At 44.5% G+C, this 275228-nt stretch overlaps 5 protein-coding genes across 7 annotated transcripts; 3 read left to right on the top strand and 2 right to left on the bottom strand.

The window, feature by feature from the left end:
• The first annotated feature begins 65020 nt into the window (after positions 1-65020).
• Fam169a (family with sequence similarity 169 member A) lies at positions 65021-121923 on the top strand. The gene is made up of 13 exons (XM_028871689.2): positions 65021-65095; positions 86194-86328; positions 87957-88056; positions 88455-88540; positions 92174-92345; positions 99927-100106; positions 107444-107572; positions 108365-108471; positions 111446-111485; positions 111899-112049; positions 113861-114017; positions 117092-117292; positions 118148-121923. The coding sequence occupies exons 2-13, from the start codon at positions 86197-86199 to the stop codon at positions 118688-118690; spliced, it is 1998 nt and encodes a 665-aa protein (XP_028727522.1). The 5' UTR covers positions 65021-65095; positions 86194-86196; the 3' UTR covers positions 118691-121923.
• A 732-nt stretch (positions 121924-122655) lies between these two features.
• Nsa2 (NSA2 ribosome biogenesis factor) lies at positions 122656-129253 on the bottom strand. The gene is made up of 6 exons (XM_028871690.2): positions 129140-129253; positions 127505-127692; positions 127264-127414; positions 125256-125435; positions 123352-123544; positions 122656-122875 (listed from the first exon to the last, which is right to left on the bottom strand). Exons 1-6 carry the CDS (start codon positions 129140-129142, stop codon positions 122808-122810), a joined length of 783 nt encoding a protein of 260 aa, XP_028727523.1. The 5' UTR covers positions 129143-129253; the 3' UTR covers positions 122656-122807.
• Positions 129254-129339: 86 nt separating this feature from the next.
• Positions 129340-166770, top strand: Gfm2 (GTP dependent ribosome recycling factor mitochondrial 2). 2 transcript variants are annotated; one of them, XM_028871691.2, is made up of 21 exons: positions 129340-129433; positions 133018-133166; positions 134599-134683; positions 136473-136530; positions 137040-137137; positions 140597-140722; positions 141602-141690; positions 144643-144731; positions 145770-145830; positions 146045-146224; positions 151353-151433; positions 152828-152976; positions 154242-154382; positions 154469-154568; positions 156372-156558; positions 158932-159008; positions 160546-160684; positions 163366-163545; positions 163790-163905; positions 165349-165531; positions 166119-166770. In XM_028871691.2, exons 2-21 carry the CDS (start codon positions 133116-133118, stop codon positions 166254-166256), a joined length of 2328 nt encoding a protein of 775 aa, XP_028727524.1. In that variant the 5' UTR covers positions 129340-129433; positions 133018-133115; the 3' UTR covers positions 166257-166770. The 2 variants fall into 2 exon arrangements, with proteins under 2 accessions (XP_028727524.1, XP_028727525.1); XM_028871692.2 differs by lacking the exons at positions 129340-129433; positions 133018-133166; positions 134599-134683; positions 136473-136530; positions 137040-137137 and adding an exon at positions 137144-137237.
• Positions 166771-167036: 266 nt separating this feature from the next.
• Hexb (hexosaminidase subunit beta) lies at positions 167037-191506 on the bottom strand. Its single transcript, XM_028871734.2, has 14 exons — positions 191149-191506; positions 187791-187936; positions 183735-183800; positions 182681-182698; positions 177386-177393; positions 177029-177187; positions 174831-174960; positions 173171-173351; positions 172372-172458; positions 170627-170699; positions 168920-169094; positions 167870-167960; positions 167603-167707; positions 167037-167296 (listed from the first exon to the last, which is right to left on the bottom strand). The coding sequence occupies exons 1-14, from the start codon at positions 191376-191378 to the stop codon at positions 167230-167232; spliced, it is 1536 nt and encodes a 511-aa protein (XP_028727567.1). The 5' UTR covers positions 191379-191506; the 3' UTR covers positions 167037-167229.
• A 45400-nt stretch (positions 191507-236906) lies between these two features.
• On the top strand, positions 236907-249381 carry Enc1 (ectodermal-neural cortex 1). 2 transcript variants are annotated; one of them, XM_028871693.2, is made up of 3 exons: positions 236907-237369; positions 240832-242645; positions 246823-249381. In XM_028871693.2, exon 2 carries the CDS (start codon positions 240845-240847, stop codon positions 242612-242614), a length of 1770 nt encoding a protein of 589 aa, XP_028727526.1. In that variant the 5' UTR covers positions 236907-237369; positions 240832-240844; the 3' UTR covers positions 242615-242645; positions 246823-249381. The 2 variants fall into 2 exon arrangements, with proteins under 2 accessions (XP_028727526.1, XP_028727527.1); XM_028871694.2 differs by lacking the exon at positions 236907-237369 and adding an exon at positions 237484-238142.
• The last annotated feature ends 25847 nt before the right edge of the window (positions 249382-275228 follow it).

Genomic DNA, 275228 nt, shown 5'->3' with positions numbered 1-275228 from the left:
GCCACCCAATGAGAGCAGCTGTAGTGCATCCTCGGCCTTCAGCCAGGGTGGGGAAGGGTGTTTCCCATGGGCGGAGGGTGTCTCACCAGGTTTCTGTCCTGCTCAAAAAATGGCTTAGGAACCATGTCTCAAAAGAGATCACAGAGGCCCAGAGCAATCCATGTCTAAAACAAGCCCACATAGCTCACACAGTCCAGGCCTCTGACTTCAAGGTGAATATCATTAAAAAGTAGACTCAAGGCTCTTGAGATGGCTCAGCAGGTAAAGGTTTTTGCCACCAAGCCTGAAAACCTGAGTTTGCTCCTTGGGATCCATGTGGTGGAAGAAAAAAAAAGTCTCCTACAAGTGTCCTTTGATGTCCATATGTGCGCCAGGACAGGCACATACACACACATACACATACACACACACACACACACACACACACACACACATACACATACACACACACATACAATGAACAAATAAATGTAATAAAAACAATTTTTTTGAGGAATAGACCCAGATAAACAACATTAGAATCATCTGGGTAATGTGATGAAAATATAGATTCTTGGGACCTTTGCCCAGATGACTTTGTCAGAATCTCCAAGAAATTTTAATTTCCTAAAAGCAATGAAGATAACTCTAAGAATCAGTCAAGTTCAGGAATCACTTACATGTATCTGTTGTCTTATTGGTACATGCATCATTGAACAAGCAATAAACTGATAAGTCATGGGTTCCTGGTTGAACTGAGTAGCCGTGAGTTCTTACCAGACACCCTAATGTGTTAGTAAGACTAGGTTTAGCATCATTCCCGTTTTTATTTACTTTTTTCCCAAAATAGCCTTCAAACCCTGAAGACTAGAATGGGACACCTTTGGCTGGTGTCTTCATTTGAAACATTGGCAACATGGGTAGTGATTGTTCGGCCTATCACTCAGCAAGAAGAGAGAACCCATGGGGCGGTGGTGGCTCTAGGTTTCAACCCCAGCACTCAGGAGGCAGAGGCAGGCAGATCTCTGAGTTCAAGGCCAGCCTGGGCTACAGAATGAGTTCCAGGAAAAAGATACACAGAGAAACCATGTCTCGGAAAACAAAGCCAGAAAGGAAAAAAAAAAAAAAAAGGAGAAGAGAAAAAGCCATGGCTAATGTTTCATTAGCACCTCTGTGCATTGCTGACCTAGAAGTCACTCTGAAGACCAGGCTGGCCTGGAATTCAGAGATCCACCTGCCTCTGCCTCCGGAGTGCTGGGATTAGAGGGCATGTGCCACCACTGCCCGGCCAGCATTATTAATTTTATTACAAATATATAGATATGGATATATATATATATATATATATACATATACATATAGAAATATCTGGAATAACGTATCAACCATGAATGGTTATTTCTACGACTGTAAAGCTTATATTTCTATGTTTTGTGTGTGTGTGTGTGTGTGTGTGTGTGTGACTATGAGGAGTACGTGCTTATGGGGGGGGTGCACACATAAGTGTGTATATATGGATGCCAGATGTCCACCTTAGGTGTTTCCACAGGAGTTGTCTACCTTGTTTTTTGGGACAGAGTCTCCTCTCACTGGAAGCTGGGGTTGCCATCTAGGCTATGCTCCCCGGCCATCAGCTCCCAGGGAAACATACTCCTTTCTTTTTGTTGGTGCGGGGATTCCAGGCACATGCCACCACGTCAAGCTTTTTAGGGCGGGTGCTGGGGATCGAATCCATGCCCTCATTCTTGCACATCAAATGCTTTACCAACAAATCTGTGTCCCCAAGCCCTCACAGGAATGGCTTCTTCTTTATAGTAAACTTTTTTCTATTTAAAACTATAAAAGAGGGTCTCAGAACTCTGGTTCCTGAGGTACCAGGAACTGTGAAGGAGTTGGTGTACCATGTCATCATTAACTCTCTGAGCTGAAGGAAATCTTAAAAGTCACCCAATTTGTTGGATTCCAACTGTATCAGGAACAGCGGGAAAACTTTTCTAATGTACAAATCCCTAGTTATCACCTCCCAAAAGTTCTGATTCAGAATTTCTGAAGTGAGACCTGGAAATTTACATTTAAAAAAATAGTCTCCAAGTAAATCTATATATAGCAAGCTAGCCATAAATACCATGCAGTTTATTTACCTTCCCACAACCTCTCCTCAAGAACAGGTGTTTGATATACCTTGAGAACCTTCTAGAGGGAAGAGCCATTGTTTGTCTGTTGTTTGTTTGGGGAGAGGGTGCTGAGGATAAACCTGGGACATCACATGCTAAGTAAGCACTCCACCCCTGAGCTGTATGCCCCTCAGTGCCACATTTTATTGACCAGATACAGGCAGGGCTCCTTTGTCCCAGCAAGATCTAGATGAGGTTCATTCTAATCCTAAAAATTGCAAAACATAGTGAAGTTGTCCTTCAGGCCTGGGGACCTCGCCTTCTCTCCCCACCACAGACACCTGTGGTGGCCAAACACTTAACCTTACTCCGTTCCCCCGCTCAAAAGCAGACTCGGGTGGTCTCTGACCAAGTGAGGATTCTCTTTCACCGCAGGATGTTGCCTGCAGATGACGTCCTATGTGTCTGTGTGTCTGTCTGCTTCCCCTTGGCTGCTGTGAGTGCTGATGAGGGGAGGCATCCCTGAATCTCCTTCATTCACTGCGCTGTCCCTTCTGACGAGCACAGCCTGGGACTCAAAAGTACACACAGATAAGGGAGTGTGTGGAGAGATGTTGGATGTCTTCCCTGACCCGTCCCTTCTGCTGCAGATGGGCCACCACAACTGTCCTTCCGGCTTCCCGCTTCTTCAGGGGTTTTCTCCTCCATTCTCCCCTCTTTTTTAGTCTTCTCTCACAAAAACATGAAAAATGTAAAATGTCCACTTCTTGCCTTTTGAGATGCGCTCCTCACTGCCTCTCATCCTCCAAAGTCTGGCCGTGTTCCTACCCCAGCAATCTCTCTGCACAAACTGAACTTATCCAGACAGTTCCCTATCATAAGCATTTTCTCCACAGAAGGAATCCTGGGTCAGAGACTATTTTTTTTAAATAATTTATTTATTTTTATTTTAATGTGCATTGGTGTTTTGCCTGCAGGTATGTCTGTGTGAGGGTGTCAGATCTTGGAGTTACAGACAGTTGTGAGCTGCCATGTAGACGCTGGGAATTGAACCCAGATCCTCTGGAAGAGCAGCCAGTGCTCTTAACCACTGAGCCGTCTCTCCAGCTCCGAGAGATTATTTTTTAAGTGATGTTTGTTTATATTTATCTGAAGCTCCTTCCTCCATAATTTCCACGTGACGTCTATAGTGCGACCCTCGGGAAGGAAGAAGGACCTGTGTGTGATCTTTTCCATGTGGCCGCCCTTGCAGAGGACCTTCTGGGGAGCTTCCATGGTTTCTAGCTCCCAGTTCTCTATGAGGCAGATCTTTGTAGAGCCTGGTCTCCAGAACTGCTCTTTCTTCTGCGGCTTCCTTCCAGAGGTCCCTTCACCTTCCAATGTTCCTCTTAGACTACATTGTACGCACCTGCACACATCCAAGGCAACGGTGGGGTCACTGCATTCAAGGAGAACTGGGGGCCAAAATGTGGCTCTTTTTCCCAAACTGGGGGTGGTTAAGACTACGCCAACGTGCATTCTTTTTGTCAAAGGCTAAACAGCGGGTCTGATAAAGATAGTCCTGTTCCCTCAAATGACTGTAGCCCAAATTCTAAGTCGGTTCCCAGATACGGCCTTCTGGGAAATTCACGCTTTATCTTCTGTCTGTCCCCCAGAGACGGTATTTTTTAATGGATACCAAATTCCCAGGGGATCCCCTAGGCTTAGGCTTTCCAAAGGAAACTCCACTGAGCACTCACAAATGTTCGAAATCTTTTATAGTGATTTAATCCGGTAAATGTACCATTCTTGTCTAAAAATAACATGCTCCTCCTTTCTGAGTCAGAATCCCTTCTCCATTTCCCCCATGAGGTAAGTTTGAGATGTTTCATGTTGTATTAACTTTGGACACACCATAGTCAGGCAGTATGACTCATTGAAGTGGTCATTTGAGAGGGATGTTTGGAGCAAAACTCTGAACTCACCTTTTTCTGGAACATGGGCTTTTTAGTGGCACAGATGGGTTAGCTGGCCAAGCATCTTGCTTATTCCAGCCTAGCCAGGGCCCTCTGGCCCGAACAGAAAACACTGACTCATATTTAGAGAACTTGGGTAGAAGCCAGGTAAAGTTGAGGTGTCCAAGGCCAGAGCCATGGAATGTACAAGAGTTCTTCTTGCTGCCGGAGAGCCTCTCCAACCCCAGTTCTTCACTTCTCCCATTCAGAATTCTTCCATAATCCTGCTTTTCATTATGTTGGTGTTATTATGTTGCCTCCCCACAGGCACATATTTTGAACACTTGGTCCCCAGCCGGTGATACAGTTATGAAACCTTTAGGAGGTGGAGGCCCTCTGTTGGAAGAAACTCACTTTCTTTGGCTTTGAAGATTATACCTGGGCCCTGGTTCTTGTCCACTCTCTCTGCTTCTTGGTCTTCTGTGGTGGGAAGAGCCACTAAGGGTGGAACCACTCCACAGTGTATTTCCTTCCAGGGTGGACTAAAATCACCCAAAACTGTGAAGCCAATCAGTCTTTCTCCCGTCAGTCATCCTGTCCGGTGTTAGGATCACAGCATCATGAAAATAACCAGCAGAGTTGGCCGGAGCGGAATTTGATCGGTCTTAAACTACAATAGAGTGATAGGGTATCTGTCACCAAGCCTGTACTTTGTCACTCTGTCAACTTTGGTAGTATCATGAGACAAACATTAACGTGCCTACAGTTTACTTGCATCCCAAGTCCCATGGTTTTAACGAGTTCCCAGGGCCGTATAAGCTGCTGGTCCAACTAGACTTTGAGTTTTAAGACCGTATAAAACATAGACTTTGAGCCTATCAAATCTGCAGCTGCCCCAGCTTGAAGAAAAGACTAATTAATAGAAAAACAGAATCTAGACATTCAAACTTCAAATGAAGGTCAGGATAAACAGAATAATTGCTAATGTTAACAGTTAACAATAATAACTAACATAATATATGCTAGGTGCTAGACTCTGTATTCTCATGAATAATTCATTCTAGTAACTCATGAGATGGGTCTTCTTATCATCTCCATTTTAGAAACGAGTCAAGGATGGATAAGTTCATAGACAACAGCTAAGTATTCAGGCCAGAGTCAAGGAACTGTGTGCTTACCTACACTCTGTGCCATGCAGAAAGCCGTCCACCTTGTGTACAAGGTAGAATTTGATGGTCTCCCACCTGGTTGAGAACCTGGCTTTTCTAGGCCAACTTCTTTGCCTCCTCCCCCAATTCCATCCCTACCCCCCTACCCCCGACTCCTGTCTGTCTTCTGATACTGAAATAGAGAACATGACGAATGCATGTAAAGAAGTTTGGGACTTAAAAAGAAAGAATTGAGTTCAAGAAGTTATCTAGAAAGAAGTCACCATTTCCAGGGCTTGTGACGGGAATGATGAATCAGACTGCTATCATATTAGAGTTCCCTAGAGTGTGTGATCGCGTGCGCACGCACGCGTGTGCGCACACACACACACACACACACACACACACACACACACACACACACGGGGATGGGGGGAATCATGCATTGCCTTATTCCAGCACTTGGGAAGCTGAGGCAGGAGGATTGTTTAGACCACATAGTGAGTTCTAGGCCAAACTGTGATATACCCGTGAGACTCTACCTCAAAAACGAAGGAACAAAAACTGTTGTTACTTCATTTCAAGATTATGTGAACGTCACACAAGCCCAGGTGGCACACAGGTGTCAGCATGTGACTGTCCTGAATAATATACCTATAACACAGTGGAGATTAGCTGAGTGTCTAAACATAGCTAACCAGAAGGACTACAGCAGAACACAGACTGAGAGATAGAAATTGGTGTGTCTGTCCTTCTTTCCTTCCTCCCTTCCTCCCTCCCTCCCTCCCTCCATCCTTTATTTTTCTTTTTATTTCCCCCTTTCTCTCTTTCTGAGACAGGCTATTGTTATGTAGCCAGGGGAGGCCTAGAATTTACAACCTCCCTGTTTCAGGCTTACAAGCGAGGATTACAAGCCATTTTAAAAATAAGTACAATTCAATAACAATAAAGATATAGCATAGTAACTATATAAGCATTAACACAGTTATTTATTATCATTATCAAGAATTACATTATGTAGCTGGGCGGTGGTGGCCCACGCCTTTAATCCCAGCACTCGGGAGGCAGAGGCAGGCGGATCTCTGTGAGTTCGAGGCCAGCCTGGTCTCCAAAGCGAGTTCCAGGAAAGGCGCAAAGCTACACAGAGAAACCCTGTCTCAAAAAACCAAAAAAAAAAAAAAAAAGAATTACATATGTTATCAAGTACAGAACTGTGTGGAACATCTTTAGGGAACTTGTCTCACCAGCATCACTACAGACATGCAAGTAACACAGTGTTACAATGACGGAACTAGAATTTGGGGTTCCTTAGCTCCTCCATGTGACCCCATCACATAGGCTAGCCCCATTATGTGCATTATGTGGGGGCAAAGGGTGAGACTGGGATTATAAGGGATCGGCTCCTATAGTCATCACACTACAAGTTGCCAGAGCCAGACGGAGACCCAGGATAGCGGATGGTGTTGTGTCCCTCTGGAAGCCAACAGGAGACCTAGGAAGAGCTGATGCTTCAGTTCAAGTCTGTGCTGGCTGCTTTTATGTCAGCCTGACGTAAGATACTCGTTTGGGAAGAGCGAACCTCCATTAGAGAAAATGCCCCACTAGACTATGAGCAGGCATGTGGTGCAGTTTTTTAATTAGTGACTGATATGGGTGGGGCCCATCCCACAGCAGGCAGTGCCACACCTGTGCTGGTGTACAAGACAGCAGCTGAATAAGCCACAGGAGCAAGCCGGTCAGCAGCACTCCCCCATGGCCTCTGCTAAGGTGCCGCCTCTGGTTCCTGCCTTGAGGTCCTGCCCTGACTTCCTTCCCTGGTGGACTGTGATGTGGAAACTTAACCAAAACAAGCCCTTTCCTCCCCAGGTTGGTTTTGGTCATGGTGTTTTATCACAGCGATAGAAACCCTAACAAAAACCAAAGGCAGTGGGGAAATGATTTCTCAGATGAAAAGGAGTCAAAAAAGGAAGAACTCCCTCTTATTCAGGGGAGAGCCAGGCTTTTGCCCCATTCAGGGCCTAATGGAGTGGGTGAGGACCACCCACCCACTTAGGCAGGATAATCTACTATACTCAGCTTTTCGAGTTAACTGCTGATGTCATCCAAAAACACACACAGGAAGACCCCAGCACAGGCTCAGCAAGATAGTTCAACAGGTAAAGGCACTTTCTACCAATCCTGATGATTTGACTTTGGTCCCTGGCACCCATATGGTGGAAAGAGAAAGCAACAGGTCTTTCTGACCTCCACACATACTGTGATACATGTGTTCCCACACATACACACATACATGCAGACAATAAACTAAAATGTAATTTAAAGTAGTTTTTAAAGATATATTTACTTGGTGTCTGTAGATGTTTTATCTGCATGTACGTCTATCTATCTATCTATCTATCTATACATCAGAAGAGGTCATCTGATCCCATGATACTACCTACAGTTATAGGTGGTTTGTGTATAACACCACGTGGGTGCTGGAAATTGAACTCAAGACCTCTGGAAGCACAGCCAGGGCTCTTAAGCACTGAGCCATCTCTCCAGCCCTAAAATAATTTTTTAAAGAAACCTTTGAACATTGGCTGACCAAATATCTGGGCACCCTGTGGTACCAGCTGCAAATAAAACCACCATTTCTCCTAGTTTCTCCCCAGGACCTCCACACCTGACATTGCCAGCCTTGGCCGTGGGCTGAGATGGCCGCTCTAAACACTGGCTATAGAATGGGATTTCATCTTAGGCAAATGTAAATCCAAACAAGCTTGTCAGACAATAAATTGAATTCCTTCAGTCAAGGGTGAGTTTGTTTTCTCTTCTTTAAAGTTACATTATTCAGAAAACCCCTGATACCTCCGCCTTCAAAATCTAAGAATTTACGGTTCTAGGAGGAAAAAATGTGTAGAAAAAAATGTAGCAATTATTTTGATTAACTTGGTAAAGGGACCAAGCTTTCAGATCAGACTCATCCACTCAGAGTCACTAGGAAAATAGAATGAACAAGTAAACAAGTAAACAACCTCTTGCAGACAGACCTTTCTTAGATGCATTAACAGCGACACCAGAAACCAAAGGGACACGTGTCTAGTGAGACAGAGAAGTAGCTTTGCAGTAACCCTCTATGGTCGCCGAGGCTTAGTGAGCGATGCTTAAGTCACGAGCGTGATGAAGGAATCCCCACACTTATATTTTACGCTTGCAGAATGCCAGCGAGATCTGAGCCAGGTCGTATTTCTCAAGCCAAGAATTTACAGTGAGATAAGACGGAAAAGGAAGAGATAGCAAGTTTATCTAACCACATAAGCGTTCATTCCCCTTTTTATGGGCTGGTTTGTTTGCAAAGTGGCCCAGGCAAGCCCTGTAACTGCCATCTCTGCCCTTGGATCCTTGATCTTCCTGGGATTGTCAGGGCCCAACAGGACAAAGGGTTTGGGCTTCCAGACAGAGCAGGAAGTTTCCAGAGCTTTATTCTTCCTGTCCTCACACTGGCCATCACCACAACTTAGGCTGAACTCCGAGGATGGTGCTCCCATGAAGACCTGCCACCTGGAAACCGTACGAGTACCAGACACACAATGCCGGGAGCTGTAAGAAAGATACTGAGCAACCTTCCTAGAACAGAGCCCAGTGGTTCAAAGGTCTCCCACTGCCAAAAAGACTAAACAGAAATAAAATAAAATAAAAATACTTGACGGGCTATAGTTACACAGCATGTTTATTTGGCTTATCTCATTGGAAAAATCTCTGGTTGTAGAATTATAAATTTATTGGCTGGCTTCTGGTTGGTCAAGCTTTTTTGCATGCAAATGTGTGTGGTGTAGGCACATGTATTTATGCATATGTGTGTGCAAGTGTGTATGCTCATATGTACGTACTCATGCTTGTAGAGGCCAGAGGTTGGTATAAGTGTCTTCCTCAATAGCCCTCTGCTTATATATTGAATCCAAAGCTTATGGATTCAGCTAGTTTAGCCAGCCAGCTTACTCCAGAGATCGATCCCCTGTCTCCACTCCCCGAGTGTTGAGATCTCAGGTAGTTTGCCATCTCTGACTGGTATTTACACGGTTGCTGGGAAACAGACTCCTGGCCTCATCCTTCTGTGGCGATCGCTGTGTCCTCTGAGCCGTCTTCTCAGCCCTGCTTCAAGGGGGACATCTGCAAGAAGTAGCCCAAGTTAGCTTTCCACTGTGTCTGCAAATCGAAGTTCAGGTCGCCCACAGAGCTGGTTGGTTTTGTCCACTCAGTGATTCTTCAGACCCGGTCTCCAGTGTAGCCTCCTTATCATTCCCACTTCCTCTTTCCTTTAGTACCTGTGTGCTGTCACCTGCCCAGCTCTCCAATGCCGACTCTGATCACTTCTTCTCCTCTGCATTTCATATTGGAGTGGTAAGTGACAGATGCATTCACATTAGTAACCTGGTATCAGCCAAGGAGGGAATATTTGAACCCTGAAAATTAGCCAGTATTATACACGCAGAGCGCTCTCTCCAGAGAGCTGGTTGTTAAACAGTTACCAGCCCTTTGCTATTTATAACCATCACTTTAAAAGGTCACCTAGCAGCCTTTTGGGGTAGATAACACAGTTCCGTTACATGGTGCTTTTATCACTGGCCTTTTAGAGACAAGGAAAACAAGCGGAAGGAAGGAACAAAGTGGTCCAGTGGACCCACAGCTAGCACATAATGCAGCAGCAAGCAGCGGGCTTCCACCGCGTTTTAGCCCCCACAGTGTCCTGATGTTGCTTTATCTCGGCTCCAACTAACAACCAGGCAACCACCCTTGGAGCCCAACATCACTGCAGGTGAACCACTCAGCTGGTGGGGGGGGGGGCACTTGCAAGCTATCATTCATCATCAGAACGCCTGCCCCCTGGAGCTCATCCCACACTGGCCATTCTCGGGCCTGCAGAATTCAGGTATTCACACAGTTCCACTGAGCACATGCATAGCTCCTTGGCCTCTGCTTTGCAATCTTCAGCTTCCGGTGGAGCCCTTTCAGAGTTGCAGTGGACGTGGGGCAAATGGTGGCGCATTTCAAGTTGCCGGAACACTCTACGGTTCAGAGTGAACTTTTGTATTTTATCAGGGGAAGGACTCTGCGGGTGCTGCCCTCCTCCTCCTCCTCCTGGGGTTTGCGGTGTTTGAAGTTCCTGCCTGCGTTTCGGGAGTACTTCTATTTCTGGTGGAGCCACTGAGTTGCTGCCTATGATGGAATCCATTTGACCTCGGCAATGATCCGTTTGCAGAGAAAAGCGTCTTGAGACCTAAGAGTTCTCGCAGCTCCCGGAAGCTCTGGCCAGCAAGATGCTGCGTGTACACTTAGCTGCAAGCCCTGAGCTCTTCTTTCTCCCTGATGGGGGCGGGGAGCGCCCCTAAACACCCCCCCACGCCCCCACCCGCCCCGCTTCTGTGCTTTCCGACAAGCGGTAGACGCAGTTGTGGGGTGGTTGTTAAGGTGCGCGGGCTGGAGATTGTCAGCTCCGCTTTGGTCCGTAGCCCACTTTGGCGCAGGAAGAAATGCTTCACCAAGGACAGAAGAAAATAAAGCCTCCTAGAGGGAACGAGGGTTAGATAACCGCACAACTAAAATCACCACTGAAAGGAAGTTTATGTTTCATACCTGCCAAGTTCTGTAACCCTCCAGGAACCCTATTTCATACATGTCTTAGAAACATCTAGATTCTGTCCAGCTTAGGATTTCTTTTGATCTTCCAAATCCTCTAACTCATTCTTGTGACAAGCAGGGATGCTGGAGCCCTGTCAGCAGAAACCTCTGGCCCTTTTCTGAAGGCGTTTGCAACTACAGAGAGCTCTGACTGTATAAATGTAAGAGAGAAAGGGAGGTCTGGGAAGCAGGGGATCTTTTTAAAGGTTGAAAGGAATGCCTCACAGAGGTTCCCAACCCATATTCTTTGGTTTTCTTTTCTGTGGTTTCAGTTACATGTGGCCAAATCTGATCCGAAAATACTAAATGGAAGATTCCAAAGAGAAACAGTTTATAAGTCTGATGTACACCAGAAGGTCAATAGCACTCTGTTACGTCTCAAAACCTAAGCCGTTCACCTCATCACACAAATGCGGCATGATAGATAGCACATCACCACGTGGGCACTGGGTTAGTAGATACAAAATAGAGAGAGAGGGGAGAGAGAAAGAATGTTGCCCACCTTCTAGTGTTAAAACTGTTCTATTTACCTACTGTTAAATTTTTGCACATGTGTAGAAAATGTTTGTATAAGGAAGCCATAACATATACTGGGTAGATGCTGTCTGTGGTTTCTGGCACCCCCTGGGGTTCTTAGGATGTATCTCTCCTATCTTCCATTTAGGCTGCCCTTCCTCTCCAGGCTCGGAGCTGCAAGGGAATAGAGGAGAGGGATGCTTACGCAGTTCCCATCCCTCCCCAGAACTGGCTGTGCAGTGGAGGACTGAGCACATGTGTCCCCAGAGAGAGGGATGCTGAGAAGAAATGTGGGCGATTTGGAGCTTGGCAGGCAGCAGCCTGGGCTCTCCTGTGGCCTCAGCAGCGGGAAGGAGATGGGAAGGGAAAGGAGCTTGCAAATGAAGGCTCTATTGCAACTCCCACTCTCAGCCGTCTGAACTGTTTGTGTCTCCCTAGAGAGATGCATTTGCTCTCCTTCTGTGGCCCCGCAGGGCTAATATCACATTTGAGCACTTTCGGAGGCTTGTTTTCCATTCCCATAGTCTCCCATGCGGAAGAAACCAAGGAAGACGAGATCTTTGCCTTTTGCCTTTTCTTCTTCAGCGGTGACTTGGAGGCCAACGCCAGGTTCCCGTGTAGCACAGTATTGACAGTCACACCGTCTTGTTCTTCTCACGTGGTCCCAACCACCCCCACTCTCTCACTATGTCCACCTCACGATGCTCATGGGCCGTGAGATGGCTAACACATGGTCCGCATTCCAGAGTCCAGGTCATCAATTAGTAACAGGCAGCAAGGATGCCCCTTGATTGCAGCCTGGGATCTCGGGGACTCGGTGATTTACATTCACCCTGCCCTCGACCCTTTAGCTCATCTGGTTCTGTGTTTAATGTCAGCATTTCCACAAATGGAGCAGCCCATGTGCTCTTGCTACGTGTGTTTTAATAAAACCCTGGGTTTTATATTTCAAGCCACTAACTGTCTTCCCCCTCCCTAACACTATAGTCACCCCCCACCGTGGTTTAATTACATAGCATGATTTTTTCTCAGTTGGATTATCTGAGAGCCACTGACCCAAGGAGAATGACCCATCTACACTTTCGATCTTAAGGTCATTTTCAGTCAAAGTCCAAGGCATAGGAAGCCCAGGCAAAACATTTCCACCGATGCTGGAGTGGGAAGTGACATGTGGGAAGCCCCTGGCAGGGTGATTCCTTGGGAGAAGGATGCATGGTGAGGTTCTGAAATATTCATGGCGCATTCAGCATGCCAATAGTCAAACCATCACTGGACGATGGTGGCGCATGCCTTTAATCCCAGCACTGGGGAGGCAGAGCCAGGTGGATCTCTGTGAGTTTGAGGCCAGCCTGGGCTACAGAGCGAGATCCAGGACAGGCACCAAAACTACATGGAAAAACCCTGTCTCAAAAGAAAAAAAAAGAGTCAAACCATCTCCATGCCTACCCATGCCAATTTGCCCTCATAAAGTTCTGACTCGATGTAATGATTTCTTCTTATTCCCCTTTGAAAGAGTGGCTGTCACCCTCTGAGGGCGCCTCCTCCTCTTCATACTACTTCCTTGTTCTGTTCTCTGAAGGCTCCGTCTACAAGATTTCAATTCCTGTCGTGACGATGATGCGTTTATGACCTCAACTCCAAATATGAAGTCCGTTGATTTGATGCATGGCAGCTCAGCACTACCCCTCCACATGCTTGGAACAAATTTCAAACTGTCTTTGTATGGTTCCATTCTGACCCTTTTACTTTTTAATACTGGCCAAGGCCACTAAACTAATTCTGTGACTTTTACAAGCAGCTCACCGTCACTCAAGACTTGAAAAGCCCCAGTCAGGGGCACACTTGGACTACTGGCTCCCTTGTGTTCTGTATGCTATTGCCATTGTCTTCCAGATCTTAGTCTAGCTTCTGATATTTTAGATTTGTCATTTATTTGAAAATAAATTCAGCTTGTCAACTATTTTTATATACTTTTGAAAATCTTTCAAGAGTCCTTGAAATCCTTCAGCCTTTGGTTTTTTTTATCTTTGACATTTCTTTTCTCTGCTCCAAAGTGATGAACATATCATACAGATCAACATACATATAAAAAAATATTTTTTTTAGGCAAATCTCTGAGTTTGAGGCCATCCTGGTCTACAAAGTTTCAGGACAGCCAGGGCTACAGAGAAAACCCCTGTCTCAAAGAACAACAACAAAAAAATTTAAAACTTAGATTTTTCTGGGTTTTCTTTTTTGTTATTATTTTTGATTACTTATTTATTTTTAAGATAGGGTCCTATTGCATAGCCCTGGCTGGCCTGGAACTTGCTATGTAGACCAGGCTGGCCTCAAACCCACAGAAACCTACCTACCTCTGCCTTCTGAAAGCTGGGAATTAAAGGCATATGCCACAATACCTGGCTAAAGCATGTATTTTCTAATTTTTATAAAAAATAATACAAAGTTTTAAGATGGCCATCATTATATTTAAGTGTTGGGGCTAGAGAGATGGCTCAGTGGTTAAGAACTATGGTTACTCTTGCAAGGACCTTGGTCCAGTTCTGAAAAGCCACATGGCAGCTCATAACTGTATGTAACCCCCAGTTCTAGGATGCCCTATGACCTCTCCTCCCACCCATGGGCACTGGGCATGCACATAGTGTACATACACACATGCAGGAAAATACTCACACATAAAATAAAAATAAATAAATCTGAAGAAGAAGAAGGAGGAGGAGGAGGAGGAAGAGGAGAAGGAAGAGGAGGAAGAGGAGGAGGAGGAGAAAGAGGAGGAAGAGGAGGAGGAGAAGAAAAAGAAAAGGAGGAGGAGGAGGAAGAAGAAAATGGTTGTAGTATTGGGCTCAGAATATGAAGCCTCAAGGTGTGGCACTCTGGCAGGCTGAGCACTTTGGACTGTAGCTGCTTGGAAAGGCCTCGCACTGAATGATAAAAAGGTGCGGTTCTGGCATGTCAACAACTTAAGTTGTTAAGTACATCTGAAACCCGATATCTGCAAGAAGATCATCTTGAACTTGGTTGCCTCTTAAGAACAACAGATGGAATTCCCACGTGAAAGACACTCCCCCTGTTCTAGAAAGAAAAGAAACGTTAATCTCCAAAGATAAGAGATTGAGACGAAGAGAACTGTGTACAGTCCTTGAGGAGATAGCTAGTCTTTCAGTTCTTCCTGCAGTGTGGTGGCTTCCTCACATCCTGCTGCTCTTTGTCCAATTCAGTGTGATTACCTGATTTGAACTGTTTCTGGGGGCCGTTGTTCCTTTCTGAGGACTCCTGTGTCATGTGTCTTAGTTTCTTCTCTGTTGCTGTGATAAAAAACAAACAAACAAACAAACAACAACAACAAAAACCACCATGGCCAAAAGCAACTTATGCAAGAGATTATTTTGGTTTAGGTCCCCGAGGGTAAGAGTCCATCGTGGAGGGAGGGACATGACAGCCGCTGCAGGCCGGGCAGCTGGAGCAGCGAGCTGGGAGCTGACATTCTCAACCACAGGCATGAAGCAGAGAGAGTGAACTGTAAGCGGCCCAAGGCTTTAAACTTTCAAAGCCCACCTCCAATGACGTGTTTCATCCAGCAAGGCTGCACCACCTAAACCTCCCTAAGCAGAACCACTAGCTGTGAACATGAGTTCAAATACATGGGCAAATGGGGGACATTCTATTCAAACCATAGGCCACTCCCTGGCCCCCAGAGGCTTGTGGCCATATCATAATGCAAAATGCATTTAGTCCAACTTCAAAAGTCTCCCACAGTTCAACACTGAAAGTTCAAGTTCAGGGAGTTTGAAAGATAACTCAATTGTTAAGAGCATCAGCTGCTCTTCCAGGGGACCTGAGTTCAATTCCTAACACCCACATGGCAGCTCACAACTACCTCTAATTCCAATTCTAGGGAACCCAGCACCATCTTCTGGCCTCCATAGGCACTGCACACATGTGGTACACAGACTCATGCAAGCAAAACATTCATACACATAAAACAAAAATATTTTAAGTCCAAAAATATCTTCTGAGACTGAAGCCAATTTCTTAATTGTAACCTTTATTAAAAAAAAAAATATATATATATATATATATATATATATATATATATATATATATATATATGGCTGGAGAGATGGCTCAGCAGTTGAGAGTACTGACTGCTCTTCCAGAGGACTCAGGTTCCATTCCCAGCACCCACATGGCAGCTCACAACTGTCTGTGACTCCGAGAGCTGGCACTCTCACACAGACAGACATGCAGACAAAACATCAATGCACATAAAATTTTTAAAAAAGATTTTTTAAAAAATTCCACACCTTCAGCATACAGTGGCACAGAATATGCATTACCCTTCTAACAGGAAGGAATGGACATAGTGAGGAAATACCAGACCAAAGCAAGACTGAAACCCAGCAGGGCAAACACCGAGTCCTCCAGGTCCATCTCGGGTGTCAAAGACTTCGTAGATGGCTCCACCTTTCCGGCTTTGCCGCCTGTAACATACTTCTCTCTCTTGGGCTGGTTCTACCCTCTGTCTTCAGCTCTCTTTGGCAGATGGCTCTGGCATCCCAACACCTTGGAATCACCACTGCAACCCAATCTTCATATCCACAGCCTCACAGGATGGCCACTCAGGGCATCCTGCCCTTTCTGATCCTTTAGGGAGGGCCTCCCCTACCACGCATTGCTTGGTGTCCCTTGGTGATTTTCTGAAACCACGGAAAAAGAATCCACAACCGCTGCCTCCCCCTCCCCAACTCTTCCGTTCTTTGTGCCTCTGTAGCCAGCAGGGCATGGGTGACGGTGACAAGTTTGAATGTTAGCTTGGAATGGACCCCAGGCCCCCCTGAATCACACTAGCGGCACCTATCTTATTCAGTGGCTTTCTAGGAACCGAAAACATCTTAGGCTCTCTTTCACAAGCTGGAAGCTTAGATGGGTGGAGTCCGACTCTGAGGGTACCCTTCTGTATATTCCAGGGCAGCGCAGGGGGCCTCTCAGTAATTACAGTCTTCTTTCCCCAACTCAAGCCTCCCTCAGCACAAGCCTTGGCTGCGGCGCTGACCTTCCTGGAGCTCTTTGCTCTCTCAGCTGTGTGCTTTGTATCTCCTTCTGTTCCTCTTGCTCTTTCTCATTGGAGAGCAGTGGAAACATCCTCGGTAATCACAGATCCCGTGCGATGCCCTCTTGAAACATCCTCCAACCAAAGAAATTGGCCCATTACTATTTTGTGGTTGTTTTATTTTGTTCTGAGACAAGGTCTCACTATATAACCTCATGTAGACTACACTGGTCTCGAACTCACAGAGATCTGCCTGCCTTTGGCTCCAGAGTGCTGGCATTAAAGGCTGTGCCCTCCAGCCAACCCATTGATTTTTAATTTGGCCTTAGGCAGGTTTTTGGAACAAGGATAGACGTCAGCCTGATTATTTGCCAAAATATCCCAGGAATGGCCTCTAGCCCAGTTGTTGTAAACATCCTTGCTTCTTACTGAAACCTCTTGAGCTGGGGCCTCTCCGGTCGGGTTTGCTCTCAGCATTTCTTACTGTCTTCCAGGCTCCTTCGAGGATGGCCAGTTAAGTCCTGACTACAGCATCCAACTGCTTTCCTAGTCCAAAGCCCGAAGCCTTCCACATTGCTCCAAAAACAAACCAGTGTGGTCAGGTTCTTCACAGAGACAGGCGGCTCTGTGGTACCTTCTACACCACCTACTTTTCTGTTGCTGTGATAAAATGCAATGGCCCAAGTCAACTTATGGGGAGAAGGCACCGGTTTTTGCCTTATGGCTCCAGAGGGATGAGAGTTGATCGTGGGAGAGGAGCCATTGCAGCCAGAGCAGGAAGCTGAGAGAGAGCTCATGTTCTTGGCCACAGACACAAAGCAGAGTGAACTGAAATGGCCCTAGACTTTAAACTCTCAAAGCCCAGTCAGTGACATACTTCTTCAGCAAGATTGTAGCACCAAACCTCTCCCAAACAGCGCCACCAGCTGGGGACCAAGTGTACAGACACCGGAGCCTCTGGGGACATTTCTCATTCAAATCCTCACACCATGCGAAACCGAAATCAATCTGAATCCCGCACCCCGCCCCGTGTGTGTGTGTGTGTGTGTGTGTGTGTGTGTGTGTGTATGGTGTGTGTGTGTGTGTGTGTGTGTGTGTGTGTGTGTGTGTGTGTGTGTGTTTCTCCGGTTAGACTGATCTTAGATAGAGGATGTGGGGGCAATATTTTTCCCGTTCTCGCTGGCCTTCTCCCATGCCCCTTTCACTTCCCACCACCCCACCACTTCCCCTTCAAAAGGAGTCACAGAAATCACAATTCCTCTTTCTCAGGTAGGTCACGGCTTTAGAATTCCTTTTTGCTGAAGCAAACCACAAAAAAAAAAAAAAAAAAAAAACCACCTAGAAATACCACTCTGGCTTTCTTGTGCCCAAAAGACTGTCACATGAGAGATGTTCTGCCTTCTACCCCAAGGAATGAAGTCTAACACAGAGGCCCAGGGAAGATCCCAACAGACAAGACTTTGTGGGATGTGACTCTTAATTCTCAGGGTCAGCTCAGCTGGCTTGAGAAGTGCCTAGGAACTAACAAACCACAACCCCGAGTGTCCCTGCACAGGTGTGTCCAGAGACAAGCAGGTCCTAACGGTTCTGAGCTAATGGATGGCTTAATTTATTAATTTATTCAAAATGCGCCTGGTCCATTGAGAGGTGGTGGAAGTGTGGGAGGTGGGCCTGGATGAAGGAAACCGGTCTCTTGGGGCCTGTCTTGGGGAGGTAATGTGTTGCCTTAGCTTCTCCTGCTGGGCCTCTACTTCTTAACGGAGGCTCACCATCCTAGAGACTAAGATTTCAATATATGGACTTTTGGGGGATGTTCAAGATCCAAACTGTAGCATCCCTGAGAGTCATAATTGTTAGGCTGGGGGTTTCCGGACAAAAAGATCCCCACCCTGCTTCCAGCCAGAAGCCAGCACCTGTAGAAATCCACAAACCGACAAAAAGATTCCCACTAGAAACTCGCCTTTACAAAAGCCCACTCAAGACACTGGACAAAGTGGACACTTAATTCCAGATTCCAAAGTGACCACTGGATTCAGGACACACCTACTGGACCCCCAAACCCAACCAATATTCTAATACCTCACCAAGCAGTCACTGCCTCCCACCCCTCCTACAAAAAGCCCCTAATGCAGTCCAGCCTCATAACTTCATCAACAGTGGGGCCTTAAACTCGGCTGGGAGAGACCAATCCCTTGAATAAACCTGCCTTTTACATTTTAATTCAGCTCAGTTGGATTTATTGCAGCAGTGGAAGAGAAGCCATTCATTAATCCTTGCCAAACCCAATTGCAATGAAAATTTTGTGTCTCAGAGACTATGAATATGAAGTTATTTATTGGGTCATGGTTTTTAATTATATATACTAGCTGATATTTGTTTGTTGCTATTATTTTGAGAAACAGTCTTGCTACATAGTTCTGGCTGGCCTCAAACTTACAATAATCCTCCTGCTTCTGCCCCCAGAATATTGGGATTACAGATCTGTGCCTCCATGGTTGGCTTTGAAATATTTTTCACGTGAGTGCAATCTATGTACCTTTATCTTCCACTCAATTGCTTGTTATATATTTCAGTTTTTAGATAGCAACTGGTTATTATGTGTACATTTCTTTATTGAGGAAGTTAGTCACTGGGGGTTTCTATCAAAATGAAATTGTAATCTGTGGTGTGTGGAAGGCCAGAGGCCTTGAACCTGACCAACAGCACATTACACAATAAACCTTTGCAAAGAAAGCTGTTTGGACAAAAGGGTCTACTGCATGATACACAGCAGCTCCCAACGTCACCAAGACAAATGAAGAGGCAATGGAGAGACAAAGACAGAGGAGCAAAGTGTTTTGTTTTTGTTTTTTCTTCTCTTTTGTTTTGTTTTGCTTGCTTGCTTTTAATTAAAATTGATAGTCTTATTTATATTTTTTATTTTCTTCTTTTTTATATTTATTTTTATTATGTCCTTGTTAGTTTTCCTTTGGGGGGGACTCTATGAGGGTGAGGGGTGGATGTGGAGGGACTGAGAGACGGGTGGGATGGGGTGCATGATATGAAATTCCCAAAGAATCAATCAAAAAAGATTTTAAAGCGTAATCTGACCTATTGTTAGATCGACTGCCCACCTTCCCATATGGGTTGTGTGATTTCGGACCTTTCCTTGGAGATCTTCTGAGGGAAGAAGCGTGTGTGTGGCTCTCGTGAAAAAAAGGAATAGTAACCTCTACTGTGTTCCAAATCTTTCGAAATCCCCCTGGATCTTCTGCTAGCAATTTGTTGCCTGACCAGATGTTAAATTCTGGTACATTAGCAAAGTGCTGGGACGATTTCCCCTGTTTGAGGCAGCAAGGCTTCATTTATAATTTAGCATCAATGTGACCACTGCATAAACGCTCAGAAGAGCTGGACCATGGAGTGACTGGAGGAGCATCTTCCTTAAAGGGTGAGCGGAGAAGACAGCCCGGAGCACAGAGGAACTCAGGTTCCACTGATACCCTGACCTCAGCAGATGTATTGAGTCAGGCATCCTCCAGTTCCCAGAAGTGGACCCATTGGAGGCCTCTGCCAGGACCTTGGTTTAACCAGCTGGAACTGGAACTGTTTTGTTCCTTACGATTAACGGTGAATGGGAGGAGTGGGCAGAAATCAATTGACTTTGTTTTGTGGTAATAGTTTCTACCAGGAAATGACTGCTTTGGGCTCCCACCAGCTTCAGTGGGAGGGGTCATTAATTCCTTATCCTACCGGCTGACATTAAGGCAGTGGACGTCTTTAAACAACAGGGCAGCTGCTGAAGTGTTCAGTTGAAAACTAAGTCACTGCTGCTCGGCCCCTGCTCTCAGGCTGTTTGACCTAAGGTCGTTTAGCCGAAGACAGCTGCCGTGGAGAAACGTGTGCTATCTGCAGCTTCCTTGGAGTCGGGGCCTTTTATCAAGCACTTCCTGTAACGCTGAAATGGTTGTGTTGGTGATATAGCTGAATTCAGGGAGCCTGGAGAAATCCCCGGCGGTGGCAGCCGCACCTAGCCCTCCAGAAACAAAAACAAAGAATGGAAATGTGATGTCCATTAGCTCATTTGTGCTGATTTGTGTTTATTATGCCCCAAAGTAAGGAACAAACCACCAGGGCACCACTGAAATGATGTTGATCTGTCAAGGTTCCCTTTCTTACTGAAAAACAATACTGTACCACTCATTAATTCTCACACTCAGGAGGCAGAAGCAGGCACAACATGAGGAGGGTAAGTGGAAGCTAGCCTGGTCTGCATATAAAGTGAGTCCAACCCAGGGCTGCATAGTGAGACCCTGTCTCAAAAAGAAAAAAGGAGGGGATCGTGGAGAGACGGCTTAGCAGTTAAGAGTACACCCACACTGCTCTTCCAGAGGACCTAGATTTGATTCGGAATAGTGACGTAAGGTGGCTCACAGCTGTCCGTAACTCTAGCTACAGGGCAGGCATTCAGCCTCCCTGACCTCTGCTGGGACCTGAGGTAGGTTTGTGTTATGCCCAGATCGCGGAGACCCCCACAAGACCACCGTGGAGACCGAATCCCGTATGTAAAAGCAAAGAGCCTTTATTCAAGCTCTGGGGCTCGGCCCCTCTGTCTGTCTGACTCAGCGGTGTGAGCAGGGAGCCCTGAGCTCAGGTGGGGCAGAGTTTTTATCATAGCAGAGGTTGGGGTGAGGGGATTTCCAGGGTCCAGGACCTTGATTGGCTGACAATTGTCTAGAGGTATCTGTAAAACAAAAATAGGTGTGTGCTAGACTCAAGGGCAACTGGTCACCTTATGTAATGGTTGGAATGTTTGGGATGTCAGGTACTTCTTCACCCCTGGTTGGATCCTTGGGTGGTATCAGCTTAAGGCTTTTCCTGGATCTAGGTGTTGCCTGCCAGTAGCCTGTCACAGAAGCTGTGTCTTGGCCCCTAAGCCTGTCATGGCTGCTGTGTGGTCAAGCTATTTTGGGGTCCCTTCACATTGCTACATTACAGCCTTAGGAAACTCCAGGAGTCGTGAATGGCTTTCACCGAACTAAATTCAAGGTGGACTGTGTTGTTTCCGGTGCCTCTGAGACAACATCTGCCTCCTTGCCTTTCCCAGCTTCTAGAAGCTTCTCTCCTTAGCCCACGGAGCCCTGTCTGCAATCCTCTCACGCCAGCTTCCCTTTCTGTCATTATATCTCCTCCTTTCCGTCTCCCTGGCAAAGACCCTTTGATAACACCAGACACTCTACTTGAATCCTGCTCATCTTAAATTCCATAATTTAATCACATCTGCAATAGTCTCTTTGCCCTGTAAGACAGACTCACAAGTTGCAGGGAAAAGCACCCGGACATCTTTAGAAAACGGCCCTCATCTCTCCTAAGGGAATTGGTGCCTTCCACTCTCAACGTTTTAGCTGTTTCAAATTCTTTTCTGTCATGGCCAAATAAAACAGACACATAGATGTGGAGACCCAGCATCTCCACTATCAAATGCAACTTCTACACCCAGGCAATGGCCGCCAGAGGACTGAAAAGGTGACGGGTCTTCCTGGTTGAACAGGTGACTCCCCTGTACAGCTCCATGTTAGGGGCAGAAATGGTCTGGAAAGGAGAAGGAAATGAAGAGCGTTGGAAGGGGACAAGAATGGACCTTCTACCTTACGGTGCCTGAGTTTCTGGGTCGTTTGGAAACCCTGCTGAGGAGAAACCAGCCAGCCTCAAAGAACAGTAGTTCTTTCCTCCCCATGTGGAAACCCCGGGCGGGGCTCAGGGAGGAGACAACAGCATCCGTGGAACAGCAGCTTCAGGGCCAGGCAGAACAGGGTTACATCACCACTCTGCATGGCTTGGAGCACATCATGTTTCTTCATCTTTCCGAATCTTATTACCCTATCTATAAATGAAGACATGATTTAAGGATCCCTTATTTGGAATGCTTGAGATCACCAGTAGTTTGGATTCTGAATCTTTTTCAGATTTTATATATATATATATATATATATATATATATATATATATATATATATATATCTTAAAACCCAAGTTCCCAAGTTAAAATATTAAATGCACTTATGTTTCCACATTATACCATGTATACATAAGGTCTGGAGATCATTTTATACATTTTGGGTTACTCACATTTTGACTGCAATATATTATGAGGGCAGCTGTGGAATTTTCCAGTTGTGACATCATGTCAGTTCTATCAGGGCTGGAGAGATGGCTCAGCGGTTAAGAGCACTTGTTTTTCTTGCAGAGGACCCAGGTTCTATTCCCCACTTAGTCACAAGCATCCATAACCCCAGTTCCAGAGAATTTGATTCACTCTTCTGACCTCTATAGGACACCAGGCATGCACACAGTGCACAGACAGACATGCAGGCAAAACATCCACACACATAAAATAAAATAATATAAAAAAATTCAGATTTGGGGCTGGCTGGTTTTCTGCCAACTTGACAGCAGTTAGAGTCAATTGGGAAGAGAGAACCTCCATTGAGAAAGGTTCCCATATTCCCCATCGGTGTCTGGAACTAGTTGATATTGGACTCAGAGGGACAGCCCTCCAACTATTGCTGGCAATGCTGAGAGGAAATCATAACTTTAGATCTAAAGTCACAGGGACTTCCGAGATAAAATAACCCCAAAGAAGCTAAATGACCGAGCCTAGCGAATGCCAACAAACACACCAATCAGGAACTTCTCCAACAGGCCAGAGGAGAGAAAGGCGTCCAAACGGGAATTCTTTCCTCTGAAACAAGGCTCAGACCACTCACTGTGGGAGGAGCCAGCTGCCCTGTCAAGACTCGAAGCAGAGGCCCTGATGGTAGAAACTGCAGCCTCCTCTGGCACCCAGGCTGTGTGAGCCTCTTGGGATGCAGAGCCCAGCCCCAGCCAGGCCCTCACATGAGTGAAGTGGGTGGCCAGGCAAGTCAGATCATTGAAGAGAGACACTACACAGCTGAAAATAAGACATAATTCCCAGATCCCCAGGATGAAAAACGAAGACACAATTTATATGTTGGCTTGCAATAAAAAAAAAAAAAAAAAAAAAAAAAGAGTCCTTTGCCAGATGTGGTGACGCTGGCCACTCATTAGGCATTTGTGGTAATCCCAGCACTCAGTGAGCATTTTCAGGGGGATTCAAAGTTCAAAGGCACTTTAGACTACACAGTCTATAGTGAGACCCCATCTAAAAGGCATGCTTAAGTAAATAAGCAAATAAACAAATACACTACTACACATCAACTATTAACAGAAAACTACAACTTAGATCTGCCACATCCTAACAACTTCCTTTGTTTTCTTCCTTTCCCAGCTTACTGATGTGTCTGTGTACAAGCCAATGGCATTTGGTTGGGTTGTTTATTTATTTATTAATTGGTCAATGGTATGTTTTGTTCAGCATTAAGCCAACATGGGCCAAAGGAACACTAATTTTGTTAAGACACTCCCTTCTCCATTAATGGAATGGTAATGCAACTTATATCTTCAGATTCTTTATATTTTTAATAGAGGAAGTGGTGAATTTAGGATAAGCTATGAATCCTACAGGACCACAGAGCCTGCAATTCCAAAAATACGAATAGAAATAGTAATTAAAAAATAATGTTGATTTTTACAATAGAGCTGTTTTAAAGAGGAATTAATTTTTATTTTCAATTATATATTTCTGTGGTTCTGTGTGTAGATATGTGCACATGTATGTGGGTGCCTACAGAGATCCCAGAGGGCACAGGAGTCCCTGGAGCTGGAGTTACAGGTGGTTGTGAGCTGCCTGCTGGGGGTGCTGGGAACCGAACCCAGGTCCTCGGGAAGAGCAGTATGCACTCTTAACCACTGAGCCATTTCTCCAGCCCGGCAACCTGGCTTGTTAATGTGTCAACTTCTTGGACAATAAACCCAAATCCCCAAACACCTGAGAGTCAAGGACTACACAATGACAAACGTCTAGTCTCTAAAATAGTCAGCCACCAAATCAACTTCATCTGGAAGACGCCACAGCTCCTGATGCTGATAAACATTACAACTCTTTGCAAACCAGAAGAATGGCCAAAGGCAAAACAGAAGGTTGGAAAATAGAAAGAAAGGGACACGCTGGAGGCAGGCATTAAGGAAATGGCTCCACACTGACGATGTTGTACTTCCAGCAATCTGACTGAACCAGCCGCCAAGCACCACTGTTGTTTAGTAAGATGTCATCATTTGGCTCCACAGTGGGGACGAGGTGCGAAACTTCATGGCAACAGATGGGGACAGATGGTGCTTCCCTAAAACCTGCATACCAACACTGCTACCAAGCCAAAAAGAAAATAGAAAAATGATTTGACTAGGAAATCTGTAATAAGATGTCTCATCTTTTCCATCTTCAATTCTGGGGAAGGAGATAATCGCTATAGTGCCAATGAGATATCTGAGTTTTTAAGGTCTCATACTTCTTTGCATGGGAGTCATCTACTTACAGCCAGCATCTTGAATTCATTTTCTACTAAGGGTTTCCATTTTAAATAGCAATGTTGCCTTTTAATTTTTTTGTTTTGTTTTGTTTTTTCGAGACAGGGTTTCTCTGTGTAGCTTTGCCCCTTTCCTGGAACTCACTCTGTAGACCAGGCTGGCCTCGAACTCACAGAGATCCTCCTGGCTCTGCCTCCCGAGTGCTGGGATTAAAGGCGTGCGCCAACACCGCCCAGCACCTTTTAAACTATTAGTAAAATTATAAACCAATTAAAAATGGAAGCAACAGTCAAGATGATTGTATGTGCGCACACACACACACATATGACACACTCTTGAGAAATATTGACTCATAAGATGCTCTTCTGCCTAAACACTGTGATTCTACGGTTCTATGATCTGGCAGTAAGTAGCTACAGTTCGGAATACTGAAGATTCAACCTACTTCACACTGACTCTACTTCTTGGCTATTGTGCTATTTACATCTGCTTTAGTCATTGTTTTATTGTTGTGACGAGACACCATGACCACGTCCATTCTTATAAAAGGAAATATTTAATTGGGGCCTTGTTTACAGTTTTAGAGGGTTAATTCATTATCACCATGGTGGGGAGAAACAGGCATGGTGTTGGAGCAGTAGCTGAGAGTTTTATATCCTGATCCAAGGCAACAGGCAGAGAGACACTGGCCTTAAAGCCCACCCTCAGAGACACACCTCCTCCAACAAAGACACACCTCCTCCAACAAAGAAAGACACACCTCCTCCAACAAAGACACACCTCCTCCAACAAACAAAGACACACCTCCTCCAACAAACAAAGACACACCTCCTCCAACAAACAAAGACACACCTCCTCCAACAAACAAAGACACACCTCCTCCAACAAGGACAACACACCTCCTCCAACAAAGAAAGACACACCTCCTCCAACAAGGACACACCTCCTCCATAGGGACACACCTCCTCCAACAAAGACACACCTCCTCCAACAGGGACACACCTCCTCCAACAAAGACACACCTCCTCCAACAAGGACACACCTCCTCCAACAAGGACACACCTCCTCCAACAAAGACACACCTCCTCCAACAAAGACACACCTCCTCCAACAAGGACACACCTCTTCCAACAAAGACACACCTCCTCCACAGGGACACACCTCCTCCAAGGACACACTTCCTCCAACAAGGACACACCTCCTAATCCTTCCTGACAGTTGTCAATGAGGGACTAAACATACAAATACATGAGCCTATGGGGGCCAATCTCATTCAAACCTCCACAACATCATAACTAATGCAATGAAGTTCCCCCACCTATTCACTAATTTTTTTAGTGCCGTTTAACATTACTGTATAAAAGGTATAAATGGTTTCATCACGACATTCATATATACACACATGCATGCTTCAAATCACTGTACTTTGCTCACATTCACCCTCCCCCCCTCCCGTTCCACTCCTCCCTTCTACCTTCATGTCCTTTACAGAAATCTAAATTCTACAAACAAGAAAAGAATGTTACAGAGCGTGTGGGACCAACATTGGCCTGATAAGCAGGCAGTTGTGGCTATCGTTTGTCACATAAAGCCCCTCCCGTCTGCTAAGAACTGTCCCATCCTCCTTTCGAGGTCTGTTTTTTCTTCACCGTGATATGGCTAGCTAATTTAGCTGGGTAATTATGAGCTGGCAGATGTCTCTGCAATTATCATTGCAATCTCAAACTCAGATTTAATTGTGCCTCGTAAAAGCTCAGATTTATAAGGAGATAATGGGTACCTTTGGTTTCAAAGGCAAGCAGTAAAGATAAAAAAAACAAGGCAGTTGAGCAATAGAAAACTCACCACTGTAAAAGGGGCAGAGACAGCTCTCTGTGTGCTGATAAGAAAAACCTCCCAGATACAGGAGAGAAAATAATACGTATTCCTAGTGTGCACTGGTGTGTTTCTATAAAGGCACACTGGAAGGACACATTGAAAAACACTAAGGAAGTTGTGATTTAGGACAGGGTGTGGAGTTGTAGGCACAGGTGAGGGAAAAAGTCACCCCAGGATATATATACGCCTTTACACCTGCCTTGATTTTCATGTGCGTCTCTTATCGACTTAAACTGCACTTTACAACTCAATAAAAGTTAACCCACTTTCCTCCAGAGCTCCAGTGAACCCCAAAGAATTCACAGGTAAATCCCTGAGGAGCAAGTGACATTGACCCAGAAAACACGGGAGTGCCTGACAGAGGCTCAGTGATTGGTCGCTCACACCAAAGCCGAAATCAAAGGTTGAAATCAAAGGATTTGTGTGTGTGTGTGTGTGTGTGTGTGTGTGTGTGTGTGTGTGTGTGATTTTGAAGGTAAGGGGACAATGAATGATGTCAGCACACTAGAACCCTATATTAGAGTGTAGCTTGATCCCCTTCAGGGAAGATGCTGGGCGGGGTATAAGTGGAGGGCAATTGTTTGTGTTCCCCTTGTGGTTGAGAGAGAAGTACAAAAGAGAACACTTCAGGAACAAGCAGGGTAAACCCGCAGAGTCGACACAGCACAAACTGGGGGGCTTTCTCATGAGGACATGCGTCCGGCACCCTTTCTTCAGACAGACATCTCTTGATAAATACAAAGCAAAATCTATGAATTGGTAACATTAAAATCTGAGCAGTTTGAAATTATTCAGATTTATCACTTCATAAATTCCAATTTTGGGGCTGGAGAGATGACTTGGCCGTCAAAGGCTTGGCTCACAACCAAAAATAAACTCCAATTTACCAGAAAGCCATAGTCATTAAGGTGACATTAAAGCAGACAGAGGATTTCCAGTGCAGGCTGGTTAGCAAGACTAACTGTAATCAATTAGCTCTGAGTTTGATTGAGAGACCCTGTCTCCCTGAATAAGGGGGAAGGGCAATGGGAGATGATTCTGGCTTCCACAATGCACTTGCACCCACTTGCATGCACACCCACACATGTAAACATGAATACACATGGAAAGAGAAAAAAATATTTTAAAATACTAGAGCATACATTAGGTGTAGTAAATTTATCTCATTTTTTTTTTTTCAAGACAGAATTTCTGTGTCCTAGAACTAGCTGTGTAGAGCAGGCTGGCCTCGAACTCATAGATCCACCTGCCTTTGCCTTCTGAATGCTGAAATTAGAGGTGTGCACCACCACCAAGCTATCTCATTCTTATGTACATGGGGAAAGTTAATCTAAAGAGTTTGACTAAAGCCGGGCGGTGGTGGCACACACCTTTAATCCCCAGCACTCAGGAGGCAGAGGCAGATGGATCTCTGTGAGTTCAAAGCCAGCCTGGTCTACAGAGTGAGTTCAAGGCCAACCAGCATTACACAGAGAAACCTTGTCTCAAAAAAACCAAAAACAAAAAAAAAAAAAAAAAAAAAAAAGTTTAACTAAAAATTTGGTTTTCATATTTGTAATGAACATGTCATAAAAGTTAAGCACCATGGGCTGGGGAGATGGCTCAGCAGTTAAGAGCAAGCACTGCTCTTCTAGAGGGCCTGGGTTCGATTCCAGCACCCAGATCAGAAGGTTGATGGCTCACAATTACCTGTAACTCCAGCTCCACTGGGATCCAACTCATGTGCATATGCACACTTACACACACACACACACACACACACACACACACACACACACTAATAATATGGGGCTGAAGAGGTGGCTCAGAGGTTAAGAGCACTGGCTGCTCTTCCGGAGGTCCTGAGTTCAATTCCTAGCACCCACATGGTGGCTCACAAGCATCCATAATGAGATCTGGTGCCCTCTTCCAGCATGCAGGAATACATGTAGGCAGGACAGTGAATACATAATAAATAAATCTTTTTAAAAAATAGCAATAATAACAATAAATCTTTAAAAATAAGCATTTCTTTTATGATATTACTAGGAAGTCTTTGTGCACTTAAGCAAAAACAGTACTTGAGGGATGACCAATCACAGGTCCAGGAAAGAGAATATAAAAGGACATTCAGGAAAGGGCTTGTGGACGAGTGTCAGCCACCAAGCAGCAGCTCCCAGAGCAATCCCAGTGCTCAGAACACCTGGGGAGGTGAGGCTCAGGCAGCTGACAGGGCTGCCCCTTCCAGAGAAGGGCGGTGTGTGCTGGGGGCGGGGTGGGGGGTGGGGGGTTGCGCAGGGTGTATGTGTTACTGTTTGAGCCCAACTCCAGGTCTTCAGTCTTCCTTCCTTCCTTCCTTCCTTCCTTCCTTCCTTCCTTCCTTCCTTCCTTCCTTCTTTCTTTCTTTTTTTAAAAGGATATTTATTTAATGGTGTAACTTACAAATTAAGGGATAGGTAGGTCGTGGGGTCTGGGAAGATGTATCACAATCCAGCGGTGTTCTCTGGAGCTCTGCCTGGTCCACCTCCACTGTTCAGGGTCCCGGCACTCTCTTTCTTTCTTTCTTTCTTTCTTTCTTTCTTTCTTTCTTTCTTTCTTTCTTTCTTTCTTTCTTTCTTCATTTCTTCCTTCTTTTCTTTCTTTCTTCCTTCTTTTCTTTCTTCCTTCTTTTCTTTCTTTCTTTCTTTCTTTCTTTCTTTCTTCCTTTCTTTCTTTCTTTCTTTCTTTCTCCCTTTCTTTCCTTCTTTTTTCCCAAGAGAAAATAGTCTGGACTCTTTTGAGAACTAAGAACTGTGCTATTTTTCCTGTGCTGGTCAAATCCCAGTGTGCATATCTTGTAATGGGCTTGAGCATGTATATGTGGGGGTTTATTTTGGTTTTTAAGATATGTGTTTTCACTGAAAATAAAACAAGAAAACGGGTGATGAGAATAATTGACAGTAACCGGAAACTTGTGTTGTGAGATATTTGATTACACTGTGCAAAGATCTGTCACTGTGGTGGGTTTAATAAAGAGCTAAATGGCCAATAGCTAAGCAGGAGGTACAGCAGGGACTTCTGGACAGGGAGAGCTCATCGTAACAGCACATAGATTAGTAGAAACAGGTTAATTTAAGTTATAAGAGCTAGCAGGACATGCCTAAGCTGTAAGCCAAGCCTTTATAATTAATAATAAGTCTCTGTGTCATGATTTGTGAACTAGTGGCCCAAAGAAAAATCCATCTACAACTTGAGGTAGAAATACTGAGATGCTTTGAAGATAGCTTCCCATATTGAATCAGGCATTCACCAAAGGAAACAGGAATCATCTGAGAGACTTCAGACTGCCACCTCACAGGGACATCACCATGCCTACCTCTCTGTGCCTGCTCTCAGGCCAGACTCAAACCTAGCCTCCTTATTATTTTCATTTAGTCAGAAAAATATATTAACCCATGATAACAATTTGGCTTTTAGAAAATGTGGATCTTTTGTGTTATGTTCTAAAGGGATTTTTTATGTCAAATTAAGGAAAAACACTCCGGAATGTATTAGACTATTTAATATAATAATACTGTGTTTACTAACTAGTTAAGTCAAGAGGAAGTGGATGCAGCTCAATGATAGAGCATGTGTTTAGTGTGTGCTTAGCATGTGCAGGGCCCAGGGTTCCCTCCCTAGCACTTTTCTACGGCTAAGACCCTGATAGCTCATTGTCCCATGCATCCAAAGACAGAGTAAGCAAACGGCGATCAGTAAGGTCGGGCCCGCCTCTGACTAGGCTATGCAAAGCACTTGGCTTTCTGTTACTCTTGTAGCTAAATGCTGCCGAATTGCTTTTAGCTAGCTCCATCTAGAGGTGAGAAAAATGATTGCCCGTGTGCCTATTGGATCCCTGATAGGCAATCAGGGAAAGGGGCCACAGATAGATAAAGACAGCAAACCTCGGGCTTCTTCATCACCTTCCTGACCGGAAGCATTGTCCTGGCGGCTCTCGGGAGACAAGCGACTGACAGGCTTTTCCTCACAGCAGTAGGGTTCCACCCCACAGTCCCGGGGACAAATCCACGCTGGTCAGATAAGCTGAAAACCAGACCTGGGTATGATACTACCTAAGGCTGTGGAATTTTGTCTAAACAGACTAATTCTTAATTAGGGGGAAAGGACCCATCCCTGGCCAGCAAAAGGTAACTTGAACCCAGAGTCCTCCAGGGGAAAAGGGACTGGTCCCCTCCCCACGCTGCAGGGAATCTTTCTCCATGTGTCCGTGGATCTGTCTGTGCTTCTGGACTTTCAGTGAAATTTGATGCTGTTAGGTCTCAAAGGCGGGACAAACGGGAAATTGAGGTGCCTATTTAACATACCAAAGCAGACCTGGCCAGCAGGTCCTCCCAGCATCCCTCAGTCCCTGCCAGTTGCAGAGTATGGCTGGCACACCCCACCCCCTACCCTAAATTTCTCCCACCCAGGGGCTGGGCTGCCCTTCCCCCCAGCTGCCCTTCCCTATATAACCCTGGCATTTTGGTTACCTGCCCTTTTGTCTACCCTGTATTCTCCTGGCTCTCCCCTCTCCTCACATGGCCCAGCTCAGGGTCATGTCCACTCTGGACTCTCCCCGATGTCCCTGCCTCTGGCTCTGCCCTCCCTTTTATCTGCAGTAAACTTCTTCCTCCTCCATACCTAGGAGCAGTCATGTCCCTCCTTTTTTTCATCCAGATGCCTGTTAAAGCTTCCTGCTGCATCTGAGCTATTTCCTTCCGATTTCCCCCTGCCTTCTTCTCATCCTTTCATTGACAGAGAAATGAACCTGACCCAGGGGTCTAGAAGGCGACATACTCCACACATCTCTCTGAGCACCCTCTCTTTTCAGGGCTTGAGTTGCTACCTCCGACGGATTTGATTCGTCTCAGGCTGATGGGCGCGTGGGCGGTCACCACGGCACTCAGGATAGCAGGGTGGTGCTCAGGGGCAACAAAGCAGTACCACCAAAATGAACACCTAAAAATGAACTTCTGAATAGTGTGGTCTACGCTAATCCTCAGAGGATACATTCCAAGACCACAGGGGATACGGACAGTGCCAACCGCCCCTCCCCCATATATATATATATATATATATTATGATAAAGTGGACAAGCACTTGGTGGCTTCTCTCTGGCCTATCTGAATTGTCAGTACCACACGTTTTTGGACCATGATTAAGACAAATACGGGCTACTTGGGCTCAGGAACTGTGACCCCCACCACAGCTATTCTGAGCACCAAGACTGCTATGAGTGATTGATTAGTGGGAGGGTAGTGTATACAGTGCAGATAGCCTGGACAGAAAGATGGCTCTGGGCCTGGGTAGGATGGGGTGGGATCACACCAGGTCTCATCATCTCCTCAATGGTCTACAGCTTAAGGTTGGTTTCTTTCTGACATTTTTCATTTAATTTTTGCAGGCTCTGTCCTTTTCTAGGGTGACTGAATCTTTGGAAAATAAAATTGAAAGTAAGAGGAGAAAGTAACAAAGATTTTCCAAACTATTCTGATGATGCTTAGATTTTAATTCACCTGTTTTTATTATATCTCTGTTAAAAATCTTTATTATATTATGTTGCTGTGCCAAGTTTTTTCTTTTGAGCCATCAACCAGCTCCCAAATCATGACATGGAGACTTCTTATTAGTTTTGAATGCTCTGCCTTAGCTTAGACTCATTCTTTTGGCTAGCCCTTTTAACTTAACCTGTTTCTCTTTATCTACGATTTGCCTCAGGCTTTTTACCTTTCTTCCTTCTGTATGTCCTACTTTCCTGTTTCCTCTGTGTCTGGCTGGGGCCTGGCTTCTGGCCCCAGGCCTGTTCCTCTCTTTCGCCCCCCTTCTCTCCTCTCTTCTCTCCATTCTTTAGACTTCTCCTCTTGTTTAGTCTCTCTGCCTGCCAGCCCTGCCTATCCTTTCTCTGCCTCACTATTGGCCGTTCAGCTCTTTATTGGACCAATCAGGTGCCTTTGGCAGACAAGGTGAAACAAATGCAACACATCTTTACATAGTTAAACATTCCACAACACGTTACATTTTACCTTAAATCCTATTTTATCTGATGGAAATATGATATATATATATATCTATTCCTGTGTACTTTCCATCATATTTTTTGAGACAGGTAGACTATCGGATGGCAAGCCTGAGGACTTCTTCCTTCTCTGCTTGCCTAACGTTGGGATCACTGGTGTGTGCACCACCACACTTGGCTTTTTACCAAGTAGTGCTGGGGATGGGCACAAAGGCCCTCACGCTTGAGCAACTGAGTCACCCCACCCCCGTCCGGCTCTCTTCAGCTTCCTGTTGTTCTGGAATAGTCTCTTCCTTTTCTACTCTTCACCCTTCGTCCAAGAATGTCCCCTGTAGACAGATGATCTTTCTAAAGTGCTCGGCTAATGTGAGTCCCTTGGCTGTTGACTCAGTTAACAGTTAGTCGTGACTGAAGGCTCTGCTGGTAGATGAACCACATCTGCTGTGCACATACAATGGGATATGATTTAGTCACAACCAGACCCCAGTTCTGACATGTTACACCTTGGATGAACAAACAAACAAAAAGGCTACTAGACAGACTGCCACATTTTGTTAGAATCATGTAGTCCTGGGACACATGGAGGTAATGTGTTCTCACTTGAATGTTAAAACAGGGGAAGATATATTTGAATTCGCTGCTTTTACATGAGAACGGAACCCGTTGGTAACTGCTAATGCACTAATGCAGAAATAGGCTGAAAACTGAGGTGAGGAGAAGGCCACTTCACATTGTTTGGACAGTTGACAATATATGCATTAGCTTTTTAAGTAATTTCTTTATTCTTTGACAATTTCATTAAATTTTAAAATTTTTTGAAAGCAGCTCCAACTTTGTTTTCTAGTGAAAATGCTTTATCACATACCCCCGTAAGCTGCAACACTCCTTTAGGTCTACATGATCTTCTCTTTTAAAGACCTCCTTTACCTGCACTCTATTTCCAATGTCTCAAAGGTCAGCCTGAACAAAGTGCCTGAGGTTCACCAAGGTCATGGCAGAGGTGAGGGCAAGCATCCAGCCTCAGGCTGTTTCCCTTCAGCTCTGACTGGGCAGCATAGCTCAGTCTAAGACAGGACCTTCCTGTGAGGGTTAATCTCCATTGACTGGATTTGGAATCACCTAGGAGACACACCTCTGCGAGGGCTTCTCTTGAGAGGTTTAACTAAAGAGGAAAGGTCTACCCTGAGTGTGGGTCCCACCATCCCAGGGATGGGTGTCTCAGGCTGGGTAGAAAGGAGAAAGAGGTGAAAGCTCTTGCTCTCTCTCTCTCTCTCTCTCTCTCTCTCTCTCTCTCTCTCTCTCTCTCTCATATCCTGACTGCAGACACAATATGACCAGTCATCACATGTTCTTGCTACTGTGGCTTCCAACTGTGACCCAAAACAAGCCCTTCCATTCTTAAGTAGCTTTTGTGTGGTGTTTTATCATAGCAATGAGAAAAACTGTATCACAATTTTTGTACCACAATTCTGACTAGAGGAGGATGGCTGACTTCATTGTACTTTTCTTCAGTGGAAATACATCTTCTCCCTGAAGCTGATGCATCTGAATGAACTGACAAACATCAAGTATTTGAAATTATGAACTTTCTTCTCTAAGTACAAATAAATATTCATTTAAGTGAGTTTGAATTGTAAACACTGGTATCTTAGAAATATCCCCAGATGATATAACGAGAAACGCTAGTTTTAGAATAATATATGGTATGGCTCCAGTTAAAAAATTTAAAACCCAAACTCATGTTTTACGTTGAGAATATTTGTGTTTGCTTCATTTTTAATGTAATGTTCACTGTACTAACTTTGGCAAATACAGAAAAGTTTAAGAAAAGAAATAGAAAATTATCCTTCAGATTTCCTCATAGAAATACTTCCTGTTAGCATTGAGGTAGATTCCTCCCAGACTGTTCTCTCCATTTCCTCTTTATGTTCTTTCCTTCTCTCCCTCTAGTCTGTCATGCGCATGCTCATGCAGGAGCACATGCACACACACACACACACACACACACACACACACACACACTTTAAAATGTCTTCAATTACGACAGAAATCTAAAGATATTTTAAAATTATATGTGTGTTGATCATTGGTTTAATCTAAATTTTTAATATTTGTATCTAGTCCCTAAATAAGAATTATTTCACTTAAATGTCTAATTATTCCCTCCCTTTCTTCCCCCCCCCCCAGAGGAACTGCACAGTGTGACCACCAGAGGGCCCTAGCGCACAAATTATAGCCAGCTCTTAAAGCTTGGCTGTACTTGAGGGCACCAGCCAGCAGCATCTCCATGAGCGGACAGGTCCGTAATTCCTGTTTCAGTCCTCAGAAGCATGGGGCAGTGGCTGATACTCACCACCTCCTCCCCATCTTTCTCTTTTCCACCCACCCTCCAATTGTGTGCTTCCAGTTTTTGCCTGACCATATATCAACATGATTTTTTTCATTTCTGTCAAAATTAACGAAGTTGGGGCTGGAGAGATGGCTCAGCGGTTAAGAACACTGACTTCTCTTCCAGAGGACCCGGGTTCAATTCCCAGCACCCACAGCTATCTGTAACTCCAGTTCCAAGGGATCCAACACCCTCACACAGACATACATGAAGGCAAAACAACAATGCTCATGAAATAAAAATAAATAAAAGAATTTAAAAAATAAATATACAAATGAAGTTGGCTTGGGATATTTAAATATCTTCCCTGATATGCTCATCCAGGCCATCCTTTTCTTATTAAATGCATCATTTTTATTAGCATGTGCTAATTGAACATATTAAAACATAGATATATGCATGTTATGAATATTAATTAGGACAAGCAGAATTTGTCTTTCTGTGTCTGGCTTATTTCACACAATGTGACGTCCTTCTGTACCATGCGTTTGGCTGTAAGATGCCATTCTTTCTTACAGCCGAGTGATACTCAAGCAGGGCTGTGTACACTGACAGAAATTACCAGGGAGAACACGGGACAGTCGCCGGGTCTCCAGGAAGCCTGGCCGCGAACAACCGTCTCCTCTGTGTCCTACCCAGCCCCTTCCACTTACCCACCTTAAGCCCCATAACTTGATTCTCCTTCTTGCATGTATTTTCTCTCTAATTTCTTATTTTTTATTATTAAATTCTTTTCCTACAATATATTTCCATCATATTCTTTCTCCTCCCCCAACACCACCCAGATTCTCCCCACCACCCTCCCTACCCAACTTCCTGTTCTTTCTCTCTCACTAGAAAAAAAAAAAAAAAAAAGCCAGGCATGGTGGCACTCACCTTTAATCCCAGCACTTGGGAAGCAGAGGCAGGCAGATCTCTGTGAGTTCAAGACCAGACTGGTCTACAAAGGGCTACAGAGAGAAAGCCTGTCTTGAAAAACAAAAAACAAACAAACAAACAAAAGGCCAGGAAAAACAAACAAAAACGAAAATAAAAAATCAAAATACACAAAAAAGGAAAGAAAAAAATACCAAAACAAAAAGTACACACACTTTAAAAAACAAAACAAACAAAAACAAACAACGTGGAGTTCGTTTTGTGCTGGCAGCTTGCTCCTGGCCATGGAGCCTGCCTCGGCATGTGGTTGACATATCTAGTGTCACTCCGTTGAAGAAAACCGATTTTCCCTCTCCCGGCAGCTATCAACTGCAAAGCGCCTCCTGGTTGGGGGTGGACTCTGTGTCCACTTCCCCGTCTCGGGGCTGGGACCTTATCTGGTTTGAACCCGTGAAGTCCTTGTGTGTGCTGCTACAGTCTCTAGGAGTTCACATGAGCATCAGTCCTGGTGAGTCTGGGAGATGTTGTTCACGGGAGCCATCCGCCACTCTTCGCATGGATCCCCGAAGCCTTGAAGGGAGGGGCTTGGGAAAGTCATCCCGTGTAGGGCCGAGTGCTCCGAGCACTGTCCCTCTCTGCACATTGTCCAGTTGTGGATGTCTTTGTTGATTCTCATCCACCGCAGGAAGAAGCTTCTCCCATGAGGGGTGAGTGATGCTCTCATCTATGGGGATAGTAGTCTGTCATTAGGAGTCATTTGGTTGCGATGCGCGCCTGCCAGCAGTTAAAGGTCACCTGACACCCCTCAGGTGGTCGGAGAACCCAGGCTACTTCTCTTTATATTCCTTACAGGAAACAAAGTTAAAATAAACAGCACCAAACCCTTCAAGTGAAGGGTAGCCAGGACACTTCTGCCCAGAGTGGAAATTTCTAAAAACGTTCTGCCTTCCGGATGGAAGTGCACGCTCTCCGCTCTTCTCCTAGCCGTTCAGCCCTCCTGGACCTCGCAGTGGCCGCTTGTCAACCCTCTGGGTCGCCCTGAGCGGCTGCCCTAGCTCTGGAGTGTGCATTTCTATCATCATTTCCCCTTTATCTCTGCTTTCACTTTCTATGGTCATCCATGATCATAAAATATTAAGTGGAAAATTCCAGAAGTAAACTGCATACCGTTGTGTGTGGCAAAATGAAACCTCTCGCCGCCTTGATCATTCCTACTCAAGAAGTGAGTCATTCCTTTGTCCAGAATATTAATGTAGGATATGCCCCTCACCTGGCACCCATCCAAAAGTCACTTAAATAGCATTGGGTTATTATCAGATCAACTGTTGTAGTATTGTAACGTCCTGTGAGACAACCTGTATTGATTTAATTAATGGCCTCAATGTGCAAGAATAAAGTTGCAGGCAATTTTACTGTCGTGTATTATTATAATTATTATATTTTAGTTAATGCTGTTAAATCTCATTTTGTGGCTAATTTGTAAATCAAACTTCATCAGAGGTGTGTGTGTGTGTGTGTGTGTGTGTGTGTGTGTGTGTACACAGACACTTGCTGTGTAGCTCTGGCTGAACTCATTCTTACTGTGTAGCCTGGGCTGGAACTGACTTTGCGGGAGTCCTCCTCTCTCAGCCTCCTGAGTGCTGGGATTACAGGCACGCTCAGTCCATTGGGGATTTTGTAATACAGTCCCTGCTGGGTTTGGGGTTTTGTTACAGACAGCGAAACACAACCCTTGTTTGACTGTTACCATAGCAACTCAGGAACTGGAGTAATGAGGTTCCAGTCTCATGCCCTGACCATGGGCTGGAAAATGAAGCAGGATAAAACAGGAACAAGCTCCTGAGGAACAAGTTCCTGAACAGTAGCTGGGGTTGTGGGTAACCGGTTGTGACCTACTGGGAATTGTCACCAAGACATGGCTTTTCTGTCCCTCTCAGATCCAAGATCACAACCTGCTACCCTCCTATTTATTTTTTTTCCTACCTAATATTTTCCCCCCAGCATTCCCTCTTCCCCATTTCCATCAGCTAGCCCAGCGTTTGTGTCCATGGTCAAGAGCATTTGTGTGGTTGGATCTATGAGGGGTGTTGGCTTGCTCTGGGATGGTCTTTCTGTACGCTGTGAACATGTGTTGCTCTCATTGGTTGATAAATAAAGCTGATTTAGCCTATAGCCAGGCAGAATATAGCTAGGTGGGAAGGCCAAACAGAATACAGGGAGAAAGAAGGGCAGAGTCAAGGCAGATGCCAGCCAGCTGCCCAAGGAGCAACATGCCAGCAGACTGGTAATGCTACAGCCATGTGACAATACATAGATTAGTAGAAATGGGTTAATTAAAGATGTAAGAGCTAGGTGGTAATAAGCCCGAGCCACCGGTCAAACATTCATAAGTAATATTAAGCCTCCAATTCAATTGTTTGGGAAGTGGCTGCCGGGTATTTCAGAGTTGCTGGTGGGACAGAAACTTCCGTTTACATTGGCTTTTGTTTGGGACATCCACATTCATTGTAGGATTGTGCTGCCCATTTCCCAGGGAAAGGAGACTGGCCATTCATTCATTACTGTAGCAGGAATCTTAAAAGTTCTTATTAATAAAATCAAACCTGAGGCAAGTTATTGGGGTCCATGCTGGTAGATCAGAGAGACAGAACAAGCCACAGCTATCTCACCTTGCCAGTTCCTCAGCTGGTCCTGTTTCCTCAGACTGGAGGCCTCTGTGTCCTCATCCCAATGGCTCTCAGCTGAACTGCTGCTGGAAAGCCTGAAGCTTAACCAGCCACATGCTTAACCAGCCAAATGCCTAACCAGCCAAATGCTTCTAGTTTCTGGTCCTCACGCCTTATATATCTTTTTGCTGTCTACCACCACTCCCTGGGATTAAAGGCTGGCTTTCTGGGATTAAAGGTGTGTGTCACCATGCTTGGCTATTTCCAGTGTGGTCTTGAACTCACAGAGATCCAGAGGGATTTCTATCTCTGGAATGCTAGGATTAAAGGTGTGAGTGCCACCATTTTCTAGCCTTTGTATCTAGTGGCTGTCTGTTCTCTGACCCCAAATAAATTTATTAGAGGACACAATATTTTGGTGAACACAATACCACCACACATTACCTTCAAGCAAGGAACCAAAGCTGATGAGAGAGCTGACAGAGTTCCTGAGACCAACACAAGGATGAGGCTGTTTCCTCTGCTCCTCTGTTCTGCTCCTTAAATATTTCCCATGGTGCTCCATTTCTCCAGCTCCATTGCCACAATTGTAGTTCAAACAAACATGATCTCCACCCCAGACTTCAGTAACCCACTGTGTCACCTGGCCACAGTCTCTCAGTAATATTCTCCATTTAGAGTATCTCGGAAGGGAGACGGACTCTGCCCAGCTTCCTTTCACTATTTGCGCATGCTCCTATGTCTGGCATCTGTCTAGACCACAGGAGTCATCAGACTCAAGCTGTGGAGACAGGGCAGGGACTAAACCCTCTTTTCTCAAAGACGTTCCCCTAGCTGCCTCTCCCTGATGGATCAGACTATGGACCTATCGTGTTTTCACAGACACATGTACACACACACACACACACACACACACACACACACACACACTGGCTCACTTCTGCCCCCATCAGATTCTTCACAAATGCCATCCTTTTAGGGACACCCTCCTTCCTCCCCGCTTTTTCCCCAAGCTTAATCAAGGGTCCTTGTTGTTCTTTTTTTAGTAACAGCTTTACTGAGATATAATTTACATACAATGAAGTTCACACTTTTAAACGCGTAGAATTCTGTGTTTTTAATATATTTACGAGGCTGTACATCCATCACCACTATCAAATTCCAGAATATTTACCGGAGGCCAAAAAGAAACACTGTGGCTCCTGGCAGCCACTTTCCCACCCTTCCTGTGCCGTTACTCATCCTTTTCTACCTCGTGTCAAGGGTCTGGTTCTAAGTCACGGGTTTCATTACATCTTTGTGTGTCCGTGTGATTATTGTGTCCCTTACTGTCTGTCAGTATTCCACAGAAGCAGGGCACACTCATTATTGTCCCTCCAAGGTGGAATATCCTGTACCTCCCAGTCTAGACATTTGATAAGTGTTTTTTGAATACAAAAAGGGAGGTAGAGGCTGGTGGGCAGGGAATCCAGGGACTGCAGGTACCTGTGCAAGAAGCCAGATGGATTGTACAATTCAGTTCTTCTTAGTTCACTTCAATTCTTCCACAAAATAAAACCTAAAGATATGAGCCTACACGAGGGAGGGATTGAACGTGTGGTCCTTCTCTGTGGCTATCTGGGGATTCTCATGGACTCCTCAGAGGATGGAATTTGTCTTCCCATTTTCAGCGTGTGTGATCTTGGATATCCTCCAAAGACCCACATTTAATGGATAGCACCTCAGTCTAGTGCTAGTGGAGATGATGGGGACCATTAAGAGGTGGACTGGGGGAGTTTTTAGGATATTGGGTGTGCCTTTTAAGAGAAGCATCATTCCATTCTTTTCCTGCGTCTCTCTCAGCTTCCGGGCTATCATATGGGTAGCACAGGCCCCCACCAGTGGCTGCCTGTGACACATTCCTTGCCACAGGGTCCAAAATAACTGTGGGCAGAGCCAAAATAAATCCTTTCTCTTTTGGGCTGCTTTATCTTTGGCATATTTTTATAATAGCAGAAAGTTGACTAACATGGCATGGCCAACTGGAAGGGCAGTTTTGGAATTTCTGAATTTTCACATTTAGGAGTATATTGGTTACTTTTCTATTGCTATGACAAAATACAATGTCCAAGAGTTACTTAGGGAAGAGAGAGGATATTTCAGAGAGTTGGAGTCCACCACATTAGGAAAGGCAGCAGGAACAGGAAGCTGACTGATCACATTTTCATCCGTGCACAGGAAGCAGAGAGTGAGAACGTGGCAAAGATGATCTAGACCGCATCTACACAGGATGGCACCTGGCAGAGGCAGCCTGGATAGTTTAATGAGATGCTGTCTCGAAATAAAGGGCAAGAGGAGGTTGTGGGTGTTGCTCCAGGATAGTGTTTGCCTAGCATGCTGAGATTCCATCTCCAGAGCCACAACAAATAAACAGTAAAAACTGCTTTCATTAAAAAAAGAAAGGCTGGGCGGTGGTGGCGCACGCCTTTAATCCCAGCACTCAGGAGGGAGATCCAGGCAGATCTCTGTGAGTTCGAGGCCAGCCTGGTCTACAGACTGAGTTCCAGGACAGGCTCCAAGAATACACAGAGAAACCCTGTCTTGAAAAACCTAAATAAATAAATAAACAAACAAACAAATAAATAAATAAATGAAAACATGATTCCCATTCAGGAAAAAAAAAATTAAGATGTTAAATATTTTCTTATGCTCATAACTGGGTAATCAAGGAGGTGTTAAAACTTATTCAAGGGAGAAGTCAAGGAAAAACCATTTATCTAACAGGAAGATTGCAAAGATTGTGTAAAGGAGGCAAACCTAACTCCTCCTACAGTGTGTAGGGGGTCTGGGGGGTCACTGAGCCTCTGCTGGCTCGGACGTTTTCTCTTTAGATTAGAACCGGTTTGCATCCCCACCTGTCACCTATTCAGTACAGTAAGATGGCTCCCACAGAGTCAGTCTGTACATGGAAGAACGTGCTATCATTATTCCTATATATGAACCTACCTACAACAAGTCATGCTGAGGACAAGCCCCTTGGCAATGGGATGGCTTCTGGGCTGTCACTTGGAACGTCCCCTTCACACAGTCTAATGGAGGCAGAAGTCTCACGGAGGAGTCTAATGGGGTGTTCTGCCACTTCTGCAATGTCCTGTTCACACCTCAGCTAGCAGTGGGCAGATTTCTTTGTCCAGTCTTAATTTTTCAAAAACAGCTTTATTGGGTCACAATGTACACCCCCATGAAATGCACTTGTTCTAAGTGTGGGACTCAGTGATGATCAGGAAATGTACATCATGCCCATTTGGTCAATTCTACCACAGGCAATCGTCAGTGGAGTTGCATTTTCTCTATAGATTTACCTTTTCTAACTATGATTTTTTAAACAAAAATACGTTGTAGAATATTATTTTAAGGTGTGTTACTTTTGTTTATGTCGCATTTGTTTAACTCTGTGAAGCTGTGTTACTGTGCCTGTCTAAAACACCTGATGGTCTAATAAAGAGCTGAACGGCCAATAGTGAGGCAGGAGAGAGAAATAGGTGGGGCAGGCAGGCAGAGAGAAAAATAGGAGGAGAAATCTGGAAGGAAAAAGGAAAGAGCAAGAGAACAAGGAGAGGAAGCTACTGGGGCCAGCCACCCAGCCACCCAGCCAATCACAGAGTAAGAGTGAAAGTAAGCTATACAGAAATAAGAAAAAGAAAAAGCCCAGAGGCAAAAGGTAAATGGGTTAATTTAAAGTTAAGAAAAGCTGACTAGAAATAAGCCAAGCTAAGGCCAGGCATTTGTAATTAAGAATGAACCTCCATATGTGATTTATTTGGGAGCTTGGTAGCAGGACCCTCAAAAAAAGCAAAGACAACCAACTACAAAAATATGTATTTATTAGAATAGCGGTTAGAAATTAAGGAAAAATGAAAACCTCACATATTCTCACAACTATTCTAGTAATAATCTTTTAGAAAATAACTATTATTTTTAATTGTGTGTGTATCATTTTTAATTGTGTGTGTATCATTTTTAATTGTATGTGGGTTAGTACACATGAGTGGAGAAGCCTGAAGAGGCTAGGAGTGTTGGATCCCTCTGGAGTTGGAATTACAGTTGGTTGTGAACCACCTGATGTAGATGCTGTAAATTGAACTCAGGTCCTCTGAAAGAGCAGTACATGCTCTTAACTGCCGAGCCATCACTCCAGCCCCCAGGGAATAATCTTTTTAAAGTTCCCACAAGTATCCGTTCTCCACACCCTGTCTCTAACATTTTCACCTCATCTTAGAAACCACACTGCATTTCTTAAAGGGAGAAATGCTTGTTTCTCCTCCCACACCAAAGTTGAATTGAGTTGCTACATATCTTAGAATCCTGACAAAAGAGTACCCTGACCATGGACTGGAAAGATGGCTCAGTGGCTAAGAATACTTCCTGTCAATGCAGAGGACCCAAGTTCAGTTCCCAGCACCCAAGCTGGATAGTTCACAACCACCTGAAACTCCAGTTCCAGGCGATCTGATGCCCTCTTCTAGCTTCTGAGTGTCCTGCACACTCACGTGCACAACCCCCCCCCCACATTTGCACATAATTAAAAAATAATAAAACCTTTAAAAAGTCCAAACAATGAAAAAGAGCATTCTAACTATTCTATTATGTAATATTAGTCAGAATTCCTTGAGTCCTTATGGTGTGAAACCTCGTCTTAACCAATTCCTTCCCTGGGTCTAGCCAAGTCTCAGGTCTGGAACAGAAGGGCATTCTGTCCTTCCTGGACGCTTGGCCACCAACTCCAGCACCCCTGAACTTGCTGTCTTGGGGAGCTCTCTAGAACCTGTGCTTCTGTTTTTCTAGACAGTTCTGTCTGTCCTTAGAAAGACAGCTCCTGCTTGTTAGAGCCAAGCCATTCTGAACACGGACATGAAGAAATCACGCGGTGTGTGGTCTGTTGTGCATGGTTTCTCTCACGAATATCATTTTTAGTTTAGCCATGTTTTAGTATCCCTCAATGGCTCAGTCCTTTTCTTCCTAGGTAAGCATTCCCTTGCATAAACATAACAGACTTTACTTGCTTATTAGCTGGTAAATATTTGGGTTGCTTCTACTCTGGAGCTACTGTGACCATATGCTAGCATGAACATTTGGATATATGTCTTTGTATGGGAGTATGTTTTTACTTCATTGTGTGATACCTAGAATTGCTAGATCACATGGTAAACACATTGCTTTAAATTAATAGTTGTATTTGTATGGATAGGCCAACGGATGAGAAGAGGATTGTCTTTTTGTTTGTTTTTGTTTATTTATTTGTTTGTTTTTACATTCTTCCTCTCCTCCCAGTTCCTCCCCCCCCCCACTCCTCCTGCTCTGTTCTTCTTCAGGAAGGCCTCCTATGGATATCAGCCAGCCAGGGTATATCCAGTTGCAGTGAGGACTAGGAACCTCCTGAGAAGAGAACTGTCTTCCAAAAGAGTTGGTTAGAAGCCGGGCAGTGGTGACCCACGCCTTTAATCCCAGCACTCGGGAGGCAGAGCCAGGCGGATCTCTGTGAGTTCGAGGCCAGCCTGGGCTACCAAGTGAGTTCCAGGAAAAGTGCAAAGCTACACAGAGAAACCCTGTCTTGAAAAAACCGAAGGGGAAAAAAAAAAAAAAAAAGAGCTGGTTAGAGTATGTGAGAAAGAGGAGGGACATGCTTGACTACATGGGGCCAAACTGAGAAGCGCCAGGCTTGGTCAGGAGCAGGCCAGCTTAGCTGACGGCCGTGCGCAAGAGTCTGCTTTGTGTTTCAACTGTGGTTCATTAAGGTCAGGGAAGATTAGCAGATTTAGGACTGGCTGATTTGAATACTTTCAGACAAATCTGAGGGTACAAGGGCTGCTTGCAGTTATCTAGTATCCAGCACCGAGGTGGCAGTCAAGGGGACGGTGGTTCCTTGTGATGGCTCTGCCACACAGGGATGATTAGTAATTGCATGGTCTTAGTGATACAGTAATGTCGGATTCAGCCAGAATTCTATTTGGGTTTTGGTTTTGTCCTGGAACTCACGATGTAGCTGAGGAGGACTTTGAACTTCTGAGTCTCCTACCTTTGCCTCCTGGGAGATGCTGGAATTACTGGTGTACACCAGCAGGTCCAGTGCTAAGGATGGAACCCAGAGCTGCACCTGCTAGACAAGCGCTGTACCAACTGAGCTGCACTTCCAGCACCACGGTTTTTTTTTTTTTGTTCTGGGATAAGGAGAGGGAGTGGGAGGTGGAAACATAACAGACTGAGTTATCATCTATTGAAGAGGAAGTTAATGGTTTCAGATGGATAACTCACTAAATAACAGTGTAAGAACATACTGAGAAAATGTGAAGATATATGCCAGGTAATTTTTAAAAGTTAAATCAGGTCCAAATTAAAATTAAATTGCTTTGGGAGAACAGGGGACATATTTTCATTAAGACCTTTCAATCCTATTTTAAGCGCCTACTATCTGCTAAATATATCCCGCTCGGCCCACAAGACCCCCACATCAGAGGCCACTCTCTCCTGACGAGATACGTGCAAGCATGGAAGAGCCCTTTCCCGCTTCCCAGGGTACATCACTGCTTCTTCATCCCCATCAGTCAGTCTCACCCCCTCTACTGGCATCCTTCCTTTGGCTGATAACCATGAGCAAGGACTCACAGCTTGGCAACTGACCGGCCCACTTTGGCTTCATTCCCTGGGTTCTGAGCTCATTCCTTGGCGCAGAGTATCACTGGGATGCTATCCACCACTAATGAGCCCTCTTTAGGATTGGTTCCAGGACCTCCCGCATACGGTACTTGCTGGGCACTTTTGTATACCACAGCTCGGGAACACAATGCCAGCCCTGATACGGAAATAGACATTTAGAGGTCAGAAGTACAATAACTTGAATACAGAGGGGTGAGTCGAAAAGCTGACACCAAAGGGTGGCTGCACCACTGTTGACCGGGGAAGTAAACAGGTGACGTCTTTGGCTTTAGACACACAACGACCTTTACAGAACTGGTAGTAAGGCACAGTGGGAAGATTAATCCTGACCCAGATACATTTTGATATAATGCAAAGGGCTTTGGAGTTAAAACATACTAGACTGGCATCCTGGCACTCTCCTATTCACCGAAGGGCTTTGGCAAATGACTTGATTTCAGGTTTCTGAGCCTCAGTTTTGCCATCTGAAAAATGTTTTTTTTAAGGAACTTGAGAGATGGCTCTAGAGTACTTGCTGCTCTTATAGAAGGGCTGGGTTTAATTCTCAACACCCACATGGTGGTCCACAGCCATCTGTAAATTCTAGTTCCAGGGGGTCCAATGTCATCTTTTGGCCTCTGTAAGCACTAGGCACGCATATGGTGTACAGACATGCAGGCAGGCAAAACACCCATATACATAAAATAAAACTGTATGTATGTTCCTATGTACACATTCCAACTTCTTGTTCTCGACCCAGACTGCTCTTGTATATGCCGCCCTCAAAGAATTCCTCTGTGGAACTGAGCCGAACTCATCTCCACGTGCATTGGTGTGGTTATGAGTGGCACTGCTTCTGTCTGTTTCCCCATCGCAGAGACACCCCCTAATCCTTTTACACGGATCCTCACTTCAGGAACTGCCTCCGGGAGTCCCCGCTAAGGCTTTGGTTCAGGTTTTTAGTTTTTGTTCTGAGCACATGGAATCGAGTAGTTGGGGTGGGGTGGGTCAGCAGGGCTAGCCGAGCTGTTCTCAGGCCCACAGCCAAATTGCCAAGATGAAATTCTTCAGAAAGCTCATCTCCCTCTTGTGGCAACCGATCACATGGCAGATGGTTGGCGCTCCATCTTCCTGGAGTCTGAAAGAATTTGTTTGGGCCTCAGCTCTAACTTAAGACAGTGAAAACCAAGCTCCTATTGTGTTAAGCCTGGCTTAATCAAGGGTTGTTAGTTTACCAAGGGTTGTTAGTTTACCAAGGGTTGTTAGTTTACCAAGGGTTGTTAGTTTACCAAGGGTTGTTACAGTTCCAGCTTACCAAGGATTGTTACTGTAGCATATTTGAACACAGGTAGAGATGGTGAGAGAGATATCTAAAATATCTAAAATAGATATCTAAAATAGATATGGACTATGGGATGGAATGCTGTTAACATTCTTTGGGGTTAAGAAAAGCAAAAGGAACCAGATGGTGGTGGTGCATGCCTTTAATTCCAGCACTGAGGAGGCAGACACAGGCGGATCTCCATGAGTTCAAGGACAGCCACAGCGGTTACACAGAGAAACCCTATCTTGAGAAACTTACAAAAGAAAAGAAAAAGGAGAGAGTTGAGTTTTTTTTTTTTAAGACCAAGAATTAAACGCAGTCTTACACAGTTTGAGTTTGAGATGCTTTTTAGACAAGCAAACTGAGATGTCTGAAAGACAGTTGGTAGTAGGGAGCTCTGAATCTCCAAAAAGTGACCAGAGTTGGAAATAACACTTGAAGCATCGTTGAGACCAGAAAATAGAGACAGAAAGTCAGGACCAGGGGGAAGAGGAGTGTATACATGCTAGTGAAAACCATTAACGGATGCTACAGTTGAAATTTAAAAGGAGAGCTGGGGGCTGGAGAGATGGCTCAGAGGTTAAGAGCACTGACTGCTCTTCTAGAGGTCCTGAGTTCAATTCCCAGCAACCACATGGTGGCTCACAGCCATCTGTAATGAGATCCGGTGCCCTCATCTGGCCTGCGGTCATACATGCTATATACAAAATAAATAAATGAATCTTAAAAAAAAAAAAAAAAAAGGTAGAGCTGAGCTTCTTGGTCAGAGAAATAAGGTGTGTGCATTCTGCCACAATTCTAACTCCCAGAAAGAAGTACATTTATTCCTTCAAGACAGAGGAGTTCCCAGAGTCCACGTGTCATTTCTACCAGAGTAAGGATTTCATGGCCCTAAGTTTTGGGGTAGGGCAGACAATCATCCTGGGGCGTAATTTCTGGGGATAGAGTTCAGATATAAATTGGATGTCAGAAAAGGCTACATATAGTCTCCAGAAAGCTTTGCAAGCCCCAGGAATGTGCTAAAGCAGAAACCAGTCCTGAAAGCTACATGCTTAGTGAGCATTCCCTGCCTGACGGAAACCTACCTGGCCCCATGGGAAGGGAGTCCCAGCCGGCTAGGTCAGGCAGGGCTTCTCTATGGCTTTGGAACTCTCCCAGCATTCCCTTGGGCTGTCCAACGCGCCTGGCGAAGCTCTGGGCTGCTGGCCTGTCTTGATCTCCACGGGTTTGCACAGGGCCGCTCTGTGCTTGGCCGTGTTCTCCCTGCACGGTGACCGCTGCTCCTTTTGTTCAACTTTCCCAACAGCACATGGGACAATGTCTTCAATAGCGCGGAAGGGAATAATGGACCACAGAGGAGCCTGGGAGTGATTTTCACCAGTAAGAGTGACACAGTGAAGTCGCAAGGTGGCAGCACTACTTAGACAATGTGGTATGGATGGCTTTATTTCACAGAACAGCCAATCAACTCAGTTCACTGAACAGACAGGGCCTTGTGTAAAACGTGCATTCATTTGTGGGGGCCTGGTAAATTTTATGAAAGAAAGAAGTATAATTCTGCCATGTATGTGAAATACAGCATTTGAAAAAAACAAGTGGCCATGGGGGGGGATTAAAAATTAATAAAATAATAAAATTTAAAAATTAATAGAATAAAAAATTAAAATGATATGTAAGTTCATAGTGCTTCCTATTTGCTAAGCATTGAGGGTGTTTGTTCGTCTGATGGGGTAGTTAGCCAAGTGTTTGTGTGTGTGTGTGTGTGTGTGTGTGTGTGTGTGTGTGCGCGTGTGTGAACTTGCATACATGTGTTTTATGGTTTGAGGGCTCAAACTTGGGTCCTTGCTCATGGTGGCCAGCATATCACAGCTGAGCTCTGCCCCCATTCTTCCACACTATTTTAAGAATATTAAAATGTATCACAATTAAATGCACATATTAACTTGTTTGATAATATTATCTTAATTTTATAGAGGAAGAAACTGAGAAGCCGGAAGCAGAAAGGGCCACGAGCCAGAAGATTATTTCAAGGGATGGAGCAGAAAGGAGGATGGAGCGGAGGACAGGGGGAGGAGAAGAGAAGAGATGAGGGGAGGAAGTGGAAAGGATTTAAAAAGTGAGAGTATTCCTGCAAAACAATACAAAGAACTCAATTAAAAAAAAGGACAAAGGGACATTGGCAGGGCTGGGGAGATGCCTTCCTGGGTGTGGTACACAGTTGTAACCCCAGAACTGGGGTGGCAGAGACAGATGGATCTTTGGGACTCACTGGCCAGCCAGCCAGCCTAGTTTACTGGACAAGTTCCAATCCAGCAAGAGACACTGTCTTAAGGGGAAAAATGATGGGGGGTTGAAGAGATGGCCTCTGCTCTTCCAGAGGACCTGGGTTTGACTCTCAGGCCCTTCATGGTGACTCATGACTGTCTGTACCTCCTGTTCCAGGGGATCTGAGGCCCTTGTCTGTCCTTCAAGGGCACCAGGCACATACTGGTGCACAGACGTGCACACACACACACAAAACATCCACACATATTTTTATAAAGGAAAAATAAATGGCACCTGAGGAATAACACTTAAGGCTACCTTCTGGCCTTTACACACACGTGTACATATATGCATGCACACCTGGGCACACACATACACACAAACAAAAATGGGCAAAGGATACGCAAAGAAGAGAAAATTCAAGTAGCTAATAAAAACATGTGAAATTTCAGTACAAATCAGAGACATGCAGAATAGAATCGTGAGCTGGCATTCCCCCGCTGCAGCCAACCGTCACATTTCATCCTGTCATGACCCAGTGCTGGCACAAATGCTAAATCATTAGAATATTAGTCCACTGGAGTGGCAGCATCCACTGGCCCGGGGACTCTGACAAACAGACCAGCCTCATTTAATAAGGGTGAATAATCTCTCACCTTCTACGTCAGTAATCACTTCCTAGACACATACCTACAAAACATGAATTTCTGGCACGAGGACACACAGACCCAAAAGCTGGTTTACAACCATCTTTCATGTTTCCAGACCCAGGGGGATCCAACACCTTTGGGTTTCCACAGGTACTGCATGCATGTGGTACTCCCCCCCCCAAAAAAAAAACATGAAGGCAAAACACCTATACATATAAAATTTAAAAATGAAAAAGAGATTATTACATCTATTCAGGCTAACAAATTCCACGATCTTAACAACATGTCCAGTGTTGTCCGGAAACGTTGAAGCATGGTAGTAGTGTTGGGTGGGCAGGGATGGAGGTGGGGGGGGCTGGGCTGTGGGAGGGAGGACAGGCTGGAGAGTCGGCCCAAGCCCTTGTCGCAGGTCCAGGGGAAAATGAAATGTGAACTTTGTAGACTATTTTTCTTTTGGAAGACAGGAGGCTCATGATCCCCCTGGCCTCAAATCTATAGCTGAGACTATGACCTAGAACTTCCGATGAGTCTGATTCCATCTCTCCAGTGCTGGGATTGCAGGCATGTGCCAGGACACGCATTGTGAGGTGCTGGGGATTGAAGCCAAGGCTTTGTGCATGCTGGACAGGAACGCTACCGCCTGATCCACACCCCTGCCCCTCTGTGTACTTTGATTGCTAAGATTTTGCTCCTGCTGTTCCTCCAACCACCTTTCTCCATTCATTAAAACACTGATCCTTTCAAGGCTGAGTCCAAATCCTGATTCCTTCTTACAGCCTCTCTGTTCCTGGCTGCCTTTCTGGAACCAGCTTCTGAGAGTGCCCTAATCACATTGTTTCTTCAAGGATGGTATTTCTACTTATTATTACTATAACTTTTTTCTTACACAGTCTATAGCCCTGCCCGGCCTCAAGATTGATATGTAGACCAGCTTCGCCTCAAATTCACAGAGATCCACCTGCTTCTGCCTCCCTCCTGAGTGCTGGGATTAAAGGTGTGCGCCAACCTGCTCATCACTTCATTAGAGCTTTAGCCACACTGTGGTAATATTGAAGTTAAGAGATATTGCCATTTTTAAATATGCCTCACAGGTCTAATGCAGGATTTTGCAAGTTACATATAGATTCTCAATAAGTGACCATTGAATAAAAAACATTCAAGGGGCTGGGGAGATAGCTTAGTGACCGAGAACACTTGGTGTAGGAGCATGAGGGCCAGAGAGCCTGATGCCCCAGTATCTATATTATTAAAAACAAACAAGCAGAAACAACTGTGTGGTCCCGTACCCCTGTAGTCCCAATGCTGTGGATGCTGGATGCCAGTTTAGCTCTAGATTTGGTGAGAGGCTTTGTCTCAGGAGAATATGGGAAAGAGAAATAGAACAGGACACTGGTTATCATTCTCTGGCCTCCACACAAACTGAATGGGCATGCACACCTACACACAGAGAGATGTGCATAGAATATACACACATACTCACACTCATATACACACACTCACATGTGCAAACACTACACACACGGTGGGGGGGGAGGCTGATTTAAGAATAAGTCAGTGCAGCCACTTCGGAGAACAAGTTGGTAGTACCTAACAGTCAACTGTTGCCATGAACGTGGCATTAAAACACCCCAAGTACTCTGAGAGCTGAGTCTCGTGGTGAAGGCCTCTTTATGTCCAAGCTAAGGAGACTGAGGAAGGGGGATCACAAGTTTAAAGCTTTCCACCCAACTAGATAGGAAGACCCTGTCTCAAAAATAACAAAGGCAAACAAAAACCCAACAACAAAACATTTTCAGAGTGGTATCTCTTAGTGTTGTGTCCCTTCAATACAACACAACAGGAAAAAGAGACATGAAAGAACTGTTAAGAAATGAAAATAGGGCGGTGGTGGCGCACGCCTTTAATCCCAGCACTCGGGAGGCAGAGCCAGGCGGATCTCTGTGAGTTCGAGGCCAGCCTGGGCTACCAAGTGAGTCCCAGGAAAGGCGCAAAGCTACACAGAGAAACCCTGTCTTGAAAAAACAAAAAAAACAAAAACAAAAAAAAAAAGAAAAAGAAAAGAAAAAAGAAATGAAAATAAAAACTTTGCTAAACATAATGTCCTAAGTGCTCACTAATGCTACCTAAAGAGTGCAAAGAGGGCCTGAGAAGGTAGTTCAGGGGTAGACCAGTTGCATAGCAGGCATTAGACCATGGCTTCTATCCCCAGAACAACGACCATCAGTAAAAAGGGGAAATGAATCGTGAATCGTGGTCTTTTTTTTTTTTTTCAAGACAGGGTTTCTCTGGGTAGTTTTGGTGCCTGTCCTGACCTCGAACTTGAACTCACAGAGATCTGCCTGGCTCTGCCTCCTGAGTGCTGGGATTAAAGGCATGCGCCACTGCCACCTGGCAAATCCTGGTACTTTTTATACAAGAAGCTCAGTTGGTAGAGTTCACTTCTAGCATGTGTTAAGCCCTGAGCTTGAGCCCAGCCCTGCATAAACTGGGCATAGTAGTTCCTGCACTCCTGACATTTGGGACACAGAGACAGAAGACTCAGAAATCCAAGCTCATCTTTAACTACAGAGAGAGTTCCAGTCCTGCTAGTCGATACAAAAGACCTTGGAAAGAAGAAGAGGTAGAAGGAAGAAGAGAAAAGAATGGAAAGGGAGGGAGGACATAGAGATTAAATGTGTATTTCTCATGGTTTGGGGTGCTGCAAGTCTGTGGCCAGGCATCCAGGGTGGCATGTTGAGTCCTCTCCCCGGTATACACTGTCTGCTTCATACACCCTCATATGGCAGAGAGCAGAGAGGGGAAGCAATTTCTCCCGTGACTCCTATGTGAGCATTAATCAATCCATTATAATGTGAGCATTATAATAACCAATACATTAACGAGGGTTGCACTCTCGTGGCCCCATTTGGTCCTCCTTATTTTTATCTCCTATACCATATAAGAAGGCTATTGCATGCAAGTGTTTTAACATCTTTTAGGAACACATGACATTCAGTAACCATTATAGTTATCCAGATCGCTGCACAGGAAAGTTTCAAGGAACTCTGTGCTTCTTATTAGAGACTTCATGCATTTTCTTATAAATGTTTGTCTTATGACCAATGGGAAAAAAATCAGAAGTTACAATGCCCTCACTTCTTCATAGGCATATAATCTTCTTGGTTCCATTTTCTCATCAAGCGTGGAGTTCTGATAGCTGGATCTCATGGCACAGGCCTGCAATCTCAGCTACTCAGCAATCTAAGGAGGGGAATCTCAAGTTCAAGGCCTGCCTGGACTCCAGAGTGAGTTCAAGGCCAGCCTTGGCAACTTACTGAGACCCCCTGCCTCAAAATAAGTAAAAGCAAGAAAAGAGCTGGGGATATAGGGCCGTGGCAATCAAGCAACTGGCTATTGAATTGACCCTCCCTGGGTTCAGTCCCCAGTGTGAGCAGGAGGCAGGTTTGATAAAGAAAGCACATGTACAGTGCCTGTGGCACATACGTGCAGATCCAAGTGAAACAAGACATCACTACCCGACCTCACTTCTCTGTACGTAAACAAGTTGATCTCGTGGAAGTAAGCCACCGGCTAGCTGAGGCGAGAGAGGTAGAGGAGATGGGGACAGGTGGGTTTACGATAGATAGGAAGGTTTAAGTTCTGATGTGCTGGCCAAGTGGCGGTGGCGGTGGCGGTGGCGGTGGCGGTGGCGGTGGCGGTGGCGGTGGCGGTGGCGGTGCACGCCTTTAATCCCAGTACTTGGGATGAAGAGGCAGGTAGATCTCTGAGTTCAAGGCCAGCCTGGTTTACAGAGCAAGTTCCAGGACAGCCAGAGTTATACAGAAAAACCCTGTCTCCAAAACACCAAAAAACAAAAAATAAATAAATAAAAGATTATATATGTTCTCACCACAAAGAAATAGGGCTTAAGGTGATAGATGTATTAATTACCTTGAATTGATCATTATACAATGTATGTGTATCAGAACATCACATATACCCCATAAATTATATATAATTAAATTATGCTATAACTATGTAGCAATTAAAAATAAAATGAAATCGGGCCAGTGAGATGTCTCAGTGAGTAAAAACACTTGCCATGTAAGTCTAGCTGTGTTCAATACCCGGGAATCCACATAGGAAGGAATTGACTCCTCAAAGTTGTCCTCTAACTCCAGACATACACCATGGGATGTGTGGCCGCCTCCCCATCTCTGTACAATCATAATAAATAAGATTAACATTTAAAGTTATGGTGGCACACACCTTTAATTTCAGCACTGGGGAGGCAGAGGCAGGCAAATTTCTGAGTTGGAGGGCAGCCTGGTCTATAGAATGAGTTCCAGGACAGCCAGGGTTATACAGAGAAACCCTGCCTTCAAACAAACAAACAAACAAACAAACAAAAACAATAACAAAAATGCAGATTCTTTGGTCACATTCTAGACCCTTATTTTGGGCTCTTTAGGGGAAGGAGACCCCAAACTCTGCATTCTTCACGCTGATGCTTGAGAAACACTACCGTAACCATGCCAAGGCAGCTGGCTCCCACACTGGAGGCCTGTCCACCCTTCCATCCAACCCCAGCTTTAATCACTTCTACTGGAGAATTTTTTCAAACCAAGGCCAGGCTGAAAAACTGAGAGGCACTGTGTATTGTTTCAGCCTGCGTGTGGGGGAAGAAGGCTGTCCTGCCCGGAACCTTGGTTGGCAGGATGCTCTGTGTGCCTTGAAGGTTCATCTCTGCCCTGTCCCTCCCCTTTGCTCCTTTCCAATGTCTGACGCTTGATTGTTTTCTCCCAGTCATCTTTGTTGAGCTGCTGCGTTCAGAAGAGGCTTTTGCCTGCTCGTCTGCTTTTGTTTTTGAAGTTGAAGCAAAGGAGTCCTTCCTTACGATTTCTTGATGGCCGCTAAAGCTTCTATATCTATTACTTTTCTGTGATAGCATATTTATTTCCAGCAGTACCTGCAAGACAAAGCTCGGCAGTTAAATCCTTTTCTCCAATAACTCAGTGACATGGAGAAAGTCACGCAGTAATAGTGCCACCTTCTGTGTTGCTGGATTCTAAATTAGTAAAAGATATTGATGTGGGGTGGACAGGAGGATGGATGGAGTGGATGGGAGTATAATGCCTCCAGTGGTAGGAAACGATTCTAAGTGTGAGTCCTATACAAGCCTTGGTTATTACAGAATTTACATGACACATGCAAAGTGTGGAATAATGTGCCAAAATAATGTGCTAAAATTAATCTTCAATTATAACGAGCTATGTGTTGCTATAGCATTCCCATCTGTAGATGGACTTTTCTTTTTGGGCTGCCAGCTCACAAAAAATGTGCCATTTGACACAGTGACTTATTATTAATTATGACAGCTCTGCCGTAGCTTAGGCTTGTTCTAATTAGCTCTTATAACTTAAATGTACCCATTTCTATTAACTTAAGTGCTCCCACGTGGCTCATAGCTTGTTACCTCTCATCTACATATCATGCATCCTCTGTCTGGTTGACGACTCCTGGCATGTCTGCCCTTCTTCTTCCTAGCATCCTCTGTCCTCTGTGCCTGGAAATCCTGCCTAGCTGTTAGCCATTTGGCTTTTTTGTTTTGTTTTTTCAAGACAGTGTTTCCTTGTGAAACAGTCCTGGCTGTCTGTCCTGGAACTCACTCTGTAGACCAGGTGGATCACAGAGATCCGCCTGCCTCTGCCTCCAGAGCGCTGGGATTAAAGGCGTGTGCCACCACCGCCTGGCTCAGCCTTTTATTAAACCAGTATCAGTGACGCATCTTCACAGTGTACAAAAAGATCATTCCACAACACCCATCGAAGGTGATTCTACTGTCAAAGACTCCTGCCTCATACAAACCAGAGACAGTGGGAGGATGTTGGGGCAGGGGCGGGGGCTCTCTTGAGCAACCAGATCAAAAGCATGCTCCTCCACACATGTGGGGGCTGAGACCACGAAATCAGGGCAAGCTGCTGCTCACTCTTGTATCCCTCTACTGTGGCCTTGTGTAAGACCCTGCCTGTGTGGACGAGGACAGTATGGCATATGCTCTTAGGATCTCCCTCCCTCCTGAGCTGACTCTGCTGGGGCATCTGGAGACAATTAAAAAGATGCTACTTAGTTGAGCAGGAAGAAGGCCTGGGTCTGTCCCCATTTGTGTGTGTGTGTGTGTGATCTTGATTATTAGAATTAGCACAAATACCTCCATCCAAATTCCTGCCCTAAGACACTAGACCAAACTATGGCATTATTCTAGCAGCCTAAGGCAGTGTCCCCAGGATGACCCAGGACACCTTGAGTTCAGGTCCAGAAGAGCTTAGGGCTGACAAAAGAATGTACCATGTGTTCCAGCCAATACCTGGCCACGGGCCCTTAATATCCTTTCTTCTGAGCGTTTATTTAAAAAATCTTAGAATTTTAAACCCTTCCTGGCCCCTCTGAGGAGTGTCTGGTGACCTCTTTCCTAAGGACCCGAAAGCCATTCCTTTGAATGTAACCATCAGGAAGGGCCTCCCGGTCTCTGTGGGAGGGAGACGCCTGATTTGCATGAATGCCAGGTAACAGATGCTGAGGACCTATCCATCACATGGACATTGGTCAACCAATTCATGAGTAACCCCCGCCCCCCCCCCCCATCTACCAATCTGCAGTGATTTATATTTGTTATTTCTGTAACACCCGTATTTAGCCATTGGCTCAAGCCAGAAACCTAGTGGGACTGGTTATGTTACATTAAACATTTTGCCAAGTCCTGCTGACTCTACCTTTGAGTTCCAGAATTCATTTATTTCTCTTCATTCTCACTGGCACCTCAAGACCAGACTGCAGCCTGTAACGGACACATCTGAAAAAGAGCCCCCTCAGTATCTTCAGGACTCCTTAAAATGGCTGACTTGGACATACAGAAAGGCTTACTGGCCCTGCATGTATTTCAGTTTTGTGTCTTGACGTCATACACGCTGAAATAAGCCATTGTACTATAGGCCAACTTCCTATTGATTCTGTATGTGCCATTTATCACACGATTCGGTCACAAGGCCTAATTAATACATTGCTTTACATAACAGACATTTCAAAAATGTGTCTAGATTAGTGCTGTTCTCCACCCTGGTCAGAGACTCTTCTGTATGCAGTGGCCAAGCATTAGTGTAGAGATGCAGAACTGCTCCAAGTGTTTAGAGGAAGGGACTGTTGGGTGCTCAGTCTGAAAGCAGACACCTATAGAACCCCCTCCAAGGCTCATAACATTTCAGACAACGGGGCAGAATGGATGTAAGAGCTGGGGGATGTGTTGTAGAATAATCTTTTTGTACACTGTGAAGATGTGTCACTGTGGAATATTCCTTTATGCTGTGTGAATATGTCACTGTGACTGGTTTAATAAAGAGCTGACTGGCCTATAGCTAGGCAGGATAAAGTTAGGTGGGAGGGCCAGACAAGCAGGACTCTGGGAAGAAGAAGGGTGGAGTCTGAGAAATTGTGAGCGGGACAGTAGATAAAGCAGGAGATGAACAGGCAGTGCTGAAAGATGGTGCCACCATGTGGCAGAGCATAGCTAAGAAATATGGGTTAAGCCGGGCAGTGGTGGTGCACGCTTTTAATCCCAGCACTCGGGAGGCAGAGCCAGACAGATCTCTGTGAGTTTGAGGCCAGCCTGGTCTACAGAGCAAGATCCAGAACAGGCACCAAAACTACACAGAAACCTTGTTTCAAAAAAAAAAAAAAAAAAAAAAAAAAAAAGAAAAGAAAAAGAAAAGAAACATGGGTTAATGTAAAATGTAAGAGTTAGCCAGTAACAAGCCTGAATAATTAATATTAAGTCTCTGTGTGGTTATTTGTGGAGCAGCTGGAGGGACAGACCTGATTTTCGGTCTAGATGGAAAACTCCACCTACATGTCGCTCTGGTTTAATAGAAATCTGAATGGCCAATAGCTAGGCAGGATTTCCAGGCACAGAGGATATTGGGAAGAAGAAGAAGGAGGAGAAGGAGGAGGAGGAGGAGGAGGAGGAGGAGGGAGGAGACACCAGGGACACAGAGCAAGCAGCATGAGCATTACAAAGTAAAGGTAACTGAGCCATGTAAAAGAATGTAGATTAAGTGGCTCAGTGGTTAAGAGCACTGGTTGCTCCTCCAGAGGACCTACATGGCAGCTCACAACTATCTGTAATTTCAGTTCCAGAGAATCTGATGTCCTCTTCTGACCTAAATGGGCACCAGACATGCATGTGGTACATATACATACATGTAGGCAAAACACACATCTATACACACATTAAAAAAAAAAAGTGCAAGAAGGTGCAGGCCACCGTGGTGTTGTATATCAGGTGTGTGTTCACTCGGGTCAGTGGAAAGAAGGCACAGAACACTCTAAGGATGATTTTAGCCTTTTCCAGCTGCAGGATGAATTCCTTTCTCCTGACTGAACTCCGTTGCTTAGCAAAGGGCTTTTTTATAGTTTTTTCTTTTTATTTATTTTTTATTGTTTTTTCAATTTACACCTTTTAGCAAGTTAATTTCCATATCCCCAAACCTCTTCTCTAAGTTCCCCAAAGGGGCAAGGCCAAATGCAAATTCTCAATGGAGAAATACCTGCGGTGTTGGGGGAGGGGGTCTTCCTCAACCAAGTTCCCGCAGGTTTTGCACCTTCTGAAAACTCTCTGACAAGATTCACATGGAAAGTCCCGGGAAACAAAAGGCAGATTAAAGCTAGGGTTTACCACTCAGGAATCAAAGCAGCTGTAGCTCTGTGGGAATTCTCCCAATGCTGTGGCAATACCATCCCTGAGCAGATGTTTACTGAGCAATCCACAAGGAGCAAGCCAGTAGACTTCACAATCTCTACTTCAGCTCCGGTCCCCTCCAGGTTTGTGCCCTGACATGCCTCAGTGATGGACTGTGACCTGGGAGTTGCAAAAATGAAATAAATAAATCCTTTCCTTTCCCCGAGCTGCTTTCCGGTCATGGTGTTTATCACAGAAATAGAAAGCTAACTAGGACACAGTGAAAGATAAAGATTTGAACTCTTGGTAGCAGTGGGAAGCTAGCCAAAAGCTTGCTGATAACTCCTAGGAAGCTCCAGCTCTGAGAAGTGTTACAAGTCCCACAGCTCTCAGGGGCTGAAGTAGCATCTCTCAGAAGATGTCTTGGAAGGCAGCAAACAGTAGCAGGAAGTCAGTCTTAAAGCAGGAACAAATTCTGTCTGTGGCACTAGCATGAGTTTTGTTTGTTTTTGCTTTTGTTTTTTTTTTTTTTTTTTTTTTTTTAAATTTTATGTGTATTGGTGTTGTGTCTGCATTTATGTCTGTGTGAGGGTGTCAGATCCCCTGGAACCGGAGTTACAGACAAGTGTGAGCTGCCATGTGGGTGCTGGAAATTGAACCTGGGTCCTCTGGGAGAGCACACAGTGCTCTTAACTGCTGAGCTCTCTCTCCAGCCCCTAGCATGGTGTCTTAGAAGTTGAAGCAAGAGCCCGTCTGCAAGCAGCTACAAGCTAAATTGTGGAGGCAGGAGCAGTAGAAACACCAGGACAGTGAGCCTTCTCTTTTTCCTCTTAAGAGTGGCTGGGTGCATATGCAAATGAGGTGTAAAATAAACACCAATCAGATGAAAGTCACTGTGACAGCTAATATTGTCAATTTGATAGAGTACTGGGTTGATCCTGGAATTCGCCAGAAAAACCAGTTCCACCCTTTTAGCCAAATTTGAGCAAGCGTTTATTAAAAATTTTAAATACTGACAAAGATGGAATTTGGTCAGGACCACTTCTGGAAAATTTCCAGCTGTGTGGCCTGGAGACACGTGTTGGCGGGGGCTTATATGGGCAAACCCACAGGCCACTATACTTTCCCATGAGGCTTTGTTGTTATTTTCTAAGAACTACAACTCCTAGTATCCGAAGAGGCTACCTAGTCCTCGGGCAGGTGTTATCTTTCTAGAACTACAATTCCCAGAATCCCAGGAGGTTGGGGGGTGTCTAACAACTGGAGCACTAATTCTGCAAAAGGCAGTTTCCTACTCGTCTTGGTTTCTTTTCCTGCTGCTGTGATAAAACACCTGGACAAAAAGCAACTTACGGGCGGGGGGGGGGGGGGGGAGAGGGTTTATTCTCGTTCACAGTTCCCAAGGATGCAGTTCGTGCTGGTTGGGAAGACACGGCCCCAGGCAGGACAGCCAGGGTGGCAGTAGGCTGGGACGTCACTCTACATCCACACTCAGGAAGCAAAGCGTGGCCCGGAAATGGGTCTCATAATGAAGTTTCAAGGCCTGACTCCTGTGGTAGCCCCCATCCGGTACCAGGCAAGCAGGAAACAGTCGCTCCAGCTGGTCAGTGCCTCCTACAGAATCCTTCCTTCCCCTCCCAACACATTGGAGCTTTGTAAGCCTCACTGCCCATCAGTTTAAAGCACTCAGTCAGAATGTGAATCACCATATACAGGAGACAAAAAACGTCACAGTAGTGTAAAAAGCTCTGCACCATTACCTAAGCGAATATTCAGCAGAGCCTGATGGTGGGTACGACAGACAGACCGCTTCCTGACAAAAGATGCCTTTGGGATCCCCTGTCTTTGAACTTGAGAGCCCGGAACTCCAAAAGTGACCCGCTTCTCCCAGCAAAGGTTCCACAGCCCTCCCAAACAGTGCCACCGACTAGAGACCAAATGTTCAAACGTTCCACATTCAAACCACAACACCGAATATCGTAGCAAAATCAAAGAACAGCACATATTACCTGGTGGACTTACATAGGTATTTTTTTCCTAGCTTTGTGGGAGACAATAGCTGTGACTTTGAGTATTAACTTTGAGACAGGGGCAAGAGAGAGAAAGACAAGAAGGGAAGGAATGACCCCCATGGCCGCATTATATGGGAATGAGAGGCTGGGGGAGGGGAAGCCAGTGAGCTGGAGAGGTTTGGGGAGGGGGCGGGGTGAGAGCGGAAGAGAGCCAGGATGCTAAGAGAGCCAGGATGCCAGCCTGGACTCTCTAACAGGTATTTGCAGTGCAGAGCAGGCCTGGAGGCCAGCGTGTGCTTTGGTATGCTAATAGGCACCTCTGTTAGCTTTCACCCGGTTTATTTTGAACCTGACACCATGCCTCCAGACAGCAGTCCTCTTCCTGCCCAGGCAAAATGAAAGACTACAAAAGCCAAGGTAACTGCCAGATGAGTCTATTCCTTTGTTTGTGGAGACTGTGTAGCCTCGGCTGGCCTGGTGTTTGCTTGCTATGTAGACCAGGATGGCTTGGAACTCACAGACACCTCCCTGCCTCTGATTCCGGAGTTCTAGGATTAAAAGTGTGTGTCACCACCAACTCGCTAAAGTATGTCCCCCACCCCCTTTTTTTTTAAATCAGAAAACAAAACGGGTCTTGGAAGCCATACCTATGAACCTATGCATCTTCTGGCTAAAATGACCGCGTAGCTATCCGAGCTGCAAGATGGGCCTGGGGGAGGAAAAGAGTTTGAGTCGGGGGCGTTTTGCGCAGTTATTTCCTCTAAATTCAAACACTCTCTTCTGCAGGAAAGAGAGAGGCTCCTAAAACTCAGGAAGCTAAAGAGATCTACTTTCTTGAGGCCGATGAGATTTGCAAAAAAGTTTCTCTCTAGGGCTTCAGGTAAGTCAGTAGGAGCAGTTGCTGGGGGAGAGGAGGGAGCCTGTGGGGTGGAACGGGTTTCTGGCCAGGCGTGCAGCTCTCTCTGGAAGTGTGACAGTCACCCATGTACCTGTAAGTAACCCCAGTCAGCTCAGCGCTTGACTTTGCAAGCTAGACCAGGGCGGGCTGGTTTCTCTGGTCCGTTGTTCATGCCATAGCTGGGGTGAAGGGACGTTTGTCAGCATTTCCCTGGAAGTCACACAGCCTCACACAGAACAAAATAGTGTCGTCAACAACCAAACAACTGAACAAAACCCAAACTGGGAAGGGATGTTGCAGTGTCTACTACGGATGTAACCGTAGTTCATCTTTCATCAGCGATATTGACAGTACCAAAGATTATTCCTCTTAAATCCAAACTTGGTGTAACAGGGCTCTTACTCTTATCCTTAAAGTCTCATGAAACCTAGTCAAAGCTGAAGAACCAAGTGTATCTGGGTTTCTCAAACTGGTCCTTTTGCCTGCTCTTTGGGTTCTTTTCTCTCTCTTTCTCCCAGGGCACAGTTTCAAAGCTAGACTTGGAAATCAGAAACATGTCAGTCATGGTTGACAAAGAAAACCCACTGACTCAAAACAAGGCTTTTAATCCTGAGAGTGTTCTGTGATGTAAATGGATGTTAATAGTCAGCTAGTTTACAGACCAGCCATGTTTATTTAGCTCTAGGAAACACTGTGGTCCCTCAGCTGTTAACTCTCTCACCATGACTTAACTATATTAAAACATTAAACATTAAAACGAATCTCAAGCCTACCCTTTTTACAGTTTAGTGGACAAAGATGTTGATGAATATTTTCTGAAGAAATGTGGTGCTTTTCCCATTCATGAAATAAATATAAATAAGACTTTTAATTGTTGGAACCCTCCTCTCCACCCGAAAAAGTTTGGAGAGCTACTAGCCCTAAAAAGATGTGAGAAGAAATATGTGGTTTACAAATACTAGTAGATCCGGCACTAGAGGAAATCTTATGAAATTTTCTTAAAAATTATTATTACAATTTTTTTTGAGTGTTCTGACTGCACATATGTATATGCACCACTTGCATGCCTGCTGGCCCATGGAGCCCCCAGACCTTTAGCACAACTGACTCCATGGTGGAAATAAAGGCCAGAAAACTCAGCATGTAGCCGGCGGTGGTGACACACGCCTTTAATCTCAGCACTCGGGAGGCAGAGGCAGGCGGATCTCTGTGAGTTCAAGGCCAGCCTGGTCTACAGAGTGAGATCCAGGACAGGCTTCAAAACTACACAGAGAAACCCTGTGTCAAAAAAAAAAAAAAAAAAAGAGAGAGAGAGAGAGAGAGAGAGAGAGAGAGAGAGAGAGAAAGAAAGAAAGAAAAAGAAAACTCGGCACATAGACCACATCACCCGCCAAAACAAAAGCAAAGACCTAATCCATCAAATCCATAATTCTCGGAAGGTCTCTAAATGTACTAACCTTGCTTTTTGGCTTCTGTAGTTCTGATTCTGGTTAACTGTTCTTGTTAACTGAAGTGTGTCAACTCCGGGTATTGTTTTTGTGCTTAAAAGCTCACCCAGAGAAAGGCTCGGGGGCTACACTGGGGTTCACAAACGCCCCATGGAGTTGCCAGTGGGCTAACAAAGGCTTTCTATTGGCTGTCACCTGTATCTGAATGGTCTTCTCTGGGGATACCCCACAATAGTCAGGAGAGGGTGTTGGATCACTGGAAATATACGTGAGCTACCATGTGGGTGTTGAGAATTGAACCCATGTTCCCTGAAACAGCAGTAAGTGCTCATCACTACTAAGCTCTCTCTATAGACCCCAGGGATACAAGTTTTCTAACCCAAGGTTTCATTTTTCCTTTGTTCCAAAATGAGAAATTGGTTCAAACAGGAAGATACAGGGTACGTGACACAATTCAATCACATGAAGAGAGTATAGAATTATGCTCAAGGGAGTGTGCTGTTGACCGGCCAGGCTCATTAGCTGTGTAACCAGGAACAAATTACTCACTCAGCTTTTCTGTATGCCTCAGTTTCCCCTAATGAAAATGGGAGTCACATTAGTGTGCACTGGGTCAATGATTATGATAATTAATTTCCACAAAGAAGAGCAGAGTGTAGGGCACTTATATCAGCAGCCAGAAACACGGGCCGTGGTTTTACGCATTAGGAATTCTTCTTCCCCAGTGAAGCCTGATGGGCTGGCTCTGCTCTGGGTCACCTGTATCAGCAACCATCAACGCTCAGAGTGTGGCAAGCTCGCCTAACTGAAGATAACTTCCCTCATTCAGACATGTGGAGGATAGTGCTTTAGGTCTCAGCAGACAGAGTGCTTGCCACATGAAAGAGGGCAGGGTTTACCTGTGTTCAAGTGGTCCTTGGACCCTTTCATGGGACTAGAGCGGTGGTTCTTCAGCTTTCTCTCTCAGTGGCCAGGCATTTGGGAGGTTCCTACAGATGGATAAAGTAATTAAAAAGCCGGTTGCATGAGGCATCTGAAACACAAGCCAATGCACAGACAGGGGACAGTGCTAAGGCCCCAGAGTCTATTTACTTCATCACCGGGAGGGAGGGGTTCCAGAGCAGGAAGAACAAGTAACTTTCCAAAGTGGCACCTGGGATTACCCTGGGGACTCACAAACAGATCTAGAAAGGAAAACCCAGCAGTTTAGATAACTTCATTCATTCATGAGTAGCTGTGGCTGGAACCCAGCTATTCAAAATTCTCGCTCGGTTATTAATTCATTGTTAAGTTCCGCTAAAAATAGTAAATGTATATAATTCAAGATTTCTCGTGATAATTTATTATAAATAAACACTACAGACATGAGGTTGAATCTTATGTGCAACTGGAGGTAGAAAAAGCCCATCTGTAAAAATCAGTGAGCGTTAAATAGATCTATATGAAAAAGCATTCTTTGAAGGATCAAGTAAGTAGTGAATCCTTAAAATGTTAGTGTCGTGATTAATTAAACACTTCCCAGGAAATAGACGGAGTAATTTCCAGTTTTTCTGAATGAGTTGAACCATAATGCCATTCCTATTGGATGATTTTATTTCCCAGAATTTACGTAAAATAGGAAGAGTCTTAAAATCAAACACTATTGCTGTGCATCTTTATGAAATATATTCCTACTACAGCATGTATTGCTTCAAGGAAGAATTACCATCCTTAAAATTCCCGTGAACTTATTGTCGTCGTCCCCCCCCCGTAGGGTGTCATCAGGCAAAGGGCCTGGGCGGTGAGGGAAAGGGGAGGAGAGGATGGCGCAGGCCCTCCGGGGTCAGGTTAGTTTGTCACGTAGGAAAGGTCACCGCCGGGCCGCGACGGCTCCTTCTCCGGCAGACCTAAAGTCGGGGCTTCCGCGCGCTCCCCCTTCTCCCTGGCGCGCCCCTGGGCGGCCGTGGGGTCAGGAGGTGGGGTTGGATGGGGGTTGAGGGGCCGCGGCGCCCCCAGGTTGGGCGAGCATCTCCTTATTCCCCCCCCCCCCGGAGGGCCGGAGAAGCCGCGCCCACCCCGGGCGAAATTTCCAGAGGCCGGCGAGCCCGGGCGCGAGGCCCCCCGGCGGCTTACTCGCTTCTATTCCGGGCTAAGCCAAGGTCACTCTTCTAATACCGCCCGCCCGAGCGAGCGAGCGAGGGAGCGAGAAGGAGCGAGCGAGCGAGCCGGGCGTGCTGCGGGCGGCGCCGGGCGCGCACCTGCGGACAAGCGGGCGGGCGAGCCGGGCGAGCGGCGGCGGCGGCCCTGGGGCGGGGCGGCTCCCGAGGCCGGCGGGCGGGGGGATTCGCGGTGGGCGCGCCGCGGCGCCAGTGCGTCACGCCGGCGGAGGGGACGGTGGGCTGCGGCCGGGCGGCGGCAGCGGCGGCGGCGGGGACCGGCGGCTCATTCATTCGCGCTCCGCCTTCGGGGCCCCCTGCGGCGCGGCTGAGGTGAGTGCGCGGGGCGGCGCGGCGCGGCGGACGAGGCCCGGGCTGCGGGCGGCCCCGGGGAGTGGGGTGCGGTGCGGTGCGGTGGGGAGGAGACCTCCGGGGGCGGCGACCCCAGGTGCGCCGGGCGGCCTCCATTTTGTGTGAGGGAATGCCGCGCTCGCCTTCTCCGGGGTCGCGGCCGCAGCGCCCGAGCCGCTCCCTCCGCCTCCGCCTCCCGCCGTCCCCACCGGGAACCGGGCGCGGCGCGGGCGCGGGTGCGGGTGCGAGCCCCGGGGTCGGCCGCGCGGGGGGCCCCGCCGCTCCCGACCAGGTGCGGTGCGGTGCGGCACGAGGCTCGAGCCTCCAGCATTCGGGTCATTGCGGTTCCCGTTCGGGTCCCCTGTGCTCGGGCCGCCCCTCCTGCGGATCTCCGCCGAGAGGCCTGTGCGGCCGGCCCGAGAGGGGAGGATGGACGGAGCCTTGATCGGTCCCGGGTGCTGGGTGGCTCTGGGGTCTGGATCCCAGTGTGCTGCGATGCGCGTGCCTGGGGAAGGAGGACGGGACGCACATTGCTCCCTCCTGGAAATGTTTTACGCGGGTTATCTTACCCGAAGTAGATCCCCAGGTAACCAACCACCTGATGCCGGTCCTCCCCTATCCCCCCTTCAGGCCGTCCTCTTCAAAACCTACGTGAAAACGCCGTGGAGGTTTGGTAGGGGGTTGGGAGAGGAGGGACGCGCAGCTAAAAGATCGCCCAGAGGAAGGGTTTTAATGTAACCCCCCCCCAGAATTATTAATTTCTCGTTTGCCAAGATTCTTGAGCATATAGTAATTCTTGTTTAAATTCGTTTTGTAAATGGGCTTCTTGAATGAATTCTACCCTTGCAACCTTGCCTTTGGTATTTACCATTGCATCACAACAGGGATTAACATCTGGATCGCTGGTTGTTGTTGCATAATACATACATGTGAGCCCTGGAGGGACTTCTAATGGATCTGGGTTTGGTGTGCTCTATTTATTTTTTTAAAGCACATCATTGGGTGTATAGGTATTCTGTTCAAACTAGATCTTGTTCTATGAAGTATTTGCATGATTTTTAGTAACTAATATGAAATAGATTAGGCTCACATATTTATTTATCTACTTTTTTTTTTTTTTTTTTTTTTTTTGGTTTTTCGAGATAGGGTTTTTCAGTGTAGCTTTGGAGCCCGTCCTGGAGCTCACTCTGTAGCCCAGGCTGGCTTCGAACTCACAGAGATCAGCCCGCCTCTGCCTCCGGAGTGCTGGGATTAAAGGCGTGTGCCACCACCACCGCCCGGCACTATTTTTCTACTTTTAACTGTTGCTTCTTTAGAATAGGGGAGAAAGGAACCTGAGAGGAGTTCATTAGTCATAAATCTTCAGGACAAATGATAGTAAAACGAGTCCGGCATGCATGGAAATGGAGTGGCTGTCATTAGTGGATTCCTCTTGAAATTTGTGAAGAAGATCAGTTTGGTGAACCTAGATATAACCTATGTGAGTCTCCTGCCACACCAGTGATCATAAATCAAACCTGTACCTGTGTATTTTTTGGTTTTGAAAGATTTCTAGTTATTTTGATATTTGAAGTTGACTCTAAATAGCTGTAGTGGTTTCCATCCTTTAGTATACCGTGCATCCAATGAAGGGCTTGACTCTTCATCCAGTGAAGACTTGACTCTTCATCCAGTGAAGACTTGACTCTTCATCCAGTGAAGAAGACTTGATTCTTCATCCAGTGAAGACTTGACTCTTCATCCAGTGAAGAAGACTTGACTCTTCATCCAGTGAAGAAGACTTGACTCTTCATCCAGTGAAGACTTGACTCTTCATCCAGTGAAGAAGACTTGACTCTTCATCCAGTGAAGACTTGACTCTTCATCCAGTGAAGAAGACTTGACTCTTCATCCAGTGAAGACTTGACTCTTCATCCAGTGAAGACTTGACTCTTCATCCAGTGAAGACTTGACTCTTCATCCAGTGAAGGGCTTGACTCTTCATCCAGTGAAGACTTGACTCTTCATCCAGTGAAGAAGACTTGACTCTTCATCCAGTGAAGACTTGACTCTTCATCCAGTGAAGACTTGACTCTTCATCCAGTGAAGGGCTTGACTCTTCATCCAGTGAAGACTTGACTCTTCATCCAGTGAAGGGCTTGACTCTTCATTTAGTGAAGAAGACTTGACTCTTTATCCAGTGAAGGGCTTGACTCTTCATCCAGTGAAGACTTGACTCTTCATCCAGTGAAGGGCTTGACTCTCCATCCAGTGAATAAGACTTGACTCTTCATCCAGTGAAGGGCTTGATTCTTCATCCAGTGAAGACTTGACTCTTCATCCAGTAAAGAAGACTTGACTCTTATTCCAGTGAAGGGCTTGATTCTTCATCCAGTGAAGAAGACTTGACTCTTCATCCAGTGAAGAAGACTTCTCTTCATTCAGTAAAAGGCTTGGCTCTGATTTGTGAGAAAAAATACTGGTTGAATACTTTAGAAAGTAAAACATTTTCTGTTACCCTTATTAATAAATTAAACTTTTAAAAGCATTTAAACTGCTACCATATTAAGTACCATCCCCAGCAGCAGATCATGCTTCCTACACCCCCCCCCCCCCAGACAGGGTTTCTCTGTGTAGTTTTGGTGCCTGTCCTGAATCTCACTCTATAGACCAGGCTGGCCTCGAACTCACAGAGGTCCACCTGGCTCTGCCTCCTGAGTACTGGGATTAAAGTTGTGTGCCACCGCCACCCAGCACTTACATTTTTTTTAAAAAAAGATTTATTTACTTATGTATACAGTATGCCTGTACGCCAGAAGATGGCACCAGATCTTATTATAGATGGTTGTGAGCCACCATGTGGTTGCTGGGAATTGAACTCAGTCAGGACTTCTGAAAGAGCAGCCGGCGCTCTTAACCTCTGAGCAATCTCCCCAACCCTCATGTTTCCTATTAATGATGCTTGCTTTATAGGCAGAATTCTAGAGGGGAAAGGCTCCTAAGATACTTGAGTCTCTGTCTCAGGTTAGGGAATCTGAGTAAACGAAGTAAGCTGGGGGACTCCAGGTGACCAATTTGGACCTATTAAAGGGAGATGAGATTGTCTCTCCAGGGGCGTGAACCTGAAATCCAACAGCTGCTTTTACTTTCACAGTGATTGTGTTACTGTGTGAGTAGTTCCCTAATCGGAACAGTTGTATTTAATTGAAGAGTTTGGAAGTGATCTGGAGGTGCTTTTTTTTTTTTTTTTAAAAGTTTATTTTATGTATATGGTGCTCTATCTGTATTATATATCTGCATGCCAGAAGAGGGCATTAGATCCCATTATAGATGGCTGTGAGCCACCATGTGGTTGCTGGGAATTGAACTCAGGACCTCTGGAAGAGCTGCTAATGCTCTCCAGCACTGGGGTGTGCTTTTTATCTTGAAGGTTGCTTAAGATTTTCAGTGATATGTTATCAGTGGCAGAGAAATCAAAATGAAATGTTTCTCCTTAAGCTTTCAAGCCTGTGTGTACTATCAAATCAACTGCCTAAAAATTCAGAGTATTTACTTTAATAAGGGATTTACAATGTAAAGGAACCAAGTAGTCAGTCAGGAGGTGGAACAGTATCTTTCAAGGATGGTGTAGTAAAGATTGGTTAGGTAAGAGGTTCAACAAATGGGCATGTTCCTTCCCATTTCTAAGACTTAGGAGTGTATGTGTGTTCAGTGGTGTGATTATTTTGTTCCAAGATGATGATCTCTTCAGACAGCATTGGGCTGTATACTTCCTTTGTTTCTTTAAGCCTGGAATTTAAGTTCTAAATTTGGTATGCCTCATTTGTAGAAAGGTAGTTTGCAGTTCTTTGAAAGACATTACTCAGGGGTGGAATTCATGAAGGGGGAAGGATGTGATGATTTGAAGATAGTCAGGGAAAAATTGAGAATTTGCTTAAAAAAAAAAAAAAAGTTGGAGTTTTAGCGGAAGCCTAACCTTTTCCCTGGGCTAGAAAGATTGGAGGTTAGAATGCTATTTTGTTTAGTTTTAGACTACACCAAAGGTAGCTTTCATTTGTTAAGCAACCATTGATGTCTCTTATGTTGTAGGATCCAAAGAAACTGGCCATTTCCTTGAAGAGTCTGTAGTTTAATGAAGCTTTGAATAAAACCTTAAAAGTTCCTTAAAATACAAATATACAGCTCTTTTGAAAATTTGAATTAGGAACAAATGAATTTAGTAAACGTTTTCACAAAGTGCCATGTTGCACATCCTGCTTTGTTTGTAACTTTGAAAGTGTAAAAATAGTTTAGTTTGGAAAATTCACCATAGTTAGTACTTCAAACCAGACACTTGTCTAGGGGACAGAGACATAAATGTGCTATAATTTAGAAATATAGTCTTTACGATGGGACAGCCATTAAGTACTGTCCCGAGGTAAACTAAGCATGAGGATGTGGGACATACAAAAGAGGGGACATTCATTTTGTATGAATGAAGCCAGTACTTTACAAAATAGTAATGGTTGAACTTGGTCCTGAATGATGGATGTGTTTTGTTTCGTTTTGTTTTGTTTTTCCAAAAGTTTTTTTGGAGATATAGGGCATGGTGAGACATGTTTGTAGCATTTGGAAGGATGCTGAAGATGAATTGTGCAGAGGCCAGAGTTCAGCTGCTGGGAAAAAATGAGAATTGGGAAGAAGTAGTGGTTTGGGTATCCAAGAAGGAGAAAAGCTTTTTTTTTTTTTTTTAAATATTTTTTAAGGTTTATTTATTTGTTATGCATACAGAAGAGGGTGCCAGATCTCATTACAGATGGTTATGAGCCACCATGTGGGTGCTGGGAATTGAACTCAGGACCTCTGGAAGAGCAGTCGGTGCTCTTAACCTCTGAGTCATCTCTCCAGCCCCGAAGAATTTGACAGCTTTTTTTTTTTTTTTTCTTCGAGACAGGGTTTCTCTGTTTAGCTTTGCACCTTTCCTGGAGCTCACTTGGTAGCCCAGGCTGGCCTCGAACTCACAGAGATCCGCCTGGCTCTGCCTCCCGAGTGCTGGGATTAAAGGTGTGCGCCACCACCGCCCGGCTGAGAAAAGTTTTAAATGGCAGGTTGGGGCTGGCCCATAACATGGTCAGGAGGAGTAAGAATAAAAATGATTGATTGGATTTGGGAGGTTGCAATTTTTTTGGTAGCTGCAAAGTCAAATAATATATAGACTGAAAAGCTTAGAGCCCAGTTTAGGAATTAATCCGAACGGAAGGAAAGTCGGTGAGTTTGACCTTTTGTTGTATATAAATATACATGTATACATATATGTCATTAGATAAAGTAAAATAAACTGTACTAAAAGGGATTTCTAGAGGCCAAATCTCTCTCTCTCTTTATCTCTATCGAATGCGCACGAGCACACACACACTGTTTTTAAGCTTCGATTGGTTCCAGATATATCTGATGAGCTTATGCTGACACTACACAGTACTCATTTTTCAGTAAGATTTCACAGCGAAGGCAAAGAGGCAAAAGTTTGAGCTTGGACTTTGCTTGGTTGTTGTCTGTCTGTCTGACTTTTGTTAAGATAGTCAATCTTCCCAGTCCTCCGTGTCCTCAGCTGTGAAAGCATCACTGGCTAGTGACTTTACTTTGACAAAATCCCTGCCAGAAATAACTTGAAGGAAACAAGTTTGATTTGGCCTCTAGTGTCACAGGATACGGTCCGTCCCCGAGTGGAAGGATGCGGCGCTGACTGTGGTGGAGGAGCTTTTGGTAGTTGCTTCTCTTATCTTGGCAGATGAGCAAGTAGAGATGCTGAGATTCTACAGACCCTCAGTCTGGTCTCCAGCTAGGTCCCACAACCTCTCCAAAGAGTGCCACCAGCTGGGGACCAGATTTTAAACCACTTGAGCCGTAAGGGACATTTCAGGTCCAAACCATAGCTACACACGTAGCTAGAAATGCCACTGACAGAATTACATGGGATGACAGACCTAAGGAAAGTTAAGATGATTATCAGCAATGAAATTAGGGTGATTCTTAGTATCTAGTTCAGTGAACCTTATTCTTTTCTCCCTTTTATTAGGTCCCAACGTGTACCCCCTGTAGGACATTTTGTTGAGATTCATTAAAGCAATAATTTCCTTTTTAAGAAAATGACTTATTTATTTTATGTGCATTGGTGTTTTGCCTGCATGTGGGTCTGTGTGAGGGTGTCAGATCCCCCAGAACTGGAGTCACAGACAGTTGTGAACTGCCACGTGGGTGCTGGGAATTGAACTCAGGAGCCCTGGAAGAGCAGCCGGTGCTCTCCACTGAGCCAGCTCTCCAGCCCCTTACTTTCTTATTTTAAAAATTGTATCCCAGCACTCGGGAGGCAGAGCCAGGCGGATCTCTGTGAGTTCGAGGCCAGCCTGGTCTACAGAACAAGATCCAGGACAGGAACCAAAACTACACAGAGAAACCCTGTTTAGAAAAAAAATACAGCAAAACAAAACAAAACAATTGTGTTTTATCGATCTTGTGTCAACCAGAGCTTTTGATTTCTATGAGGTAAAGAATAAACACAATATTGATAGAATTCTGATTAAAAAAATGAAAGCCTTCCATTTTCATTAGTATATATATTTATGTGGAGGAAATATGAGTTTTTTGAAATTGAAAATAAATCATATTGGTCATTTTTATGCCTCCTGTACCCTGAAGTGCCTGTTTTCTTATTTTACAGTAAATAAAAAATTTTAAAATAAAAAGGTTGATTAATTGAAAAAAAAATGGTTTCATTTATGACATATACACTGTGTACTTAGTACAGACTCATTCCTCCCTCCTTGGACTCCCATCCTTTTCAGGTCACCCCCCCACTTTCATGTCTTTTTTTTGCGACAGGGTCTCCCGATGTAGAACACTTGGAACACTGTATAGACCAGGCTGGCCTCAAACTCACAAAGATCCTACGTCTCTGCCTTCTAAGTGCTGGGGGTTAAGTGTATGCAACCATGCCTGCCTCGTGTCTTTTTCAAATAAAGATTGCGTGTGTGAGAGGAGAAACACCGTTTATCTTTGTGAACCTGGCTTATTTTACCCAGTGTCATCATTTCCAGTTCTATCCATTTCCTGCAAATGAGGAGAGCTCCTTCTTTATGGCTGAGTAATACCTCGTTGTACATATAGACCACATATTCTTTACCCATTTATTTGTTGGTGGGTAGTGAGGCTATTCCGTAAATAGGTTATTTTAAATAGGGCTGTAACATGTATGGGTGTGTAGGTCTCTGTGTGGTATGCTGACACAGTCCTATGGGTATATACCCAGGAATTCCTGGCATGGTAGGATCATCGTATGTGATGGTTCTCTTTGAGTTTTCTTCAGGAATCTCGCACTGATTTCCATAGTGGCTGCACCAGTATATTCCCACCAGTGGTAAACCCTCTGCATCCTCACCAGCATTTGTCGTTTTATTGGTGATACCCTTTCTGACTAGAGTGGGATGGGATCTCATTGTGGTTTTGTTTTGCACTTCTTTATTGGCTTTAGTTCTCCTATTTACACTCACAATTGGAAAACACAGCTAAATGCTGAGCACCATGGCTCACACCTGTAATCCTAGCATTTAGGAAGCTGAGGCAGGAGGATGGCTGTGAGACTGAGGCCAGCCTTGGCTTCCTAGTGAGTTCTAGATTAGGTTGGGCTGCAGAGTTGAGATCCTATCTCAAAAAGAAAGAAAAGGAAATATAGCTAATGTCAGCAAAAAACGTTGACATTTTGGATGTCCTGATTCTTGGGTTTGAATACATAAAAGTATTTGCTGTTGATTTGAAACCAAGAAAGTAGAGTTAAAGCTAGTCTGTATAGGTTTTGTTTGGAGGGGCTGGAGACATCTCAGTGGTTAAGAGTATGTACTGTTCCTGTAGGCTCCTAGTACTCTCTTCTGACTCACAACTGCCTGTAACTCCAGCTCTGGATCCAGTGCTTCTGGCATCCCTTACACACACACACACACACACACACACACACACACACACACACACACACACACGATACATATTATGTATATATATATATATTGTAGAAATAATGACAGTTTATTCACTTTACCATTCAACAATTTTTTTACTGGAACATCTTGGTCTGGGCCACTATGTAAATAAGATTCCATCTTGATACAATGGGATTCGGTGTGGAAAGATGTGTGACATACCTTGGTTTGGGGTCCTACTCTGGCACTTTTATTGAGGGCGGGTGCTGTATTCATTCATTCATTCATTCATTCATTCATTCATTCATTCTATTTATTTATTTATGGGAGCATGTCTCACTGTGTTTCCCAGATTGATTTCTTTTTTTTTTTTTTCCCCAATTCTTTATTTTTCTAAGGTTTTTGTTTTAGCTAAGCCTTGGGACATTAATCCTCATATGCAGATTGTTAAAGCAGGAAACTGAAGGTAGGGTCTGAATTCCCAAAGCTAAATGACTTAATGTCCTGGAACTCACTATGTAGACCAGGCTGGCCTCGAACTCACAGAGATTCGCCTGCCTCTGCCTCCTGAGTGCTGGAATCAAAGGTGTGCACCACTACACCCAGCTACAATCTGCTTTCTTTCTTTCTTTTTTTTTTTTTTAAACATATAAATATTGATTAGATTCTGGGATACAGAAGAAACCTATCTTCATCTGTTCAGAGAGCTATGTTTTACTTAGTTGTGTGAGATTCCTATTCATCTTCCCCTTCACTGTTCGATTTACGGCAGACATTTTTCTGTAGGCTAATCCACAATCTAAAAAGATTTTAGCCTCCCATCCTCAAAGTACAGCCAGTATATTCTTTCATCAGCTTGATACGATACAAATTCTTATCCTAATAGTTAAATGTTTCACTAATGCTTGCCCAGTGATTGGGCAAAACCAAAACTTATAAGCCACAGTCATCCTTGGGTCGGTCCCCGTTGCTAAGTATCCTCCCTGGATCTGTGGGTTGCAGTCTGATTGTCCTTTGCTTTATATCTAGTATCCACTTATGAGTGAGTACATACCATCCACACATTACACACACTTACACACACACACACACACACACACACACACACACACACACACACACACGGTATATTTTTTTAAATTGCCTGGAGAATATTAACTTTTTCTGTACCCTCATCCTGTAGAGGGGGTACAAAAGCATAGTGTAGTTAATAAAACAGTTGATGTGGATTTACAGTCTTGTGCTGGATAGTTTTATGTCAGCTTAACACAGTGTAAAGTTATCTGTGAGGAGGGACCCTCAATGAAGAAATGCTTCCATAAGATTGGGCTGTGTGCAAGGCTGTAGGGCATTTTCTTAATTAGTGATCGATGGGGAAGGCCCAGCCTATTGTGGGTGGTGCCATCCCTGGGCTGGTGGTCCTGGGTTCTATAAGAAAGCAAGTTGAGTAAACCAGAGGGAGCAGGGCAGTAAGCAGCACTCCTCCGTGGCCTCTGCATCAGCTCCTGCCTCCAGATCCTCTCCCTCCCTGTTTGAGATGTCCTGACTTCCTTCAATGATGGACTGTGGATGTGGTAACGTAAGCCAAATATACCCTTTCCTTCTCAAGTTTGCTTTTGGTCATGGTGCTTCATCACAGCAATAGTAATCCTAACTAGGATAGAAATCGGTACCAGGATTATGGGGTATTGCTATGACAGACCTGATCATGTGTTTTTGTGGGAGGATTGTGGAAGGACTTTGGAACTTCGGGCCAGAAAAGCCATTGAGTGTCAAAGCTTGATGAGCTGTTCTGTGGGAGCTTGGAAGATTAAAAATGCTGAGAGCAGTGCAGAGGATGAAGTTTCAGAGGGAAGCAAAGACTACTGGGCGGTTTTCATGAAGGATCTGTGGTGTCTCGTCAGCCGGAGCTGAAGAACCAGAGACCAGAGCCAGTGAAGTAAAACCTTTGCTTTGCTGGAACAATAAATGTCGGTCAGCTGGGGCTGAAGATAAGAAGAGACCAGCATCGGGGGCTGGGGAGATGATGGCTCAGAGGTTGAGAGCGAGCACTGGCTGCTCTTCCAGAGGTCCTGAGTTCATACCGTGGCTCACAACCATCTGTAATGAGATCTGGTGCCCTCTTGAGCCACGCAGGCAGAGCACTGTACACATAATAAAAAGAAGAGAGCAGCAGCATTGAGCTGAAGTCTTCTGGGAAGTGTTTCCTCCGGTCAGCACACAGAAACTGTGCTCTAGAGGTGGCCAAGGTTGTACTTCATGATGGCAGGAGAATGTGACAGTGTAAGAGGCACCCAGCCTGTGCAGTGTGGTTCCTAGCTTTTGTGAGCTGTCACCATGCTGGGGTGGCTTTGTTGATGTAGCTGTCTTTGAGTCATTTCTGCTCCTGTAACTGACCCAATAAAACTCACTGGGTCACCAAGTTGGACTTTTGGTAACACACATACTTTGGTCTGTAGTGGGCTCCCTATCTGGGGTGGGTAGTGTGTGTGTCTGTGTCTGTGCGTGTGTTGTGTTTGTGTGTCACACAATACTCAGGTTAACCTCAAACTTAACCATGTAACTGAGGATGCCTTTGAACATCCGGCTCTCCTGTGTGTACTTGGAAAGTGCTGACGTTACAGATGTGTGTCACCAGATCCACTTATGTGATGCTGAAGATTGTATCCAGAGCTTTGTATGCGCTAGTCAGATACCCTACCAACTAAGCTACAGCCTCTGGCTTAAGGTTTTGTTTTTCTTTTTTTCTTTTTTCTTTTGAGTTTGAGACAGGGTTACTCTGTAGCCTTAGCTGTCCTGGAACTCACACCATAGACGAGGCCGGCCTCAAACTCACAGAGATCCGCCTGCCTCTGCCTCCCGAGTGCTGGGATTAAAGAAGTCTACCACTATTGCCCCCTTTCTTTTCCTAATTGTGAAGTAACCATCTGAAAATTCTGAATACAGTGTAAGAATTATTGCAAGTCTAAGGAAACTACATTGCAAGTTTTAAAAAATTATCGTCTTAGGAATGATCGAATAGTATGGTTATTACAGTCTATAATAATTGTGTTGTATTTAGGTACATTGTGGTTTTCGCTGGCCTTTTGTTTTGACCTGGGAACTTGGCCAGCAGGTTAAAAGCTTCTGTAGACTGATTGCCTAGGGTAAGAGCCTGGCTCTACTTCTAGCTGTGAGAGCTTGATCAGTTTGCTTATTATTCCGGCCTAAGACTCATTTGGAAAATGTATATAAAATGTCTGCTTCTTGAGTCATTTTGAGAAACAAATGAGATAATATGTGTAGGATGTTTAGCACATACCTGGTACATGGTAAGTAGCAAGTACATTCTGAGCTTAAAAATAATTATAAATGAAAATTTGGGGACACTACCCCATTGTAAATCCAGGCTTCTATTTCCAAATAAGTGCTAGTGTTTTGAAGGAAAGTAAGCAAGTTCCTGATTAAAAAGGACGTCAGAAATCATTTGATCTGTTCTCAGTTTCTAATGTGTATGAAGAAATAGGTTTTACTTTCCTAGAGTTTTGAGCTTGATAGGTTAGACAAATGAGGAAAAAAGAATCCCATTGCCACATGTTACATATTACAAGAACCTGCATCTGCAGATACAAGCTTTCTCAGGTCAACTGTTGAAAACCTAATTGCCCCTGCACTGATCATGCCCAGACCTTTTCTTATTATTCCCTAAATAATACAATTTAGCAACCATTTATACAGCATTTACATTTTTCAGTATTATAAGTAACCAGAGATGGTTTAAAGTCTGCAGAAAGATGTGCACAGATAATCTCCAAATGCTGTGGCATTTCATACAAGAAAGTTGAATGTCTGGATTTTTAAGCTGGGAATGAGTCCTGGAACCAATCTACCATAGGTTCTAAAGGACAACTCTCTATTCACAAGATACTGCTAGCATCCCTTCAACTTGTCTCTTTGTTCAGTTCTTCCAGTGAACCATCCTGCATATATCTGCTGGGTAAACTGTCTTTAAACAGATCCTTGACTGTCTTCCCTGTTTAGAGTTGCTTAATGGCTTTCTGCTAATGTGTCAAATAAGGTCTAGGATTGTGTAATATAGTATTTATGGTGGTTTGAATAGGAATGGCCCCCATAGGCTCATATATTTAAATGCTTGGTCGTTAAGGAGTGGCACTACTTGAGAGGGATTAGGAGGTGTGGCCTTGCTGAAGGAAGTGTGGACTTATTGGAGGGAGTGTGTCATTGGAGGTGGGCTTTGGTTTTCAAAAGCTCAGGCCAGGCCCAGTATCTCTCTCTTCCTGCTGCCTTCAGATCAGATGTAGAGCTCTAAGCTACCATGTCTTTCTGCATGCCGCCATGCTCCCTGCCATGATGATAATGGACCAAACCGCTGAAACTGCACGCAGGCCCCAATTAAATGCTCTCTTTTTGTCAGTTGCTGTGGTCATGGGGTCTCTTTCACAGCAATAGAATACTAAGACAGTATTTTTAGTCTGCTGTTGCCTGACCTCAGTTTATGTTTCTGCATTTCCCTCCCACTTGCCTTTATGTCCCTTAACTGGCTTGCTAAATCCAATTGTTTGCCTTTCTCTCTGCTTTCTGGGTTCTGTCTGCGGCTCTCTCCCTCCTTTTTCAGGCTGTCATTCAAAGACTTTGCAGGGATCATTTCTACAGTTCATTGCAAATTTTCATTTAGTCATTCATTTGCTCAGATATGTTTCGAAGTTATGCAGGAAACGTACTACTATCTGTAATCCCTTCCTGTGGGCCTGATGTTAGTGAGAAATAAGGGAATATTTTTTCTTTCTTAGGTAAGTAAGTCCATGTTTGTTTGCAAGAGGGCAGCAAGAGCAGGTGTGTCCATAGGTCTGTGACTCTAAAATGAGGAGTGCAGAGGCCTGGACAGGAGAGGGAAATGCCCAGGCTGTACGGGGCGGGAACCCTGGCTGTGTTCCTTAGTGTGTTAGCTTTATATCAATCATTGTGGCAGAATGAGATAATAGCTTAAAAGAGGTTCATGGCTTAGAGGTTCCAGTTTGTGGGTGCTTAACTCCATTGCTGAGTTATTGGGGAGGCAGTCCATCATGGGTAGAGTAAAGCTGTTGCCTTGGCAACAGAAAAGGAGTCCCACTGTTTCCTTCCAGGGCATTCGTGCTTCTGGTGATTTAACTTCCTCCTGCTAGGCCCTGCCTCTTAAAGGTTCCCCCAGTGGTCGAGTGACACAGGCTGGGTCCCACGCCTTTAACCCCTGGGCCTCTGGAGAGACCCTTCCCCAACTGTGACCATTTAGCGCCGACATTAGAGAGGAGGAGTGGAGGATGGTGGTCCTTGTGATATTTCATGAGTAGGCCAAAAGGAAGCACTGCCGTGTGTGTTTTACTTGTGAACTAGACGAGTTTCTTTACGTTTAACACAATCGTGTGTGTGTGTGTGTGTGTGTGTGTGTGTGTGTGTGTGTGTGTGTGTGTCGGGGGAGGACCGCTCGCGGTGCGCACGCCTTTAATCCTAGCACTCGGGAGGCAGAGGCAGGCGGATCTCCATGAGTTGGAGGCCAGCCTGGGCTACAGAGCGAGTTCTAGGAAAGGTGCCAAAGCTACACAGAGAAACCCTGTCTCGAAAAACCAAAAATACATACATACATACATACATACATACATACATACATACATACATAAAAACAATCTTTGTGGTTCTAAATGAGACAAATGCCTGTGGTATTTTGTGTTAAAGATGGCAACCCTAAGTGTATTATTGTTTGTACTCCTGTTTCACAGAACTAGTATTGAGACAGGCTGTGCTGAAACCCAGAAACTTTAATAAATCCCAGTAAAGTCAGATGTGCTTATGTGGTAGAGAAACCAACATAAAACAAAGAGTCTTAGGTTTAATATTGAAATGAACACTGCTTTATGGCATTCACTTAAGTACTTTCTCTGCGCTTTGTAAATTGCTTCTTTGAGGTTATAGGCAGTGTTGGGTAATCGTCATGGAGCACTGGAGTTGCTGATGTCCTTAAATACACTTAAATACATGCTGTACTTACATAGTATATAGTACTTATCTAGTACAGCATGTATTTAAGTGGAAGCTTCAGTTGTGGGTCATGTCTTTTGGATTTAAGATCATTTGTTAGACTTTGTAATGTGTCGGAAGTGTACGAGGTGTTCTCTGTATCTGGCTTATAGTGTTGACTTAGTAAGGAGGATTTACCAGCCACTCCTGGGGATGATAGTCTTTATTTTATTTTTATTTTGGTTTTTGAGACAGGGTTTCTCTGGATAGCCTTGGCTGTCCTGGAACTCACTTTGTAGACCAGGCTAGCCTCGTGGCCTCAAACTCACAGAGATCTGCCTGTCTCTGCCTCCTGGGTGCTAGGATTAAAGATGTACACCACCATCGCCCAGCTGGGGAGAGTCATTTAGTGTTTGTGTTCTGACCACTCAGCACCTTTCAGACATCTTTGAATCTCATTTCAGCCACATGAGTCCTGCTTTGCTTCCACCACAGAACCCCAAATTCATATCCTGCCTTCTTTAGTGGTAGGATGTGGACACAGCCTGTTACCACATACGTTCAGGAGAGGCTGGGCTACAGAGTGAGCCGCAGGAGGAAGGCTCTGAATGTAATCTGTGGTCTTGTGTTCTTCCTTAAGGTCGTTCTTCATCAGGGTTCAATACTGTTAACAATGCAGTATGTATTCTTTTCAGATTTTTATATATACATTTATGTTGATACTCTTCATAATTTTTAAAATATATATGCAGGTAGGCTTTTTTAAAAAAGGAATTGGCATTTTTTTATGTTTATTTTTTCTGTTTGAAAAATTCTGTTCATGTCCTTTGCCAAAGTTTATGCATTTTAGCTTTAAAAATTCTTTGTTGTCTATATTAGTGGATTAGCCCTTGTGGATTATGGGTCAGACTGATTATAATTTGCCTGTGACTTTTCTGTTTTTAGATACAAATTTAAGTGTTTTTGAGTTGGAGTCTTAGTGTTGCCAGACTGTCCTCAAGCTCCTGAGCTCAAGGGGTCCTCATGCCTCCCTAGTGGCTGAGGTCACAGGCAGCCACAGCGAGCTCAGTGCAGACGCAGGCCTTTTCATACACGCTCAGCTACCCACAGTTTATTTCTGCCCCAACAGAGGTCCTTTCCTTCTGCGGGTTCCCATCTTTAGGTGTTGCCCAAGGTTGTGAACTACATCCTGTCAGTTTGGCTCGAGGGCAGATGACATGAACCAGTATAGACCCAATAGCATACAAAATGCCGAGACTTTCCTGTTTAAATGAGTCCTAGTGCCAAGGATTTTCTAGGACATGAAGAGAGAATTAAACTTTCTGTTAGAGTATTTCTTAATTTTTTTTTTTTTTTGATTTGTTTTTTCAAGACAGGGTTTCTCTGTAGTTTTGGTGCCTGTCCTGGATCTCACTCTGTAGACCAGGCTGGCCTCGAACTCACAGAGATCCGCCTGGCTCTGCCTTTCAAGTGCTGGAATTAAAAGCCTGCACTACCACCATCCGGCTTAAAATATTTTTGAAAAGAGTATTTATATTTAATACTTTGATAGGTGCTCTTAAGGTCCCTGACACCTAAGGTTTGAGAGATGGTGCAGCATTGTCATTGAAAGAACAAATACCGACTGAAGTCAGTCTCCTCTGATCCTTACTGGTTATATGCCCTTGAAAAAGAAATTGTATTTTTAGTTTCTTTATCTGTCAAATGAATACAGGTGCCTACTTTAGGGTCTGCGGTACAGCTCTTGGAGACATCAATGTCAGTCTTTAAGGACGGTTTATTTAAGATCCTGTCTACCTGTCTGCAAACTGAGAGGCAGTCTTTACCCAGTGTAAGCCAGCCTTTGACATGCAGGGAGCCAAGGGCTTTCTGAGCACTGTCAAGGACTGCTTCGAGGTGGGCGGTGGTGGTAGTAGTAGCTTTTTAAGTTATTCTTTATTTGCACACTCAACTTCTCAGCTCTCAGAGTAAAGGCGATTGTTTGGATGCAACTTGGGCATCTAGGACTCAACCTGTGGAGGGCAAGGGGACCAGAATCAAAAGATGTAAGGCAGAGAGATCAGTTGAGATGATGTAGTACAGGTCTTGTGCTGGTTAGGGAAGGAAATTGGGGAGAAAAGGGAGGAGTTAAAGCATCACAAGGTTAGAAAGTAGCTTTTGTGTGAAGTTGAGAGTGTTGCCGACTGGTACCTAGAAATCTAGCCTGCTCTTGAAGAAGAAATCATTGTGAGTCAGGACAGGACTATGACTTGGATTGGTGGAGATAATTGTTTTCTCAGAATTTCCCCCTCAAATGTTTGTACTTTGATTTGGGATCTGCCCCTCAGAAGCCCCCAAACAGAAGCAGGAACCTGCAGAAATGATGCAGTAGTTATAGACTGAATACAGAAATACGTTCCCCTCTGTTTTTAAGGTACAGTTGAGTAGCAGTAAGTAGAGGGAGAATGACAGTGATGGGCTCTTTTGTTCCTACTCTGCTTCTACATATTAAGAACATTCATTCTTCTACATAGTTATATAAATCTAGGGAAAAGAGTGAGATTATAGGAAGTGGAGGCAGAGTGTCTGGGGCGTATGGCATCTTGGAACAGTTCTGCAAGACTTCTGCTTGTGTTTCTGCACAGCTTGGCCAGGATCCCCGAGCATACCCTTTGTTTGTTTAATTCATAAGTTTATTTGGACAATTTTTACACTTCACTGTCCATTCTGTGTCAGTTTTGATGAGCTAGTTGGCTTACGGCGGCATTACGCTTTCTCAGTCATGTAGAATCTGTTTAGGCTTTTTGGTTTATCTCATGGGCAGAGCCTAAAGTACTTGACAGAATTTGACCTGACAGCTTTACAGTTATGTAACATTGAACAGAAGCTTAAAAACAAGAGAGAATTGAGGGATTTATCACAACATCCTCCCTCTCAAGCCTTACATCTTTCCTTGCTTTTGTTAACTGGGGCAGAACCACTATAATGCTAGTAGTTTATGTAGTTCTAGCCACTATGATTTTTTTTTCTAATTATAAAAATTTAGGGGAGGAAAAAAGAATTTAGGTCTTTAAAAGGTCTGTAGAATTAGTCTGTCCAGTTGTGTCGCATCACTAACGAGACTGTAGAAGCCTGAAGACGGTAAGTAACTTGTGTATGACCATAAAGGTAGTGGCCAAGCTGACCCAGGGTAACAGAGTTCCAGTTCTAGTGTTCTTTAGAATGCAATATGTATATAAAATATTAAATCATAAATAGTTATAACAGTTTAACAAAAAATTTATGCAACTATAAAAAATACTGGTGTGTGATTTTGCATATTAAATAAGATAATTATAATGGAAATAAATATAATATATAATTATAATGGAAAGTGTATTTTGTTGCCTGGGTTCATATTTTTCCTGCTTTACTACTGGTCAAGTTCCTTTGTGTGTGTGTGTGTGTGTGTGTGTGTGTGTGTGTGTGTGTGTGTGTGTGTGTGGTTTTTCGAGGCAGGGTTTCTCTGTGTAGCTTTGTGCCTTTCCTGGAACTCACTTGGTAGCCCAGGCTGGCCTCGAACTGGTAGAGATCCACCTGCCTCTGCCTCCCAAGTGCTGGGATTAAAGGCTTGCACCACCACCACCCAGCCCAAGTTTCTTAAATTATAAATCTCTTCACTAATAAAATGTCGTGAATCTGTACCTTAGAGATTTAGGAGATATTTTTAAATGATGCTTATGTCAACATTCAAATTATGATTGCTATAAATGTGTTAAATGTAAGACTGTCTTTAAAGCCTGAATATAAACGCTTCTCAGTATTTCCTGCTTTCAAAATTAGTGAAGTGTAGCATTGAGAGAGCTAGTCAGAAAAGTGGTGGGTTTCGGGGCAGACTAGGAGACAGAGGAATTTTAGAAGGTAGGGTATATGTGTGATTAGGCCTCAAGAGTTAAAGAAGTATTTTTTTTTTTTTTCATATTAAAACAGTGGTGGATTTGGCTGTTATTAGGTCTCTAGAGGTAGAGAATTATTTTTAATTTTTTTTTTCATATTAAAACCTGTGATGGCTGGGTGGTGGTGGTGCACACCTTTAATCTCAGCACTTGGGAGGCAGAGGCAGGCGGATCTCATTGAGTTCGAGGCCAGCCTGGTCTACAGAGTGAGTTCCAGGACAGCTAGGACTGTTATACAGAGAAAAAACCCTGTCTGGAAAAACAAAACAAAACAATAACAACAACAACAACAAAAAAAAAACCTTTGATGGATCTAGTAGTTGTAAAGCTGTTCATAAATTATAGTTTTAAGTAGTTTTTCCTGGTGCTTTTGTGCTTCTGAGTTTGAGAACATCTGAATTGCCAAACTCAAGAAACAGGATTGTTTTCTACTTTAACTAAATTGTGTATACAAGTAAAGGAATGACAATGGACAATAAAAACAAGCCCTGGAGTTATGTCTCTGCTTAGACCGTTCCTTCTGAAAAGGCTTGAGAATGAAGGAGAGGAGTTGCTGTCGTACTTTAGTCCTGTTCCATTTGCCCACAGAACGGGGCGTCTAGTGCTTGGGTCCTCTCTCCTCCCCTTCCTTCTACTTGCCTCTGCTGTGACCTTCTTCCCAGCCAGCCAACCCAGGGCTTCTCACTGCTTTCAGGATGCAGCTTAAGGTGTTTTCCTACTTGAATTTATGACAGCCAAAAAGGTTACCTAAGCTGGCAAGAAGCTGTTTTCTCGAGAGCTGATACTTTATATTTTGTTGTAGTCGTCCCCGCCCCCCCAGTTTCCGAGACAGGGGTTCATTGTAGCCCTGGCCGTCTTGGCACTCACTCTGTGGACCAGGCTGGCTTCAAACTCAGAGATCTGCCTGCACCATCTTGTTGGCTGGCTTTGTGGTTCTTTTCTGATAACATTGTATCTACCCAAGATTCTGGTTGTTCTCTCTGAAAATCATAGGGTTTGTCTTTCTCTTTAAAGGAAATCCTGTGATAGTACTTTTAAATAGTTTTACAGACTTTCCTTTCTTTCCATAAATTGGAAATGTTATACATTTATATTTACTAACAGACTTTCCTTTCTTTCCATAAATTGGAAATGTTATACATTTATATTTACTAACTGCAGGATTGAATTTAAGTGTCTTGCTAATAGATTTTGACTTAAAAAAATCAATGTGATTAAAAAATACAGACATATAAAATTAGATTTTCAGTGGTAAAGTCCTTAAGACCAGATTTCAAGTAGTGGTAAAATGTCTCCTCATCGTATCTTCAGAACTCAGCAAAGACGTAGTCAACGGTGTCTCTCCTAGCTGTGCGCTTATAAAATGGGTTTGAAGGTCATGTGGGAGGATGGTTACATCTACACAACCCCAGCTGACTTCCTTCCGCTCTGGTGACCACTCTCTTCCTCTCCCCTCCCTTTGCCCTTTACTTCATTTCTGGTGGCAACAGGACTAGAAAGTTCTGGTTTCTTTGTTTTGTTTTGTTTTTTGTATTTTAAGTCCTTTTATACTTTTATAAAAATTGAATTTCAAGGCGGCAAGATGTCTCAGCAGGTAAAGGTACGTGCTGTCAAACCTGACAGTGTGAAGGGTGGGACCCATGTGTGGAAGGAGATGGTGTTCTCTGACCTTCACAGACAAGCCAGGGGCACGTGCCGAACGCCCCCTCCCCCATCAAAACTTGTCAGTTAATCCATAAGTCAAAAATTGAAGAGATTATTAGGAAATTTTACAATTAGACTTTCCAGTTTTCATTTTGGGTAAATAAAAATGGGGTCAGGGTGGGGCCAGGTGCCTTAATGGTAAAGGAGTGTGTTGCCATGCTGAATACCCAGTTTAGTACCCAGTACCCACGTGGTGGAAGGAAAAGCTGGCTCCCCTCAAGTGGCAAGCCGTGGCGTGGACACATACACTAAATGCTTTACAAACGAGAAAGTGTATGAATCGTGTTAGTATCTGAACCACCCTTTGGGGACCCCCCCTCCCCCCAGTGTCTGGAGTTCATCTGATGTAAAGTCCCCTTTAAGGAAAAAAACTCCTCCTTCCTCCCACCCGTCCCCCCTCTCCTTCCCCCCTCTCTCCTCCCCTTCTCCCTCTTCCCTTCTCCCTCCCCCCTCTCCCCTCTCTCCCTTTAGTAATGAACTTTCCACATGGACATTTGTCTGCATGGCCTGAGTGACTTTCCCTGGCTCACTCTGCAGCCCCCTGCCCCGTCTGCGTGGTGGGTCTCCCTCACCCCCGGGGCACCCGCAAGCCCTGTCCTAACAAATCTGAGAACTCTTAGAGTAGGACCACACACCTTCGTTCTTACCTCTTTAAGAACTAGTAGCTTAGGAGTTGCCATTTTATTTCATTTCTAACAAAGTTTATGTGCACGAGTCCTTTGTGTGTGTGTAGCTGTGCACTGCCTGTCTGGTGATTGTAAAGGCCAGAAGAGGGTGGTGGATCCCCCGCCCCCAACTGGGGGTTACAGATGGTTTTGAGCCACCCTGTGAGTGCTGGGAATTGAATCTGAATCCTCTGGAAGAGCGCTGGCCTGTTGCTGGAGCCCCATGATTTTAATTGTTGTTGAACTTTTTATCATGACATTTTTCAAGAGCACACCTGGTCAGGATCCTCTTCAGAATACATAGGATTGGTATGTCTCTTAAGTTTCTTTGGATTTACATTACTTCCTACTTTTTTTTCCTGTAAACTCCATACCACATGTTTATTGAGGAGACTGAATTTTGCTGACTGTACTTTTGGTGACTTTTCATAGATTTTGTTAATGATTAACAATAACTTTTCATAGTTATTATTAATCAATAATCTTTGGATAGATTTCTTGTTTCATTGCCTATTTTTTGTTGTTGTTATTTTGAGACAAAGTCTTACACAAATAGGCTGTGCTGGCCTGAAACTGTCTGTATAGTCCAGGATATCCTCAGACTCTAATCAATTCTCCTTCCTTAGTCTCCAGAGTGCTTGATTACAGGTGTGAGCTACCATGTCTGGCTTTGTTGGCTGTTTGAATACAAATGAATAATACTAGAAAGTTTTTGACATGTGCCTAAATCAAGTCTCAAGCTGTCTGTCTGGACATAGTGAAATAGAAGTATAGAGGTCTCCTTACAATACAATAGGGGTATTGCAGTAGTTTTTTATTTGTTTGTTTGTTTAAGAAAAGAGGCATTCATTCTAAGTGTGTTGTTCCATATTTGTTAGAGGATGGCCTTCCCTGTGGATTTGCTGGATAACTGCACTCATGAGGAGTTGGAAAATTCTGCTGAGGATTACCTCTCCAACTTAAGGTGTGGGGACCCTGAAAATCCAGAGTGTTTTTCTGTTCTCAATATTACGGTAAGGCATTCTGCAGTGAATTTTTGTTTTAAACCAACCTTTCAGTCTAGTTTACATACGAAATCAGTATCTTTTTAAAAAATATCAGTGTCAAAAAAGTGAGAGGTTTACCAGGAATCTACTAGTAAAGTGTGTTAATATTGATTAATCACTATTAACAAATTGAGTGACAGCTCAAGGTTTTTGGTGTGTGTGTGTGTGTGTGTGTGTGTACATGCGTATGGAGGCCAGAGGAGACATTGGATGTCATCTTCTATTGCCTTATACTTTATTCCTGTGAGACAGGCCCTTTGACCAAACCCAAGCTTGTCCTTTCAGTTAGGCTCGATAGCCAGTGAGCTTTCAGGTCCGTCCTTCTGGGCCCCAGCCGCATGCTGGCTGGCATACAGGCTCGAGGGGACGGCTATGCTTGCCTTTTATGTGGGTGGTGGGTATTTGAACTTAGGCTCTCCTGCTCAGGTAGCAAGTGCTTTTCCATCGAGCCAGCCTCCCAGCCTGCCTGTCTGTCAAGACAGACACACAGGTTATTCCTTACTCCGGGCTTCTCTTTCGCCTTTAGTTTTATAGGTAAGAAGCTTACCAGTTTTGTTAGGACAAGGCACCATGTCAGAGTGGTGCCACTTAAATTTACGTGAGATTTGGAATTCTGAATTTAGAAAGTCCTTGTAATTAAAAAACAGGAAGGCTCAAAATTACATTTTTGCATCATGAATTGTTTCTTCCCTTCTTTGAAAATTTTGTAATATTGAAAAATACAAATTTTGATCAGTAAGCCGTGTTACTTTAAGACTTTGGGTCATTTAAGCCGGGTGGTGGTAGTGGCGCACGCTTTAATCCCAGCACTCGGAAGGCAGAGACAGGAGGATCTCTGTGAGTTCAAGGCCAGCCTGGTTTACAGAGCGAGATCCAGGACAGCCAGAGTTGTTACACAGAGCAACCCTGTCTCGAAAAACCAAAAAAAAAAAAAAAGACTTGGGGGTCATTTAAATTCCATTATGAACTGAAGTGGCCAGATTTCTTAATATCTCTAGGTCTCAGAGCTTGCTTTTGGGAGTAATTAAAGAACTAAAATTTTTTATTATGGGGGGTGGTCATGTGTGGACATCAGGTCTCTCCTCCTGCCACGTGGGACTCGATGATTAGACGCAGGAGCGAGTTCTGTTACGCACCGAGCCACCTCCCCTCCCCGACATGAAGAACTGGACAGCTTCTCCAGCACCAGTGTGTTCAATTCTCTGACTGACCCCAGGTGGACAGTTAGTGTAGCCAGTGAAGCGGAGCGGTGGGCAAGTGGTGCATGGGTCTCGCTGAAGCGTCGGGCCACTCACCTGGCTGCTTCTACTAGAGGAAGAAGCCCGTCCCTCTCCCGAGACACTTGCTTTTCCTCGCAGCACGGCTGGCGTCAGGAATGTCATTTTTTCCCTAAGAAAATTCTTGCAGAAGAGAAGCCTCTTGCGTTGCTGCTGGTTTGTGTGTGTTTTCTTTGGGAGAGACTGGGGCTGTTGTATGAAATGAAGCTGTATACTGGAATACTCTAGAGGAAAGCCTACGCTCTGGCAGTGCCTGTGGAATTGTCTGTCAGGTATTTTCATTAAATTCTCACTAACCTTGAATCGTCTTGACCTCAGATTCCCATCAGCCTGTCAAATGTGGGCTTTGTGCCTCTCTACGGGGGCAGCCAGACCCAGAGGATTCTTGCTCTCTTTGCGCCTGAGGACTCGCTCACAGGTCTCTTCTTTGCTTCACTTTTGTGGGGAGCTGGAATTCAAACTGTCAGGATTTTACTAAAAAACTACATAAAATAATTTGTTGTAAAAACTTTTTTCAAGTTTTAGTTTAGAAGAATGCAATTCTCAATTGCTTGTAACTAAACATGTAATAAAGTAAATAAAAATAAAAAAATAAACATGTAATGAAGTAAAATAAAGACGTGCAGTGTGAGTCTGGAGTCTGGGGAGGAGGGAGGAGAGCTGAATGGTAGAGCACTTAGCTGGATGTCAGGCACTGGGTTTGATTCTCAACATGACGGAAAAGGAAAGCAAGCAAGGATGGGTGTATTTCATAGCACGTAGCAATTTTGTCTGACACTTTCGACTTAAATGTTAATGGCCATTTTTCTATTTCAGCTGTGGCACTTTACCTTGTTGACCAGTGGTGGGCCATTGACGATATTGTGAAAACATCTGAACCTTCTAGAGAAGGGCTAAAGCAGGTAATCAGATCATGTCCTTCAGTGATTCCTGTAAAGTGCTAGTTTCAAAAGTTGTTCAACTTTTCCCCCATTTTCATAACCAAGTATCACTGAACTCCTGGGGTTTCTTATGGTGAGACCAGGACCTCTGTTCATATGATCCTTCCTTTTCTGAGAAGTGGGTGAGAAGAATGGGTTTCCTGGGCCAGCTGACTGCGGCCTCCCTCTACTTGAGCTCCTGACCTGGGTGGAGGAGAAGCTAGTGTGCTGGCGTGGGTGCCGTTGAAGCGCGGAAGTGGAAGGATCAGAGGCGTCCGGTTTTGACCTCTCAGATGGGCTGTTTTGCAGCTCCTGTTCTCATTCCTGTTTCTGAGTTTGGACTCTGAGACATTAGACTCGAAGGAAGGAATTTTAGGGAGGTAATGGATGAGTGTTCTTCTTTCTGGATATTGTATTTGTTCATAAAAAGAATTCTTAGGAGAGTAATATACCAAACAGTATCCCTTCTGGATATTGTATTTATTCTTGAATATGCCTTTAGATTCCAGAGTAAGAGGCCCATCTCACAGAAGCTGGGAGAATGCACAGCTGGGTATCTGCCAACTTTGTAATGCAGCCTCGTCTTGAACTACTCTAGAGGAAGAAGGGATTTTAAATGTGTGCAAAGCCATAGAACAGGTGTAGATGGCCGTGCAAGCGTGTAACTTGTCAGCGCTGACAGTGGAAGAGTATATGAAGAAAGGAGATCTCTCGAGAGTTAAAGTGTGACAGGTGTGGCACCTTAGAGAGAACATATACATGAGGGTTACAGGCTAGAGACGGATAAACAGGTGTCTGTCCTCTCCTGCTCACTGGGAGACACGAGACTCCAGGTGTGGACTGGATGCCTTCATCTCAGTGTCCATGTGACAGTGTCACCTCCGAGAAGTGGGAAATAGTGAGGGGCGGGGCAGGACCAGCTGCCCTATCAGATGCTGGCTAACGAGGAGAAATTGGTAAAGTCACAGGAGGAAATAGCGTATTTATAAATATATGACCTTGAACAAGTGACATTACTGTTATTTTTCTGTTTTATTTGTTGTGGTAAACCTAAATTGACATAATAAAGATTACAAGCCCATGTCTCCAACTTATGTTTAGTTGTATGGGTGGAGGTCTCCAGGCTCATGCTACAAGACTCCCCCCCCCCTTTTCTGTCCTGTCATTACACTACTATGTGGATGGCATGCTTACCAATTTTCTGTGTCTTCGTGCGGAATGAAGCAACTAATTTCTGAAAAGCAGAATCCAGAAACAAAGATGGAACCTGGGTACATTAGCCATTTTTCTGTGATAAAATACCATGACCAGGGCAGTTTGTGGAAGGAAGAGTTTTTTGGGCTTACAGGTCCAGAAGAAATAAGAGTCCATCATGACAGGGATGCGTGACAGCAAGCATGCATGGTGGCCAGAGGAGGACACTGAGAAGTCACATCCCGAACTGTAAGCACCAAAGCAGAAGCAACGGGAAGTAGGTCAGGGCTGTGTCATCTAAGGCCCATCACCAGTGATGGACTTCAGCAAGGCTGCACCACGTAAACCTCTCCAAATAGCTCTCCAACTGGGATCCAAGTGTTCAAATACCTGAGCCTATGGGGGATGTTTCTCATTCAAAGCACCACACTGAGGATGCTTCTCGGTTGGTAGAGTGCTTGCCTAGCATGCATGAAGCCCTGGGTTTGATCCCCAGCATTGCATAAAGTGGGTGTGGTGCCATGCCTATAAATCCCAGCACCTGGGAGGTGGCACACAGGAAGGTTAGGAATTCTAGGTCATGCTCAGCAACATAGTAAGTTCAGGATCACTCTTGGCTTCATTGAGACACTTGTCTCAAAAACAGGAGCAAATGAGTTCAAATAGGAATAGATGTAAAGAAACATGTGTATGTGTGTGTGTGTTTCAGAAAGATGAGTTGTACATGTACACACTGCCCTCAAACTGAAGCAGCAGCATGTGTGTGAGAAAATTGGCTGTAGATAAATAGAAGTAAAATGAAGCTAAGAAGCCTTGATCACAAGCTCGCATTAGCTCCACGGTATCTTCAGTGTTTGTAATAAATGTATGCCAAGTGTGAACAGAGATTAGAGGGTCTGCAGCCCTGTATGCCAAGTGTGAACAGAGAGATTAGAGGGTCTGCAGCCCTTTATGCCAAGTGTGAACAGAGAGATTAGAGGGTCTGCAGCCCTGTATGCCAAGTGTGAACAGAGATTAGAGGGTCTGCAGCCCTCCTAAGGGTGTGGATGGGCATTCCAAAGTTACTCTCATCTGGCTTTATTCTTTTTCTTCAGTAGTTGAGGTTACATTGGTATAAAATTGAGAAGAACATAATGGCTATCTTCAAATGTTGATACTCTGTATGGCTTCATATTATCAAAGAATAGCCATTGGAAAGTAGACTTCAGCTCAGTGAGAGGGAGTTTTATGTTGGTTACTGCTACATAAAGAAGTGGCCTGTCAATTGGAGATGAGTGGTGCTGTCATTTCTTGTATTGCTTGGCTTGGGAGAGCCCCTGCCGGGGGTATTTACTTTTGGAGCAGTGTGTGCATATAGTGAGTTTTTTTTTTCTGCACAAATGATCACAATAAAGTTTTTTTTCCTTTAAGGCAGTGACTCTCAACCTGTGGCTTGCGACCCCTTTGGGGGTCAAATGACCCTTTCACAGGGGCTGCATATCTAATATTTACATTGTGATTCATAACAGTAGCAAAATTAGTTATGAAGTAGCAATGAAATAATTTTTTGGTTGGGGGTCACCACAACATGAGGAACTGTGTTAAAGGGTCACAGCATGAGGAAGGTTGAGAACCGCTGCTTTGAGGGGACTTGGAAGAGAACAGACTTTGTAAACAGCAGTCTTGTTTCTACGTTAGAGGTGTCTGGGAAGCGGACATCAATAGCAGGAGGCTGGGCTGACTGCAGTGCCTGTGATGGTGAGGCTCTGCTGGTGAGAGCTGGCCTGTTTCCATCCTGGCCCAGGGGTGCACTGGACTTCCCCGCTGCCGCCATAATCGCTCATCTGCTCGAGCAAAGGGGCTATGGGTGGAGGGCTGGGCATCCTGGAGCAGGGACAGCGCTGTCAAAAGGACGGTTCACCTGCAAAAGGAAAGGGCCTTTCTCAAGGGCTAGTTCATGAAATGAGGTAATTGTTCTGCAGGTCTCCTGGGAATAGTACTGGTTTAAAATTTTTTTTTTTTTTTTTTTTTTTTAATTAAATATAGGGTCAGGAATGGGATTCAAAAGGATCGAAGTGGAGTATGTAGTGGTGGACAGTAGTTAAGGCCAGAGAGACCCCTTGGATCCGGCCAGCTAGAATCATGCAGATCCTGAGTGAGATGCTGGGCAGTGTGTGTCTTGTGACCTGTTTTGCCCGTTTTAGAATTTGCTGCAAGGCAGTGTATCCCATGTGTAAAATGTGTTGTGGGAATGGGCTGTTCTTGTTAGGAGTGATTAGCCTTGATCCTATGGTAATAGAATGTTTTCAAACTGTGTTGACCGTGTCTTTGAAGTGCTCTGGGGTCAGTAGGAGCTGGGGAAGCTGGGAACGAGGGGATGGGTGGCGTTTCCTAATGGCTGCCTATTGTAACCGCTCTGCCTGCTCTCTGCCTCTCTTGTAGGTGATCACTCTTGGAGAAAGAGTGGTTCTGTATGTCCTCAACCGAGTTATTTATAGAAAACAGGAAATGGAGAGACATGAGATCCCGTTCCTGTGCCATAGCAGTACTGACTATGCTAAGATTCTGTGGAAGAAAGGAGAGGCTGTTGGGTTTTACTCAGTGAAGCCTACAGGTGAGTTTTCCACGTTCCTTAAACTGTGTTACAGAAATCTCCATTTTGACCCCCGGCTCTGTCAGTGTCTTAACCCCTAGAGTACAAATTGCGATGCTGGCACTTGGGATCTCTGAGAAGGGTCACGGTTCCACTGTCCATGAGAGAGGATTGTTAGGAAAGTCTTTTGAAGAGTAAAGACTAGACCTTAGACACAGAGATGACCTTTCTGTAGAGACGAGAGAAGATTGCCATTTCCCCTCAGTCTTTGGAGCCTTGCATCTATCTCCTCCTTCCATTTAAAGGTGCTCTTTTGATTTCTGCTGCTGTTCCTGTTACTTATTAAACCCACATGGCCTATGTGCATTGCCATTTCTACTTAGAATGCTTAAAATAAATGCAAATTCATTGTTTTAGTTTTGTTTTTTTGGGGAAAGGTCTTACTCTGACGCTCAGGGTAACTCTGAGTATGCCGTTCTTCCTTTGATGTGTCTTGGGACTCCCTTCTCTCCTGGGGCCTGGGCTCTGCACTTGCTGTCCTGGTCATCAGCTCCATTTTAGATCCCAGAGCTGGGGGTGCTGTGGCAGCCCCCCTAACTTCAGCATTCCCCATTCTCATTTCTGTCTTCACTGTACGCTTTTCCTTCTAAGCTCTGGCTCCCTCTGCTGGGTAGCAGTGGAATTAAGGGTGTTTATGCTAGCCTTTAGGTCAGTAAGTAACAGTATTTCAAGGTTGTGCTTTTTCTCTAAAGGAAACTGAAGCATAACTAAAATTATTTTGAGAAATTGTCCCAAAGAAAAACTGACACACTCGTACCTTCTTTCTCGCTTTCTTTCCCTCCCCACATACATAGTAGAGAAAAGATATACCTGTAGCTGTAAGATCAAATCTTTGTAATCTTTGTGTGTGTGTGTGTGTGTGTGTGTGTGTGTGTGTGTGTGTGTATACGCGCGCGCGTGCGTGCGCCACAGTGCATATATGGAGGTCAGAGGGCAATTTATGGGAGTCGGTCCTCGCCTTTCACCTTGTGAATCTTAGGGATAGCACTCAAGTCGGGCTTGGCAGCAAGCACCTTTACCTTCTGAGTCACCTCACTGGACACCCCCACCCCCCACCCCCAGCCTCTGCTTCCCGAGTGCTGGGATTAAAGGCATGCTGAACTACCACTCCCGGCCCTGATCACCACCTGGTCCTAACTCTTAAGACAGAGACAGTTTGTGTGGCTCTGATTGGCCTGGAACTCACTATATAGACCCGGTAGGCCTCAAACTCCCAAAGATCCTCCTGCCTTTTCCTCCCGAGTGCTGGGGTTAAAGCGTGCGTCACCACACCTGGGTTGGTACTAATTCTCAATATTTTACAGTGGGGAGTAAATTTCAGTGGATTGTAGAGATAGGGACCCCCCCCCCCATCTCATCCTCCTGTGCAGCTCTCTCATGGCCTTTTTAGAAAAGGGGAGCTGTGGAGTGATTGCATTCTGAGATGCCAGTGTGGTCTGGAGGAAGCAACTCAGTTTACATGGCAGAACCTTTGAAACCTTCCTGAAACTGGAAAGGTCATTAGTAAAACTGTTGGAATTTAAAGTCAGTTTAGCAAATCCTATGTATTAAACATGTTAAATTTCTGATTTTGATAATACTCTGGCTATCTAAGATGTTTGTATTGGTAAAGCTTGGGGAGGGGTACATGGGAACACTTTGTAATGGGTTTGAAGCTCTTTTAAATGAATGTTGTTTGTTACTATTATGGGGGCAGGTCATGGGCCTGCTGTGGAGTGCATACAGAGGACAGGGGACAACTTAACTAGGGTCAGCTCTTTCCTTCTGCTTTGCCTGGGTTCCAAGATCAAACTCAGGTTATTAGGCTTATCCTATAAGTACTTTAGCTATTGAGCTAACTCACCAGCCCTGGCTTTGCAACTCTATGTCTAAAATTACTTTTAAAATAGTTTAAAAAGTTTAATATTGACAGTATGTCAGAAATTATATCATCTGTGAAGCTAAAGACAATTTTAGATACCATGAAGATATGTACTATGGGAAATGTTTTTGTACACTGGTTTAATAAAATGCTGATTGGCCAGTAGCCAGACAGGAAGTATAGGTGGGATAAGCAGACAAGGAGAATTCTGGGAAGAGGAAGGCTGAGTCAGGAGACACCAGCAAGCCGCCCAAGGAGCAACATGTAATGGGACACAGGTAAAGCCACGGAACATGTGGTGATACATAGATTAATAGTTATGGGCTACTTTAAGATGTATAGGTAGCTAGCCAAAAGCTTGAGCCATGGCTGAGCAATTTTAATTAATATAAGCCTCTGTGTGTTTCCTTGGGTCTGAGTGGCTGTGGACTGGGTGGGACTTCCAGCTACAGATATGTGAATATATGTTATTTCAAGATAATTTTAGTGGTTAATGAACAAAAATAATCCTTTTTTGGAATTTGACTAGGTCAAGAAGAGGTGGGAGACTAAAAATAACGTAGTATTTATATTAGGTCCTGCTGCTGTGACACTATCAGAAAGCCCACTACGCACACAGACACAGCAGCTGTTCCTGCAGCGGCGGTCTCCACCACACCTTCACCAGATGTATGAAGAAGCCCTTTTACTTTAGACTTTCCAGACTCAAAAATGTCAAGAAATACATGTCTTTATTAATTTCCCAGTCTCAACCAGGCATGTTGGCATACACCTTTAATCCCAGCATTTGGGAGGCAGAAGCAGGTGGACCCCTGAACTTGAGGCTAGCCTGGTCTACATAGCAGTTCCTGGACAGCCAGGGCTATACAGAGAAACCCTGTCTCTAAAAACCAAAAACCAAAAATACAAAACAAAAAACCACAAAACAAAAAAAAACACCCAGTCTTAGGGATTCTGTTGTAGCAGCATAAATGTACTCAGCCAGAGACCTAGGAGAAACACAGTATGGTTGTGGACAGGACAGGACAGAGGTAAATTTAAATCATGGCAACTTTGTCTACCACGAAGCATGTGTTTTCTCCAACTGAATTCCTCTTTGGGCTTTCTATTCCAGAAAGCTTCATTATATTCCAGGCTGGCCTCTAATTTACTGTGTAGCTCAAGATGATTTTGAATTTCTGATTTTTGTGGCACTCTTTTGCTAGGGAACTTATCTTTGAAAATGAGATGTGTTCTTTGGGCCATGTCTAGCTGTCTGAAAAAACAAATGCTCCCAGTAAGGGTTCTGCTTCCTGGGGAGGTAGGGGTGACTCAGTGCAGACAAACATGGTTTCATCCCTCAAAGCACCCAAAATCTAGTGAAGGAGACAAAATAAGCCCCCACTGTAGCAAAACAATGAAAAACTAGTCAGTAGACACCTCCTCATCATTCGTGTTGACGAGTGATGTGTTTGATGCATTAGCAAGAGCGCCTGGTGAAGATGAAGCACTCGGTCCTGCCTAAAGGAAGTGTCCCTCAGAAGGGTTACAAGGGTCCCTGGAGGGTCACTGGATGATCAGGAACTAGAGGTGTCGGGAAGGGAAAGGGCCATGCTAGTAGTCACATGCACGGGATCTTGTGTATAAAGGAGAGCTGCAGATGTACAGGGTGTGTTGGAATAAGCTTGTGGAACTAAAGCATCGGAAAGAATAAAGAGAAGAATCTTACTACAGAACAAAGCACCAAAAAGCTGGGGGGGGTGTGCAGTGAAAGGGAAGAGCCCCTTGGGAAGGGTCATCAAGGCCATATTAAAATAGGTGACATTTTATTGTCCATGAAGCTATCAAAGAACGCATTAGGGACATGGTTTTTGTAACACCTGATTGTATGTAGGAAAGTTATTTTTGAAGTCAAGAAGTCCTTAGATCTCTAGTAGTTCAGATGAGAGAAGGGCCTAAGTGAGAGCAGTAGTAGTAGAAACCCAGAAGAAAACGGGATGGAGATTTCCAGTATAGAGTGCAGTGAACTCACGCTGCCTGCCGTGGGATTGGCTGAGTTTCAGCTAGCTGAAGAGGAGTAGTAATTTTTGTGTTTTAAGTCAGTAAATTTTTTTTTTTTAAGATTTATTTATTTATTATGTATACAGTGTTCTGTCTGCATATATACCTGCAGGCCAGAAGAGGGCACCAGATCTCATTACAGATGGTTGTGAGCCACCATGTGGTTGCTGGGAATTGAACTCAGGACCTTGGGAAGAACAGCCAGTGCTCTTAACCTCTGAGCCACCTCTCCAGCCCCCTAAGTCAGTAAAATTTAATCTGGCTTGTTAGACAGTGTCCGGGAATTTGAAATACCTTCTGGATGATTATGAGTAGAAGTACTACTAAAGCCAAAACTATACCCTTACTGTTTTTCGGGTTGGTTTCTTTAGAATAGCTAATGCATAACTGACTTAAAAAGCGTAAAGGGTGATCGCCTAGTTTGTTTGGCCTTTACATCATACAGTGTGGGAAAGATATCCCCACGCAGCCCCTTTCATGAGATGCTAACTGGTTCTCGGTCGGTGAAGGAACAAAGAAGGGTTCCGTGAGAAGAGGAAGCTGCTCAGTGTGGCAGAATAGGTTTGTGATTTCTGCGCTTAGATCTTCACTAGCATTCTTTTTTTTTTTTTTTTTTTTTTTTTTTTTTGGTTTTTCGAGACAGGGTTTCTCTGTGTAGTTTTGGTGCCCGTCCTGGATCTCGCTCTGTAGCCCAGGCTGGCCTCGAACTCACAGAGATCCGCCTGGCTCTGCTTCCCGAGTGCTGGGATTAAAGGCGTGCGCCACCACTGCCCGGCCTTCACTAGCATTCTTGGAGTACATTTCTTCATGTTATTTTTAGGTGCCATACAGATGAGGAAAGGGCGAGGCAAGAGGAAAAGAATAAGAAGGACAAGTTGAGAATAAGAATTTTGTAAGCTTTCGTCCTCAAGGAACTTAGATTTTAGAGGAAGAGAGGGTAAAGAGCAGCCAAGAGTGTGGGGGAGGTGCTGTTCTAGATAAAAGGGGTAGGAGAAGCTTTTCTGAATGAACTGTTGGGGTAACAGGAAGTGCAAAGTGTCTGAAGATACTTTCAGGCCGAAACTGAAAGTGAGAAGCAGATTTGAATGCTTCAGAAATTACAGATGGCTACCAAGCCTGGTTTATAGAGAGTGAGTGGTAGAATTTGGAGAGAGTAGAGGTTGTATCTTAAAAGGTCTCTAGGCCGAAGAAATAGCTAATTCTGCTCTCTGGTGAAGGGATTTCAGGATGGAGGGTAACATCATTCTTTTTGCTCTTTCAAAAGACACCAGACATCTCTGTGGGAATCCAGGTAAAGGGTGCCCAGAGTGGGCAGCTATTCTGTTTAGTCTGGAGAATGACCTACAGTAGTCATGCTGTTAGTTTATTTTTAATTTGATATGTATGAGTGTTTTTGCCTGCATGTATGTATGTGTACCATGTACATGCCTGGTACCCACACAGGTCAGAAGAGGGAATAGATCCAGTGGAACTAGAGTTATGGATTGTTATGAACTACCATATGGGCACTGCAAACTGAACCCAGTTCCCCTCCAAGAACAAGCGTTTTTAACCACTGGTCAATCTCCACAGCCCCTTGGTTTTGGTTTTGAATGAGCGAGTTTATTGAATACATTGCAAGCCACAGTAAGAGCAGATAACAGTAAGTCATAGATAGATAGTAAAACATCATTAAATAAGGTACTTAAAATATCTAGTAGAAATCAGTCGAGAAAGCCCCCTTGGGGCAGGTAGCTAGAGTATATCTTGACAGAGAGTGTCCCGTGTCATCCCCCACTTCGAGGCTTCCAAGTAAGAGAACAAATAACAGCTAACAGTAATGTCATTAAATTCATCAGAAGCCCGGTGGGGAAGCCTTATTAAGGCAGCCAGCTGGAGCTCCAGGTAAGAGAGTTCCTGAGCAGAGTTTCCCCAGTAAGGCTCCAACAGATAGCAATGACATCATCACATCTGTAGTGCTCAGATAACCAGCTGAGACCAACTGGGGAATTTGACAGTCAGTTGGAATTCCTTGTTAGCTTTCTGTCCAGGGATGAGTTTCTAGAACTCATAGAGATCTGCCTGCCTCGCCTCCTGAGTGCTGGGATTAAAGGTGTGTGCCACTGCCTGGCTTCTTCTGTTCTTATATCATGGGATTAACAATAGTGACATCTGTTAGAAGTATCTGACCTTGTTTAGCTGTATTTAAGAATGTGATGTTTTTACCTTTGGCCTGTTTTGTTCTCTTCTCTCCCTGTCACAGTGTTCTTGCTTTTTTTGGGGGGGGGTGGCACATCTCCAGACAAGGGCTTAGAGGATCCTGTGAGACAGACATGTTTAGGGCTGAAATGGGGCAGGACCAGGGACAGCTCTACCGAGAGCCAGCTTCTCAATGAGCAGAAGCAGCTCATGACAACTTACCAGTATAATGCATGGTAGTAGGGTTGACGGTTTAGTGACGAGGCTGTTTGGAAGGCCTGTGGAGCAGTGTTGTACCCTGGGCAAGGGAAACAAGGCCCCACATATTGTTACTGCTACTGCTTTAGGATTCCTGATTGTTGTTGTGGACTATGTAGAAAGAGCCAGGGTGAGTAACTGGACACATGGGTGGTGAGACTTACTGAGAAAGTGGGTAAACTTGAGGGAGTGTGTTTTCAGACTGTCTCTACCGAATTTGGTTATAAATAGTATACATCAAATGTGTAAATTGCTATTTGTATTTTAAATAACACTTTTGTATATTCGCATACCACATAATTTACCCATTTCAAATGTATCACATCTCACCAATTTTAAATAATTTTTATTGCTACAAAAGACAAAACTGTATACAATAGGAGTCACTTCCATTTCCAGTCTTTGGCAACCAGTAATTAATTTAGATCATACACCATGTGGCTTGTATCTAGCTTTTTTTCTTTCTTTTTTTTTTTTTTTAGCTTAACATTCTTTTTCCAAATCTCAAATCTCATATATCGTAGTGTGTATCAATACTTCTTTAAAAAACTTACTTACTCATTATATCTGTATTGCTGTTTTGTTTGCATGTATGTATGTATATCATGTGCATGTCTGGGGTTCTCAGGAGGAAGGCATTGGATCCCCAGACCGGAGTTGCAGGTGGTTGGTTGCCATCATGCGGTGCTGGGAACCAAACCCAGGTTCTCTACTGGGCCGTCTCTCCAGCTGCAACACTTCATTTCTTAGGACCAAGTAACAATGTCTTATGTAGTGTTCTAGTCAGACTTACTGGTTGCTGTGACCACATACTTGAACAAAAGCAACTGAAGGAAGAGTTATTTTGGCTCATGGTTTTAGCAGTTTCAGTCCATGATAGAGACAGGGAGAAGGTTAGGGTTATGTCTAAAGATACTATGTTATATATGTTATATATGTATAGTCAGAGTCAAGTATGTTGGTCATGAAATGGATTGAGCCATTTGTCTTCTATTACTTGACCATTAGAAAACATAAAATAATAGCTATCCTTATTATTACACGTATACATTAGAGTGTTTAGCACTTTATATTATAGAATATATGCATTTCTTTGATGTGCCTCTTAACATAAGGGAAAAACTATTCAGAAACATTAACTCGTATTTACTAAATGTACGTGTAGTTTAATGTGTAAAATTCTTTGGTCTCTCTTACTACTGCAGGAAGCTTATGTGCCTCATTTCTTACTCAGAGTTACCAACTGCCAGTTCTTGATACAATGTTTATAAGAAAGAAATACAGAGGAAAAGATTTGGGGCTTCATATGCTGGAGGACTTTGTTGACTCCTTTACGGAGGAGGCACTCGGCTTGCGGTATCCGCTGTCTTCTCTCATGTACACAGGTAAGTGGACTGAGCTGAAACTGGTCACCTGAAATTTGTTTCTCCAGAATATTATAAATGTATAGATAACAGTTTTAAACGGGATTAGCATTTTTTGCTTCCTAGGGCTTAACTTTCCAATGTAATTTTATTCTATGCTATCTCGTTGTTACATGGAGCATAATAACCTTTTTAATGTTTAAAGTCAGGGCCACACTGTAGGCCAGGATGGCCTTGAAATAGTGGCTTTCCTGCCTTAACCTCTGAGTTTTGGAATTACGTGCCAAAAAAGACATAACATTTTCTGCAAGGCTTTTTTCTTTTTTTCTAAAACTTGCTTATTTTCAGGTGAAAATTTTTGTGCCTTTCTCACTGTACTGTACTTTTCTGATTCCTCTCCATTTTTCTAAAGCCTTCCTGTAGTTGTCATCTCTTAGGGTGACCCTGCAGAGATGTCTTACTTAGGTAGTCTGCCACCCTCACCCTCACCTCCACTGATAACCAAAGCTCCTAATGGCCTCTCCTTTTTAGAGTTGATTACAAATAAACCGTATTGTGGGGGTCCCCGCAAACACCATGGCCAGCAGAGTAATGATTCACTTGAAGCAAGAAGGAAATGCAGTTCAACATGACTCAGTAGCCAGTGTTGGTTCAAACTTCCAGAGTCTGGCACTGGGCAGTTAATTTTAAGCATATTTAAGTACAGTACAATTTGGAAAAAAGTTTCCTGGTGTAACACAAGCCCATGTCTACAATAAAGCTTAAGGCATAATTCCATCAAAATTCTTTTCAAAGTACCTGTCACTTCTTGCATGGAAATGGGTTCTATAGATAGCTTACATGTGTTACCCTAAGGGCTAGGGGAGGCTCTGGTGTGGCAAGTGCTCTTAACAGTCATGTAGATAGTGCAGAGGTCACTTAGGCTGTTAACCATTTCTGGTCCTGTATGTGGGAGCCTGGGGGAGCCAGATGTGGCCTGGCCCTACAGATAGCACAGAGGTCGCCTCGCCTGTTAACCACCTTAGTTCTCAGCCTTCTGGTCAGAAAACAGGTTATATATCTCCTCCTTTGAATAGACAACCTTGTGTGTTCAACATTCCTGATTTTCCTAGTGCTTATCTGTGAGTACAAGGACATCTGTGCCCCTACACCCAGTTATCAGAGACAGGTCATTCCACTTGTGCATTTATTTACACTAACTCATATTCTCTCATTAAAATGGAATCTAACAACTCCTAGGGTTATTTGCATTCTTAAATTTAAGTGTGCACTATATAATAGTCTGAGCATAGGATAGGTGTTGGAGAGACTCTTCCTCTTTAATAAACCATCTTTTAGAATGCTTGAGTGCTTGTGTGCATGTGTGCCTGCCTGCCTGCTTGCCAGCCAGCCACATAGGTGCCAGTGTCTGGATGCCAGAAAGGACATTGGATCTCCTAGAGCTGGAATTATAGGCAAGTTGTAAGCCACCCAACTTAGCTGTTGGGATCCAAACTCAGGTCCACTGAAAGAATAGCAAGTATTTTTGACAGCTTGAACCATCTCTCCAGCCCTTCTTTTCAAGTTTTGTATCAGTATTTTATAGTGTTTATTATAGGAAGTTTTCATTATTTTGGTTAAATTTATTCCTAGGTATTGTTAAGGTTCTAGTAAATGAGATTGTTTCCCTGATTTCTATTTCTAATAACTTGACATTAGTGAGTCTGGGACATGGCTTGGGGAGTAGGAACACTTGCTTTGAAGGCAGAAGAACATGAGCTCAATTTCCAGCACCCGTGTGAAAGTGGGCAAAGCTGTGAGTGCTTGTAACCTCAGCATCTGAAGGGTGGAGATTGGTGGATTATCCCGAGCTTGCTGGCCAGTCAGCTGTGCCAGAACTGTGAGCTTTGGATTCAATAAGAAACTCCATTCCAGATAATAAAACAGAGAGTAATAGAGGAAGATACAAACATCTTCCAGCTTCTGCGTGGATAGGTACATGTACTCTGTACATTCACACACAACACACACTCCACCCAAGAGTAAATACGTCTATAAATTAAATACATAAACAGGAGCTGGAGAGATGGCTCAGTAGTTGAGAGCATTAGCTGCTCTTCAGAAGACTCGTGTTTGATTCCTAGCACTCATGGTTTCCCACAGCCCTCCATAACTGCAGTCCTGTGGGTCCCGCTCTCTCCTCTGGCCTCCATGGGCAGCAGATACACAAGTGGTGCACAGACACACACGGGCAATGCCCATGCACAAGGAAGACTCCATTAAACAAGTTTGCCGTTTCTGGGTAGCAGCACTGATGTTCTCTTATATGTTGACTTTGTGTTCTGCAAGTTTACTGCGGCTTCGAACATAGAATTAAACAAGACAGATGTTACTGAGGAATTAGAATTTTCTTTTACAGCTTCTTAGTCCTTGGTAAAAATAAATTAAAAACTATCAAACTTGAGAACTTGAGAGAAAAACCACAGGATTGCCAAGCTGTAAGGAGCAGCTAGGAGGAGAGAGTCGGGGAAAAGGAAGAGTGAAAGTCAAGGTTTGAGTTCAGGTCAGCAGTGGAGATGTGTAGCAGCTGCAGCAAGAGCCGAGGGTGTGTGTACAGAGACAGTAGTGAGAGATGCCAGAACATCGGGAGAGTGTGCTTGAGAGTGTGGTCAGCTTCCCAAGATTAGACACACAGGGCAAAAGGAAAAGTAGACACTGGAGTTTCACCTCAGAAAAGTGGCAGGTGTAGCAGTGAATATTTGTGAGCCACAGCCAGAAGAGAAGGGCTCCTGGGATGTGTGAGGCCATTATCTCAAAGAGGAGATAATTATCCCTCCCCATCTCCTTTACACGTCTTAGGTAAATCAGTTTTCCTGAGGCGTGGTCTCCTGCCCAAGTAATTGGCAAGCACAGTAGATTAACTTTTTTTTTCTTTACTGTAATTCTTTTTCTCTTTTTTTTAAAATTAACCAGTTAATTTTTTCCCCAGCCTTATCAGTTTCCTCTCCCTCCCTTCTCTCCTTCCAGTCCTTCTCCCCACTCCCACCCCCCATCCACTTCCTCTACCTTCCTTCAGAAAAGTGCAGGCCACCCATGTATATCAGCCAGCCATGGCATATCAAGTTGCAGCAAGACTAGGCACCTCCTCTGCTATTAAGGCTGCACGGGGCAACTCAGCAGGAGGAAAGGGTCCCAAGAGCAGGCAACAGAGTCAGAGACAGCTCCTAATCCCTCTGCCAGGAGTCCTACAAGAAGACCAAGCCACACAGCTGCAACATATGTGCAGATCAGCCCCATACAAGTTGTCTGGTTGGTGGTTCAGTCTCTGTGAGCCCCCATGAGCCCAGGTTAGTTAATTTTGTAGGTTTTCTTGTGATGTCCTTGGCTCCTCTGGCTTCCATAATCCTTCCTCCCCCTCTTCCACAAGATTTCCTGAGGTACCCCTAATATTTGGCTGTGGGTCAGCATCTGTTCCATCAGTTGCTGGGTGAAGCCTCTCTGATGACAATTGGGTTAGGGAACAGTCTATGAGCATAGCAGAATATCATTAGGAATCATTTCATCGACTTTTTTATTTTTCGCCAGTCATGTTTGGTTCTATCCTAGGTCTCTGGGCTATCCAACCTCTGGGTCCTGGCCCTCTAGGCATTGTCAGGGGTGGGTTCCCACTCACAGTATGGGTCTCAAGCTGGACCAGTCATTGGTTGGCACTCCCATAACTTTTGCACTACCTTTGCCCCAGCGTATCTTGCAAACAGGGCAAGTTGTAGGTCAGAGGTTATGTGGCTGGGTTGGGGTCCCAGTCCCTCCACTGGAAGTCTTGCTTGCTCATAATAAATGGCTGGTTCAGGTTCCATATCTCCCATTGCTAGGAGTCTAAGCTAGGGTCACCCTCATAGGTGCCTGGGAGTTTCCATTACACTAGGTTTCTAGTTCATCTCAGAGATGCCCCTGATTCCAGTTGTCTTTCCTGGTACTCACCCTCCATCCTCCCCCAACCTAATACCACCTGTTCCCATGCCCATCCCCCCCACTCAACACCTCCTCATATACCCACCCCCCCCACCCCCCCCCCCCGTCAACCAGTGATGTCTATTCTATCTCCCCTTCACAGTGAGATTCATGAATTCTTCCTTGAGTTTTCCTTGTTACTTAGCTTCTTTGGGTCTGTGGATTGTAGCATGGTTATCCTTTACAGTTAATAGTGGATTTACTCTTAAGGGAGGGGATCGTAGTATATAATGTTCTCTTCTTTGAAATGATGAGCAGACAGATCTCTGTGAGTTCAAGGCCAGCCTGGACTACATGGCATTTTCCAGGACAGCCAGAGGTACATAGAGAGACCAAAATAGACATACATACAAACAAATAAATAAAATGTCATGTCTTCACTCATCTAAGAATGAATGGATGGATGGATGGATGAATGATTGAATGAAATGTCATGTCTCCACTCATCTAATAATGAATGAATGAATGGATGGATGAATAAATGAATGGATAAAATGTTATGTCTCCACTCAGGGCCAGAAGATGACCAGGAGGAAGCAGCTTTCCCTTAATGGGTCTTGGTGTTCCTGAACCTCCACCTTTTCATGGTGAAAGCTGATCATGAGGGAAGGTTCCATTTTGAGTGGCCTCCAAGCCTGCTAATTCCTGTCTAGCTGCTTTACAGTCGTCTCTGTCTTCCTTCCTCCAGCATCTCAGATCGTCAATAGCTGACATAAAATCTAAACGACTCTGGGCACTGATTTGATGCCATAGATGTAAAACTTTACACCAGATCTCAAGTGATGGGTTCACAAAGCAGAGACTCACTGAAACTATTACACATAGTTGTCGTATGTATAATATAAGGTGTATATTTTAAAAGTCTTTGTATTTAAGGTTGGCAAATACTCAGAAATCTGAAGGGAAAAAAAAAAACCCAGTAAACTTTGGTCACAAGCATTTGGAATAAGAGCTGCCTAACTGGTGAATGCAGAACCGTCTTGGTGTATGAGAGTTGCCTTGGGTTAGAGTTCCTCATGCTCCAAGAACTACTTTTCTTATTCCAGCCCAGGGGCGTAGACTTATGGTTTGAAGAAGGACTGGAAAATGCCCAGTTACAAGTCAGTCTATGGATTCACACTAGGTATTTATAATTTGTTCACATGATAGACTAGTATCCTACTGCTCTTGTGTTTAGTATACAGATTAGACATATTTGACAAAAATTAGTTTTTAATGAAAATTACATATAGGCTCAGCATGCCTCACCAAAATACACAGTGCTCCAAGTCTGAAACTTATTAAGCATATGCCACTCAAAAAGTTTCATGTTTCAGAGCATTTTAAATTTTCAAATTAAGTATGCTCAATAGCCTATAGCTCAATAGCTATAGCCTATTCAAATATTTAAAATATGAAAAACTCTGAAACATTTAGCATTTCAGATATTTTTCAAATATCTCTTAAAATGCCAAAAAGAAGAGAGGAAAGTGAGGTGCCCAAGTCATTCAGTGAAGTAACATAACCTGATACCAAAAACATGACCAAGTGTTGGAACCCACTAAGTTTCCTAGTGGCTGTACCCAGCAGGACTGCATAGGAGATTGATTGGACCACAGGCCTGAGTATCAGGTGTTTGTAAGGGTCTACACTTGACTGTAACTAGCAAAGGGGAGGTATTTTGCTCCACCCCTTGGCACTGTTATAAATAGACTTTGGAATAAAGTTCTGGGCTGGTGGATAAGGATCCAGGCCCACCCGAGTTTATCCTGTATTTTTTTCTCTCTGGTTCTCTCTGGCTTTTCTAGTTCTTACTAAGTCTCTTATCCCTCAATCCTCAAGAGTTCCTGGGGTAAATAAGTGTGGGGGCTGGTCCGCCACAACCAAGGTAACTCACCAAGAGTGTGCAGTCAGTGGTCTCAGTTACGAGTAAACTTGATGCTGGAGAGAGAACTTGGTGGTTAAGAGCATTAGCTGTGCTGGGCGGTAGTGGCACACGCCTTTAATCCCTCAGGAGGCAGAGGCAGAGGCAGAGGCAGGTGGATCTCTGTGAGTTTGAGGACAGCCTGGGCTATAGCATGAGTTCTAGGAAAGGCTCTAAAGCTACACAGAGAAACCCTGTCTCAAAAAAAAAAAAAAAAAAAAAAAAAAAAAAAAAAAAAAAAAAAAAAAAAAGAAAGAAAAGAAAAGAAAAAAAAGAAAAATAGAGCATTAGCTGCTTGAGGGAGTTTTGTACCGTTTATCATCTATACAGTTCATCTTCCCTTTGGAGCTGTTTGTAATCCCCCTCCCCTTTTCCTTTGCTCTCTAGGCATAATTGCACTCCTGAGGTCAGTGCATCCTTCTTTCTCATGTTGTCATATTTGCATGTCCATAACTTTAAAAAGCATAGTGTGCTTTGTGGTTGTTTTCATTTTAGCCAGTCTTTACAATTGTGATGGTATTTGTCATTTATTTCTTTATTTACACACTTCAGTGGTATTGTACGCAATGCTGTGTACTCATCATCACTGTATCTAAACGTTCCTCATGCTGAACATGAATTCCCTTTTGGTAACCTCTGCTTTGTGTCCTTGTGAATTACCTGTTCTAGTTAGGTCACCTGAGTGGAATCAAATAGTGTTTGGTCTCCTGTTTGTCACTTATCTTGACAAACTAGCAAATGTTTTTCTCTACCATTTTGTGTAGTATGTTAAACTTTACATAGTGATGTTCTTTTGTACATGTATTATACTGACATTCTTTTTTTTTTTTTTTTTTTTGGTTTTTCGAGACAGGGTTTCTCTGTGTAGTTTTGTGCCTTTCCTGGAGCTCACTTGGTAGCCCAGGCTGGCCTCGAACTCACAGAGATCCGCCTGGCTCTGCCTCCCGAGTGCTGGGATTAAAGGTGTGCGCCACCACCGCCCGGCTTTTTTTTTTTTTTTTTTTTGTATACTGACATTCTTTAGATTTATCATTTAGAATTCTTATTTGGAATTTTGTAAGATTTTTACTTTTAAGATATTTATGATTTTATGTGTATGGCTGTCTGGTTGGCATGCATATTGTACACCATGTGAGTGCCTAGTACCTGTAGAGGACAGAAGAGGGCATTGGATCTCCTGGAACTGGAGTTAAAGACAGTTGTGAGCCATCATATGAATGCTAGGAATCAAACTCAGTTCCTTTGGGAGGTCTAGAAGAGTAGCTAATGCTCTTACCCACGAAGCCATCTCTCCAGCATCAAGAGTTTTACTTGTAACTGAGACGGCTGCATACTCTGTGAGTTACCTTGGTCATGGTTTTGGTGTCAGGTTATGCTACCTCACTGAATGACTTGAGCACCTCACTTTCCTTTCTTCTTTTGTACTAGTTGAGATTTCTAGGAAATTGTTAAATGTGTTTTTCAGCTTCCAAGCAATACTTTGAAAAGTATCCGGGAGATCATGAACTTCTTTGGGAAGTTGAAGGGGTAGGTCATTGGCATCAGCGGACACCAGTCACCAGAGCGTTACAGAGAGAAGCAGTTAAAGTTACAGGTAAGGCTGGTAGAATATGGGGCAGTTTAAAAAGCAGTCGCTGCTAATGCTGGTGTCTGATACCTCAGAGCAATGTTGTGAGCTTTCTGGTTGCAGACCCACTTAAAAGTTTTTATTGGGCTTTTACTTACTAATAAAAACAGACCTAGAGGGGACTGGAAAGTTAGGCAACACTTGCTCTTGTAAAGGATTGGATTCAATTTCCAGCACCCATGTGGTGGCTCACATCTGCATAACTCTAGTACAATGGGATCTGGCACCCTCTTCTGACCTCCTCAGGCACCAGGTGTGCACATGGTATACATACATGCATGCTGACAAAATACTCATGCACATTAAGTAAGTCTAAAAAGTAAAATTAAGTGGTGGTGGTGCATGCCTTTAGTCCCAGTGCTCAGGAGGCAGAGACAGGAGGATCTCTGAGTTTGAGGCCAGCCTGGTATACAGAGGAAGTTTCAGGACAGGTTCCAAAGCTACAGAGAAACCCTGTCTCAAAAACCAATAAATAAAAAGGTAGGTAGGTAGGTAGGTAGATAAAATTAAAACAAAAGACAAAGACAGGCCTAGATTAGCCCAGATAATGAAGTACTGCAGTAGGAACTGTCAGTAAAAAATCAGTGTATTAATGAAGAAGTGTGAACTAGGCTTTGTAAAGGAGATACAGCACACCTAGATTCTTGATTCCTTTTTGTTTATGCTGCTCTTGGGAGTTGATGAGAATCATTAGATACTATTAAAATGAAAATCAAATATGGCTGGTTTCTAATTTAACATTTTTTTTTCTGTACACAGAGATTTCTCAATATGAAGCTAGAAGACCTGTGTCTGGAGAATATGGTCTTGCTACTGGACCAGAATATGAACCTGGAGTGGAAGACAGCCCGTCTAGTGAGATGCAGGTACACTTTGTGACCATCATAGGAGACAGCAGTGGCTTTGTGTCCTTTGTTTTTGTTGTTTATTGTTTTGGTGATCATGAACAGGGGGACTTATGTGTGCTATAAAAGTGTTTTACCAGTGAGTTACGTACATCCCCAGCCCAGCCCAGCCCAGCCCAGCTCCCCTTTTACTTTTTATTTTGAGGTAGGTCTCACCATGTTGCTTAGGCTGGCTTATAGTCTAGCCTGGCCCTGAACTTGAAAATATCCTCAGCCTCATGGCATCATGAATAGCTCAGATTGTAGGCTTGTACTACAAGGCCCAGCTTACCTTTTTTTTTTTTTAAAGATTTATTTATTTATTATGTATACAGTGTTCTGTCTGCATGCCAAATCTCATTATAGATGGTTGTGAGCCACCATGTGGTTGCTGGGAATTGAACTCAGGACCTCTGGAAGAACAGCCAGTGCTCTTAACCGCTGAGCCATCTCTCCAGCCCCCCAGCTTACCTTTTAAATGTTTATTCAACAAATTAGGTAATTACAACTGCATTCATTTTCTTGGTGGCTTCTGTCAATGGATTATTAAAGATTTAATGCTTTTTGAAAAAATATTTTTAATGATGTTTATAGTATTATAAGCTAATTAAAGCTAATTTTAAATATACCAATATAAAAGGAAAAATACATACTGTAACACAGATTATTAGCCATTGTTAATTTTTTTGTATGCATACTTAATACAATTTATTTCATGTCTTAATTGAAATATCATGTCTTAGTTAACTATTTGGATGAAGTTTTTATACCTGTCTAAAGATAAAAACTACTGCAAAGTTAGTTTATATATACATATTTCTATGTTTAGAACATCATAGTGTCTGTTGTTTTTCTTCCTTTTCTTGAGTTTGTTTTTGAGACTGAGTGTCATTTTGTTGCTGTGGCAGACCTGGAACTCACAAAGACCCATCTGCCTCTTCCTCCTGAGTTCTGGGACTAAAGGTGTCTGCCACCACGCCTGGCAAGCCTCTGTTCTTCTTATGCTCTAGTCCATATTCCTTAGGTAGACACACATTCACATACTACTTTCAGTTATCATAAAAGCAAGAAAAACTAAAAACTCTGCTCTTCCTACAAATGTAATAAAGACTATAGTTTGTTTTAATATGGAGCCAAATAATTTTAAATGTCATTTGAATGAGAATAAAGGTAGTAGCAATATGTCATAAGGTTAATAGCATAAATTGTATTTTCTGTCATTTTTTAAGTTCATATTCTTCATACTACTTTAATATTTTAGTTCAAGAAAGCTTTATGACCACTTACATAATTGTATTTTAACTCCGTGGTTCATTGTTTAGGTGATGGTGGTATTTGGCTTGCTTTCACTCATTTGTGTACATAAAACATTACATGTGTTTATCTTTTGTCATGTTTATCTTTTCTAGTTGAACAACAGGCTTCTTGAAGGCAAGATTTTTATTATACATTTGCCACAGTTAACTTCTTTATAGTCTATAATTAGACTTTAAAATTTCAATTAACATAATATTTGCATATGCTTATGCAGTATAATGTGACATTTTATTGTGTGTATTATGTAATGACTGGATCAGGATAATTTGCATATCCATCACGTCAAAACAGTTGTCATTTCTTTTACTGGCAACTTTCAAATTCACATAGCTGTACTAGCTGTTGTGAAATACAGGATGAAATTTTTTTTACCTCTAAATTGATGTTGGATGTGTGTGCCTACCATGTTGTAGTTCAGTAAGTGTGTAACGGGTGCATGAGTGGATGGTACTTTATAATGGGGTGGATATCAGCAAGAAGTGGATGTTCAGAGATAAAGGTATGGTTCTTGAATACATGAGAGAACTAGATGGTCCATTGTTGGAAACATAAATAAACTGCAAGATAATAATTGCCTTAGTTATTATAGCAAATGATTGAAGGTATGTAGCACAGGATGATTTAAAGGACAGGTGGAGTTCTATGAAAAGGGTTGTTAGGACATTTTAGAAGAGAGCATGTAAAAGAAACGTAAGGGATAATTTAGAGATGGCAAACTTAATATGAAAGAAATAAATTATTGAAAAGTTTTATAGTTTGTATTCTGTGCAGTGATAACGTGTTGATTTAAGAGTTTTAAGCAAAGGAATTGCACACTTTGATTGGGAAGCATTCTTCTGTTATGTGTAAAGGATTAGATAGGCTGTAAAGTGTGGGACTTGACCAGGGAAGAAGCTGTTTGGAATTGTTAGATTTAAGATGATAAAGGCCTGGGCTAAAGCAATGGTGAGAGGAAATATAGCTCTGTGAGAGCCTTCATTTAAAGTCAGCAAGCTTTGTGATTGGTTGAGGGATAGATAGGAAGGACTCATTGCTATTACACAGGTCTTTGCTAGAATGACTAATTAATTGCTATTGCCATTAGTGTAGGTAAGGAATAATGTAGGAAATCCAGGTAGAAGTTGGGGAGCTTTATTTGTATGTTTTGATTCATCAGCAATAGTTACCTAAGTGAAGAGAGTGTGCAGAGAAATCCAGGAGAGCAGGTAGCTGTCTGGACAGAATGCTAAGACACTCCAAGGTAAACCTGTAACATTTCAGATCCTTGGATAAATTCTTAAGCTTATAATGAACCAAGGGATATAACATAACCTTTTAATTTAAAGGTGTATTTCTTTTTTTTTTTTTTTTTTTTTTTTGGTTTTTCAAGAAAGGGTTTCTCTGTGTAGCTTTGCGCCTTTCCTGGGACTCACTTGGTAGTCCAGGCTGGCCTCGAACTCACAGAGATCCTCCTGCCTCTGCCTCCCGAGTGCTGGGATTAAAGGCGTGCGCCACCACCGCCCGGCAAAAGGTATATTTCTTAACAAAAAGTACTATTTGAATACAGTTAAATATTTTTCTTTGAAACTATGAACAAAATAGGTCCAAAGTGAGAAAGGATAGTTAAAACATTAGATTTTAATCTTTATCTCTATTTTAGATCCATTCCCTAAAAGATGCCTTTGCTAGCACTTCTGAAGGTAAGAAAATCAGCTGTTCTTTTAGTAAGTGTTCTAGCTCTGGACTCTCAGGCCCCCATTACCATGGCTTTACTGTGTGTGAACTCTGAGGGTGCTGTTGAGCCCCTCCTTCTTTCTTGTAACAGAGGGATCATCATGTCTTTACCATTCCCCACGATCAGTAAGAGAGAGAATGAGTGAAAGAACAGAAACGTAAAGCTCGGGATAATGTACACATACGAGGAGTGGACACTGGCAGTCATAGATAATGAGACAAAGGCTGACGTTGTTGTCCTAGCTTGATCTGAAGGAGGGAGTGAAACTGTAACAGGGCAGTGGGTTGGTTAAGCTGGTGCAGTTCTTGCATTTCTGTGTGCTGTGATAGGTAGGTAGTCAAGCCAGGAGTCAAGTGCAGTTTTACTGGTTTCCCTCAGGACCAGAAAAGACGCCTGTTTCCACTCGGCCTCGAAGCAGTCATCTAAAGCGACCAAAGATCGGAAGGCGGTTTCAGGACTCAGAATTGAGTGGTTCTCAAGGGGAAGATGTAAACAGTACCCAGACCTCACCATCGGCCTCAGCAGACAAGTAAGGAGGGAATGGTCTTCACTCACAGTGTTTGGTGTGTTGCCGCTTAAGTACTGTTGGTCTCTAGTCCTGAAGGTGGAGCTGCTTTATTGTGGTGCAGCAGGTGTGTTTGCTCCAGAGTTGGTGTTTAGGTTCTGCTTCCCAGGACTGTCATCTGAACAGTGTGATGGGAAGGGCAGCCAGTAAGAGGCTGGAATAAACCCGCAGAGGAAACCCCAAATCCTGCAGCTCTGGGTGTCATGTGCTCTTTTTCTCTTTACACTGTCTGATTTGTATTTCTTTTTTTCCCACTTGCTCTTTTTCATTGTGGATATGCATAGGAGTGATTGTGATTATTATTAATCACATGGTGGAGTGGTTATTAGTAATTTTAAGATCAGGTTGTCTTGAAATCTCCTCAGCTGAAGAAATTGTTCCATTATTTTTCAGTTTAGTTTCAGGCAAGTTCTTAGGATAGGGGCAGGAGGCAGCCACATTCTTTGCTAAAACAGCACAAGAGTGATGTCTAGCCAGTTCACTAAAATTCTTCCCTCTGAAGCCTCTTAAGCAGGATCTCCACAGTCCACATAGTTTTTAGTACTACTGTCTTCCAAGCGCCTACTAGGATGGTCTGTTAAGCTCTGCTTCCAGCATTCAACTACTTTCTTAGTCCAAAGATCCAAAGTCTTCCAGATTCCTTTAAACAAACAATAACGCAGATGATCATGTTTGTCATAGCAGTAGCCCACCCCCCACTACCAACTCCTTAATTCCATCTCTAGTACAGCAGTTTTTTAAAAGACCATGGCCAAGTCAGCCTAAGAAGGAAGGGTTCATTCGGATGTTGGAGTTGCGGAGGGTTAGGAGCCAATTACCATCATAGAGAGGATGGCAGGAAGCAGGCAGGATGACTCTGGAGCAGCAGCTGAACCTCACATCCATCCACAAACAGGACACAGAGAGCATGCTGGGAGTCTCTGGAAACTTGAAGCCCATACCCAGTGACACATCTCCAACAAGGCCTGACCTCCTAATCCTTCCCAAACAGTCCCAGCAACTAGGCACTAAGCATTCAAACATAGGGTCCTGTGGGAGTCATTATTCTTTAAACCACTGCAATACATATTTTCTAGTTCTACCCATTCACTTACAAATTTTATGAGTTCACTTTTCTTTACAGCTGAACAGAAATCCATGGTACATATTTACCACATTTTCACTATCCATTCATCAGTAAAAGGACATTTAAGTTGTTTCCATTTCCTAGCTATTGTGAATAGAGTGCCAGTGCACATGGCAGACAGAGCAAGTGTCTGTAGAGTACGATGTCAGGTCCTTTGGTACTGTCAAGTAGTCAGGACCTATAATTGTGGACACAAGCTGTGCACTGAAATTATTGGACGTCAACTGGGGTGTATGTTCATTCCAGTAGAGTAGATGAAAGATTTAGTTTAAATAGAGAAAATGTGATATTTTTAATTGAACTAAACAACAGGCCAGAAAAAGAACAAATTTATCAGGATGAAAAGATTGGTTTTGGACCTACAGAATCTAATGCTGATGGAATAGCATTTAGTTATCTAAAATGTTACTTTGTTAAGAAGGGATTCTAGGTTGCTGAGGCTGGAGGATTGTGAGTGAGCCCCAAGTCAGGCTGAGCAATTTTAGCCAGACCTTTTTCAAAATAAAAAGGGCCAGGATTATTCAGTGCTTTGCCTAACTGTACTGGAGGCCCTGACTTCATCACCTATGCTGTCTCAAAAATGGGATCCTTCAGATTTTACCTTGATCTGTAATAAGAAAAAACAAGAATGTCTTGGTTTGTTTTCTAGAATAGAATGTACTGCACGCACATCAGAGAGCTCAGAAGAACTCCTGCAAGAAGAACCCGAGCAGAGAGTGGTTGAACTTGAAGATGAAAGCAGTGATAAAGATGCCCAGGCCGCACCGGAATCTCAGTCACGCCTGGAGAAACAAGATGGTGGCAAAGTACGACGTCACTCGTCACTCAGTTAAATAAAGCAGAAAACGTCCGTGACCGTGCACGGCTAGAGACAGAAAGCCGTGTTCTAGAATTGTGCTTGGTGGTTAAAAAGTACCCATTGGCTGGGATAATGGAAGGCACAGAGGAAGATCCCTCAGTGCATTTTGAATACAGACTGATAAGTGGAATTAAACATACATAAGTACACAGGGATAAAGCCTGGTAGAACCAGGTAGGGCCCAGGCCGTCCTCAGCTGCCCCTGTACTTTTGTTAGAAGAATTAATAATGAGTTATTTGGATTTGGATTTTTATCTATCTATCTATCTATCTATCTATCTATCTATCTATCTATCTATCTATCTATCTATCTATTTTACTTCAGGTGATTTTATAAATTCCTAGAAAAAAATAGGTAAAGTAGTTACAAAACAAAACAACACCCCAAAACAAATAGATAAATTCTCTGTAGCTAAGGAAACTATTAAATTTGGCTTGATCCTTGAGCTCTTTATATGTGTATTATTCCTATCCTCCTTTCCCCCCCTCTACCCATTTGTCCTTCCTTTTGGATATCTTCAGTCCTTTCTACTTTACACGTTCCTTGTTTTTTCGTTTGCACCTGAGTTTCTTGAAAGTCTTTCACCTATTTCCCTAGTGTATACAGTATAAGAATAAAAGTCCTACCAATTTTATTACTATTATTTTTTAAGTGTGTATGGGTGTGTTGCCTCCATGTATGTCTGTGCCCCACTTAGGTGTCTAATGCCTACTGCTTTTGAAGGTCAAAAGAGGGGCCAGCCATGGTGGTGCACACCTTTAATCCCAGCACTGGAGAGGCAGAAACAGGTGGATCTCGGTGAGTTAGAGGTCAGTCTGATCTACATAGTGAGTTCAAGGACATCCAGGACTGTATAGAAAGACTGTCTCAAAATATGAAACACAGGCCGGGCGGTGGTGGCGCACGCCTTTAATCCCAGCACTCGGGAGGCAGAGGCAGACGGATCTCTGTGAGTTCGAGGCCAGCCTGGGCTACCAAGTGAGTTCCAGGAAAGGCGCAAAGCTACACAGAGAAACCCTGTCTCGAAAAACCAAAAAAAAAAAAAAAATATGAAACACAAAGAAGAGGTCATGGGATTCCCTGGACCTGGAGTTACAAACAGTTTAAGTTGCCACGTGGGTGCTGCTGATTGAATCTGGATTCTCTGGAAAAGCAGCCAGTGCTCTTAACTCTGAGAAGCTCTCTAGCACTCTCAGCAAGTTTCTTTAAACTGTAATATACAGTGTGTATCATGTAACCTGTGTCATCTGGCAAGACATTGAGCATATGTTATTAAAGCACTCCAGTGACAGCACCATTGGAATTCCAATAGCTTCTCTTAGCTGGGGGGTGGGTGACTACTTTACTTTCCTTAAGGTTCTATAGTTTTCTGGCTTTGTAACAGTTTAATCTTTGCGAGTTTTGTTTATTTTTTGTTCTTGTATATGTATATATGTCCATGTCTCTGCATATATGTTTCAATCATGCTTTTTTCTCCTAAGAGTGTACATTCTGGGAAACTTAGTCTTTTGTCCTTTGACTTTTGGTTCATGGCCTATCTTGCGGGGGGGGGGGGGGTGAGGGGTGGTGGTGGGGGATGGGGGAGTGCACATACCCGTGTGTACACATGCAGAGGCCAGAGAAGGATGTTGGGTGCCTTCCTCTATTGCTGTCTGCCTTAGTGCTTTGAGATGGGGTCTCTCACTGAACTGAAACTTGCCTTTTATCCAGACTGGCTGGTTAGGCTGGTTGACCAGTGAGTCCAAATCCATTGTCTCTGGTTCCTCCTGCTGATAGTTACAGGAACAAGCAGCTGTGTCTGTATCCATTTTAAGTGGATGTGGGGATTTGACTCAGCATACCAAATGCTCCTTAACAACTGAGCTGTCTCCCCAACCCCAGGTCTTTATCTGTAGTGTAGCTTGCCTCCTCATATTTTTGTCATCTTAAATCCAATAATACTTCTGATTTTTTTCTTACCTTTATTTTTAATTATGTGTGTGTGTGTGGGGGGTATTTCTGTTTGTGAGCATCTGCATATGAGTGTAGGTGCCCACAGAAGCCATAAGAGGGTGCTGAATCCTCCAGAACCGTAGTTACAGTTGTGAGCCACATAACGTGGGAACTAGGCACTGAGCTTAATCCTCTGCAAGAGCAGCGTTTGCTCTTAACCTCAGCGCCATCTTAATTCTTCCACGTTGAGTCTCCTTTTCTGTTTTGTTCATTTTGTTCTCAAATCTAAAATGTGAACTGACCTTTTCTTTTTCATTGCCTCTTACTTTGTGACCACAGTTCTGTCTTACATTCTGTTGTTCTTATTTTCTTTCCTTTAACATTTCTCCACTCTGGTTAGTCCTTTTATGAGTTTACTGTGATTACCTGCTGTTTGTCGTCAACTCTGTACCACTTGGTATAACAGTAAAATGTAGATCAATGATTGAAAATATTCTCTTTTTGTGAGAGAGAATCTCCCTTTATGTAATCCAGTCTGTACTTAGAATTGCCATTATATTTACTGTTCTCAAACTTGAAATTCTCCTGCCTCAGTCTTCCAGATACTAGGATTATAGTCATACCACCAGGCTCAAGACAAAACAAAGTGAAAGAAGGAATAGATGGAAGGAGCAGGATCTTTTCATTGAATCTCAGACCCACATTGTGTAACCCCTGGGCATCCTGGTGCTGCCCTATCACCAGAGAATAACAGGAGTGTGTGGTCCTTGGGAACTTCTTTTTTGGCGGGGGGTGTTTGAGACTGGGTTTTCTCTGTGTAACTGTTCTGGTTGTCCTGGAACTCCTTTTGTAGACCAGGCTGTCCTGGAACTCAGAGATCTGACTGCCTCTGCCTCCTAAGTGCTGGGATTAAAGGTGTGCACCACCACCGCCCAGCCCTTGGCAACTCTACTTGGCTGACATTGCCTACTAAGTTCCTCCTCCAGTAAATCTATTGAGAATCCTGGTGGATGACTGGTAGGGATGGACAATGGGTCTTTCTTGAACAGTCAGTTTGTAATCAAACCCTGACTTTCCGCTTGGTGTAGGACGCTGCAGTAGAGCCTGTGAATGGAGAGGTAGTGGATGATGCTCTTAAGACCTCACTTGTAACTGAAGAGGAGGACTCCACCAGTGAAGGTCTAGAAGAAGAGTTAAAAGTTCCATCTTTTAATTCCAGTGAAGAGACTGTGAATGTTGTTCCACTGGTGGCAGACTCTCCAAAAGCTCCTGAGGCGGCACCAGACAAGGTAAGGCAGAATCACCTCATTTTCTTATAGGTAATGTTTGCCAGTATTGGTGCCATTAGGTAGAGGTGGAGGATTCAAAATCTTTTCCTCTACCCTAGCAGGTAGTCCTTTAGGAACATTTGTATTTCAGACATACATTTTATATTTGTCTTTCAAGGTTCAATTCCACCCCCACCCCACATATCTGCTTTATGGTAACAAAATGAGCACTCTTTTACAGACTTAGGGAAATGATTAGAAAAATTACAAAACATGGTTTACCAAACATTTGAGTGCTTATTATGTGCATTGGTTAGGACCACTATAGTAATTTTGATTATTTTAAATTCAGTAGACGAGCTAAAGAAAAGCTTGATGGGATATTTAAAAATTAATTTGGTTTTGAATATTTCAGTTTATGGCTAAAAGACATGTATAGTAATGCTCTCTAAGTGTCTTCCTGAGGTTGGGGAATGAAACTCCCATCACCCTGACTGCTACTGTCTAATGAGACCAGTTAGACTGAGCGAGGGGTAGCGGGTAGCACAGTGTTGTCCCAAGAGATTCTTTGTTCTGGCTCTAGTAACACCAAGACTTAGAGGCAATTGATGGTTTGGGAGAATCTTGAAGTGTAAAGTGTCTTGGATACTCTTTCTTATAAGTATTGTATTATACTTGCCATGAAACAATTCAGAAGAAGTTGAGTTGAATTTAGAATATGCACTCATTTGTAACAAAAGTAATCAGTATTGAGTTCTTTATACAGAAGTTTAGTGACATTGAGAATGGTTCATGTTAGGACTATATTGTAAAACTGTTGAGCTTTGTTTATATTTATTTATTTATTTATTTATTTATTTATTTATTTATTTTCAGACCTCACCTGTTTCTGACTCAGAAACGTTGACAGATCAAGGCTCATCTGATGATAAAGGACATACTGAAGAAAAGCTGTCCCTAGTTTCAAAAAAGAAAACACATTTGGGGAGCTCAGACAATGTCAGCACTCTGCCAAATGAAGAAAAGTCGGACAGTGGTTTTCCAAATTCTGCAGGATCGGACTTTGCTGAAGAGCCCGTCCCTGAGAATCTATCACCCAAGACTACATCCTCCCTGGAGGAGCAGGGTGAGGAGGGGGGCCCGGAGGCCCAGGAAACACCTGCTGCTCAGAGTTCTCTGGTAGAGGTAGAACTGGAAGATGTGCCATTTCCACAGAATGCAGGACAGAAGAACCAGTCAGAGGAGCAATCTGAAGCGTCTTCTGAGCAACTGGACCAGTTTACACAATCAACCGAGAAAGCTGTGGATAGCAGCTCGGAGGAGGTAGAAGTGGAAGTTCCTGTAGTAGACAGGCGGAATTTGAGAAGAAAGGCCAAAGGCCATAAAGGACCTGCCAAGAAGAAAGCCAAGCTGTCCTGAATGAGCAAGACATGCGTATGATACATCTCTTCTTTGTAATGTAGTTGTTGTTTTTACCATGGTAATTAATAAACAGCGTGGGGCATAGGACAAATTCCAAAATTTCAGTTTGAACTTATTTACAAATGCAGGTTTCTCTCTTCCCTTTAGGATTCACCATTCTAATTTTTTCAGGCTATTTTCTGTAAGTAACTTTTATTTTTATGAACCATGTGTCAATTTTGGGAATCCATGTCATATATTTTTCCTTAGCAGGTAGAACATCTAATCATTAGTATTTTAAAAATTAAAAAACGAGTAGACTTTCTAACACAAAAATCATAGAAATCTTTTATACTAAGGGTTTTAATGGTAAAACTTGGCAAGGGTTCTCAAAGTTTTAACTTAGTATCAAACCAGTCTCCATTTTTTAAAGTGTAGGCATACATAAACAAAAATGTGTCAATAAATTAAATATACCCTCAAGTGAGAGGACAAAAATAGAAGTTTATGGTCAGTGAAGATGATTGTTTTGGTTTTTATTAGTTGTAGATAGTTTTTTCAACATCTGTGGAGAAGTACACACACAGGCTAGCTTTCATTTCATCAGACGTTAACAGTACTGTTAGAGACTTAACTGTGGCATGTGGGTAATTTAAAATTCCACCTGAAGTATTAATTTGCTATAATTTTTAAATTTTACTGTATATTTGAAGATGCTGAAAAACTTGAGTACACTTTTATCTTTAATCTGGTAAACACCCCAAATAATTAAATTTAGAATGTAGTTTAATTTGGACTGTGGTCCTGATCACAGAAACTTTTACTCCTACCCAATTAATGAGTACTGCAGAAGTACAGGGGCCTTCCTAAGCCTGCTTAATCCCTTAAGTCACTGTGCTTGTTCTGTTAAGAGTTCCTTCTAGCTTGCAGTTCATACCCTTGTATCCATTTTGGGATAGGTTTAGAAACACTGACTTTAGACCTACCCTATGAGATGTACAAATGCCTAAATTCTGATTTTGCTGTCTCTTTGGATCTTGTGTGCTTTCGATGTATTCTGAGTACTGGCTGCAGGCTACCTGTGTGTGTACTTTATTGCCTTGGCAAGAGCATCTGATTTTTTTTATAGAGGGGGGAAAGCCTGGTCATTTCTTCATGACATTTGGTTTCAAAATGAACAAAATGATTATCTTTAGAATCCATAGAGAATCTGTCAGTACGACTTTGGAAGTACCATGTATTGATTTATACTTAAGTTGGAGACTATTCTGAAACCATTTAGATTCGTTTTTTAAACAGATTGTACCTTGTGAGAGAAATGTCTGGACTTTGTGTCCTTATTTGAGATGCTGTGAGGTTTTGTTCCATTCATTTAGTCTTCATTCAGTCAGGTGATCTGGTAATGTCATGTCTTATGTTTTATTTAGGGATGCTGGTATTTTAGAAAAGTCTAATTAAAGTCTTTAAGCAGACCAAATAGCAAACTCTTCTATGTTAGAACACTTTCATATACCTGTTTTAATTTTTGGTTAGAAGCTAGTTAGATGATTTCATTCTAAGTGAAAATTATAGCATTTTTCTCAATAAATGTTAAGTTAAAAGAATAGATATGGCTAATTGATGAATTTGCCAAATGCTGATGCTGTTTTACACATTTAGAGAAACTTGTTAATATCTCAACTAGAGATAGTAACTGAAGATTCTCTTAAGATTCAGAAACTTAATCTAGTTTTTTTTTAATGCACATTAATGAATTCTTGTAGGTATTTTTGGCTATTGTTCCCTTTAATTTCCATTCTGTACATGAGTGTTTTTAAGAGATTGCACTCACTGGCAGCTCGATTTGTGAATCGTCTCTTGAGTTAAAGAAACACATTCACATATCACACTGGAGACTAGCAGTATAAACTTAGACTTATCAAACTTGTTTGGTATAAATGGAATTTAAAGCAATTTCAAAACATTTTATTTAGCAAACAAGAAAACTTATTGTCTGTGACAGAAGTTAATGTTTAGAGATCACAGGAAAAAGCTGGAAAAGATCTTTTATATTCAGTAACATACTGATTATATAAAATTATATAAAATTTCTAACAAAATTTATGTTCAGTAGGGAACCAGAATAAACTAGATACTTGTAGTTTTTGCAAGGCATTAGGAAGACTGCTTGCTGTGATTTCAAGCAGCTATTTGTTGAGTGGTCATATTCTGTAGTCTCTTGTGAACTGGTACTTGTTTAGAAGTCATATTTGTGGAGGATGTTCCCTTCTGGTGTATATACATATATATTTCCTTATATAATATAAAGCAGATGAGTATTAGCAAAATTTTAGTTCTACTTTCAAACTTAAACTACTGTTAGACCACACAAAAAATTAATTTATTTAAGAATTTTATTGTAAAGATCCTTTACAACTTTAAAGATGCAGAGATTCTATTATGATTTTTTTAATGAAATCAAATAATAGCATGACTTAGAATGTCAGTCTTCTACGTATGTTCATTCTTCTACTTTAATGTGTCTACTTTCATATTTCCATTGGTTTGCAGAATAAGGAGGACATCTAGTCATTAATGGCTTACTTTTAACAGATGACTACAATGTTACCTGAGATGGTTTGTGACTTTGGAGTAGTATTCCTTTCAGCCCTTTCTACCAACTAAACATCTGCTCTAAGGTTCTTCCCTTTGGGATCACCTTCTAAGGTGTGGTCATACCAGTAACTGAAAGATTTTAATGTAAATAAAGAACTTATACTAACACTACTCATGTAACCGTATTTTAGAAAGCAACTTCTGCTTTTTATGTCCATTAACAATCTGGTGTTTTTGGTGTGGTCTGTTACATACGTCATGCTTGTTTTCATACTTCCTACCATGCTTTTTTTGGTACAAATAGTTTGCTGTTTTTAGTTCTAAAAAAATAAGCAAACCAACTTCAGCAGTACCCACTGATTACCTTTCACCTTCTGTAACTTAAGTGAATAAGTCATACATTACCTGTTTTTATTGGTGGGAAATGTTAAAAGCTAATGGAAAGAAAGGTCCTGAGGTGATTCTGTCTGTACCGAATGGTCATTTACTAACCTTCCTTTTCCCTTAACATTTTTGTATGTTCTAAAACTTAGTGGGGGAAATGATGTATCATTCACAGTAGCAAGTCTTACTGGAGAATTTATCATTGGTTTCCTTGCTAGCTCCCCTCCCCCCAATGTTTAAAGTAGTAATTAAACCTATATTTTGTGATTGTTTTCTGGTCTGTGTTTTCAATTTTTCTTTTTCCCCTGAGTTTCATTCATAAAGATGTGCTTATTGTATAAGGACACTGAATGAGTGAGTCTGTTAAAGGCACAGCCAATCACATTGGCTGTTATTATGAAGGCAGACTTAAAGAACAGTTTAAAGCAAATGTGATATACAGACACTTTCTGAAGCTCAAAGCCATGATCATGGGATTCATATGTCACAAAAGAGCTTGAATTAAGTTACAACTCCAAATCATAAGTGCTGCATCTCAGGTCACTAGTACATAGTCTAGAATTATTTAACCAAGTTTTAACATCATTGTGGCAATAAAAATGCAATATCCTATTTTTAGAATATAGAAAATGGTAGAGGTACCCTTGAGTTCACGGAAGTACTACATAAAGTATTAATTACAAGTGGAATTTTTTTCGGTCTAATTTACCTTCTCACATACTTTTAATGTAGTATTTTATAAACTTAAACATTACCACTAGTTTAAAATGCTCCATTTTTTTAAGGATTAATGGCAATGAGATGGAAAATACTTGAACAAATTCCTAGCCTACCCACTAATTGTTGGTTACCTTTATGGGACCTTCAAACTACACGGGGATTTCCAGTAATGACAGACCTGCGCTGCTGTCTGCACACTCTGTTCACATCTATCTGTATGCGTGCTATTCCGTCACTAACGTTTATCAACACGTAAGCCCTCAGGCACCAAACAGCAGACGGACTAACTGTACAACTGAGCAGTTTTTATTTTTCTTTCCAATGTAATAAATAGCCCTTCATGACTGCAGAGGGGGGACAGCTTGGTAGTAGTCACAAACCCACAGTGATGGTGTCTTGCTACAGGTGGGTAGTCTTCAGTAGATAGAAGTCACTATCAAACCAGCAAGACTGCGTTTATGCACCCATCGTTTTCAGGATTGTTGGTAACCTGGGCATACTTTCCTGTGGAAAACAAGACCCAAGGAAGAAAAGAAAGGTTAAGAAAAGTAACTTTAGAGAATAAAACTATTGTCTAAAATATTTCTAACTACCATATTTAATAAGTAAGATAAACAAATTGAAGATCAAGTTGTACTCTAAGTTTATGTAAACAATGTTCAAAAAAAGCAGCCAGCTCCATTTTATCAATACATTATATTAGTGTCTACTTTCCATGATAACTTATTTTGCTTTAATAAATTTCTAATCAATTTAACAACCAATTTTAAACAATATCTTCCTTTTCAAACAACATCTAAGTTTGGGGATGATCTGGGCAGTAAAAGCAGAAACTAAATCAATGAGGAAAGACCTCATCTCTCTACCACCAACATACTTGACTCTTCCACATTAGAAGAAAATTGTATGCTTTGATCACTTAGATAAGTGATTGCGTCAGGACTCGAGGAAAGCAACCCCATATTTAAACTTTTACTTACCCCAAATAACCTTGCCTCCTTGTGTCACAAGGCCCAGCTCGCTCACGTTCACTTCAATAACTGTACCTTTGGTGATCACACCCAGAGTTGTATATAATGGGGATGATGGATTCTTTTTCACACCAAGTATTGGCAGGCAAAATGTAGCTTTCAGCTCAGGATGTGTGACATGGGCTTTTTTGAAACGCAGGCCCTAGTAAGTCAACCATAAGAATGAGTCCAAATGGTAAACAGGGTCTTCAGAATCCTCATCTTTTCTAATCATCTCAACTAGGGGATAAATCATGTCTTAAAAGATCAGATAAGATACTAATGTTTTTACAGACTAAATATCTCAGTGGATAAATGTGGTGGGAAGAAGTACACAGACTCCAAAAGGTTTTCCTATGTAAGAGTATTCTGTCAATACTTGTATTTTTCTTTTCCTTATTACTACACTTACTGAAGGCTTACTATATGCCAGAGCTCACAATAAGCTCATTTATACATGACAACCTTAAAAGAGCCCTCCATCTTCACAATGACTAAGGAAACAAGGGTCTGTAGGCTTGAATTTTGTTTCTAGATTAAATCATATGTGGTATATGGAATCAAGCCCACAGGTTCCAATTTCAAATTCCAAATACATGAACTACCTTTAGAGAGGGGGAAGAAAGAGGGATAGGAAGGTGTTAGTTTTCTTTATGTAGATGGCAATATGATTCAAAGACCAGAGAATATTCTGAGAGGTCTTGTTATAGACCTGAATGGGGACCTATCAGTACAGTCCTTTAAATGTCAGCACACTATGCAGCCTTGCTTTATTACCTGTGAGGGGATGGAAGGAAAATGATGTCAAATTAAGAGTGAGTAAATGTTCTGGGCTCTGCCGGCCAGGCAGGTACCCGTGGTGCAGTAAGTGAGCTGGGGAGTGAGGATCTGCACTGCTGATGGGAAGAGCATGGCTGCTGGCAGTGACTGCAGCATGTGAACCCATGACGAGAATTCAGACTGAGCATTAGGATCCACATCCCAACAGTCCTGTTTCCAAGCAGGCTAGACTTATGGTGGTACATTAAGTCTCTAAAAGGATTCTGAAAAATCAGTTCCACATTTTTCAAAGCAAGAGGGGAAATTGTAGGTAGGGGATTAGTTTGTGGAGATATTGTCATTACTGCTATCAACAGAAATTAAGCCACTTTTATAGTTCCTTAGAAAAATAAAAATGGTTACATATAGAATATACTCAAAAGGAGTGAAAAAGATATTTACCTCATTAAACTTCAGCTATGTCCAATGTTTTTTAGGTCTTTTGGCTAAGACCAAATGTAAGCAAACATCCTTTTTGTTTGTTTTTTGAGACAGGGTTTCTCTGTGTAGTTTTGGTGCCTGTCCTGAATCTCACTCTGTAGACCAGGCTGGCCTCAAAGTCAGAGATCTGCCTACCTCTGCCTCCCAAGTGCTGGGATTAAAGGTGTGCACCACGCCCACCTGGTGTAAGCAAACACTCTTACTCAATTGTCTAATGTGCTGATATCAAAGGCCCGTGCTTGAGGCCTAGCACTTCAGGCATATAGCATCTTACTTGTTGATGAATAAGGAAAATATGACTATAAAAAAATGAAGAGCCTAATGTATCATGTTTAAATATAAGAATCCACTGGCAATGTGTTATAAAAATTCTTTCAAATCTATTATGAATCTGAAGTTAAGATTCAGTGTAGATTCAGGGGAAAATGCTAAGTAATTCCACTAATGACTTAAAAATAGCACAAAATGCTATCCAAGCTGTTTTTCATCACAAAATGCTGGCCAAGCTGTTCTTCACATCAATTTTAGCAATTTCAGGAAACTGAACTACACTTTATCCAAGAATATTTAATAAGGGGCTAACATTAAGTCATCACACTCTCACAGAAACTTACCATTGGCCTAATGAATCTTTCATATTTAGGAGGTTTTCTTGTAAAACCATCACCAACAAAGCAGACTTTAGTAACCATCCTCTTCCATGCCTTCTTTTTTCTTTTTCCTGTTCGAATAACTTTCAATACTTCTGTTTCTCCTTGGGCACGAACTTTGGGTAGAGGGACTTCCCATTTTCCCTAAAAGTGTGTGTTTACATTGTAAGGAGAGATAGTAAGTCAGGTGTTTCAGTCAGAGGAGGAGACTCGCCTCACCTGAACTACTCAGCACACTGCAGCTGCTGTTCAACTGTTTCGGAGAAGTCTGTGCTGTCTCCGCACAAGCCAGAATTAAGCAAACCAGTTAAGTTCGTACATCCTGAATACATTAAATAAATGATCTGGTTCATACATCATTACAGACCCAAAATATATCCCACTAAAGCAACGACTTAAACACATGGTATGTCCTTGTTACTAGTTACAAGCACACTACTAGGGAACAGATTCCACCTAATTTCTTTGTATTTTTCCCTAAAATGGACTTTGAGCCTGATCATCAGATGTTTTGTACCATCCAGAATACACAGACACACAAAACAAATCCTCCAAAGCTACAGTAGTGTAAGGCAATGGAGAAAAATCTGGACTAATATTACTAAGACGTGGGTTCTAGAAGCAACTTGACCTGACAGCCAAGAATGACTTACAATCCCTTGAACTCTAGTCTCTTTTATTTGCAGTTAGACTAATTCAATCTATTGAGTGGATAACCACTACTAGTCACACCATTCTAATTTGAGATATTTACAAATTGAAAAAAAAAACCTTTTAATACTGTGTATTTTCCTATTGGATTTTTATTTTTTATTTATTTACTTATTTATCTTTTTGGTTTTTCGAGACAAGGTTTCTCTGTGTAGTTTTGGTGCCTTTCCTGGAACTCACTCTGTAGACCAGGCTGGCCTCGAACTCAGAGATCCGCCTGGCTCTGCTTCCCAAGTGCTGGGATTAAAGGCGTGCACCACCACCGCCCGGCCTTATTAGATTTCTTAAATCAATCTATTCAGTTACTTAAAAATATCTGTGCTCTTTCTGAACTGGGACAGAATTTTAGCTAGTTTGTCCATAACTGTAAAAGGAATGCTAAAAGAACTTTTGAATTTTTATTTAGTTAAATCCCTTTGGAAAATTTCCACTAGACCAATTTTGGCACTGTAAGGCTAGAAAAACAAAGTTGTGTTTTTCTCTCTGTAGCACAGCATCAGGGATTTTCAAATGTAGGAAGTTGTTAACTACCGAATTTTTAAGGTTCACTGCTTACTTTGTTTTTAATTAAAAGATATATGGCATTCTAATGGCTTGCAGGGTCTCATGTAGACGAAATTGGTTTCAAGTTTGCTATTTGCCCAAGGATGACTTGAACTTCTGATCCTCCTGCCTCTCCCTTCCCCCAAATGCTGGGTTTACAGACAAGCTAGGGAAACACTACCAACTGAGTTACACCCACAGCTCCCTGATATATTTTCTTAAAACTTAAAACTCGAAAATTTTTTCAAATGGGATATATCAACCTTGGTGACAAAACAAGTTTTTTTCTATCAAACTAAATTTACAAAATTGTGGCTGGAGAGATGGCTTAGCAGTTAAGAGCCTTTAAAATGCTGCTTTTCAGAGAACCTGGGTTCAGTTCCCAGCACCTACACAGCAGCTCATAACAATAATTCCAGTTCCAGAGGATCTGACATCATCTCCTGGCCTTTGTTGGCGTCATGTGTCATAAATACACATACACACATACACACACACACACACACATGCAAACAAACACATAAAATAAAAATAAGCAAATCTTGACTCCTCATCATCAAAATAAAAAATTTACAAAATGTTCTAAGACTTCAATATCCAAATAATGGTACTAGTAGTTTCCCTTAATGTTCCAAATTAAACTGGAGATAAACCTAGAACCTCAAATTTTAATTAATATTTCTCTCAGGTAAAAAAGATTTAATTTTTTGTTGCTTACCGCCTTCTCTTTCCGTTTCTGCTTAATCATGTTGGAAAGTACTTTTGCTCTAGACTGTCCCTCTCTGTCCAGCAGATAGGCAGGTACTGCTCCCTGTGGGGTCTTTTCATCATCCTTTTGTTTGGTGTTTCTCTTTTCATGCATCTTAATACTATCAGGAAGGAAAGAGATTCAGAATGTGTTTGGTAATTATTACCCAATGGGTGTGACCTGATCATGAGAGTCAGATGGGACCACTTACGTCTTTTTCATTTGTATTTTCTCGGCATGGCGCTGTTTGTGGTAGAGCTTAGCCTTCAGGCCAATCATTTTTTTTGCCTTCTTTGAACGTTCATGGGCCTCCCGACTTTCTTTCTTTCTCTTTTTCTCATGGTAATCCAAACGATATCCATAGCGTTTACGGTGTAATTCAATATATTCATTTTGTGGCTGTAATGATTTAAGAAAGGTTACTTTGACTCTAGCACTATTACCCACTCAAATGATGTAAATTAAATATATTTTAACCTTGGACATCGTTCATGTGTTTACACTTGCATAAATCTCAGGAAAAGCTACTGTTCAATGAAGGGATTTATCCAAAATCCAAAAAAGATGAGAAAACTACAAGACTTCATTCTTTTTTCTATGGACAATAATGTAAATTATTTTCAGTTTTTTTTTTTTTAAAGAAAATTTGTCAGTTTTACCAAAACCAATTTACATAAAACAAAATTTGCCATTTTCAGTTGTCGGTGTGTAGGTAACCATTACAATCAAGATGGCATATTTATTTTCCATCACCCCAAAACGTCCTTTTGTGCTACTATGAAGTCTGTCTTCTTTCCCCTTCTTCAACCTTGTATTTTTTTCCTTTTCTTTGGTTTTTGTTGACGGTTTCTGTGTAGCCCAAGTGGTCCCAGAACTCAGAGATCCACCGCCTCTGCCTCCGTAGTGCTGGGATTAAAGACGAGAGCCAGCACGGCCAGCACAACTTTATATCGTTTACTTTTTCCCAGTGAATGCAATCTACAGAACATACAGCCTTTTGCATCTGGCTTCTTTCAACTGGAATAAACCCTTGTGTTTATCAGTGCTTAAATATTTTATCATGATGGGTAGTGTCCCAGTGTGTGGACAAAAAAAACTCATTTGTTTGTTCCCTGACCAGATGATGAATATTTGGACTTTTTTCCCTTTGGTGATTAGGAATAAAGATGCAATAAATATAGTTGGATCCAGATCTCTATACGGAAACTGTCTACTGCTATATTGTCTTTCGTGGTGGGTGTATTATTTCGCTCGTTGTCAGAATTGTATGGGATCCCTTTGCATCTTAAATAGTTTCACTTTATTAATGTAATAGTGAAACTGTGGTCAGCAATTATTTATATTTTGAACCCATAAAATAGTGACAGTAATGCTAAGAAACAAACCCATTACGGGTGGTGTTTCCAACTGCTATCATATAAACTGTGCAGCAACTACAAGAAAGGTATGAGGCATTCCGTTTTGTAGAGAAATATCCAGAATAGGCAGGCAGTCGGGACGGGTAGGTTTGGTTCCGTAAATTACTTGCTGTATTTTTTTTTTTTTCAAAGACTGTAGGTTTACTACTGAGCAGTAAAATGGTGTGATGCCACTGATGCTCATTATACAGGGTTAGTGTCACAAGCCATTAGGCTGGCACTGACGCCACGCTAGCACGCTTAGGACTTCAGTAGTGAACTCTCTCTCTCTTGTGTTCCCCGTCCAGAAGCGAAGCATTCGCTCCGGGAGTCTACATCAGGCTCCACAGCGTCTCAGTTCCGCCCACCACCGTCCTCCCGCCCCGACAGTCCAACCACGCTAACCCCCCGACGCCCTCCGTCGCCAGCGCCCGCGGCGACCTCCTTACCATGATGACAGCCGCGGAGCAGCCGTCCGCGACCTCCCGGGGGCCAAAAACCTTCTGGGTCTCGCTGGTCCACGAGCACACTTGGCGTAAGGCGGAACAGGAAAGGGCAACCCTTTAACGACGCCGAGGGAAGCGCGAGCGCCACACAGCCGTTCCCAGGCGGGCGGCTCTCCGCCCCTAGGCAGAAGAGCGGAAGTTGCTCGCAGGCTATATTTAGCTGACGCACCGCCGGAAGTGGAGGAGGCTGCTGCCTGTGGCTCCGCCGCCCGGAATGTCTGTAGGTTCATTCTGCAGGTATGAGGGTGGTTTAGGCGGTGGGGCGTTGTAAAGTGAGGCCGCTGGCAGTTGAGGAGTGGCGGGCGCCCCTTGCTCCCCGCAGTCTGGCGGAGAGGAGCTAGTCGTTGGTGCACGACCAAGTGCTCTGTGGGTGCCACGCTGTGCAGCGGCGACCCGGTCTTCTGCGGGGCACTGCTGACCTCGTACCTGCGGCTGAGAGCTGGCCACAGAAGCCCCAGCCCGTGATGCCTGCAGAATTAGGGACGTTTTTCTTCATTCTTTCTCAAGGGCGACTGATCCTTCTGTGTCTGTCCCGTCGCTAATGTGTGCACCATTCATTGACGTTTATTACGTGGAAAGTAAAACTGCTGGGCCAACTGCCAGGAGAGCAAGAGTTAGTTTTGGTTTTGTGGAAACTCAGGGCTTAATTCCCTAAATTCTTGAGTCCCTTTTTTTTAAATCCGGGAATTAGGACCTGAGCGGACTTGGACAAACTGACCCTCGAGTGCCGAGAAGGAATTCCCAACTTGGGGCAGTTAGTTCTTTCTATGCTGTGAGTCCCAGAGGTCTAAATCAGGTTGTCAGGCTTGGTGGCAAGTGCCTTTACCTGTTGAGCTATCTTGGTGGCCCCAATCATGTAATATCAAAATCATTAATATCACCATTGTTCTCCTCACACAAAGTCTTAAGTCTTGACAGACTGTCAAGCCCATATTAGTAGATGATAATTTTCCAGAATTCTCATTGTCACTTAAAGGCTTGAACTTGTGGCAGTATATAAATGGTAGTTGCTTTCTTTGAAATGAATTATGTCAGTTGGTTAATTGATAAATTTCTAAGTATCTTAAGTCTGACTATCCTAGTTTGTCTAAGAGCAATTTTCCAAGTAAACCGTGCTCCATTAAAAAAAAAAGGTGGCTGATTAGCTTTCAACATAGTCAACATCCTTTGATTTCACTGCCTGTTAAAAATAAGTGTATAATTATGGGTTAAGATTTAATGGAGGGGGTCTGGAGAAATGGCTCAGAGGTGAAGACTGGCTGCCCCTCCAGAGGTCCTGCACTCAAAGCCCAGCTACCACATAGTGGCTCACAGCCATCTGTAGTGAGATTTGGTGCCCTCTTCTGGCCTTCAGGGACACATGCAGGCAGAACACTGCATAATAAGCAAATCTTTTAAAAAATGATTTAATGGAGGAATTTTTACTGTATCAAGCATATTCTTTTAAAAAACATAATTTTTATTTGGGACATTTATACATGCATACAATTTTTTTTTTGGTTTTTTGAGATAGGGTTTCTCTGTGTACCCGTGGCTGTCCTGGTACTCATTCTGTAGACCAGGCTGGTCTCAAAGTCACAGAGATCCACCTGCCTCTGCCTCTGCCTCCCCAAGTGCTGGGATTAAAGGTGTGTGCCACCACCGTCCGGCCATACAATGTAATTTGATCATACCCACTCTCAACTCCTCCCAGATCCATCTTTCACGCTAACAATCGTATTCATCTTTTTAGTTTGAAAAAGATTTCTCTGTATTGTTTTTAATAATGATGTGTTTGTATGGGCATGTGCACATGAGTGCTGGTGCTTGTGGAGATGATGGAGGTCAAAGATGTCAGAATTTCTGAAGCTAGAGTCACCGACATTTGTGAGCTGCCAACGCGGGTGCTGTACTTCAAACTGAACTTAGGTCCTCTGCAAGAACAGCACACATTCTTAACCACTGAGCAGTCTTCAGCCCAGCATGCATATTCTTGATTGAAATTATTAAACTAGTTGTTTGATCATTAATAATATAGTAACTGATAATATATTCTATTTTTTTCTTCCCAGCAAGGGTGTTTGAGACAGGGCCTCTTTATAGTCCTGGCTGTCCTGGAACTCACTATGTAGACCAGGCTGGCCTTGGACTCCCAGAGATCCATCCAGCTGCCTCTGCTGGGATTAAAGGTGTGAACCACCACCACCACCACCACCACCACCACCACCACCATCACCACCACCTCTGGCTGACTAATAATATATTCTGCTGCCAGTGTCTGTATATATACCAAGGTGGCCCCTGCTTTGCCTACCACCCAACCAATATAAATGTGAATACTGAAAAGGATAGTTAGTGTCTTAGTATTATTATGAAAGTAATTTTGACCTTTGAAAGGTCTTAACAGTCTTCGAGTCTGTAGATCACTGTTTGAGAATCAGTGAGTTGCAAGGAGGGTTTCAGCCTACTTAACATTTTGTTCTTTGTCAGAGGTGGATGCGCTGTGGATCCTAGAATATTTAGCAGTATTGAGTTGGGCGGCAGTGGCACACGCCTTTAATCCCAGGACTAGGGAGGCAGAGGCAGGCGGATCTCTGTGAGTTCGAGGCCAGCCTGGTCTACAAGATGGAGATCCAGGACAGGCACAAAACTACACAGGGAAACCCTGTCTCGGAAAACAAACAAAAAAATAAAAATAAAAGGATATTTAGCAGTTTCAGTCTGCTAGCTGTCGCTTGTGCCTCTCTGACATCATGGCCTGTGTCTCTTGAGCAAGGATAGTGGGTCAGCTTTTCTCTGTTGACAGCACTGGGTCAGTGACTGAAGACAAGTGTCTCCTACTTTAGCAACTAGAGAGGTAAGATGAGGCTTGGACTCTGACGTTTGGAACAGATTCAAGACATACGTAGGAAATAAGGTAAAAGGAATTGGTGACTTCTGAGATTACATACAGGCTTAGGAAGACGATTTCAGCAGGACTTCCTGCATAACTGACTTATCATTGTCTCCCAATGTCCTAGGGTGTTAGATACTTCAGTCTTCTTGTCACACTTTGATATTGTACTTCTGGCCCAGTGAAGACTTGATAAATGTGGGTTTAGGGGCTTATTGCAGTGCTGAAGTCAAACCCAGGACCTCGGGCACACTGAGCAAATGCTCCGCCTGGGAGCGACACCTCGGGGTTAGTGAATATAAAGCAGAGCTTCTCTGTTTCTCTAATCACAGGAAGGCAGCTCGCTTTGGTGTATCTCTATGTGTTCTATTTTCACATATGTATGGGTAAAAAGGAAATCAGAATGTGTAGATAGGCTTTTGTTGTCAATGAGAAACTACCAAGTTTACATGAGAATATTTAAAATACTTAATTTTATATCTTTAAAATAGATTTTTATTTTTTTTTAATTTTTAAAAATTTAAAGTTGTGCTTCAATTATATCTTGACATTTTGTTGGTTTGTTTGTTTTTCTTTGAGATAGGGTCTTGCTATGTAGGCCAGGTGGCTTCAAACTTGGCAAGCCTCCTTCCTCTGCTTCTCCAGGGTTGGGTTACAGGTATCGACCAAACTCTCAGCCTTCCCTAGCGCTAAGAATTAAGGTGCCTTTTTTTTTTTTTTTTTTTTTAAAGGGGGACAGTTTAAGCTTAAGAACTGTTTATTTTATTTCATACAAAGTTTGACTTTTTGAATGATGCATTGAGTTTTTGGTAGCTAAAATTATTCCTATTTTCTAAAACATACAATCCTAGTTCTTATATATGCCTTACTGACTTGTAATGTATATGTTTAGTTTTATAATTTTGTTTGTTTCTTTTCTCAGGAATAACATTTTTTTTTTTTTTTCCAGAGCTGAGGACCGAACCCAGGGCCTTGCGCTTCCTAAGCAAGCGCTCTACCACTGAGCTAAATCCCCAACCCCCAAGACTAACATTTTAGAGGGCCACAATGTTTACCCACTGGAGGATTTTTGCAGTGAATCATCAGAAAGTATTCAGTGTAAGTGTTTTCTTACAAAAATTATTGTGCTTTATTAGCCTAATTATTTTTTTCTCAGAGGCTTAGTATAACTTATCATTCCAAATTTAGTTTGGTCAAACTACCTTAATTTAATTGGAAATGCAATTTAAAAATTTCCTTAGCAATGAAAAGAGCATCAGACAAAATTAAATGCTGTTCTCATGAGGTGATAAAATGTCAATTGTTTTGGAGGAGGCTGGTGTTTTCTGTCTCTTCCAAGAATAGCAGTAGTTAATGCTAACCTTTACACTGCTAACTAAGAGTGTGCTGTATATGTATTTTTAAGTATCCTTAAGTTGAAACATCTGTGAAGTAAAGGTCTGCAACAGTATGTCAAGCTATAACATCGTTAAATAGTTAAGGTGAAACTTTGTGCAGAGCTCTTGGAAGCCAGTTTCTCTGAGGCAGTTTGACATTTGCCGCATGTTTCATGAGCAGCATCTTCCCTGTAAGCTTTATTCTCAGGCTAGAGCTCCATATATTATTTTGTAAACTCCCATTTTCAGTGTGTAGTGCAAATATGAATCCTCAAGCGGAACCATGCCCTCTGTCCCTCACCTGCTGGGACTGTGTTTGGGCTGTTTCTCCAGCAGTGACCGAGCAGGGAGCTTTGGAGAGCCTGTAACCCAGATGACACATGCCTTGTCATTTGTGGGAGACCAGCCCCCACATTTATTTACCCCAGGGACTCTTGAGGAGTGAGGGATAAGAGATTTAGATACAAATATAGAGGGGAGAGAAACAGAAACACAGGATAGCCCCGGGTGGGCCTGGATTCTTATTCACTGGCCCAGAACTTTACTCAATAGGGCTTTTTATAACAGTGCCGGGGGAGGGGCAAAAGCCCTCCCCCTTGCTAGGTACAGTCAAGTGTAGATTCTTCCAAACACGCTGTACTCAGGCCCGTGGTCCAGTCAACCTCCCATGCAGTCCTGCTGGGTAAAGCCACTGGGAAACCTCGGTGGGCTCCAGCAGTCATTAGGCTGTCAATTCATTTTGCTAGTTTAAAGTAACTCGAGTAGCATTCTGAGTAATACATGTTTCTTTTGAAAGAGGATATGGAGAGATTTTTTTTTTTCTCATTTTCTGAGACAGCGTTTCTCTGTGTAGCTTTGCACCTTTCCTGGAACTCACTTGGTAGCCCATGCTGGCCGCGAACTCACAGAGATAAGCCTGCCTCTGCCTCCCAAATGCTGGGATTGAAGGTGTGCGCCACTGCCAGCGGCGGCGAGAGATTGTTATTTTGTAGTGGATGCTGTCCTCAAGCTCTGCATCTTCCCGCCTCAGCCTCCTGATTTCTGGGATTACAAGCATGCGTCACTGCACCAGCAAGAATATGTATTTTCTATATTCCACTTTTGATATCGAGTGCCAAAATAAAATTAATGTCATTTCCTTTTCTCTCTGCTAGACCATGTGTTACTGTAGAATAAGAGCAATTTTAAAAAGATCAAAGACTCGGGTGCCTCTTAGAAGAAACTACAGCTCCCCACCAGGTACAGATGTTAGATTCCTCTAATTTTACCCGAAAAGCTTGTTTTCTACTCTCTCACATTTCTTTCATGCTCTTTTTCTTAAAGAATCTTGTTTTTTAGTGGTTTCTAACCCATTTTAACTTCTTGGCTATTTCCTTGAGATGATTAGGTGAGAGTATTTTGGTAGATGCGAGGAGGAATTGGTCCTAGTGGAGTTATGCTCCTCCTCTGCTGGGCCTCTGATGAGCTGAGCCGAGGGAGAGTGGTGGGCTTGGTAGGGGCTCCCCGTGTAGTGTGTGAGTCTGCTTGTGGGCTTGTACCCCACCTGGAAGACACTTACTTTCTAGTTCATTGCTGATTTTTATGTTAACATGCTTTCTGTCCATAGAGATTTTACTAGGAAAATTTATTTTGAAGAGTTTTAGAAGGAGCTTGTACATATTTATCTGGCATAGTTTAAATTAGGTGCATGACGGCTAGACTCTGGGATGTCCAGGAACTGACTACTGTGCCGTTCCTCATGGCCGTCCTGTGTTTGAAGTGAGCAAACATACAGTACTGGATGAAAACAGCTTAACTTTTTTTCTTTGCTGCTCTTATACCATATTTATTGTGTGCAAATAATGAAGTGAAATAATACTGGTTGGCTGTTGATTTACAAGGATATATGAATTTCGTGGGTTACATTGGTAGCCTGTATGCAGGCTTTTGTATTCTGCCCCTGCTAATCTAACTGTGGCATGCACTTTGTCTTTTGGTCTTTAGATTGCCCAATGAGGTTTTGAAAATCTAAAACTTTCTATTTTAGAAATTTAGAAGACCTGTTTTAAATTGCATGAAAGTAGAAATTAAATTCACAAGTAAAACTGTTGTTGTTTCAATATAATTACTGAAACTTAGGCTAGCATGGAGTCATCATTGTGGACATTTTTCACGTAAGAACTACCATATGGATGTGTGGTGGCTCACATTAAAATTCTAGTACTAACAAGGCTGAGACAGAAGGCTCGAGAGGCTAACTCTAGGCAGGACTACATACAGGACTCTGCCTCAAAACCTTAAATAAAAGCTGGGTGCAGTGGTGCACACCTATAACCCCAGAATTCAAAGGTAGGAGAATCTCTGTGAGGTTGAGGCCAGCCTGGTCTACGTATCAAGTTCTAAGCCAACCAAGGCTTCATAGTGTGACACTGCCTCAAAAAAACCCGAGCCAAAGCAAACCAACCACAGAAAACGTTAAGGGAAGAAGACAAAAGAGAAACACTGCTTGGCTGTTTAGAAGTCTCCGGGTCTTCCGGCCTCTATGACTGATTCCACTCAGGCATCTGTCTCTAAAGGCACCAGGCCTGGCGTAGCTGAGGGAAGGGAGGCTCGAACCTGCATGGCAGCTCATGATCACTCTGAATGCTTCAAGACTTGAAAACGCAGATTTACATGACTGCATGTTTAGAGTTTCCCTCTTACTTAGGACCTACTGTGACCTTCTATTATATTGTTACCAACACTAATGCTACAGTTCTGTAAATAGAGGTGTAATAAGTCACTGATTGAAATAAATCTGTGTTGTTTTAAGGATTTGATTTAGAAATTGATGTTCATGGGTGTAGGCTAAAAAAAGAAATTGGTATCCAGAATTTCTACTATCAACTATAACTTTCTTATGTATTGGCAAAAGATAAATCTTAAATAATTGCATTTTATTTAGCTCGATTTGGAACGTATTTGTTTTAAATTATTTTGTATGTTATTTATAAATTACAGAGAAATTTTTATTAATTTAACAGATTGATTTCAATTTTCTTCCTATTAGGTGTAGTAGGAAATGATGTCAAATCCCTTCATTCTGTCATTAACCCTCCTGTGGCCAAGTAAGTCCTGCCATTACACTGCTTTCCTGTGGGCTGTTGAGGAAGGTTACAGGTCGTCTTCGACAGGCTTTCCTAGTGACTTATATAATTTCTATGTAAATGTTAGGATGGATCTCAAGAGATTTTTTTCTCAGTTAAATATTAAGATTGTTTAATGTAACAGATGTATATAAGATATTCTTAAGATTGTAATTAACCCCTTTGTTACTTAGCTATTTTGTCTGATAATGTGGTAGGATGCATCAGTGGGAGTGGGTAGGGAACAAGAGAGGGTGGTGTGGGTGAATATGACCAAAGTACATCACATACATATATGATAATGTCATAGTACAGTTCATTATTATGGATACTTAATATATGCTGATGATAAAACCCAAATGTTCTGCATTTCTTTGTACATAATTATATATATTATAAGAATACTAATCATCTTTAAAATTTGCACAGCATAGATATATTGGTTGTAATATGCACCTTGTAATGCATGCCTTTTTCCCCCTTTTAAACAGAATTCGTAATATTGGAATTATGGCTCATATTGATGCAGGGAAAACTACCACCACAGAACGATTCTTGTACTATTCTGGATACACAAGAGCATTGGGAGGTTAGAATGGATTCCTCCTCTCCCCAACCCCCACTAGCAAAAGAAATCAACTAGAGTATGGCATGGAGTCTCTGATGTCTAAACGACACATTAAGATAAGGTAGCTGGCAACACCACCAGAGGGTCTTCTGAGATTTAACTGAGCATTGAGTCCCCCAAGGCTGTCATGGGCCTCATTTGACACTGGCCTCCTGGAAGGTTGTAGGACAGAATCACATTTAGCATTAGATGTTTCTTTGTACAAGAGCGCCCTAGTGAGAAGACTCGGTTACAGTTTCCAGGATTTGCATCAGGGACATTCCATACCCCACTCAGGGAAGCCCAAGGTATATAACTCCAAACTGTAATTCTTTCCAAGTCAATAGAGTTTACCAGTAAGAAGGTAGGTTTTATTTTGGGGTGTGTGTGTGTGTGTGTGTGTGTGTGTGTGTGTGTGTGTGTGTGTGTATGTGTATGTGTCCTAGCCACATAGTTGACATAATTCTATTGTCTGATTTTTATAAGAAAAAAACTAGAAAGTTAAGGTCAAATTCTCTTATGGAAAAGGAGACGATTTGTTAATCCTTAGCGTTGTATTTTCTGAGGTCTGCAGCTCACTGCTCAATTGTAGCTTTTGAAATTGTAGTTAATTCTTAGCAGGCTTGCACCATGGTTCCCCAGAGCAGCCTTTTAGTTTTATTTTCATCAGTTTTTCTGTGCATTCCTTGTTTATTTTTTAACAATTTCATGTGCTCATATAAAGTATTTTCTTCCATCACTACCTTCTTTTCTCCCCCACACCCTCCTGCTGACCCCTTTCTTCCCAACTGGTCCATTTTTCATTTTCATGTCTGTGTGTGTGAGTAGATCTGTGTGTGAAAGAGAGTGAAAGTGTGAGAGTGTACATATCAGCCAGGCGGTGGTGGCGCACGCCTTTAATCCCAGCACTCAGGAGCCAGAGGCAGGCAGATCTCTGTGAGTTCGAGGCCAGCCTGAACTACAGAGTGAGTTCCAGGAAAGGTGCAAAGCTACACAGAGAAACCCTGTCTCGAAAAAAACAAAAAAAAAACACACACACACAAAAAAAAAAAAACAAAAAAAAAGAGAGAGAGTGTGTACATATAAGTGAGTGAGTGTGTGTGTGTGTGTGTGTGTGTGTGTGTGTGTGTGTGACTGACTTTAAAAGTGTTATTTGCATGAGCCTAGATCAGGGGTTTCTGTTTTTAAGTAATGCTGGCTGAGTTCCATGGTAGGTTCAGGAGATCTAGTTTATGATATGTTCCTATTGGGAGCCATCTTCCTGGACACTTGGAAACGTAACAGACTTGATGCTTAATAGAGGAAAAGAACATTAGGATTAGTCTTCATGATGGTAGATTCTTAAACATGTGGCCACCTGGATTTTTCATTATTCTAAATGAGCATACAACTGACAGCAAGATGTGGGGCATTGTCAGGCTTCTATTGTTTCATAAGTCTGATGGTAATCCTCCCTCACACCCCCAATTTGGATACCTGAAGTGAGTGTATAGTTTCTAAGTTTCAACTTTTTAAAATTATAAAAAGTTTTTACCAGTTTTAAGTGTATTTGAAGTCAATATAGGTTAAGTGTCCTTTATCCATTGTGAGTGAGATATCAGAAATATTTCAGGTGTTACAATTTTTAGTTTAGGAATATTTACATGGATGTCACTAATTGGGCATTCCTGTTTTGGAAAATCTAAAACTGGAAATTGGAAGTGCTTCAAAATCTGAAGCATCAAGAACTTATTTTAGATTTCTGTAGGCCTAAAAACTAAACTGTACAGCTTGATGATCCAGAGTTCCTATTGTTGATTAGAATAATAACCATAATAACACTAGCCAGATGTGGTGGTGCACACCTTTAATCCACGTGCTTGGGAGACAGATGCAGGCGGCTCTCCGTGAGTTCAGGACTCTCCTGCACTACATAGTGAATTCCAGGCCGGTCAGCAATACACAGCATAGCTGGAGCTGTTGCAAATACATTTCTTGATTTTCCCTGAGGTTGGCATTTAGGGGGGTGTGTGTGTGTGTGTGTGTGTGTGTGTGTGTGTGTGTGTGTGTGTGTGTGTGTGGTGTGTGTGTGTGTGTGTGGTGTGTGTGTGTGTGTGGTGTGTGTGTGTGTGTGTGTGGTGTGTGTGGTGTGTGTATGTGTGTGTGTGTGTGTGGTGTGTGTGTGTGTGTGTGTGTGTGTGGTGTGGTGTGTGTGTGTGTGTGTGTGTGTGTGTGGTGTGTGTGTGTGTGTGTGTGTGTGTGTGTGTGGTGTGTGTGTGTGTGTGGTGTGTGTGTGTGTGTGTGGTGTGTGTGTATGTGTGTGTGTGTGTGTGTGTGTGTGTGTGTGTGTGTGTGTGTGTGAAGGGAAGCTAGATGCCATGTTAGGGATCTTCCGTTGATGTAAATGGTAGTATAATGGTTTGATATCTTACATTCATGAATTTTGAATGGTAAAAATAACTTTCATGTATTTATTGCCTGTAAATTTAGTCAGAATAAAAGGTGTGATTCAAGAATCATTTGAGTGAGCTTTCAGGATTAAGTTTATGCCTGGATTTATACTGAAGACTTTACCTCAGGCTTTATTTGCAGACAAATCCTTGCTCTGGAAAACTTCGCAGTGAGAGTCCTTGTAAAGGGTAACTTAACTTGGGAAGGATGTTTTCTGTTCCTCATGCCATGTGGCTGCTACTTGGCATTATCAAGCTGGACTAGATTTTATATCCTGCTTCTTTTTGTCCTGGTAACAGTGTGTAAGGGAAATGCTGGTAGGTTAGCTGTACTGTGCAGACCAGATCATCAGGATGGTAGGAACAGGAGTGAAGTAAGGAGGGAGTTTAATCAGTGGGCTCCACTGAGCTACTCTACCCCCCAGCAAGGGGTGTGGGGCACAGAGGGAGCAAGGAACATGAAGCCAGGACTAAAGTGAAAGTGTGCGGTTTCATAGATTTTTTTTTTCTTCTTTTTGGTTTTTAGAGACAGGGTTTCTCTGTGTAGCTTTGGAGCCTGTCCTGGAACTCACTCTGTAGCCCAGGCTGGCCTCGAACTCACAGATATCTGCCTGCCTCTGCCTCCCGAGTGCTGGGATTAAAGGGGTGCGCCACCACCACCCGGCTTTTTTTTTCTTTTTGCCCCTGAGACAGAGTTTCTCCGTGTAGTTTTGGTGCCTGTCCTGGATCTCACTCTGTAGACCAGGCTGGCCTCGAACTCACAGAGATCCACCTGGCTCTGCCTCTGGAGTGCTGGGATTAAAGGCATGTGCCACTGCCACCCTTAGAATTTTTTTAAAAAGAAACTTTCATGACAGAATTGCTAATCCTGAAAAAGCTTTTTCTCTTATGAGGATTTTATATAGAGAAAATAAAGGACTCTAGGTATGTAACTGAGTATTTTGGGCAGATTCTGAGAACCAGTAAGATGCACTTGTTTTGAACTAACCTGTGGCCTATTTTCCCTGATTAGATGTCGATGATGGAGACACAGTGACAGATTTTATGGCTCAAGAACGAGAAAGAGGCATCACCATCCAGTCAGCAGCTGTGACATTTGACTGGAAAGGGTACAGGGTCAACCTGATTGACACACCAGGTATGATGCAGCTTCACCAGGCAGAGATGCTGCTGTGTCACTGAGGCTGTTTTCCTGGTTTTTGTTTTTTTAATCACGGTCAAAAACATTAAATTTCCTATCTTAGCCATTTTTAAGTGTACAGCTCCATCACATTTATTATATTCATGTCACTGTGAAACAGCTCTCTAGAGTGTTTCATCTTCTAGAACTGGAACTCTGTACTTAGTAAACAGCTGCTGTCCTGTGTCCCGGCCCCACCATCCTGCTTTCTACATCTGTTCACATGACTGCTCTAGACACCTCCTGTAAGTGGAGTCACACTGTATTTATCCTTTTGTGATTGGCTAATTCATTTCTATTAGTATAAAGTCCTCATGTAACATGAATTCTTTCCTCTGAAGGCTGTATGATATTCCAAGTGTCTGTACTTGTCTCAGTATACATGAGGAATTGATATTAGGATCCCATGTAGATATCAAAATTTGTAGATGCTTAAATCACTTGTAGAATGGCGTAATATTTCCATATAACCCATATACATCCTCTTGTATGCCTACAGCACCAAATATAGCTGATTGTTTTGTAAGTAGTTGTTATTTTATGTTGTTCAGAGAATAATGACATGAAAAAAGTCTGTCCATGTTTAGAACAGACACCGTTCTTCCCTGAGTCTTCTCAGCCCATAGCTGTATCTCCAGATTCAGAACCGTGGTGTGCGGAGGCCACTGTCTGTACCATGTTTTGTTTGTTCACTATGAATGTGGGTGTACAAATAGCTTCTTGAGGCACTTCTTTCAGGCTTTCACCTTCTTTTGTGTATGCACTCACGAGTGACATTGCTGACCCATGGGACTGTTTGGATTTTGAGGATTTTAAGTACTTCTTATGTTTTCTTAGGTCACGTGGACTTTACCCTGGAAGTTGAGCGCTGCTTGAGAGTGTTGGACGGCGCAGTGGCTGTGTTTGATGCCTCCGCTGGTGTAGAGGTAAAGCCGTGCCAGAGTGAAGCCGGGCCCAGTGGAGGACCACAGTGGGATTGGTTAAAAATGTAGACCGTATCAGAATTGGTTAACTGAATCCCTTTATTTGGTAAATCCACATAAATCAGGTTGTGGTTAAAGGAAGTTGGAATTTAGTAATGAAACATGATCTCAGGTTTTTCACAATGGACAGAAAGTTGGTTTCTTCTAGAAAATATGAAGGTTGATGTTGGGAACTGTGAGGAGCCTGGAATTCTGTTGATTTCAAACTAACAAGTTCCTCTGCGTTAGTTTCGTGAATTCTGTCAGAAGTTACAAAGTCACTGGGTGAGAATCGGGACTTTATTAGTTTACATGTAGTAACCACCGGTGAGAATCAGGGGACTTTATTAGTCTACATGTAATAACCACTGAGTCAACATTCCCCTCAAGTCCTAGTCTAGAGAGTGGCATGAAAGAAGTCAGGGCCAGCTGGTCATGTGACAGGCTAAGAGGAATGGAAATATTTTACAATGTGCAGTTAGCATTCCTCCGTGTTGCTCTGGAGGACAGACAGACAGACAGTGTATTTTTTAAGCAGTCAGCAAACCTACCTCTCCCTCCAAGGGAGGCCCTACCTCATAGACTGTTGGCTATAGAAGCGACCGTAAAAGACAGTGGAGGGGACGCAGCCCATGTGCAAGTGCCGACACACGAATACTTGTCTCCTCACAGTTAATGTAACAACTCTGGGGTGGGGGGGCGGTAGTTCGTTTCTAGAGTGCCTCGCTGCCTTGTCTGGGGGCCTAGGTTCAGGTGCAGCATTTCTGCCTTCTCCCTCAGACATGCAGGTGTGCACTGAAGTCCTTGAGAAAATTCTGAAAATGCATTTGTTAATAGAGCTTATTGCTAGTAGAATGAATTACACTGTTTTCATTTTTGTTTTTTGCTTTACTTTGTCTCAAATTGGGTCTCATTATGTATCATGGCTGGTCTGGAACTTGCTATATAGATGAAGCTAGGCTCACACTCACAGAGAGTTTGATAGAACTCTAGTTCTAGATAAAAGAATTTTAAAGAATCATGAGAACTGAATCTATTTTTTAAATTCTTGGTTGGATCCTAAATTTAAAATAAATTAGAAGACATCATTGAGGAAAACAGAAATCTGAATTATATACTATGTGAAAATATATGTGAAGCTTAAAATTTCCTGAATGTGATCATTAGAATTGGTCATTTAGGAGAAGATCCTTATTTGGAAATAAGTGCAGCTATCACCATGTCTCCAACTTACCGTTGTGACCCAGCCATATCCACTTATGTCCTCGGTCCCCATGCAGGGCTTTTGAGAAGGAGGTATCAACGGAAGGTACCATTCTGTACTCTGAAGAGTGACTCAGACTCAAAGAGCAATAGCAGATATTGATGAGGGGTCAGCTGGCGCTCACAGTTGTTGATAGGACAGGCAGACAATACACTGCCTCTAGAAGGCTGTTTGGCAGTTTCTTATAAAGTTACATATGCACCTACACTAAAACCCAAAAATTCACCTGGGCCGTGGTGGCACCCCAGCCTTTAATCCCAGTACTCAGGACCAGAGGCAGGTGAGTTTGAGGCCAGCCTGGTCTACAGAGCCGAGTTCCAAGATAGCCGGGGCTACACAGAGAAACCCTGTGTCAAAAAAACCAATGAATAAATAACTAAACAAACAAACCAATACTTCCTTATCTTTCACCAGAGACTTGTTAAATCCTATCTCAAAAAACAAACAAACAAATAAACAAAATCCACCAATACTTCCTTATCTTTCACCGCGAGTTGTTCAGAATGTTTACAGTGTCTAGACACAATAGCAGCCCCAAGCTAGCAGTTACCTAAGTGCACATCCCCTGATTGATCAAGAAGTTGATCTGTCTGCGTAAAGGGATAAGGTGGCTAAATCAGAAGCCATACTAAGTTATATGAAACTCATGAATAGAAATGTACCTGTGCTGATGGATCAGAACTGGTTTATCACAGAGGGCCGGAGAGATAGGAGAAAATTTCCCAGAGTAACAGCATGTTCTATGGATTGATTTGAGTAGTAGTTACACAAGGTCTGTTGCTGATCAAAACTCTATCTATATGCTTAGTCTATGGATTTTGTTGTGTATAAATTTTACCTAAACAAATAAACAGCTGAACATTTCATAGACTTTTCATGCTTCTCAGGCCTTAGGACTTCATGAGGTACAGATAATTTAATAGAATCAGACTCTATATATAAACTTAATGTGTGTAGGAATGAAATCAATTATACAAAAAGCATATATGAATTACTTATTAATATAGGTAGTAGTCTATCCCTCACATGTTATTGGTTCACATGAACATTCAAATATTTCAGTGAAATACGTGATTTTTATCATAATAGTGCTTTAATTCTTACTTATTCCTCAAGGCAAAATCCCCTTTTCATATGAAAAGCTGACATCAGCAGATGTGGTGGCACCTGCCTGTACTCTCAGCACTTGGAGGTCACACAGAAGGATCGGGAGTTCAGGGGCAGCCTTGCTATGTAGCAAGTTCTAGGCCTGCCTAGGCTTTTGAGACCTATTTAAAAAAATAGTAATTAAAACAAATTAGTTCATTATTACAGACTGGGGAAAATGACGGGAAACAAAAAGTTGGTCTTCTGGTTGTGATTTAAATTCCCTTTTGAGAGCTCTGGGTATCCTCTGGATTTTAAATCACTTTGTGTGGGAACCTAGTTCACCTAAAAAGAAGCACTGTTCTCAAGCAGCATGAAGTATCTTCCAATCTCTTCATCATATTCTCTGTTGTGTTCTCCAGGGAGCAAAAAAGGTCCCTGGAAATAGACGGCAGAGGTTCTGACTCTGCCAGCATCAGGCCCAATTCCACATTATCACAGATTCATGGGTCTGTTCACCCCATGTCTCACAACAGCCACAGCACTTTCTCCAATTTTTGCTTTAGGCACAGACTCTGACCGTGTGGAAGCAAGCTGACAAACACAAGATACCCAGGATCTGTTTTTTAAACAAGATGGACAAGACAGGAGCAAGGTGTGTGAAGAGTGCTTCCTAGGCTTTAAGGTTAGAAAGCAAAGCAAGAAGTCATGGCGTGTAGCTGAGGTTTAGAAAAAGCAATTCTAAAGTATAATTATATGCTTTAGATAGCTATCTATCTATATATCTATCTATATAATATAGATATATAGTTATAAAGTATAATTATTTTATGGAATTAAAAGTCTAATTTTCAAAGCAGTTGTCATTGAGATCTGCTACGTGGTGAGCCGTGCGGGTCTATGTAGCACATTTTGTAGAATCCTGATGGGGTGCAGTCTTGCTGTTGCCGCTGATTCTCTTTGGAGCTCTGCCGCATCCCCCTTGCTCCTGAAGGCTGCTGTGACCTCCTAGTTGTTACAGTTAGAGGGTAGGGTTGTTTCTTATGGTTAACTCAGAGAACGGTGTCTTTCCGTGTCCTCTGATTTTCTTTAGTCAGTGGGTATTAAGCTCAGCAAAAGGGAAGTGGGAAGGAGAATGTCCTGTATGTAAAGCAGAAAATGATTGACACTGAGATGCAGTGACTGCATCAAGGCTCATTTATAGATACATTGTTCTAACAACACAGAGAATCAAAAATTTTATGAAGGAGTTGGTGAAATGTGAACAGGAATGAGTTGAGAATGTTAAAGATTATAGAGGAAATGTAGGAAGACATCTTGGTCAGTGGTAAAAGTTAGACTGTCATTCCCCAAGACCACAGTTGTGTAGTTTTGTAGTTATGTGGCTTCTTTGGCAACTCTGTTTAAAGTACCCTTGATTACTAATGGCACAGCAACCTGTAACATTTACTAACTTTGAACCTTTCCCACTTAGAATCTCTTGTAGTCCGTAGACGTACTCATTGACTGACTTAAGTGTCTCTAGTGATAAGGAGGACAATGCCTGAATTATCAGGTTTGTTTAAGATACTGCCCTGTTGGAAACGAACAGAGTGAGCATTACAGAGAATAAAGTGCTATGTTAGAGAATGTCCTTAAGCCTGTTTTGAGAGGCTTTTACTGTGTTTCTAACAAGTGACCTCGCTCTTTTTAGTTTTAACTATGCGGTTGAAAGCATCAGGGAGAAGTTAAAGGCGAAGCCTCTGATTCTACAGGTAATTGGTTAATTGATATCCCATTCTTCTATTTCCCCATCAATTTATTGTGGCATACACACTCTTGAAGCAAACTCAAACCTTAAGTAAGTACAGCTAAAGATTTTGGTTGAAACAGTTAAGATTTGAGGGAAATGGTATAATGGTAGGTTTTGTCGCCGATGGGCTTCTGCATTTGTATCATTTAACAATATAAGCATGCTCTGACTTACAGCTGCCAATTGGTGAAGCCAAAACTTTCAAAGGATTGGTGGATGTAGTAAACAAAGAAAAACTTCTTTGGAATTCTAACTCTGATGATGGAAAAGACTTTGAGAGAAAACCCCTCTTGGAAGCAAGTGATCCGGAATTGCTGAAGGAGACCATTGAAGCAAGGAACGCCCTGATTGAACAAGTAAATACTTTATTTTAAAATTCTGTAAGTGTTCAGGAACTTTTTGACAGATTTATTGTGAAATTTTATATAAAATTACATATGTAATATGTAACATGTAGTGAGTGAAAATGAACGCCAATGTGTCTACTACCCACAAACAAGTGAAATAGTAACTGCCTGTTTGCTGTTTATCTATGTGTTCTGTTTTCTGTTTATCTGTCCATCCTGTTTTCTATTTAGCTATACATTCTTTGTAGTTGAGTTTTTTCCTTTTAAGATTTATTTATTCATTTATTTGTATGTGTATGAATGTTTTTCCTGCATATATTTGTGTTTACTATATGTATGCCTAGTGTCCAGGGAGGTCAAAAGAAGGCATTGGGATCCTGTGGAACTAGTTACAGATGATTATTGGCCGCCATGTGGGTGCTGATATGAACCCAGGTCCTCTGCAAGAGCAACAAGTACTGTTAACTGCTGAGTCATCTCTCTAGTCCTAGTTTGATTTTATTGTGTGTGTGCTCAGAGTTGAACCTAGGACTTGGTAGATAGATGCTAAACATGTGCTTTATCACTGAGCTATGCTCCCTATACTCCAACATATTATGTTAATCTTAGCATTAGTTTGCATATTCTGTCCTTATAAGTGAAGCAGTATTGTTTGTATCTTACTTTATATTTTGATGGAGACTGATCACTGTTGGTTTATGTGTGTATTATTTTCAGTGTTGTGTGGTATTCTGATATGTTATTATAGGAGTCCTAGTACTTTAGAGATTGAGGCAGAAGGATTGATGTGAGTTTAAGGCTAGTGCAGGCTACATAGTGAGTTCCAGGCCAACCTGGAATTATAGTGACCTGTCTCAAAGAACAAAGACAAACAGAAAAACCATATTATGCCTCCTGTGCAATGTGGAAAATTTTCCTGAAATCTCAACAACAGAATCTCTGCATCAAGGAACCTGCCTGTCTTCTCCTCTGCCAGATGTCAAATTGCTTAGAAAAAATGAAACCCATCAATTTATTAGAGTTAGGTCTGCATTGACTCTAAAAACTTTAATAGAACATGGCAAGATTGCTAATGATCTAATATTTACACTATATCAATATTTGTGGCAATAAGTAATACATATGTTAGGCTTCTTGAATCTTACAGTAAAGCTTTTGAACCTTTAATTTTTTCACTTCAAAATTGAATTAGTCCAAGTGGAAAAACAAAGCTTTTTAAGACAGTCGTGACTGTGCTGCCCAGACTTGCCTGGAACATGCCATCCTAGTGCCTCATGCTCTGGAGTACTGGGGTGGCAAGTGTGCGCTGCCATACCTGCTCAGTCCACACAGGTTCTGGCAGCATTTTCTCACATTTGCCTTGTATAAGTAGGTATTTTTAGAGAAATTATTTGCCATTATAACTTATAGAATTCATTGACTTTATAATGAACATAATAACGATTGTTACTGGATTGTGGTTGTTAGGCTGGTTAAGTGCTTTACATGCACACTTATTCTCACAGCATGTATCATCCCCACTAGTCAGAGTTTAGTGTTTAAAACATTACAGCTAATAAAGGGCAGAGCTGGGATCTGAACTCAGGTCCGTATCAGATCAGAGCTCAAACTGCTACCCACTTTGCTACATTTCCTCTCCTCCTCCTCCTCTTCTTCCCCCTCCTCATCTTCTCTCTTCTCCTCCTTCTTCCTCCTCTTTATCCTTCTCTTCCTCCTCCTCCCCCTCCTCCTCCTTCTTCCTCCTCTATCGTTCTTCTCCTTCTCTTTCTCCTCCTCCTTTTTTAAAAAATGTAGTCCTGTCTGGCCTGGAACTTGCCTTGTAGACCAGGCAGCCCTGAGCTCACAGATCCGCCTGCTTCAGCCTCCCAAGTACTGGGATCAAAGGCATATGTCACCCTGCCTCCTTGCTAGACTGCTTCTCTAGATTAGTAAGGCATAAAAAGAGCAGAAGTAGAACTGACATTGATCATGAATTGGACGCATAATTGGTTCCTTTTTCAGTGTGTGTATGTGTATGCGCATGTGCAGTTTTAATACTGAACAGTTATAGGAATAAAGAAGGATCTTATAATCCAGTTGGATAGCCAAAACACAATCGCACATATTGGCTTTTACTAGGACATGATAGTGTATGATGTACATAAAGAAAATTAGGTATCAGTAGCTAATAACAGATGCTGATTATATGTGTGTGGGTGTATGTTTGAATGTATGAATGTGGATAAAATTTAGAGAATAATACCACTTCAGGTATATTAGCCCCAATAAAAGAAAAAATCCACACATATGTGTTGGTGAGTGTAGAACAGATGTAATCCTTGGGTACTGCAGTGGGAATTCAGTGATACAGTTACAATAGAAAACCATATAGGAGGGACTGGAGAGATGGCAACAGTTAAGAGCACTTACTGTTCTTGAAGAGGACCCAGGTTCTATTCCCAGCATGCACACGACAGCTAACAACTTTCTGTAACTCCAGTTCCAGAGTATCTGACACTTTTCTGATCTGTGCAAGCACCAGGCACACATGTGGTGCACATACATACATGCAGACAAAATACTCATACACATAAAATAAACATAAATACATCCTTAAACAAAAAAGAAAAAAAAAAAAGAAGAAGAAGAAAACCATATGAGAAATCGTAAGTGGAAGTTTCTGTCCCTCCAGCAATTCCCAAATACCTGGTAGCCACTTCCAAATTACCACACAGAGGCTTATATTAATTATAAATGCTCGACCATTAGCTCAGGCTTATTACTAACCAGCTCTTACACTTAAATTAACCCATAATTCTTATCTATGTTTAGCCATGTGGCTTGGTACCTTTTTTCAGTACAGCGTTCTCACCTTGCTTCCTCTGCATCTGGCTGGTGACTCCTGACTCTGCCCTTACCTTTTCCCAGTATTCTTAGTTTGGTTGCCCTGCCTGTATTTCTTGCCTGTCTACTGGCTAATCAGCATTTTATTAAACCAGTTCAAGTGACTTATCTTTACAGTGCACAAGAGCATTATTCCACAGCAGGAAATATCAAATTGAGGCTCCTCCAAACATTCCATCTGGGGTCTGTACCCCAAGGAATTAAAGCAGTGTCTTGAAACCACCCCTATTCCTAGTAGCCTCATTCACAGTAGGCAAAAAGCAGAAACAACTCAAGTGGCCATTAACAGATGAGTAGCTCAACAAAATGTGGACTGTTACTCTCCCTTAAAAGGGAGGGAGTTCTGACATAAAGGGCAACATTAATAACCCTGAGGCCATTGTGCTCAGTGAAGTACCCCAGCTACTAATGCTGCCTGGCCCTACTTGGTGAGGAAATTCAGAGACAGAAAGTAGAATGGTGGTTCCCAGAGGCTCGGGATGGGAAGATGGGGAGTTGTTTAGGCTTTCTGTTTGCAAGTTAAAGCATTAAGGAAATTGTATAACACTAATAGAAATGAACTTAATACTACTGAGCTATACCTAAAAACAATTATGATGGCAAACCACTTTAAAGAGGCTTGAATGGTAAAACTTGAACACCGTTAAATTTATCTAAATTGAGACCCTAAGTGTGAGCTAGAATCAGCTTTCTGTGTCTTAGGACATCTTTAGAGGTGAAAAGTAATAAGGATAATAATAGCTAATACTTATGGGCACTTACTGTAAGTTCTGAAAGTCTGATTAGAATAGGCTATTGATCCTCACTACAGCCCTAAGAGGAAAGTGACCTGGACCAGCAGGTTGTTCTTCAGTGACAAGGTCCTGATGGGGTGGTGCCAGGGTATGTGAAACTGAGAGAAGATAAAAACTGGGCTTGGGAGGTCTTGCACAAATTTTGTCTTATGCTACACAAGTTTATTAAGAAGTACAGCATTTTATATGCTATGTGCAGGGTGAAAAATGGGCAATGTCAGCAGAGAGCTAAGTCAGACAATGTTGGCAAAGAGAACACAGGGTACCTCAGGCACAGCTGCCTTAGGACTGATAACCACAGCCCAGGGGGAAGAGTCAGGTCCCCAGAAGCTGCAACCTTGACTCCTCTGAGGCGCTGACTTTAGCATCAGACTGGCCTTGCCAAGTCCACCTGTGGACAAGGACACAGAACTAAGTTCCCTTTGTCCTTTCGTCAGGGTCTCTGGGAAAGTTGGGTTGGTGTGGCTCCCCACAGGAAGGCACTAGTATTAACTAGTCCATGAGTTACCAACAGATGTGATGAAACCTGAGTGAAGTCTGCACAGGCTGGACTGTAGGACGTTTCTAGAGTCCAGTTGCAGAAGCTGGCCTTAACCTCATGTTTAACGTCACTGCTTTCCAGGCCAGTTAGGCTTATCTCTCTGTGTCTACTGTGCTTACAGTATGTTTTTTGAATGTTTTTCTCCTTTGTACTATCACCCACAATTGAAACTGTTTTAGGATTATGATCATGATTTATTTTTGGGGTTTGTGACAGTGTCTCCCTTTCTAGCCCAGATTGTCCTGAAACTTGCAATCCACCTGCCTCAGCCCCGAAATGCTGGCATTGCAGGTGTGTGCCGCTCTGCCCAGCCTGTTTTATTAGTTTGCTGTCAGCTGTATTATTTCTGTCTTTGAGGCAGATGGTTATGAGAAGCACAAACTAGGTAATTACATTTGTGTTATTGAAGTGATGCCAGCAACCAGCAAGTGAAATGTCTTACTTCAGTCAGTACGGTAATCAGATTAGGTCTTTCAGTTTGGGAATCATGGGAAATCTTGTCATCATTATACATTTATAATATTACAGGAGTACAGGTTGATACATGTTATGAACAGAAAGTACCCTAATTTATCCTCAAACTATCAGTCCTTTGTATGAATATCATTTGTTATGCATTAGGCATTTTATCTCTTCTTGCGGCACTGAGTAGATAACCTGTGATCGAGTCCAGCTCTGATTGTGACTTTAGGAAATTCACCACACGCTTTCAATTTCCAGTTTTCTTTTCTTTGGAAAACAAAAACAAGACAAAACAAAAATCAGACTGTGTTTTCAAAATGTATGAAGAGTTGTTTGGCCTGTGTGTCACATGCAGGGTATGTAGTGGCCTTGAAAGATCTCACTGGTGCATACTTGTAAAGTTAATAGCTAAGGATGAAACTAAATACAAGCTATGCAAGTTTGTCTTTCTTTACAGGTTGCAGATTTGGATGATGAATTTGCTGACTTGGTTTTAGGAGAATTTAGTGAAAATTTTGATTTGGTGCCAGCTGAAAAGGTAATTTGTTATTCACTCATTTAGACAAAATTTTACTAAGTGAATATGGTTTCGTTTTTCTGTCTTTGGAGTGTGTGTATATGTGTGTAAGCGGAGTTTTCCTGTCCCAATGGCTGGCTCAAAAATAACCCGAAAAGGGCTTAATGTTAATTACAAATGCTCAGCCAATAGCTCAGGCTTGTTACTAACTAGCTCTTACAACTAAACCCATTTCTATTAATCTGTGTGCTGCCCTGAGGCTCTTGGCTTTTACCTCTATCCCATTTTGTATGTTTCACTCATTCTGCATGTTGCTAGAGACTCCAGGCTCCGCCTTTCTTCCAGCATTCTCCTAGTCTGGCTTTCCTGCCTAACCTTGTTCTGTTCAGCTGTTGGCCAGTCAGCCTCTTTATTAAACCAATCACAGTGACATATATTCACACAGTATAAAGGAATATTCCACAGCGTATGTGTGTGTTAACTTTTTACACTATTAAAAATGGTGGCTTATGCTGGGCAGCAGTGGTGCACACCTTTTAATCCCAGCACTTGGGAGGCAGATGCTGGCAAATCTTTGTGAGAGCAAGTTCCAGGATAGCCAGGGCTACACAGAGAAGCCCTGTCTTGAGAAACAAAAAGCAAAAAAAAAAAAAACAAACAAAAAAAGGAAGTCACTGCTCATGTATATAAGTACCTAATGCCAGCAGCATGCTGCTTCCAGATACACTACTAAGTTAGAAGCGGAATCATTTTTCTGTACATAGAGTTGGGCAGTTAATTTTCTCATTTCAGTAGCTCTCTAATTGGGCCTGAGACCCACTCAGTAAGGGGTGGTTATCCCTGGTACTGGAAACCTAGACACCTCCTGGGGCTAGTGAGGTCATGACTCCTAGAGAAGGAGTACCTACCGCCACTTCTAGGCCAGCAGACTTCCTAACTGTATTCTAGACCTCGTCCTTATGTCCACAGGTTAAGTGTGGCTCCCATCACGCAGCAAAGAAGCTCCTCTTTGCAGGAACAGACGGCTGCAGAAAACCACAACTGGCCACGGTGCAGAGATCAGCCCCAGTGCATTCAACCCCTTTTCAGTATTTTCAGGCATCCATTATACCTTAAACTTTTCTATCTTCTGAAGTTTGCTGTGTGTTCAGAAGCCACATTGTAATGCTCATAAAAGACTTATTCTAGTGAACAAGAGACAACACCAGACATCCAATATGCTGAGTAGTGACTAATGATATAATAACAAAAATAAATAAATAAGGCCGTACAGAATGATGGAGGGGTGGGGAAGAGTGCTGTTTTATACGGGCGTTCAGGGACTGAGACTGAACTAAAGCCTCTGCCTGAGAGATTCCGACCGGGACTTGTGTACTGTGCACAGATCTGTGTTCATTTTCTGTGTCCGCCTTTAGCTACAGACTGCAATCCACAGAGTGACTCTGGCTCAGGCCGCGGTGCCCGTGCTGTGCGGGAGTGCCTTGAAAAACAAGGGCGTTCAGCCCTTGCTGGACGCCGTTACTATGTACTTGCCATCCCCGGAAGAGCGCGAGTATGGGTTTCTGTAAGTATGACCAAATACACTGAAGTCACACGGCCATTTCAAGGGGCCATCACAGAACAGTGGTGGAGACTGTCCCTGTAATGACATAGAGCCGTAGCAACTGTCACTAGAAAAAGGCGTTTTGACCCTCCTTTAAAACCTGTCAGAGTTGTAGGTAGAGCTACGAAGGTGCTTTTTTCCTGTGTATGTTGGTTCTACTATCTCCGATGGGTTTTTGTTTTTGTTTTTGTTTAAGGTTGTTACTCTTAGTAGATATGGTTGTATTCATCTAAATTTCAGGATTTTCCTGTGGTAAACCATTCTGTGGCTATAGAGAAAGGTCGTCATTTTCTTCCTGCTGGCTGGCTCTGTACTTGAGTAGTAGATCTCTAACATCGGAAGAAGCGTTAAGCAGAAGAGCAGAGAAATGGGTTTTGTGTTAACAAGGACAGTAATCGTTTTTCACATCTCTAAATTGGAAAGGCATCATGTGAAGTGGGTGTGGGCATGGCTTCATGCCACGTAGCCTTGTCCCAGCGAATCCAGGTTACTTAACCTCTGCATCAATGAAGTGTAGGTGATAGAAGCCATCTCTTATGACTTGGAAAAATCCAGTGAGTCACTATTTATTAAGCCTAAGGACCAGTGCTGGCATGTAGAAAGTTTCCATATTTATACCTTCAATGTTAAATTCAGACAAACTAGGACTGAGATTAGAGAAACGCTAGAAATTGTTAGAAGTGCTTAATTTACTCTGAGTCATAGACTTCGTTGAGACTGATGGAAATACCATTTATCTTTGCTCAGAAAAATGCACCTATGCAGAAAATCTGTCAATTTCAGGAAAACTCAAACTTTTGCATTTCTTAAAGAATACCATCTCTGTAAACAAGTCCCAGTTTCTACTGGAGATTGATAGTATTGATAGCTAGACATGGAGTGAAGTGAGAGCCTGTCAGCAATGTTTAGAAAGAATGTTCATTTATCCTGTAGATTCCTTGGTTTTGTGACCTTTGAAGATATGCTTTTCAAGGAGAGAGTGTGTGCAGTGAAGATGTTTGCAAATATGGCAGTACTTGAAAGAGAACCCATCATTTTTCATTTTAGTTTTGAAGATTTATTGGAAAGACCTCCATTAAGTATTTTGTCAGGGATGGAAGAGAGGGCTGTAGTGGCGTTACTTCCTGGGCCTGGTTAGCTCTACCACAGAAGCATGAGGTCTGTGAGAGCGCCTGGACGGCCTGTGCACACGGCTGGGGGCCTCTAATACCTCCTTTGTCTTGCAGGCAGTGGTATAAGGGTGACTTGTGTGCACTGGCATTTAAAGTGCTGCATGACAGACAGCGAGGACCCCTGGTTTTCCTGCGCGTTTACTCGGGCACGCTGACACCCCAGTTGGCCATCCACAACATTAACAGGAACTGCACGTAAGGGGAGCTTGGGTTGTTTTCTAAAACTGCACTCATTGATTTAAAAGTACTTTACAGATCTAAATCACGGTTTCTTTCTATAGGGAGAGAATGAGTCGTCTGCTCCTGCCATTTGCTGACCAACACGTAGAAATCCCTTCCCTGACGGCCGGGAACATCGCTCTGACAGTTGGTCTTAAACAAGTGAGTGACCACGTGGTTCCATAGCAAATCATGTCAATGTGATTTATAAATAGTTTATAATAGCAAAAAATTCACAAATCACCTAAATGTCTATTATATGAATATGATAGCATACCCATCAATATGGTTGAATGTCATACATTTGCTAGAAAGAAAAATAGATTAAGAGAAACCCACAGACAGGGTGGATTATAGTCAAATGAAGTTCAACTCCAAGTAAAGTCTACTACTTGTTGAAATACATGAGTCAAGTTTATTTAAAATACTATTTTATTCACATGGAATCTTTGCCTATTTATATATGGGGGAGTTGGGGGTCCTCTCTTTCTCTGTCACTAAGTTGCCCAGGCTTGCCTTGAACTTGCTCTCCAGCCATGGCTGGTCTCAAACTCTCCACCGCCATGCTTGATAAGTGTTTACCCGTATTGATCATGGCAGAAAGTTTGATCTAACCTTACCACTGATCAGGTAATGATGAAAGACTATTTTGCTATCGGGCTCTTTAAGGGTCAGGGTTTGGGTTTCTTTTGTTCCCAGTTGGTTCTCAGTCTACAGCTCATCAGTGCTTGCACACAGCAGGCGCAGCCTAGATATTTATAGAGTGAATGGAAGGATCTACTTGGAGCCACATCTGGTTTGGGTGGGTTAAAACTCAGGACTTTCTTTTAATTCAGATAGTCAAATGTAGTTTTCTATTAAACTTTGGCATATCTCATATTGGGATAAAAATTGTTGCTTTAACCTTTTTAACTCTTCATGATTAACTGCAGGTTTCAGAAATGTTTAGGAGAAAACTTTCATGGTCTGAATTTTTTACCTGGGGTATTTTGGAGAAAGGATTTCTCTGTGCAGCCATGACTGTCCTGGAACTTTATCCATAGACCAGGCTGGCCTCGAACTCAGTTATCTGCCTGCCTCTGCCTCCCGAGTGCTGGGATTAAAGGTGTGTGCTGCCATGCCTGGCTGAACCTGGCATTATTAATTTGTCTTCTGTCTTTCTAAAGGCAGGACCTGCTCCTTGTGCATATTTGAAGGAACACTACAGACATTTGGAGAGTAGTCTACTGAGGGAAACCAGCACAGCCTTGATAGTCCATACTACTTATGAATGGATCTTAAGTTGATTTAAAATACTGCTTTATCCCCATGGAGCTTTTACTTGGTGTCTCTGTGTGTGTTCTGCTTAGTTGGATATTCGAGTTCATGGAGGATTTCCTGTAAAATAGAAAGAAATTCTTTTTTTTTTTTTTTTTTTTGGTTTTTTGAGACAGGGTTCTCTGTGTAGCTTTGCGCCTTTCCTGGGACTCACTTGGTAGCCCAGGCTAGCCTCGAACTCACAGAGATCCGCCTGCCTCTGCCTCCCGAGTGCTGGGATTAAAGGCGTGCGCCACCACCGCCCGGCTTAGAAAGAAATTCTTAACTGTGTTAAAATACTTCATAAGTTTTACTGAACCTGCCTCGCCACGATGGTGGGGTAGGTATGTGTATGTGTGTATGTGTATATATATATATGTATATATATATATATATGTGTGTGTGTGTGTGTATGTATATGTATATATAATGTATATAAAAATGTGATTATTTGTTATATATATAAATATTATTTGTTAGAATTTATTACAATGACATTTTAGATAGAGTTCTTACACAAGGTAAATGAGCTTTGCTTGTGTAAAGTTGTAAGATTTGTGAATTTATTTCTCTTTAGTTGAATGAGAAGAATGTGCTTCACTGTGGTTTTGTCTGTGGTTTTGGGTGGAAGATGAATGCTAGCCAGGAAGCTGTCCCGTTTGCTTACAGACTGCCACTGGAGACACCATTGTCTCTTCCAAGTCCAGCGCCTTAGCTGCGGCCCGTCGAGCAGGAAGAGGAGAAAAGAAGCACGGGAGAAGCAGTGAAGCGGAGAGTCTGCTGCTGGCTGGGGTGGAGATTCCAGAACCTGTTTTCTTCTGCACCATAGAACCGCCGTCAGTGGCTAAGCAGCCAGGTACGAACAGTGTCTGTGTGTCAGTCCACTGGTGTCTGTACTGTAGGAGGTCGTCACGGTGAGTCCTCAGCAGACGTCCCGTGTGGTAGAGTTACGTTTTACTTGCCCCTGCTGGTCAGCATTTCTTGTGGTTTGGTCTGGGGTTTTACCTGAGTCGCTTTGATTTTTACAAACTCCATGTGTATCTTAGCCATCTTTCTACTGTCATATTCTTCTCATTCTTGTAATGCGTCTCTTTGTTTCTTTGTTGTGTTGGTTTTTTTTGTTTTTGTTTTTTTCAAGACAGCGTTTCTCTGTGTAGCCCTGGAACTCATTCTGTAGATCAGGCTGGCCTCAAACTCACAGAGATCCACCTGCCTCAGCCTAAAGGCGTTCACCACCACCACTGGCCTTGTAATGCTTTTTATGGGAGTCCAGGCGATTGACCCTACCCTGCCCAGCCCTCCTAGTGTGTTAGATTAGTTAGGACATGAACTGTAATCGATTCACTTCCTTGCATCTAGAGTATCAACCAGTTCTGATTCCCTGAAGATGGCTCGCCATTTTGCATTGTGGTTTCTCTTCTTTCACCTAGCCTTGCTTACATTGTAACGGTTTCCCCTGAACTTGTCTTACACTGTAATGGTTTCCGCTGAACTTGTCTGTCTTTAAAACTCTTTAGGTCTCAGCTCAAACATCAACGCTTTATAAGACTCTGAATGAATTCTCGATTATGAAGACCACCTAAGGACAAACTTTATAGTTTTCTTTAATCCCCTTAAGAACAAGTTGGACTCACAGATTACGGGAGAACAAGAGCGATCTTTATTTCCCCTCCACATCTCCTAAGATGTAGTGTGCAAGAACATCTCTAGCCAGGTGGGGCTGCAGTTCTTCATCGACCCGGCTGGAGTGCACATGGAAGGCCCTGAGTAGTGAAAGAAGCTGGGTCTTTTCTTGTCCAGTTGCTGAAGGAACAGTGTTGAATGAAAGGCAGATGTGGCAGGGCTGGAGCAGTGGCTCCGTGGCTAAGAACACCTGCTCTTTCAGAGGTCCTGAGCTCAGTGCCCAGCACACACATAGCTGCTCGCAGCTGCCAGTAACTCAAGTTCCAAGGATCTGATGCTCTCTGGTTTCCTCTGTGCCAGCCAGTTACTGGTGCATGTATACATGCAGGCACTCATCCATAACACATAAAAGAAAAGATGTAACAAAATCCCCAATCTGAAATGCATGAAATTTGAACATTTTTCATCTCAAATATTTCAGATAAGAGATACACAGTTTTTCTTATAATTTCAGCAGAAAGTAATATAAAAAGTATTAATGAGATCAAGAGAGATTACTCAGTGGTTAAGAGTACCAGCTGCTCTTGTAGAGGACTGGGTTGGGTTCCCAGCATCCAGTGCTGGATCATGGTGGCTAGCAACCATCTGTAAGTCAATTTCCAGAGAATCTGGCACCTTCTGGCCTCCAAGGACATTAGCATGAATGGTGCCCAGACATACAAGAAATCAAAGTAGTCATACACATAAATCTTTTTAATGTACTATTTTTTTATATTAAGTCTTTGAAATCTGGTGTGCATTTTACATTTATAGTACCTATTAATTCAGACCAGTGATACTTAAAATGTCTACTATTACACAGCACAGCTCTAGAAAGCCTGGTTTATATGCCTGAGAACAATTTGAATGAATAGTTGATAAAGGTTAGCTTTTTAATCTGTGGGTCAGCGCTTTTCTTCGGCTGCACTTTTCAGTCCGCAAACCTTTTATAAAGAAGGCAAGCATATTTATCAGCTAAGTTTATTGTCGCCTTACTCCACACAGCACATTTCTCCTGTAGTTGAGAATTCACCATAGAGTGTCAGATGTAATTGTATCTTCCCTTTGCTGGCTCATCACTGTAGCCAGTGTTTATGAAGGCGTGTGTGTGTGTGTGTGTGTGTGTGTGTGTGTGTGTGTGTGTGTGTAGGTGTGTAGTCAGCTCCCAGATTTGTCTTTACAAAATAGAAGCAGATGAGGTCACTGGCCCTTTTTAAGTCCTTCAATGGCTTCCCAGTGCAAAGCCAAACTTGTGGCATGCCTATTAGACAGAGCATGCTCCCCTGCCTGGCGTCTTCCTTCTCACCTAACGCTTCTCTTCTTTGGCTGGCATCTGGCTGCCGCTTTACCCAGCTCCCCGTGGAGACACTTGCGCATCACTCACTCTTAAGCACCCCTCTTTGGAGTTTTGTCTTACCTTGTTTTAGTCTCTGCATTTATGGCTTTTTGAAATTTTCTTTTTTAAATCAGTGTACCTGCTTGTTAATCTATACTCCCCACTTCAGATTCATTGTTAATTTACTAGAAATGAAGTGAAGATAACAATAGGTGTTGTTTAATCACTCAGATTTGGATCATGCCTTGGAACGCCTTCAACGTGAAGATCCCAGTTTGAAAGTGAGGCTTGATCCTGACTCTGGACAAGTACGTATATTATTACTCAGCCTAGGAGGGAGAGAAGGAAGGAAGTAGGACATGTATATAACATTGATTACTCTATGCTCCTGAAAGAAAAAGCTCGGATTCATAATTTAAGTTTCTCTTTATGTATATTGTCATTCTAAATATTCTCTTCAATTCTCTAAAATAATTACATTTCACCATCAATTTTGAATTTCTATAATATGGGCTTTTGTGAAGTTTTGAAATAAGGTTCAATTCTTGTGTCTTTTACCTGATGCTTATAGAAACCAATTTCTCTGTTATATGCATGTTCAAACTAGCCTAGGGGTTGTCACTGCCTACAACATTTAGGAACTGTCTGTGTGGTTGGGAGGTTTTAGAGGGAAGTTATTTACCCCGTTCTCAAGGCGTTGTCTTCAGCATAGTTTCAAACAGTTGTCTGCTTTTTCATTAAGAAAAGGATTTTAGCTGGATATAGTGGTGCATACCCTTTATCCTAGCACTTGAGAGGCAGAGGCAAGTGGATCTCTGAGTTCTAGGACAGCCTGGTCTACAAAGTGAGTTCCAGGATAGCCAGGGCTATATAACAAGACCCTGGCTCAAAAATACCCCCCTTCCTTGGTAAAAAGGGTTTTACCAGGTCTTTGGTGGCTCATGCCGGTGGTTCCACTCCTTGAGAGGCTGAGGGAATAGGATTGCTGCAAGTGTAAGGTGAACCTGGACTGCACACAAGTAAAACCCTGTCAAAAAAGCAAACCGGGGCTGGAGAGATGGCTCAGTGGTTAAAGGCCCTTGGCTGCTCTTCTAGAGGACGGGGATTCAGTTCCCAGCCCCCATGGTGATTTGCAACCATCTGTAACTCCAGTTCCAGGGAATCCAGTGCTCTGTTCTGGCTCAGCAGGCACCAGGCATGCCAGCGGGTACAGATATACATACAGGCAAAATATCCATACACATGAAATATTAAAAACTGGGGCCAAGAAGAAGCCTCAGTGAGTAAAGGCACTGGCTACACAGGCCTCATGACCTGGATTGGATCCTGGAATCCAAATAAGTTCTTCTCTGACCTCTACACATGCCTCTCCTCTATATCATAACACATACCCCACATACAATAGTGAAGAACAAATAAATAATAAACAAACTGCATACAAAGAAAGAAGATAAAAAGCATAATCCAGAACGTGGATTGTACTCCTGTTGCATTGGCCAGAATTTGATATGGGGAGTAGGTATCTTGATGCCACTTAACTTACCCAGTCAGTAATCAAACTGTCATAAAAGGACACTACAATTGATTGATTATCCTAGCCAGAAAAGTCAGTAATGTTTTCCTATAGGGGTCCCCAGAAAGTTTTCAAAACAAATTCAGTTGTCATTATAGAAAATTACTTAAATACGTGAACATCATTACTTTTTTTTTGTTTGTTTTTTGTTTTTCGAGACAGGGTTTCTCTGTGTAGTTTTGCGCCTTTCCTGGAACTCGCTTTTTATAATATTTAAAAAATTTTCCCCCTGTATATAGTATTTTGTTTTATTTTTTCCCTTTTATGAACAGACGGTCCTGTGTGGTATGGGGGAGTTACATATTGAGATTATCCATGACCGAATCAAGAGGGAATATGGCCTAGAGACCTATCTAGGGCCTCTGCAGGTGGCATACCGGGAGACCATCTTAAACTCAGTTCGTGCCACAGGTAAAAAATAAAACATTTGGACATTCTGGGTTTGTTCTGTGTTTAGTTGTGTAAATAAGGGGTCACAGTTTCTAGTGTCTCCCACAGTTTTACTGTGTCAATTTAAAAAATTTTTTTGATAAACATAGAAGGCCTAGAGCTGTTACTACCTACTCATCAGACAAATGCGTCTTCCAGTGGCTCTGGGACAGGATAAGGCAGCGAAGTAGACGGCTTGTTCCACTTTGTACTCACCACTGAAATGAGGCTGAGAATTTGAAGTCAGTGGATTATATGTATTTTGTAAAATGAGTGCTGATAGCATTCTAGAGAAAGTGCAGTTTGTATGTTTCTGTCCTGATGTAAGTGCTCGGGTTTTCTGTATTTGGTTCCCTTAAGCAAAGTAACAGTGAGCACTATTCACCCCAAAGTGAACTGTGCATGGACCAGAAATGCTTATGATAATGAATTTGTTGAGTCTGGGTGACCACATTTCAGTGAACCTTGAAAAATTAGCCAAGTATAAGTGCAGCGACACAGGAGCTGTTTCTGGATTGTACATCTGCAACAATAAAAATCAAGGTAAATATGAATAATACTCTCCTTTAAATCAATGCCGGAGCTGGTTAGCATGAAACTCTGGAGTTTTAAAGGAAGAGGAACCAAGAATCTGGGAAGGTAAGTGACCTCTGCAGCCATCAGCTGGGGGACTCAACTGTCCTCTCAGTCCCGGCACTGGAGGCCACTTCTCCACAAAAGCAGGCAGCAGCGGCGGAGGGCAAGTACCAGAGCTCGTAATTGTAACTTCTAATACAGGTTTGTGAGCTGAAATTCACAGAGCCCGTTTGGCCCGAGAAACTTTAAGAAGGATTTCACGTGGGTACTCATGAGTAGGTAGCACCCTGAGGAAGCTGAAGGAAGCAGAAGGCCTCCAGAGAGAGGTGTTTCAACTCAGGCCTCGAGGGTGTCTCATAGTAAGGTACTATACAAAAGAGAAGATAAATGCTTTAAAAAGGGAAAGAAAGGCCACAAGATTAAAGGAACCAACTTGCCAGCTTGAAAAATATGTTCATGTCAAATATGGAGTCCTTAAACCCCAGGGAGAAGGTGAAGGGCAGCAATTGCACACTGCTGGGCATGGTGTGAATTCACAAGTGTCTGAGGCCAGTATCGGGGGAGTGAAGTGCCTACTGGTAGGTGGAGCATGGCTGGGAGGGGAACAGCCCGGGAGAAAAGGATGTGGCCGAAGTGAGCGCTGTGCAAGGGATGCGTGCAGGGGAGGACACTAGACAGTCGTGGGAGAAGTGAACAGATGTGCACAGGGATGCTTGCAGACAACACTAGACAGTCGTGGGAGAAGTGAACAGATGTGCACAGGGATGCGTGCAGGCAACACTAGACAGTCGTGGGAGAAGTGAACACATGTGCACAGGGATGCCTGCAGACAACACTAGACAGTCCTGGGAATGGTTGTGGATGACTAGTGCTCCAGAAAGTAGGTACCGGCAAGTTCTGCTTCTTTAGAAATTCCAGGTTCCGTGTTTATTTTATTTTTAGCTTATGTATTCTTTCTTGGATATTTCATAATAGTGAGCTCAAAAGGAATCATAAAGGCACAGTTTCTAGTTTGGAACCTGGGATATGAGCCGCTGCATTACATTGCTACTCACGCGGACGGAGCAGTTTTGTTTTGGTAGAGTGCTGGTAGCAGCTGTTGGTAACAAGAGCTGTAAGAACGTGGACATAGCTCAGTGGTAGAGCAAGGCCTCTGGGTTCAGTCCCCAGCACTCAAGGTCGAGCCTAGCATGGTGGCGCATGCCTTTAATCCCAGCACTCCGGAGGCAGAGGCAGGCAGATCTCTGTGAGTTCAAGGCCAGCCTGGGCTACAGAGTGAGATCCAGGACAGTCAGAGCTACATAGTGAGACAGTGTCTCAAGAAAAAAAAAAGTAGATTAAAAAAACAAAACAAAACACCAAGGAAAACTGTTTATCTATATTCCAAGAAAGTTTTGGGGGAAAGAAGTATTAAATGTTGCTGAAAGAATATATGAATTTTTGTATGTTTGTTTGTTTTTCAAGACAGGGTTCTCTGTTTAGTTTTGGTGCCTTTCCTGGAACTCACTCTGTAGCCAAGGCTGGCCTTGAACTCACAGAGATCTGCCTGCCTCTGCCTCCTGAGTGCTGGGATTAAAGGTGTGCACCACCACCGCCTGGCTAGAATATATGAAATTTAATAATTGAAAATTGGCAGAGGAAGTTGTTTTATAGTTTTCATTAGCAGCTTTTTGTACTCTTTAAATGTTTTATGATCAGAGTGTTCCCTTTTTTTCAAGCTCTGGTCATTTATTCTAGTGTGCGCATGCCCATGTGTGTGACAGGGTTTCTCTGTGTAGCCCTTGCTATTCTGGAACTCACTTGGTAGCCCAGGCTGGCCTCGAACTCACAGAAATCCACCTCCCTCTACCTCCCAAGTGCTGGGATTAAAGGCGTGTGCCACCAGCACTGGGCCATTTATTTGATACTCTTAAAGACTTACTGAGTGGACTCAGACTTAGGAGCAGGCAGTTTCAGCGAGGGCAACCTATATCCCTTGGCAGTCTGCTCCTGGCACCTTTCTTTGGCTCCCTTCATTTCTTGGCCAAAAGTTTAGCATTGTCTGCATCTCTTTATTTTTCACGCATTTCTACGTGTTTCTTTTTCAGATACCCTGGACAGGACTTTAGGAGACAAGCGGCACTTTGTGAGCGCAGAACTGGAAGCCCGGCCAGTGGAGGCAGCAGCTGGCATGGCCGTGATTGAGTATGCTGACTGTGTCAGTGAAGACCTAGCGCAGGCCTCCCGTGAGGCCATTGAAAATGCAGTCCACAGTGCATGCCTCCAGGGTAAGGGAAGCAAGTGAGCACTCTCCCCCTGACTACTTAATCCTCCTTTTTCCTCATCCTCTAGTCTGAGCCGGTTTCCTGTACGTAGCAGCATCCTCTCCCCAGCGTTCCACTGCTAGCCTCCTGGTTCTTCCATGTTTTAGAGATGTTTCAGTGTTGTGTGTTTCTTTGTACTTCGGGTGTGGTTTTGTTGCATTATTCTGTTGCTGTATTGTTCATGTTACTCTGCTTTCCCCTTACTCAGGACCTTTACTTGGCTCCCCAGTTCATGATGTGGCAATAAAGTTGCACTCATTGACGATTCACCCTGGTACCTCGACAACTATGGTTAATGCCTGTATCTCAAGATGCATCCAGAAGGTATAGAGCAGTCTTCATGCTTGCGCTCTGAGGGAATGCAGTGAGGGTAGCACCACAGGCCCTGCAGGCGGCTGTGCTGACAGAGTTTGACCTTAGGATCTTGCCGCCAGGGGGTCATCAAGATGGCTGCCAAGTCCGGGTCTTAGTTTAATCCCCAGGACCCGCATAGTAGAAGGGAGACCTGACTCCTGGAAGTTGTCCGCTGCCCTCCACATACGCACTGTGGTGCTCCTGAGCACATGCTACACACCCCGATAAATGTAATTTTAAAAACTTTAAACTGGTTCTTGCATAGGGAATCTTTGACCTCTTAAAGCAAACTTTCATTTGAAAGATTTTAGAAATTACTGGTCACATAGATTGCTATTAAAACATCCTGGTTTTCGCAAACACACAGCCATTAGCTGCAAGCATGGTGGATTTAAATGGACAGATCTGGGATTAGCTTGACACTGGGCTTTAATGTAAATGACAATGAAAATGTAATTATCAATTCCAATTATTGAGTTTGTTCAAATAAGATTGCTTCCATTAAAAAGCCAGATCAGTCCCATTGAGAAACAGAGTTGGGCCAAGCATCTTCCTTCTCGAGTATCAAGCATGTGGTCACCTGAGGAGATGTCCTCGAGTCTGCTTCTTACTTCAGTCCCCCACCAGAGCTAACGACTCCCACGCTTGTCCCCCAGTGTGGGGGCGCCCACCTTAGCGTTGGAAAGTAAAGGGAGCTCAGTAGGGGAAACTTGACCCCGTCGTAAGGAGTCTGAACAAGTGACTGAAGTACAGGCAGAGCGCGGAAGTGCCGGCATGGGAAAGGCAGTCCAGGACAGACAGGAGGTACCCAGGTCTGAATCAGGACAGCAGCAGCAGGCACGGAGATACTGGTGTTTGCTGAGGAAAAGCGGAAGTCAAAGGAGCGTATGCAAGTGAGCTGCAAACTGCTGTGCCATCTGTAGAAATAAGAGACTGCTGGGCTCAGTTTGGGGCACACTGGGGAGCAGGCCAGTGGGGGACAGGGGTGGAGCCCTCAGAGACTGCTGTTGGCTTGAAGCTCTGCATTGGGTGACGTTCGGAAGACTGAGAAGGATGGCGGGCAGTTCTGGGAGCGCTGCTCTTGATTAGAGTCCAGCCCCACTTCCCCTTAACTTTGACCTTTTCCCACAGTCACCTTGAAAACATTTTCAGCTTCCTTTCGCGCCCTTTGAAGTCTAAGATTGTAACTGTGTGTTAGACAAGAAAGGGTTTGTTTATAGAGAATGTTCCTATTGTCCTGACTGTTGCCCTCTCCAGCATGTGACCACTACTATATATAATCAGGTATTAAAAACAAGTGAGGTTACCAGAGCCCTAGGCTCAAGAATAAAGGAAATAGTTCAGCTTTTCAGTTTTTAATGTAACTTCCTTTTACTTGAATAGAAATTTGTTCAACTTATGAAATCCCTTCAGGCCCTAAAGAAAGCGGACAAGCAGGTGCTGGAGCCACTGATGAGTCTGGAGGTCACAGTGACTAGAGATTACCTCAGCCCTGTCCTGGCAGATTTGGCACAAAGAAGAGGGAACATTCAAGAAATTCAGACTCGCCAGGACAACAGAGTTGTTATAGGATTTGTTCCTTTAGCAGAAATTATGGTAAGTTCTTTGCGTTTAAACTGTACATATTGTTTAATATGGAGATCTAATCTGAGTACAACTAGGTTGTCAGTCACACCTGTAGGCTTTAGAGAATGTCAACATCTAAAGGGTCAACCATCAGGAATGACAGGACTTTGGCCTTCAGTGGTGGGTGAAAGCTCGGGAACACAGCCCTTCAGACAGGTTATTCCCAACCTTAGGACCACAGAGATTATGGCATACTGTACCAAAACTGGCCAGTCAGAATGACCATTTCCCCCTTTCTGCCTTAGTTTTGAAGGCAGCATCATTCTCTTCCCCGGCCAGGCATTTCTGCTCCTAGGATAGGCACAAGGGGTACCCACCCCTAGGGAGGAAGGCCAGAGTCAGAGTACCAAGTTCCTGAGCCTCTGAATGGATGCACAACTGACTTACCCATGCTGATTTTCCTGCTTGCCATAGGATTTCCTTTTCTTTATCTTTTTTCTGAAAAGATCTACCTGGAGGCAGTGGTATGACTCTGCTGTGGTTTAAAGACATTCAGCAGGGAAAGAAACTTAAGGCCTAAGTTAAATGTAGTAACAAACTGAAATTCTTTTCATTAGGGATATTCAACTGTGCTTCGAACGCTGACATCAGGCTCAGCTACTTTTGCCTTAGAATTCTCTACGTATCAAGCCATGAGTCCTCAGGACCAAAGTACTCTGCTCAACCAGAGGAGTGGTTTGGCCCAAGTGCTTTAGGTCCTTGGAAATGCCCGGAAAGCACTTACCTGCTCCATTCCCAGTAAGAACGGATGCTGTTTTGTTCAGTGGCCGGTAAATGACTGCTTCGGGATATGGAAAGAACTCAACAAAAGATGTAGATCATGGCATTGGTGCTGCCATTCTAATGCTCTGTGGGATGTGATTGGCTATTAGTGCACATCAACTGTGTGCCCTGGTTGGATCCCCTACTTCTCTGTTGCTGTGACAAAATGACCTGACCAAGGCAGCTTATAAAAGAGTTTGTTTTGGCTCAAGGTTCCAAAGGAGAGTTCATAATTGCAGGGACAGCAGGCAGCAGAAGCTGAGAAAGCCCATCTGAAACCTCAAGCACAGAGCAGAGAGTGCAGACTCGAAGTAGGGCCAGCAGTGAGCTCTCTGTCCACCCAGTGATGAACTTCCTAAACCTCCCCAAATAGCACCACCCACTGGGAACCGTGTGTCCAAAGGCCTGGGACTGTGAGGAGCATGCTCATTTAAATTTTTCTTTTTACATGTTTTCCTTTGAGTGTTTTGCCTACATACATGTCTGTGCAGTGTGTGTGCCCAGTGCCTGTGGAGGTCAGAAGTGGATGTTCATCCCTTGGAACTGGAGTTATGGATGATTGTGAACCACCATGTAGATCCAGGAACTGAACTCAGGCCTCTGTAAGAGTAGCAAATGCTCTTAAATGCTGAGCCTTCTTTCTAGCTCACCATTTCTCAATTAAACCATCACAACGATGAAGGCATTCATGCAGCCCTTTGGAGTACTTTGAATGGAATCACAAAGCTTTTCCTTTTATTTTTTAAGCTGCTCACATAAAAGATGCCAGTATTCAGTGAGTGATACAGGTAGAGATTCAATCAATAAAAAGATGATTTATTTTAAAAAAACCGCCTAACAAATATTAATTTTACATGATTTCAAAATCAACATGTTTATAGTTCAGAATGCCGTAGACTTCTCTGTTCACCTTTCCGTTTTATACTCATGGCTACAATAGCCAGTGAAAAGAGGTTGTGCAGCTATGCCCCGGCTGTTGACAGATAACAAAAAAGATGTTTTAGATTGGTGGCCCTCCCATCTCAGATCACTTTAGCAGATCCTCCCCGCTTCTGCAATGATTTAATAATTCTAATTTAAGCTACTAACTCCTTTAAGACGGCAGTTACACTAAAACATATCTTACAGGTGTTACTTTCTCCCCTGCGACAATGAATGTACAACTTCTACCAAGTAAATCACGACTCCTACTCGGTAGGTGACGTTTTGATTTATCGCAAAGCAAAAAGCTGAAGACACTAGTTACGCTGAGTGCTGGACTTGAATGAGCGCCTCTCACCTGACCATTCTGCAGCGGTGTGCCGCCAGTCTCTTGTAGGCATCTCCTAGGTCAGTGACAGTTTTAGGACTCCAGAGTCTCTCACCAACAGCGCTTGCCCGAGGCCTGAAATTTAAAATATGTGTCCCCCAAGACAATTTAGGTTTCTTTTTTTTTTTTTCCCCTTAAGTCATCTGCTTAAGGAAATTCTTTAGAGCTTTCCTACTTACATAGAGAATAAGAGCCCAGGCATCCTTAAAGTCAGGTGGCATCCCTTTAATTCCTTACCATAATCTTGGAGTAAAGTTCGTGCTATCCACATATTCTCCCCATAGGCAAGCTTCTCCACCAATGACAAGTTTTTCCTCCAACTCAGACCCTGCATTAGCGTGGTTGAAGGGAAAGAAGTTAAGCTGTATAACATTGGCTTCCTTTCCATAGTCATTCCAGGGTACCTGCTCACACCCTCCTCTATTCCCACCCGGGCTCAGTGCTAGTCAGCAGACAAAGAGGACTGTGCAGATTCAGGAGGAGATCCTTTGCATAGGGTCCTCTGAGGGGTGTGCCAATAACACAAGTTGGAGTATTAGCTTCATTTTAATGGACTATGACCACTCTACTTATCTTTGGTTTATATTCCTTGGTGTTGAATAACAAAACAAAAAAGAGTATCTAAGAACTATTTTTTATAATTATTACTTTTGGTCCTCAAAATGCTTTCTAGAGAAAGTTATAATTTTCAGTGAATTACTACTTTTGAGACTTTAGTCATACATCATTTGTAAGCTAAAGACTGATATACAAAAACTGTAGGCCAGGTGGTGGTGGTGCACGCCTTTAATCCCAGCACTCGGAGGCAGAGGCAGGTGGATCTCTGTGAGTTCAAGGCCAGCCTGGTCCACAGAGTGAGTTCCAGGAAAGGCACAAAACTACACAGAGAAACCCTGTCTCGAAAAACCAAAAAACAAAACAAAACAAAATGTATCAATTAGAACTGCTAATAAAGTGGCTGAAAACCCAGGACTGCACAGCCTGAAATCCACAGAAGCAAATGGTAATCTTACTTAGGTGTCTTACAAAGTTAACACACTCAAACATTTCCCAGATACAGAAAGCAACTCCATGAAAACGGGGGCAGAATCTAAGGGGACTACTTATATATTTATTTCTTTTAGACTAGCACATTGTCCCTTCCGAAGTTAAAATGATACCAAAGCTTTATTTTTAATAAACTCCAAGATTAGGCATAACAGGGATAATAAGCATCCAGGTTAGATTTGGGAGGAGAGAATGGAAGTTATGGAGAAAGCCAGCAGTAATGATGGCTGTTTTGCTTACCTCCAAAATTAAGAGGCTCCACTTTGTAGTAGTTTCTCCAGTCTTGCCCATAGCTAATGACGTCTAAGTACCACGGAGCAGAAAGGATCGCCCGGAAGCCGGATGACGTGACTTCCTTTAGCTTCTCTAAATACTCTTCACCCTTCCACACTTCAACCACGGTGCCCTGCTGGAGCTAAAGGTGCAGATTGCGACCGCAGCGTTAGGTCTAATGAGTACAGTCTTTAGGCCTTGGAATTAGGAGTAGTAAACCTAACTTTCTGAGATCTTAGAAAAAATCATACAGCCTTCGTTCTTGTTCCTAACGGTCAGTGCCACGTGCTGTGCACTCACTGTTTTCATAGCTCTTCAGATTTCATCAACCCTTAAAACTTTTAACATTTAACTTTTGTCTAACACCTCCGAGACGTAAGGAACTCAGGGTAAGATGTGCACCTTGATCCCATTCCCACCACGTTAATGTTCTACTTAACCTGGAACCATGACACGATCACCAGCTCCCCAGAGAGGTAACCCTGGTAACTGGGCTTGTGAGATCCACTATAAATAAATAATAATTCTGTCAGGAAGAAAGGACGTCTTAAAAGTGTATATGGATTTGACCCATTTTAAAACCACTTTAACACTATGTTTTCAAAAAAGCTCATTTGTCTGTTTTGCTCCTAAAAACAAAAATACTTCAGCTTGTGAGAGAGCAGGAGTTGGGGGAGGAAATGAGAAGGAGACAGTGAGTTGTCCATATTGCTAATGGAGTCCTGTGCCCTCACACTGTAATATATGCACACATGTGTATGGGTAGGCTTGCCCTCCTGCTCTAATCACCGTACATACTGTAATATATGCACACATGTGTATGGGTAGGCTTGCCATCCTGTCTCTAATCACCGTACATATTGTAATATATGCACACATGTGTATGGGTAGGCTTGCCCTCCTGTCTCTAATCACCGTACATACTGTAATATATGCACACACGTGTATGGGTAGGCTTGCCATCCTGTCTCTAATCACCATACATACTGTAATATATGCACACATGTGTATGGGTAGGCTTGCCATCCTGCTCTAATCACCATATTCCCTTAAGAAAGTCTCAGTGAACCTGGAGCTATGCTGGAGCCAACAAGTCCCAGCAACCTTCTTGTCCCAGCCCTGACAGTGTTGGGTTACAGGTGCACACTAGGCCATGCTTGGCTTTGTTGTTTGAGACAGGTTTCTCTGCATAGCCCTGGCTGTTCTGGAACTCACTCTGTAGACTAGGCTAGCCTCGAACTCACAGATCAGCCTCCCTCTGCCTCCTGAGTGCTGGGATCAAAGGTGTGCGCCGCCACCACCGCCCGGCCAGCCTGGCTTTTCTCAAGTGTGTTCTTGACAATTCCACATATGTATATAACGCATCCTGATTAGCCTCTCCCTTGAACCTCCGCCAGTCCCTCCCCCGCTGATGACTTGGTTTGCGTGGCCACTGGACAGGCGCTGTCTGTTGGACCTGGTAGGGTCTCCAGTAGATACACGCTGAAGGTAATGCCTCCTCTCCTTGAATCTGTCTGTAGCAAAGCTCAGCAGTGAAGACTGGGGCCCTCCCCCACCTCCCTCCACCCATCCTAATTGAACATCCAACTTTTAAAGCAGGTCCTCAGGCTGGTACAGCAAGCGATCTTACCACGGAGCCATCCAGCCCTGAGTGGAGTTTTTCACAGTTCTTACCTCCACTTTGTCATCAAAAACCTCTTGCCAAACAATGGAGCTCTTCTTTAAGGACTTAACGATATCCAAAATCCTAGCATTGAAAAAATTGACAGTTGCTTAGGATCACAAAGTTAACACTCTTAAACATGCATGTTTTCTCCCATGAATGGCTTGCCATGTTGGAAGTCCTGTATCTCAATATAATATAGCTATACAGAACCAGCTAAAGTGGCATAGTTGAGCAGGGTAGAAAGATAGGAAAAGGTTAAGGAACACGGGAAATGGAAAGAATCCTTCAGCCTCAAGACAACCTGAAATACGTGTTGCTGACTAAAGACTGCCCTCCAAAGAAAGTATACCTCCTTAAAATACCACAGGCAAGATTATTAAGATTAGTGATCCATGCTCAGGATAAAACATGTCTTTCCCTCTTATATGGGAAACTTAATTTTAAAATAGTGGTCTGTATTTCTGTCCTCCTCATATAGAAGCTTCCCCTTCTATCTTATAGATCACCGCTTTAAACAGTGTAATTCTGAAGTCCTCCAATCACTTCCAGGACCTCTACTGGAACACTTAGGTCCTGCCCCGATGTAGCTAACTCCTCGGGGATGCACCCGCCCTTCCTTCTAATTACACTCCAGGATTTCACTGTGGCTTCTGAAACTCAGCCATACATGAATGGAGATACCTCAGGGTAGACCGCTTCGACACTGGGCTTTGTTCCCTATGCTTGTGACACATCTTTACACAACAGTGCTTCTCACCCTTCCTAATGCCGTGCCCTTTAATACAGTTCTTCATGTTGTGGTGACCCCCCAACCACCCCTCAACCATAAAATTATTGTTGCTACTTCAGAACTGTAATATTGCTACTGTTATGAATTATAATGTAAATATCTGGTATTTCCAGTGATCTTACAGGGGTCGAGACCCACAGGTGGGAGGAAAGGAAACTGTCACCTAACCTGTCATGACACGTCAATAACATTCAACTATTAGCTGGCACAGATATCTAGTTAGGCAACAATGGACACTTGGAAGAAAGAATACACCACACAAAATGTAAGTAGAAAGAACAGAATGAACCGAGTCTTCCAAATGGATAGAGCAGAGCAAAGCCTGGAAAAGCAGTCTGCAGCCTTTTCTATGGCTGACAAGCTAAGAATGATTTCTGAATCCGCAAAGCATCCTCTCTCTACCATATGCAACTCCACATGGTTCATGAAGCCCAGGGCTCTGGTCCTTTTATGGGAAAAATGTGCAGATTCCCAGCAGAGCCGCACTGCCCAGTCAGACCTAGGAACTGTCCTGTCTAGACTGTCTATCACAGCAGCAGCCAGTCCCTTCCCTTGCTAGAAAAGGCTGGGGATGGCTGTTGCAGCTGAGGACTTTAACTGCCTGTCATTCTAATGCACCAAACAGGCGTGTGCATCCCTGGCTGCTGTGCCCACAGCGTTAAGCATCAAGAGAGCCGCTCTAGAGTTGACAAATGGGATGAGCTGCAGCGCCTGGATAGTGACGAGGCTGCAGGCAGCCAGGACATGGAGCCAAGTTCTCAAGACACACGACTTCGCCCTCTATTTCAGTAGTTATTGCAAAATGCTCGCTGTTTTAAAGAAAACAGTGTACAGCACTTCCTTCCTGAGTGGGTTTTCATGGCTCCAGTTTTGTATGGAAGGGGTGGAGAAAATGAAAAAGCAGAGAACTAAGTTATAGTTTCAACTTGTACAAAAGCATTGATAGGCTTTCAAATGACTTACTTTTTTATATAATAAGATTCCAGCCTTGTAAAATCTTTGTCAAAGCCTTTTTTCTGCATGAAATTTTGGATGTTTGGATTCGATGCCCTTAAATAAAAGAGATGGAAATGTTATAAACATTTGGATGTGCCCAGTCTATTACTTGAAGCAGCAGCATGTGTTCAGAACATCAGTTAGACCTTCAAGTATTGAAAGGAAGTCCAAGTGCTTGATTATGAGTTCCCTTAATTTCCTAATGCCAAGTAGTTTTTCCAGAAATGACTTCCCATTCTTAGAAAGGCTTTCCCGTACCACTCCCCCATCCTCGCCCTTTACAAAGCTAAGGACTGACTTGAACATCCTTCCCTGTTTAGTCTTTTCGGTTTTCTGAAACAGTCTCACTATAATCAGGTTGACCTTGAACTCCCAATACTCCACGTTCATTGTCCTAAGTAAGGGAATTAGATATGTGCCACCAAGACTGGTTATAGACTTTGGTATTCTTTTTCCTCAAGTCAGTGTCTTACTCTGTAGCCCAGGCTTCCCCTTGACCTTGGTTATAGGCATGAGCTACCATGCCCAGCCACTGCCCCGATCCTTCTTCCTAAACTTTTACCTTGTTGGACCTCTCAAATATACATTCTCTAATAACTAACCATCTCAAGAATTGTTTAAACCCTTACAAAGAGAGGTATTACCCCCCCAGTCTTCCCTTTTTCAATGTGGGTTCTGTATATCTACACTTTAAGGACAAAAACAGAAAAAATATATATATAAATAAAAGGAAAAAAATAAAATAAAAGGTGTAGAGTTATCATACCAGCATCCAAAATCCACTTCATCTCCTCCCAAGTGAATGAACTGATCTGGAAAAACACTGCTGATTTCTTTGAAAAATTGGGTAAAGAATGTATAAGTCGTATTTAGAATTGGGTTTATAGGTCCGACCTTTTTTGTTTGCTTTCTTTGACTGTAACATGGAGTTAGAAGGCCTTTCTGACCTAGAAGAAAATACAAAGATTTATTTTTTATGAGGATATTAATCACAAAGTCCTAAATTTGCACATCTTTATGGTCCTCTTCTTACACTGGTGTTGGATCCCAATAAACTCCACGAGTTGAAAATATCAATAATCAAAATGCATTTGACACACTAACCCACCAAGAGCAGCTCAGCACACAACACACTAGCATCTGCGTTTGTGTGGCTGCTGGGGCCTGGGAGTCTTCAGGACTCTGTCTACTCAATCATAGCCCTAGCCTGGGAAAAGATAAGATTCAAAGCCTGTTTCTATTGAGTATGAGACACTGATACCATCCTAACAAACCACTGTAAACCTGATCATCTAGACTTTGTTGTTGAAGCTATGGAAATTTTGTATAGAAAGACAACCACATTCACCAAGATTCATTTAGCAGTTTCTCCCCAGGAAGACATGAGCTGCTTCCTCCATTCATTCCCCTCTGCTGTGTTTACGCAGCCTTTGAGGTCTTACCCACTTCAAATAGCAGTGACTCGCAAACTTTTTCTTTGTGCTTCAATACATAGTTCAGTTTCCCTGCTCAGTACAAATAGAGACCCTAGCTGCCTTTCAGTGTGCTCTAACAAAAAACCCAGTTCTTCTCTGGCTCCTGACAGGTCTGCTTGTGGGCGGCCTCACCAAGCTCTGTGGATCCTCTTCCTGGAGTCAGTTACCGAGTTCCGTCAATGTGTTTCCAGGATGTTTCTGGGTCTGCTCATTCCTTTTCAAGCCCATGTTGACCCTCCCAGTGGGGGACCTCCAAGGTCCTTCTCTTTCGTCTGTTCCTTTCACAAAGGTCTTCCCCACGTGTGACCCCTCATGTTACTTCTCCACTCAGAAATTCGCACTGGTTCCCAGGGCGAGCTGACGAAGCCCCCCACAGTAAGGGCCTCCCTCGATGAAGCCCTTCCCAGACTCAGTTCCCCTTGTTTTCCGTGTCTACCCTGATATCACTAAGTACTGAACACATTATAAAGGCTAGGTCCCGGGCTGGGTGCTGTCTATTGTTTATTTGATGCTCAGAAACTGGAGGTGAAGTGCTAACCTACCCAAGGTTTACTCTCCAAGTCCCAAAAGCAGGGTCCGAATGCAGCCAGGCTGGCACCAGAACCCACTCTTTATCGTCACCTGTAGCATCTCCTGCAAGCTTTCTACTCTGTTCCACCACACACTCTTTGAATGCCTTTCCTCATGCCGTTCCCTTTCTGTGCTCTCCCCAAAACCAATGCCAATCAATAAAACGGAACTAAGTTATCACATTCTACTTATAATCGAGTTTTCTGCTTCCCCAGATTTGACACACGAGGTAGTACCCAGACAGTGACTCAGAAGGGACACAAAAATCTCTACCATTCCTGCTGCCATTGCACAAACCACAGTTAAGAACAAAACCACCAAACTATTAAGAGACAAAGGATCTCAAATGCCCCCTTTCAACCCGCGAAACAAACTCCTTACCTTTTCCCCAAGACTGTGTATGTCCAGGGGTATCAAATTCTGGTATAACTCGAATCCCTCGGAACCGGGCATATTCAAGCACCGTATGGACATCGTTTGGTGTATACACATGAGACAAAGAATAGCTCCCCTGTAATATTCAAGTTAAGATGTGCGAGATGGGTTTGGCCCTGGAAACCATAAACAATTCATTTGCACGCCGCCACCGCCGGCCAGTGTTCTATTCTCACAGGGTAGTAAACAGTCCCGCCTAACACTGGATGATTTCTGGTTTCCGAGTAGGAATCTATAAAGACGGTGAATTTCTGCCCATTGAATTCAAGATTCACTGGTGGGACTGTCAGTGCCTTCTGCTTCAAGAATGTCCACAGTTACTTCAACTTCATGGAAACTGACATCAAAACAAGCAAAATGTCTGCCTCCAGAGTGAAACACTGGTAAACACTGCCCACGTCAAGTTCAGAATCCAAACTCACCCGTTATTACAAACACAGGCGTCTGTCTTTCAGTCTCTTTAATGTCGCCTAAAAATTCAACCCCAGACAATAGGTAACTCAGTTGTGTTTAACTATTAACTCAGTCTCTGTGTCGCTTGAAGAGTTAGCACTGGTTGTAAGTAATGATGAAGGACCATTGGAAGAAAAGGTTTGGCACCTGTCTCAAAATATAGGCTATGCACGCTCAGCTTGTGGAAATCATCTTGACCTCTGAACCCCAAATCAAAATATAGGGGACATATACATGATACTGTGGAATGTAACCAACAAAACCAAGACAGCAGAGACAGACAGGACACCAGATTCCACTGGTTTCTTCAATAACAATAATTTACAAGAAGAAAAGAAGGGAATTTTAGCAGGCACATTAACATCCATAATGCATGGACCATAAGAGGAAAAGACACATAGGTAAATATGAGCATTGACGGCTGACTAGATAAAACCAAGTCTTTGCGCAAGTGAGATAAGTCTGGAGTTTGGTTTAAAAGAGCGGGTGGGGGGAAGAGTAGTATCTACAGGTGACAGCAGAATTCAACCCCAGACAATTCTATCCCACACACTGACGATGGAGCCGGGTACCGCGTGAACTATTCTGTCCCTCTGTGCGCTAGAAATTGCATAAGAAAGTAGAGCAGAAGCAGTCACCCCATCAGTGACTCACTGCCACAACCTTCGGCCCAAATACATGTTAGAGTTAGAACTGTGGCCAGAAACAGGAGTCCTGACAGGGCACACAGCTTCTCTGGATGTCCGATGACATTCTCTACTATAGGGAGATTAAGTGGTGAGACCCAAGGCTGACCTCCCCCCCTCCACGGCTCTAGAGCAGTCCATTTGAACACTCACCCCAGATGCCACCAATGGGGTAGCACATGCCTGTGATCCTACCACTTGGGAGGAAGCAAGGGGTCCACTTTCAAGGTCATCCTCAGCTACTAGGCAAGTTCAAGGCATCCTTGAGATGGAGGAGACCCTGGCTTTTGTTTTGTTTACGAGTTGTCTCTTTGTAGTCTTGGCTGTTCTAGAACTCACTATGTAGACCAGGCCTCCCTCCAGCTTACTGAGGCCCTCCTGCCCCACCTCCCTACAGGCGTGCACCACCACACCGGGCCTGAGATGCACCCCCCCTTACAACATCAAAAAAAAAAAAAAAAAAGCTCATCTCTAAAATGTCCTACTTTCTGTGTTTCAGAGGGGAAGAAAAGTAGGTCATTTACATGTTTCCAAACCTATTTAAAATAAATATACCGTTAGGCGAGTGAACATCGTAACTATGTTGTTCATGAATTGCTCAGGTCTTCTACATCAAGCTTTTAAAATATGCATGCTGCTCCCAGAGACTGTTTATATTAATAATAACACTTACAGTAACGGTCTTATTAATACTTGTAACAAGTACAAAAAGATTTATGGAAACAAGATGCAGGAGCTGGAGAGATGGCTCAGAGGTTAAGAGCACCGACTGCTCTTCCAGAGGTCCTGAGTTCAATTCCCAGCAACCACATGGTGGCTCACAACCATCTGTAATGAGATCTGGTGCCCTCTTTTGGCTTGCAGTCATACATGCTGTATACATGATAAATAAATCTTTTTTTAAAAATGCTAATTACATACTGGTTCTGTTTATAAGAAAACCAATGAAGCTACAATTGCTACTATGCCAAGGATTTTTGTGCACAGATGACATGAATGACTCACCTTATTGCTTAGCTCAGGAAAAGTGCTACTCTGGTAAGGGAAAGACTGGTCGTCCACTATGTGCCAGTGAAGAACATTAAACTTGTTAAAAGCCATGGCATCCTGAAAGCAAACACGGGAAGAATTAGGTACCACAGGAGAAGACAGTCCGGATTGTAGCTGTCTACACTGGGATTGCTTCCGATTCGTGCTTCTTTTTACAGTTCATTTTTAGCAAAGAAAGAATGAGGAGCGTATAAACTCCTATGTAGTCAAGTCGGCACACCTCTATTAAAGCCCCACACAGAGCATACACATTGTATATAGGAAGCTGTGATACTGCTGCATAGGAGAGCAAGATTATGAATTTATCATTACTTCAGGGTCTGCCAGGAATAGGGGATGAAGAGGCTGAGACTTCTTAGGGAGTGGAGTACAGAAGAAACAAAGCATTTATTATGTGATTATCAAAGCTTACACTTTCCACATATATGAAAGTGTAAGCTGGCTTATATGAATATATACAGGCATATATGGTCTATCATATATGAAACATATGTGATAACCTTGGCAAATGAAATTCATTATAGACTCAATATAACGCCAAGCAAATGCCTAGAGAAATTCTGGGCACCTTGGTATATTGAATGTAATGTATACCATGAAGGAATACACTGTAGTTTAAACTGTAGTTTAAGGGATAAAACTACAGTGTATTCCTTAAAACTGATTCTAAAAAGGATTTAAAAACAAAAACAAAAACAGGATAGATTTGTGCTACCAGGTGATACAAATGTATAACCTCCCTTCTCTGTATTGGGACTAAAGGGACTTGGCTGATGGCAGCTGGGGGACATTTAGGATGACTGGGCTTTTACTGCCAGAGAAGGGAGTAACAAATAAGTAGTAGTAACTGGGATTGACTAATATAAACTAATATAACTCATTAATTTTTAATACAGACCAGGGGTTTGCAAACTTCACATAAAGGGTCAGATGGTAAATATTTCAACTCGCAGGCCAGGTTTCTGCTGCGGCCACTCCGCCCTGATAGCTGTAAAGCAGCATGCAACAATGCATGTGTGTGTTCCAGAACAGAGGGCCGTGATGTTGTGATAAATGTTTTCAGGGTTTTCGCATGCCTCCTGCTTCCTAACTCCCTCCCAATGCAGGTTGTAGAAATTAGGGCTTCTCTCCCCCAACGCTGGTCGTAGGCACCAATTTTGCTGGAGTTCCTGTCTTGGAGCTGGGCTTGACGGAATTCTCTGACCTATCTGGTCTGATAGTGGGTCCCGAGAGCCTCCTTCTTCAGGAGGGCCCTGTGCTGTGTGTGGCCTGCAGGGAGGGAATTCTGCACTGGAGAGAAAGGATGCTGATGTTGCAGGCCTTCTGGGCTTCTCTCAGTCCCTCTCTGTCCCATCACATCCCACGCGGTGCTTGTGTTTCGCCACGCCTGTGCAGTGAAGACTCCATATAACCCCCAAGGACAGGCTTCAGGGCTTCCACATCTCCGGACCCAGGGGGGTTCCTAGAGAAATGGGCCCAGAGAGGGCAAGGGAGCCCTGTTCCCCAACCCCAACCCTGAGCACCTCCAGCCCTTGCAATGTCCTTTATAATACAATGACAGGTGGTTTCTAAGTTCTGACAGCCACTCTAGGAAATGATTGGAACTTGAGGGGGTATTATGGGTTCCCATAATATCACAGGCATAGGTTAAAAACTCTTGGAGCTTGTGTCTGGCATCTAAAGTCAGAAGGGAGAGGGGTAGCCTTGAGGATGTCAGCTTCTGGGATCTGACACTATCTCCAGCTTGACAGCATCAGGACTGAACTAGAGCTGAGGACACCCTGCTGGTGCCCTGCTGACGCTGAAAAAAATCCTTACATCTTTTCAAATCACAGAAGTCTTCCAGATTAACTGTGGTTTACAAAGGTTAACCACCGCCTCTCCTGAACCACAGCAACAACTTAACCAACCCCTGATAGAGACGGAGAGACAGAGAAAGATGCACACACGTGTTCCTATACATATATTGAACACATACAGGTACACTTCCCAGCTGTCTGCAGAGTCAGGAGGTATGCCCACCTACAGCCCAAATCTGGGTTTTGAAATACTGGCCACTGAAAGGGTTCCTTGGGGGAAAAAAAAAGCAAGCCTGAATCTAGACTGAGACCAGGCTATGTAAGCCTGGGCTATCCTGGTGCCAAAAGTACAGAGGGATTGAGGGGGACATCTCACAAGAACAAGCAAACCAGCCTGAAAAGGGCTTCTGATGGCCACAGAAGGGCCAATTCGACAGTTTTACAGGGGGGTTAACGGGTTACAAGCCATGAAGCAAAATGATAATCCAGACTGACAAAATAATGAGTATTCAGATGAAAAAGGGATGCTCTGCCTTACTATAAAAGGTAATTTACTACTAGTAAACGCTAAAAATGCTGGAATTAGGGAAATCACCACTTGGTGACTGGTCAAAGCAATAATCTCCTAACTTAGGCAAGGATCAGCTATAAGTGAGCACCGAGGAGATACGGGGGTTTTACATGGTCCCACAGTTTCTTCCACAGGGTACTTGATCAACACAAAACACCCTAAAGTTAACTTTACGGTGGAGAAGCCTGGCGGATGACATCTCAGCCAGCTCGAGTGTACATTACCCACGTTACCCGTAGTGAGACAGCGTACCACCCAACACTCTCTGGGAACACAGCCCCCCTCCTGCTGTATGCTTGCCCCAGGAACTGAATCTCGGGTGAAAAACAGATGACCTAAGATAGCTTCTAAAAGTAACTGGCCTGTATGTACTTTTCTAAAATATCACAGTCTTCCGAAATGAGGAAAGAGAACAGCTCCAGGCTGACGGCCACTGAGGAGCTGGAACAAGGAACTACATCACAGATCCCACTGGGTGCTGTACCATAGCCAGCCAAGGAATCTGCCCTGCAGGTAGACTGGGGGCCCATGCTAGCAGCTTCCTGCTCCTGACACTTGCACTGAAGCTATTTTGAGATGTGTTCTTTCTTTTAATAGGAGACACAAACTAATAGTAAGGTGTTTTGAGTCACCCACTGCCTGGACCCATCAGGCATTCCAATAGGGAGAATCAGGCAAATATAAGCTCTAAGGAAGTTAAACACATATTTAAAATTTTTCAATCATAAGCTTTAAATTCATATATTCTCGATGAAAGACTATATGAAAGGTCTCTGTAGTCTTCTAAAAAGTTTAAGCAGCTTAGGGAGGCAGCTGGCAGGTGGTGGTTGGGGGCAAAGCAATGAAAATCTCCCAGGAAAAGATGATTATGATCAACCTCCTTCCTACCCACTCACTACCCCAAGCTTCCATATTCTTCTAGAACATTTCCAAAGGGGAAAAGCCACTCCCTGGCTCCTTTCTATGTCATCTTAAAAAAACAATAGCCAGAGTGACTTAGCCATTTTTCCGGGTTATGTCTAGACCCCGGGTTGAAGAATTTGAGCATGTACTTTGGCCAATGGCAGTGTTAAAAATGCCTTTCTCTGCTGGACATGGTGGTGCACACTTTTAATCCCAACACTTGAGCGGCAGAGGGAGGAGGATCTCTGTGAGTTCGAGGCCAGCCTGGTCTACAAATAGAGTTCCAGGACAGCCAAGGCTGTTACACAGAGAAACCCTGTCTTGAAAAGCCACCAAAACCAAAAAACAAACAAAAATCAAACTGCCTTTCTCACTAAACGTAGATAATCTCATGGCTGAGGCAAGAGGATTGGGAGCTTACAGGCAAACTGGGCTACATACCAAGGTCCTGGCTTAAAACAAAAAAATTCTTGGGGCTGGAGAGATGGCTCAGAGGTTAAGAGCAGGCACTCCTGAGTTCTGAGTTCATTCCAGCAACCACATGGTGGCTCACAACCATCTGTAATTTGCCCTCTTCTGGTGTGTAGGCAGAATACTGTACACATAATAAATAAATAAATATTTAAAACAAAACAAAACAAACAAACAAATCAAAATATTCTCTAAAGCTTGGAAATCAAGTTATAAAACAATAATCTTTCATGATTCAAGGGAACATCTCTTCAAGCCAGGCAGCTTGAAAGCATCCCCACTCCAGTCAAATACAAGAATAAACCAAAGAACTGATGCAGATCTTCTGAAGAGCAGATCAAAAAGCAATACCTACCAAGTTTCAAAATGTCTTATGGAAGTAGTGTCTGGATGTATCAATTAATTCCTCTATGAGGAAATCCTTGGAGAATCGTTTTCATTTGCGTTAAAAGACTTGAATAATTTTTATACTTTAAATGTTTTTTAATTAAGAAGCTTTATATATTACAGTCTGTAATTAATTTAAGTAGTGAAAGTTTAAATTTGGCATAGTCCTTTCTATGCTTTGGGTTAATTAAAAACAGATGACCTAGAACCGTCTGTATAACTATTTCTTTCACAGTCACAAGAAGGAAGAATCCGTATATGAATGCAGAATTTTACAGCATAAATATAATGGGAAAAGCAGCTTTCAAACACTGCACTAAAGATGTCTTATCCAGTCATAAACCAGACAAAACTAACCAAAGTTTTTAACACTGGGTCCGTCTTCCTGGAAATCAAAATACTGGTTATTTAGTAAGATATTAAAATAACAAAGTAATCAATAGCTCATGGAGCAATGAAAGTTTTATTACTAAAATTTTTAAAGCAGCCAGTGTTGCTTGCACTGTTGAGCACGCGTTTTAAGATTTGACACCTCTATCTAACCAAAAAAACTAAAGATCATATCCTTCCTGAAGGGGAAAAGAGATTACAAGCAAGTACTCAACAAGGCAATTTGATAGCTCCTACCAACGATGTCATGTCAATATTCACTTGTCTATACAAATGGTGGAAAGAGACAGAAGAAGCCGTATCACAGGTAGTAAATACTATATAATTACCTTCTAGAAGAATACAGAAACAACTAAACAAAACAAACAAAAAAAATAGTGCCAGACGTTAAAGATTATCTCCTTTAGTTCAATTTTTTAGCAGAATATCACACTATGAAGCCAAAATAAAAAATAAATATCACTGTAGCGAAATAGTTGTAAAAGAACACAGGAGATTGCAGGTGCCGATTCACAGGCATTTTGAGGAGAAGCAAGCTTAACTTAAGAAAAACATAGTTCCGATGAGCCAGCTGAAGTAGCAAACAGTAAAAAATAATGTATGGCAGATCTTCTGAACCAAGATCTAAGTAAAGCAAGACTTACCGAGATGCTATTGTATCAGAGCAATTCTGTGATAATTAACTTCTATGAGACAATGAAATGTCAATGATGCATCGCTAGAGAGAAAAGTAAATTTTTTATATTTAAATGTTTTCTCATGTTGCTCTTATACACAAGTACTGGATAACATTTAGACCAGGGCTGAAGTTCAGAGTTAAGAGCACTGCCCTCTTCCAAATGGAGCTCCCACCCCACCAGGGTCTCCAAACCGTCTGTCAATGAGATCATGGCGCCCTCTTCTGGCTTGCTACATACAGCAGGAGAATCCGTATATAGAAAATGCAGGAAATTTGTAAGATAAATATATTGGAAAAGCAGCTTTCAAGGGACAGCTGGCCAGGCGACATCTTTAACACTTAGTGTCTATCCAGGTTCAGTAAGACAACAGGAATACTACAGCCCCAAAGAGTCTTGGTAAACTAACTGCTAAACGTCTCTAAACTGGGAAGCAAAAGACATTGTGTTATTTACAAGATGAAAAAACTGAACTGATAGTAACTCCAAACAGGCTCATGAGTACAGGTGAAGAGTTAATGCCAAGTACGACATCCACACTTTCTAAAATGCAGCCATCTCCTCTGTCCCCTGCCTCGCACCTGTCTGCACACGCGTCCCTTTCACGGGGCTCCTCTGAACCTGCTGAGGCTCTAAAACCCACAGGAAGAGGAAACTGGGAAAGACAGATGCCTGTTCCTGAAGGTGGCAAGAAGCATGGTAACCAAAACCAAAGCTAACCAACGTGCCACCGAGTCATGTATTACAGCCATGTTGAACTGTCCATGAATGGCAGCGATTGTGATGAGATTTCTGAGTGCTTGTGAGAACTCCAAAAAGCAAGACAAGAGTCTTGTGACCTCTGTTTCTTTCAGAGAACTGTTCTGGGATCATGCTTTTGTGCTTCTCCCAGGTATAGTGAATAGGGAATGAGTTTACTTCAGATTATTCCTTATAACTATTGTTATTTGTATCTCTCTATGGAAAAATACAAGTTCCTCCACGTGAGCCTTGCCCTACCACATGCAAGGACTGTCCGTCACTTTTACTCTGAGGTAAGATCACATGAGTGACGTGTCCGATGCTCTGAATAAACATCCACCCTCAGATGTTTAAAAAGTCAAATGAGGAAGTAAAAAGTCTGAGGAAAAACTAAGATACGCGTGGAGTTACTGAAGACCGTTTGCATTTCTGATCTGGCAGTTCAGACCTGAGGAGATTAGTTGGTGTGTGAGGAAGGATGCCCCAGGGCCTGGCTTGAACCCCTAGCTGCCTGGGATTCACTGGAAGTGAGTGAGACACAATGGTCTCTGCGGGTTCAAGCTGGGGCATCTCGGGTTGAAGGAATCTAAGTGATCGGCTAGTTTTTCACAGGAAATAAAGAAGGGGGGCCCAAGGTGGCAGAGTTTTGCTGTGCTTGATTTTGCAAAGCAACATATGATAATATCCCTCCACCGGAGACAATGAAATTGCCCAGAACTCACCGTGTAATGCTCCCCAAACACTGTTGGCCTTGAGGAAAGCCACTGGTTCTTGCACAAGCAGAGAATCTGTGGGGTAGAGTTGGTGAACTTTGGTTAATCCCGGAGTGATGCACAGTCCGTTTTCCTCATTTACCATGGGTATTTTCACACCATTTTTTTCCTCTTCCCTCCAGCATGCCCCACTCAGATCCCTTCAACTCAAGATTGTCCCAGCCTGACCAGCCCAGAGACCTTGAGTCTCACACACTTCGATGAATCCCAGTGCCGTAGGCCAGGCAGCTAAGGTGTTCAAGCCAGGCCCCTGGGCATCCATCCCACCACCCACCACTCATCTCCTCAGGTCTGAACTGCCAGATCAGAAATGCAAACGGTCCTCAGTACTCACAGTCCTTACCCATACTTTCTACTTCCCCCAAGGCAAGTTCACTCCACTTCTCCTTCATCTGTCCTACCTCCCCGCCCCTCGATGTCATCTGAAATCACCTTTTAAGACTTGCTTTCTAGCTCCCTTTACCTAAAATCCGTGTCATCCCACTCAATAAGAAGTCCACAACCACCGGGCGGTGATGGCGCTGCGCCTTTAATCCCAGCACTCGGGAGGCAGAGGCAGGCGGATCTCTGTGAGTTCGAGGCCAGCCTGGTCTACAGAGCGAGATCCAGGACAGGCTCCAAAACTACACAGAGAAACCCTGTCTCGGGGGGGAAGGGGGGGAAGCAAACAAACAAACAAAAAGTCCACATCCATCAAAAATGGGACTCCAACCAGGCATGGTGGGTGGAAAGGAACTGGCCTTAATCTCAGAGCTCAGGAGGCTTAAGGCATGAGGGTCACAGGTTCAAAGCCAGCCTGGGCTAAACAGGAACCCTGTCTCAAAACAAAAACACCCAAAAGAGTATAGAGTTCCAGTTGGCTGGGCTGGGCCAAGAGGGTCTTCTCCTTCAACTTTTGGAATCAGACTCTGCCTAAGTTTGACCAACAGTAATTTTAGTCTCAGCGCAGCTGGGGCAAGGTGGGCACAGAGGGTACAGACAGCGAAAGCTGAAGCGTCGGGGACAGACTGTACCGCAGAAGAGGCACTGGAGGTTGGAGCATAATGATTTAGTATCCTATCACCTGCACTGGGTCATCGCCTTCTACCTCCTGACTGTCAGAAGACAGGGGCAAGCAGGCAAGGACAAGATGTGCCAGTCATGTGACATGCTCAGCTGACAGTTTTCTACCAGAACAGCTTTTCTCGTCACAGGTCCACAGTGCTGAGTGAGCGGAACGCCAGACTGAGAACTGTTTCTGCTACTGTGAGTGCAATTGAAGAGGCCTCCTTTCTCCTGAAATAGCTGAGGTCGGGCTTATGGTTAAAAGGATCCTGACTCAACTCATCCAGTTGAGTTAGATTTACCTGCTAAGTATTCAGACATGGCTATAGAATTTTAAAACCAAATCAGCAGATCAGGTAGGGACTCTCCTTTGTGTGTGATAGGGGTGGGTAGGAGGTGAAGTCTTGACTTTTCAACTATCTCCTTCTATACCTATTTGCACTGTGAATTCCTTTGTTTTAGAGGGTATCTATACAGATATCAATAATTAAAATACTTGAGATGCTCACCCAGTTCCCTCTACCTCCCCCAAATGAAACCCTATTAGTTCTTTTCCTGGGCCATCGTATAGTGAAAAAATAAAACATTCTTTATCTGCACGTTCCTGTGTGTTGCTGTATAAACGGTATATTCCCCTCCACATTGTACAACTTCCTTTGTCCAACTCGGCAGTTTGTTTTGGTAAGTTCTGCATGTCTGTCTGTCTGTCTGTCTGTGGATTAACATCTCTCTGTTCAGCCAGTCCTCTACCAGCTGACAGTGAGCTCATTTTGTTTATAATTCTTGGTTACAAGTAAATGTCTTTGGTGTATGTGGCTACCTCTCTACAAAAGAAATTGTTTCATTTCTAGTTCTCAGGGTATGCCTGTCTTTATTTTTAATAGAGGGGTTGGGATTTTGTGTTTGTGATGCTGGTGAATCTCCTAAACACTTACCATAAGAAGCTTCCTTTTGAGAATATTGTTCACAGAGCTGACTTAAAAGCTCACTCTTCAGCCTCAGTGCATCCTATTTTCTAGACTCTACAATGGGTCGTCTATATTGCTGATGGTAATGGACAGTAAAGTGTCCTTGGCTGTGCAGTGGCCATTTCTAGCTCAATTCAGACTGCAAAACCTACTTCCTATAGCATCTACTTGCCCATTATCCACTAAAATCATATGGCTAGCATTGGTAAATTACTTATTCCTTTCCCAAGGACAGCTACAGAATTGAAAAGAAATGAAACTATTTCCCTAAGGTGTTGGAGAATATTATTTTAAGGTGTGTTACTTTTGTTTATGTTACATTTATTTAACTCTGGGAAGCTGTGTTACTGTGCCTGTCTAAAACACCTGATGGTCTAATAAAGAGCTGAATGGCCAATAGCAAGCAAGGCAGGAGAAAGGATCGGTGGGGCTGGGAGGCAGAAAGAATTAATAGGAGAAATCTGGGCTAGGAGAGATCTAGGAGCGAGAAAAGGAAGAGGAGGAAGAGGAGGAAGAGGAGGAAGAGGAGGAGGACACCAGGGGCCAGTCACCCAGCTACACAACCAGCAATGGAGTAAGAAAGAAAGATATACAGGAATAGAGAACGGGAAAAGCCCAGACAGAGGCAAAAGAAAAAATGGGTTAAAGTAAAGAAAAGCTGGCAAGAAACAAGCCAAGCTAAGGCTGGGCATTCATAATTAAGAATAAGCCTCCATGTGTGATTTTTTGGGGAGCTGTGTGGTGGGCCCCCAAAGAGACAAAGATTCAGGAAACATCCAACAATGCTAAGAGGAGTATATTAAGAAAGCTCATCTGGGGGCTGGAGAGATGGCTCAGTGGTTAAGAGCACTGGCTGCTCTCCCAGAGGACCTGGGTTCAATTCTCAGCACCCACATGGCAGCTCATACCTATCTGTAGCTCCAGTTCCAGGACTTCTGACACCCTCACACAGACACACATGCAGGCAAAACACCAGTGATCATACAATAAAAATAAATTAAAAAAAAAAGATTCTGACTCAAAAACAAAGGTAAATAAATGAATACACAGAATGCTAATAAACAACATAATTTACAAAAAAGAAAGCGAGCTCCTCTGTGTTGGAGGGGAGACAGGGGTGCTTGGCCACCTGTAGAGGAGCAGTCCAAGGGTACAGGGGTCACTCTTGCTCCATCTCTTCACGTTGTGGCCCTGACTCCTTGGTGGCATTCATTCCACACCACTGCCAGCCGGCACACCCTGCAGAGAAGGTATGCTCCAGGCTGCGGATACAGTCCCGTGGGCAGCCTTGTCTGGTCTGTAAGATGCTCTAATTTGCCGGGCTGGAGAGACGGCTCACCACTTAAAAGTACTCACTGCTCTTCCAGAGGACCGCAGCTCAGGTCCTAGCACTCAGGGCTGGTGGCTCACAACCACCTGCAACTCCACGTCAAGGGCTCCCATGCCCTCTGTGAGTGCCTACAGGCATGTGTGTGCGTGTACACACACACACACACACACACACATACATACACACACACACACACACACACACACACACACACAAAATCTTTTAAAAAAAGACAAAAGAAATAGTGTAGCCTCAAAAATGAAGATTAGTCTAATTCAACCATACAGTGGTGGAATACTGAGGTATTAGAAATTATGTCACAAAAGAATACATAATAGTTATGTAAAAATATAAGTCAAAATCCACACGACCAGAGACTCCCATTTTCTGTGTCCTTTTTCTTTTTTTGAGATAAGGTCTTGCCCTAGCCCAAGCTAGCTTCAATTCACTGCAATCCTCCTGCCTCAGCCTCCCAAGTGCCATTATTCCCATTTTCATATTAATGTTTGTATCCATGAAAAAAATTTGCTTGCGAACACACATGTCGGACACCTGAGACGGCCGTGGGCTGGGGTGATGGACAGGGGAGCTCTCCTTCCTTCCGTACCTCCTCCCGAACTTACAAGTTTCCCACAATGACTACATTTTATAATAGGTACTTACAGGACTCATCTGAAGATATATTAGGGAAGGAATCACACTGTGACTCAAGGGTAATTGTGACCTGAAGTCGCTGTAACTGGGGTTCATCTCCAAAGTTAACAGGGCTATGATGCCACTTGTAGGAACCAAAAATGTAGTTGTAGTATCTGTGGGAGAAATCCATGTCAGCAATGAACCAAATCGTATGTTTGCGCTTGCTAGTGGACATGGAAGTCAACTCTCAAATCTCTCGGGGTGTTTTCAGAACTGTTAGGGCAGCGGTTCTCAATCTGTGGGTTGCAACCATCAGAAAACATATATTTCCGATGGTCTTAGGAACTGAAATACTGCTCAGCAGCAAAATCACAGTTGTGAAGCGGCAACAAAAATAAATTTATGGTTGGGGGTTCCTAAGACTATTGGCTAGATGTGTCTTCTGATGGTTAGGAACCCGCAGGTTGAGAACCGTTGAGAACCCAGTCTTAGGGGACCTTTCTGGAAATCCTCAGGTCCAGAGCTTCAGATCAAACCTTCTGAGACGAGATTCATAGGAGGAAATTTAGAAAGCGCTTTCACACTCCACGGGTACTGTACACACGGTGTGCGGACACACATGCAGGCAAAACATCACACACAGAGAAATGAATAAATATTCTGTAAAGTTACCATGGAAATTTTTTGCATGTATTTTACCATAATTAAAAACTTAGGGCTGAAGAGATGGCTCAGCAGTTAAGAGTACTCACTGGCTGCTCCTCTAGAGAACCTGGGTTCAATTCCCAGCACCCACCTGGTGGCTCATGACCATTTATAACTGGCCTTCACAGGTACTGTACACACGGTGCACAGACATCTTGCAATCGAAATGCCCATACACATAAAATAATTTTTGTTGTTTGTTTTTCAGGACAAACATATTTTATGTGTATGTTTCTGTGTAGCCCTGGCTGTCCTAGAACTCACTCTGGAGACCAGGCTGGCCTTGAACTCAGAGATCTGCCTGACTCTGCCTCCTAAGTGTTGGGATTAAAGGCATTCACCACCACCACCACCACCACCTGGCTATAAAGGAATACCTTTTTTAAATTAAAAAAACAAAACAACAACAACAACAACAACAACAACAACAAAAAACAAAAGAAAAGGAGCCGTGTAGCTCAAGTGGTACAGCTTTGTCTAATATGTGCAAGGCCCTCCCAGTTTGGGGTGGGGTGGGACAGGGGAGGGACCCCTAGCCAGCTTTAAGATCTGAGGTCTGAGCTAGGTGCTAGCTAGCCTTCCAGTTAAGTCAAGGATTGAAGCTGTTCTTTTAAAACAGGTGTTCCGGGTCCGATGTGCTAGTCCACACCTTTAATCTCACCATTAAGGAGACGGAAGCTGTTGTGAGTTTGAGGTCATCCTGGTCTACTTGAGGCCAGCCTCAGAGTGAGACCCTCTCGCAAACAAAACCAGAACACAAAACAGTGCCTTCTGTTTAGTAGTTTTTTGGGGGCCGAAGAAGCAACCTCACCGACCAGCATTGTTTGTGATGGGGCTTGGACTCTTAATGATAGAAGCCACGGAGTTCTGAACAGTTTGTATGAATGTGCACTACCCAGAGTTCCCCGAATACCCCTGCATCTCCAGAGACTCCCAACCCTACCATGCTGGCCGGAGTTACTAGGCCCCAGCCCCATGCTTTCAAGGTTAGCCATGTTTTACAACGTCCCAAACAATGCCAGGTGCAATTACTAGCTGCTTCTCATACAAGCCACAAATTAGTTGGGCAAATCCTTCAGGTATTAATTACCTGCACTTGTTTCGAGATGCCAAGCCTGTTTTCAAACCACCTCACAGCTGATTCAAGCCCTTGTAACTGTTGTATCCATTAACAAGTAACTTAACGCCTGCTCAAGCTCCTACCGAGGCGGAAGGAAACTCCACCTTTACAGTCAGCCCGAAAGCAAGCAAGCTCTTTTTAAAAGCTGTCCAGTCTAGCGACTGAGTTAAGAGCCTAAATATCTCAATACTACCAGCCACTTTGGTTTAACGTTTTCATGCCACTGGACCACAAGCATTCTAACGCGTTAGCAATTCAACCCCAGAAGCTCATTAGAGCAGGCTTCCAAAATAAGGTGACAATGCCCTCTCAGTTCCACAAATGGTAAGCAAAACAGGAGCCTTTCTGTGGCCGAGAGCATTGCTGTTTCTGCCAGCAATGCCAGGGCGTCTTCAGGAGAAGCTTAGGCACCGCAAGCCCAAAGCACCCATCCTTAACTTGGTGTTGCATTTTCTCCGGGCAAAATTAAGTTATAGTTGAATTTACCAAGCAGACAAGATGTGAGAGCGAACGCAAGCTAGCTGCACACTGGCACCAAATTACAGTTCCCTGGAGCAGTCCCGCCCACACAGGTCTCGCACTGAGGGGGCAGGCAGAAGGTGGCACATTCAAGCATCACTCCAAAAGCAACCTAGCCTGCACTCAATACGGTTGGCTGTGCGTGAGTGAGCCAGCGGGCAGGGTGCCTGCCTGGGGGCGCACTCGGTGCCCTCTTCCGCAGAGCTTGAGAGGGCTGTAAAAAGATGAAGCGCTAAATAAGGCAAAGAGTTTTAGGGAACCTAGTCGAGGGGAAGAAGCCAGAGTGGTGAGGAACAAGAAGAAACGCGGGTATTTATCGAAGAGCCATTTAAAAGCACTGAGATTTGAATACCTAACATTAGGTATGGAACACAGTTTGGACGGAAGGGGTTTCCCCACAACGCTCCAGCGTAAGGACTTTTTTCAGAGCTGGGGAGGATAGCTCAGAGGTTTAGAGCCCTTATTACTGGTCTCACAGAGGACCTGGGTTCGGTTCCAGTACACGCACTGGGGGCTCACACCAATATTCCATGTCCTCAGTGTCTGCGGTTACCTCCAAGCTCGTGGTATACAAATTCACGGAGGCTCGGCTACACTTAAAAAGAAAAAAAGAGAAGAGATGAAAGACATCTGAATTGCTGCCACATATGGGGAGGATGGAACTGAAAGCGACCGTCAACACAGGGGAATACCTCGGGTCCTCAAAAGGTCCTTACCTAAGCCCTGGAGATGCTCTCAGTGGCGGCTCACAGTAGCGGACAGAGCCACCGTTCCCTCCCTATCTCCGGAGCCATCTCAACTGCCCTTCTGAGGTCAACAAACTGACTGATTAAAAGCTGCACGTCCCACTGTTATCCTGCACCCAGATCAGGGACCCTGAGCACCCAGGGTGCGCAGGAAGCAGCATGGGCAGGTCAAGCCTCGGGCTTCGGTCTGCATCGGTTAGACCTGCCATGCCGTCTTGCAAACCTGTGAGAGCAGGTTGCCTGGTGGTCCGTCTCTCTGCCCCAGGTCCCCTCCCGGCCGGGTGAGGCTGCTTACCTCCGGAACGCCTCCTGCAGCAGCGAGCAGAAGGGGTCCGCGGTGGAATTGGGGCCGTGGACGAAGAGGAACTTGTCCGGGGCGATGTTCAGCAGTTGCGGGGACATCTGCACGGAGCGCGGGTACGGCCACAGCGCCGGTCCCTGCTGGGCCCGGGCCTGCGCCGCCTGCGCCGCCAGCGCCGCCAGCGCCAGCAGCAGCCCGGGGACGAGGTGCGGGGACCGTCGCATGGCTGCTCCGAGGTCTGTCCCGGCGGTCTTCCGACCTGCCTTCTTGCCCCGGCTGCAGGGAAAGAAGCGTCCGTGCCCGGGTCACCGAGTCAGATGACCAAACTTCCTCCCTGTCCGGGCTCCGCCTCTCAGCCGGAGCCGCCCGGAAATTGGGCTGGGCTGGGTACCGAGGCGGCTGCGTATCCAGCCAGGACGCGCGGTGTCCCACGAGCGCCTGTCGTGCCTGGGGAACCCCAGCCTCTGCTAGACGGAAAAGCAGGCGCTCAGGCATCAGCTGTTTCTTCCTCTACGCCCCCCACCCCAACCCCAATGGTGTTTTTGCCACCAAGTCTAGATGGTTGGTGCGCTCTGATTGATAAAAAAAACTCCGGGTCAGAATTCCCTAGAACTGACTTCGGAACGGATGGTAGGTTACAATTTATTCATGAAAATAAAAAACGGACTTTTTTTTTTTTTGAGCATTTAAAACTTCAGAAGATGACGTGATGGACCATGTTAATAGTAAAGTGATACAAGGAGATTAATGTCGACCTTTAAAAAGATTAGATAGAGCCAAAATGCATCAAAGATCACATTAGGACCGATGGGAAGAGAACTTGAAAAACAATTGTTAGAAGATTACTCAGTGAAGAACTCTGGCAGCTCTTCCAGAGAATCGATTTCCAGCACCCACTTGGCTCTCAACTGCCAGTCACTCCAGTCCCCAGGAATCAACACACCTCTTCTGGCCTCCGACGGCACCAGGCCTGCACGTGGTGCATATACATACACACAGACAAAACACTCATACACACAGGATAAACAAGACATGTCTAAATGTCCTTAAAAGGAAGATGGCTAAGGGGTTCAAAACTGGGTTGTGCCCTACCTACAACAGCACTATAAACCTGCGTGCCCAGTACCCCGCATCCCTAGTTACGAAAAACAAAAGAGGGAATAATCCACTTATAATAAATTCCTCAGAGCAACTTACATATTAATCTGTGGCAGGTCTCTCTGTATGTAAAATTTGGAGATAAACACATCTAGATACAAGCAATGTTACCAGACCCTGTCTCCTCCCCCAACATCTTACCTCCAAGTTTCCTCTCTTAGCTTCGTTTTCAGGTAGGTTTTCTCCACATGACGTCATCCTAGCAGCTACCAGGAAAACACAGGTCCAAACTCATTCACGTCTCTCCTGATAAAATCACGATCCCAGTCAACAAGCTTGATTTCATCACCTCTGGGAGAAAGCTAGTGGAGTGTCGTCCCCACCCCCACCCCCTCCCCCAGCCCCTGTTAGCAGCATGGATGGAGATGTGAGCAGGTGTTTTGTGAACGCAAGGAGAATGAAGCGCCAGGCAAACCAAAGCCACACGTATCCACAGCAAGTAGTCTGAAAAGAGGGTTGCAGGAAAAGACTTCTAAAAGCTGTTAGGGTACAAGCTGAAAGTCGAATTCTTCCATGAAAGCAAACCTCAGGGTCATATTACTCTCCCCATTCCCTGTAAGGAACACAAATTTGCAGTGTCTATATTTGTGTTGTTGAAATTACCACATGCACAATGACATCACCTTATATGTTAGTTATCTCTTGCTGTGTAACCCTAAACAAGGTCATAATGAGACGATGCATCTCACACACCTGCCTTTGTTAGTCAGGAATTCAAAAAATGCAGTTTAGTGAGCTGAGCTCCCAATCACCCGATGCTATGTCTTCCTTTCCAAACTGTATGTATACAAAGCGGAGTGTGTTTTCATCACATGCCTTAGTCCCAGGCTTGGGAGGCAGAGGTAGGCAGATCTCTCACTTTGAAGCCAGTCTGCCCTACATAGGGAGTTCAAGACCAGCCAGAGCTACATAGTGAGACCCTTCTCAAAAAAAAAAAAAAAAAAGTTAACAAATACACAATTGTGTGTATGTGTGCGTAAGTAAATATAAAGTAAACTTCTTCCTTAACTAAAGGTCTATGATCTATAAACAAGTTATTTGCCCCTCTCTGCTAAAAATACAACGGTAGAATGGGCACAGGATAACCAGTAGAAACTCCAAGAAGGAAACAATTCTACTCCAAGAAGGAAGCAGGAGGCACCAAGTTGTCTGTAGCAATTCCCAAGCCAAGCCAGGCAAAAGTTGGAGGATCCTTGATTAGGATTGAAATTCTGGGCACACTTTTCTGAAGCTCTCACCTCTGGGCAGTTCTGCCTGTTGACTGTTCCATTTTTAATGACAGATGTGCCTGCATTAGACTGGGTTTCTCAGTCTCCTTTCTACTAGCTGAACTTTGAGGCATCTGAGGACCCATTAGATGACATGTCTTTGAAGCTGATAGTCCTCCTACCGATATAACCCTTTAAAAACTTTATGGAGTGCGGGGTGGTGGTGGTGCATGCCTTTAATACCAGCCCTCGGGAGGCAGAGGCAGGAGGATTTTTGTGAGATCGAGGCTAGCCTGGTCTACAAAGTGAGTTCCAGGACAGGGTCCAAAGCTACACAGAGGGACTCTGTCTGGAAAAAAAAAACCCAAAAAACAAAAACAAAACCCCCAAACAAACAAACAAACAAAAACAAAACAAAACAAAAAACTTTATGGAAGAATGGAGCTGGATCTGACCCACAAGCCTCCTCTCAGAGGACTAGCTTTCATCATACTGGAAGTTGCTACACAACCTGCCACCGAGGAAAACAATGAAAGGTCCTACCCACCTGTGAAGTCTACGAACTACAACAACCAACTTGGCAAGATATCCTTCAAGGTGCAACAGTGGCACTTATATCTGAGGGGTACACAAGAGCTGTTATCTAAGGGGTACACCACAGCTGTCATCTAAGGGGTACACCACAGCTGTCTGAGGGGTATGCCACAGCTGTCTGAGGGGTACACCACAGCTGTCATCTAAGGGGTACACCACTGTGGTGGTAATCTAATTGTACTGAATTATTATTTTGATTGTATGTTAATAAATAAAGTTGTCTGGGGGTCAGAGCTATTAGAGCCATAGCAAGAGTGTGGCGGTGGTGGCACACGCCTTTAATCCCATAAGATCTCTGTGTGTTCAGGGTCAGAGCTATTAGAGCCATAGCAAGAGTGTGGCGGTGGTGGCACACGCCTTTAATCCCATAAGATCTCTGTGTGTTCAGGGATACAGCCAGCATTGGAGACATATGCCTTTAAGACCTAGGGGGCTGTACATTCAGACAGTGACGAGGCAGTCATGTGTTTGGGTTTACAACCAATGAGAAGGCAGAACAACATACTATAAAAAAACAAGCCGACAGGAAGTAGGTCTCTTTTCGAGAAGCTGGGACAGCAGAAGGAAGGGTGAGATTTAGCTCTGAGCTCTGACCTCTCGACTTTCTCTTTTACATTGTTTCTGTGTTTCTTATTTAATAAGACGGTTGGTTACATCTACACACCACAGCTGTCTGAGGGGCACACCACAGCTGTCTGAGGGGCACACCACAGCTGTCTGAGGGGTACACCACAGCTGTCATCTAAGGGGTACACCACAGCTGTCTAATTGGACTTGGGGCCCGCAGCTTTCTTGTCCGTGGCTTTGAGGACCCTGGCAGCAACCTTCCGTCTCAATCCCAAACAGCGGAACAATCCAGAGCAGCCCAGTCAGGGAAGCTCTCAACACGTGTGGACTGACTCGGCGCCATGCTGACGACGGCAGTGTCTCCAGCTTTCCGTGATCTAGGGCCGCCTTCCAGCATCTTACCAGGATGGCCGTTAACCTTCTCTTTCAGTTCAGCGAACTTGCTGCAAGCCAAGTGAACACCCGGTGCAGGGGTAGGTAGGGTGAGGACTAGTCTGGCCTGGATGGTTTGGGATAGTCACTTGAGTAGGGTAGCCAACTGCCTCCGCTCCCGGGGCATTTTTTGCCATCACCAGCAATGCTGCAGAGGTAAACATCTTTGACAAACACACATTCTTGACACTGAAGAGCCCACTTGGTCCCCAGGAGGTGCTCACTCAAAGCCTCACTTTAGTTGTGACATGGACGACAGCAAAAGGGACGAACATGATATGTTTGAGAAGACGTCAGCCCACAGGGACATTGCCAATACCAGTGATTTCTAGACACCCAATATGTAGACAATATATAGATCTAAATGCGTATATCAATTGGTCAAGTAGGTGGCAGGGGTGTGGTCCCACTGTCATCTTCACGGATGACTTCTGTTCCCTTGACCCAAGGGATATTAGCACATCAATGGCTCTAGCATGTTATCATCATTCCGAACAGAAAATGGCACTAATGCTATCACATCAGAGTTGTAGCCAGTTTTTTTTGTTTGTTTGTTTTAAATGCACATGGGGCTTGTTTACATCTCTTCTGGCTGTAAGGTGGCCCAGTGGAATGAATTTTGTTATTGTCAATATTTAGCTATCTCACACCCAATGTGAAGCACAGGACATGCTCACAGGTCTTCCATGGTTGGAGGCACCAGCTTCCGATTCACCAGCACCAACAATCAGGCAGCATGGTTAGGCCTGGATGTGCTTGTGGTTGTGTTTTTGATAGAATCTCTTTGTCCTGGGGCACCCACGATAATCACATAGTATTTGTGCGTCTCAAGTTTCCACGAGGAGATGTCATCAGCGACACCATGCTCACAGCAAAGGCTTGAAGGAGTGTGCTTGAAGGAGCCCTTCCCAACTCAGCCTCCTCAAAATTCTCAGTGGTTATTTTGTGGCTCCCACCACATTTCTAGATCAGATGGCCAGTAGCGGTGACTTGCCTGAATCCATGTGTCAGTGATAACGATGTTGAGATGTATCTTTTCCTTCTCCATTTTGGCTTAGAATTAGCAATAGTTTTTTGCAACATCTGTGTTCTGAATATAAACCTGTTGCAACATCTTGGCATCCAAGTCTTCCAGTCTATTTTACACGTGTCTTTCCCATGTTCATTGAATATCAGTAAGGCTTTCCTTGTTTTGGGAGCTGCTGGTACTAAGTGGTGTTCTCTCATTCCCAGTGTGTAAGTTCCTGTTCTGTTGCTATGACACAATACCATGACCAAGGAAACTTATAGAAGAATTTATTTTGGCTTATGGTTCAGAGGAAGAGTCTGTGTTAGCAAGGAAGCCGTGGCAGGAAAGGGCCAGAGCAGGAAGCCGTGAAATCTTATTTCCCACGACAAACATAAAGCAGGAAGCAGACAGAGTGAAATGGATGAGGATGAGGATGAGGATGAAGCTCACCTCCAGTGACCTACATTCTCCAGCAAGGCAGCTGCAGCTCCTCAAAACACCACCAACTTGGGACCAAGTGTTCAAATACTTCCGTTTCCAAGGGACATTTCTCATTCAAGCCGCCATATCTAGAGTTTCTCCCTAGAAACTACAGCTGAATGCAGCGGGGGCTTTCGATATCTGCCTGGCAAGATTTTTGCTGCTTACCCTACCTTGCTAAGCCTCCGTCCGTCTCTGGCAGGGATACAGCCACTGAGCTAACCTGTGTAAACCACAAACGAGGTCCTTTCAGGTCCAAGTTTAGTGCCCTTCATCGGATGTTGCCTCACTGGACGCAGGCTCCTTAACCTCCTCCACAGGGTGGTGGATCTGGGTGTCCGCGGGTCTCTCTGTCCTTCCCTTCTCCCCTTCCCTGGTGCTCTGTCCTTGGTGCCCTGGATTGTTATCAGCATCCATGGAGCTTTTTCCTCCCCCACAGCCTGACCTATGATATCCCCAAAGCAGGAAGTCAAGAATAACTGTAGAGTTATTATAATTGCTGCTCAGCTGACATCTATGTGCTTGTGAACGCTCCTTTCTTCTTCACCAAAGCTCATCAGGCTTCTTCGCTATCTCTTCTGGACTCAACCTCAGCTGTGAACCCCATTATGCCTGGACCTGCATAGAAATCCTGTCAGATACCAAGAATCCCAGCAAGTCCGCAGAGCAGAGACCCCTCACCCTTGATATCCCATCAATTCCTGATCCCCCCATCTGTGGTTCCTGATCACCTTGGTCTGCCTTCAGGCAGATTTCTATTACGTTGGGGTCTGAAGAGTAACTCAACACTGATGTCTCTCTCAGTCCTTTTCCGTCTCCAGCCCCCTTACCCTATCTGGTTTTTGTGGTGTTCAAAGTCCAGACCAGTCTTTCTCTTCTATTGCTGTGACACTTCTTGGAATAGTCCCAAGTAAAGTCTTCCTGTTATTTTAGCAAATGTCAAAATAATAGTTTTTCTTTAATTCAGTATTGAGACAATACTTGGGGATCTGTTGGCTTCAAGGGCAGAAAGGACAGAGTGGAATTTAGGAACTTTGTCAAATGTCTAACTCAGACCTACTTACTATCCAAGGCTCAGTTACAGAAAACAGAATTTACTATAGATATTTTAGAAACAGATTTACTGTAGGGAATCGATTGGCTCATGGAATCCTCGCTAGAGCTGAAGAAATTGATTCTTGGATGAAATGCCTAAATAATTGCTCCTGCCAGCCTAGAAAACTCTTGTTGGAGGCAGAGAAACTGCGCCTACTAACCCTGCGATTACATCACTCTGGTTCCAATCTGAACCCACAAAAATGCCCTGTCGTGTCTTCTGAATTCGAGAAAGAACAGAAAAACCGAAGGCCTGAGGACCCCAGGAGCAAGGAAGCCTGGGAATTGTAGTTCCAAACGTCGGTGCCGGTGCGGAAAGCAAGGTGGGTGGCGATTGAGTGAGCCAATTAACTGAGACAGGTGGACAGCCAGGAGCTAGGCGTGGAGGGCTGCTGGCATTCTGCCTGCGAGGAAGCGGTGTCAAGGCACAGCCATACGCCATCTGGAAACGTGTGAATATCGTCTGCAGTTATGTAACCCAAGATTGGATCTCTTTGACACAGGTGTGCTAAACTGGACCGTCTCCCTCAGGGCAAAGAATGGATTAAGAGTTAAAATTACCCTGGCGATTGGCAAGATGTTCCCATTTCGTTCGACGAGACACAGAAACCATGTCCACTTCCTTGTCTGCTCAGCAGCGCCCCCTGGTGGAACGTCTCACGCATGTTCGCCAACTCTCCACTTGGATCTATTGCTAAGGCACGTTTATGTAAATAGCTCGGATATCTGTTTGATCAAAGCAGACCAAGATCGAGATGCTGCAAAATGTAACCCCCACCCCCAAAGTAAGCAAAACAACAGCGAAAACAAGCCCCAAAGAGGACATTTAACTTTTTTTTTTTTCTTTTTGGTTTTTCCGAGAAAGGGTTTCTCTGTGTAACTTTGGTGCCTGTCCTGGAACTCACTCTGTAGCCCAGGCTGGCCTCGAACTCACAGAGATCCACCTGCCTCTGCCTCCTGAGTGCTGGGATTAAAGGCGTGCGCCGCCGCCGCCGCCACCACCCGGGTCCAGACACTGAACTTTTAAAGTTTCTAAAACCAAAACCTCCTGATTAGGGACAGAAGTCATGTTGGTGACTGCATGCCTCCTACCTCTCCTGAAATGTTCCTCTCTCACCCCTTTCTAACCCTCACAATCTAAATATGAGTCTATGGAGGAAGCTGACTGGATGGGACTCAGATGTGTCCCTGCAAAGAGTCTGAACTGCAGATGTTAGCAGTCAAGGAACTCTGGTACAGCATCCGTCAAGGGGGTGGAAATAGCACTAGCCGGTAGCTGTCACTCCTACACACCCATCTGCCCTGACCTCCTACATGAGAGGTCTAGAAAGAGGTTCAAGTCTGTGTTCTTGGGCAGAGTGACCGTCTTAGCATTAGGAACCCTCCTTTGTGCCTTGCCAGAGGCATTCAGCGTGATCTACTGTAGCAGAGTGTGTGTAGCTGCAAGAGAATCCCCAAAGCATGAGGCTGGATCTGCTGCAGACTGAAGAAGGGTCACGTCTCTTTAGCCTGGGGAGGCCCAGGGTTGAAGGTTGAAGTACACTGGGCAGTGAAGACAAGAAGAGTGAGTGAGTGAGTGTGTGTGTGTGTGATGTGTGTGTGTATACATGTGTGGTGTGGGGGGGGTGTGATGTGTGTGTGTGTGATGTGTGTATATGTATACATGTGTGGTGTGTGTGTGGAGTGTGGTGTGTGTGTGGAGTGTGATGTGTGTGTGTGTGTATACATGTGTGGGGTGTGTGTGGGGTGGTGTGTGTGTGTGTGTGATGTGTGTGTGTATGTGTGTGATGTGTGTGTATATGTATACATGTGTGGTGTGTGTGTGGAGTGTGGTGTGTGTGTGTGTGTGTGTATACATGTGTGGGGTGTGTGCGGGGTGTGGTGTGTGTGTGTGATGTATGTGTATACAAGAAAGCTGGAAGCTTCCAAAAGAGCTTGGGAGAGAAACAGCTTCTCTTTCGTTGACAGTGTGCTAGTTAGCCGAAGGGACTGCAGAACTGTTCCAATCTGGCAGGAGCGCTGTCCTGGTTAGTTTTTACTGCCAATGTGGCACACCTAGAGTCACCTTTGAAGAGGGAACCTCAGCTGAAGAATTGCCTCAATGAGATTTGACCTGTAGGCCTGTTTGTAAGAAATTGTCTTGATTAGATTGATGTGGGAGGTCCAAGACCACTTGTGGCTGGTACCATTCCTAGGCAGGTGGACCTGGGCTGAATAAAAGGTTAGCAGAGAGCCAGGGAGAGAAAGAGGGAGGGAGGGAGAGGGGGAGAGAGGAAGGGAGGAGATGGAAGGGGCGAGAGAGAAGAAGGAGAGACAGAGGAAGGGAGGGAAGGAGAGGGAGGGAGAGAGCAGTAAGGAGTGTTCCTCTATGATGTGGGTTCAGTTCCTGCCCTGAACTCCCTCGACAAAGAATTGAAACACAGAAGTGTAAACTGAAATTAAACCTTCCCTCCTCAAGCTGGTTTTGTTCAGAGTGTTACACAGCAACAGAAGACAAACTGGAACAACACTGTGTTCGTTGATACCATCAACTTGACAGGACCTGGAATCGCGTAGGCCAGCCTCAGCCTGACTGACTGATTAGAATTTCAGAACAGCCCGGCGGTTGTTGTTGTTTGTTTCTGTTCTTTTGGGGGGCCTGCCAAATAAATCACACACAGAGGCTTATTTTTACTTATTAATCCTGGTCCTTAGCTTGGCTTGTTTCTTGCCAGCTTTCCTTAACTTAAATTATCCCATCTATCTTTTGCCTCTGGGCTTTTCCTGTTCTCTTACTTCTGCAAATCTTACTCTTACTCCATGCCTTGCTGTGGCTGGCCTCCAGGTCCTCCTCCTTCTCTGGCTACTTCTTTTTCCCTCCCAGATTTCTCCTTCTATACATTTTCTCTGACTGCCAGCCCCACCTGTCCTTTCTCCTGCCTTGCTGTTGGCCAGTCAGTTCTTTATTAGACCATCATGTATTTTAGACAGGCAAAGTAACACAGCTTCACAGAGATAATCAAATGCACATAAACCAAACGAAAACATCTTAATATAATATTCCCCAACAGGCGGTGGTGGTGCACACCTTTAATCCTAGCACTCAGGAGGCAGAGGCAGGTGGATCTACAGATTGAGTTCCAGGACTGTTTTACAGAGAAACCCTGTCTTGAAAAGCAAACAAACAAACAAAAACAGAATTTCAGATCTGTGGAGAGATTGGGATGCTGCAGGTCTAAAGGCTAATTACCTTATCTTGGGTTAGCTTTAGCCCCTGAATAGCCATTCCTTGTCCACCTGTGTCAGAATCAAGATCCCGTGACTAATAGACAGAAACTTTTGGGAATCTATCAACTTAGCACATCACTAGCTTCCACCAACCCCAAAGCTCAGACGGCATCTTGGGTCTGGAGAAAATCTTCCCCCATCTTGCCCACGCCTGCCTCTCTGATGTACCCACCCATGTGTTCTAAATTTGCCTTGATTTTCAGCTTTCTTGTTCTGTAAAACTTCAAGCTTCACAAAACTGCCCCCACGTTGGGACATGGAATTTGAGTGAACCTAAATCTGTGTTCCTGGCCATGGTCACTCAGAATGGCTCCAGAATAAACTGTCTTATTCCCTTTAAGACAAGAGCCACAGGCGGATCTCTGTGAGTTCGAGGCCAGCCTGGGCTACCAAGTGAGCTCCAGGAAAGGCGCAAAGCTACACAGAGAAACCCTGTCTCGAAAAATCAAAAAAAAAAAAAAAAAAAAAAAAAAAAAAAAAAAAAAAAAGACAAGAGCCACACCGGTTGTGGTGGCGCACACCGGTAGGATTTGCTGAAGGAGGCAGAGGCAGGAGGATCACGAGTTCGAGGCCATCCTGGGCTACACATTTTTGGAAAAAAAATAAAATAAAATAAAGACAAGAACTACTGGTTTTGTGTCCACAGTTGTTTTGACTGGGTTGGACTCTGGCCGTGCCTGTGGGGGATTATCTTGATTAAGGTAACCGAGGTGATAAGACCCACTGGAAAGTCTGCTTGGCTTCAGTCCTGGACTGCATAAACAACAGGGAGATAGCTGAGCTGGAACAGCCATTGCGTTCTTCTTAGGGACAGAATGTGACCTGTTGCTTCTCGTGCCTGCTTCCTTGACTTTGGGTGAAAAAACGAGGCCATGACTGCTCCTGGGTATGGTTGAGGAGGTTTTCTTGTAGATCTGAGGCAGAGCACAGCCAGAGGCATCTGGAAGGGTCCAGACTGAACCTGGCCAGCAGACTGAACTAGGCCATGAGAGGAGTTGGTGGGGAGGGGGAGATCGAGAGAGAAAATGAGAGGCGGACGGAACAAGTGAACCAAGAGAGGTCCAGGAGCAGAGCCAGCCAGGAGCCAAGAGAGCATGCAGTAAAAAAATGGCTGAGTTATATAGGGATCCAAAGCTGGGAGAAGGGAAGCCCAGTCCTGGGCTGGAGAGGTCTAGGGTAGGGGGTGGGATGAGATGTGCTGGGTGGAGCTGCAGGTACTGAGTAAGACCCAGCAGACGTCCCCACCACGATGGACTATACCGTTCAGTTGTGAGACAAACCTCTCCTCACCTGCTTTCGTAAGGGTATTTATCACAATGGCAGGAAAGACTGACAGACAGACAGACAGACATACTAAAGGGCTTGTGCCAAATGCCACTGGGCAATGAAGAGGCACATCTTGAGTGCCTGTGACCGTTCACTGGATCATGAGGCTAGAGGAGGCTGGGGCTAGAGGGTACCACCTGAGAGCAGGCATTATAGGAATTAAGATGGCGGAGCCTGGATCGGGCAGCAGCCTCTTATGGGAACAAACCACACAGACGTCACCAGCTGAAGCCCCAGGGTGTGACAAGGAAGCAGGCAGGCAATGCCCACAGTGAAGAGTCACCACTTCCTGTTTTCACCCTGGTGCCTCTATGAGAGAAAGAAACTACATTCCTAGCACTGATCAAGGAATCCTTTTTGGAAGGGAGACAGAGCGGGGCCAATGAGCGCGTCGGCTGTAGAATCTCAGCTGACTTCAACCTCTCCCTGCCAGGCTCATTTTGGCAACTTTGAAAACGTTTGACTTCTGGCACAGGTCTAACATAAACAAACAAACAAACAAACAAACAAACAAAAAAACCGGCAGTGCTGGAGGCCACTAGATTTCCTAGTGGCTGTACCCAGCAGGACTGCATGGGAGGTTGCTTGGACCACGGGCCTGGGTACCAGGTGTTTGTAGGGGTCTACACTTGACTGTACCTAGCAAGGGGGAGGTCTTTTGCTCCACCCCTTGGCATTGTTATAGACTTTGGAATAAAGTTCTGGACCGGTGGGTAAGGATCCAGGCCCAGCTGAGTCTATCCTGTGTTTCTCTCTGTTTTCTGTCCACTCTCTATTTCTCACTAAGTTTCTTATCTCTCAATCCTCAAGAGTTCCTGGGGTAAATAAGTGTGGGGGCTGGTCTGCCACACAGCAGAGACATTTTGGGGTTTTATGTTGTGCCTTTGTTTTAAACAGCTTTGTCGAATGTAATTGACAAACAATAAACTACATATATTTAAAGTACAGTGTGGGTGAGTTTGGAGCTGTCTATCACCACAGTCAGGATAATGGACATACTCATTCATACCCAAACTTCTCTTCAGATTCTTTTCTTTAAAAAATTTGTGTGTGTGTGTGTGTGTGTGTGTGTGTGTGTGTGTGTGTGTGTGCATGCATGTGGAAGCCAGAGGTCAATGTTGGTTGTCTCCCTCATATGCTCTCCATCTTCTTGGTTTTTTCTGAGACAGGGTGGTCTCAAAGTCTCTAAGTACCTGAGGTTGACCTTTGGTTCCTGATCATCTTGGCTCTACTTCCTAGGTTTTAGAATTGCAGGTGTGAACTATCACCCTGGTTCCCCCCACCTCCACCCCCTCTTTGTTTTTGAGACAGGGACCCGCTGAAGGTGGAGCTCATCTGTTGACTTGTCTGGCTAACCAGTCATCCCCCAGGATCCTCCTGGTTCTCCCTCCCCAGTGCTGGCTTTATGAGACATGCGCTGTCACACCTGCCCTCTTACAGGGTACTTGGATGGAACGCATGGTACCCCCTGAGTCCTCCATCTCCCCAGCCAGACTCTACCCCATCTCTACTTCCCATCATCCTGTGTGCTCTCTGCCTCCACCGCTCTCCCCTTCCCTCCCCTCCCATCCAGAGGACTTCTTACCCTGCTCACGGTCACCTCAGCTTTTCCTAGCATTTTATAGAAATGTACCCACACAACTGTCTTCATTTGGGGTCTGTCTCTTCCACTGGGCATACTTGGGATCTCTCCATGATACACATTGTTTCAGTCATGCGCTCTGGTTTCCTGCTGAGTCGTATTTCAGGACACAGACTGATGCATCAGCCGCTTGTTCCATTTCCAATGCTGCTGCTATTCCAGGAGTTTGGTAGATGGGGGTGACATCTGGGTAAGGTGCTGAGGAGACACTTTTCACAGACCCGGGTCACTTTGTGGGTGCTCCTGTTTTGGCAGTGAGGTGGCCCATTATAGTTACTGTTTTGCCATGGGCGTCTCTGTGTGGAGTGGTCCCTCCTTATCCACAGAGGAAGCAGTCCAAGACTGCAGCGGGTGCCAGAAACGGCTGACACAGAGGACACTGAACCCTATATGTGCTGGGTTTTTTATGTAAATTTTACATATGAATGTATACATATGCATAATATACTAATATATGAGAAATTTTGATCTATAAATTAAATATAGTAAAAGTAACAATAACAAGGATAAACTAGAGTAATCAGAATAATACATTATAATAAAAGTTATCTAAAGCATATAAGTTGTTTTATTTCTGGAATTCAGTATTTTCAGACAGCGGTTGATCATAAGAAACTGAAACCACAGGAAGTGAAATTGTGTCTAAGTGGGGACTACTATACAGCCCAGCCCTTGAGTCAGCAGAACTGTGTCTCACATCTCCTCATTCCTCTTGGTACTGCATGCCAGGCTCCCGGCTGGCCACATTCTGCATCCTCATTCTTTCCCCTGCTCCCTTGATTCCATGTCTCCAGGATCCAGCCAAACAGAGATGCTCACTATTCATCCTCGCATGAGGCCTTGAACTTCCTCTTTATCTTTCTTATGCTCAGACCACACTACCTGTCTGGTCCCTGTCTCCTCTCTCAGGCTTCTTGGCAGGCTTATCCTCAGCTCTGCTCATCAGTATGACAACCGTCACGGGGCAGATTTGAGACGAGACAAAGAGATTGACAACACAGAATTGATGGCCTCAATACAGACCTGCCAGATGTAAGAAGTTAATGTATGCCAGAGGAGGCATCACAGACCAGGGAAGAGAAGGCTTGCCAATAAATGGCATAGGAACAATTGATGAGCTCCTTGGAAAAAAATCAATTTAGATAATTATCTCAGCCTCCTCCAAATTAATTCCAGATTTATTGATGAGGTAAGTTAAAAAAAAAAAAAAAACCCAGAGGGAATGCCTAGCGAATATTTATTAAGTCACTGAGAGAAGGAAGGCTATCTCTTTAGCTTGGATATTCATGATGTTCATGATGGGGGAAAAATCAATAGTTAAAAAAAAAAATCTGTTCAACCTCTGCATGTTAAAAAAGCAGCCCAAACAAAAAGGAAATCTCTGAGTTGAAAACAAAAAAGGGAATACAGTCATCGAAGGCATGGTGTTTCCTCATGCTTCGCCCACAGGAGGGGGCCCTGGGGCTATGAGAAGCCAGCAGCTTACTAGCCCTGCAATACATTATTATTAACATGAGCATCTCACATCCCCCAGACAGGTAGGTAGGTAATGCCAGTCTTATTTGACAGCCGAGGAAACATACTATAGAGTGCTCATACAGACCAACCGACATTCTATAGAAAGACCCATCCAGGACATGGGTCTGCACTGAAATATGCATGCAGACGGTGCAATCTGCATGGGAATACCCATGCATGAGGTGCAATCCTTTATAGATTCTTCAACCTAAAAGACAGTGAGGGGGCTGGCAGTGGGGCTCAGTTGGTAGAGTGCTTGCTTGGCATCATGAAGCCCTGGGTTCGATCCTTAACACCGCTTAAACCAGGTGTGCAGATGTATACCTGCAATCCTAACACTCAGGAGGTGGAGGAAGCAGGATCCGAAGTTCATGGATGTCCTGGGCTAGGTACCAAGTTTGAGACCAGCTTGGGCTTATATGAGAACCTGTTTCAAAAAAAGAAAGGAAAAGGGGCAATGAGAACACTTAATGAATATCCTCTAGTTATATACACACAACTGAGACTTGTATTTATTTCTCTATGGTACTATGTCCACAGGAGGGGGCCCTGGGGCTATGAGAAGCCAGCGGTTTAATGCCCTGTGATATATTATTATTATTATTATGATTTTGTTTTGTTTTTCAAGAACAGGGTTTCTCTGTATAACAGTTCTAGCTGTCCTGGAACTCACTCCGTAGACCAGGCTGGCCTTGAAACTCACAGAGATCCACCTGCCTCTCCCCACTGCTGGGATTAAAGGCATGTGCCACCACCACCCAGCTTATGATATATTATTATTAACACGGGCATCTCTCATCTCCCTGACAGCCTCTGAAGTAGGTTAGGCCAGTCTTAATTTGACAGTTCAGGAAACTGAGGCTCAGAGGGGTGTTGTTGGACAGCATGAGTGTCAGGATCTGACTACCCTAGGCTATCTACTGCCCAGCCAGCCAGGCTGTGCGTCAAAATGTTTCCTTGGCAAACAAACAGGCGAGGAGATAACTCTGTTGGTAAAGCTCTCGTGTTGCAAGCCTGAGGATCTGAAGCCACTAAAAAGGCAGGTGTGACGGCAAGCTCCTATAAATTCGGTGCTGAGGAGGAACAGACGCGGATCTCCGGGGATTGCTGGCCAGCCAGCAGAGCCTGTTTCTTAAGCTCCAGGCTACTAGAGACCCTGTTTGAAAAAAATCAAGGTGGATGGCTCGGGAGGAATAATGTCAGAGATTCATCTTTGGCTTTCACATGCACATGTGTGCTAACACACAGACAGACAGACACACACACTCATACACACACATAGACACACAGACACACACATACATTTATACACAGACAGATAGACACACATACACACACATAGACACACACACACACACATACATTTATACACAGACAGATAGACACACACACATGCACATACGCACACACACATACACACACAGAGACAGACACACATACATATACACACACACACAGACAGACAGACAGACCGACACACACACATCACACCGTACCTCCTCCCCCAACATATACTACAGGCAGGTTTTGCCTCTGCAGCCTGAATCCCAAAGGAGCCCCATTTTGAAGAAATATGAGTAAGGAACTACAAGAAAACAGTGAGGACTAAGAAGAGGGGACCAGAACCAACTCAAAAGACAGAGTGCTGGACAAAGACACAAAAATCTGGCCCTGGAAAAGAGGTGTGCAGCTATGATTGTCCTTCGGAGCTCCCTAGAGGACTGTCCTCAGCCCCCATCAGGTGATCCAGCCTCCAGATGGATCACTACCAAGGCATTGTGCATCTGAGTATCCAGGAGCCAGGCTCCATCCCTTCATGGCAGTAGGCTAGGCTGCCTGTCCCCTGGGAATCCTTTGTCCCTCCCAATCTCATCCCTTATGGTTGGTGATTGTTGTCTAAACCCAGTGATAATTTATGTTAATATAATCCATTTTGAAGTGTGATGGGGTGGGGGTAGGGGGCTTGGTTCAGTACCCTAATCAGGAATCCACGCTTTGGCATGATTACTGAGCCTCTGAAGTGCCCTAATCAAGAACACACTCCAGAAATGCAATTTGAATATTGCTTTTGAAATCTGGCAACAGATTCATTAGCTACACAAGGAATGATGGGTGGGGGGCGGGGAAGGGGAGGCTGAAACCCGGCTGACTGGAAAGGCTGTGGGAGCCTGTGGGAGCGGCCAGCTCAGCCTTTGGAAATGCACGCGACTGCTAGACATTCACTTGACCCTGTCTCTTCCCATTTCCCTGAGCCGTCAAGTGTCCTGACCCTGAGTCAGAACGTTGTCCCATCGGGGAGTGCCCCTCAGACTGCTGGAATGCCTGAGAGATGAGTCGTCCTTCCCCGAATTCAAGAGTGGACTGTACTGTGTTTAAAAACTCTTTGTTAGTTAACTGTGGCACTCTTGGCAAAATGGGGTCTCGGGTACCCTTCTGAGACCGGGCCGCAAGGCTGTGGGGGAGAGTGTGTGGGGCCCCCACTCCACTGACTCTCGTGCCAGAGGCCACCAGGCGTTAAAACAGCAAAACCAGAAAAAAATTGCATAACTAAGCTCACACATGCAGCCCCGTTAGCCTAAGAGCACATTGCCATCAGCCCAAGAGCTTTTCCTACCCACGTGTGTGAAGCAGAGACGGAGCTGCTAACTACAGAGACGTTGAGCGGGAAGGTTCCATTCTGCCCTCCAACCCCTCACTCCTGCTCGAAGCAGGCTGATTGACAGGTACAGAGACCTGACCTCAGTGAGGTGCCTGCTAATTAGCAGCAACAGCTGGCTGTGGCTGCCAGGGCCAGCTCCGCCAACGCCCCGGGGGCTGCCACTCTGCGGAGCGGGCAGGCCCATTGGGGCTCTGAGCGTTGGGAGTGGGAGCGGGAGGGGGCACCTCGTGGGGTAGGCACTGGGAAGAGGCACCCGATCGATCCTGTTGTCTTTCTGAGGACAAGGCTTCTCTGCACAGGAGAATTTCACCAGTTTGCAGACAATGAGATGCTGGCCTCCAGTCCTAGCGGCCGGCCATTTTCAATGTCACTGCCAACTTGACCTGCCATTATGAAAATTGCTCCAATTATATGTCTATACATTTGCATGTGAAATGACAGCTAAGTGCCCCTCTACAAGGCAATTTCTGCAAATGAAGCTGGGAGTTACTAAATAGGGTGTTTTGTCCTTTGTGGGGATTATTTGTGACCGGGTGAGAGGACAGCCATCCTCAAGCCCTGCCTTGTGGCCTGTTGGGAACGGCTTGTCTCCCAAATGCTTCCTAGGGCTCACAGACGAGCCCCCTTAAAGTAAATGGCCTTCAATCACCAGTTTCCACAATTCTCCTGTCTCCAAGTAATAAAACATCTGGGAAATTGGGCTAAATGGATAAAACAGCTCTCTGTAATAAGTCTCTGGCATCCATACAACTCTGTATAGTGCACTTTTTTAATGACCAGATGTGGTACTTCTGTGTTATGAAAGGCAGAGGCATGTGTAGCCATGCTTTTTATTACCTTTAAGAGGCAAGGCCTATTAATAGTTCTCAGGAGAGATGTTCTCCCATTGACTGAGAATTGTTGATGTGTAGGTTTACAAACTTGAGAAGCAAGCGAGCCACTCGGAAAATTGCAGATATAATTTAAACAGTCGTTGGCTTCAGAAAGAGAGTTTGGTCCATAAATTTCCCCTTCTCTCCTGGTGAGCGGCTTCCACGGAGCCTTTGATCACACAGCCGTTTATGTGCTTCTCTGTCTTCTGTGATAGTTATAGCTTTATGAAGAAATGATTTCATCAGACTTGTTATTCGCTTCTTCCCAAGTTCTCATTAAGAGAGCTTAGCTGGTACCCCACCTGGGCAGACCCCATTTTTTATAGTCCTTTTTGGGTTTCAAGAAGATGTTTTTAACATACATATATGTGTGCATGCGTGCGTGCGTGCGTGCGTGCGTGTGTGTGTGTGTGTGTGTGTGTGTGTGTGATGGGAGATACCTAGAATGCTGTTTATTGGGCTTTATATTTTGAAATCTATACATATAGGTACATATGTATATCCATACAAAGAGTATATACATACATACTTTTTATTTATAGGTGTGTGTGTGTGTGTGTGTGTGTGTATACATATATATTTAGAAAGTTTGGAAAGCATAGCAAAGTAAATTTACAAACCTCCATAAGCTGGGCATGACAGTAGATGCTGGTGTAGGCTACATATGGAGACTTTGTCTCAAAACAAATAAATCAGGGGGCTGGGGTGATGGTTCAGTGGTTAAGAGCATGTCACACTCTTACAGAGGACCCGAGTTGGGTTGCCAGCACACGCAGGCAGCCAGCAACCACCTCTAATTCCAGTTCCAGGGGACCTGATACCCTCTTTTGATGTCGCTGGGCTCACGGAGGAGTATAGTACACATACATGCACTCAAGCGTGCAATAAAATAAAATTTAAAAACAAACCTAAAAACGTATTAGGCACTGTGTGCAAATGTGTTCTCCCTTTATAAAACCACAGTTACTCTCTCACAAGCTAGAGCCATCGTTGACTTTTCTCAGCTTTTCGTTTTTCTGATTTATTTTTATTTTTTATCACAGATCTTTGCAGAATTGGTTTTGACCCCTTACAGGCATCAGGAGAATCTAATTTACGATTTTCCAAGTGATTTAATAAACCACCCAGCGTCAATTATTCAATATTCCATCTTTGAATAACCCATCTTCTAAAAATAAAAGGCAGGATGTCACTCTTTCTCTGCCTAGGTCTCCTTTGTGTGTGCTTGATCACAGAGCCAATCTACTGAAGGCATGTGACCATTTCACAGCCGGCTACTTATGCCCCAAACTGAATTTTATTGATTCTCACTGGTTGCCGACCACAGCTCTGCCTAACTTTGAAGCCCTCGGCCCCCATTCCCCACCATTCCTTGTAAAAACCAATTCACTAATTCATTTAGCTTTTGCCTCTAGCTTACTTGTTCGACTGGAAATCTCCAGCTCACTCCTGCTGGATCCGGAGAGTCATATATATATATATATATATGTGTGTGTGTGTGTGTGTGTGTGTGTGTATGTATATATATATATCTCCAAACCCCAGCCTCTCAGAAAACCCCCAACAAAGAAAAGGTGCCAAACGCCCACTTCCGCATTCTTGGCACCTGTGACAGCCCCTCCCTTGAAGTTGCCAGTGGCCCAAGACCCCACCCAAGGCATTCCACACTTGGGCACAAACCCAGCTTATGGAGGATACAGTCATCATCCCCTTGCCTACAGGGTATTTAAGTTCCCTGCTTTAGTTCGGGCACGTGACTCTCCCCCTTCTCCCACCTGGATCTCTGGGAGCTGGAGAACTTGACCGGGAGCCACTTTGCTCAAAATAAAACTGTTCTACTTTTCCAGTTCAGCTTGAGCTGGCTTACTGCATTAGCGGAGAAACCTATTATCACGTTACAAAAAAAACCTATTATTTCTCATTATATTTCTTTTTTAAAATTATCTATCTATCTGTCTATCTGTCTGTCTATCTATCTATGTGTACCATGTTGCACGTGTGAAATTCAGAAGACAACTTTCGGGAATCAATTCTCTTATTCTGTCAAGTAGGTCCTGGGAGTCAAACTCAAGTCATCAGGCTTAGCAGGAAGTGCCTTTACCCACTGAGGCATTTTGCTGACCCTTACACATGATAGTCAACACACATACATCTCTATTGTGTAAGCATCTTAAGTCTTAAGCTGGAGAGTTGTTCCAGCTCACAGCTGGAAACAGGTTATTTAGTCAGATAACTGACTCTAGATCTATAAAGATGGCCATGGAAGTCCTTGGGCCTCAGTCCCCTCAATAGAAAACTGGCAGAGATGCTATCAACGTAAAGTATGCATTTTATTTCATCTTTTAATTTTTTGAGACAGGATCTCACTATGTAGCCCAGGCTGACCTCAAATGCATGGTCATTCTCCTGCCTCAGTCTCCCAAGTATTGGGACTACAGGAATGAGTCACCCTGTCTCGCTTATTTCAACCTGGTGCCATGGCTCATAGCTATGGTCCCAGTTCTCGGGAGACTAAGGCAAGAGAGGATGTTTGAGTCAAAAGTTTAAGGATAGCCTGGGAAATATATGGGGAGAACTTATCTCTTTAAAGAGAGGAGGAGGAGCCGGGCAGTGGTGGCACACGCCTGTAATCCCAGCACTCGGGAGGCAGAGGTAGGTGGATCTCTGTGAGTTCAAGGCCAGCCTGGTCTACAGAGCTAGTCCAGGACAGGCTCCAAAGCTACAGAGAAACCCTGTCTCAAACACGCCCCCAAAAAAGAGGGGGAGGTACTCATTTGGTTAAATCCTGCAGATCAGTTTAAGGAGCTAAAACTATGGGGATTCTAGGGAGAGCTAGCAGGCTCCAACAAGCCTGAGTGGTGCCTTACTTGGCATTAGTGACAACTTGAGGTCTTGGGGCATAGTCAAGTGCTACATCCTTTTGCTTCCTCAGCAAGAACATGGGGTTTGTTTTCTTTCTAGGACCAAATGCTTCTCCTTACATGAAGGATGCTTCGCTGAGAAATTCCTGGAAGGACATTTCACCTCAGTGACAATCAGATGTATTAATATAATGATGAATGATAGTGATCCACCTAGGAATAAGCCGATGATTTGAAACGCTTGCTCCAGGGTAAGGGTGTGTGGCAGGTGGACCCTGAAGAAGTAGATGGTGTCATTGTTTTGGGAGTCCTTTTGCAGTCAAGGGACTTTGCATTGCTTTGAGCCAGGACTTCTACCTCCAGTGCTTCCTCCTGGAGGAAATTCAGCTTGGATGCACAAAAGATCTCCAAGTGAAGACAAGGATTTTCAGCACAGAGCAACTGTGTAGAGTCCAGCTTTGATCTGTTGAAGGGTTCTTGTGTGGAGGAGAGAGGGAATGAGGAAGTATTAGATAGAAATATAGGCAGAGATGACAAGAAAGACAGAGACACAGGATAGCTTCGGGAGGGCCCTGGGTCAATATCCAGCCACCTTGAGGTTTATTCTAATGGGCTTTTTATAGACTACCAAGGGGAGAGGCAAAAGACCTCCCCCTTTCCAGATCAAAGCACAATGTACAGCCAAGTGTAGACCCTTCAAAAACACCTGGTAACCACACTCCTGGCCAAATCATCCCATTATGCAGCCCTGCTGGGTAAAGCAAGCTCAGATTCTCTGGCCTTGATTAAGGCCTTACTAGGGAGCCTCTGTGGGCCCCCACACAACTTGAGGGGCAAACCTCAACAACAGAGTGAAGGATTCCCTTGGTAGACCTCATAATGGCATAATTCTTCAGATTTTTGCTTCGATGATATTGATGTGGAAAATACCCATAATGGGCAAAGAAGTATTTCAATGAGCAGCAAATTATATCATGCAATCATAAAAATTACAGTAATTAACAATCTGAGATAATATCCATGCAATAATTCTAGGTGACAGAAGAACAGATAAGTTGCTCAATTGTGCAATCATGTCTTTGTAAGTGTGTAACACAGCACTAAGATACATGCAAAGCTCAAATCGTGTTTCCCGTGGGGCTGAGGCTGTCCTTCCTCCTTGCTCCTCCGGTATGTTTCCAGTTTTCTGAAATGAGTACACATCAATTTTATATTCAACCAAAAATAAATCTTTTTAATTTTTTTAAAAAAAATTTGTATGTATGGTTGTTTTGCTTTCCATGCATGTCTGTGTATCATGTGTATGCCTGGAATCTCCTGAGGTCAGAGGAGGGTGTTGGGTCCCCTAGAGCTGGAGTTGCAGATGGTTGTGAGCCACCATGTGAGTGCTGGGAATCAAACCTGGGTTCTCTGCAAGAAGAGCTGCTCTTAACCGCTGATGCAACTCTCATTTTATAGAGAAACTCTGCAAAGAAGGTTCCCATCATGTGAGAACTCATGCTGTTGTTTTGCTGGTGTTGATTTTTAGCACTGGGTTTTCCAGGTTTTTTTTTCTTGTTGTTTTTTGTTTGTTTGGCTTTTTGTTTTGTTTTGTTTTTGGAAACAGGGTTTCTCTGTGTAACTGTCTTGGCTGTCCTGGAACTCACTTTGTAGACCAGGCTGGCTATGAATCCACAGAGATCCACCTTCCTCTGCCTCCCAAGTGTTGGGATTAAAGGCATGTACCACCATCGCCCTGCTCATTGGGTTTTCTTTAAATAGAACTCAGTTTCAAAGTATGTCATGGTGTTCAGAAGAAAAAAAAAAGAAAAGAAAAAAGAAAGAAAACTTCCTTGGTCTACAGAGCAAGTTCTAGGATAGCCAGGGCTACACAGAGAAATCTTGTCTCAAAAAAACCAAAAATCAATCAATCAATCAATCAATCAAACCAAAACAACCACCAAAAACCTTCTTTTAAGGAGGCAGTACACGGTTCAGTTGTTAAGGGTGTCTGCCACCAAGCCTGACGACCTGAGTTTCGATCTCCAGAATCTATACGGTAGTAGGGAAGAACCCACTCCTGCAACTTGTCTTCTGACCTCCATGTATGAGCTATTTATTGCATCTGTGCATGCCGTTACACAAGCATGCATGGGCACACACACATGCTAAATACCTTTGTAGAGACAGGGTCTCACTATCCAGCTCCGGTTGGCCTGGAACTCACAAAGATCCTCCTGCTTCTGCCTTCCAAGTGCTGAGATTAAAGTTATATGTCCCCAAACACAGCTAAATAAAAATTTTAAATGTAAAAAATACCGATTTGAAATTGGCACTTAGCTGGGGAACAGTGTAATATTTCAAGTCATCGTAATATACATTTCCTCAAGCATCGTTTTATTTTATTAAAACGTTCGGAATCCTGTCTTTGAGCTTCCCCCCTTTGTTGTGCTGGGCATTGAACACGGAACTTTTTTTTTTTAATTTTGTAATTTAATTTAATTTTACATATCAGCCACGGATTCCCTTGTTCTCCCCCCCCCCCCAACACGGAACTTTGCACATTCTAGGCAACTTCTACCAGAGTTGCATCCCCAGGCTTCTTCCCCTCCCTCCCTCACTTCCTCTTCCTTCTTTGCTAAGGATAGAACCCGAGGTTTTGTGAATGCTAAACCAGACTCGCCTCCCTGAGCTCCACATATCCTTAGCCTTTGGATCCCCCTTGCACCTCCCCAGACAAGGTTGGTTTCCTGTCTATAGTCCAGGCTACCCTCAAACTCCAATCCTCCTGCTTCTGCCTCACAGTAGTGGGATTATAGGCATGTGCCTCCGCATATCCTGCCCTACTCCTGAGTTTCTTTTAACTTCTAAGTATCTCTTTTGTTTTTTTCCCCCGTTCTCATTTTCATGCAGAAGTTAACTCTGAGGGGCGGAGTGGTGTTGTCAAAGCTTGTGGGTTTCAATTTGTGTTCAGTTTCTAGAATGGTACAAAAGATGCAATCCATGCTCAGTGGTGAGTGCAGCTGACTTCTGCTCAGCTCTGGGTTTGTCATCCGGGAGCCAGGGCAGTGACATCTCAGAGATGCTCGATAATAAATACCCACACTGAACAGTGGCGGAGCGTCCTGTCTTCCGGGGAGGGCAGAGGCCATGCAGATGTGATTTCTTGCAGGTGGTTTCCTCTATGAGGGGATGCTGGCTGTGCCGGTCGGCTTCCCCACCCCCAGCCACCTCTCTGTTCCTTGCTTTGTGCTTCCTCCCACTGACCTTTGCTAGTCCATGGCGTATCTTTCTTAGCACAGCTGTAATTGCTTCTTTGACCTAATCTGGTTCTCTTCAAACTGGGATCTATGAGTTCCCCAGGACTGGAATCTCTTCGATGGGATCTCTGAGTTCCAAGATCATTAAAAAAAAAAAAAAAAAAAAAAAAATCCTTCTGAGGTTTCTTTAATGATGCCTGCCAGTTCTCAAAGCAAATGTCTTTGTGCGCAATTATTCAGAATGGAAGCATTTTCTTGGCATCTTGAGTTCTGCCTCAGGGTCACCGTCAGCTGCTGCTGGGAAGCACAGTCAATCAGTGGTGGCTTAAGGTAACGAAATTTTGATCAAGACTCCCCACCCCCAGAGTAGAGAAGGACAACATTAAAAGTCTTGCCGTGGCTTCAGAAATATGATATCGAATTCTAAGTCTTTATCAAAATTTTAAAGTTTAAATTCATTTAGTCTCACCAAAATTCAATTTCCTGGGTTGAGGGAAAAAAATTGTGTTCAGTTGACGACAGAGGGAGCCTGGTTTCCCCTGGAGGCTCCTAGTGTGTGTTCGCTGTTGGCTGACTGAAAAAGGAGGAAAAAATTAGCAAAATGTTGGTTTATTCCCAAGGAGGAAGGAGCTGGGTTGATTGGGCAGCTCTGACGCTCCATGTCTTTCTCCTTGGACAGTCTGCTTTCTCTCCACACTCTCATCTGTTATCAGCAAGAGAGCCCTGCACTGATTAGTGACAAAGGAGACCGCTGGCCAAGAGGAGGAGAAAGAAACCTACCATTCTGCTTCTTGAAGGTTAGAGACAAAAGAAATGGAGGTCTTTGAATGGCTTTGAGGAAAAGGTGTTAGGATTCTGTCCTCACTCTAGCACATGCGCAGTTCAGGAGCTAAGCAAAGGGGCTTGCGTCTTACGTCATCAGTGTGCGCTGGTGACTACGTGAGCGCGGCAATCAGTGCATGCCTGGCGTAGCTCTGTCGGCCACCTGCTCCTTAAAAAGCCGGACACAGAACCCCCTCCTCCCTTCTTTGTTCTCTCTCCCCCCATTTCCTTTATCTCTTTTCTGTCTCTCTCTCTCTCTCTGCTCTCTGCACGTGCGTCGCCCCCAGGCCTGGTTCTTCTGTTCCCTTCCCCAGTAAAGCTCTGATACTGGGTTTTGTCGTGGTTCATGACCTTTCCACATGGTAACCAGCGCCACTTATCATTTAAAACCATCAAAAGGTGCTTTGGTGCCTGGCAAACTGAGTTCTACCTACCCGGGGGGAAGGAAAGGACCAAGTCCTACAAGTTGTCCCCCGACCTCCACAACCTTGCTGTGCATAAGACCCCTGCTCCCTCCACCCCCAGAGGTTCCCTAGTGAGATCTGAGCTTGCTTTACCAGCAGGGCTGCATAAGAGGATGATTGGACCACGGGGCCTGGGTACCAGGTGTTTGGAAGGGTCTGCACTTGGCTGTGTCTAGCAAGGGGGAGGGCTTTTGCCTCACCCCTGTGGCATTGTTATAAAAAGCCCTTTGGAATAAAGTTCTGGGCCGTTGGGTATTGACTCGGGTCCTCCCAAAGCTATCCTGTGTTTCTGTCTGTCTCATTTCCTCTATCTTTCCACCTACAAATTCCTTATTCCTCTCTCCTCCTCATAGGAACCCTGTAAAGGTGGAGCTGGCCTCCCACAGCCCCGCCCCCGTCCCTCAGCTGTCTTAGCTACTTTTTGTTGCTGTGATAAAATACCATGACCAAGGCACCTTTAGGAAGAGAGTTTATTTTGGCTGCTGGTTCCAGATACACAAGAGCCCACCATGATAGAGCAGAGACGCAGAAGCAAGCGGCAGGCTTGTTGGAAGCAGTAGGAAACTGAATGCTTGCTCCCATTTCAGCAGTGACCATGAAGTGGTGGGAGAGAGCTTCCCCTGGGAAGCAGGCTACTCTCAGACTCTACTCAGTAAAGACTTCCTCCAGCTAGCTAGGCTATGTAAACTTCCTGAAACGGAGTCACCCATTGAGAACCAAGTGTTCAAATGCCCAAGACCGTGGGGGAGACTTCTCATTCAAATCACTGTAGACATATACACATACAGATACACACACACACACACACACACACACACACACACACACATACATACATGTAATTTTTTTTTTTTTTTTTTTTTTTTTTTTTTTTTTTTTTTTTTTTTTTTTTGGTTTTTCGAGACAGGGTTTCTCTGTGTAGCTTTGCGCCTTTCCTGGAACTCACTTGGTAGCCCAGGCTGGCCTCGAACTCACAGAGATCCTCCTGGCTCTGCCTCCCGAGTGCTGGGATTAAAGGCGTGCGCCACCACCGCCCGGCCATACATGTAATTTTTAAAGAAATTAGAGGGAGAGGAGGGTGTTAGCATTCAGACCCGTCCGGCCCACCCAGCGCCCTGACAAGGTCATCTTATGTAAAATCCTCTTTAAGAGAAAACATCTCTCTCTTTTCTCTCTCTCCCTTCCTCTTTTGCCATGAGGACTTTACATAAGGTGATGTTGTCAGGGCGCTGGGTGGGCTGGGGTGGGTCTGAATGCTAACAGAGGAATAGTGGAGGGGAGTTACATACATGCTCCTGTCTTTTCTGGGACCAGGCAGGGTTTTCCTGGGACTTGCAAGATGTGTCTTTTCATTCCCCTCATAGTTATGTCCAGTCATCACCATGAAAAATCAACTGTCACAGCACCAGACAGTGTGCCATGTAGTGTACGGGTAGGATTTTAATGAAGTTAGAAGTTGTCTGGGGTCACTCTGGCAGCCATCTTAGATCCAGCCGGTTTTAGCCAGCCCGTAGGAAGTCAGCCCTTCTGACTGCTAGGAATTCTGTGCTCAAAGATAAAGAAGACTTTGGTAGTCCTTCGGCCAGGGCTCAAGGTGACACTCTTAGTAACTTTAGTGCTTTGTGCCCACCCTCTATCCTTCCTGTTTCCGAGTTTCCTGTGGACCAGAACCTCACTCCACCTTGTAATTTTGAATTCAGAATCGCCTAGGGCTTCCCCACAGCCGTTTCTGTGACAGTCCTCAGGCCGGCAGATGTTCCAGGCTCCTCCAAGACCAGCCTTCCGCCCACTCTGTGCTGGGATTGCATGTGCCAAGGTTAATGTGTGTCCTGGTCTCACCGTGGTCTGCTGGGTGGCCTGAGAAACCAACTAGGCTCTCTGATCCCAGGTTTGGTATGAACCTTCTGAGGCCTTAGACAGGCGACTGAATTTGGTTGCAACACTACATTCTCACTGGGAAATAGTCTTAAAGGATATTGGGATTTGCGGGTGTAAATGTCACATAAGTATCAAAAGGCACGTTCTCTCCTGCTCCAAAGGTCCCCTTCCCCCATACAAGCATTTAAATGGGATTTAAAGAATATTAAAATCAATGTGAAACTGGAAAAACAGGAGCTACACATTGCACTAAATTAAAATGATTCCAAGGAGAAGTTCCAATCTTCCCTTGATGTGTGGATGTCCTCACAATTAGCCAAAATTGTGAGCTCAGAGGGCATGGCACCCAAGATTCCTCGCACTTCTGATGCCAACTTCAAGGCTGGGGGCTCGTTACTCTCAATTCATTAATCTGCTGGACCTTCTGGCAGCCACCCAAAGCTGTTACACTCAGAGTTATATAGAAACAATCAACCAGGGAAAGAGAGCTGCATTGGTCAGAGGTTCTGAAGTGATCTTTAGCCATGCTCAGGCCACATCTTTGTGTCATGGATGTGTGACATTATCCAGGGACTTTTATCAAACAGGAAAGCTTGCTCCAACCTTTGGTGTTCAGAGGTTTTATCAGGGCCCCATTTTATAGGCCTGATTCTTTATGTGATCCAGAATGTGATGTCAAAGCCCTCACCTTAAACCACTTGGCTGGTGTCTGGGGCTGGCCAGTTCCCACCTTACACTGTGGTGGGTCTGGGCCCTGCCTCTAAATGAAGACAGAAGCTAAGGGTGAAGGCCAGCCTTCTCTCTGGGCAACACCAATGTCTTAATTGCACAGGCTCCTTTCCTTTTGACTCCTAATCGACATGGATGCTGGTCCTCCAGGAGGGTGCTCGCTGAGAAGCATCAGAGACCTCTGGGAGCTGGCAAGTTGTTGTTGTTGTTGGGGTGGTGGTGGCTGCTATTCAAATACAGGTGTCTTGGGCTCCATTCTCCATACACACCCCGGGGATACTGCCAGGCACCTCTGCTAAAGTCCGCAGCGCCTAGCTCACAGACACCACAATGTTCCCCAGCCAAGGGTTCTGGAGCCCTTCATCCTGGGGCTTAAAGACAGCAGCCATCTCAGGAAGTCAATTATCTGCCTTCAAACAAGGTGTGTGAGCACCTGCCCTGGAGGTTTGGGGCGCACAGAGTCAGAGACTGCGCAGCTTGATTTGAAAGTGAACAGAAACCCTGGACTTTGCACACAGAAAGGGGAGAGGCTAGGGCAAAGGGCACGGGGCAAAGGGCACGGGGCACCCCGGGAGGCCAAGACAAGAGCGAGCAGTCCAAGGAGTGTTCGGAATACAGAGGTTTTTACAGAGCATCGGGGATTTATCATAAAACATGACCGATCGCAAGGCTGGGGGTGTGGCCGAGTTGGGGGAGGGCTCGCTCAGAGTGCACAAAGCCCTGGATTTGGTACCTAGCCCCACAGGAAGCTGAGAACCGGTGACACATCCTGCCACCCGGCACTCAGGAGAGGGAGGGAGGCAGGAGGATGAGAATTCACCTCACAAGGTGGTGGTGTTCTGGAGAAAAACGAGGCAGACTGAAGGGAGGAAGTGAGATGTGCCTGCTCAGACCAGGTCATCTGTCAGGGGACACCAAAGGAGAAAGACAGCCTGCTCTAGATTTTAAAAAAGCGTGGAAAACAGACAGGGGCTTCAGACCAGAGTGTGTGGCATTTAGGGCCAACAAAGATAACAATGTGCCAGAGGTGATAATGAGGCTGTATAAATAGGGCCGTGAGGGTGGAGGTCACTTGTTAGTTTATGAATTGGGAACAACAAAATTGTGCACACACACACACACACACACACACACACACACACATACCCCACACACAGGCACCACACACACCATACATGCACACATCATATACACCACACACATCATATACATACACCACACACACATCACACACACCACCCACACACATATCATACACAACACACACCATACACACCACATACACATACATCATATACACCACACACACATACTACGCACACACCCCCCCCCACATACACACACACACACCCCACACATACGCACACACCACACACATATACTACACACACACACACACACACACACGCACACACACCACTTAATTCTCAGCCTTGCAGGTCTGTTCTGCCTCCTGCCCTTTCTGTGTTGACCGAAGTAGCTGCTCAGAGGCAGCTGAGAGGCTAAAATGGTTCCTCTCAGGAAGGTCACACGGTGTCGGAGGGAAGAAATGAAGTCAGAAGGCCTGAGATGGGGTTGACCTGTAGCACCAGCCACGGGAAGACGGTGGAGCTGGGGCAGGGAGACAGGGTCGCTCATGCCTCCCACTCCCACTCACGGCTTCCCGGGGGACGGCTTGGGTGAAGCCACAGCGCTGTGTGGAGCCCAGTTGGTGTTTCTTTTGGATCTGGAGAGACTGGCCCCAAGGTGGCTCGGTTTCCTCAGGTTTCCTCTCGGTGAGTGACCTTGGCGTGATTGATGAACCGGCTATTGAGGAGCCTTTTCTCGTTAACTCTGAATATTTTCTTTTCCTTGAAGAATTTTTCAAAAGGGCCTGGTTTCCTTTTTTACTTAGAATATTTATGTAACAGGTAACTTCAGCCGGAGTCTCAGATTCGCTGTTGACAGCTGTGAGAACTCAGGCACATCACCAGATCTTTCTAAACACTGGTGTTCATATCCACAAATGGAGACCATTTTGAGAAATTTCTGCATTTTTTGAGATTAAGTGATACTGTACACGTGAAAAATAATACAAATGACAGTCATTATTTTAATGGCGTTTGAATACTTGCCAGTTTGGACGACAACATGCTAAGTACTTGTAGAAGAAATTTAGGAAGCTATATTTTTAACTACATTTATTTATTTTGTGTTTGTATGTGTGCCATGATGTTATATGTGTAAGTCAGAGGACAACCCTTGGGAGTTGGTAGGGGTCAGACTTGGTCAAGCTTAGTGGCAACACTCTTTACCAACTGAACCATCTTTACCAGCCTTAGGAATCATTCAAATGAATAATTCAGTACAATATCACATTAGCTCAGCACAGATGGGAGTGGTAGTTCTTTTTTTTTTTTTTTTTCCAGAGCTGAGAACCGAACCCAGGGCCTTGCGCTTGCTAGGCAAGCGCTCTACCACTGAGTTAAATTCCCAACCCCGGTAGTTTCTTTTTAAAGTTATTTATTTGTGAGTGTGTGTGTGAGAGAGACAGAGACAGACAGAGAGACAGAGAGAGGGGGAGTTACAGAGGGACAGACACACACACACACACACACACATACACACACACACACACAGAGAGAGAGAGAGAGAGAGAATATTTATATGCATGTGTATGTGTGGGGAGGTTGAAGAGAGAATTGGATACAGTTGTGAGCAGGATTCTCTGCCTGTTATGTGGGTACCAGGATCCAAACACCAGTCCTCAAGGATGCCCAGCAATCACTCTTTTTAAATTATTTTTCTAATTTTTTGAGATTATAACACAATTACTTCATTTCCCTGTTCCCTTTCCTACCTCCAAACCCTCCCATATTCCTTTTCTTGCTCCCTTTCAAGCACATGCCCACTTTACTCATTAATTGTCAGCAATCAGTCTTAATTCCAGAGCTCTTAACCTGGTAGGTCCTTCAAATTGGAAAAGACAATGTGTGAATTCTAGACTGAAGTAAATTTAATCAAATGCTATTTTCCTTTTATATTTCAGGTATGTGGTCTTGAGAAGAAATTTCTTATATTAGTAATAAAAATGATTTTTCCAAATAATAACACATACCGTCACTTAGTGTTTATTAAAGGCATAACTCAAAAATATATACCAGAAAGGCATACATACCTATAAAAGTCCTTCTATTATTTAGAGATTTTTATATAATAACATATAAAGCGTTAACACTCATGGTTACCATGCTGGCTTTTTGTGAAAAGGGGACTCAGCTCCTTTAAAATACACTGTGTTGTTGTTGTTGTTGTTTTCACTGCTTAACATCCTTTGCATTTAATAACAGTGCAGTGTCTAATTGTATGAATTAGCACAAAGACCGCTGATTAATTCTAACCGGCTTTGCTTCGCAATAATGCAGGCCAATTTTTATAGGTGCTCGCTGAGAGATCAATAGTCTTTCTTCAAAATGAAAGGGGAGAAAAGTTTTAACACTTTAAGAGTTATCCTCATGTTCATCCTGGAACCAGAAATTTCTACAAAGCTGGATTTTCTTACCGCAGCCCTGATTGGTGGCTGCCACAAACAATCTTAACAGACAGCTGATGGGAAAGGGCACTCGGGATCAAAGTTCATGCTCCATTCCCAGTGCTCTGCCTTAGTCCCCAGGAGGACTTAGAAGCCCCCATGCCCTAACCACTGTTTCTGAACACGTGGGATCCAGTTTGGAGCCTCAGGCCAGACATCAGGTCCAGATCCCTAGAGCTGGCCTGGGCTCATTGAACTCACCCGGATTCAATGTCACTGAACTAGTTCTTTAATTGCTCACCGGTCACAGTCCACAGCTTCTGCACCTGCAGGTCTGTGAGGTCCCTGGTCCTCAGTCCACTGCCAGCTACGACCATCCTCATCACTCTCCTTGGATTCAGAGCCAGCCCTGTGGCCCGACCGAGCTCCCATTTGCTTACAGCCCACATATGGCCTTTTATGTCTTCTCCCTAAGCTATCCGAGTACCCCATGGTTTTGTTTGTTTTTTTCTGTGTAGCCCTGACTGTCCTGGAACTCACTCTATAGACCAGGCTGTCCTTGAACTCAAATATCTACCTGCCTCTGCCTCCCAAGTGCTGGGATTAAAGGCACGGGCCACCACCACCCAGCTTAAACTCCTTTCTTTTATACCCAGCTCACAAGTCAACACTTTCCCCAGTAAAACCTTCCCAGGGAATCTACCAGTCTCTTACAAATACGATCGCGTCTATTGAGGAGGGCTTTCCTTATCTCTAAGGAGGCCTAGCCCCAGGGTTTGAAGGGTTGGGTGATGTCTTTGTGCGGTTCTGTGATAAAGCTGACTGCTGTGATATGGCATCCTACCACGTTCTAGGCTCAGGTGTGGCCTGCAGACTAGCAGCCCCAACAAACACTGGGAGTCTGGTGGAAATGCAAACTGCTGTTCCCCGCCCCCACCTCCTGAATCAGAATCTGCCACTGAGCAAGTTCCCAGGGGGGTGATCTGTGTGAGAGTTTGAGAAACCCTATGTAAGGAGATACCTGCTCATCCTTGAGACAGATGTTTCCAGTGAACCACATTCATGTCCAGAGATCTCTGGGACTGACCACTCCTGGGTCTACAAGCTTGTGCCTCAGTGAGGCAAATGGAGTCAGGGCCACCTTGCCGAAGAGGACTGGGAAGACTCACTGTCTGTGCCCTGGAGCTATGCAACCTTGGTGTCCATAGGATCAATAGCAGAGTTATCCTCTGATGCCCAGGAAACTGAGATTTAGGGATCAAGGGTGGCTTTATGATTAGCTTAGAATGGGAATGGGATTGGCTGTGTCTGTGGGACTGATTGCTTAAAACTGCAGAGACATGGAAGGGTTGGGATGTTGCAGCTCCAGGACTAATTACCTTAACTTGTGCTAGTTTTAGCCCCCTGAGTAGCTATCCCTTGTCCACCTCTGTGTCGGAACTAACATCCTGTGATGAATAGGCCACTAGCTTCCTCCTACCTAAAAGCTAAGGATGCCATCAGAGGCCATTAGATCAACTTCCTTTATCTTGCCGTATCCACCTCTCTGGTGTACCCATCAACGTGTTTTCAACTTGCCTTGATGTATGGCTTTGTTTGTTTTGTAAAACTTAAAACTTCACAAAACTGTTTCCATGTTGGAATATGGAACTCGGAGCCACTTCAGTCTGTGTTCCTGGGCCATGGTCACTCAAAATGGCTCCATAATAAACTCTATCTTAGTCCCTTTAACACGAGAGCTGTGTTTTTCGTGAGCTAGAACATATCTGCAACTCGGTTCCAGGTCCAAACTGTGGTTGACCTCCCTAAGAGGACACATAGTCATTTAGTCTTTCAGTGAACATGTAACATTGGCTTTTGGCTTTCGTGGTGTTCTTTATCAATATGGTGTATAATTCCTCCATGTTAACAGAAGCAATTAAAATATGATCCATTTATAATGATCAGGGCTTGAAGAAATCACTTTCTGCCAAAATTACCGACGTCAGCCCACAACAGCTATAGCAAAAAGCTACCAATCCAAATGTGCACACCCAACCGCCGTCTCTGCTGGTATTTTATTATTGCTATTTTATTGTATTGTGTGTAGGGGTATTTTGCCTGCATGTAACATCTATGTACCATGTGCTTGTTTGGTGCCCTTAGAGGCCAGAAAAGGTCATACACTCCCCTGGAACTGGAGTTACAGACACTTGTGAGCCACCATGTGGGTGCTGGGAATCAGTCCCAGGGCCGCTAGAAGAGCAGCCAGTGCTCTTAACTGATGAGCCATCTCGCCAGGCCCTAGAGTTACTATTTTAAAATTGTAGTCCTGGGCTGGAGAGATGGCTCAGCGGTTATGAGTACTGGCTGCTCTTCTTCTGAGTTCAATACCCAGCAACCACATCGTCGCTCACAACCATCTGTAATGAGATCTGGTGCCCTCTTCTGGCTTGCAGCCATATATATACATAATAAATAAATAAATCTTAAAAAAATAAAATAAAATTGTAGTCCTTTGAAGCTAGGTCCTTGGAGGCCCTGAAACTTTGGCTCTTTGTTACCTGATGATCCAACCATTTAATCTACTCTGTTTGCCTTTAACTGTTTTAAAAGGTAAGGCGATACCCTATTATGTCACCTTGGATAGCATGGAAAGCTGTCCCTTTTACTTAGATTATTTTTACACAGTAATTTTGCAGTGTTTTAATCTTCACTAAATTATCCCGGAGGGCAAACCAAGGGACATGTTTTGTTTTTTGCTTGTTTGTTTTGGAGAGTACTTACTAGTAGCTGGGCATCATCTGGTTAAAAAGCAACGTCTTGTTCTAATGTCTCGGCGTTTGAGTGACCTCAGCAACACCACTGATTTCAGCCTGTAGCTGCAGATCCAGGCAGACACCCTTCACATCACTCTGGAACTTGGACCCAATGCTGGACAAAAGTGGGGGGCAAAGGATGGACCCCCTTAAATGGCTCAAATTGAGCTCCCACCCGGCTCTCAGTTTAGGGGCTCACGGCGGCAGTTGTGTTCTGTTTTAGAAAAGTAAAGATAAAAATTGTAATACTTTATAGTCTGTGTCCTAAGCATCACGATTGTGTACCACCCACGATTGTGTACCAGGACCTCTCACAACATAAAAGCTTTTGAGGGATGTCAGCAAATATGACCACTGCTACAACTTTAGTACCTGTTGGCTGAGAATGTTCATGAAGGCAACAGTCCACCACGTACCCGGGATACGATTGCCCGTGGGCACAAGTGGCCCAGAGGCCCGCACACTGGAACACAGCTTCTAGATCAGAAAGCTGGGATCTGAGCCGGGCCTTGTGGCCCACACCTACAAACCCAGCTCTTGGAAAGCAAGGCCTGCCTGGGATATAGAGACGCTGTCGCAGAAAACACCCAAGTCAGGAGGCCACTCAGTGGGTAAAATGCTCTCTGCACAAACAGGGAGGACCTGGGGCGGGATCCCCAGCATCCACGTAAAAGTGAGGTGCAGGGGAGACTCTGCAACCCCAGCCAACCCTAGGGTTACGGGTGAGGGGAGCGGGTGCAGATAAATAGGTCCCTGGAGCTCATTACCCAGACAGCCTACCCAGACCAACCAGCTCCAGGTTCAGTGAGAGGCCCTGTCTCCAAAAAACAGGGTGGTGAGCAATAGAAGATGTTAGATGTTGACCTCTGACCTCCACATGACCACACACACACACACACACACACACACACACACACACACACACACAGAGAGAGAGAGAGAGACAGAGAGACAGAGAGACAGAGAGACAGAGAGACAGAGAGAGACAGAGAGAGATGAGAACAACAAAAGAAAGCCTGTAGTGTGGATTCTACCTTTTACTGTTCCTTGGCAACATCAAAGACCTGGTTATCACCACTGTTTCATCACCGGAACAGATATACAGGGTCTCCCTATGTAATTTGGGGTGGCCTTCAACCCACACTCTCTCTGCCTGGCCTTCGTTTCGGGGGGTCACAGGCAGGTGCCATGCCAGCTACTTCTATTTAACGACTCTTTCCCCCGCAGTTAAGAATCGGGGTTAAGCTGACTTTTTAGCTATATCCTAGTTTGTTTGGCCTAAGCCTAGCTCTGGGTAGAGTTCTTGATAGCCTTAGCTACCCAGCCCCAGGGTGCGAAGATTGGTGCTGGAATGTTAGACGTAATACCACCCCACTTCCCTTACTGTGGACCTTCTCCACCCGGGAGAGATGCTCTCTGGCTTTCCATTACCTAAGCCTTATCATTTCTTGCACCAAGGGATACAGACCAATTAATCACCAAGGAGCAGAAATAAATGACCTCAGCCTTCGGGTGACTTGCTGCTGGGGTGATTAACCCACCTTATCACGGAGATGCTGGGGAGTCTGTGTTTGGAATGACTTGTGCTTCAAAGCAGACCCAGGTTATTTACCCAGGTTTACTCATCGCATGTCAACAACTGCCCTCCTTGGGAGACGTGGGGGAGTTTCCTTTTAAGTGGGTCTCTGAATGTGATCCTAACAGTGAAATTCTGATTAAGTAAAAATAGTCTGGAGATGAGGTTTTTCCAAACAACGCAAGGTAAATCATTTGGGTGTAGCCCAACATGAAAATTGACTTAAGATGTTTTCTTAGGCTTTCTTGCTTTAGCAATTAAGGACTGAGCAAGGAGCCCAGTTTCAGTATTTTTTTTTTTGCAAGGCCAAAGGAAGGATCATTTCTTTGGTGAACTATTCATTCACACAGGCTATACTTACTTACTGTGTTATTGTCTCATCGCTGCTGAGTGCTGGTCTGAGGCCTGGACACACTGGAGAAAACGAAGATGCTGAATGGAGGCAAAACAAAGCAAGAAGCAGGCGGTTCTGGGGGCAACAAACCCACTTGGTAAACATGTGGTCCAAGATGGGACACATCTGGTTCCTCAAACTCAGTGGCTGTCCGGGAAATGGAGCCCAGCATCGATGACATCCACCTTTCCAAGGGCGTTCGAGGATTACAAGGCATGGAAACACTCTAAACATTAAACTTTCTGTAAATAGCCACGTTATGCTATGCCCAAGAACCACACACTGCTTCTGGAGGATGATGACAAATGGCCCTAGCATTCTGTCACCGTGAGGGAGGAGGCTGCGCCTATGCTGACTCCATCAAGACACAAGCCAGATTTTTGTAGCTGACATTTCTGTCTTTTTTTTTTTTTTTCAGGCAGGGTTTCTCTGTGTATCACTGGATGTCCTAGGGCTCCCTCTGCAGACCAGGCTGGCTTCAAACTCAGAGAGCCGCCTGCCTCTGTCTGCCTCCTGAGTGCTGGAATGAAAGGTGTGTGCCACCACCGCCTGGTTTAACATTTCCATCTTTTTTTGTTTTGTTTTTTGTTTTTTTGAGACAGGGTTTCTCTGTGTAGCTTTGCGCCTTTTCCTGGAACTCACTCTGTAGACCAGGCTGGCCTTGAACTCACAGAAATGCCCCTGCCTCTGCCTCCCGAATGCTGGAATTAAAGGCATGCTCTGCCACCACCCGACCTACATTTCCATCTTTTAAAAAGATGTGTTTTTTATTTTATTTTATTTTATGTTTGGAAGTTCACCTGGTGCCTACACTATCCAAAGAATCCAGTAGAGGGCGTCAGAACACCAGGAACTGGAGTTACAGTTGGTTATAAGTTTCCTTGTGGGAGCTAGGAACCAGATCTGGGCCCTCTGCAAGGGTACCAAGCGCTCTTAAGCACCTCGTCATCTCTCCGGCCTTGACATTTACACGTACACATCTGATCGTCCAGAAGGACAAGAGGAAAGGCAACTGCTGCCCTTGACCCTCTCCTCCCTCTCCAGTCACAGGTTTCCTTTCCTACTCTTCAGCTTTTGTATCAATGTTGCCCTGCTCCTCCTGACTAATTTACCTGCCTGAGATATTGCTCATTGATTCGTTACTTAGATAGACATCACCTGCTTTTGGAAGGAAGCCCCAACAGGAACTCTGTCCTCTGAACGGTCAGTGTGGGAACAATGTTTTACTAATCCTTCTAGTGGGTTGGCTTCCAGACAGCTGAAGTTTTACTGTGTTTGGCATCCACAAGGACTGGAGCACACCACGGCATGCTCACCCCGTGACTACCCACCGACAAGGTCCTTCACATCTGTAAACCATTGTCCAATATAAAGATGGCAGACTTTTGCATAATCTGTGTATGCTGGGCTTTAAAACATAATGTCACAATTGCTGATTCAGCCAAGCAGTTAAAAGCTTCCTTTGTTTTCTATTGCATTTTCTCTCTAGATCCTTCCAAGAGGACACATGAGCTCCCCTGGGTCTCTGGGTTGCAGACATTGAAGTGGGAAGATGTTTCTCTCACTACTTGGGGCTTGATCATAGCGGGCTGGGGGAACAGTGCCTCAGACCATAGCCGAGAAACTATGTCTAAACTAAATTTGAAAGAGCAATTTGATGAAGACATTCCTTTGCTTGCGAGTTGATGTACCAATCTCTGGTGGGTACAGCGTGCCAGAACGAAAACATGATCTGGTAAGATGTTTAGTCAACTATGGAGAAAGGCTAAAGTGGATTAAAAAAAAAAACAGTATAATTTTAGTCAATTGATTCCAGCTTCTCATTTGTCACACTGTTATCAGGCTTGTCAACATGGAGCAAAGTAAATCAAGCAATCTATGTTGTCTCTTCCTGAAAATCCAGTGTGTGTGTGTGTGTGTGTGTGTGTGTGTGTGTGTGTGTGTATGTGTGTGTGTGTGTGTGTGTGAGAGAGAGAGAGAGAGAGACAGAGACAGAGACAGATACACACACACACACACACACACACACACACACACACACACACACACACACAGAGTGAGCGCAAGCTGGCACTCCAGGGGGCAGGAAAGCAGAGAGGACACAGAGTAATTTAGGGGCCAACAACTCAGCTCTGGTGTGATCATCACCCAATGAGATCTTCGTCCTTTATGGTGTTTACTTACACATGATCAGTATGAAAACGAGAGTCTCATCACTGTTAATTCCCACTCCATCACTGAAGACGAAGAGGTTCCTGTCGCTGGGCCTCAGGACAACTGAACTTTCCCCTGTATTTAGAAGGAGAAGCGGCAGGGGATTGGCTGGCTGGGAATTGCTCAGCTTGTGCTGAGGAGGTAAGTGACCCTGTCTTGTCCTTTGCTCTCCTGTCTGTAGGCCACTGGATCACTGTAAGACCGGCCATTATCACAGACTGGCCAGACCCTCAGCTACAGCTTCCCTTTGCTCATCAAACCACTGAACTTCTGGGGATCAAAATAACCCTCAAGGATTTGTAGAGCTTGTTCACTTTTCTGTGAGTTGGGTTTTGAACGTCATCAGACCCTTTGGTAAATGAACCTTCACTGCGGCCAGAAGAGGGCGCTGTTGGTTTATGGAATTCCTCCCTGAGGCCTCCGCTGCCACCCCTGTGGTTGATTCCTGGCTTTGTTGGGGTGACAATGTCATTTCTCGGGTGACTAGTGGGTATGGCCAGGAGGAGGGGGTTTTGTTTGTAATAAAACATACATAAAATTTTGAGATGTGACAAATGGTTGACTTTTATTAAGCTGTGGAAACTGATTCATGGAATTTTCAAAATAGACCAACTTGTCAAAGAAAATTCAGATGAAACCCAAGTTCTGCCCAGAAAAGCACTATCTGAAAAATCAGAATGCACCTTGGTGTCCCCTCAAATTTTCAGCACCTTAGGTATCCCAGAAAAAATGCAGAATGAATCAGTGGAGTTTGGGGAAAGCAGTGAATCCCCCAAGCATGGCAGAAGCACAGACTTCCTTAAGAAAACTTCTCATACATTTGGGGCTGCGAAAGGCTAGCATAACTATTTGAAATACCTATTTTTTGTAAAGCTAGTTCTGTATTGGAAACGTTTTCTTATGATGCTCAGGGAAATGTATGAATGCCTCTTTTTGTTATACATGTATGCATACACACACACACACACACACACACACACACACACACACACACACACATGAGCTCGTATCCTTTCTTCCGTTGTACTTTTAAACTTGATGAGACAGGGAGACAGTGATCACCATCTCTCCCTTTTCCTCTGATTCATGGTACCTTCAGCCCTGTCTGAGCTTGCGCGGCACCATTGTGTGGTCTGTACTCATGGGCTGCCATGAACACATTTCAATATTCATTCAGAGGTGCAAGGCCTTGGACCACAACGGTCCCTTCTTCTGGTCCCTCCTTCATGCTGAGACCTGCTCAGAGACTTGGCATCCTGCCCTGGAGGCACAGCATCCAGGCCAAACAAAACCTTCATTTTTCACTCCTTGGAACAACGGTCGATTCTTGAATGTAATTACTTAGAACAAATTAGGAGTTTAGTCCGGGAGCCTTGGGGCACCGAGAAGATTATGGAAAACAGGAGAGGGGAAATGGTTCAAGATTCCCCAAGGCTGTGTAAGGTCACACCCTATGGATGCCTGGTGTGATTCTGATAGGCGCCAGGGCGCTCTTATCACACACACACCCTGCAGGAGCTTCAGGGCAGGAAATAGGGGTGCCTGTACCCCATATCTGCTCTCTTTTTAGCTAGGCTACATTCTTTTAAATGCTGCATTTAAAAGAACGTGTCTTAAAAATAATTTTCTTTGCATCAGCTTCTTTTTGTAAAGAAACAGGGAAAAGAATTATTTCTCCACCATCATCAGTTGGCTCCAGTCCAAAGCAGGAAGGCAGCATCAGTGAAAGAGCGGGGACAGGCAGACCCCTCACTCGGGTTTGAGCTTGTATGGCAGACGCCATTTTCCTTCCTGACAAGGAAGTCTGGAACCCACGCGCAGAGAGTGCAGCTTAGGGGTAGAGTGTGAGTTTACCTTGCACAGGGTCCCGAGTCCAATCTCTGGCACCACAAAACAAAAATAACACCCTTCCCAGAGGGTAAGGGAGCACGTTCAAAGCATGAAGGTGTTCCTTCAATACGAGGTGAAACTGTGCAAAGAAGGTCCTGCCAGAAGGATTCAAGTCACCATTGTCTTTTCCTTAGGAGGGCCACCTGGGAATATGTCAGATTACAGGAGCGCTGTTCTCTGTAAACAACTTCTTACTAACCCACATAAAAACAAGTTTGTAGAGTGGTCAGTTAGCAGGGCCCTACAGTCTTACACATGCCAGCCTATTTAATTATTTATTTGGCCTTTTTTTTTTTTTTTTTTTTTTTTTTTGAGATAGTTTTTGTGTGTAGCCTTGGCTCTCCTGGGACTCACTCTGTAAGACCAGGCTGGCCTGGAACTCACAGAGATCCATCTGCCTCTGCCTTCCTTTGAGTTCTGGGAATAAAGGTGTGTGCCACTGTGGCCTGGCTGGATATGCCCCAGGTTTTTTGACCTGTAAAACAATTTTCTAATCATCTTGTGTTACAGCAGAAGACACCGGATTACTATGAATGTCTAGTATTTGCCCTCCCCCAACACCCCTCCAGCAAATGTGAGTGCAGGAATTCAAGTTTCATTTTCAAGTTCCTGTCCCTGACTGCCTAACAACTAAACACGGGAACTGTCAGTGTCTCCGTGTGGTGGACTACGGTTTTCTTTGTTCCTGTCTGTAGTCTCCACATTTTAATCATTCATTGCTTTCATAACCAGAGAAAATAGTAATAACTGCTTTAAAACCCTGTCCCTACAACCTAGACCCTACACCAGTCTGTGCGGACCATTGTCTTCTAGGGCCCTGGAGAAAAAAAAAATAACTTAACTGGACTAGATCAGAGTTATACTAAGAAAGGATGACTCAGGCAATCCCGAGTCCCCTGGAATGTCACCGGAGGCTGGATGAGGCGAGGAAGTCGGAAAGGAAGAGTGTATTTCCCACCAAGAACAACCCCAATAGAGGAGGCCAATAAGAACAAAGATAAAATTTCTCATGAAACTCTCCACTAAAAACCCTAAGACAAAAGGCAATCGTGTTCATGTACAATAGCAATGAGCAACTGGAATTCGAAATAAAAAAAAAACCACACCTTAATCAATTTAATTCATAAAATATAAATAAAGCAACATGGGCAAAGCAACTTAAGAAACAACTGAAGTGTTAAAATGTGACTGAACCAATTTCAACAGCCTCAATGCCCTCTAGATTTAGCACGGGTCCTTAATACAAATAATAATTTCTTAAAGAGCACAAACGCAGATGAAACTTAGTAACAAAACCAAGATTGCCAATGGAGGCCCCCACAGCCCCCCTCTTCTTCCCAGCAAGCCCTGTGATTAGCGAGCTACTCCGTTCTGAGACCTACTCCGTGTGTTGACGGCTTGTCTTTCTTGTTCATCTATAACTCATTCTTCTTTCTCTTCTTGAAATAAGAGGCTTGCTGGCAGTTTCTAGGGTCTCTCTCCCTAGGTTTGTCGGTAAGTGAAGTGTGTCAGGGGGCTGTGATGAACCCTTCAGGCCCCCCTTTGGGGCCTGAAGAAAGCAGCACCTTGCACAAGCTCTCCTAGCTGCCTGTCTTACTATGGGATGGAGGTGGACTTCAGAAGCTAGCTCTAGTGTCCTCTCACCTGGGAAACTCTGTGAGGGTGATGTCAGCGTCTCAGGTCCTTCAGGGGCTGCAGTCCCACTCAATCTCTCCCATTGCAAATCCTTTTTTCCTCCTTCCCCTCCACACGTGTGTGAGCAGGACATAGCATCCCTCGCTAGATGTCCACTTGCTAGCATGAGCTCAACATGCTGGAAAGAAAAGACCAGATCTGCGCGTTTCTTACTTTTTGTTGCTGTTGTTACCAAATACTTGAGAAGAAGCAATGTAAGGGGAGAAAAGGTTTATTTGGGCTCACAATTTAAAAAAAAAAAATAGCCCATGGTGGGGGAAGGAAGTGTGAGGTGGTTGGTCACACAGCATCTACAGGGAAGCGGAGAGATGAATGCTGGCGGTCAGCTCATTTCCCCCCAATTTCTTCAGCCTGCAACCACAAACCATCTACGCCGTCAACGTTCAGGGTGGGTCTTCCTTCTTCCACTGAAACTCTGAAAAGACCCTCAGAGACAGTGAAGGTTTGCCATCACACCTTGGGTGGGCATTCGGCCCTCTGCCATGCTGACCGGACTGGGCATGGTTCTCAAAGCCTGGGTAGCCAATGCCTCAGGAAGTAGGGCTGTGCCACCTTCGCCACACAGATTGAGGAAGTGAATCGGAGAACAAAGAGGGCCCTTCTGGAATCCCAGCAGGGGACATGTCTGAATTTGGGTAAGGCTTGGGGGAACCGGCAAGAGGCAGGGTGGCAGCTGCATGGTCCAGTTAAGTCCAATCCCCTGGAGCGGTCCAGTCCCTGGTACCATGATTGTACGGCGTTAATTAAATCATTCTCATTAATTCAGTCCGAGTGTAAATTAGGAATGAATGAAGACAGATTAGGTTTGAAGGCAGCTAATACATTTAACCCCACGCTGCTGATTTTGCAGCCTAACAAAATAACGTTGTTAAGAAAGATAACAAGGCCAAAGCCTTGGGCACAGGTTTTTAATAGCATTAAAAACAAAACACACATACACACACAAAGCAAAAAAACAAAAACCTGAGACCTTGGTTTAGTGTCGAAAGGTTAGGCAAAGACAGCTTCCTGGGGGGGGGGGGGCGCTGCAGGACCAGGCTAGCATCCGGTACCAAGCACTGGCTGTTGTACAAAGTACAGCAGCAGCAGCATCTCACCCGAGGTGTTACATCTCAGCTATCCGCTGTGTCCGCTGTGGTCCAGAGCAATCACAATCCAGTGGAGCATTTTCTTCCTGTACACGTACAGGACTTGCCTTTGTTTCCTGTGAGCGGGGTGATAAGCATGACTTTTACCACTGGCCGAGAGAGAGGCCATAAAAATTACATAGTTTGAGTTTCCACGATCATAAATCCACTAACTTGCAAGATAAGCCGCCCTCAGCCTCGAGAAAGGCATTAGAAACTGCCCAGCAGGCTGGAGACTTTTTATACACTGGCTCAGGCCAATCATTACAGTCTGTGGTTCCTGTAGCTTTCAGTATTCTCCAGTTTGTATAACCTACATAAACGAATTCCTGGGTTCTTATCTTCCAGCAGCAGATGAAGGGAATGTATATGGTCATTTCAGGATTTTCCAGGCTGCAATTTTGTGTACTGTTTGAAGCCCGGGAAGTGGCAACATTAGGCAGAAAAGATACACCAATGGACAACAGCCGGACTTAGTCCTTTAGCCCTGCCTTTCTACAAAGGGATCTTCACTGTTTCCTTGGCTTCAGACACTGCAGCTTCCAGGTAGTAGATGCCATAGAAATGACGACCTGTCCTTTGCCAGGTGGCTTCTCCTAGCAAAATCCCCAGCCAACCAGCTGAGGTATGGACGCATATTGCTGGGCAGCAGCATCTAGGGCAGTTCTAGGTGGCTTGGGGAGAAAGCAAGGCATATTTTGTCAAAAGAGAAAATGTGCTGGGGTGGGGGCAGGTACGCCTTTAATCCCAGCATTCTGGAGGCAGAGCCAGGTGGATCTCTGTGAGTTCGAGGCCAACCTGGGCTACAGAGTGAGTTCCAGGAAAGGAGCAAAGCTTCACAGAGAAACCCTGTCTCGAAAACCAAAAAGACATGAACTGCTAGTGCCCCAAAACAACGTATTTGTGTTCCACTCAAACCCAGGTCGATGAAAACAGAAAGGGGCCAGGACTTGGCCCTGGTGCCTCTCATCCCTGGCCACACGCTCCAGAAACGTGTTTATAAACACATGTGCAGCAGCAGCGACCCATTCCCACCTTCCTTTTTTCAATGCCTGTGTCTGTCTGGTGGGTACAGTGTTTCCATTTGCTTTGTGCTGGTTTTATTCTTTCCTTGGGCACTAAGTTCTGCCTGCCTGGCTCGAGGCTGCCCTGGTTCTCACCTTGAATCCATCGAGCTTTTCTGGCTTTGTAAAGCAAAAAGGAGCCAAGACTCTGTATCAAAAATTAAAATAGGAAACAGATTTTTAAGAGGCTGCAGTGAGGCTGACGAGTTAATGCTAAGAAAGGACTTAAGAGGGCACTGTCTTTCTTTGCGATGAGCAAAATTTATCAGCCCGAATAATAGCAGAGAAAGCCAGAAGTGGAGCTGGGATGGGATGAAAAAAAAACCAAAAAACCGACCGTACTGGTTTCAGCAGTCTGTGGTCTCAGGAAGCGCCATGTGGAGCCTCCTTAGCCGATTTAAACCATTGTTACGCCTGGTGTTTTAAGGAAGACGAGGGGAAAAGCATGGGGGGAATGGGGGCGGGGACAGGGTAAAGTCGATCTCTGGAGCCCTCACGTGACTGGGTCTCTACTGAGGGGGTGCAGCTCTCCAGTCAGGCAGTTCACATCGCCCAAGACCTGATTCTTCACCTGTGTAATAAAGGTTTGGATCAATCATCTATATAGCTCGCCCCTAGACTCTATCTCAAATACGGAATAAAGGCCAACGCCAAGTGGCGTTTTAGCTCCCAGCCAAAAGACTTGGCACAAGAGTCAAGAGTGAAGAGTCAGAAGCAGTGGTCGCCACGTGAATTTCTTTTTTTCCCGGACAGCTTTCCTTTCTTGCCAGACTCTCGAGGGGCGTGCGTGTGTATGCGTGTGTGTGCGCGCGCGCGTGTGCGTGTGTGTGCGGTGGGGCTATTTCTCGACTCCAAACACCACCACCCTACGAAGAGCAGGAAAGGCCAAGTCTCGGAAGGTGACCGAGACTTCTTCCCAAAGGGAGGCGGCGTGGCTGCTCCTTTGAATCTAGCGGCCTTGGCGATTGGTTGCGAAACACGTGGGCCTGCGGGACTGAGCCGGGCATGCAGCGGCTCCAGCACCGCGTGGGCCAGAGTCCGGCGGCCGGTTCCTCACCAGCTTGGGGTGGGGTAGGGAGGGACGACACCCGGCCTGAGCCTGGAGCTGGAGTCTGGCCCCCTGCCAGCAAGTAACCCTACGTCCCACTTGCGCAACCTGCAGTGTCCACAGGGTCCAGACTTGGGCTTCTTCCCTTGCCCCCGTGGGTAATAGGTTCTGCCTGCCGCTGGGGTGTCAGTGGCTATGCGCTCCGGCGCCACGGACCCCCAGCTTGGCCCTGAACCACTAAACCGAGCATCCCGTGGGTCCCGGTACCACTGAGCCCACAAGCCCAGGGCTGCTTTCCCGAGCGGGCACCCCAGAACCCGAGCTAGCCTTGAATTAGGTTGGCCCAAAGAGGCGTCCACCATCGGAGCCCCTCCAACTTCTTTTCTTCTGCAGTCCCCGGGGGCTGCAGCTGCCCGTAGCTGTGCGAGGGCGTCCGCTTTGTCTCGGTGCACTCCCCCGCCCCTCCCGTCCCCCCCCCCCGCTTCCTCTCCCGATAACTCCCCTACAGCTCTTCCCCCCCCCCAGCTCCACCCGCTGCCGCCCGCACCGCGGACGCGCTTCCTCCCTCCTCCCCCGAACGAGTCTCTTTGCATACGCGCCCCCTCCCGGGCGGGAGCGCAACTTATAGCCCGGTTGCGCGGTGGCCCCGGCGCAGTCTGCTCCCGCAGCCTCGGAGCGAGTGCTACGACGGAGGCGCTGCAGAGACCCAGGGCAGACGCCAGGCGGCCGCCGGCTCTCACACCCGCAGCCTCGATCCCTCCCCCAGCGCGCAGCCCGCCTTCCTCCGCGGCGCGGCCGCCGCAGGCTCACTCTCCCCTGGCTCGGCGAGCGCCGGCAGACTCTCGGCCCGGCCGGGGCGCCAGGTCCGCCGCTGCAGATCCGGAGGCCGAGGCGAGCTGCCTGCTAGAGCCGATCCGGGAGCCACTACCCCCGGCGCTATCGCCTCTCCTCCCGGCACTCCTTTCTCCCCGGTGATCGCCGCCTCTTCCTGGGACTGAGCCGCCCTCCGTCGGCTCCCTGCGGGTGACCGAGGCAAGAACCCCAGCCGGTTGTGTGCGGAGGCCAGTCGCCTACTGCTGTAAGTTTCCCCTGCGGCCCCAGACCTGTTGCGGGCGCCCGGATTTCAGGGGCGGGCCAGCCGCGGGGGTGCTTGCGAGCCACCAGCCGGCGCCGGCTACCCTGCCTGCCTGCCTGCCTGCGGCTTAAGCCCAGGAACTGCTCTCCAGGCAGAACTGTCGCCAGGGCAGGATCGCGCTGGGGGAACGACCTGCCTCCCCTCCGCGGTGTAACGCCCGGGCAAGTCTCAGGGACTGCGAGGAGCCGGGTTGGGAATAATAGCGTGCCGGCTTCCTGAAGCCTGCAGACAGCCCAGCGCGTGGGATCGGTTCCCCATGGTGCACTGTTGCCGGCTCCGGGGGACGGTGGGGGCCACGCGCAGACCTCCTCATGGGGGCATCTGATTGCAGCCGAATGAATGAAAACTGGTTCCTGAAAAACTAGTTTCTTCTCCTGCAAGCTTTTGCCTTTTCGAGTGACATTATTAATTTCAAAGGCCTAGGAATTGGTGGGCGGGGTGGAGATGAAACAGTGAACTTGGATGTGTAATTTGGTGTCGCCCTCGGTGGCATGTTCAGCGTGTTAAGTAGCGTTGCAAATGTTGTAGGGGACCGTGTGGCGAAGGGCTATTTTTGTAAACATCTTTATGGTGTCCTTCCATTGTTGCCAATAATGTGAGTGCTTGAGATACATCTGCCTGGTTCCTTTTCTCGTGGGATTGAGATCAGGTTTAAAACCAGGGGAGACTGGAGGTGCTCCAAGTGTTGGAGGCAGACAGCCTGTGTGGAAGCAACAGTAAGTGAACCGAAGTTACCGAACTAGAAACCTTTTTGATGTTCACAGTAATAGCAGTCTTTTTTTTTTTTTCTCTCTGCCTTCTTTGTAGACGCAAGTTAAGTATATGTGTGCATTTTCTTGGCCATTTCCTTAGCATGCAAATTTATGTCTCTGGGGGCTTACGAAAATGTTGGAAAGAGTGATTAATTTAATGTTGAAGGTGTGTTTAGTAACTGCATAAATGATTTCTGTGGTTATTTTGCTGTTGGCACAATTCTAAACCAGAAAGCAAGTTATTTCCCTTGGGCCTTCATGTGTACCTTTTGTTTTAATCCGACATGGTTCCAAGATGATTGTGACAGTGACGTTCCTTTCCAGTGGGGTGGGATCCAAGATGACAGGGTCAACTCTTCTTGCTTTCTGGGGAGACCTAGAAAATACAGCAGAGTAAACACAGGATTGCCGACTGTTGCGCATCTTGTATCCTAAGGTCTTTTGGACAAACTGTTTTCTTAAGTGTAAACCTAGTTGTGAATGTTGTTTTACGCCACCCTGACTCCTGTTAATGGACATGTGCTCTGGCCCAGTGGGATTCCAGCCCAGCCGCCAAGCACTTAGATGCTTATGTTCCTGTCTTGGCTCTTGGCCAAGAGAGGAGGCAGCTTCCTGAGACTAGGCAATCTTTTAAAGGTTTAGGCTTAAAATCTTCTTCAAAATAACTCAACACTGAACGCATCCGTGTAAATGACATCCACAGGGGTAAAGCATGCAGGTGTCAAGTGCGCGGGAGTCTGAACACTTCAGAAGCTTAGTGCATTCACAGGATCCCTTCAATATGAGTCCTTCTTCAGAAGGTTCCACAGTGGCTCAAGATATGGACTCCTGGAAGCTGGAGCCTTAGTTTGAGGTGGCGGTCGATGCATGGGTCCTCACCATCTTCCTACCCACTGGAAATTTCTGGGTGTTTTTCCTAGGCTTTGTAATCCTGGAGCTTTGTAACTTTGATGCTTACTTGTTATTTGGCCTTGTTTACCCAACCTGAGAAGTAACATTCCCAAAGCAGAGGAAAACAAGTTACATCACCTGAAGGTTATGGGCCCCAAGGGTCAAAGGCATGTCAGACATCCACCTTGGTTGTTTTCTGTGCCAACTTTCACAGCTGGGTGGGGGAAATTGCAGTTCTAGCGCATGAATCTGGTAAGGCATTCATTCACGTTTATTAATAATTCCTGGAGTACAAATTAAACAAAATAAATATCTGAAGGAAGGAGGAGCAGTCAGTTGAGCTGTGCTATAAGTTCTGGCTGTTTGTATCGGAAAAGATACTGTAGCCAATTACATAGTCTTCGCCGCTGACATAAACAACCTGCCCTGGAATCCCAGAGGGCCAGGTCCTTTCTGTTCTTGAAAGCAGTAGAGGGGTACGGTCAGAAGCCAGAGTTGATTCCAGTTTTCAAGATGGACAGTGGACATTTTCTAAATCATTGCTGGCTAGTTTTCTTACAGCAGATGCCTAAAAAGATAGCAGGAGATTCCACTGATGCTAATTTTGATACTTAGGAAAGCACTGTAGTTAGCTGATCAATTTTACAGTGGCCCTGCATGAACAAAGGTTAAAATACACTTAGGCACATGAATATCTCTCTCTCTCTCTCTCTCTCTCTCTCTCTCTCTCTCACACACACACACACACACACACACACACACACACACACACACACACACACACACTTCTACCCCTGTGTGCTTTTGAATCTACATAAAGCAGTGTTTGCAGTTTGGACTCCTGAAATGCAGGTGTAGCATTTGCAGGTACACAACAGTCCTGGTGATGGAGTGTTTAATCAAAGCGGTGTGGCTGCATCCTTTGTTCTTGTGACGGTTTTCCAAGAATTGGTATAGAGCAGGAAGAACAGAAAAAAACAGCATGAGCTGCCTACTCAAAATATTCTTCCTTTTATGTGCCAAAGTGTCATTCTGGAATCTGTCCAGGTTCAGAAAGATGGGTGGTAATTGTGGCCAGAATCCATCTGTGCTTTCACTGAGGTCTGTTGATCAATGTATGGAACTATTTACATTCTGGTGCATTCAGAGCTCCTGATTGTAGAGCTATCTAGTTAGAAACTGTCTATTTAGCCTTTGTGTAAAAGTCTGACCTCTTCAGGACTTGGGTAGTTAGATGTACGCAGAGTTTGGATCTTACCAAACGAATTCTTAATAGAATTTCTAATTAGTAGGTGTTTGTTTTACACATGGCTTTATGTTGCATAGGGCATTAAAGCCGGTGCCCTCCTGACGTCCTTGGCATTACGAGAGCGGGAAGCTTGGCTTTTTAACTGGCCTGGAGTGAATCAGCTGGGCTGGCGCTGGGAACTGGGAGAATGAGACGGACTTCCCTCAGCTTCTGCTGACTTACATTCTGGCAGTCAGGTTTTCCAAGATAAACCTGCTTTTAAGCCATGCCTCCCCTCACCCCCCCAACAGTGTATGTGTGGTTCGCGTAGCTCCAGAGTATTACAGGGAATGTTTTTCCTCCCAGGTAGTTCTCTGGCTTTGTTCCGGAGTGGCCATACCCTCCTCGGAACCGTAGGTAGCAGCAGGACTAACGAGGCCCCGTTTTCTTTGTCTAAGTGATTATTGCTTTTGTGCTGTGGCTGGGAACATCCAAGAGCATGGTGTTCAATGGGTCTGTTCTGTTTTCTTTTAGGCGCTGAAGCAAAATGTCAGTCAGTGTGCACGAGAACCGGAAGTCCAGGGCCAGCAGCGGCTCCATCAATATCTACCTGTTTCACAAATCTTCCTATGCCGACAGTGTCCTCACTCACTTGAACCTTCTGCGCCAGCAGCGCCTCTTCACAGATGTCCTTCTCCATGCGGGGAACAGGACCTTCCCTTGCCACCGGGCGGTGCTGGCTGCCTGCAGCCGCTACTTTGAAGCCATGTTCAGCGGTGGCCTGAAAGAGAGCCAGGACAGCGAAGTCAACTTCGACAACTCCATCCACCCAGAAGTCTTAGAGCTGCTTCTCGACTATGCGTACTCGTCCCGGGTCATCATCAATGAAGAAAATGCCGAGTCGCTCCTGGAAGCCGGCGACATGCTGGAGTTTCAGGACATCAGAGACGCGTGCGCGGAGTTCCTGGAAAAGAACCTGCATCCCACCAACTGCCTGGGCATGCTGCTGCTGTCCGACGCCCACCAGTGCACCAAGCTGTATGAACTCTCCTGGAGAATGTGTCTCAGCAACTTCCAAACCATCCGGAAGAACGAAGATTTCCTCCAGCTGCCCCAGGACATGGTCGTGCAGCTCCTGTCCAGTGAAGAGCTGGAGACAGAAGATGAAAGGCTGGTCTATGAGTCGGCCATGAACTGGATTAGCTATGACCTGAAGAAGCGCTACTGTTACCTCCCAGAGCTGTTGCAGACCGTGAGGCTGGCCCTCCTTCCTGCCATCTATCTCATGGAGAACGTGGCCATGGAAGAACTCATCACCAAGCAGAGGAAGAGTAAGGAGATTGTGGAGGAGGCCATTCGATGCAAACTGAAAATCTTGCAGAACGATGGCGTGGTGACCAGCCTCTGTGCCCGCCCTCGGAAAACCGGCCATGCCCTCTTCCTCCTGGGAGGACAGACTTTCATGTGTGACAAACTGTACTTGGTAGACCAGAAGGCTAAAGAAATCATTCCCAAGGCTGACATTCCCAGCCCCAGGAAAGAGTTCAGTGCATGTGCCATTGGCTGCAAAGTGTACATTACTGGGGGGCGGGGCTCTGAAAATGGAGTCTCGAAAGACGTCTGGGTTTATGATACCCTACATGAGGAGTGGTCCAAGGCTGCCCCCATGCTGGTGGCCAGGTTCGGCCATGGATCTGCCGAACTGAAGCACTGCCTGTACGTGGTCGGTGGGCACACAGCAGCCACAGGCTGCCTCCCAGCCTCGCCCTCAGTCTCTCTAAAGCAAGTAGAACATTATGACCCCACAACCAACAAGTGGACCATGGTCGCCCCACTCCGAGAAGGCGTCAGCAATGCTGCCGTAGTGAGTGCCAAGCTCAAGCTGTTTGCTTTCGGGGGTACCAGTGTAAGTCATGACAAGCTTCCCAAAGTTCAGTGTTACGATCAGTGTGAGAACAGGTGGACAGTACCGGCCACCTGTCCCCAGCCCTGGCGCTACACAGCAGCGGCCGTGCTGGGGAACCAGATTTTTATTATGGGTGGAGATACAGAGTTCTCTGCTTGCTCCGCTTACAAATTCAACAGTGAGACTTACCAGTGGACCAAGGTGGGAGACGTGACAGCCAAGCGCATGAGCTGCCACGCTGTGGCCTCCGGGAACAAGCTCTATGTCGTCGGAGGGTACTTCGGCATTCAGCGCTGCAAGACCTTGGACTGTTACGACCCGACTTTAGATGTGTGGAACAGCATAACCACCGTGCCGTACTCACTGATTCCTACTGCGTTCGTCAGCACCTGGAAACATCTGCCTTCTTAACGCAGAGCGTCCTAAAGAAAGCACGCACGAGGTAAGAAGGCGGAGTTGGAGATGTAAGCAACTGCTGGTGTCGGCCAATACTGCAACCCCCTGTCAACGGAAACCAGTGGCTCTCCGCCATCACGGAGCCTCAAAAATCTCCCAAAGCGATTTCAGAAACTGCCCCCATTCTAGAGACATTGTTTTATTTGTTCCGGGTGGAATCCAAACATCAGTACTTTAAATGATTTATTTATTTTTTATTTTATATGCATTGGTGTTTTGCCTGCCTGCATGTCTGTGTAAGGGTGTTGGATCCCCTGGAATTTGAGTCACAGACAGTTGTGAGCTGTCATGTGGGTGCTGGGAATTGAACTCGGGGTCCTCTGGAAGAGCAGCCAGCTCTCTTAACTGCCAAGCCATCTCTCCAGCCCCGCATCAGTATTTTAAAGAAAGTTTTCCAGTTATATCTGACAGGTTGGGAACCCCAGACATCCATTAGTAATTCCAGTTAGTGGTTGTGAAATATTCATTGTGTTCCTAGGTAGGACGGGACCATGTGCTTCACTCAAGCATCCTTTTGATGCTCAGAACAACCCCTGGATGTTATTACTAATCTCCCTCTGCAGGTGAAAAAACCTGATGCCTATGGAGTCTAACTAGTCAATTGCCCAATGTCATAGACCTCAACAAGTGGTCAAGCGAGTCAAGAACTCTGCCAGGGCAGTCTGACTCCAGAGCACAGACGCTTGAGTATGCAGTCAAGCTGCTACCTGATAAACTTGAACTTGATCTTGGTATCATCCCAGGGATACTGGGTTGCTATTCTGATTTCACTTCTTCAGACCTTTCTGTACTTAATAGGGTTTTAAAAATATTATTGCTTTAAGTTTTTCCTAGTTTATTGACTCCAAAATTGTATATTTGCTTATTTAAAATGCCCTCCTGCCCCCAAGAACCATCACTTTAGAGCATGTATTAACTTTGGAGGACAGTCTAGGTTGTTCTCATGAAAGATGGTAGTTTGGGTAGATAAATTCAGCCACCTAAGCTTCCCTCGGCCTGGCCCCGTTGCTGGGACCAACAAAAGTTGTATCCTGTGTCATATACCTGGGCACGCAGTGGTTGTCTTGTGTATATGACACTCTTGGCTCCAATAATGAATCAGCCTACACAGTTTGATGTCGCCGTGGCTGCTTGCCTCCCGTGAAGCATCCTCAGCACTGGCCCAGGAATTGCCTCAGCATGTCTGTCTTAGTTAGCCTCCTACAGCTGTGATAAACACCATGGCCAAAAGTAAACCGGGCGTATTTCCTCTTACATCTTATCAAGTCACAGTCCCTCACTGAGAGGAGTCAAGGCCAGCACACAAGGCAGGAACCCTGAAGGCAGGAACTGGAGCAGAGGCCGTGGAGGAGTTCTTCTTACTGGCTTGCTCCCTTACCTAGCTTAGCCTGCTTTCAACCCCAGGACCACCTGCCCAGGGGGAGTACCCCCCCTTCAGTGGTCTGGGCCCTCCCACATCAACCATTAATCAAGAAACTGTCCAAAGGCATGCCTGTAGGTGGCATTAATTGAGGTTCCCTCCTCTCAAATGACTTTAGCTTCTGTCAGGTTGACAAAAGAAAATAACAACAACAAAAAAACAAAACACCCAAACTGGCTGAACAGAGGGCGCCAGGGACACGCCACTTCGTTTGGGTGATTGCCGGGCTCACTACTAACTGTTAAGGAATGCCACGGTGGAGGACCGGCAGCGCAAAGTCATTATCAGAGGACTTTGGCTCTGCTTTTCCTAGGGTGTCACACACATTTAAAGGGGCCTTTGAAAGGAAAAAGGGGGACCTCACAGTGGTTGTCAGCTCAACAGAGGGGTCTCATCTTATTGGCCTTTCTTTCCCCATGTTGAATAGCTCATTCACAAGCAACTGAAATTGGATTTCCCTTTCGCATTTATTTCATCATCATTGTTTTCAACCCTGTGGCCGTCTCCTCCAGCCTGTCCTGGCCAGCAGGGCCATGTTCCCTGGGCAGGAGATTCCTGTAGAGGAGCAGCAACAGTCAGAAACCTCCCGAGAGGAGAGAGACCTACCGACAGCAGCCCACACCAAACTGGTTTTTGCAGCCTTGCTGGCATCTCAGTAATCCAGAATAAACAAACGTTCTGCAAGTGGTTATTTCATGTGCGATACGGTTGCATGACTCAACCCTCAAGCAGGCCTGGAGAGAGAGACTCCTTAGGGAAGAGGCGCTAATTAACCGACGCAAAATGAAGAGTTAGTCCAGCCACTGACTGGGCGTGCAGTCGACCTGGACAAGTGGCCAGGGATGGGGGGCAGTGTGTCAGACAAGGCCATTGGGTGGGTGGAAAGCAAGGCAGAGAAGATGAGGCTAGCAGAGAGATCACAAGTGTTCTCTGTTCCTTGTGTTAGATCTCTCTGGACTTAGGGTTGGTTTTTTTTTTGTTGAACGAGTCATTTTAACCACAATGTCCAGAAAAAACGTCCCAATTCAGACAGAGGTGGGTGTTGAAAACAGCCTGGTCCAGCCCAGCACCAGCCTCTATTACATATTACTGGCTTTTCCTACAGAAAGCCCTCGCTCTGATCTGGCTGGAGCACAGTCTGTGTGTCCTGGGGACATTCCGTTCTGTTGATTATCAGCTGTTCGTCATTTCTGTTCTTCAGTTTTGGTTCCCTTTCCCATCCCAGCGTGGATGTGTTAAAGTATTTGACCCTAACCACTTGCTTCCGGTCCCCGGGAAACAGAACAAACAAAATGCTGCGGTTACCTGAGAAACAGCAGCCTCCACCCTTGGTACCCTGGGCAGGAGAGTCGGGCACGTGAAAACTCAACTTGATAGGGCCAGATTGCTGCTTTTCAAGGGTGACACGCGCCCCTGATCAAAGCTACTCTTTCCGTTTCCGGCAGGGAGGATGTTGGTTCAAATTTCTATAGTATACACAAGCTGGAGTTAAAAACACTTAAGGCTGGCTGGAATGACATTCAGAGAGGCTCCTTTGGGTGTCGGTCGGCACAGACCTCCAGCCTGAGTCCCCTGATTTCCAAATGCTGGTCTGGTGCAAGATGAATTCATCCAGGCTTAGCAGAAACCTTCCCAGGTCGGAAAACTCACCGGCTCAGGAGATTTTAACTGTTCCCTGCTGTTCATTCCATGGGTGGGAAGACAAAAAGGGAACCATTCTGATTTTCTTGTAATTTTGCGATGTCTTAGGGCCCCTACCTGACAGGATGTGGACCTGCATTTGCTTTGTTTCTTCTTTTAGAATACGCCACCTCTTCATTTCTGTGAGAGTGTGCCATGTCTTGAGATGTTAAACATTACAAGATGCATTCTTCTGGCCAAATGTGGATAGACAGGTTGCAGGGAGGCGGGACTGAGGGATGACACCGAGGGCTAAGGAATGTCTTGAAGGCTTGAATCACGGGTAGACACCAGCCAAAAGAAACAAGTGGGAACTGACTCACACCTCTGAACACACACGAGCCAAAGAGAAGAATCTGCCGTTAATGAGTGGGTCCTGCAAAAAATCCCCTTGTCCGTGCTTGTAGCTAGGGTTCCAGTGAGTAGTGGGGGATGTGTTTTTAGCTATGGCTGCCTTCGATCTCTGAAAGGTCTACCTTGGATATTTTTATGATCAGAGGGCCTAGGGGTGCGTCTTCTTCCCTTCATGTCCAAGTGACTATCACAGTAGCATTGAAAACAGAAGATGGCAACTCGTAATAGCCGTGGCCGTGTGTAGGCTTGAATTTGAACATATTCATGTTCGAGAAAGGAAGGTCCTTTGGACACTAATTTTTTTAAATGCCTTTTATTTTTAATTATTATTTTTTTTTAATTTTATGTATATGGGTGTTTTGCCTGCATGTTTCTTTGTGAATGAGGGTGTCAGATCCCCTGGAACTGGAACTGCCATGTGGGTGTTGGGAATTGAACCTGGGTCCTCTGGAAGAGCAGCCCGTGCTCAAGCCATCTCTCCAGCCCTGGACACCATTGTTTTGTGGGCAGCCCATGGTCATGGTACCAACCCGCCAGGCGTGCACACTTTCTATTGAACTTGTAATTCGCGCCGCCAGGAGTGCTACTGCCCAGCTCTGCCCCGAGTCTAAATTTTTCTAAATTGTGTGCTTATTAGCAAATGTCTTAAACCGTGACCTATCACAAATCCTTCATGCCTTTGTGTTTCGTTCTGTTTTTTTTTTTCTAGCTCACCCCGACACACGGTGAGACGATGTGAGGTTTCTGCTGTGGAGAAGCCAAGTTTAATGAAGAGAAAGAACCCCAGGAGAAGTTGCTACAAGACTCCTCGAATACCATCGGCTGCACCTTGTGAACACTCTTTTTAAGTGGACATGAAGGAAGGGGTGGGGGAGGGAGGGTGGGATTTTTCCAATGCCAGTAGCACATGGTTTAAATATGAATGACAGAGCTTGTGATCTAGTCCTTGTCTGGTAATTGTGGATTAATGTCAGCGTTAATCAGCCCCTCAGAGGGAGAGAAAAGCTGGCCTTTTCCCTCGCTGTAGCTCATTCAGCGTTTGATTTCCATGGCTCCACCGTTTATGTGCAGGATTTGAGATGCTTGTCAGCTTCCTCCGAGGACTGAGCTTGAAGCCTCCGTGGCCAGCAGCTGCTGTTGGAGACGCAAAGCCAAGCGTGGGTCAGGAGGGAAGCTGGCCTGGCCGAGCGAAGAATGGGCACCCCAGGACTCTCCACTCATCTCGAAGGGGTTGCGGTCCCCCCCGGGAACGCCTCTGAACAATGGGGACATTGTTGGTAGCCGTTTGGTAGATGCTCCTTGCTATTTATAAGTGACTTTAAACCTTCTCTTGGCTGTTAAGAAATGTGTTCTAGATTTAGCTATTTATTGTTTGCGGCCTGCATGCTGACACAGTGCCTACGTTGTCTTCACGTGGATGGGCGTGTGTGGATGGTCGTATGTTTTGCACATTTTGTAGCTGTTGACGTGCTTTGCTGCACAAAAAAAAAAAGAAAAAGAAAAAAAAAAGGAAAACTTTGGGGCTATAATTTGGAGGATAAGTAGAGGGTGGGTGGGGGAGGGGTGCATTTTTGAAATGTCGGGACGGACGGAAACTTAAATTACATCCCAGAGGCAGAGAAACCACAGCGTCACCGTAACTAGACCACCCTTGACTGAGGTTTCATGGTCACCCTGATGGCGGGTCTCCTAAGAGCAGGATATTGGTCTGTCCTCCTCCTCCTGTCTGTCTGGTTTACCTAACTTTGGTCTCGGCTGCTGACACTTGGAAAGGACCAAATTACTTTGTAGTATTTTCCTCCATTTGTGTAATAACCTGAAACCCTGGGAGGTTCTGCAGAATAGTTCTGTATATAGGGCACGGGTGAAGACATTGTCTAAAGTTTATTTATTTATCTATTTATTTACTCTAGGTGAATAACACCACCAATGGGGAAAAACTAAAAGGTGTCAGGGGTAAACAAATTCCCTGACCACGTTGCTTGGCCTGTGCGTGGCTCTTAGACCTTGATTAGAGAGTGCTCGAGATTCTCCCAGAAAAACATCCATTTTGATACAATGTACACTTTCGTGTTCGCCCTTAGATACATGTTGGAAGAGCTCTTTGGTGTTTGGTCACTCGGTGCCAAGGATTGTAAACGGTGGCCTGTGGAGAAGACTTCCGGTCCTGTTGGGATCAGTTGTGAATACATTCTTTGCTCGTCTGAGTGCTTGTTTACTAAACGTGTTAGTGCTAGACCAGAGTGGGCCCTTCCCCAGGTGTCTGGGGGAGACCAGAACTTGCAACTCTGCCTGCTTGATCCATATTTCTCACAGTGCTGTATTTAAAAAAAAAAAAAAATAGGATTTAAGACAGATAACCACCTTTACATTGTGAGTGTTTGCCTTGTCTAATGACAGATAATTCCATAACATTTCTCTCCACCTTAATACTTTAGGCTAATTGTACATGTCTGTCTGTGCCATGAGTAAGTGGACTGTAGTCGGACCAAAATAAAAACAAATGAGCCGTTGGAATGAAAGCTTCCAGATCGTTCCAGCAGTCAGGTTCTGGTCCCTAGATGTAGTCTAAGCAGTGTAAGTGTCGATTGGACCCTGGTGGCCTGATCAGTCTCCGCCCTGTAGCTGCCCCAGCTCCGTAGTTTACGATGCAAATCCGTCTCAAGATCTGCGCGTCACTGCTGCTTCTGGGAGCAGGGAGAATTTTCTGCAGCTGTTTCAAAGTTGTGGCCTGTCCTTGAATCTTCTGTTAATTACTGTGTGAGCCAGAGGGAGCTGCACCACAAGGGTGGGCCCTGGCTGGCAAGGGGGAACTTTCTGGACTGCAGCTCTTTTAATTGATGTAGGCATTTGGGCTTGCGGCTTGACGGCCCTCACCCTGTGAAACGTCCTACACTTTGAAGCCAATACGATCCGCAGCACAGTCCACACAAAAACCCTGGCGCAAGACGGGGGAGGTTCCTCTCTTTTGGTGAGCTGGTTGCCGTGGAAACGGATAACAAAGGTCAGTCTTCCACTTCTTGGTATAATGGTGGAGCCCCTTTTCTCAGGCTTGACACCTGTCTGAGTGAGAGTGATGAGAGCCGAATAAAGTCCCTCTCATGGCTGTTGAATGTGGTTCACGTACCAAACCCTGTAGAAGTTAGAGACTGTTCGTGTTTGTATGTTCTCGTTTGCTACTACTACATTTTTGACGTTTTGTAAAACTGTTTTTTTTTTCCACGATGTGAAACTGAAGGTCAATAAATTATTAGAGATTTTCTCTTCATTGTGTGAGTTTTTATTTGACAGCAACGCAATTTTAAACACTGCAAGTGTGTTTTCTCATTTAATCAACGCGATTTCAGGTGTTCTCTGAATGTTTCACCATTCAGCACCTCCGCTTATGAAAGCAGTTTTGCAAATCCTTGATCTCTTTCTCTCCCTCCCCTTCCCCCAACCCTAGCTGACTTGTAAACTCTCAAATGGAGGCAAGGCTGGCCTTGAACTCCATTTTTGTCTCTGCCCCTGAGTGCTGGGATCTTGCTCAGAATCTCTATCCTTATCAATTCCATGTCACTCATAACCTGAAATGCACTGTGCTTTCTTTGTATTGGAATCTAGACTTTGTTTCTTGGTGTGTTGTCCTTTGTAAGGGAACTCTTAACAGCAAGGGGTGGAGCCCGGTCCTCCCTATCCGCTGACACCGACTGCAGAGTGTAGCCATCCTTCTCTGTGAGGGGAGAGAAAGAAAGCACCGTGTGACCTGCTGGCACACTTGGCTTCATCTGCGTTGACAGCTGGTCCTGTGTGGAGCCAGAGGAAGCCTCCTGCCCTCACTTCACAGTGGCTTCATGTCACACGGATGCTCCTTTATCACTTGGGCCAGGCCCCTGATTGTCCCGTGTGCAGAGCAATGTTGAGCACAGTCTTCCTTGGCCAGAAACTAAATGCTACCTAATTGGGACTCTAGGAGTCTCACGAACAGAGACAATGCAGTATGACTGCTGGATCTTGACCAAGGTGCCAGCAGAGGCCTCTGAGCTGACAGAAGGCTCAGTTGGTTCCACGCCGGGTGAGGCTGGGGGACAGCCAAGCTTTTGGGAACAAATGTCCGAGCCTTCAGATTCCAAAGGCACAGTGTGTATGACCCCTGAAAACCCAGTGGTTAAAACAAGTATGACAGCAGATGACAGGGAGGAGGGGAAGCTGGCACAAGCTGATGCGTGAGACTTGGAAGAGTAGAGAGTAGTTGCTATGGAGATTGTTATGGACAGAACTTTGAAAATTGTGTGTGTGCAAGTTCGTGTGCATATGCCTGCAATATGCACGTGTGTGTGCATGTGTTGAGAGGCCAGAGGATAACCTCAGGTGTTGATCCACATGTGGTGTCCACCTTATTTTTTCAGATGGTCTCTCCCTGGCCTGCGATTGACTAGGCTAGGTTGGCTGTGCAGTGAGCTCCAGGATCTGCCTGTCTCTGCCTCCCCAGGTCAGGGATTACAAGCACGTACTACCGCACCTGACTTTTGAAGTGGGTTCTGGCATGGAACTCAGACCCTTGTGCTTGTGTGTCCCCAGCCCCGGACAGATTTTTTTTTTTTTTCTGGGACACGTGGACAAGTAACGAAGATACCTCATCTTACTAATTTTACTCTGCCCTCGGCCACCAGAATCGGCTCAGTCACAACAGTTTGAGCAACTTCTGGACGCGTGACAGCCGTCTGCCCATAGTGGTGATGGAATGTCACCACCGCAGGCTGTCAAGAGTCTGACGTGCTTCTCTCTACTCTGCCTTCCTGGGCTTGGGACTTAGTTCTCAAGATCACTGGATGGCAGCTATATCTCACAGCATCATACCTGCTTTCTGGGGCGTCAGAGTGGGGTTAAGGGAGAAAAGGCATGCCTGAGCGATGTTTCCTTGTTCTTGGGATAGTAATAGTTTGCTGAATAGGCTCATATGGACACTTGGGATCTCTTGGTAAGAACTAGGTCACATGAACTTACTAAGATAGATACATAAATGGCTAGGGAGAGAAACCTTTTCCAGTGAGTCAATTGCACTAGCTGATTTCACAGTAAGGGGGAAGAGAGAATTGATGATTGATGAGCCCAGGTTGCCCACAGTGGTGGGTGGGGTTGCCTAGCGCAGTGAATAAGCAGTCGTTGGTTGTAAACGACAGCTCTGTAGATATGCTGCGTCTGGGTGCCATGATGACCTGAAGATAAGGCTGGGGATATGCTTGACAGGTACTGAGCCACCACAGACTTAGATACACGCAGTCATTTCCCATCGTCTCCCTTGGTTCCTTCGCCCTAAGGTAAGCATGACCAACACTCACAAACAGCAAAGCCTGGCAATATAATGAATTTAAGAAAAGCACCAAGCTCATGCCTGGCACACAGTAGGTTCTCAGTGGCGTCCAGTTGTGGCTTCATAACATCTGGGAGAAACACATGAATGTATCTCAATGTTAGTGCTCGCCCTGGCTGGTGGGTGTGGGGCTCCCTGCTCCCACGGTCATGGTTCATCAGCACAGCTACCCTCCAGAGTAGCCTCTGTGATCACCCCTACACCCCCAACCTGGTAAACAGGGAGCGGGTTTGGAGTGATGATATAACTTGTCCAAAGGGATAGGGGCACTGGGTTTCCAGGCAAGCCTTCTGAACTGTCCCGTAGGCCCAGGAATGTGGAGGGAAGTGACCCGTGGGGCTGAGTCTAATAACAGTGGGACCCCGAGGCTGACTTGATCCATTGTGTCCTGAAGATTGGGCTTGGTGAGATGGTCGCGGAGGCCAGCAGCTGCTGAGCCTGCCTGGGCGTGAGAATGAAGAATCGAATGGGAGATGTCTGTGCCACGTCGCAAAAGAATCCTGACGGTGGATGCCCAGAGATCAGGTTGCAGAGGACAGAGAGTGGAAGTGGAACCTGTAGGAGGTTGGTGTGTATACTTGGTCATGTACTGAGCTTCAGTATCCTCACCATTGGCGCATTCCTGTTAGTAAAATAGTTACTGAATGGATGAGTATGCAAATGGAACATGGCCTGATCATGGGGGTGGGGGTGTGTCCAGAAAGCCAAATAACCCCCGTAAAAAGTAGCCTCAAATGCTGCTGGAGAGAGAGCTCAGTTGGTAAAGTGTTAGTTGTGCAAGCCGGAGTTCAATCCCCAGTACTCAAGTAAGGGGTACCGGATGTGCTAGCCAGTGCTGGGGAGGTGGAGACAGGAGGATCCCTGGGACTTGCTGGTCATCAGCCTAGCACGCTTGGCAAACACCAGGCTCGTCAGAGATGTATCTCAAAAAGCAAGGATGAATGCTCATGAGGAATTACACCGTGGTTATTCTCCGGCCTACACACACAGCCTCAGATGGCCAGTACTTGATTAATAACTGACGGCTTCCAAAGTTTTCATCTTTCAGATAAACCAAAGAAAGCCAAATGCATGCTCTTAACCAATTACCGCCACAGGATGCTGGCTGGCATAGTGGACCCACCTGCTGCCTCCCAAATCCCCTGGGCTCCATTCAACCCCAGCCTTCCCCTCCCCCCTCAATAAAGCCTTCCCACATCCTTTGAGTTTCTGCCAGTGACAGTGGCCTGCCCCCTTGCTGTGGGTGACAGCTCTGTGGCTGCCTGCTCTCATTTCACTGGCTGGTTTTTTTTTTTTCTCCCTATAGACAAATGTTTGTTCATTAAAATAAGTAAATATCTCAATAGAGGAGTTCCCAGAATAGAAATGAGGACCAAACTGTGGGTTCTGGACAAGCTAAGGAGTTCCGAAGGTTGCTGCTCTTGTCCTAAGTGTCTGGGTACATGAAGTGTACACAATTCCTACAGCCTGAGAAAAATGGACTATAAGTTAGTGGGGTTGGGAGAAGGGCATCTGGCCTGGCACAAGGAGAGCGGTTGCTTTGTTTGGGAGTGTTTTTTGAATCAAGTGTGAATACAAATAAGTTTTACAACCACATTCATGGTGCACATGGATGTCTGAATAAAAGCAAAAAACTTAGCAGCTAATTCCTGGTCTGGCCTGTCGCAAATCTTAAGTGCTCTGCCTGTCTGACACGTACTCAGACTTAGCCATCTGTCCTGCACTTGAATTTAATCAGAGACAATGAATTTCAAAGCTCTGTCCTTTGTCAGACTTTGGAAAACTCTAGGTTCAAGACCTAACTTTCAGAGGGTGGGAGGATTGTACACCTCGGCATGACTGAATTAAAAGCAATTTTACTAAGTAAATGGTAAATCCACCACAGTCATGTCCAGCTCCACTTACAGCCCAGCTTGCTTTGTGAGTCTTCAGAAACCAAAGGGGACAAAGTTTCTGTCTTGCTCTCTAGTCCCGTTTCCTTGGCAACCATAATCTTCCTCTCTGCTAGATGGGCGGCTGAGGTTGGGGAGAGGCTGCTGGGGTTTCCACCAGTCTTTCACTAATCCTTGGCCGTGTTATCAGATGATTCGCTTTGTTACAAGTTATTTGACAACTACGTGTGAGAATGTTGGGAGGTGGACTGGCTGAGACCCACCCCTCCCCCACCCGGGAGAGGTGCTCTCATACTGTGACCACAGAGATGAGCCCAGTCTCTTGGTAGACTTGGCAAAGCGAAGTGCCAAAAACAGTGTCAGCTCCCTCTGAGACTGCCCTGGGTGCACAGCAGGGCTTTATGTGCCTTGTCTTTTAACACCCCCCCCCGCCGCCCCCCGTGGATGCTCTGGCGAGGGGAACCGTTCTGAGAGAACCTAGGGATTTTAAAATAATTGGTATATTTGAAGAGTAGAAAGGGAACGAGAAGAGCAGAAGAAAGCTTGGGGGTACGTGTCCATGGGTGGCAGTCCTCTTGAGACTCTTTTCTGGTACTTTCTGAGCATTCACCTATTCAAGAGATAGAGCAGGAGTCAACCAGCACCCTTGTTCAAAATAGAAATAGCTACACCGTGTATGAGGTCTACTAGTCAATCCACAGACAGTATTTTTTTTTTTTTCATTAAAACATCTCAATTAAAAGGGTTCACAGAAGTGAGGTGTCTACGAACCAGGCCATTCTGAAGGCAGGAAGGGATGAGTGCAGGGTTTGGGTACCAAGACAAACCTAGAGAAGTCTGGGAATGAAGACTTGTAGTGAGGGAAAGAATGAGAAAACGAAGTTGCACTTGGAATGGTGTGGCTAGGGAGGCGGAAGGGAACGGAACTGTTGGGCAAGTGGAACTATTCCAAGTTACATGAAGTGGTGGGGGCATGTTGGCACGTTTGTCAAAACCTGTAGAACACACAAGAGCTAGACCTGTGTGCCCTCAGCACTGTGGGTGACAGTGATGTGCCCCAGTTGTTACAAATGTACCACCGTGGGACCAGGTGTCCAGAGAGGGGAGTGAGGTGCAAATTGGCTATTAGGGAACTCTGTACTTTCACTCCATGAAAAGTACCACGAAAACATGGAACTCGAAGGAGTCTTGTGGAGATTTGGCATGCATCCTTTGGTCCACCAAAGCATGATGAATGTGTATCTATTATCTTGCGTGCATGCCATGTCCTGGGGAGAAAAAATGCTCCTTGTGACTTTGTAAGACATAGTTGGTCTACCATCCAAGTCTCTGGAATCTCTGGTGTGAAATGAGGATCTTTTGCATGCTAGTGAGCCTCTCGGTAGCTGGAAGGCCCTGAGTAGTTTCAGGAGTAGAGTCTGGTTCCGGGAAGGTCAAGGTAGACCCATGGCAAGACTGGGACTTTCCCCTGGATATCCGGTGAGCATGAGTGCTACACGTAGGTTTGGCTAGCAATGGCCAACATGCCATCAATCACACCTCTTTAAAAAAAAAAAAAAAAAAAGCTTTATAAAACCCCAAATGAGTGGGTTCAGAGGGCTTCAGGACCCCGAATCAGGTCAGCACCAATGGAAGCTCAAGTCATGAGCTGGGGTGTACATGACCTGTAGATTGGGGTACAGTGCTTGCCCAGCACGTGCAAAGTCCTGGATTTTTAACACTGGAGAGAAAGCAAAGGATGGCAAGTCCTGATGACTAAGGAGGAGTCCACAAGGAGGAGTCAAGTCCAGGCAGCAGTCAGAACCCACTCACAACTTAGTGCCGGCAACATTACCTGTGTGTGGGTATCCGCACTCCAGTGTGAGTGATGATCTAGAACATTTTGGCATTGTTTTCTACATGGTCTTCCTCTCACCATACTTAGTGTTCAACATCTAGGGATGGCAATATACTTGGATGTTCCTTTGAAAGTGTTTCCTTGGGGCAGAAAGCAACTGTCATAAATGCCATGGATGTGTCCAACTGTTCATATGTGCCTAGAACTCTGTTTCTTCATTTGGTTGGTTGTTAGGAGAACACAGCCCCAAACAATCAAGGAGTCACTGCTGGTGAGGATTGGGAAGAACAGAGACTCTTTCCAAGAGTTCTGCTCGAGTTGATGAAAGTTGCTAGGGGAATCAGGGCAGTTGGTTCTCTTGGACCGTGCTGGCCAGGGCTGCTCAAGTTCACTGAAGAGGCACTTTTCAGCCTTGGGCTCCGTGATGGTTAGTTTTGGTCAACTTGACATAAATCTAGACACCCCTGGGAAGAGGGAACTACAACTGAATTCCCCATTAGCTTGGTCCATAGGCAAGTCTGTGAGGCATTTTCTGATGTGGGAGGGCTCAGTCCACTGTGGGCGGTGCCACCCTAGGAAGGTGGTCCTGGGTTGTATAGAACAGCAGGCTGAGCAAGCCATGAAGAGCAAGCCAGTAAGCAGCACCCTTCCGTGACCCCTGATCCGTACCTGCCTCCAGATTCCTGCCTTGAGTTACTGCCGAGACTTGTCTTCTCATTGGGCTACAACTGTATTCTGCTGTTAAACCCCTTCTTCCCTAAGTTGCTTTTGGCTTTTATCACAGCAATAGAAAGCAACTAAGATGGGTTTTTCTGGGGAAGAGAGGGGATGGGGTGGCCTACAGAGGCACAGTGACGGGGTGCAGGTCTTAGGCCCTTGGCATCTAGCAAACTGGAGAGAGAGAAGGCTGAGGGCAGGGTGGGCTCAGGGCATGAGGCCTGTGCAGCCCTCAGCGACACCCATTGCTTCTCCAGCCTTCTCAGAGCCAAGTCCAAAGGCAGAGATGTCCTGAGGTTCCGGGTGGACCGCTGCTGGCCAGCGGTCGGTCATTCAGTGAGTGTCTCCGGTCTTCGCGGGTCTCTCCCTGCTGTGACCCAGGGGAAGGCCTGCCCTGTCCTTTGCTTCTGAAGACACTTGTAGTTGTTAGCTCAGGGTCAGAGCAGAAGGAAGCATCTTGAGGTGTGGGGCAGGGCAGCTGTAATCATGCCTGGTCCACAGCAACCAGGCGTTTGCCCTCTGTATTACTTTCCCAACACTAACAAAACCCCTGACGGAATTGAACTGAGGGAGGGAAAGTTTATTTTTTTGGCTCACAGGCAGGTACGTCTGTGTATACCCCAACACAAAACTGCAAACTTACTTAAAACATCATGAGATTTTATTTTTTTTTTAAATTTTTGTGAGTCCATCACATGGTTCTCAGACTTTGAGGACATCCTGTTGAAACGCCTGGCAGATGGTACAACCAACCCATCACAGTGAAGAAGATGTGCAGACTGCCCCATCCCAGTTAGCTGAGCAGGAGCAGGGGACAGCTGGTGACGTTATGGCAGATCAGGAAGCAGAGGCTGGACCTGAAGCAGGGCCTGGCTGTGAGCTGCACCCCAGTGACCTTTGCCTAACAATCAGGCCCCGCCTTTGGTTCCACAGCCTCCCCAAAAAGTGCCATTAAGCTGGGAACTAAGTACTGAAAATGTGCCTGTAGGGGATATACCAGATTCTAACCATAACACTCTCGGTGATAGGCCAAAAGAGCGGGGGTGGGGGGGTAGGGGTGGGGGTGGTCAGGAAAAAGGGAGCTTTGCCCATCTCCTCTCTCCAGGTTTAGCCGCTCCGTGGATACTTCTGCTCACAGGTGTGCAAGAAGCTGTCAGAGTCTGTGCTGGGCACAGCATAGAGCTTCCAGGACAGAGGGAGTAGAGAATTAAAATGTTGCCTCTCCATCCAGCACCGCCCTTCCAGGGGAAGGAAGCAAGCGTGAGCATTTTCAAAACTGTTTCCTCTCTTCAGCCTACAGCACGGAGCTCAGACCTGTGCAGCGTCCTGCGAGTTCTTCTGTGTTCCTTGTCCTCTTCCTTCCTTCTTTACATCCTGTTTATTTATTTATGGTTATTATTATTATTACTACTATTTTTTTTTTTTTTGAGGTAGAGTCTCCTGCAGCTCAGGCTGGTCTCCATGTAAGCAAGGATGGCCTTGAGCTCTGGTTTCTCCTGCCTCTACCTCCCATGGACTGGATAATGGGCAGCCCCCCCCATGCTGGCTCTGTTTCCACATTTAAATCTCTTCCTATATCGCGCGTCATGCCTTGCCAACTGCTTCACGGTGGACACTAATCTGGAGGGCTACAGTTGGAGACTAAGGCTGAAATCACACCACCCTCGGCCCTCAGTTTGGGGCCTTGAGAGTTCTTATGTGCATGGGGTGTGTGCAGATTATTTAAGTTAGAGTTTAGAGGTGATCAGACCCTCCACGACCTAGTTTGGGCCTTTCTCTTCTCCAGGAATTCTTCATTTTCTTTTACATTTGGGGGGACGACTAAAGGTTATTTATTTGGTTGGTGTGTGTGTGTTTGTGTGCGCACGTGCGTGCTTGTGGGTGAGGGTGGGCACACATGTCTGTGGAGGTCAGAAGCCAACCTTGGGTCGGTCTTTACCTCCTGCCTTCTCTGAGATACAGCTCTCGTTCACTACTGCGCCGCACGGGTTGGCTGTCCGATAACCTCAGGATGCTCCTGTCTCCATGGCCCATCTTGCGGTTGGGTATCCTTGTATCTGGCCCCTCTGTGGGATCTGGGGGTTCTGAAACTCTCTGGTCCTCACGCTTGTGCCGAAAGCAGTTTCCCCACGGAGCCGTCTCTGCTGGTCTGGGGTGACTAAATGTTTAAAAAAAGAAACTCCTCGCATTTGGCACTGTCTGCCTGGGTAGAGTGATTTGATTGCTCTGTTCACAGCTAAGCTGCAATTGAAGCAGGATTTTCAGAGCGCCTCGGCCTCTAACAGCTCATAAAAACCTGGCAGTAATTTTAGAACGCATAACATCTGCTTATTTCATTTTGTTACAAGTCACCTGGGCAAACCCTCTTCCTAACTCTGTCCCATAAATGAGCTAATATCCAATTAGAACACGGTGAAAAGCGGTAGCAGTCACTTCGCGACAGTCTATGACGGAACTTGAAAGGTAATGACACTTCTCCGCGTTCACAGGATCAAAACCATTAGACAATCTTTGTGGCCAAGCTGGGCTATTTGCTAATAATGTCTCCCCAGCCCTAACAGGGCAATTGCCGAGGAGGAAGTGGTCTTGGTTACTTTGAGAGGAAACTACTCTTTTTGTTTGGGGGTTGGAATGAAGGGATTGGGGAGTCATTTACTGAGCATTTATACCTACCACGGCTCTGTAACGGCATCACGGCGGTGCCTTCTGCTCATTACATCTGTTTACGATCTTCTCATGAGGACTTGGGGAGTTGTTGGGGGGAGTACACCAAATTTCTGCCTCCCCCCGCCTTTCCATTTATTTTATTTATTTAGTTTTTTAGACAGTCTTGCTGCTAAGTGTCTTGAGCTTGACTGAAACGGTGGATCCCTCTGCCTCGGCATCCCGAGTGTTAGGATTGCAGGTGTATTTCACCTCACAGCTTCTTTCCTCCTGTTTGGAATAGCTGTCTCGCTACCCACGGAAAAACATTCCGATTGAAAGGCATTTTGCAAAAGGCATTTGCAAGGACCTTCCTGCTCTGGAGGCCGGAGAAGTTTCTGTTAATCCTCTTTATTTTATCATGTACCCTAACCCATGAGTCTCTCTCTCTCTCTCCCCCTCCCTCCCTCCCTTCCTCCCTCCCTCCCTTCCTCCCTCCCTCGGTGTGTGTGTGTGTGTGTGTGTGTGTGTGTGTATACAACCTCAGGTGTTTCTCCTCAAGTACTTTCCACCTTAATTTTTCCGATGTTTTTCACTCACCTGGAACTTGACAAGGAGGCTTTCTACTTGGCCAATGGCCTTAGGGATTCTGGGGCTCCCAACTCAGGTTTCTAAGCTTGCAAGGCAAACATTTTACCAATCAAACTGCCTCTCCAGCTCCAGTTTTCCCTTTCTTATATATAGTTTCTAATTTTGGAGGCAGCAAGATCAAAAGTTCAAGGTCAGTCTGGGCTTTACTAAATCGAGCCAAACTAAAGCAAACTGAGAGTTTCAAAAGACCCCTAAAGGACAATGACTAGGACCCCCTCCATCAGGAGGACCTAGGAACGACCCCTGGCGCTGCAGCTGGTCATGCCTGCTTCGCCTGGGGCATGACTGACTGAGAACAGCATGAATCAGGTCCGGCCTGGTCTGAGGCAGAATCCTGTCTGAGGCCAGCTTCTGCTTCAGTTCTCTGAGCGGGTTTTCTCCAAACCTCTGTTGACTCCAAACACAAAGCTCCCCTCACAGGGTTAAGATCAGCTGGCATCAGGCTTGTAGCTGACCTTGAATCCCGACTCGAGGCCTGGTGCTTAGTTTTCTGTGGTGACCAAGTTCATGAAAGCGCAGACCTATATGGTGGGAAAAAGCCTAAGCTAGGGTCAGGCTTTCATAATTAATAAGTCTCCGTGTCATATTTGTGAGCTGGGAGCCCAAGGAAAATTCCGTCTACAGACATACTGTTCGCTGCCTTGTTTCTCTGATTTACATACAAGACCTAGCAAGGAGAGGAGGAAACCACATCAGTCTCAGAAACAGAAAAAATGTTTGGGGCATTCCCCTTTTTCCAGTGAAGCTGTCGTAACCTGAGACTTATTAAATGGCCTCTGCTACGTACCGGTTGCTCCTACTGCAAAGTGAAGAAGAGACAAAGTCCAAACCGGCCAATCTGCTGCTCTCCGCCCAGATGAAGTATTCCCAAGGAACCAGAATCATAGACTCCTCAGCAAAGCCTGAACTTTGATGCAGATTTATCCCCAGAATTTAACTGAAGGAGTGACAGATGATGAAGAAAAGTTATTTGAACCCAAAAAAAGTTGACTGGAACCTTTTCATGTTTCAGCCCGATAAATATAGTTTCAATCTTTTTTTTTTTTTAACCAAAATTAAACTTAGTAACTTGGGCTGTTCCCTTTATAATGAGGTGCATAAAACTACATTGATTTAAATAGTAATAGGCACTCACTCAACTTGCCATTTCACTTGACAGCTGAATTCCAAATGGGAATATTTCCCAAGAAACTTGAGATAATTTTTGGTGGTGAGGTTTTGGCCTTTACATACCACCTAGGGTGTGAGGGTTCACAAAAAATGGGATAAAAGTACAAACACAAAATGATGAAAACATGCCTGCTCGCCACTGCCACTAAGAGGTCTTCCTTCCTTCCTTCCTTCCTTCCTTCCTTCCTTCCTTCCTTCCTTCCTTCCTTCCTTCCTTCCTTCTTTCGTTCTTTCTTTTCTTCTTTCCTTTCTTTATTTCCTTCTTCTTAAGATTTATTTTATTCATTGTGTCTGTGTGTAGGTGTCTGAGTGTGTGCACACACATGTGTGCAGGTGTGCACACCTGTGCATTCTCAGAGGCCAGGAAAGGGTATTTCTCTGAGCTGGAGTTACAGACACTGGTGGAATGCCAGGCTTGTTGGTGGGCATTAACATCTGAAACCCAGTCTGCAGGATTGCTAAGCACTCTTAACCACAGAGCCATCTCCTGAGTCCATGGGAGGTAATTTTTTTCTTAAACCACTGAGATTTTTAAAAATAAAAAGCACCTGTAATCTAGGATTAAGAGGCTGAGACAGGAGGATGACAAGCTCCAAGACAGCATGGGCTACATATCAGGACCCTGTTTTAAACAAAGACAAATCCTTTGTAAATCTTTATATCTAATCACACTTTGGGAGTCTGTATGTTCCTGAGAAGTGCTACTTTAACCGATTGGAAAGATCGATTGATTCATTGCTATAGGAAACACACCACACCTCTCACACTGGTGAAGGCTTATCCTTGGTCAGCAGAGCTGAACCCATCGTTACCTGTGTTACCAATCATTCTCAGCTCGGGAGCTTTCAGTTGTACAGCGTCTGCTGGAATCACCTAAGGACTTTGAAAACTGTTTATGCTTGCCTTTGGATTCCTGAGGTCTCCTTCAGGCACCATCCAAGGCTGACTTCCTGGCAGCGTGTATACGCTTTGGAGATCTGAGGTCAGCAGAAGGGGTCTACTGGGCCGGACAAGCAGGTGTCCCCAAGAGCACAAAGAGGAGTGAGGAGATGGGACTTCTCTTTCGCTTTTACCGTCGGCAGTGACGGCTAGTGCCCTGTGTTCATGATCAGACAGTTTACATTTGTGCACATGGGTGTGTGTATGGTGTGTGGGGGGTGGCACTGAAAGGTTCCTCAGTTATTTAGAATTTAAAGTCTTCTCCCAGACAGCTAGGGTCGGAGGGGTGTGTGTGTGTGTGTGTGTGTGTGTGTGTTCATGCGTGTGCGCGTGTGTGTTTCCCCCTTCTCTATACCGTGGAGCTTGGACTGGAGTTTTGGATGAGCTGTTCATGATCTAAAGACTGTAGAGTCCTGACTTCAGTGTGTTACTAAAGTATTTCAGTAATGATATTTTATCCTTCCATTTTCCCTGTTCTGGACCAAGACAGAACTAGAAGTGGTTTTTGTTTGTTTGTTTTTTGTTTTTGGTCCTACCTAGGGTTTGTTTGTTTGTTTTAGGTCTGCCTGTCTGTGTCTTATTTGAGGAGAGGTGAATTTCTTCATTAATGACATCATTTAGCATGGGACTGTGTATTAGTTAGCTCCCTGCTGATGTAACGAATATCTGAGATAGCCAACTTAAAAGGAGGAGTTATTATGGCTCACAGTCCCAGACTGGCAGTCCATGGTTATTTGGCTTTAGTGTTGTATGTCTTTAGACAGGGCTTTACTATACAGTACCACGGGCTGGCCTCACATTTCCCATCCCCTTGTCTCCATCTCCCAAATACTGGAATTACTCGGGTGTGCTACCACCCTTGACATGGCGTCAGTGCCCTGGGGCCTGGGGTGAGACAGAACACGTGCAGTGGAATGAGGATGCTTACCTTGTGTCTCAGCACTTGGTCCCCATACGATGGCACTGATGGGAGGCTGGTGGGTTCTTTAGGGGGTGGGGCCCAGCTGGAGGATGTGGGTCACTGGGAGGTGAAACCTGAAATTATAGGTCAGCTTTGCGTCTGGCCTGAACTCTCTGCCTCCCAACTCCTGGTACCTCATGGTCCCATTACTTCTGCCTCACACCGTTTCCACCGCCATGTCTTTCCACCACCATCCTTCCCAACCATCTTGCCTTCCCACCACTATAGACTAAATCCTTTCAAACCAGGAGACAAAACAAATCCTTCCTTCTTCAGGTGGCTTATTCTGTCATAGTGAGGAGAAAAGTAGCTGATATGGCCGCTGGGAAGTAAAGAAATAAGATGAATGAATGAATGTAGTTTTACTTTCTAGTCGCGACCTCCAGCCCACAAATAATGACATGGAGACTTATTAATTACGAAAGCTTGGCCTTAGCTTAGGCTTGTCCCCAACTAGCTCTTATAGCTCAAAATGAACCTGCTTCTATTAATCTACCTTCTGCCACATGACTTTTACCTTGCCTCAGTATGGCATGTCCAACTTTCTTCAAGTCTGCTGGGGAAATCCCCATGTCTAGATTCTTCTCGAGTTTCTCTTTCTCCAGAAGTCCCGCTTATTCTCTCCTGCCTAGCTACTGGCCATTCAACTTTTTATTACATCAATCACACACAGTGTACCAATATCAGTGTGTAACAAATATTCCACAACAGTGTGTAACAATATTACAGTGTGTTTTCCCCACAGAATTTCTGGGGGAAAAGAAACGAAGAGGAGGAAAAATCTAGGTGCACAAGAGACACCAGGAGACATGGAGAGGAAACAGGAGGTGCAAGATGGAAGAGAGGTGATACCACGCGATAGAATGTAGATGAATACAAATGGGTTAACGTAAGAGCTAGTTAGGAACAAGCCTACGCTATAGGTCGAGCTTTCATATTAATAAGAAATCTCCGTGTCATTATTTGGGAGCTGGCTTGTGGGACAGAGAAAGACTTGCTACACCATGTCTTGACTTCCTAGCTGGGCTTCCCACAAGTTAAAGCGAGGCTGTCACTTGTGAGCCAAATAAAGCTTTTCCTCCCCAGTGTGTTCTTCTTTCAGTGCTTTATCACATGCAACAGAAAATGAACCAGGACAGACGTTATGAACATGGGGCTGAAGAGATGGCTGCTCTTCCAGAGGACCTGGATTCAATTCCTAGACCCCACATGGTGGCTCACAAACCATCTGCATTAACACAAGTCCCAGGGGCTATGACTCCCTCTTCTTGATCTGTAGGCATATATGTGGTATATGGACATATATGCAGGCAAAATAGTCATGCATTTTAAATAAATAAATAAATAAATAAATAAATATTTTAAAAAAGAAGTATTATGATCATACTTTTGGCATCCATCTCTAGCAGTGGCTTATGAGGCTGTAGTATAGCTCAATGGTAAAGCCCTTAACTAGCATGTGTCACGTATTGTGTAAAAAGAGGCTTGTGCGTTAAGTCTGATACATAAAAATCATCTGAAATTCAGGATATCACTTCCACAAGAAGAATATTAAATGGATAAAATTCCTATGACTGTCCCCAAAGTTTTGTGGCCCCGATGGAGCTGATCGACAAAACCATACTTGCTTGGTTTCTGGGCATGAGTTTGATTATGGGTGGAGCAAGGAGAATCAGTTATACCATGTGTATTAACCTGCAACTTGCACCCCATTTAAATAATAAGATGTTGAATTCTTTCATTGACCCTTTTTCTCCAATTGCTTCTTTTTCTCCTGAAGGAGGAGTAGACATGTACTCTAAATGTTAGGAAGAAAATATACAGTCCTCCAAGACTTTCATGTAATCACTGGATACATACGAGTAGAAGCAGCCTCTAGTCTTTGCTGATAATCAATCGTCTTCATCACTCCAAGCTGCCCAATGAATGTGGTGATATGTTGTGTACCCTAATAAACTTGCCTGAGGATCAGAGGGCAGAGCCAGCCACTAGATTAGACACAGAGGTCAGGCACTGGTGGCACACACCTTGAATCCCAGTACTTGGGATCTCATGCCTTTGCTTGGGAAGCACACACGCCTTTAATCCTAGAAAGTGATATGGCAGGGCAAAGAAAGGTATTTAAGGTGGGAGGAAACAGGAACTCACTCTCTTTAGGCTGAGGATTTCATAGCGGTAAGAACTAGTGGTTGGCTGTTTTGCTGCTCTGATCTTTCAGGCAAGTTTATTAGGGTACACAATATATCACCAGAAACGAACACTGTATTCACTTCTAACTGGCTTCTTTGTCCGGGCCAGGACTCCGGCCGTATTTGAGCAGAGTCACTGGCTGAACTCAGCGGTTTGGCTGTGGATGGAACTTCTCACACACTCTTTTGGAAGCAGATCTTACAGAAGTAGAGTCTCTGGGCAAATTGCTCAGTGCTCCACGTCATGATTCATGATGTCACTGCGTCAAATCAGATACATGACTGTCATTGATAGACTCGATTCTGCTGAATTTCTCAGACACATTCTTCAAGTAGTAATATAGCCAGTGTTGCAATCCATGCCAGAGCAGGTATGTGACCAGACAGTATGCCAAGTACATGGGAGAGGTGACCCATTTATCTCAGTAAGAAAATAATACTCACGGCGCTTCCTCAGGTTGACCGAGGCACCGTATGCAACCTTCTTGTCTTTAAAAATGACACTAAGATTTTTTTTATCAAAAGCTCTCCTTGATCTACAAAGGACAAGATGAACAAGTAAATACACTATTTATTCTTGAATCTATTCTTAGGTGTCGACTCGGAGGCTGCGGAAGAGAAGGAATTGCAGACATTGTTTACTGAGGATAGGGAAACTGAGTGATAAAAGCATTCCTTTCTTGATCCCACGCTTGTTCTCTCGGTGTCCAGGGCTTCTTTTTATGTTTGAGGAGACCCTAAACCACGAGAGACAAATGGCATTGTTGCTGTAGTGGGACACCTGCCTGCTCTTACTGTCCTAAGTTTTGAATTCCATACACCTGTGTTGCTGAGGGCAGAATGTGCTCCATCCCATGGTGACTTTCATCTAGACTGTCTCTGTACTTGAGAAGCATTATGGCTTTGGCCCTCACCACACCCCTTGGGGGGGGGGAGGACTACAAGTGAGAACTCTAAATGTCATCTCTGTAGTGCAGCCATTAAGGAAGACATGCCGTGTAACTTAGACTCAAATACTCAGACGACCGGGAGGCAGTAGGGCAGAGCTAGGGAACCCGGCTCAAATTCAGACACTCAGCTGTGTTGAATGTCCAGTGGCCACGGCTGGTGATACTGCAGCACACTGAGGTAGTATAACAACCGGTCAGCTTGAATGGAGACACCAAGTCAGGTGACTAAACCTAACCCCAGCTTTATTGAGTATCAAAAGGCACTTTGATGGCATGAAGGGAAACAAAACCACCTTCAAAGGGTTTAGAAGTGCTGGACTACAGCTACCTGGTCAGAAAGTAGGAGCATGACTCATTGAATGTTGTGGTTTGAGTATAAAATATCCTTTACAGGCTCATGTAGTTGAACGCTTGATCCCTGACTGGTAGGGCCGATTGGGAGGGTTGTGGTACATTTAGGAGGGAGAGCCTTGCTGGAGGAAATGAGTCACCGAGGAACTGGCCCGGTGTTGAGAAGTGAGTGCTGTGGCAATTAGTTTGAAATGTTGAGTGATACAAGCCAGGGTCATCAGGTAAGAGAGTTTGAATTGAGGAACTGTCTAGATCAGGTTGGCTGGTCCTCATGTCCGTGGGGGAATCGTCTTGATTGTTGACTGATGTAGGGAAGACTCAGCCCACTGTGGGTGGTACCATTCCCTAGGCTGGGCTCAGAAATGTTGTGGTGGTTTGAATGAGGAATGTTCCCCATAAGCTCAGGCATTCAAACACTTGGCCCCAGTTGGCGGCACTGTTTGGGAGTTTATGAACTGGTTTGATCCTGCTTGAGGGAGTATGTCCAACTGGGGGCAGGTGTTGGGAGTTTCGAGCCTTGTCCTACTTTCAGTCTGCTCTCTCTGTTACGTTTGTGGTTGAAGATGTAATCTCTCACCTTCCTGCTTCTGCCACTGTCCCTGCACCTTGCTGCCACTCGTCACCTGCCGTGATGGACTCTTGTCCCTTTGGAACTATTGGACAAATTAAACCCTTTCTCCCATGAGTTTACTTTTGCTCGTAGTGTTTTTATCACAGCGATAGCATACGAACTAATACAAATGTGCAAGAGTGAAGAAAGCTAGCTGAGCATAAACACAAGCAAGCAGGCAATGTGTGTGTTTCTCTCTTCTCTTTACTAGCTGCTAGAGTTCCTGCCTTGACTTCCCTGAAATGACGATGGACTGTAACATGGAACTGTAAGCCAAGTCAACGTTTTCTTCTCCTGAGTTACTTGTGGTTGTGCTATTCTATTACAACAAGACAAATGAACCCAGAACAATGGTCCTTTCTATTTCCTGTCTTCCCACTGCTTCCTGATGGCTCAAGCAGTGTGTCTCAGGCTGTTGGCACCATACCTTCCCTTCCATGATGGATCCCTTCTTAAACTGTAAGCCAAAACAAGCCCTTGCTCCCTTAAATCATTTCTTGTCAGGTGTGATCTTGCTTTTGGATTCTCCTCTACTGTTCCCTGGCTCAACCAGTAAGCTCTGTTGCGTATACACAGAGCACACACATCTGTAGAATCATGCACACCCATACACTACACACTCAGACCTGTGCCCCCATACTCTTCAGCAACACCCTGGCTCTGTGGATCTTTTCCAGTTGACAGTTCAGGGGAAATTGTAATCTGTGATATTATGAATAAAATTAGAACTCTACATCATCTGAAGATCTCAAAGGCCAAATTTGCCTGTAATCAACCCTGCTTATTATCTTGTTGGCATTTACTAGCTCTCCTAGAGAGTTAAACCCACACGAGGACCTTCAGCTGTGATGCCCCAGTTGTGGTCTCCTGCGTAAGAAGTGCTGCTCTCTGGGCACACACACTAGCTTCTACTGGCTGCATCACCCCCCTAACCCCCCCCCCCAACCCGGCAATTACTTCCCGAGAGATGTGCTGCACAGTGGGCGGATAATCTGGGCGAGAAAAATGCTGATGTGCTCTGAAGCGGTACAGGACCACTTACTTTATGCAAGTTCTTGCAAAAACAGTTACATAAGGTATTATTTTGAGTCTCAGCTGATGTCAGCATTCAGCAGAAGCATGTTCTTACCCTAAAGGAGAGGCTCTTAGGCTAAAAGGAACCTACAGTATTTAGCTCACTGGTTTTCAACCTGTGGGTCAGGACCCCTTTGGAGGGTTGCGTATTGGATATATTGCGTATCATTATGATTCATAAGAGTAGCAAAATTATAGTTATGAAGTAGTAGTGAAATTAACTTTATGTTTGGGGGTCACCACAACACGAGGAACTGTATTAAAGGGTCGCAGCATTAGGAAAGCTGAGAACCGCTGATTTAGCTCGTCCTGTGGTTCTTAACAGCCCAGAAAAGCTGGTTCTTCTTTCTGTTGCAAATCTTTTGTAACGCCTCCCTATTTTATTCTAAATTAAAATCATTACGTAACAGTATTTACAACTGTAAGTAAATAAACAAACAACACCATCATAATTGTTTCGTCTGTGTCACACATCAAGTTCTCCAGAGCCAGGAACCTGAGATGGGATTAGGGGACCTGCTTTCAGGATCAACCCTTACAGAAGGAAAAAGGACACAGGACCGGGCCGGAGGGAGTGGGCTGTACTCCCCTGTGACCCCGCAGGCAACTCAGCCGACTCCATGGATTGACCGACCTGGAGGTCTGGAGAGGGCTGGTCTTGTAGGGTGATGCCTAATTGGAGCCTTATGATGCCCTAGTGAGCCATCAGTGGAGGAAGGAGGACAGCTCCTAAGGCAGAGACGGGGGCAAGACCTTGGACAGCTCTTGAGCCAGGAGCAATTTGGGAGGAGGAGGAGGTGGCTCACACCAGGGCTGTCTGAGGTGTACACTCCCAGCAGCTGGGGGAAGCGGGACTCTGTGTGACACATGCAGGGCCCGGCACGAACTGAAATAGAAAGGAAAAGCCAAAGGGGGAAGATTTTTACTGAAAGCACGTGTGTTTTTGACATGACTAAACTAGATGTGTGAAGTCATCTGATACAGCTATTTATAACGCGTTTGTTAGGGCTTACAAGAAGCAAGGTCACGCCACTGAACATTGTCAACACTATATTTGACGTTTTGAAGCGAGGGCTAAGTAAATATATTTCTGTCAGTGCGTGATAAGGACAGTTATCCCTCTGCAGGCAGATGTACTCTGTCCTCGGAGGCTCATTGGTGGCGATGGTGGCGATTCTTGACAAAAATGACTAATAGAGAAGGGAGTGTGGTCGATTCTTGCTAAAATTCCAAACAAAGGGAAGTATTCACACACAGTGTTTGCAAATACATGCACACAGTTCTACAGCTGTGGAAACGCACTCTGTGCCTGTGTGGCAAGCTGAGTGAGATACTAAGCCCAGATCATTATATCAGCTTTTCCACTGATTTTCACATGATTGCCTAGGCAGAATATGGGGAAGTTCTGAGATGGGGACTGAGTTTTGCGGGGTGCTTACTGTTTCTGGCCCCACCCACTAATGAATAATGGTGCTTCTCAACCTGAGGAACAGTCAAAATCACTCCCACAGATCTCTGAACTTTGCCAGGGGCCGATTCCCCTCCCTTTGAGAACTGAGCGCATCTACCCTCCTTTTTTAGTTAAATCTTATTTGAAACAAAATTATTTTCTCAAGATTTCTTGAAGCAGTTGGTGCGGTAACTTCCAGAAGGTCATTGTTTCAACGGCTTACTGAGACCACAAGGAGCCCATGGGGCCACATGGTCAGGAACAAAGCCCCATCTTGGGACCCACAGTCTTGAGTGTAGGCCTGGCTGGCTTTCCCATAAGGCCTGGGGATGTAGCTCTCCAATTTTTGACCTCAGTTATATTGTCAAGTCCACAAGGGCTTTGCGGATGACGGTCTAGCTTTAGGTTTGGAGCGTACGCTGCCCCGCTTGCCTGCTTCCTGCTGTGGCAAAGCTGATTCAGCTTCCGAATCTTGAGCAATTTGCATTCGGAAGGGTAGATGCTAAAAAGATGGGCGTGTTTATCTGCACACCTGAATAGCACCCATGTTTGGGGAGACAGAAGACTTCAGGGAGAACCGAGTCCGGGAGATATGCTTAAACGTCAGCCGGGAAATGGCAGATTTCTTTTGAGCCACAAAGGTGGAGCCCAGGGCTCTGTTTTACACAGGGAAAGTAAGCCCCACACGCGGTGATGTGAGGAATGCCACAGCCAAGAGAGCCGAGCTAGAGAAGGGGAGAGACTGATTACCCAACAGATTTGAAATATAAGACTGACAGCACCAATTTGAAACTTAGCCAAAACCAAAACAATACAACCCAAACCCTCACCCTTCAAATATAGATGACTCACACAGAATATTTTATGCTAATTTGCAGCTTAGGGTTTGATCTTAGAGCTCTGGTGCAGGCAAATTGTCTGCATAAGGAATCTCCGGGACTCCGGGGATGGGGCTGCCCCGGCCCTGGAGTCATTTGAATTCACAAGAGTCAATACTAAGTAGATGGAAGTGCATTGTTTGCACACCTGAATCCCAGACAGGCCTCTGTTCGTCTTTGTGCGTATTTCCATTACGGCTCATCTCCCAGCATATGGCCAACATTTCCTTTTGTTTTCTCTGTCCTCTCTTCCGGACCGTCACAAGCAGCCTGCACATCTTTTCCCGTTTTTGCTGATGACTTTTCCTGATGCCCAGGGTTTCTCCTGGTGATCAGATCGAGAGGTTATTGATCCTCTGAAGACAGTAGCTTGCTGTGGCGAAGGTGCCTGAGAGTGCTTTTGCAAATGAATAATCAATTCTGTTGCTGGTTCTGCCTTCTAGGACAAGCATCTTAGGAATTTATAAGCAAATGTGTATCGACACTGACTCCACGCTAGTCAGAAAGGATAACACTGTAATAATTGTGGCATCATGCTTTTGCAGATTTTTCCGATTCATGTTTCCTCAGAAAAAAGTGGTGCTCGAAGGTGTGCACACAGGGACAAACTGAGTCAAACACATAACCACCTATCCCCGTTTCAAAACCAAAACCAGTTTAGTTTTTCATGTTATTCAACTCTTCTAAGTTTCTGAAAAAAATAAAACCAAATCAAAGTATTTGAACTACGAGCACAGACTCAAAGTGGATTTCTCTAATGTATCTTGGGGGAGTTGGGCCTTTCACTCTGGGAATACAGACCATGCTTGCAGGCACAGACCGAGGCAGGTGAACCTGGCTTTGTTAGCACCTTCAGATGCTCTATGAACTCAGCCCTGTAGTTAGCACCTGCAGATCCAACCACTGAGTTGAAATATTTAGGAAAAATGTCTTCACCTGTACTCAATATGTATAGAGTTTTTTCCTTGTCATTATTCCCTAAAGAACACATTACAGCAACTATTCACTTAGCATATCATAAGCTTTCCATTATGGTAACAGCGTCCTGAAAGAATCAACTTAAGAACAGAAAAGGGGAGCTGGGTGTGAAGTCCAACAGCAGAGCACTTGCCAAACACGTGGGAAGGCTTGGGTTTGATTCCCTCATCCCAGGAAGGAGAAGGAGAAGAGGAGGAAAACAGAAGAAAAGTTTATCTGGCCTGTGGGAAGTTTTCTATTCACAGTTCATTAGTTCATCACGGTGGGAACCTGTGGCGAAAAGCTCCCCTCATGGTGTCTGGGAGGCAAAGAGAGAGGCTTAGAAGTTCCAGTATCTCCTTCAAAGGAGCATCTCCAATGACATAACTTCCCATAACTAGAGCCCATTTCTTTCCTAAAGGTTCTTCCAGTCCTCCACTGAAGTGTTTATCTAATTATTCTTTATCAATAAAAACTCAGGAGTCAGAGATCGGGGTAAGAACCTGAATGATCAGAGAAGTGGCAGAGAAACGACCAATATCTCTCTCTCTCTCTCTCTCTCTCTCTCTCTCTCTCTCTCTCTCTCTCTCTCTCTCTCTCTCTCATTCTTGGATCCAAAAGGTCTGGGACCCTCTCTACACCCCACTCTACTACTTCCTGTGTCTATCTGTTCTTAGTCCTCCCAAACCTCTATGGTTAATTTTGGCCAGCTAGTAGCTAGCTCCGCCCTCTGCTTCAAAACAAACTTTATTGACAGTCTCGGGAGCAACAGAACATGATCAAAATATCACACAACACCCCACACTACAAGCTGGAGACGAAGACTTCTAACACGTGGGACTTGGGGGATGTTTGAGGTCCTAAGTATGACACATATACATCGTACTAAGTATATAGATTTTTACATTTATTTATTTGTGTGTGTGTGTGTGTGTGTGTGTGTGTGTGTGTGTGTGTGTACATTGGTGTGAAGGTCAAAGAACAGCCTGTGGGATTTGAGTCTCTCAACTCCAGCATGATAGTTTTGGGGACTGAATTCAGGTGGTCAGGCTTGGTGACAAGTACCTTCACCCAATGCTATCTCGCTGGTCTATACTAAGTATTTTAAGTGATGTGGCGCTGCTTTCAAAGGCTGTCCATGGTCTGTGTGTAGCTTCAATGCCATTTGCATATGGGCTTGTGCGTCTGAGGGGTTGTATCCAGGGGGTTCCTGAAGCCACTACTCTGAGGCTATCAAAGGACAGTGGCTCTTTTCTCTAAACATCCTTTGAACTTTTGTTTTTAGATCCGCTCTTAAGGTTTTGAGAAATATGGGCAAATGCAGACATATCGCTCACATCATGGCAATTCTCTAGGCCTCGGGAGAAGGGAAATGCACCATTGAAACCTTCCAGCGTAACTCAAGTCAAAACAGGTAAAGAGAGCCACAATAAACCCAGGTAACAGAAGCTGGGACAAAAATGAAGGTGACTCAGAAACTAATTCTGAACGTGATTTCAAATGAGAACCCAAAGACCCTTTTGGTAAAATTAAAACACAAGTTTCTAAGTAGTTAAAAAAAAAAGATAAATACTTGCTTTTTTTTTTTTTTTTAAATGTTCTTGGATTGGAGAGACCACCCCAGCACTTAAGAGCACTGCTATTCTTCCAGAGGACCTGTGTTCACTTTCCAACACGTATGTGGCAGCTCACAACTGTCTATAACTGTTTCCAGCAGATCTGATGGCTTCTTTGGGCCTCCGAGGGTACAGACATGCATGTGGTGCACATACATATTTGTAGGCAGATGTGCATACACATACATGAAAATAAATAAAATTTTTTAAAAAGTAAAATGTCCCCATTACTTATTACATTTGTTCTACATTAGTTTCTTAATTTTCTGTGTTTCTATGGGCACCATTAGAACCCTAGATGAGTATTTGAAATCCACAACTGAGCTAAATTCATTTATTTTTATTAAACTGGTAACTAAATAAAAGAAAGTATCTTCTCTATTTCTTTTTACATATTGTGTTGTATGTGTATATGTGTCTGTGTGTTCCCACATATACACAGACATATTCATGACTCTAAAAATTAAAGAGGCAGCTGGGTGTGGTTTCAAAGGCCTTTAATGCCGACACTCAGGAAGCAGAGGCTGGGAAACTCTGAGCTCCAGGCCAGTGTGGTCTACATAGTGAGTTCTGGGCCAGCCAGCCTAATAAAAAGTTGTATTATAGAACTGGTCTAATAGGATTTGAATTATTTTGAAATAAAAATGAATTGTGTTGTAGTATCTCAAATGAAAGTTATATTGTTGATCATAAGCTCACAGATCAGAGTTGACATAAAGATTTATGGTTCTGCATGTAAAAATTTAAGACAAAATGAAGCAAATGCACATACACACATATATGTATCTATATTTATATCTATCTATATATATCTATATATTTGAGGCAGGGTCTTACTGTGTTTCCCTGGTTGGCCTAGAACTCACTATATAGACCAGGCAGGCCTTGAACTTACAGAGACCTGTTTGCCTCCACCTCCTTAGTGCTGAGATGACAGCAAAGACAATGGTAACAGTATAAAAGATGTCTAAGAATGAAAAAGGACACGCACATCAAAAAGAGGAAACACAAATAATACATACAGGAAAATGATTGACATCACAGAATGCAAATGAAGACAAGATACCATCTTTTCCTCTCCGTTTTGCCTAACAAATCAGGAAAGGCAGAGAACATGCAATACCATGCCCTGACAAGGGTGTGACCGCACAGGGCTTTTGTGTATCATCAAGGGAGCATCAACTGCTGTCTGTTTTAAAGCAGGCAGGCCTGGAAGCTTCAGACATCTTTAAAAGGACTATCATTTGATCCAATTGTGCAGCTTCCAGGATCCCCACTGAAGATGCTGCAGGATGGAAGAAAGGCTCCAGGGGCCTTAAATGTCTCCCTGAACAGTGAGGTAGACACTGTGTGTGCCCTGACACACACTTGTGTCACGGAGAGAGTATGAGGACAGAGGGGTAAATGGAGGAAAATCAGCGCTCATGAATATGGAGTATGTCACTCACCTTATTGTTGTTGTTGTTGTTATTATCATTATTATTATTTTGGTTTTTTGAGACAGGGTTTCTCTGTATATCCCTGGTTGTCCTGGAACTTGCTCTGTAGACCAGGCTGGCCTCAAACTCACAGAGATCCGCCTGCCTCTGCCTCTCGAGTGCTGGGGTTAAAGGCGTGCGCCACCACCACCGGGCTAGTCACTCACATTATATTAAATCACTTACATTAAAAAGAAGATCGGCTGGGCGGTGGTGACACACATCTTTAATCCCAGCACTCAGGAGGCAGAGGCAGGTGGATCTCTGTGTGTTCAAGGCCAGCCTGGTCTACAGCGTGAGATCCAGGACAACCAGGGTATACACAAGACACTGTCAAGGAAAAAAATCAAAATAAGACAAACAGATAAATGGAGGATGAGGGAGGAAAAAGCCAGACTCTGATGCTGGGGATAAAGACTGAAAAGAAATAGAGCCACATGTAAACTAGGATTTTATTATTCTTCTGTTTCCTAAATTTATTTTTAAAAACAAAATCTACTATAATTTGTTCCTTGACTGTCTCCTAAAGGTCCCTGGGGTGACCTTTTGAGTCCTGAAAGGACTTTTAAGAGGTAGGGACTATGGAGGGGAATCAGGTCACAGGGGCTGAACTACTGATTTCTTTCCCATTGCTGTGGTCAAGGGACAAGAGGAACACAAAGGGACAAGAGGTTTATTTTGACCCTGTGCTCAGGAGTTTTGGTCCATCGTGGCAGAAAGGCAGGCGTGGCTGAGCTCATGGCAGTGGGACAGAGTAAAGTCACTTTTCATCTTTGTTAGGAAGGAGGGGGGCAGAAGCAGGCTAGGCTAGTGGAGACAGGTGGCCTTGGAATCACACTGGAGGAGAAGAGGGGGGCCCTGTTCCTACGCGTCCTGATGTTCCTTCTTTCTCCTGAAGTGAGAGGTTTTACTCCATCGTCAAGTATTTCCATCCTCTAGCGGACACTTACAGTGACGGGCCTGCTTGACCCTGGACGACCTCTAACACCGCAAACCGAAATAAACCCTTTCTCTTTATACGTTAGTTATCTTGGGTGTTTGTTAGAGTGACAGAAAGCTAATGAACACAAATTATAAAACTGGAAGCTATCACTAATCACACGTTAGGATTGTAGGCTAAGTGGATAGATGGTGAGGACCCTATTCTGGGGAAAGAGGAAAAACATTTTACTGCTAAGAGAAACGAGTGAATTTTCCAAAACTTGTAGATATTGCCATAATTTAAGCCTGTGGTATATAAGTGACAGTTATCTAGTTACATTTATCACATAGTTTGTTTCCTTTTCAATTGCCTGAAAATCTTCTGATCACCTCACACATCACTGAGCTGCTTTTCAGGCCCCCCCCCCCTTTTTGAGACAGGGTTTCTCTGTGTAGTTTTGGTGCCTGTCCTGGATCT

This window comes from Peromyscus leucopus, chromosome 11, assembly GCF_004664715.2.
Source record: "Peromyscus leucopus breed LL Stock chromosome 11, UCI_PerLeu_2.1, whole genome shotgun sequence".
In the NCBI taxonomy this organism is placed as follows: domain Eukaryota; kingdom Metazoa; phylum Chordata; class Mammalia; order Rodentia; family Cricetidae; genus Peromyscus; species Peromyscus leucopus.
Note: the sequence above shows the minus strand (reverse complement) of the source record. Positions and strands in the feature narration are given on the sequence as shown.

What these genes read in the sequence shown, in the direction of transcription:
- Fam169a (XM_028871689.2), top strand. Translation starts at nt 86,197, where the DNA reads ATGGCCTTCCCTGTGGATTTGCTGGATAACTGCACTCATGAGGAGTTG. An exon ending in CCATCGGCCTCAGCAGACAA is followed by an intron (nt 112,050 to 113,860) that starts GTAAGGAGGGAA and finishes TTTGTTTTCTAG; the next exon opens with AATAGAATGTACTGCACGCA. An exon ending in AGAAACAAGATGGTGGCAAA is followed by an intron (nt 114,018 to 117,091) that starts GTACGACGTCAC and finishes CGCTTGGTGTAG; the next exon opens with GACGCTGCAGTAGAGCCTGT.
- Nsa2 (XM_028871690.2), bottom strand. An exon ending in AAAATACAAATGAAAAAGAC is followed by an intron (nt 127,415 to 127,504) that starts GTAAGTGGTCCC and finishes CCTTCCTGATAG; the next exon opens with TATTAAGATGCATGAAAAGA. An exon ending in AGAAACGGAAAGAGAAGGCG is followed by an intron (nt 125,436 to 127,263) that starts GTAAGCAACAAA and finishes ACACACTTTTAG; the next exon opens with GGAAAATGGGAAGTCCCTCT.
- Gfm2 (XM_028871691.2), top strand. Translation starts at nt 133,116, where the DNA reads ATGTTTACCCACTGGAGGATTTTTGCAGTGAATCATCAGAAAGTATTC. An exon ending in GTCAGTGGCTAAGCAGCCAG is followed by an intron (nt 156,559 to 158,931) that starts GTACGAACAGTG and finishes TTAATCACTCAG; the next exon opens with ATTTGGATCATGCCTTGGAA. An exon ending in TTGATCCTGACTCTGGACAA is followed by an intron (nt 159,009 to 160,545) that starts GTACGTATATTA and finishes TTTTATGAACAG; the next exon opens with ACGGTCCTGTGTGGTATGGG.
- Hexb (XM_028871734.2), bottom strand. Translation starts at nt 191,378, where the DNA reads ATGCGACGGTCCCCGCACCTCGTCCCCGGGCTGCTGCTGGCGCTGGCG. An exon ending in CTGCAGGAGGCGTTCCGGAG is followed by an intron (nt 187,937 to 191,148) that starts GTAAGCAGCCTC and finishes TTTCTCCCACAG; the next exon opens with ATACTACAACTACATTTTTG. An exon ending in TTTTTGATGACAAAGTGGAG is followed by an intron (nt 169,095 to 170,626) that starts GTAAGAACTGTG and finishes CTGCACCTTTAG; the next exon opens with CTCCAGCAGGGCACCGTGGT.
- Enc1 (XM_028871693.2), top strand. Translation starts at nt 240,845, where the DNA reads ATGTCAGTCAGTGTGCACGAGAACCGGAAGTCCAGGGCCAGCAGCGGC.